This window comes from Pituophis catenifer, unplaced genomic scaffold, assembly GCF_029215685.1.
Source record: "Pituophis catenifer annectens isolate HBS135680 unplaced genomic scaffold, rPitCat1.0.hap2 SCAF_3, whole genome shotgun sequence".
Classification (NCBI taxonomy): Eukaryota; Metazoa; Chordata; class Lepidosauria; order Squamata; family Colubridae; genus Pituophis; species Pituophis catenifer.
Genome location: NW_027256883.1, coordinates 75,432,129 through 75,694,717, shown reverse-complemented (window position 1 = coordinate 75,694,717; position 262,589 = coordinate 75,432,129). Strand labels below are relative to the sequence as shown.

Here is a 262,589-nt window from a genome sequence, read left to right as displayed (position 1 = left end):
TATGTTGTCCCACCACCAACGTTAAATGGGATTCGCTCATCAGTTTGGTTGCATTCAGATATGAACTGAGTCATGCCACCATGTTCTAAGACTGGCCCTTTGGAAAGAATGATGTCCATTGGGTGATGCTTGGCTCAAACCCACACTAAAAGGTGTTAAACTAGACCCCTGTCAAATTTTAATTAAGATGTAGAAAATGTGCCTTCCACAATCTGCTGCTGTTCAGAAGTGTTTCAGTTTCTATAATCCACACAGAAGGGAAGTGACTGAAATGCCAGCCTTTATTTTAAAATAATCTAAAGCTTAACAGTTCTCCGAACTCGAATGAAACACTTCTAAAGCACGTGTTCTCTGCACCGTCAAGGATTTTGCTGTTTCATGGTGCCAATTTTATTATATAGCCTGATTTTGCTTAAAGAGTCTGTTCAGCAAATTATGTTTCTAAGGAGTGTCCGAAGGGAATCCTTATGTTGCCTGTTATAGACTTTGTAGTTTGTACCAGTCTTTGCAGAAGAATAGAACATTCTTATCATTCTGAATTCACTCCTTTAACTATTTTAGTATCTCCCTTGAAGATATTTAATTCTTCCTGAAGAATTATTCCTTCCTTCCTCTCAAAGAACCAAGCCAAAAATACTTGTGAATACATGCCATCTCTCTTATTTTCTTTTTCTTATTCTCTTTCTCTTATTCTTTCTCTCTTATTCCCTCTCTTTTATTCTCTCTCTCTCTCTCACACACACACACATACATACACATTGTGTGTGTGTGTGTGTGTGTGTGTTTGTGTGTGTATGTGTGTTAAATAGCTTAATGGATCTTCATTTAGTAAAAGAAAATAATATATGGCCAAAAGAGGGGCTCAATAGTATACTATTAAGTCAACATATAATTTATTCTGATGTATTCAGCATTTAATAAAATATGGTTTACTTTAATGTATGATCCCAACCATCCAGATTATTTTATAACTGTAATACAGTATTAGAAATCTATCTTATTTTATATTCTAAAAAAAGAACTTGTTCTTTTTAATGCTGTGGATAGTACAATACTAGCACCATATCTCTCTCTACAATCCCCATTGTCATTACTTCTCTCCTTAATGTCTCTTGTAGAAGAACATGCCATGCCATGACATTTAGATTTAGAAAAACGCAAGAGCAATGGCAACTTTGTCATCTGAATAAGATTCATGAAGCAAGTGCTTGACTGTACGTGGATGTCAGAGGAAGACATTTTGCTGATCTGCATCATCTTTCCTCTTTTTCTGGGAGGCCTTCCCTTCCAGTTCCTTCAGCAAAGGAAGGGAATAAAGTAATACTTCAATGTTCCAACCCTCAAAGAGGAAAAGGGCTTGCTTCCCTTCCTTTGTCTGTCTTGTGTATGTCAACATCTGTAGGATATTACATCGCCTTTGACACATTTAGTTCCAAAAGTTGTGCTTGTATTTATAGTCACCTAAGAGTAGTACACCAGATATGGAGGGCGGGGCGGGGTGGAGGAGATCCTGGCACATGGCAATCTAGTTTGTGTTCATAAAGCCATTTGGGTCACATTTGGCCCCAAAATAATGAAGACTGAGAATAGTGGTTATGATTTCAGTTTAATGTATGCTGATTAGTGTACATTTAAAGTGACAATAATATTCTATTCTATTCTATTCTATTCTATTCTATTCTATTCTATTCTATTCTATTCTATTCTATTCTATTCTATTATTCTATTCTATTCTATTATCTCTATTCCATTCCATTCCATTCCATTCCATTCCATTCCATTCCACTCCACTCCACTCCACTCTAATGATGATGTATTAAATTTATGCACTGCATGACTCTCATCAGCTTTGGGTGATTTACAAATGATGCATGCTTCTCTTAGCCCATGCCTACCTCTGCACCTCAGCTCGTCCCCCTTTTTAAATTTTAAAATTCTTTCTTGCCCAGTGTAAAGGGTGGGAGCAAGTGGCCCTGTTTTATGTGTCAACAGCACAAGTCCCTGAAAACTGAACAGAACAGGACCAAGATTAGTAGGTGGGGAGAGGGGTGGATTCTGAGAAAAGAAAGCAAGTTCAAAAATAGGCCAAATCAAAATTCCCCTAGACTGTGAGAGTTGGGCAGTGGCTAGGAATGCTTCCAACTCTCCTATTCTAAGCCTCATCCCTTCTGCTCACCTAACCCAGAGTGGGAGAATTATTAAGAGGTTGGAAAGAAGCGGGGAGGCCTTGCATTGTATGTGTGTTTCCTCCTTTGTTTCTTTCTTGCTTTGAGCACTGTTCCTTATCTCTGCCTTTGTCTCTATCTCAAGAGATTTACTTTTACTTTTATCTCCTTCATGGCTGTCCTTCTTTATGTTTTTCTTCTGTTTCTTTTTTGCTTTCTTCTGCCCTTCGGCTCCTCTTTATGGACTCTTGTGATACCAGAACAGGGAGCTTGCATTATCTCAGGAATTAACTCGTACGCCTGAATCACAGCATTTTTATCACAAGCAATAAACATTTGTGCAACTCAACAGCAGGATGTTCTGTCAGCAATCCCTATGTTTGCTTTTCTCTCTGGGGAGAAAATGAAATGGGTTTGAGCTGACCAAGACTTATGCTGTAATAAATTTGGCGATTCCAATATTTTTTTCTTTTTTTTCGCTAACTGGATTAGAAAAAGTGAACATGCTCCCAAGTCAAGCTTGACTCCTTGAGGCTGCATTCATGCAGGTTTTTGGCCGCATTATGGAAGTGATTTGCCATTGTCTTCTGAGATATTTTTTTCAATTTCTCATTTATCTAACTTCCCTGGAATTCCCAGATATTGCCTTCAATTTAATTGCTGAGCAGGGCCAATTCTGCTTGGTTTCTGTGATTAACCAGGTGTTTCCACCTGCTAAAGATTTTGTCATCAGATTTATAGATACTCCCTTCTCCACCCCCACACTCCAGTAGAAATTGCAAATGTTTAAACAAAGAAGTAGCAATAGTTCATAAAGAAAAGGGTCTGAAATGTAATAACAAACAAGTGGAAATGGAACAGACACAGAACGTATGATTGAAATTGAGTACATTGTTATCTTTATGTATATAAATCAATATTAGAATCATATGTATAAATGGTAAATTGAAGTAAGGGAGAAAAATAGATATGTATGAAATGTTTACTGATGCGAAAATGTTGAAAAGAAGGAAATTGTAAAAATTTCTTTCTTTTTTTAAAAAAAACTGTTTAATAAAAATTATTTTTTTAAAAAAAGGAAAAAGAAAAGGGTCTGGGAATCCCTTCAAGGTTTGCTTTTTATTTATTTGTTTGTTCATTTATTTGTTTAGCCACCTAACTCACCTTTGGTGAGTAAGGTGTGTAAAATATCTTACAAAGATAAAAGCTCAGTGCAAAAAAACCCAATGACCCTCCATTCACCTGGCAGCAACAATCAGAGTAACCACTTGATGGGCCCATACCACTGTGCGGAGCCCAGGCCTGTTGGTAGAACCACACCTTAAGGGCCTTGTGAAAGAGTGTCAAAGTGGGGTCTAATCCAGTAGTGAAATGTAAAATTTGTTACTACCGGTTCTGTGGGTGTGGCTCGGTGGGGGGGTAATGTGACTAGGTGAACGTGGCCAACTTTTTTTTTTTTTTTTACTTTTAAAACCATTTTTTCTACAACCTCTTCAGCTGAAGAGGTTGTAAAAAATTGCTTTTAAAAGCCTCTGACAATCAGGCAACTCAGCTGGGATCGCCAGAGGCTTTTAAAAGCATTTTTTCTACAACCTCTTCGGCTGAATCAGGTAGATATGACTGGGCAAAGATGGTGCCTCAAACAACCTGTACATCTCCACCCCGGGCCATCCCAACGATGCCCTTGAAGTGATGTCCCAGTGCCTGGAGGCCGTGCGGATCTGGATGGGGAGTAACAGGCTCCGACTCAACCCTTCCAAGACCGAGTGGCTGTGGCTTCCGGCGTCCCGATATAGCCAGCTGGTACCATCGCTGGCTATTGGGGGCGAGTTATTGGCCCCCACGGATAGGGCTCGCAACTTGGGCGTCCTCCTGGATGCACGGCTGCCTTTAGAAGAGCATATGACGGCCGTGGCCAGGGGGGCTTTTTATCAGTTCCGCCTGATTCGCCAGTTGCGTCCCTTTCTGGATCGGGATTCCTTACGCACAGTCACTCAGGCACTCGTCACTTCCCGCCTGGACTACTGTAATGCTCTCTACATGGGGCTCCCCTTGAGGAGTACCCGGAGGTTCCAACTGGTGCAGAATGCGGCCGCGCGGGGGATTATGGGAGCGAGGGGTCGCTCCCATGTGACACCTCTCCTGCGTGAGCTGCATTGGCTTCCGGTGGTCTTCCGGGTGCGCTTCAAGGTGTTGGTTACCACCTTTAAAGCGCTCCATGGCATAGGACCTGGGTACTTGCGGGACCGCCTTCTGCCGCCGATAGCCTCCCACCGTCCAGTATGCTCCCACAGAGAGGGACTCCTCAGGGTGCCGTCGGCCAGGCAATGTAGGCTGGCGACCCCCAGGGGGAGGGCCTTCTCTGTGGCAGCCCCCGCCCTCTGGAACGATTTGCCCCCGGAGATAAGAAGGATATCGGATCTTCGGGTCTTTCGCCGAGCCCTGAAAACTCTTCTTTTCCAGCAAGCAGGGCTGGCGTGAACCCCGCCCCCCTTTTTTAGTTTTTAGTTTTTAATGGTTATTAATTGTTTAGTTTTAATTTGTTAATGGGTTTTAATTCGCACTGTTTTAATTCGGGCCAAAGTATATAATTCTTTTAATTAATTTTAAATTTTGTATTGTTATGTATTTTAGTTTTGGCTGTGCACCGCCCTGAGTCCACTAGGAGAAGGGCGGTATATAAATTGAATAAATAAATAAATAAATAAAATAAACCTGGTTCCCAAGACATATAGGGCTTTGAAGGTGGCAACCAGCATCTTGAATTGGACCCAGAAGCAAATCAGCAGCCAATGCAGCTCCCGGAAGAGTGGTGACACATTTATGCAAATCTAGGCTTGAGCAAAACCATGCAGACACCGCATTTTGAACCAATGAAGGTTCTGGATACTTTTCAAGGACAGCCTCATGTAGAATGCTTTGTAAAATAGACAATAGATCTCTTCACAACAGTTTGTTTTTTCCTTTCAGACGCCCAAGTAGGGAAGTCTTTTAGGAATGATACATTAGAGTAGATAAGTCTAGTAGCCCCTTTGTTGACTAAAAGACATAAATGTCCATGAACTGCAGTCATTTTTGTCACTATGGTTTAACATGGCTCTCCTATATCTATAATTAGAGCAGATACCTTCAGTGGTATGACAGCTATGCTTCTTTTTCACTTCCTTTTCATTTATTCATAATAAATGATGTTGAGAAATCATGAAGTAAGAGTTGTCAGGAATATTTCCACAGGTTTATTAATATTTGGCTAGGGGCTGACGGAGGAGCAGGTATCTAGTATTACCACCACCTTCTTTTCTTCCTGTCCTAGAAACTTCATTGACGTCCCATAGAACAATTCCATTGCGGTCTGTAAAATAAAGAATTTGCTCTAGAATAACATGGAAGCCCAGATAAATACATAAACCAGGAAGCATGGCAAATTATTTAAAAGAGGGTTAGAAACAATTTTATAAAAAAATAATTTTCATTTCCAAGATTGCTTTTCCTTTAAGAGTTTTAAGGTTACACAAAGCTTCTCTGCTTGATTGTCTTGCAGTCCTGTGTTAGGCTGACCTTCTCAGAGAAAAATTCTATTGACTCACTGAGACTTAAATAAAAATTAGGGTGGCTCATAGATCAGATCAGCGGTGAAATCCTGGTTCGGGAATGGGAGCGTGCATGCGCGCTTGCTACACACACACGTGTCTCTTCTGCGTATATGCAGATCCTTCTGCGCATGTGCAGAGGGTCAAAAACAGGACATAATGATGTCCTGGCGGGTGGGCGGAGTCTCCTGCTGCCGGCGCTACCGGTTCGGGCGAGCCAGATAGATCCGGCTGGATTTCACTGCTGGATCAGATATAATCTATCAATATTTTCCTAGAATTGACTTGGCGGGGGAAACTCCCTTCTTAGTAATTTGCTCACCAAAAAATTCTTAATGTGGGCTGAGGCAATTTGAAATAAGCTTGAGAGAAAATGAGTTAACCACTTTCCCTTAGGATCTTTTTTTAGAATTTCAGATATCTTGAAATATTGACATATTCCTCTAACTCTTTTTTTAAAGCTTGCATCAATTAAAGATCTACTCTAGGCTTATCTGGAAACAGTTGCCTACACAGACAACTGGAATACATTTTTAAATTGCTGGAATTGTGTACACTGCAGGGATTTCCAACCTTGGCCACTTCAAGACTTGTGGACTTCAACTGTCAGAATTTCCCAGCCAGCATGGCTGTTTGAAGAATCAGCCAGTTTGAATTAAGTCCACAAGTCTTAACGTGGCCTAGGTTGGAGACCCCCTGTGTATAGTTTTCATTAACCACAGACAACCATTGCTATTAAACAGTTCTTAACAAAGCAAAACATGACTTTTTGTAATGATGCATTTCCCAGATGTTAACATTAATGTAATGTAATACAATAACAGATACCCACTAAAAAACTAAAATAAATCAGGAAAAATATATTATGCTTACGTAAGTTATTTTCTCATTACTAGACCATAAATACAAGATAGAGAAGTTTTGGTTTTTTTTTTTTGTTTTTTTTTTTTTTTGAGGGGGAGCATTGATAAATATCTTCATTTTTCCCCCCATCCCTGCTGGCAAAAGATGAACAGTATAACAATTAGAGCCCTCTCTGCCAACTCATTTATTAAGAGATCAGCGGGTGGGATCAAGCAGCTTTAACTCTTAGAGAATAAATGAAAATGAAGCTAGCAAAGTGGTCTCAAGAGAGGGTTTTCTTTTTGATTAAATAGTCTAATAATTTAGCATTGTTCTTAATAATGGATTAGAATGCTAAGCTATGCCTTTGTGTAGCTTGATTAGTTGTATATAATGATGGAGATTTCTGTGCCTGGAAGAATGTGGAAATAGTCCCATATACTTTGGAAAATTGGAATCCTAACTAACTAAAAAGAAAATGTTTTTCATTTAAATAAAGTGTGCATATACTTTATGTGTGAACAGGTTTAATATCTACAAAAGCTCTGTGCAACAAAATCCAGCAATTTGGAGTGCTCGTATTCACAATTCCAGATAGTAAAAATTTATAAGAATATCTAACATAGCTAAAAGAAATTAAGATGTGGTTGCCACAGGAGATATATTTTATTATTATTACATTGAGGGTCAAACCACACAATCAACTTCTCAATAAGACCAGCAACTTTAGCTCTTTTGAAACCAATGCAAAAAGAATACAAAATATATTTGTATTCGAAAGTTATTTTGGGGTTGTGTTAAGTGTAACACACACACACACTTCAGTGTAACATACACATATGCAATGATTATTTTCCTAAAATTGTGGGTCAGGTGTTGTTGAATAGTTATTATGAAAACATCTTCTGTTACAGAGTTTTAAATTTTGTTCTGCTCTGTACATGTATCTTTTTCTTTAATGGGATTATAGCATCACAAATATTATGCCTATTGTGGTTTTGGAAATCATATTTTGCAATATTTTGTTGTCCACTCAATTTCCCTCAGATTCTCTTTACATATATACCATATTCTTGCTTATTGTACTGCCAAGGAAGATTGAGTAAATCAGGTTTGAAGTATTTTAAGTATAAAAGAGATTCATTTTTACACAATTGTTTGTGATTGTATTATTACATACATATTACACTGTTGCATCAGTTAAATGGCTTATCTACTGAGCTTGATTCCTGATGTCTTCATCAGGATTTTCTTTGCTCAAATGTGAAGAGGCTTTCTTGTTGTCGTCTTCAACAATCCTAGAATTTTCTTGGTGTTCTCCTACCTAAGTACTAGTTGGGTGTGATCCTACTTCATTTCTTGTTTAATCAAAATCAGTGAAGTGGTCTTACAGCTAGACAAAGACAAATCCTTAAGAGAGATGTGTGGTCTAGAAACATGAAATATAAATAAATGAATAAAATTCTTGGAATATTACATAATTAGACTACTGTGAAGCATTTTGTCATTCTTGTTGTGCTGATGAATTCTAAATGTCCTCACTTTTTGTTGCAATGTTTCCTATTGAGGACCTGTATACTGCACGAGTCAAAAAGAGGGCTGTAAAAATATTTACAGACCCCTCACATCCTGGACATAAACTGTTTCAACTCCTACCCTCAAAACGACGCTATAGAGCACTGCACACTAGAACAACTAGACACAAGAACAGTTTTTTCCTAAACGCCATCACTCTGCTAAAAAATATTTCCCTCAATACAGTCAAACTATTTACAAAGTCTGTACTACTATTAATCTTCTCATCGTTCCCAACACCCATCTCCTTCCACTTATGACTGTATGACTGTAATTTTGTTGCTTGTATCCTTACGATTTATATTGATATTGTTTCCTGATTGCTTATTTTACCCTATGACTATCGTTAAGTGTTGTACCTTATGATTCTTGATGAACGTATCTTTTCTTTTATGTGTACTAGAGCATATGCACCAAGACAAATTCCTTGTGGGTCCAATCACACTTGGCCAATAAAAAAAGTATTCCTGACAGCGGTGCCACATAAGGTAAAGGTAAAGATTCCCCTCGCACATATGTGCTAGTCGTTTCTGACTCTAGGGGGGCTGTGCTCATCTCTGTTTCAAAGCCGAAGAGCCAGCGCTGACTGAAGACGTCACTGTGGTCATGTGGCCGGCATGACTAAACACCAAAGGCTCACGGAATGCTGTTACCTTCCCACCAAAGGTGGTCCCTATTTTTTCTACTTGCATTTTTAATGTGCTGCCTAACTGTTAGGTTGGCAGAAGCTGGGACAAGTAATGGGAGCTCATCCCTTTATGCAGCAGTAGGGATTCAAACTGCTGAACTGCCAATCTTTTGATTGACAAGCTCAGTGTCTTACCCACTGAGCCACCATGTCCCTTATATAATGCCACATATATAATACTTTTTTGCTCCAGATAATTTTCTTGCACAGAATCAACTGAGGTAATTTGGTTATGACTAATAGAGCAATCCAATGCTTATCAATAAGCCTGATTGATTACATCAATCTTAATTTATGATTTAATTTAAACTTAATTTCTTAGATAAGGGAGATTTCTCTGCTAATCTGTAGCTTAAAAGGTTTTAGTCTACCAAATGTTTTAAATGTTGGTGGCGCAGCAGACTAAAGCACTGTTAAATAATACCAGCTGCCTGCAATTACTGCAAGTTCAAATCTCATCAGGCTCAAGGTTGACTCAGCCTTCCATCCTTTCGAGGTAGGTAAAATGAGGACCCGGTTTGTGGGGGCAATAAGCTGACTTTGTATAAAAAAAGAACACCGCTTAGGGAGAGCCCGAAAGCCCTACTAAGCAGGTATATACAAAAGTATGAAGGCTATTGCTTAACGCATTGTAAGCCGCCCTGAGTCTCCGGAAAAGGGCGGCATATAAATTGAACCAAATAAATAAATAAATAAATAAATAAATAAATAAATAAATAAATAAATAAATAAATAAATAAATGGAACTGCTTAAAGTATTGTAGCGACAATTGACTGTATGCATGCCTCTTTACACTGAGAGTCATTGGGGAAAAAAAGCAGGTGGCCCAGAATTATCGAGTTCAAGGTCACTTCTGACAGATGTGGAGGTTAATGCGGTAATCTCAGAGGTGATTTTCTTCCTTATTCACAGAAAGTTTCTCAAGGCAAACTAAGTTGCGCACTACACGGTTTTGTGCCAGAGGATTCATGCCTGTGTATGCAAAGCACCAGTGTTCTATATTTAGCTGCAGGCTGATTATCAAGGCATTTGGTACACCTAGACAGAATTTTATATTTAGTGACATTTGAAATGCATTTGCAAAATTGCACCATGGGCTAGAATCCAAGCTAATGTATTTGAATGCTAAATTTGCTTACCACGTGTAGTTTTCAAGCTGAGTTACTGTAAGAATAAGATCGCTATATTGCTAAAAAAAATGAGAATCAAATATAACTAATAAAAGAGAGCGCAAAGCAATTGTTAAGCTCTGGGACATAAAATACAAGCATATCCATTTTCATAGCTTCGGATCTGCCTCTAATCCCTCAAAATAGAGTCTGTACTGAAATTTGTAATGGTTAGTTCCCATAGCATTTCTGAAGATGACCGTAAGACAGGGTAAAAAATTGGATCAGTGTACCATTAGAACTGGAGCATAGAGGAAGATGATGACAGAGAGCAGGGTTTCACTGATATAATTCCATAATACTATTTAGACTCAGTTTGCAGATGTCTGTTTCCTCTGTTTCTCAGTGGAAGAGAAGATATGGACTGGTATCTCCTTCTGTTCTCCTTCACATAATGAGGAAATTTGTTTTATTTACTAGCTCTTTTCCAGGCACAGATGGTTGCAGCTCCGGAAGGGAAGGTCTGATGCAAACTCCAGCCTGGGAGTCTGCTAGACGCCCCCAGCAGAAGAGTTTTGATGACGTTGGGGGTCGGTGGGCGGGGCCTCCCGCCGGTTTTACTACCGGTTCTAAAGAAACCGGTGCGAACCGAGGGCAACCCACTACTGGATGGGAAATAGGCTTTGTAGAAAAGGTGGACTATCACCTGAGGTCTCATGATCCAGGTGTTTCAGCTCAGTAGACTGGCTTAAGTCTGCATAATAAGGGAATTCTGTCAATGATCTAAGAAGACAAAGGAGAGGATATTTCAGTATGTTTAATATGCCTCTGTTTATAACAAATGTTTACTGGTGCATGCAGACATGCGTTTTCTTGAAATAACTTGCTTTGTGACCTCTCATGGTAGCATCAAACTTGATGTGTTCGGGCCAATTTTGTCAGTGGAACCCTGTGAATACCTAAGTTATTAGATAGATTAATCCTGTGCGTAGGAAGAACATGATGTGGAGGAGATGGGAGGGAATAATCTCACATAGCAAGGCCAAAAGGTCAAACAATACAAAAGGTAGCAATATGTACCATACAGAACACAAATCAACACAGTTACTATTCTAATAAGACTTCCTTCAGTTTCCTTATTGGAATGAGTAAGAATTCATATAGCACTTTTCAGAAAAATAGCCCTGTAGATCGTCCTGAAAAATTAACAATTGAGTTGTGGCAGAAAGAGTGGGATTTCTTAAATATACGAAGTGATCATTTTAGATTGCTATGGATTGTGTATTTTTCAGTCAATTATCTCATGGGGCCGGGGTGGGTTCTACTTACCTTTACTACCGGTTTGCAGCGGGGCCGCATGCAAACACAGAAGCTTCTGCGCATGTGCAGAAGCGTTTTGATGATGTCAGGGTCGGTGGGCGGAGCTTCCCACCGGTTTTATTACCAGTTCTATAGAACCGATGCGAACTGGGGGCAACCCACCACTGCATGGGGCCCAGAATAAGTGAGCAGGTTTTATGGTCTCAAGAATTCTTCATCAGTCAAGGTGATATATGGTGGTAGTGGGAGAAAATGGTGTATGCTTCTCTAGCCATGCATTTCTATTCCCTGGCAATGGCTAAGTAAACACACTGACTAGGGTCACACATCACCTAAAGCCTAGACTTATTTAGTTTATTGAATAAACTATAATCTGCTAAATTGTTAATCCTGGTTTAGAAAATGTAAAATCTGTATTTCCATAGCAGATTAAAAATACTCCAAATGGATGTGGGAAATATGTCAGAAGCCATAGTTTTCACTCACAGGAATTCCAAAAGCATCAATAATCAGCCACTACCTAGCACAGAATGTGGGAAGAATAAAACAGGAAAGGGCAGGGTGAATAGGTGCTAATTTTAAAGTTTTTGGGAAGCTTCAGCCATATTCTAGCTAGCCTAAAGAAAGCCTGACAGAAGCCATATTTTGATAAAGCACGATAATGAACAGTCGTTTAAAGTCAAGCTTTAATGATAGACCACAGTTAGCTGAGTTTATGAACAGTTTATTAAATGATAAATTATGGTTTACACCAGTGGTGAAATCCACATTTTTTTTACTACTGGTTCTGTGGGGGAGGCTTGGTGGGCGTGGCAGGGGAAGGATACTGCAAAATCTCCATTCCCACCCCACTCGGGGGCCAGCCAGAGGTGGTATTTGCCGGTTCTCTGAACTACTCAAAATTTCTGCTACCGGTTCTCCAGAACCTGTCAGAACCTGCTGGATTTCACCCCTGGTTTACACCCATAATGGGTAGAGTCAGATAGTAAGCCAAGCTATATCCAGCCATCAGCAAGTTCTGATTTAGTAACATCTATTAACTGTTCTTAGATGGAATGCTGGAATGGTATGCTGGCATTCAAATTAATCTTATAATGTGCTATGATTGTTAATTACATCCAAGACTATCTTCAGTGCTGCCTGGAGGAAGAAACAAACTATAACTGATTGCACCATTTTTTAAAAGTGGAATATAAGCCACTCTGAACATGTATTTTATAGAAGTGCATTAAACTGTTTGAATTCAAAATTAAAAATATTTTTTTTAGAGTGAATAGTTAGAATTTTACTCAAGACTCAAACAGTATATAAGAATTCTCTATGTAGAATGGAGATGAATACAGATTCTGATTAAATATGTGAAGAATTTCAGTATAAAAGGGTGAAATTATTTATATCATTCTGATTAATAGACCGAACCAAAGTGTCATTAAACACTGGAAAAACAAGAATTATGGTTGATAGTGAGCTTGTTGCAATATTTTCAGGATCAGACTCAATAAAGATAATAGAAGTTATAGGTTTAAATATAATTCTCTTTAATCATAATAGGCATTCTATATTCGCTGAATATTCAAGATAGAAGCAAGGAAAATGGGGAGGATGGCTCCTTTTATATACAAGGGGCGGAGCCAGGAATGGGAGTGGTAAATTATGAATACATTAAAGCTCAAGTAATAAGTTAACCCCTGATGTTCCATATATACATTATTTACACATTAGAGAATAAGGCATTTACATCTGACAAATCCCCCTCTAAATGCCGGTTCGTTATACAACACCAGTTACATTCAGATTCAGGACAATATAATACATATAATTTAGAAGTTAAATATTTGTGTTGTTTAGAAGGTAAGGGTTTTGTTAATATGTCAGCTAATTGTTCAGAAGTATCACAATGTATTGCTTTGATGAATCCATCTTGAGATAGTTGTCTCACGTGCTTAAATTTTATATCAATATGCCTGGACCTTTGTCCAATTGCATCGGATCTAGAAATTTCAATGGCCGCTTTATTATCTTCATGCATAATAAATGGTAAAGTAGGTTTCTTCCAAACATCTGTGATCAAATCATTGAACCATACAAGGTTATTTGCAGCTTTAGACAAGCAAACATATTCTGCTTCTGTGGTAGAGGTGGCTACCAGTTCTTGTTTACCAGTATACCAGTAAACTGGACAATCGTTCAATAGAAAAACATAACCAGAGGTACTCTTTCTGCATGATGTATCACCAGCCCAATCTGCATCAGCATAACAAGTAATTTTTGGTTCTTTGTCATTATTGGGTTCCAATATTAAACAAAAATCTAATGTACTTTTCAGATATCTTAAAATTCTTTTGACAGCTTCCCAATGATACAAGGTTGGTTTGCTAACATATCTTGACAATAAATTGAGAGGTAATGCAATATCTGGCCTAGTCCAATTAGATATATAAAGGAGTGAACCTATAACTGATCTGTAAAATGTGTTGTCTTTAAACTCAGGGGAAGATTCATCATTGTTTCTAAGAAAATCAGTTTGCATAGGTGTGTCACATGTTTTGGCATTATTTAAGTTACATTTGTTTAGGAGTTCAATGATTTTATCTTTCTGAGTAAGTTTGAATCCCCTTTTTGTTTTGTTAATTTGTACACCAAGGTATTTATTCACTCTACCTAGTGATTTCAATGAGAAGTGTTCGTTTAACTTATTTACAAAGATTTCCCTGCTCTCTTTATGCTTTCCAATATATAAAATATCATCCACATAAATTAATACAAATTCAATATGATCATTACTCTTTTTTACAAAGAAACAGTTATCAGCAGTGGTGGCGTTGAAATCCATGGTCTTTAGTACTTTTACCAAACAATCGTACCATCTTTTGCCAGATTGCTTCAATCCGTACAAACTCTTATTTAGTAACCAAATTTCGTTCTTATTAGTGTATTGACTGTGTGGTGCTCTTACATATATTTCCTTATCTAATTTTGCATGTAAGTATGCAGTCTGTATGTCATATTGAAACACGTCTAGATTGAGTGCAGATGCTACTACAAGAGCTGTTTTGACACTCTCTGTTCTCACTGTGGGTGAATATGTGTCAGTATAGTCTTCTGGATATTTTTGTGCATAACCTTGTGCAACTAGTCTGGCCTTGTATAAGGTATTACCTCCTTCTAAATTCTTAATTTTATAAATCCACCTGGTACCTATAATTGTTTTATCCTTAGGTGCGATCGCAGGTGTGAATACATTTAATCCTTGTAAACTTTTCATTTCTTTTTCCATAGCTAGTTCCCATTTTTCTCTTTCTTCACGGGGAAGTTTCAATACTTCCTCATATGTATTAGGTGTTATTTGTTCTCCATCCATATGCATAATATAATCTTTGTATTTATTTGGTATTTGGTTTCTATTATTTCTAATATTTCTTTCAGGTTTGCTATGGTTGTCATGCAAATATCTGGCTTCCTTTTTTGTTAATGTGTCTGTCTTTACTTTATGCTGACTATTTGTCCAAGTTTTGGTTTTGTTCTTACTTTTGTTAATATTTTGATTTTCTGTTGTTCCTTCCTCGCAAGATATATTATCTTTGCTTTTATTAGGAAAAATTTCATTAAGGTGCAACTTAGACCAATTGGCCTGCTCATGAAACACAGCTGTTCTGGATACTATAAATTTGTTATTATTATCGATGAATCTGTACCCTTTGGTTCCAGTTTCGTATCCCATGAATCTTAATCTCCTGGATACGTTTTCTCCCTTTCTCCTCAATTGTTTAGGTATGTGCACGTCTGCAGTAACTCCAAATATGTGCATGTGTGCTAATTTAGGTTTTCTATTGTACATCACCTCATATGGTGTCTTATTCACAATACTGGACCATGTTCTATTTTGAGTGTAATTTGAATAATGTAAGGCTTCTGACCAAAATTGTTTGCCTAAACCAGCATCCTCTAATGTGCATCTAATCATGGTTTGTAGTGTGGAGTTCTTTCTCTCTGCAATCCCATTTTGAAAGGCAGAAAATGGATTGGACGTGAAATGTAGCATCCCTCTATCCTTTAACCATTGGGAGAATTCTTTAGACATGAATTCACATCCCCTATCTGTCATAATTTGTTTTATTCTGATATTATGTTGTGTTTCTATGCGTTTGTAGAATTCCTTAAATTTCTGAAAGGTTTCATCCTTGTGCTTTAATGTGTAAACAAAACCATAGCGACTGTAATCATCCACTATTGTTAGGAAGTAACGTTTTCTATAGGTAATTGATGGAGTTAATGGACCAACTAAGTCCATATGTACCAAATCAAAAATATTGTTAGTTGATCTGTTAGATTTTTTTGGTCTAGGACTGGTTTTTAGTTTGGTGGATTTACATACTGAGCATTCTAAATAATTTTCACAATTTTTTATTTTTACACCTTCTGCGTGTTCAGTCATTTTTTGTACTACAGGAAAGCTTGCATGTCCTAACTTCCTATGTAAGATATGAGCACACTCATCATGAATTGGTTTACCTATTTTTGGTTTCTTCTCATTGTGTGTATTTTTGTTATCATGAGTTATTTTACATTCATCATTGTCACTGTTACTGACATTTTCATCATCTGCTTCAATACAATCTTCCATATTTGAATCAATGTTATGTAACCATCTTTCTTTGGTTATCAGATAGGGTAGACCCCCTTTTATCATCACAGTGCCTACATTTGTTTTGTTCTTTTCTATAGTTGCTTTCCCCTTTGAGAAAACTATATTGATGTCAGATTCTCTGCTTAGTTTTATAGCACTTAGTATGTTGTGAGGTATTTCTGGGATTAATAATACCCCCTCTATTTTCCCTAAACCAGGCAAGGTCACATTTCCTCTGCCTAATACTTGAACCTTTTCTTGATTAGCTACCTTTATCACAAACTTATCTTCTGTAAATGAAGATAATATACTTTTGTTATTAGTGGTGTGATTTGTTGCACCAGAATCAATAAGCCAATTATTGTTCTCATCTTGTTGTGTTTTGGTGCTGTCTTGTTTATTTAGCCCATTTAGTGACCCAGATTTTCTCTCTTTTGAATTTTCTCTACCCCCTCTACTTTCTCTGTAGTTTGGTGGACTTCTATATTTGTGTCTATCTGTGGAAGATTGTCTGTAATTGTATTTGCTCCTATATTCTGGCCTATGTCTCTCCCTTGGGACTTTGGGACAGTCTCTTCTACTGTGTTCCCTGGATCCACAATTGTGGCATCTAAAGGCCTCATTATATTTATCTTGAAAGACTACTTTCCTAAAAGATTTGTGTTCTGTTTGGTTACTGGAACGATTTTTTCTTGAATTGTCTTCTGCTATCAATTTGTTAGATAGACTTTCTATTGATAAATATCCCAAATTAATGGTATCTAAGTGTGACATAAAGCTATCCCATGATGGATCAAGTGAATTGATAATAACACTTTTCATAGTTTGATCTGAAATCACTTCCCCCCTCAATTGCAGCTCAGCTCTTATTTTGTTTAGATTTATCAAATGTTCACTTATAGAAACCCCTGGTTTCACTCTAGAAGAAAAGAAATCCTTAGACATTCTTGTGGTTGTGGCTACGCTATCGCTGTGAAATAGATTAAACATGCATTGAATTATTTCTGATACAGTTAGGTTTGGTTTGATGCTATGATACATTGCAGGAGACACGCTAGAAATTATTATGAAAAATGCTCTATGATGTAAACAGTCTATTTTTAAAGTCCAAGGTCTTCTTGGAGGACTAGTTATAAAGAATAGTAAATTTTCTTTCATAAAAATAACCTGAAGCTGTTGGTACCACTCTTGTAAATTAATGCCATCAACTCTAAGTTTTGGGAAGTCACTGGGTAAGTTCCCCACATTATTTTGTCCATTACTTACAACCTGAGGCAGTCCGTGGTCTCTCAAGTGCAGGAAATTACAGAACGGCATTGGGATGCTTGTAACGAGTCTGCGCGGTTCTCTGGCCAGTTCAAGTCTTTCGGGGCCGTCTACGTAGTTTTGCACATGCGCGTTGCTCATTTCTTCTTTGGCGCCGTTGTGGAAGGTTCTCTCCATTTCAGCTCTCTCGATCCGCTCCTCTTCAGATGAGTCGGTCTCTGGCTCGGTTTTTGGGGCTTTGGTGATGGCGGCGGTTCTTCTCTTTCTCTTGTGTGTGCTGGCACTCGATTCTGTCTGCGGTGTAGGATGGAATCGGCATGGCTCTCTGGGCTCGGGTGTCGTCGTTTTCGAAGTCAGGATGGGAGCGTGCAGGTCTTGAGTTGTCGGTTTGATTGCTTGCTTCTTCGTTGATGTCTTAGAAATTTTCAATCTTGGCCCAAAAGCAGCAAAAAGTGTTTTCATTGCTGACTCTACTTGAGACTTTGTTAAATCGTCTTCACTTTCTGATTTTGGTTCATCTGAAGAGTTTGAGACTTCTTTTTCACTTTCTTCGTCTGATAGCGTTTTTCGCGCCAGAAATTTTGAACTGAGCGTTTTGATTGGCTCTGCTTCACTCTCTTTTGAAGTTCGTTGAAACCAAGATGGCTGCCGTTCAAAATTTCGCGCGGGGTCACATCTTTTCTTTTTTACAACTATTTTCTCAGTAGTCATTTCACTCACAGTTTTTTGATCTTTGGGTTTTTCTTTAATGATGTTTTTCTCTCTCGCTGCTCCGCTGTTCCTCAGCATCTCCTGGAGGTCCGCGATGAGGCTTTCATCATTCTTTTGGCTTTTTAGTATTTTTAATATTTCTGACCTGAGTTCGTTATTTTCTATCTCGATTTCTTCCTGGTCGTTATTTTCACTCATCAGTTCTTCTTCTTCAGTGGTGTATTCTTCGGATTCTCTCGAAATCGCATTAGTGGATTCGTTGATCATCTCTTGATCAGTTTCTATTTCTTTGCTGTAGGCCCTGGTGTTGGGCCTATCTTTCTTGGACATTTTTAATTACTTATTGAGTCAATTAACCATCCTCTGCTACCAGCTTGTTGCAATATTTTCAGGATCAGACTCAATAAAGATAATAGAAGTTATAGGTTTAAATATAATTCTCTTTAATCATAATAGGCATTCTATATTCGCTGAATATTCAAGATAGAAGCAAGGAAAATGGGGAGGATGGCTCCTTTTATATACAAGGGGCGGAGCCAGGAATGGGAGTGGTAAATTATGAATACATTAAAGCTCAAGTAATAAGTTAACCCCTGATGTTCCATATATACATTATTTACACATTAGAGAATAAGGCATTTACATCTGACAGAGCTAATGATTCTCCGTATAAATGGTGGAAAGAAAAAGGTCGGAAAATAAACATAACAGTCTTAAGATATAGACACTTCTGCAATTATTAATCTTCTGAAGAATAATACTGCAAAAAGTGTAGAAAGTGGCAATGAGAAATGTAAAGCTGATACAGTAAATCAACTCTAGTTGGTTCATCTGACTGGATTAGATGTACGTATGGTGAAGAGACAATGCTTTATTTCAACTAAGGCCATTTGTAATGTCTGATCTGAAGTCCCCTGTTGGAATCTCCTTAATTAAATTGTGTCTTTTCCTGGTGTTGCATGACTATTGCGTGAGTCCAGATGAAGACACAACTCCTTTAAGAAAATGCTGATTTGTGTGCCATATGCATTCCTGCATTCTCTTCCAGATGTTGGTATGATTTTATACACTCTAATAGTTACTTGTCACCTTTGCTGTCCAAGGAATCCGCATCATAGCCTGAACAAATGGCTGAACATATATATAATGCTTTCCTCTTTAAAACATCCATACATTTAGAACTGAATTTCCACTTTTAGCTGTGATTCCAGGATTTTCCCTCTGTTCTTTGTACCTTCTCAAATGTAGAGAGTTTGCAATTACAACAACCATTTCTTTTAAAATATATTTTTATTAATAATTTTAATTACAGTTGTACAAAACTAATACAAACTAAATTTAGAGAAAGAGAATAGAAATAAAAGTTTGGTCCAACGATTAAGGCACCAGGCTAGAAACCAGAACACTATGAGTTCTAGTTCTGCCTTAGGCATGAAAGTTGGTTGGGTGATTTTGGGCCAGTCACACACTCTTAGTCCAACTTACCTCATAGAGTTGCTGTCATTGTGGGGAAATAGAAGGTGGAAGAAGTGTTATGTATTTTCACCATTTTGAGTTATTCATAAAAATAATAAATTAGAATTAAAAAAAATTAAAAACACCAAAAAAAAGGAAAAAGAAAGAATAAAGGAAATGAAAAGAAATATATAAAGACATGACTTCTACCCTTCATCACAAGTATAAACAAATGTAATAACTCTTCATCCCTATAACAATAAACAGATATCTCTTCAGCCCATATTCCATCATTTAGGTATAAGCAAATCTAAAAAACATCAACTGTTCAATCTGAAAGTCAGCAGAAAGTCTGTAAGGATCGCTAGAACTTTGCAAAAAAGTAAATCTTATTTTAACCTTGATCAAATAAATCAATGTTATATTCCTTCCTTTCACTTATAAGTCTTAACATTTAATTCAATCAAATATTGTTGTAGGATTTGTTTTCTCTTCAATTCTTCTTTATCCTATCACACAAATTTCTTCAAGGCTTTACCAAGTCTCTTTTGTAGATGATATAAAACATTTTTTTCCCAGATGATTATCTTGGTTTAACATTTATATTTCCCTTTTAATTTTTAAAACCTCAGCCAGTTTATTCTACGTATCAAGTATCTATGGAGATTCTCAATCATCCAGGTCACAGTTGTCCCAAATGTGCTTTTCCAAAAGGCAATTGGACTTTCTTGACACTTTCACTTCTCATCCAAGTGTGTATCTGAGACACAATCTTGGCTAAAAATGAGCTGTCCCTATTGTACTTTGCTCCCATAAACTGTGAGTGAAGAAAACATAACCAGAGACCGGGCAGCGACCCCCTCCCTCCTGCCATGGCAAATGAGTGGTTTTTGTTTTTTAGTTTCAAGTGGTATAGTTAGTAGGGTATAACAACTAACTTTGGCTATTGGAAACAAAGCTGCCTCTTTTGTAACTTGGAAACTTCTGGATTTAGATGATATGCTAGGGCTGTTTCAGATGTGATTTAGCACACTGTGAATTTAGCCATATACTGGCACTGATCTGATGGAACTGTCACCATACATGGAACTAAAAAACACATTAGGAGATACATTATCTGAGTAGGAATTGTTAGGACTTATTACAAACAGCAAATCCATGTTTAAATATCTTTCTGAGATAAACTTTATTTACTAAACCAATTGCTATTCCGTGTGTGAAGAGAAAGTTTCAGTTGAAAATGTGAAACCTTATTTTATGCTAAGAAATGTGAACCACATTACAAATATGTGTACTTAATTCCCAGCTTCATTGATTAAAACCAACTCGCAGATTAATGAACTGCAGTTTTAGATTAGTAACTGCTGATTAAAGCTTTCCACTCTAATAGTTAAAACAGAAAACTGGAAGGGGTGATAGTAAGATCTTTTGCTTCTTGTTCCTCCCTTTGGCAGAAAACCTGAGTTGCCTGTGATTTGCATGCTATTGCTCCTGCTTATACAACTGAGTGCATTGAGACTTGCAGCCAGCCTTTGCATTAAGTCAGCCAGTCATGTTTTGCTGACTGAAAACATATTTAGAATGCTTGTTGGAAGAAAAGTTATTTTCTGTCTCCATCCAATGATAATGTTTGTAGCTTCCTGCCAACATCGTTCACTTTAGGACAGAATGTAGCATTTCTGAACAAGCATTTGGCACAAGGTTTCATTGCAGCCTTTACAGAATGAGAGCCTGTAGGAGGAAAGACGCACAGCCACAGGCAAAAGCTGCAGTTATTAATCAATCACTAAGAAGAGCAGGCACTTTAGGCTTCCTCTGGAGAAAGAGAGGAACAATTCCCCTCTGCTTCAAGAGGCATGTTTGGCAAATTAATCCAGTGATCAAAACAGAGAACAAAGAATAAGAGGGGGCTATAGTATGGAACCAGATCTGCATTCAACATGAATGTTATGCATATGCTGACATTTGCTGGTACTTTCTTATGATTTTTTTTTCATGACCTGGCATCATGTATATTGTTCAATGGAATCAATGTCCATATTCCAGCATTGGCTGTTGTTTTCTTATCCTATGGCTGCAATTATTACTTGGTTCAGATATCTCTTTTGTAATTTTAATCATGGCAGATTCTATCTTGTAGGGTTGGTGCCCTCTGTGTTTCTTCAACTGAAAACAACGTCATCTATCCAGACCCCAGAAATATGCCTTCTCTGTAGGAACACCTGCTCTGGAACAAAGTTCTTTCTGAGATCTGGATGATTCCCACTCTGCTGTTGTTTAGGAGAGCTGGGAAGACCTGGCTGTTCACCCAGGCCTTGGTGAGGGTGAGTGAGACCCTTCATCCCATTATACTTGCCATCTTTTATCTTTATCTTTTATTGATTTCATGTAATTTGTTTCATTGTTGTGAGCGCCTAGACTAGAGTCATTGAGGATCAGTTTAAATCATAATACTGTAACCCAGTTTAAGCCTCTGGCTGACTGTGTGTCCAATAACAACAACAACAACACCAATAATAAGTTAGTAGAAACATCAGAAGCTTTATGCAAAGATGAATGGCACAATGGAAGACACAGTTGCTGGTCAATGATGACAGGTTAATATCAGGAGAGGAATCTTTCAAGGAGCCTCATTATTACTATTGTTTGTCATTGCATTGATTCCTCTGTCAACAATACAAGTCATGCCATGGTTATCAAACATCAAAAACATCTAGCTATCTTACTTCCTTAACACGCTCTGAAGCTGTTTGGAAAAACACCCTCTGAAATAGAATTGCTGCTCAATGCTATCCTTATATACAGCCAAGATATTCTAATAGAATTTGGACTGGACAAACATGCCACCCCCACCAACAAGGAAAAAGTAGTGAAAACAGAAGAAATAAAGATGCACCATGGAAGTAATATCAAGAGTCTGGATGGAAGAACACCACAAATTACAAGGGCACCTTCAAACGACAATACCAAGCACACTGAAGTCAAGGTTAGTAGTGAATATATCATGAGAATGAAGCAGCTCTTAAAGTTGGGGAAGAAAATAACATCAAGACAATTAACACCTGGGCAATTCCAGTCATTAGATACTCAGCTGGCCTAGTGCACTGGACTCGAGCAGAATTAAAAGAATTTTAAAAAATAATGAAAATGAATCATGCCTTTCATCCACTCAGTGACAATGACAGACTCTTCTTACCAAGGAGCATATGTAGGTGTAGAATGTTTACTTATTTATTTTTCTTATTTATTAAGGTTTTATGCTACCCATCTCATATACTGTGACTCTGGGTGGCTTAATGTTGCCTGGTGTATGCATATACAAAGACAGTTGAAGAAGAAAAAAGGGTATTGGAAGAATATCTGAAGGACAAGAAGATGCACTGAAACTAGCACATCATGTAGGCTTATTGAATACTGTAGAGACCAAACTTGCCTACAAGAAGACCAAATGAAGAATAGAGAAGACACATTACAAGGCAAAGCTAGTACACAAAGAAAAATTAGCAGGCAAAACAGATAACAAGAAGTCCTGGCAATGGCTAAGAGCCAGAAAGTTGAAGAAAAAGACAGAGGGGCTAATTCTGTTTGCACAATAGCAAGCCCTAAGAACAAATCCATACAAAAGAAGCTGAAGAAACCCTGGTTGGGTCTTTGCTGCAAGAAGATCACACAGATGGACCACAAACAATGCCATGATAAAGTAGTAACAATGGTGCATTGGAAGATCTTCAAGATCTTCATTTGCCTGCAAGCAAGAAATGAGAGCCCAAAATAGATATACAAAATAAAGAAGCTAAAGTGCTCTGGAACTTTAGAATTCAAACTTCAGCCACATAATACCCCAAACTTATCAACTGTTGATAAGAAAGAGAAAAAAAGTAGATAGTGTACATTACAGTTAATAGGTGCCTTGGGTTCTATTACAAAACAACTGGTGCACACTTAGCATTGTGCTAAGTGTGCACCAGTTAGCAATGCTAATGCTAACACCATAAACATTAGTTTTGCATCAGTCAATTGCAAAAGGTGTTCCTTTACCTGGAACAGCTCCCATCCTGTGACCATACTGTTAATATTATTTACATTTGCCTATTCAGATCCTTAGAAAGGATTTGATAAATGGACAAAAATGTCAAGGTCTTAATATGGGACCGGACCTGTAGGTTCCTTATGTATGGTGCAAAGGTAGCTATCAACTTTGGGCAGAGATGGTCACCATCTAAATATATGTAAGGTAAAATACGTATTTTGTACTGCATGTTGAAATTTTCAGGTATAAGCCCCATTTCCCAGTGGGGGGGAAAGAATTATGGAAAAATCTAATGAACTGCTATTGGATTGCCTTGACATTCTTGGGTGAGATGGGTCAGTGGTCTGAGTCAGAATGGCAACTTGCTATACTTCTCTGAGTCACTGTTCTGGCTTGGATAAACTTCCTGACTGAAGTAAATAAAGCCAGAGCAGTTTATCATAGAGATAAGTGGGCAAACTCCTGCCTGCCCATTTGTTTTGTATACATGAATGCTTTTAATCCGTCCCCCCCCCCCCGCCCCCTAGCATTCTAGTCTTAACCAGTTTGGGAAATTTTCATATTATGTCTCAAACAGAAATGAATCAAAACTGCAATAAAAACGTCCTCTGAATGAGCATTGAGTTCAATGCTGGTAAAGTGCAGTACCATAAGTATCTGGGCATTGAGAACAAATATGCTCTTATTGCAAATAATATGCGTATGTGCAAATAATATACGTGCAAATGAGGATTTTTTTTTTCTCACCGTCCACCCAAGCTAGAGATATTGGCAACTATTGCTTACGTGCAAACGTTTGTATCTGCGAAAACCTCAACAATTATAGAATTATATATAAAGGTCGAGGGCAAATAGGGATGAGGAAAGATAAAGGACAACTGAAGCCACCACACTCTACATGCGGGATACCACAAGCCCCCCCCCCCCCCCAAAAAAAAAAAAAAAAAAAAAGAGTGAGCAGCTAAAGGAGGAAGGAAACCTAGGGAAGCTGCCTTTTCTCTCCCGCCCAACGAAGAGGGCGCGACGGCTGAAGGGACATGTAGTCAGCACTGGGAGATCTCGGGAAGCAGAGCTGAGCTTCAGAACTACGTTTCCCGGCAGCCTTTTCATCGGTCGATTTTTCTCCCGCCGTTCATCTTGGGCGCAAATTATCACGTTTTGTTTATCCCTGGAGCCCCGCCCTTTCCTAACTCACGAGGGATGTCGTCACTCCTCATGAATATTAAGAAGGCGCTCGAACGGCGTTAGGGGGAGCGAGCGAGGCAAGCAGAAAATTACGCTCTTCGTATGAGGCCTGCTTTAATTAATATTCATAAGGAGCCTCAGGAGGAGAGGAGAGGAGAGGCCACGCCGGGTGGGTGGGAGGGAGGGAGGAAGGAGGCGGTGGCTGCTGCCTGCCGCCGCTGAGCCTGTCTCTTCTCCAGTCCCTAATGGCGCTCGCGACAACGGCAGCAGCTGCGCGGCGGCAAGGCTGAGCCGAATGGAACGCTAAGACACCGACGGAATGTTCACTGTTGCTACATAATCCGGCGCCCCCTCCCCCCTTCGGAACGCGGCTCGCCCGGCCGTTCTACAATGGAACCTGCGCAGCAACCACAGCTTGGGAGCCGAGAAACGCCGGCCCCGATGATCGGCAAGGGGGAGCGGCCGAGCAACTCGGGCCAAGCAGCCCCCGGCATCGAGAGCGGCAACGGCATAGGAGGACCCAGCCCGTTGGAAGGGGGCAAAGGAACAGCCGCCGTCGCAGGAGCCGCGAGAACGGGGCTAGTCGGCGGCCACCACCGGCGAAGGAGACGAGGGGCCGCGGCCACCGGCTGCGGCGCTTCGTTGGCGCTAGCGGCCAACGGGACTCAAGCGGCGGCGGCGGCGGCTATTCCCGGCAGCGGCGCCAACTCCCTCCTGTTGCGGAGAGGCAGACTGAAGAGGAATCTCTCGGCGGCTTCTTCCCCCGCCGCTCCGATCGCCGCAGCCGCCGCGCTGGGAACACGCAGCTTAGATCGGAAGACCCTGCTTTTGCTGCCCAAGCCTCCCCGGCAGCTTCAGCCCCTCCAAGCCCCAGAGCGAGACTGGGTGCGGCGGGACCTACAGCGAGGATGCGTCCATGTCTACTATTACTATCACCAGCAGCAGCAACAGCGGGGTAGCGGCGGCGGCGGCTGCTCTCTGCTCCCCGTGCTTTGCAACCTGGAGACCACCGCCGCCGAAGTGGCGCTTCGCTTGCTGCAGCTCGGACACCGGGGAGGCGGGAGTAGCGCTGTCCGGGTTTGGGGGAAGACGGCGGCCGCCGCGGCCGAGGCTCCGCTGCCCCCTAAAGAAGAGGCGGCGGCGGATGATTTGCTCCTACAACCATCGTCGGCTTCTCTCGGCGGGAAAGAAGAAGCGCTGCCCGAGCCCGCGGAGGCTCCGACTTCTCCGGCGGGAAGTTTAACCCCGATCCCAGTCGGGAGAAGGCCCCGAAGCCGTCGAGGTACCCCCAACGGCTTGGGAGCTGGAGAGGCGGCGGCTGTTCGGCCCAGGCGCCTGGCTCTCAGTGGAGGGGAGAGCGGCCGGGCGAGTGGGCAGTCCAGCCTTTCCCCCTCCGACTGCAGCCCCGGACGGGCCTTTCCGCCGCCCCGCACCGAACTCTACCTGTCCGGCCCGCCGCTCTCTTGCCCGTCCCTCTTGGGAGGGTCGGATACCGAGAGCTTCAGCCCCAGTGCCGAGAGCGCCTCCGACCGCTTGGATCCTTATAGCGGAGGCGGGGGCTCTTCGTCTTCTTCGGAAGAATCGGAAGCGGATCTTGCGCCGCCAAGCGCGGCCAAGGAAGAAGGAGCAGGATCGGGGCCTGGAAGGCACCAGCCACGCCGGCCAGGCGACCCGCTTTCGGTGCACAGCCCGGAATCCCGGCTAGGGAGAGCTTCGGGGGACTCCCCGGGCAAGGGGAAAGCTTTGCGGGGAAGTTCCTCTCCTGCTGGGGAAGCCGCCTCTCCGCAGCAGCCTCCGGCCTTGTATGTCCAGCTCCACGGAGAGACCGCCCGCCGGCTGGAATCGCACGAGAAACCCCTGCAGATTCAAAACGACTACCTCTCGCAGCTGGGCTTCCGGGACCTTTGGCGGGTGCAGGAGGAAGGCATGGACTCGGAGACCGGTTGCCTCATCCGTTTCTATGCAGGTGGGTGAGAAAATGAATGGGAGGCGTGTTTTTGTGCTCAGAGGAGCGTGTGAATCATCCCTTACCGTGCCGCTTCCTGGGTTTCACGAAGTGAGGGGATCGCGCCTTCTCTCTTGAGTAGAGAATGGGATGGGAGGATCTGCTCTCGTACTCTGGCGTCTCTTCAGTATGGAATAGTTAACCTATGAGTATTTTAATGGAGAAAATAGTACCACTGGTCGGTGAGGTGGGGAAAAACCGGGCTTCAGCGGGTGGGGACTCCGGGGGGGGGGGAAGATGTGATGGATCCCTGTGGCTTTATCTTTGTCCCTGTTACTTCGTGGAGCTTTGGAAGATTTCCAGAAATGGATCGGAAACGTTCTGAGTTCTGATCCCTTTCATCTACATTTTCCAGTCTGTTTATAATTAGGTTAGAAACACCAGCAGGGAAAGGCTCTGAAGAAAGAGTTGGGTGCAAAAGATCTGAGAGAAAACAGACCTCCTGATTGGCCTTTGGAACTTGCTTGTCTACTCTGTAATTTCTTCAGAGGCTGGGAAGGTTGTCTGAAGAGACTTGTGGGTCAGGCATTTGGAAGGGTTCTCTACTATCTGCAGATATTCTTTCTCTCACCCCCCCCTCCAAATTTGCAATAAGAGAAATGGGTCAGAAAAGTTACTAATTCACCTTTAGGAGAGAAAGATCAGCTACTACCGGTACCTGTTTATTGGGGCACCTGAGAGGAAATTAGGGGAATGCTGTTTCAAGGCATGTGCACTCCTTTCATTAGGCATAAGAAAAAATATATGCATATGTGAAATATTAAATATTTCTGTTTTCTAGATGGCACTAATTCTCATTTACAAAATGATGTGTGTTGGTTTGTAAAAGTGTTCTGGGGCAAAATAAAAATACAGTTATAGGGATCTTTAAAAAGTCTGAAGATTGTCAGAAACAGCTGAGACATGCTATTTAAACTGTGGTTTATTTATCTGAACAAGCTTTATTTGCAATCTAAGGTCAAATTCTCTGCCTGGTCCAGTTTAGATTGATTGAATCTGGGAATGAATTTGTGTTTCTCATCGGTGAAAATCATTGTATATTAAAAGATGGAAAAGGCAAAACATTTTTCTGATATTCAATTTACTTTAATTTCTTAAGTTCCATAATGTTGAATGCAGCCTGCCAGCCTGTTTTACTATGTCAAGTCTTGGTCATCATCTTAACTTTTAAAATATGTTTTTTTTTAGTTCTAGATGGAAAGCTAAATATATATGGATCTTATTTATGACATCAATGTTCATTGACATACTGATTTGGTATATGTTAGGCTGTGTAGCACTTTTTTGGATTTGAAAGCAAAAAGGTACCTTTAGGTATGTTTTATATCCTAGGCACACATTCTGTCTGCATTACTTCAAACCAAATGCAGGTAGTCCTTGACAACCAAAATTGAGCCTAACATTTCTGTTCCTAAGTGAGATGTTTGCTAAGCGAGCTTTGCCCCATTTTATGACTTTTCTTGCCATGCTTATTAAATGAATCATTGCAGTTCTTAAGTTAGTAACATGGTTGTTAAGTGAATCTGGTTTCCCCATTGACTTTGCTTGTCAGAAGGTTGCGAAAGATCACATGATCAACTCATAAACATAAGTTAGTTGCCAAGTATCTGAGATCTGATCATGTGACCACAGGGATGCTGCAAGAGTTGTAAGTGTGAAAAATCGTCATAAGTCACTTTTTTCAGTGCCATGGTAACTTTGATCGGTCACTAAACAAACCTGTAAGTTGAGGACTAGCTGTATGCCTTTTCTTGGGATCTTGCTTTTTTGTCTTGAAACCCAAAGGACTGCACATCTATAGTATTTACAAATGGATTCACTCAGTAAACTAATCGTGTATAGCTATACAGTGTATAGCTTGCATGAATTCAGGTGTTATGGTTTGCTAATATTTATAGTTAGCAAGTTGTCTGAACTTAAAGACAACTATGGTTATTAAAAACTATGGTTAAGCCAACCATAAGTTTGCGCATTGTAAGAGCTTAGCTTCTGGGGGTTGATTGAACAGAGGAAGTAATGAAAGACATTTTTACTTCCAGATTTCATCTTGGTTGTATGAACTAAATACTGTAACTTTGAAATCTGTAACTTTGATCTGTAACTTTGAAATCCAAGTAGCTTTTTCTTGAATATTGCTTCTTCCTTTTTAAAAAGCAGCTATCAGTAAAGGACAGGTATTCCTCAACTTATGACCACAATTGTGACTACATATTCTGTTATTAGATAGTTGTTAAATGAGTCACATCCAATTGTATGATCTGGTCCAGTGTGCAGATGTTAATTGAATCAGATGTTTGTTAAGCGAATCCAGCTTCCCCCATTGACTTTGCCTGTCAGGAATTAGCTGGGTCAAAAATGGGGGTCACATGACCCTGAGTGCTATAACTCAGCAGCGCCCGACCTTTTGGATACCAGGGATCGATTCCACGGAAAAAGGTTTTTCCGTGGACCAGAAGAGGCATAGTTTTGCATGCTGCCTGCATCCCGTGGATGGGGCTTTGCTTATTTGCGTGGCCCGATTGCTGGCATGCCACCGACTGATGCCGATCCACGGACTGGGGTTGGGGACCCCTGCTGTAACTATTGTAAATATATGTTGGGTACCAAGCTCCCGAATTTTGATCATGTGGATGCTGCAATAGTGGTAAGTATTAGGACCGATCATGATTGGTTTTTTTTTTTAATGTAACTTAAAACGGCACTAAACAAATGGTTATTAAGTTGAGGACTTCCCGTATTGGGGCATTCTTTCAAAAAAAGTAATATTTTGATAATGAGACAGCCTTTTCCAACTGCGTGTCCTTCAGAAGTTTAATTATGGTAATTGAACATGAGGGTTGAAGAAGATTGCTTGATTGTCAGACATTAACAGTTGGTGATGGTCTTCGAATTAATTTCCTCAAAATGGTCATTATGAAGTTCTGTTTCAGAGAACTGAAACATGTCCTCTTGGGTGACTTTGGTGGAATACATCTGTTTATAAATGTTGTATATAATATTGATATTGAGACCTGATATGCAGACTTGTCTCTGAGGTATTTGGAGTGTTCCAAATAATTTTTACATAACTTTATTTGTTATGATATAAAGTTAAGCTGCTCCTTGTGGTTGCAATCTTTTTCTCTGCCAGTTAGTTGCTATTACATGTTTGGATTATTTGTGAGGAATTGTTTCATTTAATGCTTTTTAAAAAAATAGTTTAGAGGATAATAAATGAAGAGTTAGTTGGTAGGAGTGGAAATATGCAAAAAATTATAAATAGAATATTTGAATACTTCATTTATTAAGATTCACAGTAGAAAATATAGAACTTTGGATGCAGGTGATTTTATCTGATGTGAATGTTATCTTTGAAAGCACTATAAAAACACTAATTTGACAAGTGCTACCAATATTTTTTCTATGTACAGTTTAAAGCTTTAGATATCCTGTCTCCTTTAAGTCTAGCTTCCCCTTGTATAGTTGTAATGTTTCAAACTGGCCCATTTAAAACTTGCTTAAAATATCTGCCTCTCGAGCTTGAGCATACATTTATTTTTACACTTTGCTTGCCTTTTTGTAGCTGCAAGCATTGATTTTAAAGCTGTGGCAAGAAGTAATTCACTTGATTAAGTGAGATTCCTGAGGGCATGTGGGGAGAAGAAACTAGAATAATCTAGGCCTTTGCAATAGGAGGAAAATGTGTGCTGAAGCCTTACAAGATCATTTCTGTTTCAACCTGACCTGCTTCCTTTAGTGGAGTTATCTGTGGAATGCTTGTTCCCACAACAGAATGATGAGAAAGCAAGTTATTTTGTTTGAGATCACTTTGTTTGTTCTCTCAGCAGCAATGATCCTAAGAGGAAATAGAAGATTCAGACCTGAGGAAAGTATGTGACAGGTGCTTGGAAGAAATAATTGACACAGGTTGTCCTGGAAATGCTTACCTTCCATTAAAAGTCTCATTGAAAAAAAGTGAGGAATATTTTGGAATAAACCTTAGGGCTTTGATGTGCAAATGCAGGTAGGTGATGATGGGCAGATTTAGAGAGCCATTTTAATAAATTTATGTCTTGTGTTTGGAATGTCCTCTGTTTCAGGTACAGTTTCCAAAATACGCTTTGATGTGTTTGGTAGTATGAATGCAGCATCTATTTGCAATGCTTTAAAGAAGCCGTGTCTTTTTCTATGATCTTGTGGCAGTTGCTGCAGCAGGTGCTTTGATGAGCTCTGAAGCACTTTTTGGAGATAAGATCTGAAAGGGGTGCATAGCTTGAATTTCTATATAACTTCTTGGTAAGCTAACAATCGATACAAGTAGTCTTTGTCTTACAACCACAGTCGGTACCAGAATCTTGATCATGGAGTGAAGCTGTTGTTAAGTAATGTGCCCATGGTCCATTTTGCTCAATGACTGAAGTCCTGCCTCTCCCAGTTGCGGTCTTAAGCAATTTTCAGGGATCCCCAGGTGGAGGGGGGGGTGAGGGTGAGGGGGAAGTCTGGTGTCCACTGGAGCACAGAAACCTGCCATGGCCAGAAAGCCTGGGCCCTCTCCCTGCCCCACCATATTCAGGAGGCCTAGTCCCTCTCCCCATCCCACCATGCCCAGGTCCACTTACCTTTGACTTTTTCTGTACCTGCTGTAAGAAAGGTAGCTCTCTGCTCTGGAAGATGATTGATTTAAAGGCTGAAGAGGCTCTTTCCTTCCCAGAAGATAGCAAAGACATTTTTTGTTAAGAATGATAATCTGCACTAGCAGAAAGGTATTCCCCCCTCTGCCTACAGAATAAAGCAAATGTAATTGTCCTCAGAGATGCGGGGGGGGGGGGGGGAAGGGACACAGGCCTCCCAGGCATGGTAGGGTGGGGGAATCCTGCCCTGGAGTCTGTGACAGCTTTGTGCACCCTGGTGGATTGGGTGAGCAACTGAGATGGAGAGAAGTAGGTGGGTTGGTGTTGCAGCACCCCCATGGACATAAGGATGGACACGCTGCCAGGTGACTGAATTTTGCTAACTTGACTGTGAGGATGTTGCAATGGCTGTAACTTCAGGCAGGCGCCGTAACTCCCTTGGTTCAACACCATCATAATTTCAAACAGTGGGTAAAAGAACAGTCGTAAATTGAGGACTACCTGTATCATCCTGCAAAATGGTGTGAACACGGTTTACTGCTCTCTTATTTTCTTAAGTTTCCCAAGGAGAGAAATAGGACTTGAGTTTATGTGTTTGCCAGAGTGGTAACTGTTGATCATCTTATTAAACACCGATATGAAAATTGTAATGAATTATCTTGGCACATTGTCAGCCTATTGTTTACCTCCCAATTATGAAAGTACTTGCTGATTTTGGGGTGTAAGCTGCAGAACCAGAACAAACTATTTTTGACGAATTGTGGTGGTGCAGTGATTAGAATGCAGTACTGCAGGCTACTTCTGCTGACAGTCAGCTGCTGCCAGTTTGTCAGTTTGATTCTCACTGGCTCAAGGTTGACTCTGCCTTCCCATCCTTCTGAGGTCAATAAAATCAGGATCCAGATTGTTGGGGGCAATATGCTGACTCTGTAAACCACTTAGAGAGAACTGTAAAAGCACTGTGAAGTGGTATATAAGTCTAAAGTGCTATTGCTAATTGACAATCTCCCTTCTCCCTCCCACTGCCATAGAAACCTTATCTACATTTTTTAAAAATTACCACTAAAACAAATGGTGACCAAAAAGGTCCTAAAAGTTAAAGTTAAGTTGATGCAGGGCCTCCAAGATGTTGCTAAATCAAAACGCATGAGCGATGGCTATCCAGAGGTTGCTGAATTGCAACTCTCTGTAGCTCCAGCCAGTAGAATTGTTTTCCTATTTCTAGTCAAGAATTTTCTCCATCCTTCCCTAACATGTTTTTGATGCTGGAGTGACCTTTGAGAAATGTTGGCCTGTTTCAACTTTAGTTTGGGAAGTGACAGTTAATACACCTTTTGATTGTACCCGTGCCCTGAGGTTTGCATATTTTGAACTTTTCTTATCCCATCTATGTGGATTAACTTCAAAGGATTTTCACTGAACTCATGTTGGCCTACTTCTTAGGGGTTTGCTTAGGATTTCAGCCATATATTAATATAATACCTCGAGACACATACCAAGAAGCAATTGAGTTCTGTTGTCTCTAACCAGTTTTGTCCAGTTTCACTTTGCTTGGGCTGTTAGTCCCATCTATTAAAAATTGAAAGGATCCCGCCCTGCTGATTCTTTTGCCTTTCATTATTGGACATTGTTACTTAAATTTTGTAATAACTCTCCTCTTGGCGATGGTGGTATTGATATACCTCGGAGCATTCTGTGCAATTAAACTATCCATCTGTTCAACTCGGAACACTAGACGTTTCATACAATCTGTTGGTGATATACAGCCACACGAAAGCCCTCAGAACAGTATAAAAAAGAACTCAAAGCTCTCATCCAAACACTTCCCACCAGCTTTGTGCTTGCTTTTGTTTACTGAATAGTGTTCTCTTACAAATTCAAAGGCTATCTAGAAAATCTTCCCTTATATTCCATTTTTCCTGTTGCGAGTAATAGGGATGAAGTTTAGCTCTGCAGAAGCAACTGAGACATAGCTACCTGAAAGTGCTTTGTTTTCAAAAAAACTTTTCATGTAACATTTTGGAGAAATGCACAGTACTGGGCATAGCATGGGGGACCTTTGGGGTCAGTGGAAGATGGACCTGATAGGAAAACATTAACTTCATATCTGAAGAGCTGTGAATTGTGTGAAATCATGGATGGCTTACCCTTTTTCTGCTATCAACCCATTGTGTAAAGGAATGCAGATGTACCGGTAGGTAATGCCTTGCTACCTCTGTCCAAGGAAGTTATCTTTGAGCATCTGAGGTTGGAGACCCAAGATGCTTTCTTGCTCCTTCAGCTCCTCTCCTAGTCTAGGAGTGAACAGTTGAATAGGAGTGGTCTTCTGAAAGGAACAGTAGCTCTATCCCCTGCTATAGTTTAAGATTATATTTCTGCTTTGAAGAAAGTATTTGGGGGAGCAGTTAGGGGACTGGGCCTTTTGTTCCTTGTGCAAGTAGATAGGGACCAACTGATGTAACCCTTTCTTTCATCTCCTAGCTACAGTGCTGGCTATCAGGAGGCCAGTTCATATATCCCTGGACCTTTTCTTAAAGGTCAACCCCTTCCAACATATCTCCACATCCAGTAACATTTCCCCACTGTCATCCTTCTGATGGAGTATAAAATATTGTCCCTGTGTCCACTAAGACTGCTACCCTGGCTTTAATTTGCGGATTTCTTGGCTACAGTCTTTTGCCAACAGCAATTGATGTGCAACTGCTGTTATTTTAAACCTTTTTTCGCCTTGGCTCCTGAAAATGGAGCCACCAGAAAGTGGCAGGGCATTAAGATTGAAAACATTTTAAATCACGTTTGAAGAGTTTGAGATAGTGAAGGTATTCTTTTCCTTTCAACTTTCCTTTCAACTCCAGTTTTGATGACAGAGAAGAACATATCTGTTCCTTTCAATCTAGGTTGCAGAGCTGGAAGCACTCTGTTTTGCTGGTCAGAAACAATGGTTTAATGTTCTGGAATGTTTCACTGAAATTTTTCAGTTTTTACTATATATTGTTTTTGCTATATATTGTATGAAATTTTACCATGCTCTAAACAGAGAAGCATGTGTATACAAGAGTAAGGGAACACTGTGATCCAGTTCAGACTATCACCAAACCTTAGTCTCACTTTTCTCCCATCTATCATATCCAGATATTAGGTACGACAACTTGAATCATCCCTAAAATCAACTTTCTAACTAGTTTATGGTTATGTAGATTATGCACAGCTGATCAGAATCCAGTGAAAAATAAAAGGGCTCTTGGTTTCGTATTCTTCAGTTTTAAAAAAGATACAAATCAAGCATGTATTTAACTCTCACAAACGGTAAGGTCCTAATTTTTGTGCTATGTCATAACTCTGAATTGTGTAAAATTATAAAGAGATGTAATATAGGCTTCCCAAGCATAGTATGCCTGTCTGCACTTTCTGCCCTTCATTTTCCCGCTGATTTCAGCTATGGATTTGTTTTGCTTCTATGTCCAGATTCATTATTCGGTATTGTGTGATGACCCCTCCAAGCTCTTGCGGTTGTAATCCTGCTAGAATAAAAGAATTGGCCACATAGTGTGTATCATTTTTACTTGGAAGGCTGGCAGACAGTGTGTATGAATGCCACTGCTAATCAGCACAGGACCTTTTGGAAGAGAATAATGTGTTTGTATCTTGGTTAGCCATTTCATTATATACTGCTGGCATGGCTCCATGTCAAGAGCTTACTGTTGAAATGAAAGGTTATCTATCCTTGTTGTGAACAATTAAAAAGAATAACCTGTTATTTGTGAGCAGAAGCTACAATCTTGGAGGTTCAAAGGTGGTGCTTCATATTTATACTGCTTATATTACTGGAGATAATATGTAATTGGCATGACTAGTAGTTGTGTAGCCATGGATAGTGTTATCTTATAGGCATAAGTGCCCCTTTAGGAGTGTAGAAGTTTTCAGACATCATTACAATATATTGTTCCATATTCCATTATTTTAATTACATACTACCGGTATATGAAGAAGTACTATTCTGATTCTTCCACCATTCAATGTTGTTGGTGACTCCAGGATCTAATATTATATGAGAAGAGAAAATAGGATTCCTTAGTACTCTGCATCTTCCTGAACAATCCTAAGGATGCTGAGAATTGAAGTTCATCAACTTCTGGAGTGCTATAATTGCATTCTCTTGTAGGAAGTGAGTGAGTTTCTGAGGACATAATCCAGTCCACTTTCAGTTGGATATCATATGGTCCAAATTAGCTTTTTCATGTATATAATTTGATCTGACTTTGCTTCGTTGCTTGTAGAAAAACTCCAGTGTGTGGAAGTCATGAGTGTTCTCAAATGTACATGGATAATTGCTGGTCAAAACTTTGAAATGTTTTGGAACATTTGTGTGGAATCTTTTGGTGGTGATGGTAGCAAGACTGGGATTAAATTTTCCTTAGGGAGGAACTGAAACCAATGTTGAGAATAGAGTTGATAAATTTTTATTTCTTTCCAAAGTTAAATTACAAAATCCAAAAAGAAAAATGAACAACACAAAGACAAAAACGAAAAATGGAAACTTTGGAAATAAATAAAAATTTATCAATGAGAGTAGAATGATCACACTTAAGGTTAGATTTTGAAATTCAGCCAAGTAGTACAAGCTGCTTACCTCTGCTTTAATTTATTTCCTGCTGTATCTATATAATTAGGCCAAATATAGTGGCACTCAAATACAATTGAATTACTTTGTAGGCAAAACTACATAGAGGTTCAAAGTAGTAGTACTTCAGAGAGTTGGTTTCGTCTAGTGGTTAAGGAACCAGGCTAGAAACCTGGGAGTCTGTGAGTTTTGTCCCATTTTAAGCGTGAAAGCCAGCTGGGTGACTTGGAGCCAATCCCTCACTCTCAGCTCAACCACCTCACAGGGTTGTTGTTCGGGAAAATAGGAAGAGGAAGAATATTAGGTCTGTTTGCCATGTTGAATTATTTATAAAAATAAAGATGGGATATAAATACATAAATAAAAGTGAATAAATACAGCTAGAATGCCACCTAGGCTAGGGAAATTTGATTATTCGTTGGAGGTCTTCTCCTTATGTACAAGGGATCACTCATTTTGTTCAGGATTTAGTTTCTCTAGGATGCCATAGTTGTGCTATAACCTGCTGTTAGGCAGCAACAGCCCCTACGTAGGAAGTGACTAATGACAGTACTGTGTTCATCTTGAAATTTCAGGCGGACATTGGGTAGGTGGAAATTCCAGTTACCACTTCCTTTTCACAAATGTTTGTGTGATAAGTATAAATGTTGGACTGTATTGTGCAAGCTAATCAGCTCTTCACTCTGTATATTTAAAAAATATTAGGAAATAAATTTATGACTGAAACCCCAAATGTGGCCAAAGGCTAATGCCATTAACCTATTTTAATCTATAGATGAATTGAATGTCTAAAGTGTTTCACATAGGTTATTTTAATACCCTTATAAAATGATAGATTAATGCTATTCCTTAATCATAGATAGAAGGGACGTTGGTCTTACCGTGATACGTTCCTTCTCGTAGTGTGAAATGGGAGGTGCCAGTCTGGGTATTCCTTGCTCTAGCTCTATGTCCTGAGCTGAAAACTTCTGAAGATCCGCCTCCCTGGTGACGTCTCTTCAGTTTTTGCCAGCGAAGCCAAAGCGAATGGTACGCAGTCTGAAAGATAGAAACAACATGCTCCACCAGGGGAGCCGGGCCAGGCAGCCAGACAGGGTGGGGCTGGCACCTCCCATTTCACACTACGAGAAGGAACGTATCACGGTAAGACCAACGTCCCTTCTCCATAGTGTAGAAATGGGAGGTGCCAGTCTGGGATATACCAAAGACTGGCCAGCCCTAAGGGTGGGAACTGTCCTGGGCCGACGACCCCGGATCTTCAAGAACCCGCTGCAGTACTCTTCTCCCAAAGGCTGCTTCCGCCGAAGCGAAGGAGTCAAGTCTATAGTGACGGATGAAGGGAGTGGGAGAAGTCCACGTGGCCGCTCTACAGATGTCCTCCACTGACGCCTGAGTAGACCAGGCCGCAGTTGTGGCAGCACTGCGGGTGGAGTGGGCCGTTATCCCCTGAGGCACCGGGAGAGCCTGAAGCTCATAGGCCGATGAGATGCACGTCCTAAGCCAGCGCCCCACCGTGGAAGAGGTCACCCTGTGGCCAAGAGTCGACGGCTGAAACGAGACAAAAAGAGCCTCCGTCTTTCGGAAAGAAGAGGTCCTAAAAATGTAAATACGGAGGGCCCTCCTCACATCCAAGGTGTGCCAGGTCTGCTCCAAGGCGTGCCTAGGCCGAGGACAGAAGTCTGGCAGGACCAACTCCTGTGCTCGGTGAAACAAGGAGTTGACCTTAGGAAGGAAGGCAGGGTCCAGCCGCAGAACCACCCTGTTGGGGTGAAAAATACACAGGTCTTTCCGCACCGATAAAGCCGCCAACTCCGAGATCCGTCGGGCAGACGTGACGGCCACAAGGAAAGCTACTTTACACGATAGGAGACGGAGACTAGCCTCCCTCAATGGTTCGAAAGGAGCCTTTGTTAACGCCTGAAGGACCTTAGCGAGGTCCCAAGTGGGAAAACGGTGAATAGGCGGTGGTTTTAAATTAGCCGCCCCACGCAGAAAAATCTTCACCCTTGGATGGTTAGCGAGGGAACCCCACTTCCCAAGTGCCAAGACAGTGCCTAGCGCAGCCACCTGTCGCCGTAGAGTGTTAGTGGAAAGTCCCATGTCCAACCCGTCCTGGAGGAACTCGAGCACCTCCACCACGGATGCTGAAGTTGGACTCAAATGTCTAGAGGCACACCACACCGCAAACCTGTTCCAAGTGGCCTCGTAGATGCGCGTGGTGGAGGGCCGCCTGGCCGCCTGCATTGTCCTGATGACCCTGGCCGGAAAGTTCTCCCTCCTCAAGAGCCCCCGCTCAACCTCCACACGGCTAACTGTAGTCTCTGTGGGTCCGGGTGCTGCACCGGACCTTGGCTGAGGGTGACTCTGTCCGGGGGAATCCGCCAGGGCCTGGCGACCGACAGGTCGACGAGGTCGGCGAACCAAGGCCGCCTGGGCCAGTGCGGGGCCACTAACACCATCTCTGCCCCCTCCAACAACAACTTCCGAATGACAGCTGGGATCAAGGGTAGGGGAGGAAAGGCATATAGGAGGCCCCTGGGCCACGGGGTCCGCAGAGCGTCCACCCCCGCCGCTCCCAGGGCTGGAAAGCGGGAGAAGAAAAGAGGAAGTTGTGAGTTCGCTGGAGAGGCGAAGAGGTCCACTACCGGGCGACTGAACCGGTCGACTATCTCCGCAAAGAGGTCGGGGTGGAGCCTCCATTCCGAGGGGTCCACAGTAGCTCGGCTCAGCCAGTCGGCCTCGACATTGTCCGTCCCGGCGATGTGGTCCGCTGACAGAGACAAAAGGTGAGTCTCTGCCCAAAGGCAAAGAGCCTCCGCCTCTCGCATGAGAGTCTGGGAACGAGTTCCCCCTTGCCTGTTGATATGGGCTTTCGTTGTTGTATTGTCCGTGAGAAGGAGCACATGCTGCCCCCTCACCTGCGGCAGAAAGGTCTGGAGAGACAGACGGGCAGCTCGGAGTTCCAGCCAATTGATCTGGTGAGACATCTCGAGGCGTGACCAGCGGCCCTGGGCCACCTGGGCTCCGCAATGACCCCCCCAGCCCAAAAGACTGGCATCTGACGTCACTACCACCCTGTGAGGCTCCCTGAAGTAACACCCCTTCTGGATGGCCTCTGACGTCCACCAGGTCAGGGAACGCAGAACCCGTAACGGAACTTGAACTCTGATCTTGGACGAGCTCGTCCCTGCCTTCTGAAAGGGAAGCAAGAACCACTGTAGTGGTCTTGCATGGAACCTGGCCCAGGGAACAATGTTCAGACAAGATATCATTTTCCCCAGCAGGTGGGACAGTTGGTCTACTCGAACTGTCTGGGACCCCTGAAGTGATAGAATTAGTGCCCTTATACTGTCCTGTCTGTCTGGGGACAGGAAAACCTGCCCCGCTAGCGTGTCTATCAGGGCTCCTAGGTGCACTAACCTTGTGGAAGGTATCAGATGACACTTTGCCAGATTCACCGAGAACCCGTGGTCCCTCAATACCTGTATAGTAGTGGCCAAATCCTGTTCCGCTCGCTGCTGGGAGGACGCTTGTAGGAGCAGATCGTCGAGGTAGCATTGAATTCTGATGGGAAGAGACCTGAGATACGCCGCCAAAACAGAAAGAACCTTGGTAAACGTCCGGGGGGCGGAAGCCAGCCCGAACGGCAGGGCAAGATATTGGTAGTGACGGCCTGAATAGCAAAACCTCAGGTATTGACGATGCTCCGGCCGAATTGGTATGTGGAGGTATGCTTCGGTCAAATCGATGGAGGCTAGAAAGTCTCCCTCCCTGATTCCCGCCAAGATGGAATGCAGGGAGTGCATTTTGAACCTCCGGTAAACGAGGAACTCGTTCAAACCTCTTAAATTTAGAATTGCCCTCCACCCCCCCCGAGGCCTTTGGGATGACAAATAGGATGGAATAGAACCCGCACCCCCTCTGCCCCAGTGGAACTGGCTGAATGGCCCGAATGTCCAGCAAATGCTGGATAGCCGATTCCATGAGTCCCCGTCTGAACGGGTCTCCAGAAACGGGGCAGGAGAGGAAACGCCTCGGAGGAGGTGAAAGGAATTCGAGGGAGAGCCCTGCTCTTACTGTCTCCCTCACCCAATTGTCTGTTGTTAGGTCCTCCCAGCGGTCTGCAAACAGGCTGAGCCTGCCTCCAAGAGGGTCCAAAGACGGACAGTCACTTAGATCTCCTGGCCCCTCTGCCCCCAGAGCCCCTGAAGGGCCTGTTGGACGCCTGTTGGCGACCCCGGGGGAAGGCTGATCTATCTGCCTGGTAAGTAGGTCTAGAGAAGTGAAAGGGCCGTTGCTGACGGGGAAAGCTTGGCCCGGCTCCCCCCTGACGGAAGGAGGGCCGCCTATAGTAAGGGGAGGAACGGAAATCCGATCGCCTGCTCTGGGACGGGAGGACCTTCCTCTTATCCCTCGTTTCTATGAGTAGAGGATCTAAGGCTCGGCCAAAGAGAAACCCCCCCTCAAAGGGAGCTGAAGCTAACTTCCACTTATTCTTCCCGTCCATTCGCCAATGACGCAGCCAAAGCATCCGTCTAGCGGTTACTGACGAGGCCATGGCTCTGGCGGAGAACCTGGCAGCGGCCAAGGTAGCATCCGCCGTGTATTCCGCTGCAGCTAAAATCTTAGAAAGGTCCTGGTGTGCCCGAACATCATCTGGTGCCAAATGGCCTTGTAGCTGGCGGAGCCATCTGACCGACGCTCTGGTGAGGAAGGATGCTGCCGAAGAGGCTCTTACAGCCCAGGCATCCGCCTGGTGCGCGCGGCGAAGCGCCGTCTCCTCTCGCCTATCTTCTGCCTTCAAGGCGTCCTCTGCATCAGGTGGTAAAACAGAAGAAGAGGTGAGAGCCGCAACCGGAGCATCCACCTTTGGAACCTCCAACAAGGCGAGCATGTCCGCATCTACCGTAAACAACTGGTTGTCCAGCCCTGAGGCCCGGGAGGGTAGAGCTGGGGCCGCCCACTGTCTACGGATCATGTCCAGAAACATTCCCGGAATGGGAATGGTATCCGCCTCCACCGCCTGCTCTGTGAAAAGATAATCATCCTGCTCTCCAGTACCCGAGGTACCAGAGAGTGCTGGGTCAGGGCCCAATCGAGCAGTGGCCCTGGCCTTAGTCAGAAGTGGCTTCAAAAGGGCGGGGTTAAATAAGCCCTTGAAGGCTGGTCTGGGTGGTTGCACCTGATCCCCATCCGAAATCTCTCCCTCTTCCAAACAGTCTTCTGCATAGTCAACTAGTTCAGAGGAAGAAGGGGAAACCTGCCCATGGAAATCCTCAGAAGGGGCAATAAAGCCCTGGGACTCCACCTCGGGTCTAAGGGCATACATTTGAGCAAACATCTGTGACTGAAGCTGCATCCCTTCTGCGATACCCTGCCTAATTGCCTGCTCCATCCAGGACTTCATGGAATTCTGGGCATCCAGTTCCCCCCCCCCTTCCTGACGAAGGCCAGCCGCCGTGGGGGTAAATGTTGCCTCAGGGCGATTAATGGCCCCAGAAGGCCCAGGACGCGGATGGGGCTCGTCCTGCATCTCTGGAGACCATGCCCTGGATGGCCCAGCCAAGGCAGGAGAATGGACAGTCTGAGGGACAGGATCTTCCACAGTCTGAACTGAAGTCTGAAGCGCAGGTACAGTATCTTGAGGGGTGTCAGCAGCCATATTAATGGCAGCAGCCCTTGCAAATTCTCTGTCCAAGGCACGTTGTCTAACTTGAGCTGTCTTTTCCTCAGCCTTGGAACGCCCGGGGCGAGCTCTAGCCTTGGCCTTAATTTTATTAGCTGCAGCAATGCTGGCAGTTCGAGGCCTAGAAGCCCTGCCCCTATCAGGTAGAGGAGACCAGGAGCCCTCAGCAGAGAAGGAAGATTGCCTGTCAGCATCCCCCATGATATTAAGTCAGTTGTCAATCACAGGAAAAACAAAATCCAAAGACTCTGTAATAGATAACAAAAGAGAGAGAAAATATATATATATATATATATATAGATAGATAGATAGATAGATAGATAATTATACAGGCTTTGAATGGAAAACAAAATGGCTCCCAGGTCTCAAAATGGCCGCTCTTCAACTGCCACAGTTTAAATAAAGGCCCTCTCTGAAAATTAGAATCAGTATCAGGTCAGGCCGGCCAGCAAACCCGCAGATATAAAATACCCTGTTTAGGGATCCACGCTCTTCTCTGCTTCACAAGGAAGAGGCAGCAGCGCTGTGCCCAAAAGGTTGCCAGGGGATCCAAGCCGCCTGGACTAAGTAGCGCCAAGAATGCGCGGGGACGAAGGCCGCCGCGACTTACAAGCCGCCATTACTAACAAAGGCGCAGCGTGGTCCTAGCGCCATGCATAGACCCTTCAGCCATCGCCACTTCCATTAAAACTGCCACCTTCAAGACGCCAGCTCCCAGTCTTAAAATCCGGCTTGCAAGGCTGCAGCAAGCTTCAGCAGGCCAAGAAAGCAAGAAAAACGCCGCTCCGCTTCACAGCTGATGAGCGGTGATCAAAAGGGCCGCCGCGGCAACCAAAATGGCGCGCGCGGCTCCCGCGGCTGTTTGGGAAGCCTGGGAGGCTTCCGAAGAGGACCTGGAGGGACCGGGGCGAAAGCCAGCCGGCTAGCCCCTCACAGCCGCCCACAAGATAGGGGAGGTTGGGGGAGAACAACAGCCACCCCCCCCACGCTCGATCCAGAACCGGAGAGCGCCCCTTTGACCAATACCTGGTAATCCAGCAAAGGAGAGGCTTTCTGAGAAGAAAACAGAAACAAAATCCAAAAGAAAGAAAAATAAAGAAAATCCAGGGAATTTATTATCACTAAATTGACTAGCTCAAAGCTCAGGAGCTAAAAATTGCAGCCAGAGCTGTGCTGAGCTGAAAAAAAAAACTGAAGAGACGTCACCAGGGAGGCGGATCTTCAGAAGTTTTCAGCTCAGGACATAGAGCTAGAGCAAGGAATACCCAGACTGGCACCTCCCATTTCTACACTATGGAGAAAGTCACAGAAAGAGGCCAATTTTATTTATTTATAACATTGATAGACCATCATAATCACACCTCTGGGGAGCTTACAAAAACAAACAATAGAAATATAAAAAGAATGCAAAACACCAAAAGCGTCTGGAGAAAGGATCTCAATTGAAACCCGCACAAAGGGTCTGTCACACACTCTTAACACAAGGCCTGAGGGAACAGCCAAGTCTTGAGGGTTCATTTAAATACATTCAAGATGGGAGCTATACAAATCTCAAAGGAAATGTTGCATGCAGAGGGCAGGGGCTAGTTCCAGACAAAGCTACTTTCCTGGGCCCCATCAATACTGGGATATGGCACATGATAATTCTGTCAAAAAGTATGGGACAGAAGAAACTGTTGGGGGTAGATGGTCCCTAAATAACTACCAGGTGCTATGGAAGGTGCTGGTAATCACCTATAGAACCCTCCATTGCATAAGGCCTGGTTATTTGATTTGTGCCCATTTAGTGTAATTGAGCCCATTCCAGGTTCCCTCAGACAATGTCATCTATTGGGAATTTCACAGTTCAGCTTCTATGTTGCATTAACCTGCCCTCTGGAACAACAAACATCTCCTGGAGATTGACATGGCTCCCAGGCTTTCAGTTGATCTTGAAATGTCCCTTTGCTCCCAGGTCTGGGCCAGGGTAGCCTTTATTAGTTTATTGTTAGTTTGGGGTATTCACTCTTCTGGATGTGCTTATTATTATTTTTTTCTATGTATGCCTTGGAAGCTGCCCTGAGTCTTTTGGGTGTCAGCCGACTTGCAAAGTGAATAAATAAATATTATACCAGTGGGAACAGGATTAGTAGGTCAGTCCAAATTTAGCCCTCATTTATGGGGTTCATTTAATATATTGGGGTTTGGTTGTAGGTTAATGAAATAGAAGCCCCACTATTTGTGGGGAATTGTTTTCTTCACAAGCTTGTTGTCCATCAAAACTAATCTTATGAAATAAGAGGAAGTGGCTATGTTTAGTAAACATTATTAACGCTCCAACGTAGGATGCATCTAAACCAAAGTAACTTATGACACATAGTTACTGCTAAGATAACCTATGGCTTTCTGACTAGCTTTTCATTATGCAATTTAAGATATACTATAATTATATTAACTAGCTCCATATTATTTAAGTTGATTTGCATTTTACATTGTGGAAGAAATGATGCTATCATGTATAATAGGCTGAATATCTGCTCTTCCTTCCCTTTTGTTTAAGATTGGCAGTCTTTAACTAGCACAGGATTAAAGATTGGTTGAGTTTTCCTCTTTGTAATAACTACTGTTTTGTTGCCATAGTATTTCTATGATGTATAGTAAGCTGTTAACATTGCAACACTATCTTTTCTTCTCTCTCTGTCTGTCTCTCCCCCTCCCTCCCTCCCTCTCATCTAAAATTGATGCGGGATGTAGTATGTTTGGATCAAGGGTTCTGTTTTTCGCTGAGGACTGCTGTGCCAATAAAAGTTACGCTAAAAGTACTGTAGCTCATCTATTTTAGCAGCATGTGACCATGGTATTTGTGCTTATGCAAATTGCAAAGAAATTATGTTAAATTGACCATCTTGCACTGTTCCCCAAACTGCCTATTTTCAATTTTATGTAATTAAAAGATTTGGGTTATTTTAAGAAGAAAGGACAAAAGTAGGGAAGGGAATTGTTTGCAAATAATGTATTCCAAAAATCTACTTCTTCCTCCTAATGTCTTAAACAAGATAAAATGCAATATGTGAGAAACAAAATTTGGATGTATATTTCATTGGGACACTTTTCTTTAGTAGTAATATTTCTGGGAGCTGCTCCCCATTGAAGCATACCTTTGTATTCTCATTTTAAGAGAATATAGGGACCATGATGACCTAGGCTGTGCCATAGATTTCAGTCCATATTTTGAGACAATGTGTTAAAATTCATCTTGTGGTTGCCTGGACCTACAAACTCAACTTCTGAAGCGGGGATGTTGCTGAGAGTCACATTCCAAGGATTTCTGATGATTGATGCTTAAGACCTGTGGTAAAATGAGGATACATCTTGTACTTAAAGTGGATTAACATTCATCTTCAAACTTAGTCCACTATAGAAATGAGAGATTAACATGATTTACTGTGGCTGCTGTGTGCTTCTGCATTTATTTATCATAACAGCAGAAAGTATTTCACACATGAAGGTTTACTTGGCTAGAGAAATGTTTACCGGGAGATCAGCTTTTCGGACAAAATTGAGACCGTTGCTATTATGATTAATGCATTGAAGCTTTGTTTATGAAACATCACATCAGAATACTACCCCTCTCCCAGTCTATGTGGCTCTGATCATGAATGAATTGTTTGTGTCAGAGGATATTTTGCAAATATTTACTGATCTCTTACTCTTTAATGACCAATTAGTCTACAGAGATAGAGGTAGGAATGATATCCTCTTGGATTTGTTCACATGCTAATTCTTGGCAGAATATTTTTATAAATTCCCCTGCAAATAGGACAGCAACTTTTTGTTCAAATTTGTTTTGATGAACGGTGACCTTGATAAGTGGTTTTTAAGTTTCCACATCCCACTGATTCCCTGGAGTACAATCCATATCCTGTTCTAGCCAGAAGGCTATAGAATATGTGCTTGGCTGCATGGAAGCCAACTGGATTAAAATTGTGGTTAATGCTATATTTCATATAGTGACCACTCAGAGGCCAACCTATGAAACCTGTATGCTTTTTTTCAGCAACAGTACATATGCCATGGAAAATGTTCATAATAGTCATGGCTTACAAGCTGAGAATCCATCTTAATAAAGAAACCATGGTTTAATTTGTGACAGTAAACCACAATTTGAAGTATGTATGCTAATTCATGGCTTACTATTTCTGAATTTGAGTGATGACTCTAAGATGATATAGAACAGTAGGTGGTTAAAACAATCTTGGCTTGATACTATGTGCAAGGGGAGCTAGAAGTGGTCTCATGAAACTAAGTGAGAAGATTTCAGACTCTGCCATGGTCTACTTTTTCTGGATGTCCTTTGTGCTTGTCTTCCTATTTACGGGTAAGTCAGAGTCTTGGCTCCCAATTGCTTGGTTAAAGGAGATTGATTCTTGGTGCTTTCTGTTCTTGGTTGTTTTCTTGTAGACATTTCATTATTAATTTAGGTAACATCATCAGGGTGAGAGAAGGAAGGTTTTACTGGCTGTCTATATATAATAGCTTATCTTGGCAGGTGTGACTTGATGATTTCTCGATTAGGATATGGTTTCCTCTCAGATTGCTTATCTGGAGCTGTTTCCTGCTTATCTGAGTATTGAGTCTAGGGTCTAGGATAATTATTAGTTTATAAATAGTTTATAAATGGGCTTTATCTGTTTGTTGATGGCTGATTTGTCTGATCATCAAGCTTCCAGGAATTCCCTAACATTTCAGATTTGGCTTGATCTAAAATACTGAGATATATTTTTTTTGTAGCAAGCAATGTCACTTGTACATGTGGAGGGCAGTGAACAAATGGGTGAAACTATCAGGCTTGGACCCCACCCTTCTCTTATATTTTTCTGAAAATGTCAGACTCCCCCAACCATAATATACGTACTGCCTGACTTTAAATCATTTTCAATCACTGATTTTCTAATTTCACATGACTAAACTAGGACCCAACAGAAATCTCATACACAGACTCAGCTGGATAAGTATTTTTTTATTGCAGACAAGAATAAAGCTGAACAAAACAGTTTATACCCAGTGGAAAAGCACAAGTGCCTCTTATACATTCAGTGGTTGAAACCGGTAGCCTTTCCTTCTCGCCCTTCCCACAAATTCATGGATTCTGCATGGGATGTGATGGCCTTGAAGAGAGCAATTGCCAAGCGTATATATGCCAACTCTGGCCAGAGAACTACTGGCTTTGAACTCATGTTTATAGTTACAGGATTCAGACATCATACATATAATGAGCTAGCAGTTTGACTGGATTCATATATCACAGTAAGTTAAAATCTATACAAACAAGAATAGCTATGTTTACACTATCTTCAGCCAAAGCCACATGAGGGCTTAGCATAGAATGGGCAAACCATGGTCTTTCTTTCATCTATCTTGGGCCTCCATTGCACCCCTGATAATGCTGCCATAGCAATCTTCTAGGCAAGAACGTAAGTTTTTACATACTAATGTCATTCTTTAAATCTTTAAAACCTTAAAAAAATGGTATTACTCTGACAATAGCATGACATTATTATCCATGTCCTCGGTGGCTCTCAGAGGCTAATGGTTCAGTTTTTAAATTATAGTGCTTCACTCCTCTGCAGAAATATTGCTTATCCTGGCTTAGCATAATGTATGAACATAACCTTTTTGGACAATATTACAAGAGCAATAATGCTTGCGTCTGAAAATTGGAATTGAAGTTCACTACATTGCAGAAAGGATCCTAGGAGTTTCTTTCTTTTTTTTATTTAAATGATGTTTCTTGTCTAGTTAATACAAATATGGATATTTGTAAGGATTGTTCTCTTAAAGATGAGATATAAAAATTGTAATAAAAAGGCATTAGTCATCTTACATATTTATTAGATTTATATGGCTGTCCCAATTCACCGAATAACTCTGAGCAGCTTACCATTTATAGAGAAATGAAAACAAGGGATTAAAAACAGAATAAAATACAATGCAGTAAAATAAACATCTAGAACATTAAGAAGCAATAAGATAACAGAATAACAAATAATAAGGCCAGAATTAAGCAAAGCCAGTCCAGACATATTTCAGTCAAGGTCTTTCATTCTACATGGACTCATCCCTTATTCTGACCACTTGCCGAGGATAGAATTAGGTTTTTAAGGCTTTCTGGATCATCAAACCTTCACTCCCCCTCCTTAATCCAAAAATGGACATAATTGTCAGAAAATACAGATTTATGCAAGGAGCCTCTTAACCCTGGTTGTTTGCCTGTTATTCCAGTGGGAGCTGAAGTTCCAAGAGGATCCACACATTGGGTTTATTTCTTGTTCGTGTGTGTATATTCTGTGTGTACAGACTTGTCTGGGGAAGCATAAACCCCTTCCAAGACCAAAAAGAAAAAAAGAAAGTGCCAAAGTCAGAGATCCGAAAACCCAAAGCCGCTTGGTCTTGCTAAGGTTGAGCCAAAGCTTGTTTTCCTTAACTTGATCCTAACAGCCTCCAAGCATTGGGGAAAAAAACCTGGATTTCACCACTTGTTGGCCTAATGGCCTAGAGCAGAGGTCTGCAACCTTAAACACTCAAAGAGCCACTTCGACCCATTTCCCACAGTAAAGAAAACACCGGGAGGCACAAAACGAGGGTGGGCGTGGACAATTTGATGTCACTCACTTCCACCAGTCACATGACCCCCTAGCCATGCCTACCCAGCCGGTCATTAGGACAGAGAACCAGTTGTTAAAAAACACTGGGAACCCAAAACCCTTTTGACATCTCTCCCTCCCTCCCTCCCCCTCTCTCTATGTCTCTCTCTCTCTCCCACTCTCTCTGAATCTCTCTGTCTCTGCCCAGGCCGCTTCTCCATTCCCCACCATTGCCCTTCTCAGGCCAGGCGAGGAGGGGAGGGCGAGGGGTGGAGCCAGCCTGTGGTGGGATCACCTGACAGGGAGCTACAACAGAGAGCACAAAGAGCCGCATGCAGCTCCGAAGCTGCAGGTTGATGACACAAGGCCTAGAGTGAAATGTAAAGCAAAAACAATAGCATTTAGACTTATGTATCTCTTCATAGTGTCCTCACCAATCTGGGTCCTCATCTTACTGACTTTAGTAGGATGGAAGTTTAAGGAGCTCCTAAACCATGGTATTATTGAAAGTGACTGAGATATCAAGGAAGTCTAGATTGGATGCACTGTCTCCATCCCAACCCTGCCAGAAGCCATCCATAATTACTAGTTCATCAAATTTTTATTAGTTTATCAGGATATAAAACACAAAGGAAAATTAAAATAATGGGAAAATAGGGGAGGAAAAAGGGAAGAGCATAGGATAAAAAGGAAAAAAGAAAGAAAAGCACTGACTTCCAACTCTTTTTAGCACAGTAGAATAAGATAAAAACATTCCAGCCTCAACTATTACATGGTAATATTTACTAGCCATTTCTATAACAACAAACCTATCTAATTAGCAAAGCCCAAAGTCAGAGTTTCATTTTTTGCCCCTCAGAGGTAATGTATAATTATGATCGATACAGTTTTAACAATGTATTCCATTCTTAAACATGGAAATGGAAATGGAAGATTAGATAAAAATTATCCACTCCAGTATTATTGGATCCAGGGAAAGTTTTTTGAGTTCATAGTGTGATCAGTAATATAGTATGGAAGATTCAGCCTTTGGTAGAAGTTTTTAGCCAAATATTTCTTCATTATAAATGATTACAATTCAAGTCTCACCACAGTATCTATTAGCTGAGCCTGAATTATTAGTTAGCATTACTAGGAACATTGTATTAATGTTTAAATACAGAGTTCTTTGGGGGGGGGGTGTTGAATGAGGGCAGTGAGAAAGAAAGATTGTAGCAGTTGCTTCCCCTATGAGAAAGAAAGAAGAAATTTAAATATGTGCAAAAATGTTCTTAATCCGCAGTTGTCATAGTAGCCATTACATTTGCAGTGATTCTGGGAAAGGAGGTTTCAGCATAACTGTTGAAGTCTGATAAAATAGCTATATTGGGAATCCCCAAAAGCAAATACTATTTGATTTCTATCAGTACTTTTGGAATCTAGTAAGCACCATGCTAGCTGAATTTTCAAATGATTCTGGGAGCCCACCATAAAATACAGGTATGTTGAACTGGTTGGAAAAATGGAGATGAACATTCTGTAAACTACAAGTTTTCTTCTTGATCGTCAAAGAATTTCGTTAAAACTCTTCTCAGCTTCATTCAGGCGATAAGAAAGTATTTCCTACTTCAGAAAAATAGGAACAAATTTGAAATTGAAATAAAAACCATTTAAAGGGGTGGGCCTGGACTTATGACCACTCATTTAGTAACCATTCAAAATTACAATGGCACTGGGGGAAAAATGACTTACAGCTGGTCCTCACTCTTACAACTAACACAGCATCCCCATGGACTGGTGAACAGAATTCAGGCGCTTGGCATCTGGTGTGTATTTATAATGGTTGTGGCATCCTGGGGCCATGTGATGGCCATTTGTGACCTTTCCAGCCAGCTTCTGACAAGCAAAATCAGGGGGAAAGCTGAATTCGCTTAATGACTGCATGGTTCACTTAACAACCATGGCAACAAAGATTTTAAAATCAGGCGTGACTCATTTAACAATTGCCTTGGTTGACCACAAAAATTCTCAGTTATGGACGTAAGTCAAGGACTACCTGTACATACATGGGATCACACAAACACATCCAAGGAGTATTCAATTTGGATTTAGAGTCATCCTTTTGTTAATGGAAGGACATCTTCTTTTCATTGAGGATACTGGACTTAAAGAGAGGTTCCTCTATGAGCCACTTAATGCTGCTTATCATGCAGTGTCTGGGGTCCTGCCTTGATCCATGAGAAGCGTCCTGTCTTATTTTATGTACAGCTCTGACTTTTTTTGTTTTAATTCTTCTCTGCCTTATTCTTTAATGGTAAGCTTGAAAATATTTGTTCTTTTTGAATCTGAATTGGTGTCTGCCAGATCTAGCATCTGCCTCTGAGCTTCTTAGAACTTTTTACATGTTGGAAACTATATTCATTAATATCTTTTAAGAAGATTCCCTGCTAATTCACATATTGGCTTAAGTTTCATGTTTTCAAATATATATATATATATATATATTCTTTTTCGTAGGCTTTTATGTGCATATTCTTTCTAGCCAGGTTTTACCTACGTAAACTTAGTTGTTCTACAGCCCTAGGTTCTGTGGAATCTCATTCACAAGTTTCTGGGCCTTTTTTCTGCTGACAGAGTTGCAGTTTGTCAGCAGAAAAAAGGCCCAGAAACTTGTGAATGAGATTTCACAGAACCTAGGGCTGTAGAACAACTAAGTTTACGTAGGTAAAACCTGGCTAGAAAGAATATGCATATATATATATATATATATATATATATATATAAGTTGGGGGGAAAAGGGGTTTGTAGTTCCTTGATGTGGGAGGAGCCCACATAAAAACTACCAGTTTTAACACTTTAGAACTGAGGTGGTAGTAACTAGTTCCAACAATTGTTGTATATCTAGGCTTTATGGAAATTTTTCCTTAAATGCTGACCTGCTTTGGACACAATTAGTATTGAGGTCTAACCTTGTAATCTAATTAATGTTTGCATTTCTTACAAATATCAAGGCTTGGAAATGAATTAAATTGGATATTGATTAAATATGTTTAAAGTGCATTTAGATCAGCCCCTCCCAGTATGGCACCTCCCTGTTGACCTCACTGACTGGGAATTATGATTATTGTAGGCTGTCATCTATGGACTGATGGACATCTGTGGGCATCAGTAGGTTGGGGAAGGCTGATATAAAGCATTTGTAAACAAATTCTATGCAGATGATACTGAATGACAAAAAATATTGTTAAAAGCAGGAGTGTTTGATAATTAAGCTGAATAGTTGGTTTCATAATTCTGATTATGGGTTTCCATAAGGTGTGTGTGATCACTATAGAGGCTCAATTTCTGGATTAGAAACCCTTTGATCTGATTCGTTTTAATGATTTCTGTGTTCTTAAGAAATATTTTCAAATGAGTCAGGTTGCACTGCTAAATCAGATGGTGCTAATTGATCTGCAGACAGGTGTTCATTTTACTTGTCCACCATGGTTATAGAAGCTTGCCTTATGTTGGTTAACTTTTAGCTAACGTTCTCTGTAAGAATATGAAATACATTAGCACATCAGCAACAGTATAATTTTACATTTTCTAAATTGTTAAAATATATTTATTAAAACCTTGAACCAATGTTGACATTGTGCCCTACGAACATAAATGTTGCCTTTGCCCTACTTTTCACTTCTTTGTTCTCTACAACTCTATGTTTCAGAGGCTTGTTATTGACCTTTGATCCTTTGTCCAGGTTACCAGTGTAAAAAAAAATTATAATAAATATAGAACAATTTAAGAAGGCTTAACTGCTGGTATACGAGGTTAGCACAGATCTTGCAAGCAAACTTTCAAAAGTTGAACCTGAGAATTGGCAAGTGCTGAATGTCAATTTAATTGCATTATGTTTCAAAAGAGAGACTTTGTATTTGAGGAAAAAAATGTTCCTGTCCTGTTAGCAACTTAAGTTACACACTGAATCATTTTCCTCCTCGCTGTTCAGACACTCCTTAACATGGGTATAGCTCACTCCCATTTGCATGGCTGGGTGTCAATCAAACCCTCTGGAGCTGGATACGCCCTGCTTCCTGTTCCTCCCTCAGTCTTTTCACTCAGCCATTTGCAAAGTGCATTAGGGTGTCTGTTCTCTCTTAGTAATTTCCTAAATTGTTATTTTATTTCGTTATTTTTCAATTTTTGGACATTCTCTGTTGTTTTTGAGGCTTGCGCTTTCACAGCGTTCTAGCAGAGGCTAATTGGAGCGGAACGGCGGTTCGGGGCTCCGGCCGCCGTTCGCGGCTTGGCTTTGCTCAATTTAACGTTTCCCGCCATTTTCTTGCCGCTAGAGCCGTCCTTTGCCTCTTTACTGTCTTCTGACCAGCGCAGCCTCGTTTTGGGATATTGCGGCTTGAGTCCCTGCCGGCTGGCATACTCATTAGCCGAACGGAGGCTTCCTTGGGCAATATTTTGGGCTCCAGCCGTAGGCGCTTTGTTTCGCCTGGCTTGCGACGCCCCAGCGCTTCTCTCACGGACCGCCATATTGTCTCTACCAGTAGTTTAGCCAGCTGGTGTAGTGACCTGGGCTTTGGTTTCCAGGGTCACTAGCCCACCATCGTGCCTCTCCCGCTTTGTGCAGCGACCTGGGCTTTGGTTCCCAGGGTCGTTTGCCTTCCTGCAGGTGTGGACGCGGTCCAGCGGTTACCTGCACGTGCATCTGCCTGACTCAGCGCGACTGCCATCATCAGGGAAGTAAACCCTTTTTTATGTTGATTATTTAAAAAAAAAAAAAAAAAAAAAGAGGGGAAAATTTGTTATCTGTATATATTGTTGCTGGCGGTTGATAGTTGATAAGTGATATCAGTGTATTTTTTGTGTAAATATTTAAAAAAAAAATTCAAAATTCAAAATTCAAATTTTTTTCAAAATTTCAAAATTTCAAAATTTAAAAAAAAATATTCAAAAAAATTCAAAAAAAAAAAAATCAGAAAAATTGTATTTGTTTTTACAAACAATATGGAGGCTGTTGATCTGTCTTCAGACCTTGACAGGAGCCCCTCTCCGTCTCCAGCTCCTTCTCCTAAGCACGCTAAGGGGAGGAAGACCAGGGGTGCCAAATCTGCCAAGTCGGGCAAGTCCTCTAAATCAGACAGGGATGCCCAACGCAGACACAATGCTCTGGAAAAACAGTTCTCAAAGGCACAACACCAGGCTCAGTTGCTTGATTGTCAAGAACCGGTTGATGAGGCTTTGGACCTCAATGCTGTTTGTGAACCAGGGGTGCTCCAGGATATTGCTGACCAGGATGCTGAACCTTCTGCAGTCTGCCCTTCCACTTCTAGGCATTTTCCCTTGACATCTGTTAACCAGCCCTGTGTCAGAGCTAGATCAAGGTCCTCGAGCATGGCCAGTCACAATTCTCAGGCCTCTAGACATGTTCCTGAGGCTACCTTCACACCCACTGCAGCAGGTCTCCGCCCTGAGGCGGGGCCTACCCTTGGCCAACCTGTGGATTTCCAGTCGTTGTTTACTCAGACTATGTCCCACATTTTTCAGGTTGGGTTGCAGCAGGCCTCTGGTATGTTACCCATTCCAGGTTGTGTACCTGCTCCCTCATGTCATATGCCGTCTGCCTTGGAGCAGCAACCTTCTACCTCCTATGTTCAGGTGCCTGAGCTTGTCAGGGAGGATGACTTTCTAGAAGACTTTGAGATGTCGGAGGATGAGGAGGCGGTCCAGGACAAGCCTGCCTTTCCGGGATTGTTCAAGCCCTCAATGTTTCGTTCCCTTTTACGCAAAGCGAAGGCTGCTACCAACATGGACACCAATTTAAATCAGGGTTCTGCTTCTGCTCCACCTGACCCTAATAGTAACTTGTTTAATCTACCTCAACCTGATCACGACTATGTACCGTGTCCTGACCTCTTCTGTCAGGTCATTCAGAAACCATGGGACCACCCCGCTTCGCTTTCTGGCCCGAATTCCTTCGATCGAAAGCTGTACGCCTCGGCTCCTGTGTTAGATGCTCTTCTGCAGTTACCTAAAATTGATGATCCCGTAGCTAGTCTGACATCTTCATCGATTCTGGTAGGGGAAGCTGGTGATGGCCTCAAGTTTGAGGACAAGCGGGCGGAGATGTCATTCCGTAAGACACACCAGGCAGTAGCATGGGCCATCCGTGCTGCTACTTCTTCCTCTTTTTTCAACCGGGCGTCCCTGGTGTGGCTGCGTCAATTGAGGGACAGACTTCCTCCTGAAGACGCGCGGTTGCAGCAGGATCTGGCGAAGTTAATAGCTGCTGCTGAATATTCGGCCGATGCGTCCTTGAACGCAGCTAAATATGCTTCAAGAGCCTTGGCTTCGACAGTTTCTTCTAGACGACTTCTGTGGCTTCGTAATTGGAGAGCGGACGCAAAATCCAAGTGGCGTTTGACTGCTGCTCCGTACAAGGGTACGGCTTTGGGTCATCTTTGGACTCCATTTTGGTCGAAAACCGAGATAAAAAGAAGGTATTACCCATGGCTTTCAGACGCCAGGATAGACGCTTCTTCCCCTATAGCCGGCAGCCCTTTCGTTATGACCAAGGTGCCGGAGGCGCCTCTTATCAAAGATCTTCTCAATTCTCTTACCAACCAGCTTCAGACCGGACGTCCTTTCGTGGCCGTGGCCACCGCCAATCCACCTTCCGGCGTCCCTTCCGCTCTTCTACTTCCAGATACTCCAGACGTGCCAAGTGACTCACCGTCCCTGGCACCGATTGGAGGCAGACTCCAGGTCTTTTCCCACCAGTGGCCTCTTACCACCTCGGATGCCTGGATTGTCCAAACTGTCACCAACGGTCTACGTTTGGAATTCATTACCATGCCACAGGACTTTTATGTGCAATGCCCCTGGCCGCCTCAGACGGACAAGAAGCTTCTTCTGTATCGCGAAATACAACATCTGCTGCAGATACAGGCAATAGAACTTGTTCCATCGACACAGCTCGGAACCGGCTTTTATTCAACGCTATTCCTGGTGCCGAAAAGCTCGGGCGATTGGAGGGGCATTCTGAATCTACGACGTCTCAACCAACACATCTTGTACCGTCGGTTCAAAATGCATTCGCTCAAATCATTGCTAGGCTGCATCCGACAGGGAGATCTAATGCAATCAGTGGATCTAAAGGAGGCGTACCTGCACGTTCCTATTCACCAATCGCACAGGAGATACCTCAGGTTTGCGTTTGGAAACCACCACTTCCAGTATCGGGCTATGCCGTTCGGCCTCTCGTCTGCCCCGAGGACTTTTACAAAACTGTTGGCAGCGGTGGCGGCGTCGCTCAGAGAGGTACCTGTCCGTCTAGCTTGCTACCTCGACGACATTTTGATTCTATCATCGTCAACCGAACTGGCAATTCGAGACCGGGAGTTGGTTCTTCAAACTCTTCAGGACCACGGATTCACCTTGAATCTCACCAAAAGTCATCTGATCCCCACAAATCATATTCTGCACCTAGGAGCAACGATAGATTCGAGTCGGTGTGTCGTCCTTCTGTCTCCAGACAGGCGTGTCAGCATCCAGCATCTTGTGTCTCAAATTTTACTGAACCGGACTGTTCCCTTACTGACACTTTCCCAGCTCCTGGGAAAACTAATATCCTGCATAGACATTGTCCCTTGGGCACGTTTCCATCTTCGTCGCCTTCAATGGTTCCTGCTTCCCTTCCAGAAGCAAGGTCGGGCGGAGTCCATCTTCAAAGTGACAGTTCCAGCTCCAGTTCGTCTCTCCCTGCGATGGTGGTTGTCTCCGGCTCTCAGCAGGGGCTCTCCCTTTCTGGAACCGAAACGGATGGTTTTAACCACGGATGCGAGTCTGCGGGGCTGGGGGGCCCATCTCAACTCCCAGTTGGCCCAGGGGGTCTGGTCATCGACGGAAAAACTGCACAATATAAATTGGCTGGAGCTCAGGGCGGTAAGGTTTGCTCTGATTCACTTCAAACACCTTGTGTATCGCCAAGACCTTTTGATACTAACAGACAATGTGGCCACCAAGGCCCATATCAACAAGCAAGGGGGGACCCGCTCTTGGACTCTGATGCAGGAAGCGGAGAGGCTTCTGTCTTGGGCGGAGCTCCACCTCTTGTCGATACGAGCCGAACACATTTCCGGGACTGTGAATCGGGAAGCAGATTGGCTCAGCAGAGACCAGTTAGATCACGCAGAATGGCGGTTGGATCCCAGCCTGTTCCAGGACCTGTCACGGAGGTTCGGCCTACCGGTAGTGGACATGTTTGCGACAGCGCTCAACACTCAATTACCAAGGTTCTATTCCCGTTACCCGTCACCAGCGGCGGAGGGTCTCGACGCTCTGCGGAGTCCTTGGCCTCGAGGACTCCTTTATGCATTTCCTCCCCTGCCCATCTTACCCAAGGTGATTCGGAAGGTGATTCAAGAGCGGGCGAATCTACTACTGGTAGCGCCGTTTTGGCCCCGTCGAGAGTGGTTCGCAGATCTCAAGAACCTGTCCGTCGAGCCACCGTGGAGGATTCCACCGGACAAGGTCGTTTTGACTCAAGGTGCGGTACGCCATCCGGAGCCAGAATGGCTCCGATTAGCCGTGTGGCATTTGAGCGCATAAAGTTATTCAAAGACCACTTATCGGAAGATGTCATTTCTATCATTCAAGCCGCCAGGCGGCCATCGACAGTTCGCATTTATGACGCTTCTTGGACTGCCTTTGCGAGATGGTGTAGTGCCCATCACGTTGACCCCACGTCCGCAGCTGTTCCGGACATTCTACGATTCCTGCATGCGGGGTTTTCTAAAGGTCTAGCTCCAGCGACTCTTCGTCGTCAGGTGGCGGCCCTGGCCACTGTTTTGTCTGGAGATAATCAAGTTCCCTTGTCTCAGGATTCACGAATCCGTTCCTTTCTACAAGGAGTCACCAACCTGCGACCCCCGTCAGTCCATCGCTACCCTACATGGGACCTTACCTTAGTGTTACAAGCCTTGACTGCACCACCGTTCGAACCTCTTGCTTCGATCAGCCTACGTTATTTGTCCTTGAAGATGGCCTTTTTGCTGGCAATCACTTCGGCTCGTCGTGTATCTGAAATTGCGGCTTTGTCTATGAGGAGTGATCTCTGTATTTTTTATCCGGACCGGGTGGTCTTGCGACTTGACCCGGCCTTTATCCCAAAAGTGAACACACGTTTTCATCGGGCACAAGAAATTATCTTACCTGATTTCTGTCCGGATCCTCGCCATCCTACTGAGAGACGCTGGCATACTTTGGATGTGCGAAGGGCGTTAAGGCGATATCTTAAGAGGACTGCCTCCTTCCGCAAGACTGAGGCGCTGTTGGTGTCTTTCCTCCCCTCCTCTTTGGGTCAGAAGGTATCCTCAGCAACAGTAGGCAGGTGGCTCAAAGCCTGTATCTCTAGGGCATATGAGTTGCGGGAGGTTCCCGTCCCGGGTGGTATCCTGCCCCATTCTACCCGTAGTGCCCCAACATCGGCGGCTTGGGCTACCCAGGCATCGGTAGATGATATTTGCCGGGCGGCAACCTGGTCCTCTCTTTCTTCTTTTGTCAGTCACTATCGTTTAGACAGATTTGCCTCTGCAGATGCTGCCTTTGGCAGAAGAGTTTTACAGTCTGTAATCTCTCCCCAAGGCCAGCCTTCAGCTTAATCCCCTCCCTCTCTTCTGGAACTTGGGTATGTCCCATGTTAAGGAGTGTCTGAACAGCGAGGAGGAAAATGGTCGTTGCTTACCTGAACGACCCTTTTATCCTCGCTGTGAAGACACTCCGTCCCTCCCTTTTTTTGTCGCCGAGTCTGGCCTTGGTGGAGGTCTCTTTTTGTTCTCCCTCTGTAGCTGTTCTGTTCCTGTCATGTAATCTGGGGATTTTTCTTCATGGCCGTCCTGCTGCCCTTGGGACAAGATGTCTTCGTGAAAAGACTGAGGGAGGAACAGGAAGCAGGGCGTATCCAGCTCCAGAGGGTTTGATTGACACCCAGCCATGCAAATGGGAGTGAGCTATACCCATGTTAAGGAGTGTCTTCACAGCGAGGATAAAAGGGTCGTTCAGGTAAGCAACGACCATTTTAGACATTGAGGCTGAAGTTTATGGTTGTACATCAAACACCAAAGTAGCAGAACTCTAAACTTAAGGTAGCTATAAAGTTGGTGGGGGTGGGTGGGAATATATTATTTAAGTCTCCTTGAACTTTGATACATACTCAGTACTTGTCAGGGGGAAAGACCAGGCCTACACATGAAGGTCCAATTAAACTGGTTCATTACTAAATCTTCTCAAATAATGATTCGCACCAGCTTTTGGAGCTAGATAAGAGTCCATGGAATTCAAGGGGGAGTTGGATTTAGTCGAATTGTGTCTGCTTAGGGATTCCAGGCTTATCCCTGTTTTAACTCCACCCCAGGTTCTGCCACTCCTTTTCCTACAATCATGTATAGCAACGTTCATGAAAAGTTAATAGGCTTCCATAAGAAATTGGGGGAGAGAGTTAATTGACTATCTTTAAGCGTTGTCTTTGATCAGGATTTTGGGGATTAAAAAAAAAAAACAAATCTAAAAATTTCCCTAACCGGAAAAAGTGTTGCAGTCCCTGATGTACAGTACATGTTGGAGTTGCTGCTGTATTCCTTAAGGAAGATCAGATTGTTGACTTTATGAATTAGTGTTGTTCTATTGTCTAATTACCCTATTCCATGAGCCTTCAGGAGAATCTCTTAAGGTGGTTACTCATCAAACCAAAGTGTTTGGAGCATGTAATCTTGCTTCTTTGAAGCATGTTTTAAAGCTTTTGTATGTGTGTATGTGTGTAATGTGGTTATTATTTGCATAAAGGTTTTTTTTTGGGGGGGGGAAATTGCTATGCTATATGTATCTGCATTCTAGTGGGCCTGCATTACCGCACAGACTGCGACAGGCCTCTCTGTTGTTTTGTGGAGAAATTATGGAAAAGAAGCCATATCATAGAAGCAGATCTTAACCAAAAAAACCCCATGGGGTTTTGCTGAGGGATGGGATGTGGCATGAACAAAGAGGCAGTTTGGATTGTCTTTCTCCCACCCCCTTGAAAACCTCATTAGCTGCTAATGTTTTGCTTCTGATTTAGTTTTGAGGGCTGAAGGGACTGACTGAGTTTAAAATGGGGTGTCAGAATGATCGTTATGTAATAGTTGTTTGATTTACAGGTTATATCAGTGCTTGTATCTTTTTTTCCCTTACTCTGGAAGCCAGAAGATTAAATTTGCCTTATTTAAGAGGTGTGTGTGTGTGTGTGTGTGTGTGTGTGTGTGTGTGTGTGTGCCTTTTGTTAAACTGATGGCACATACATTTGGCAGTCTTTCCCGGATATAGCGAATGTGCCAAGAATGGTTTGTATCAATCTTCAGAAGAAGGTATACACATAACGTGTTGGGACTACAACTCCCAGAATTTCTAACCAAACTGGCCACATTGACTAAGAGAAGGTTTGGGAATTGCAAGCTTAATATCTCCAAGTGGTTGAGAAAAACTGACCCAGATACATTTTCATAAGCTAGGCATCAGTTTAGCTAACGGTACCAAACTAGAATAGTAGAAGATTTGGCAGTAAAAATAATGGGAGTGTGTCCATCGTTTTGGGCAGAGAAAGGACATTTTTGCACAGCCTAAAACAGTAACAGCAAAAATCTGAATCTCTTCTGTAAACTTCCGCAAACCTACCTTAAAAAAAAAAAAAAGTAGGAATGTGATAACGATGTCAGTTCAAGGGAAAGGAAAAGTATTTGGATGTAAAGAAGTCACGGCATGGTTGTTCAGCACAGACACTTGGAAAAGGCGTCCCCCCCCCACCATTTGTATGCTGCCTAATTATATTATCAAATAAAAGACTGAATGCGTTAAATAGCCAAGCTTTTGTGAAGCCTTTGAATTGCTTTTAATTTAGCGGCAGCACAGAAGCTGAATTCGGGGCATTCATAGGCCTGTACTATCTCCTTGACTCATTGCCAGGTCTATTCATGTTGTTCTGAGTGCAGGAAGTTCTCATATTCATTCAAGAGTGGACAAGGAGGAGGATGGGTTGAGCTGGGATCAAGCGAAGGCTCTTTTTTTTTTTTTAATGTTTTCCTTTGAATGGTGTGTGGGAGTAGTTAGGAAGAAGTGGGTTTTGAAGGGGGAAGAAAAAGTGAATCCTTTGGGCCTGTTTACTAACCGGCTCTGTGATTTAGATAATGAGAATTTTCAGTGTTTTAAGGAGGAGGAGGAAGAGGCAAGTTTGCCTGGGAAAGCAGAAGTTCAGAAAGCATATCTGGTTATAGAAGCTAGATGAAATTGGGGAAATCCAACCTGGAAAAGAGAGAAATTATTATATTTTAGAAGCATGGTCTTTCAAAGGATAATTTTCTCTTCCAGGTTCTCATTTCCAGGGGGAAAAATATCATTAAAGCGCTCCTCTTCAGTTGCATTTTAATCTTATTTGTATTGAATATAATTTGGGTCAGTGTGAAAGTCAGTGTTGGGGCCGAAGCCTGAGGACCAGGGGTAAAATGCTCCCAGTTTGGACCGGATCACCTGATCCGGTAGTGATGGCAGCGGGTGGTTCGGAGAACTGGTAGCAAAAATCCCTGCCCCCCCCATGCCTAGCTGAGACTGTTTTTTAACTTTTAAAAGCATTTTTTCTACAACCTCTTCCACTGAAAAAATGCTTTTAAAAGTAAAAAAAAAAAAGCCTATGATGATCGCGCAGCTCAGCTGGGATCGCCAGAGGCTTTTAAAAGCATTTTTTCTACAGCCGAAAAGGTTGTAGAAAAAATGCTTTTAAAAGTTTTTTTTTTTAAAAGTTGGCCACGCCCACCCAGTCACATTACCCCTCAAGCCACGCCCACAGAACCGGTAGTAACAAATTTTACATTTCACCACTGCTGAGGACCCTGGCAATTTGTCAGAAGCAAAAGAGAGGAACTGGAGAAATTTAAAGATCACCCATATTTTAATAGAAATGCCTTTATGAGGCATTTTGATGGCGTTAACATCAAATAAAGAAGCCGCAAAAGACAGCCATTTCCTTTGGAGAATGGTAAGCTGTTTACATGGTTTGCCTCTTGCATTAATATACCATGCCAAGATGGCAATGAAACATGAAGCCAGCATGCCTTAAAATTACAGTCTGGCAACTGATTTAAGTTGATTGAGGTAGCAAATTAGACTTTCCTACCTTGATTTAATCATTTTACCATTTCACCTTCAACCAAGTTGCTTTGGGACATTATACTTTGACTTTCCTAACATGTTATTGTGTCTCAACATGAATTATGGCACATTATGAGTAGCATGTTCTGTGTGATGTGTTTGGCTAGCTTGTGTAAAAGCTCTGATAGCTTACTTTTTGACACACTGTATGGAGTCCTGGATATGACATTGCCTTTCTGAATATTTTGTACAAGATGATTTTCCAGAACGCTGCTCCTACACTCCAGCACTGGGAAAATCCTCATCTCTGACAGCAACTGAGAGGACTAATATTTAAATTAATCACCCACTCTGTGCTCCTACCACGCCCCCTTTTGCACTCAGATCCCCAGTCTTTCTCTCAGTTGCTGACAGACTGGGAGGAATTTTTCTGTGCTCTTAGATTGCGTGAGGTTTTTTATTTATTTTTGATTAGCCCCCTTGTTCCCTTCGGAGGTTTCTGTTCCTTTAAAGGTGTTTTTCTGTCTCTTTTTACTTTTGGCTGCTCAATTCCGCCCCAAACAGCTGTTGGTCGGCTTCGTGCCCGGGGAGCTGGGCCGTTCCGACCCTAGCGCGTGGAGCGCTCGCTGCCGCCGGCTTCTGTCCCTGCGGGGCGGAGCCGGCTGTAATTTTTGCCGCTGGAGAGTCGGGGGTAGGGCGGTTAGCCGTCGCTCCCCCAGTGCGGCTTCACATAGAGAGGGGCAGCGGCGGATCAAGAGCCGAAGGTGAGGAGCGTTTCCAGCTCGGCTCCGTTCCGGCGTCCGTCCCGTGAGTTGCTACGGGCGGCGCCGCGTGTTGAGGCTTCCCCACGGCCTGGAGCTTGCCGATTGAAGGGCAATCGGAGGAGCGCGGTGCGGCTCGTGGTGGCTCGCCGCCTCCCCGCTGAGCAGCTGGTGAGCGCAGCTCCGTTCCTCCGCGAGGCGCTCAAGAGTGTGGCGGCCGGGAGAGGCCAGGGCGGCAAGTGTTTTCCCTGAGAGGCGCGAGCGTTTGCTGCGCCATTACATCGGGGCCGCCATTTTGGCCGGTTGGGACGGCCGCCATTTTGTCGGGCCTGCAGCTAGGCCGCTGCCTTTATCCCGCCCATCTGGACGCAGGATCAGGCGAGGATTTACCCTAGTGGGGTGTTGCTGCCGGGACATTTTAAAAAAAGAGAGGGGGGGGCCTTCCAGAGACCTCACTGGCCCCATTTGAGATTCCCCCAATTCGGGTGTAGCCCTGGTAGGCCTTAACGCTTCCTGCCTAACCCAAGGCAGAGCGTTAGTCCATTATTCTGTGAGTTCTTTTGGACAGTGTTACTGACCTCAGCAGGGGTGGGCCTTATATAAAAAAAAAAAAAAAAAAAACATGGCCGATTCCTCGTTTTCTTCTGATTTGGAGCTGGAGGCCAGCCCGGTACGACCTTCTAAGTCCCGCAAGAAAAAGTCGGGCAAAAAGTCTCGCTCGAGCGGTCATGGGGCCCACTCATCCAAGAGCTCATCTGCAGCAGATAAAGACGCTCTTAGGCGTCACAACGCTTTGGAGAGGCAATGGGAGAAGGCCAAACAGGCAGCAGCTTTGTCTCCAAGCCGGGAGGCGGGGTCAAGTCGTCAGTCGCCCCCTATCACAGCAGGGCCTGAGACACGAATGGCACAACCCGCTTCATCATCTTTACGTAGGGGTGTTTCACAGTCAATGCCTGATGTATCGTTAGTGGGGATGGATGCTGCAGCGCCTCCTGGGCGACAACCATCAGCCACATTCACTCCCACGGCTGCAGGACTTCGGGCAGTGGAGCCCTCCCCTCCTCTGTCGCAGATGGACTTCCAGTCAATGCTCTCTACGGCCCTGGCTTCGATCATGGCAGCGAGTGCACAGACAGCGGCCCAGTCTTCTGCGGCAGGAACTTCTTCAGGCGTGCTGTCTTCCTCGTCTTCGCGTCGGATCAGGCATACTTCTCCTCGAGAGTCCGACACGTCGGAGAGCTCTGACCAGGACGAGGATTGTGCTGATGAGCCGGAATTTTCTGAGGACGAGGGATTACTGCCCGACTCACCGACTTTCACGGGCCTGTTTCGCCCGGCCTTGTTTAAATCTCTTCTACACAAGGCTAGATTGACCACGAACCTGGGCTCGGTGGGAGCCCAGCCTCCAGATGTACAGTCGGAAACAGGTCCGCATGATGCCTTGTTCAAGCAAGTTAAGCAGGAAAAAGACTTTATCCCGTGCCCTCAACTGTTCACTGAAGTGTTGCAGGCCCCTTGGGCACAACCTGGGTCGTCCACCGCACCCAGTAATTTGGATAAAAAGCTATTCTGTCCGGCTCCTGAATTGGAGAAGTTGTTGGAGTTACCCACAGTGGATGCTCCAGTGGCAAGCCTCACTACTCAATCGATGGTTTCGTCCGATCCACTTGAGGGTCTTAAGTCTGAGGACAGACGTACAGAGATGGCCTTCCGGAGGTCCCACCAGGCAGGGGCCTGGACTGTCAAAACTGCCACAGCCACTTCCTTCTTCAATCGCGCCTCGTTAATCTGGTTGCGTCAGCTTCGGGAGCGCCTGCCTCCGGAAGAAACTAGGTTGCGCCACGATGTCAACAAGATCATTGCAGCCACCGAATATTCAGCTGATGCGTCGCTGAATTCTGTCAAATTTGCATCGAGGGTGCTGGCAGCTACCATCACGTCTCGGCGCCTTTTCTGGCTACGTCCGTGGAAAGCCGATGTTAAGGCAAAATGGAAGCTGGCGGCAGCTCCGTATAAAGCGTCTAACTTGTTTGGTGAGGCCCTAGATCCGGTGTTGGTGGAGGATAAAGATAAGAGGAAAGTGTTGCCTTCTTCCTTTCGCAAGCAGGACAGACGTTACGTGCCGTACGCTCAGCGCCAGCCCTTTCGACCTTATTCGGGGTCGAGTGGATCCTCTTCTTACAGACAATCCTTTCAACCGGCTGAACGCTTCACGGACCGTCAACGTTTCCGAGACCGCAGCAGACCTCAGACCTCGTCGAAGCGGCCATTTCGTGGGGCCAGCTCCAGGCCTTTCCGTAGAGGCAAATGACTCACTGATCCCGGGTCCTGTGGGCGGTCGTCTTCAAGCATTTCATCGCCGGTGGGAGATGTCCACGCAGGACGTTTGGGTACGGCGCACGAACTCGGAGGGCCTCTCGATCGAGTTTACCGAATCCCCTCCTCGCCGTTTCATCAGGTGTCCAGTTCCGTTGGCAGCCGACCGTCGTCATCTCATGGCGGCAGAGATTTCACACTTGCTCGAGATCAGGGCGATAGAACCGGTTCCGCTAAATCAACAAGGGACCGGCTTCTACTCGATCCTGTTTTTGGTGCCGAAAAGTTCGGGAGGCGTCCGGGGGATTCTCAATCTCAAGCACTTGAATCTAGCGGTGCGCTATCGTCGTTTCAAGATGCACTCCCTTCGTTCGATTCTGGCCTCGGTCCGCGAGGGGGACCTTTTACAGTCGGTGGACTTACGAGAGGCCTACCTCCATGTTCCGGTTCTTCCCTCTCATCGACAATTTCTACGCTTCGAATATGCGGGCAAGCACTACCAGTACTGTGCAATGCCGTTCGGACTTTCTTCGGCTCCCAGAACGTTCACCAAACTGGTGGCAGTGGTGGCTGCAAAGCTCAGTGCGGTTCCGGTGAGAGTGTTGTGTTACCTGGACGATGTTCTCGTCCTCTCGTCATCCCAGGCGCGTGCAGCGCACGACAGAGAACACGTGCTTTCCACCTTCCGGGAGCACGGCTTCACTGTAAATTTGGAAAAGAGTCAACTCGTTCCTTCGACTTCGATCCTGCACCTGGGCACCGTGATAGACTCTGTGAAAGGGCAGGTGTTCCTGTCTTCAGAGAGGGTGAGCAGCATCCAGAGGTTGCTGGACCAGGTCCTGAGCCGGAGGTCGGTGTCTCTGCTAACTCTGTCACAGTTGCTGGGGAAGCTAGTTTCCTGTTTTCGAGTGGTACCGTGGGCTCGCAGGCACTCTCGCCAGTTACAGTGGCTTCTACTTCCTTACCAGCGGAAGGGCTGTTCCAACTCTACGAGGAGGGTGCTCGTGAACCCCCAAGTCCGACTGTCACTCCGTTGGTGGAAGACATCTGCGCTCCTGAAGGGCTGCAGCTTTCTGGAGCCAAACCGGATCACAGTGACCACCGATGCCAGTCTCCACGGCTGGGGGGCCCATCTGGGTGCTCAGGTGGCTCAGGGGCAGTGGACTCCAGAGGAACGGATACTCAGCATCAATCTGCTCGAGCTTCGTGCGATCCGTCTTGCCCTGCTCCACTTCGGACACCTGGTCCAGGGTCGCCACATCCTGGTCCTCACGGACAACACGTCTGCCAAGGCACACGTGAACCGAGAAGGGGGGACGAAGTCACGAGTGTTGATGCTCGAGTCGGAGAGACTGTTCAACTGGGCGGAGCGTCACCTGTTGTCGATTCGAGCGGACCACATTTCGGGCACGGCCAACACGCGGGCGGACTGGCTCAGCAGAGAGGTGATCGATCAAGCCGAGTGGCAGCTGCTTCCGAGGCTGTTCCAGGAGGCCTCTCTTCGTTTCGGGGAGCCGGTGGTGGATCTGTTCGCCAGTCCCGCCAACGCCCAACTGCCCCGGTTCTTCTCTCGCTACCCGTCTCCGTTGGCAGAGGACGTCGACGCACTGAGGTGTCGGTGGCCGGCCGGGCTTCTGTACGCCTTCCCGCCGATCACGTTGATCCAGCAGGTGATCAGGAAGATGATTGCGGAGAGGGCGGAAGTGTTACTTGTGGCGCCCCATTGGCCACGCAGACCATGGTTCGCGGACCTGGTGGAGTTTTCCGTATCCGACCCGTGGGTGATCCCCCCTCATCGAGTGGTTCTGTGCCAAGGGGCCATTCGTCACCCAGAGCCTCAGTGGCTCCAGTTGGCCGTTTGGCATTTGAACGTGTCATCTTAAAGAAAGGCCGACTTCCGGATCTGGTGATTGGTACGATGCAGGCGGCCCGCAGACCATCCACGACCAGGATCTATGAAGCCTCATGGAGAGCATTTTGTCGCTGGTGTGCGGGGGCCCATGTTGACCCGACGTCTGCAACGATCCAGGATGTCTTAGGCTTTCTCCAATCCGGATTGGACAAAGGGCTGGCGTCGGCCACCCTGAGGCGTCAGGTGGCAGCGTTGGCTACGGTCCTCTCCTTTCCTCCGTACACCTCATTGTCTCATCATCCTTGGGTGAAGGATTTCCTGCATGGTGCCACGAATCTGAGACCTCCCACTGTTCATCGTTAGCCTTCTTGGGATTTGCCTCTGGTTCTTCAAGCTCTTACTGTGGCTCCGTTTGAGCCCCTTGGTTCGATTCCCCTCAAGTTTCTATCGTTTAAAGTTGCATTTCTTGTGGCAATAACTTCGGCCAGACGGATTTCCGAGTTGGCTGCTTTGTCCGTCAGGGAGGACTTGTGCATTTTTCGCCCTAACACCGTGGTGCTTCGTCTGGATCCGGCGTTTACGCCTAAAGTGAATTCTTGGTTTCATCGTTCACAAGAGCTGGTTCTCCCAGACTTCTGTCCTTCACCCAGTCATCAGCAGGAGGTTCTTTGGCACACTCTGGACGTTCGTCGGGCCTTGAGGCGTTATATCCGCAGAACTGCTTCGTTTCGAAAGTCGGAGGCTCTTTTTGTGTCGTTTCATCCTGCCACAATGGGTCAGAAGGTGTCATCGTCCACGATTGGTCGTTGGATTAAGGCCTGCATTTCGTCTGCATATGAGAAGCAGTCTAGAACTGTTCCGGTGGGGATTCAGCCTCATTCGACTCGGAGTGCGGCGACCTCGGCAGCCTGGGCGACTCAGGCCTCTGTGCTGGACATATGTAGGGCGGCCACTTGGACTTCCTTGTCGCCTTTTATTAGACATTATCGTATTGACGCTTATGCGTCGGCTGAGGCGTCTTTTGGACGCAGGGTTCTGCAGGGTGTTGTTTCAAGGTCTTCTGTGGGTGGAGATCATTTGCCCGCCCCTGATGGTTAGCCTTGGGTATGTCCCAGTGCTGGAGTGTAGGAGCAGCGTTCTGGAAAATGGACATTGACTTACCTGAATGTCCCTTTTCAGAACGCTGCGGATACACTCCATTTCCCTCCCTAATTTGTTGTTGGTTTTGTTGTTGTTAATAAAGTTTTGTTGCATTTTGTTTGCTGGTCCTTCGTTCAAGACTGGGGATCTGAGTGCAAAAGGGGGCGTGGTAGGAGCACAGAGTGGGTGATTAATTTAAATATTAGTCCTCTCAGTTGCTGTCAGAGATGAGGATTTTCCCAGTGCTGGAGTGTATCCGCAGCGTTCTGAAAAGGGACATTCAGGTAAGTCAATGTCCATTCTGAGATGAAATTCTCAGCAGGGTTACTGAATTCCCTTTTGCTTTGAAGGTTTTGACAGGTCCTTAGTTACAACTTGGTAGAGAATGAGTTATACGTACTTGTCATGAAACATTCTGCTGGAATGATTCCCAAAGGAAGAGATGAGAGGTGTATTGCTTTGGGGAATGTAAGGCTTTGCCATTGTTGTCAAATCATGTTGATAGTGTAGATTGGGACAAGCAACTTTTCTGTGATGAGGACTGCACTTAACATTTGGTAGGGACAAAGGTCTGCAGAGTGGATAGGGACATGGATGTGCTGGTATGTGGGTATGACCTTGGCATATAAAGAGAAGACCCATAGCCAGGGCAATGTTGGATAACAGCCCACAAAATGAATATGAGCATGAGAAACATTTCAGAGGGACCCTCCCTAGTTTCTTGAGCTATAAAGGGGAGAAAGGTATGTTCAGACTTGCACATTTCTCTTAATGTAACCTTACAATAAAGTACATGTTTGGGTGTGTTACTTGTCTGGACTATCTCACAACCACTGACAATGTCATACATGTGGTCAAGTTCTGAGGGAGATTCATTGCTTTTTTTAAAGTGTGATTTGCCTGTTTAAGGCTTCTATGTCCGTCAGTTTTAAGCAGTCCCAGCTGAGGAATTCTTCAGGGCCACAACAAAGAGGGATAAAGGCAGGGGTAAAATGCTCCCGGTTTGGACCGAATCGCCCGATCTGGTAGCGATGGAGGCGGGTGGTTCGGAGAACCGGTAGCAAAAATCCCTGCCCCCCCCCATGCCCAGCTGAGACACACAATCATCAGAGGCTTTTTAAAAACTTTTAAAAGCATTTTTTCTACAACCTCTTCGGCCGAAAAAATGCTTTTAAAAGTAAAAAAAAAAAGCCTCTGATGATCGCTCAGCTCAGCTTGGATCATCAGAGGCATTTAAAAGAAAAAAATTGATTTGTGTATAACTATGTAAATAAATGAATATGTAAAATAGATATGTATAGATATGTATAGAGAAAAACAGGTGGAACAGGAAAATAATCCACTGATGCAACAAATTTATTTTCTTTTTGATGTCGGTTTGTTTCTCGTATTGTTTTACTGTATTTGTTTGTTTGTATTTTACTGTTGTTTTTCTTTTTTAAACAATAAAATTAAAAAAAATAAAAGAAAAAAATCCTATTTTTCTTTTAAATGCCTCTGACGATCCGAGCTGAGTTTTTTTAAAAAGCCTCTGCCGATCAGGCAACTCAGCTGGGATTGTCAGAGCCTTTTGAAAGCATTTTTTTACAACCTCTTCATCGAAGAGGTTGTAGAAAAAATGGGTTTAAAATTAAAAAAGAAAAAATTGGCCATGCCCACCCAGTCACATTAACTCCCTCACCAAGCCACACCCACAGAACCAGTAGTAACAAATTTTAGATTTCACCACTGGATAAAGTCTATATATTTTTGTCCAATAGTTTTATTAAGAATTATATTAAAAAGATAAAAACTAATACAAAAAAAATTGAAAAGAAAAAAAATATTAAAAAGTGTAGAAAAAATGCCCTTCCAAAAGAAAAACAAAAGGAAGTTGTAAGAAGAAACTTTCCCATTTATTATCAGCAAGTGTATTTAATACTAACAATTCATCGCTGTGTCTTAAAGCAGTGGTCTCCAACCTTTCCAGCTTTGCGGACTGGTGGGGAGGAGGGGATGGTTCCATGTGAGCGGCGGGCAAGTTCTTGCCACTCATACAAATGGAGGTGCTTCTGTGGCCCAATTCTGAATGGGCCACAGCCCGCGGGTGGGTGGGTTGACGACTCCTGTCTTAAATTATACCTTCATTCCATACCTCACCCCATTTTCTATTAACTCATATCTAAATCTTCAGATCTCTTTATTAATCAGCAAAGGTCCAATAAAGGTCAACTGAAATATCTAACAACATAAGTATACGATCCCCTTTTCCATTTAATCTAAATCCTCGTCAGTTTCTTTAAAAACCATATATATGTGTTTGTGTGCAGACATGATACTGTATATGTATATTTATAGTCTGTACCAAAAATCTGATCCTACAGGCTAGTTACAATATATTTTATTAATGTTTTTAGAGAAAATATTACTATAATTAGGAATATTCCAACATCATGTGTCAAATGAATAACGAAGTGTTAAGAAGAAAATGGCAACCAATTTGAACAATTAGTATAATTTAATTGCCTATCGGCCTGAATTTTGATATACCCTGTATTTATGAGTAGAGCATAAAGATTGCTCTCATTATATATAGAAAATGTGTTTGTATATTGTATTTAAATGCATTACTAAACCATAACAGTACAGCATACAGTTCTTCCCCTCTGCGCATGCCCGAAGATGGTGGTTTGTGACTGAGGCTCCTGAAGCCTGGGGCAATGTAGGGCCATTTGGGATTCTTCGAGGGCTGAATTTTCTATCTATGAGCCCCGGGCCAGCAAGAGAATACTGAGGACAGCCTGTTGTGATCTTTTCGGCTGTCCTGGGTCACTCATGTGGCCGTTTGGACCCGAAGAGCGCCGTGGGATTATGGTGACGCTGACGGGAGGTTCAGGTACGGCTGGGCGGTGCTTCCTGCCTTGGCGTCTCCCCAGCGGTCCCCTTGTGATGGCCGAAATGGGGGTGGGAGTGTGGTGGCGATGGCGATGGAGTGTTGGAGCGTCGCTGCCCCCCCCTTGGAAGAACTAGCAGCGGCGGGGACGGCGTTGGGGCGGTGTTTCTTTTGCCTCAATGTCCCCCAGCAAGGGCTGGAGCGTCGCTGCCCCCCCTTGGAAGAACTAGCAGCGGCAGGGACGGCATTGGGGCGGCATTTCTTTCACCTCGTCCCCCCAGCAAGGGCCGGAACGGCGGGGGGGTACGGAGATGATGGTGGAGCATCCCCCCCCCGAAGGGAAGGCTACCAGCAGCGATGGTCGTGACGTAGGGCTGCGGTGGCGACGAATAAAATGCTGTCTGCTGGGGCGATGCTGAGGGAGGACTGCCGGGCCCCGCCTGAATCTCTTCGAATCTAGATAGGTCTATTGTCAGCTGTGAGGGAGAGAGTGCAAACCATCGATTTGGAGCTCTCTGGTTGGAGGCTTTATTGAAGATCTGGGAGTTAAGGGGGGGAAGAAGATCTGGTGGAGACTGGGGGAGCTGGGAAGAGCTGGAAGATGGTGTGGACTGTCCCGCCCCCTCTTGGTTTGTCTCCACCCCCCCTTCCTTCCCTCTTTCTTTTTTCTGCTGCGGCCTGGTTTGTGGGCGCGGCCTGGATTACTATCTCCCCGACTAGATTTTTCTTGCACCCGGACTTAATAGCTCCTTGTATGCCCACAGCTGACCTCCGGTTTCCGGCAATTCCATTGGCCCTATTGACATTAACATCCACTTGCTGTGAGGAGAGATGTGAGCCTGGGCGGGGGCACTGAGGGAGTCATCTTGTTGCAGCTGCCACTGTATAAGACCTGCTGCCACTGGCCACCGTGAGAGGGTGACCGGGTCATTGCCCTCTGGGACAGCTGCCTGAGACTCCTCTCCACTGTTGTGGGAGGACAGTGGAGTCCGGTTTGACCCCTGGCCGAAATGGTGGACTCTCTCCCCTGGACTTTTTTTAAACCATCATTAAGAATCCTTGGCCTCTTTCCATCTTCCCCAGACAGACTTTTGGAACCTTAAGATGTATTCATCCGCTGATCTCTTCGCACTGCGAGACTCCCCCTTCTCGCAGGCCTGGCCCTCCATGTTATCAAGGGCCTATCTTGATGACGGGTCTTGGAACCCCGAGAGATGGCATGCAGCGAAGAGGGGGTTGAGGGGTTTTCTATGTAAATTTTTAATGAAATTTTTAAGGGGTTGGAATAATGATTTTTTAAGGGGAACCGGGAGGAAGACCAAGGGGTTTGGGGGGACGAACCCACTAGGGTCAGAGCCGAGCCCGGCACAGGGGGATGGTTTGGAGGGTCCAGGTCGAGGGATTGGGGAGGGGCTGGAGGACTATCCGGAGGAGGAATTTTCCATCAGCACGGTGAATGGGAGGGGCAGATATGGCGGGAGCAGGGGACCATATCATGTGTCGGGGGCTCGCACTTGCTATCTGAGAGCAATTGCTTGCCCCGGTCCCCAAGGCTCCGCTCGGACACTAGGTGGCTTAGATACTCAGGATCTGGGCCTTCGGCTGATGCTGTGCAACGCCAGGTCCGTGGTAAATAAGGCCCCCCTCATTCACGATCTTATTCAGGAGGGAGGAGCGGACCTGGCGGGTATTACGGAGACCTGGTTGGGCCCGGAGGGCAGCGTCCCTCTGGTCGAAATGTGCCCACCAGGCTTCAGAGCATTCCATCAGCCGAGGGCCCAGGGGAGGGGCGGGGGGGGTGGCGGTTATTATTAACGAGGATCTGGGTCCGAGGGAGACCACTATGCCTCAGATAGCCAGATGTGAGTCCCTCCTTGTGAGGTGGGGTCATGGGGTTCAGATGGGCTTGTTGCTTACGTACCTGGCTCCCTGCCACGTAGCAACAGCCCTACCTGAGCTACTCGACGTGATAGCCACGGTGGCAGTAGATACACCCAGGCTTTTAGTCATGGGTGATTTCAACTTGCCATCCGTTGGTGAAACGTCTGAGGTGGCTCAGGAGTTCATGGCTTCCATGATGGCCATGGACCTGACCCAGTTAGTTCATGGCCCTACTCACAGGGGAGGTCACACTCTGGACCTGATTTTTGTCTCTGGCCAGTGGTTGAGTGGTCTTGTTATTGGGGATATAGACATGGAACCCTTGTCATGGACAGACCACTCACTCCTTCGCCTAGATCTTCGAACCGCTTCCCCCCGCCGCAGGGAGGCGGATCCAATTAGATGGATCCGCCCCAGGCGCCTGATGGATCCTGAGAGGTTCCAGATGGAGCTTGGGCCATTTCCTGAGGTTCTAGCACATGACTCGGCCGAGGACCTGGTAGCCGCCTGGGATCGGGCGGCTGGTGGGGCCTTGAACCGAGTCGTGCCTTTGCGGCCTCTGACCGGGTGCCGATCCCGTGCGGCTCCTTGGTTCACCGAGGAGCTGAGGGAAATGAAGCACCGGAAAAGACGCCTGGAGAGCGGTTGGAGGGCCAGTCTCGCTGAATCTGATCGAACACTGGTAAGGTCGCATATTAAGACCTACCTAGTGGCGATAAAGACGGCAAAGTTTAATTACTTTTCTGCCTCTATTGCATCATCAGGGAATCGTCCGGCCGCCCTGTTTAGGGTGACCCGCTCCCTGCTCCATCCGGGAGTGCGGGAGGATCCCTTGGACGGCAGGGCGGAGGATTTTGGACAATACCTGTATGACAAAATCGCTCAGATCCAGGGGGATTTGGACTCTGACTGGGTAGATCAGGGCAGAGTGACGAGGAATAGTCTTGAGAATGTTATCTGGGAGGAGTTTGATGCTGTGACTCCCGATGATGTGGACAGAATTTTGGGGAGACTTAGTGCGGCCACATGTTTTCTGGACCCGTGTCCCTCCTGGTTGGTACTGGCTTCCCGGGAGGTTACACGAGGCTGGCTCCAGGGTGTTATCAACGCTTCGCTGAGTGAGGGCCACTTCCCCGCTGCCTTGAAGGAGGCGGTGGTGAGGCCTCTCCTCAAGAAGCCGTCCCTGGATTCGGCAATATTGGCCAACTACCGTCCTGTCTCCAACCTTTACTTCATGGCGAAGGTTGTGGAGAGTGTGGTCGCGCGACAGTTCCCACAATTCCTGGAGGAAACATCTTATCTAGATCCATTCCAGTCAGGTTTCAGGTCTGGGCACAGCACGGAAACGGCATTGGTCGCGTTGGTTGATGATCTCTGGAGGGCTCGGGACAGGGGTTGCTCCTCTGTTCTGGTCCTGTTAGATCTCTCAGTGGCTTTTGATACCATCAACCATGGTATCATGCTGCACCGGCTGGAAGAGTTGGGAGTGGGAGGCACCGTGTTGCGGTGGTTCTCCTCCTTTCTCTCTGAACGGTCGCAGTTTGTGTTGGCAGGGGGGCAGAGGTCGACCTCGAGGCCTCTCATCTGTGGAGTGCCGCAGGGATCGGTCCTCTCGCCCCTTCTGTTCAACATTTATGTAAAGCCGCTGGGCGAGATCATCCGTGGCTTCGGGGTGAGATACCACCAGTACGCTGATGACACCCAGCTGTACATCTCCACCCCAGGCCACCCCAATGATGCCCTTGAAGTGATGTCCCAGTGCCTGGAGGCTGTGTGGATCTGGATGGGGAGGAACAGGCTCAAGCTCAACCCTTCCAAGACTGAGTGGCTGTGGTTCCCGGCATCCCGATATAGTCAGTTGACTCCATCACTGACTATTGGGGGCGAATCTTTTGCCCTCACAGAAAGGGCTCGCAATCTGGGAGTCCTCCTGGATAGGCAGCTGTCCTTGGAGGAACATCTGACAGCTGTAACCAGGGGGACCTTTTGTCAGGTTCGCCTGATTCGCCAGTTGCGGCCCTTTCTTGATCGGGATTCCCTGTGCACAGTCACTCATGCCCTCGTCACCTCTCACCTTGATTACTGCAACGCTCTCTACATGGGGCTCCCCTTGAAGAGCACCTGGAGGCTCCAACTGGTCCAGAATGCAGCAGCGCGGGTAGTGACGGGAGCAGCATGGCACTCCCATGTAACACCGCTCCTGCGCGAGCTGCACTGGCTCCCAGTGGTCTTCCGGGTGTGCTTCAAGGTGCTGGTTATCACCTTTAAAGCGCTCCATGTTATCGGGCCTAGCTATCTTCGAGACCGCCTGCTGCTACCGACGACCTCCCATCGTCCCGTGCGCTCCCACAGAGAGGGCCTCCTCAGGGTACCATCAGCCAATCAATGTAGGCTGGTGACCCCCAGGGGGAGGTCCTTCTCTGTGGGGGCACCTACCCTCTGGAATCAGTTGCCCCCAGAGATAAGGAGAATCCAAGACCTTAGTGCCTTCCGTCGTGCCCTTAAAACCCACTTTTTCCAGCAAGCCGGGCTGGCTTAAGAAGAAATTTTAAATGTTTTAATTGGTTTGTATTTTTAATTTTGGGCCAAATTTATATATATTTTAATTGTTTTTTAATATTTGTATTTTATGTTTTTTAATTCTGGCTGTACACCGCCCTGAGTCCTCAGGGAGAAGGGCGGTATATAAATTTAAATATATAAAATATATATATAATATGAATAAGTCTTTCCATTACATCATTAAAGGAGCAGGAGTTAGTTTGTGAGCAAAGATCAAACTCATCACATTGTATTAAATCTAAAGTAGTGATTTTTCCACTATAGAAGTTTAATCTTTTGCTCTCTCTCATGCTCAATACATCCATGCATTTTCATTTGATGAAACCTTTTAAAAATAGTATAAAATTCAAAATCACATACTTGAAACTCTATTACTCCTGCCAAACCCATATTAACCAACATTTAAAAATAAAAATGGACAATAGTAGGACAAGCTCATAATGTCCTTATCATTTTATGCTTCAGTGATAATAATTTATTAATTTCATATGCTGTCTGAATCTGTGACACTGAGCGTTTGAGGTTATTTTGAGGTTGAAAACAAACTTTTAAAAGATACGGTATAATGTGTCAACTAAAAGGAAAGGAAACTTCTTGTTCAATAAATTACATTGTAGGATGATAAAAGTTTTACTTAATATTCTTTAAGTGGTTTAATCATAGATTTGTTAATATGCGATATTCCAACTCTTTATTATAAAGTTCTTAAAAATAGCTGATGTCCAGCTTGGAATTGTGGAATTATGACCAAAAAAAGGAATCAATAGCAATAGCAATTAGAATATTGCCTCCAACAATTTGGGCCCTCATTTTACCAACCTGGAAAAGATGGAAGGCTGAGATAACCTTGAGCTGGACAGAATCGAACTCCTGGCAGTGGGCAGTGTTTTGCCTGCAATATTGCATTCTAACCACTGCACCACCACGCAGAAGCCTTTGCTATAGTATCAGTCAGTCAAATAATATCTAATTGAGCCCATTGTGGTTTCTAAATTACTTAACATTCTATGAGGAAATAGAAGTTACAGTATGTATGTAGTTATAAAATTGAAAATTGGATAAATTAAGCCTCCATTATTCTATGATTACTGTAAATTACAAAGGAACATCTAGGCATTGCCTTTCCCTTTAAATGTTATCATTTATCAATCAGTTTAAAGCATGGGAATATCTCTTGGCGTTCAATTGGTAACCATCTGCAGAACCTTCAAAATCAGCCTTCAAAATAACAAATTACCGTATTTTCCGGCGTATAAGACGACTTTTTAACACATGAAAATCTTCTCAAAAGTCGGGGGTCGTCTTATACGCCGGGTGTCGTTCTCCTGTAACCAGGCTCCTGTAACCAAAAGACTCTGACGAGCCTTAAATGGCTCTGGCGATCGAAGCTCTGACGATCCCAGCTTTGCCTGCTAATCAGGCAACTCAGCTGGTATGCCAGAGCCATGTTAAAGGAAAAAACTTTTTTCTTTTTACGTGGCTCTGCAAGCTCTGACGATCCCAGCTGCGTTGCCTGCTAATCAGGCAACTCAGCTGGGATCGCCAGAGCCCAGAGCCCTGTAAAAGGAAAAGTTTTCCCCCTCCAGCTTGCTTACCTTAGCTGCTAATCGCAACGCTTGCCTTGCTTCGCTTGCCTGAATCCATTCCATCAGCAAGCCACTCCCTGCCTGCAATCATGCAGGCAGGAGTTGTGGACTTCAACTCCCAGAATTCCTCAGCCAGCAAAACAAAGCTGGCTGAGGAATTCTGGGAGTTGAAGTCTACAAGTCTTAAAGTTGCCAAGGTTGGAGATCCCTGTTCTATTGGGTAAGTTTTTTTCCCCTTTGGGAGCTTTAAAAAAAATAGTCAATTGGGGTTTTTTTAGTTCTTCTTTTTTAGACCTAGCCATTTAAAGTTTAGGAAGTTTTAAATTTAGCTTTCATATAAAAATAAAAATAAAATAAAATAAATTAATATTTGTGCAGCTTTCTGAGATTTAGTGTGTTTCTGTAGTGTTTCACTCTAACTACACAAACACACAAAATCTCACAAAGCTGTATGTGGAATTTTGTGTGTGTAAAGTGTGAAAGTTGGTTTTTTGGGCTTTTTGTGGCTGTGGGAGGTTCCTGCTTGTTGCAGGGGCCATTTTGGGTCTAGCACAGCTGCTTTTACAATGTGGGTGAGCCAGTTGTGTTGTGTGTGTGTAAAGTGTGAAAGTTGTTTTTTTGGGCTTTTTGTGGCTGTGTGAGGTTCCTGCTTGTTGCAGGGGCCATTTTGGGTCTAGCACAGCTGCTTTTACAATGTGGGTGAGCCAGTTGTGTTGTGTGTGTGTAAAGTGTGAAAGTTGTTTTTTTGGGCTTTTTGTGGCTGTGTGAGGTTCCTGCTTGTTGCAGGGGCCATTTTGGGTCTAGCACAGCTGCTTTTACATTGTGGGTGAGCCTGTTGTGTTGTGTGTGTGTAAAGTGTGAAAGTTGTTTTTTGGGGCTTTTTGTGGCTGTGTGAGGTTCCTGCTTGTTGCAGGGGCCATTTTGGGTCTAGCACAGCTGCTTTTACATTGTGGGTGAGCCTGTTGTGTTGTGTTGTGTTGTGTGTGTGTAAAGTGTGAAAGTAGGTTTTTTTGGGGGGCTTTTTGTGGCTGTGTGAGGTTCCTGCTTGTTTCAGGGGCCATTTTGGGTCTAGCACAGCTGTTTTTACATTGTGGGTGAGCCAGTTGATGTTTTTTAATTTTTATTTGGTGTGCGTTGGAAGAGGGGCAGTCTTATACGGCGAGTATAGCCCAAACCCTATATTTTAACAGGAAAAGTCGGGGGTCGTCTTATACGCCCAGTCGTCTTATACGCCGGAAAATACGGTATCTAAGCCTCATTCAAGGAAGTTGGGAGAAAAAAAATATTGCTGTAAACTGGAGCTAAAAAAATCAATATGTTTTTGTACCATTCAATTGGATAATGATCAGAACTGAGAGCTTTTTCTGTCTCTAAATAAATCTATAATTGATTTATTATAAATCTATAATTTTTCATAGTTCTATGAAAGTCTGTTTTCAGAGATTTCCTTTGTGACAAGATAAAGATGCAGAAGAGGACTTCATCCTGCAGTGAATAGACAATGGTTAGAACAATGAACTAGATTGGTCCTGTGTAATCTGCAGCATTGCTATATTGTACAGAAATGATTGATCCATTCCTCAATAACCTTTGACTTATTCTTATAAAGTCAAATACAGAAATAAAAAAAACATTGATTTATAAGATCAGGGCATTGTACATTTCACCCTGAGCATCCTTGTTAGTAGAAATATTTTTGTTTTGCTGTATGTGGAATTTAATAGGCCTTTACCCTCACTCACAATATCTCTGTTTAATGTGACTCAGATTCAGTGACTATTCTGTTTTGAATGCCTACGGGGAATTCAAGTATATATTCAAGACAACCTACATTGAAATTATATAAAGCTTTTATATCTCCTGACTACTATCGCTGCAGCCACTGCTGATTTTCTAAAGCAGAAGTCCCCAACTCCTGGGCTGCGGACCAGTCCTTGGCTTGTTAGGAACTGGGCCACAGAAGTGGCGGGCGAGTGAGTGAAGCATCATCTGCACATATGCGGGATCTAGGTTGCGCACAAAACCATCCCCCTCCCCTGGATTTGTGGAAAAATTGAATTCCATGAAATTGGTCCCTGGTGCCAGAAAGGTGTTAGGAAAGAAAGAAAGAAAGAAAAGTTTAGAAGAAAGGCAGTTCTCAAAGGATCCAATAAATATAGAGTTCTCTCTTTACAGAAAGTAGAGTATCTGAATTCTATGTTGTGTGGGCTTCCTCACAGACACACACACCCCACTTTATTCTTTAGTTTAAAAGATCATAAAATATAAACAGGGATTTTGTTTTGCTTGTTCGTTTTGTAACGGAGGAAGGGACAGCCCCTTCTTATACAGGACCCAAATCACTATGACTTTTCATTGTTGGAGAGTTCTTGTTTGTGTTCTGAGAGAGTATTATGATTATTTGACCTGACAGAAACAATTGGCTATAGTAATAACAGCTGCAGCATTGGTAAGAGGGCTCTTGGACAACTGAAGTGGGATGCATACAGCCCAGTTCTTATCCTTGATCTACCCCAGGCTAGCACAACATATAGCACACATGTGCACCAGGCAGCCTTATCCATAGAAATTTAATAAACAAACAAGCAAACCCATGGGCACTTTTTTAAAAAAAGACAATAAGTTTGTCTGCAAACTGCCACTCCATAAGATGCATTATTGACTGCCTCCCATACCTTCAGGTCTCACCACAAATTTCAGGATGGCGGCTGTTCTGCTAGCTGTTGAACACTTGATCAGTGTACCAGGTATTCCTTTGCAGCCTGTGATGGTTTTTAATTGATTAGTGTGGGCTTTTTCATTGGACAGGCTTGACCTACAACATTGTATTTTGAAAGCTTGAACTAAGAATTGATCTTTGACCGATTTGGCCTATATGTATGTATATGTATATTCACACACATATATGTATATGTATGCATACATGTATTGGTTGGAAATATGTTGAAGAGACCTTCATCCTACAGTGGAGAGACAATGGCTAAAATGATGATATACATATATAGATATAGATATGTGAAGTGTCTGACATTGCAAAGATAGCTGGGGGTTACAGGTAGTTCTCAACTTACGTTGAGCCCAAAATTTCTGTTGTTAAATGAAACATTTATTAAGTGAGTTTGCTCCATTTTACGACCTTTCTTGCCTCAGTTGTTAAGTAAATCACTGCAGTTGTTAAATTAGTAATGCAATTATTAAATGAATCTGGTTTTTCCATTGACTTTGGTTGTCAGAAGTTCACAAAAGGTGATCATGTGACTGGGACGCTGCAACCATCATAAATATGAGCCAGTTGCCAATTGTCGGAATTTTGATCACATGACCATGAGGATGCTGCAACGATTGGAAGTGTGAAAAACGGTCATCAGTCACTTTTTTAGTGCCGTTGTAACTTCAAACTGTCAATAAATGAACTGTTCTAAATTGAGGACTACCTGTATTGAGTAATAGGCTTCTTGACTTGGGGGCACATCAAAAACTACTATACCTTAGATCTTGGATTTTTTTCTACTTCTTTGTCAAGACAAATCTGTTTTACTTTAGCAATAGGGAGTGACATAGTTTGTAGGTGCAGCTGAATGGCCTAGAATCATACATCACACTATGTTATTTATTTCCTTTGGGAGAAGTATTGAGTGAACCCACTTGTTACAGTCACCAAATCATTATGATCTGTTTAATAAGCTAACACTTTTTGCTATTTGAACGCAGCCAGTGAGGCTGCCTTACCATTAAGTATGCAAATTTTACATTGGTTTCTGCCATTGGTTTGTGCATTGAATTTTGGACATGTGATGTGACTACCACTTCTTGAAATGAAGTCTTGGTTTCCTCACTTACATTTTTCTTACCTTTCACACCAACAAATACCCTGTTTTCCCCAAAATAAGACATCCCCTGATAATAAGCCCAATCGGGCTTTTGAGCGCATGGCAATAAGTCCAAGCGCTTATTTCAGGGTTCAAAAAAATATAAGACAGGGTCTTATTTTTGGGGAAACTCGATAGTGGCTTAAAAAATCTCTTATTTCTGTAATAAGCCAGCACTATTATTCTTATAATTGTTTTGCCTGAAGGCTGTGGTATGACTTTTATTATGTTTGAAGAGCAGAGACTGATCAGTGAGGAAAAAAGTTCTCAGGGTTATTAATAAAAATTAACAATATCAGCTGTTTCCCAACACACAAGTGGACAGGGGAGGGGAAATATAGATTCAAGGAGAGATTACAAATGTAAAAAACTCTGTTGCCAGGCAGCCCAGGAAATTAGATCTGGTGTTCTTTGCAAACAAGAATAAATTGGGTGTTTTCCTTCCCCCCCACTTTTTTTGGAACACAGGAAGCCAGAGTCTGGAAGTAATAGGAAAACCTTCACTTTCTATTTAATACCGAAAAGATATTCTGGACATCCTGAAGAATAACATTCCAAATATCTAGAAAAAAAATTATAGAATTAAAATAAAATCTGATTAACACATTTTAAAAAATCCTTTCAGTGGAATTAACATATATTTAATGAACTATTTCTGTTGCTCCCACTTCCTCCAAGATCTGAAAGTTATAACTATTGTGAAGGGCATAAAAATGATAGTTGACACATACATGTTCTTAACTGGTTGTTTCTGTAAGTCATCTGAAAGCAGAGTCAGTGACTATGTTATATGTGAACTGTTTTGTGCATCTGAGTTTAAGAATTCCTTCCTAACTATTCCTTCATATCCTCTTTAATTAGGTTTAAATACCATCATGAAATTGCAACAAGTATTAATGCCATTGGCATCTTATCCCAAGAGACTAAATATTCATTAATGAAACACTGCAATATCTCAAATTCTCTTTTTCTGATATTAGTCCTGCCATATACTATCAGGAGAATATTGAGCTAGATCACATGGCTGATTGGTAGTGGCTCCCCCAAGAGCATACACTTAGACCTTGCTTAGTAGCCACTAGTTGAGCAACTGCTCAAAGTTACACCATTGAACAAGGAGAGTTAAGACTCATCCTTGAAGCTTTCACCACTGCAGTGTCCCTGCAGTTACATGATACATGCACCAAGACAAATTCCTTGTGTGTCCAATCACACTTGGCCAATAAAGAATCGAATCCTATCCTATCCTATCCTATCCTATCCTATCCTATCCTATCCTATCCTATCCTATCCTATCCTATCCTATCCTGGGCACTTTGGTAACTGACACATAATTGTGACAGTTGCCATGTCCCACAATGATGTGATTGCCATTTAGAACCTTCAGTGCAGCTTCTGACAAGCAAAGTCAGTGGGAACATGGGCAGGAAGTAGCAAGTTCATGGACATCATGCTTTGATTTGCTTAACAACTGCAACTGGAACTGCTGTCATAAGTCAGTGTAGTTCTGGGGTTTTTTTTGCTTTACAACAACATCAGTTAGTGACGGTTGCCAGTCCCAATTACGATCACTAAATAAGGAGTGCTGTATTTTATCTATGGAAAACAGAAGTGGGGATCCTGTAGGTCTCTTGGAGAATATCCACTGTATGGTTATATTGGCCATAGATTTAGTAAGTATCAGTCAAACTCCATGGCCTATAATTGGATATAGTGAAAATATTGATGGGATCCTAACTAGAACTTCAGATGGAGGAAAAGCAAGACAGTGTTTCTAGTATTACTTGCCCATTTGATGGCAAGATGGTGAAATTACTTAAGTTTCTTTAGATGTGTTAAAACAAGACTTGTTTAGCCTGCTGATTGTCACATCAGAAGTTGCCTTGTAGAAGAAGCATCCATGGCTATCTTGAAACAAATTAATTGTTGTTTCCTTGTTTGTTCCACACACATTGCAGATTAATATGCAAACATCCTAGAGTAGAAAAATATTCTTGCCAAAATAAATAGTAGAGCTTGTTGCTGTCATTTTGAAATCTGCAGTTTAAACCAGGGCAGACTCCTTATTATTATGGGGAAGACTTCATTTAATGATTGAAGTTTATTTTGTGGACAGGAAGGTTTTGTAATAATATCCAATAAAAATGCATTCTTGTTTAACACTGAACAGAAGATTCAGTTTTTAGAAAGCATATGAAGCAATGTTTTGTCAGGTTATTTTCTGATATTTTTTGTAAAATAATGAAAATATGATTTTACTACTGAATCAGGCACTGAAACTGCTCCAGTTCCTTTAATTCTTGTGGGTGTTTGGAGAATAGTTTTACTATGAAAAACCATCACGAACTTTTAAATTATACCAATAATCTTTGTCTATTCATTAATTTTTATCATTTCTTTTTCACAAAGAAGCCAGTTAACAACTCTGATACCTTATCTCTCATCACCGTATTAGCAAAAAAACCAATATCAACAGCAACATTCATAATTACATATATGTTTACGTATACGTTTATTTTTCTATAAATTATTTAAATAAAAGTTTTGAAATCTGATTTATAAAATAAGAGAATATATGATTTTGTCCATCTTGGTTTTGAATGCTTTTTTGTCCTGATGTCGTACTACAATTCTATGGTATCTTTTTCCCCCCCCTTGGAAAGAAGTATGTCTTTGTGTGCCTTTTAGGGCCATTTGGGTCTTTTTGCAATCTATGGTATTTGTAATTGGTGTAATTAGTATTGGCAAAATGGCCTTATGAACCACAGGCTGAAGACGCACATGTTATATAATTGTGCAAATGTTAGGGCAAAATTATAACCATGTCATCACCATCAAGGAATGTAAAACTGCTGGCACTAACCCCAGTCCTCCCCCACCCTTCCAAGACTTTTACTAGGAAAAAAAATTGAATTTTAAAAAAAATTCTAGGAAGTTTAGATGGATAACACTTAAAGTGTCCATCTTTATGAAGGGGCAGTAAATGGAGTACAGGCACAATTTAAAATATGTACTCATACATATGCATGCACACACTTGCCATGTGTGCATTAGTTTTGAGGACTAAGGAAAAAAGTTTTCAGTTATGTAGACCACTATGGTATTTAGCTGAACAACATTATCGTTTCTTTTCTGACCTTCTGCGTTAGGAGCAAAGGCAGCCTAATTATCCTTATTAGGCTTGTCTGGAGGGCAATTCCCGTGGATTCTTTTGAGTGCAGATTGAGAGTTTAGTCATATATATGTTTTAAAATCACAGTAATCCTGAAATAGATAGCTTGGCTGTTATCTTCTTCAGATACAGCTTTCCTTCCCCACAATTAAAATATCAGGAACACAGTGTAGTTTTTGACATACCTTCTTCCTGCCTTAATTTCCCTCTTTTTATTTTTTGTTATAATTCACTGCAACCATAGTAAACCGATGCAATCTCGCTTTATCCAAACATTTTGGATAAGAACTCATCCCACATTCCTATTCTCCATGCTATCTGAAGCTGATGGAATTTGAAGTTCAAAACCTTGGCTGGGTACCAGATTATCTAATTCTGCAAGATAGTATGGCTTTGCTTTCGTGTTAAACATAACTACAATTACTGAGTTTTGCAAAATATATTGATTGAAACGTTCTCTGATTTTCTATTCTATTCTGGCCAGAATTCAAGGCAGCTAGCAAGATATAAAAATTTAAAAAGGATACAAACTGCTAAAACACAAATTTAGTTTTGCACTAAGCGTAATGCTCCCAAATCACTGAACAGTTTAATCCTGGTGAAAGTAATGCATCTTTACATGTTTTTCTAAATGTAGAGAGAAATGCTCTAAGGAGAAAAGATTGAGAAACCTGCATCTTTATGTTGCCTTCTGCTTTGTTTTTCCATATCTGTCCTGAGCTGCAGAATTTATTTGACAATTAATCCAGAACATACCAATGGAAAAAAAGGAAACTTATCAGCATTCCTTTTGCATCCCCTGGAGCTGTCTGGGACTAAAGGGTTGCCATGCCTTTATTGTATGCATTTTTTGGAGTATTAGTCAAACTGGATGCCTAGAAGAGCTAGGAATGGCCCATTATTTCTTTAACAATACCTGGCCAAATTTAGCTTGTTTCTCTATGGTACTGCAGGAAAATACTTTAACATTTCCCCTGCTGGTCACACCTCTTTATGCAGAGCAGATAAAAAGAATCAGTTGGCTACACATTATTGCATTTTCAATGTTATGGGGAAATCTGTTCTACTTATATTACATTCTGACTAGCTTAAATATTAAGCATGGCAGAAGAAGTTCATTTTATTTTATCTATTGAACTAAGAAGATGTGGTTTCTGACACTCCTGTTGCCATGTTCTGCAGAAGCACCATGTTAATTCATATAGGTAGTTCTCGACTTAAAACAGTTCATTTAGTGACCATTCAAAGTTAAAACGGCATTGACAAAAGTGATTTATGATCATTTTTCACACGACCGTTGCAGCATCCCATGGCCACTTGATTTACATTCAGATGCTTGACAACTGACTGACATTTATGACAGTTGCAGTGTCCCGGGATCATGTGTTCCCCTTTTGTGACCTCCTGACAAGCAAAGTCAATGAGGAAACCAGATTCACTTAACAACCATGTTACTAATATAACAACTGCAGTGATTCACTTAACAAATGCAGCAAGAAAAGTCGTAAAATGGGGCAAAACTCACTTAACAAATTTTGCACTTAATAACATAAAGATTGTGCTCAACTGTGGTCTTAAGTTGAAGACTGCCTCTATTTTTACATCTTGAGTTCACAATTGTTGATGTTTTAATTTTAAGTTTATGCTGCATTGGTGTTGTAAATATTTTATAATCTAGGGTCTTGTATTTATGCTATATACCCACCGAAGTGAAATGCTATCGGTTTGGGCTGGTCCGCCTGAACTGGTAGTACAAAATGTTACTGGTTCGCTGAACCGGTAGTAAAAAAATGTAAAAATAAAAAGTTCCAAAGATCAGCTGAGCAACGTGCGATTGTCAGAACTTTTTTTAAAAATACTTTTTTAGCATTTTTTTTACTACTGGTTCAGGCGAATAGGTAGTAAAAAATGCTTTAAAAATAATTTTAAAAAAGTTCCAACGATCGCATGTCGCTCAGCTGATCGGCGGAACTTTTTTTTTTTTTTTTTAACTTTTAAGGCATTTTTTTACTACCAGTTCAGGCGAATAAGTAGTAAAAAATGCTTTAAAAAAGTAAAAAAAAAAAAGGCTCCGACGATCACAGCTGTGCCGTGCGATCACCGGAGTCTCTTTTTTTTAAACTTTTTTTTTAATTGAAAAGTTTTACCAAAAAAAAAAAAAAAGAATTCCCCCCCCCCAAATATTCCCCCCCTTTCCCTCCCCTCCCCCCCGAGACTTCCCAGAGCAAAATACAGGGTACTTCAATTAACAATCATAAGCTAAATTAGCCTATCTATCCTCAGACTACTAAATCCCCCCCTGAAACCTTAACTCCACTATAGATAACATAATACTTCTAATACTTAATGTTCATTCATAAGCTATTTGATATTTTCTTGTCTGATACTTATTTTGAATATAATCAATCCATCTTCTCCATTCCAATACGTATCTTTCTTGTGTATACTCCTTCAAATACACTGAGATTTTCGCCATTTCTGCTAAGTTCATTACTTTCAGTATCCACTCTTCAATAGTAGGCAAAAAGTCCTTCTTCCAGTATTGCGCTACCAACAGCCTTGCTGCTGATATTAAGTTCAAAATCAATTTAGTCTCTAATACTGTACAATCCATCGTTATACCCAGTAAAAACAATTGAGGAGTAAATTTCAATTTCAGAATGTTCTGCATCACCCACCAAATTTTTATCCAAAATGCCTTGATTTTCTTGCAGGTCCACCATATATGATAATAGGTTGCATCATCACATTCACATCTCCAACATTTAGCTTGCAAATTCGGGTACATACATGATAATTTTTTAGGATCTAAGTGCCATCTATAAAACATTTTATAAAAGTTCTCTCTCAAATTTTGTGCTTGCATAAATTTAACATTTCTGACCCAAATCTTTTCCCACGTTTCCATCATCACTGGTTCCTGAAAGTTTTGTGCCCATTTTATCATACAATCCTTAACCAATTCCTTTTTTAAAAAAAACTTTTTAAAAGCATTTTTTAAGTACCTATTTGTCCGAGCTGGTAGTAAAAAAAATGCGTTTAAAAGGTAAAAAAAAAAAGGTTCCGATGATTGCGCGGCACAATTTTTTTTTTTTTTTTTAAATTTGATTTATATGCCGCCCTTCTCCGGAGACTCAGGGCGGCTTACAATGCATTAAGCAATAGCCTTCATACTTTTGTATATTTATACAAAGTCAGCTTATTGCCCCCACAAACTGGTTCTCATTTCACCTACCTTAGAAAGGATGGAAGGCTGAATTGTGATCGTCAGAGCCTTTTTTTTAACCTTTTAAAAGCATTTTTTTACTACCGGTACTGGCAAGTAGGTAGTTAAAAACACTTTTAAAAGGTTTTAAAAAAGGTTCCAAACACATGCCACAGCTGATCACCCTCCCACGCTGTTCTACTTACCTTCCCAAGCCTCCTTTTGATGTGCATTGCAGGTGCGCAGCTTGCATTTTGTGCACATGACACATGTGCAGGCGCAGGCGCAGCCAGCGAACTGGTAGTAAACCGGTTCAGATTTCACCACTGCATACCCATCATATTATATATCTGGTGATATGCTTCTTTCTCTTTCTTTCTAAAAGAAAGACTTTGGAAAGATGCTATTTTTATCTTTTCATCAGCTTTTTCTTCATACTTGGTAGTCTTCTTGTAGCCTTCCTTGTGTGGGTAATTTTATTAACCATCTCTTCATCAGCATTGGGGCCTACTTTCAAAAGAGGATGTCTCTAAGCAGGATTTATTTTCCTGTTTGGTATGTTTCCTCCATTCCTAGATCATATGTAGATGCTGCGGCAGGCTAAATAATTGGTGTCCGGATGTATTGGATAGAAAGAGAACCTTTTTAGTTGAGAATCCTGGGAAGGATTTTTATGACAGAGATTATTGATAATGTTTATTGCTTGTCTGAGCACCCATATCTAAAACTAATGGAATGTGTGAGTGACTTCCAGTAGTATCAATTTACAATTTACAATTTATGCCAGCAAACTTGATTAGAACCACAAGTTTTTCATCTCTGGTGTAAATGTGATCCTGCTGCTTGCTGCTTGCTTAAAATAATATTAAGCCAATATTAAACCAATGTGGATTTATGTGTGAATAAGTGTTGAAGAACTTAATTTTTTTTATTTTTAATCTAACTTGAAAGTGAAGAGGGGAAAGGCGGATAAAGGAGAAATGCTTTGGACTGCCTCTTATTTTAGCTTCATATGATAAACTTGAAACAGCAATTATAATATTAATATAGCCTTCCAAGTTGCATTATATTTTTCACATTCTTCAGTCAGTATAGCTCTTTGGAAGTTGGTAAATTTCTATAAAGCCTTCTTTAAAATTTGTTTTTAATGGTGTAATAGACAGTGATCTTACAATTTTAATAAGTATAACAGTGTCATCTTGCAGACAGTTTTTCAGTGTAAAGTAGCTTGAAAAGGGTATTATCCTCCCAGTCTTTTTAAACTTTGCATATACCTTGTGTTGTTATTTACCTGTTTGTGTATTGACTAGACCTAACCATTCTGGTTTGTAAGCAGGATGTGTAGCCTATAGTGGAGTGCAGATCTTCCTTTTGTAATTTATTCTTAAGGCTGTATCTCAGCATGAAATGTAAACTGGTTTCACAGAGATGCCAGGTTATTTCTTTGATTGGGTTGTGAATAAGTCCCACAAATATTGGAGCTTTATTTGTTTTCATATAAATAAGGAAAAAGTTGTGAATTTGATCTAACATGTACTCAGCCAATGTTCTTTGAAACAAACCCAGATGTACTTTCATAACATCACTTTTGTGCAAAAACAGAAAAGTATTTGTCCAAACTCTGCTAAATCCATTTTACCTGTATGGTGTTCAATAGTATACCTGCAAATTGTATAAATATTATAAGCTTTATATTTTCAGTAATTTGAAATGCATTTAATTGCACAAAGTTTATACTTAGTTTTGTATGATTAGCTTGGATAAGGGAATTTTTTTTTCAAAAGAAGTATTTTGTTTAGTATGATAGTTCTTGCATGCACCCGTGATCTTAGACACATACAAGGAAAAAATGTACTTCTAAGTTGGGAAAGATAAAAATCTTAAACTTAGCATGTCATCTATTGGATCATGTTAATAAGTAGAAATCCCACAATTTCTTTGAACATTGCTCACATATCTTCAATGTTTTCCATCCAGCTATCTGCTGACAGCCTGTACTTGCATTTTAAAATTACGTCTTAGCTGATACATGATTGTATTGAAATAATTTCTCATGTAGAGAAAGAGTCTTGTGCTTCAAGTTGTGACTTGTATACAGTCCTTTTTTTATGTAACTCTTTAATTCTCAAAACAAACTGATAGAATCTAGGCTGAACGATGTATGGAAATAAAGGTTTACTTGATTGTATGGAAGAATTATCCCCAACTGATTACTAACTAGTAAATTGCATTAGTTTGTTAATAGTTTGTAAATAGCTTATTTTTGCATAGGAACATGTCCGCAGCTGGCACAAAAAATGGAATGAAGGTTATTTGCCAGATAATAGGTTATTTGCTTGAATTTCGAGTTGACTGTGGTGGACAGGTTGTTAAATCTTAAAAAGAGTGTTTTGGATGTAACTAAGCATTTAAAAGCATTTCCTAAAAGCTTAAACATTTTGAAAAGTGGCAAGCATAGTTGAAGAGGGATAATTGCCACTTCACTGGTGTAGTAGTTATTGAATCGTTTTGGCATTTCTGAGGTTGTCGAGGATAAAAGGCAACAGTTCCTTTGCAGCCATTTAAAAAAATATAAAACTGTCTTCATTTTCCTACCTTTATCTCACGTGAAGTGCACGATCACCGAACCGGTTGTTAAGCCGGGAGGATCCCACCATTGGACAAGGTTTCAAGTTCTGAGAGGCTCTTTATTAAACTTCATGATAAACAAAGGAAAGGACTCAATGGGAGTTCAAGTCACTTATCTGTATTTAATCATAATAAAAAAAGAGAGATTAAAAAAAAGAAATTTAAACCAGGATCTCTCAGGTTCCTAAAATTACAGTCAACAATTCCCAGGTGCTGCTTGGATGAAAAAAAAGTGAAGCTATTCAGCCACTGGGAGACTATAGCCCAAACATCTAAATAGTTTAAACCTAGGCCATAAATTGGTACAACAATAAAATGCTAATGAGGGAGGAAGGATTGTATAGATGATGTTGGAATCTTGGAAGAATGTCAGAATAGAAATGTATCATGCAAAATATTTTTTTTTTATGACAACCGAGTTTTGTTGCAGTAGGTCTAAGAAATCCTAACAAAGCTGCTTTAGGATATTAAATGGTCTGATTCAGAGTAAGATTAAGTCTATTTATACGTTTAAAAAATAATATTAATATATTAATATCACAGCTATTTACTTTCAATATCCACGATTGCTTGGAAATTCAGGTAGGTAACTGAGAAAGAAGCTCCAAGAACTCAACAACGTATAGATAGAGACTGCTTTTTATTAAAGTTTATGTTGGCTCGCTATGGTGGTATGATGATAAATTGGTATGAGAAAATAAAAATCCAACAGTTTATTATAAAAATATATAGGTTCTAATCAGCAATTCAAACGTGGTACAAAATAAAAGATATATGTATGCTTACTCATATGATTCATGATATATTGCCCACCTTCAGCAGAAAGTTATATCTAACAGCTTCAACTTTTTTTCACATTAAGAAGTTACCCCATTCTTCAGACTGGAGGTAAGATTATTGATACCTGAAGGCAGTCCGTTCTTTATTTAATGTTTAAGCTACTTCTCAAAAAAGTAGCTTTAGAAAAATGCATCATCACCATTCTATCAGGCAGCATGATGATTATGACGATGAGGAGGAGGAGGAGGAGGATTATTTTGTAATACAATCTCTCCCACAGCTTTCTCTCATACTGGCCCAATATGCTAACACTATTCAAGCTAATAGAATAGCGCGGGCAGGCGGGCTCATCTGATTGTCGGGATGAACCAGTTCCCTCCCAGTTGATGGTCGGAGCTCCCAGTTCACCCAAACGAGTCCGAACCGGTAGAATCCCACCACTGCCTTGTTCGTTATTTTGTGATTTCAAATTGGCCTGAAAAAGTTGTTGGCTTAACATAGCTTTTGGAACTTTTGGGTGGTTTTCTATGAAACTGTTAATTCTGGGCTGAAATGAAATCATCTATGAAAAATTAATGGCTAGAGTTTCCTATGATGAAGGTTCCAGAACTCCAACCAAGTTTATTTCTACGAACTCATTTGCATTGATTTGCTTTGAAGGGAGGTGTGCTCTCCATTGTCCCTTTTGTGGGCTGAGTTTTCCTTGCCTTTTTCTCATGACATCCTAATTTTTATTAGCACTGCTTACTCTCCTCTTAGATAAATGCTTCATTGTAGTACTGATCGCAACAAACAGCAATTGTGCTGCATTCTTAGGATGAATGTCTACTGTGTTCTCTCAGTAGTATGGGTAAAAAGGGGACACTTAAGTCTGTAAAAGCAAGCCCTATTCTCTCTCTTTCTGAAGATTTTTTTTCATCTTTTTTGTTTGTTTGTCTGCATTTACCAGAATGCTACCTGCTAGCAGTATTTAATACATTGCATTTCTGTACATAAAATTTGTGACAACTTGAAATGAAATCTCTCTCTAATTTGGAGCATTGCTTCAATGGCACACAGTGAACATCTGCGTTGTAGAGGAAATTGTTTTGTTTTTCAGGAACCTCTTTCATCAACAATCACCCAAACATATTTATACCTGGACTTTTCGTAACAAATAGTACGTGAGATATTTCTTGTCCTAATCCAGTTTTGTTTCTTTAGGAAAGAGAAAATGAAATCTTAGGGCAAAAAAGAAAAAATTAAAAGGAAAAGTCTCTCACTTTTTATGAAGTTAAAAAGAGGTGTTCTCTGAGAATCTGTTGTTTCATAAAGTTAGTAATATAATTAATGAATTAATGCTCAAATTAACTAACTTAAAAGTTTAATTTTAATTTTCTTTTCAGATGATTCTTCACTAGCATGTTTTATTTCAGTTCAAATCTCTCTTTATAAATGAAATATAATCCAGGACTAAATCAGATCAACCTTCACTAGTAAGTTTTTCTCAGAAATCCCATCTTATTACTATTAGCTAAAGAATGCATAAAGCTAAAGGTAGCAAAAATGGTTGTATTCTTGTTTGCTTCAAGTATTCCACTTCAGATGTATAAAAACAATATGTTAGGGACAGAACTAGAGTTGTTTGACAGGGGTTTTTATTGCCCACGGTTTCAACAATATGCAACATAATTGGCTTTTCCACTTAAATTTAAGTGATTAGGAGAAGACATTATAGGGAATTCTTTGAGTTCAGTTTAGCACTGAAAACAAGATTGTAAGGCTTGTATGTTTACAGGCACTCTGTTATTTTCAGATTACATATAATTTATTTCTGGCTTTGGTGGGCTTGCATTTTTAATTAAACAGAGTAGTAGATTCTGGAAAGCTGAATTTTGCTCATCTGTCTCTGCTATAAGGCAGATAACCCAATCATTTCATTATTAAAGGTAATGATGAAATAATATGTATGTAATGTGAAAACACAGTATAATGAAAGTGTCAAATTCTTCATAACGGAAGGAACAACAGTCACGAATGAGCTAACTCTGTCTGTTAGCTGCTAGGACTGAGTCTACAAACAGTTAAGCCACACCTTCCTGTTGCTTCCCAGCTTTTAGACTCAAGTCTAGCTGGACAGACGTGTTCTTAACAAGCTGACCATTTCTGACTATTTTTTCTAGATAACAAATTTTACTTTTACTAAGAACTCGGTAGGGAGGGCTTCCAGTTGACTGGAGGAGCCTCCCTTATCATTCCAGCGTGAAGGGCAAGTTAGCCCGAACCCGCTGAAGGCTGCTTGGGTGGCGAGAGATCTGCCGATTGGCAGATCTCAGAACAGCATTCACAGGCTTGTCCCCGAACCACTGAACCGCAGGGGTTCCAAGAATTCGGCCTCTTTTGCCCCACAGAGGCAGCGCCCAAGAACCTAGTTCCTTAGTGCTTGCCTGGGGGCCGGAGGAAGGAACATTGGCAAAGAAGGCTGAAGGCAGTGCCCATGAGCCTGGCTCCATAGCGCTAGCCTAGGAGAACTAGCGAGGATGCCCGGTGGCCATTTTGAATGGAGTAATACTGCGCCAAACAGAGTCCGACGGAGGCTTGGAGCTTTGGAAACCTCGCAGGCAGCCGATTTCTCCTCGGGCCAGCGTTCACGAGCATTGCTCTGCGACGTCGGCCCAGTGGACCACAAGACAATTTGGAGCACCAATCCAGTCTCAAGGAATTGGAATGATGGGTCCGGACGGAACGTTCAGCTTCTCTGCTGCTGCTATTGCAGCTCCTGGGAAAGATGGTGTCCTGCTTCGGCATCACCCCTTGGCTCAAGTCCACAGCAGGGCTCTGCAGTGGTTCCTCCTCCCATATCAGAGGGCTCGCCGATGCACAGCCCCAACCAGAGTACAGATTCCAACAGAGGTTTTCATCTCCCTCAAATGGTGGACATCTGACACCATCTCCAGGGGCTGCATGTTCCGAGAGCCTCATTGTCTGACTCTGACAACCAATGCCAGCCACTTTGGCTGGGGAGCTCACCTTGGAGCCCGCATGGTTCAGGGACGTGGACTTAGGAGGATCTAAGCCACAACATAAATTGGTTGGAGCTCTGGGCAATACACCTCGCTCTCAAGAGCTTCGAGGAAGTAGTCTCAGGTCAGGACATTTTGGTCCTGACAGACAACATGGCCACCAAGGCCCACATAAACTGCCTTGGGGGAACCCATTCCCAGGTCCTCATGCAGGAGGCTGAACAGCTGGGCCGCTGGGCGGAGATTCATCTGCTGTCACTATGGGCAGCACATATATCGGGGGTGGCAAACATGCAGGGGGACTGGCTCAGGCAAGCCTCAGTTGACCACGGGAAGTGGCGCCTGCACCCGTCTCTGTTCCGGGAGTTGACGGACCGCTTCGGCCTCCTGACAGTGGACCTCTTTGCTACCCGGGACAACCTTCAACTCATGGGGTTCTTTGCCAGGTTTCCAACACGAGGAGCAGAGGTAGTGGACACCCTTCACAGTCCTTGGCCTTCGGGGCTACTTTATGCCTTTTCCCCCCTTCCATTGATTCCCAAGGTCATCTGGAAGCTTCTGGAGGAGGAGGTGGAACGTCTGCTTCTGGCTCCCCATTGGCCTCGACGGCCTTAATTCACGAACCTGATGACTCTTTCAGTGTCCCGGCCCTGGAGGATCCCTCAGGACAGGATCTCCCTCAGCCAGGGGATGTTGGTCCATCCGGACCCACAGTGGTTCCAGCTGACCGCCTGGCACTGGAGTGGAGCTTGCTGGGGGGGGGACAACTTCCTCCAGGGTCATCAAAATTATCCAGGCCTCCCAAGGGATTCCACCAACCGCATCTATAATGCCACATGGAGGCCCTTTTGTAACTGGTGCAAGAAACGCGGTCTGGTCCCCATGGACATTTCTGTAGCTTATATTTTAGACTTCTTACAAGACGGTTTAGGTGATGGGCTAGCCCCTAATACCCTTCAGAGACAGGTAGCAGCCCTGTCCTCCATCCTGACTTATGGAACACGGAATTCCCTTTCTCGGCATCCTGTGGTCCACCAGTTCCTTAGAGGGGCCTCTAATCTTCGATCTCCTGTGGTACACTGATTTCCCACATGGAACTTAAAGCCTTAAATGCCCTCACCTGGAGCCGTTTCGAGCCTCTACAGGAAGTCAGTCTATGCTTCCTGTCATACAAGGTGGCCTTCCTGGTGGCTATCACCTCCACTAGGAGGATATCTGAGCTGGTAGCTCTGTCGACCAGGGAAGACCTCTGCGTCTTCCACACTGACAGAGTGATTTTACACCTGGACCCAACGTTCATTCCCAAAATCAACATGTGGTTCCACAGGGCTCAGGAACTTGTATTGCCCAACTTTTTTCCTGAGCCAGACCACCTTTTGGAACATACTTGGCATACCTTGGATGTGCGAAGGGCTCTCTGAATCTATGTTAAAAGGATCTCTTTCCTCAGGAGGACGGAAGCCCTTTTCGTCTCCTTCCAGCTGGTAACACTCGGTTGTAGGGTTACATCATCAACCTTGGTGAGATGGATTAGGGCTTGTATTGCTAAGGCATATGAGGTCCAGGCCTTACCAGTCCTGAGAACCATCACCGCCCATTCTACCAGGAGCGCAGCAGCAACTTCGGCTGCATGGGCTACCCAGGTCTCACTAGAGAAAGTCTTCCAGGCCACTATCTGGTCATCCCCTTCGCCATTCATCCGCCACTATAAGCTGGACACTAATGCCTCGGCTGAGGCAGCTTTTGGCAGGTGGGTGCTTCAGAGAGTCCACTCAGAGCGGGGGATCCAGGGCCGGACTACTCCCTCCCAATAGGATAGCCAGCTTTGGTATGTCCCATTCGTGACTCCGTTATGGATAAGGGGCATTGGTCTTACCTGACATGCCCTTTCTCAGGACGGAGAGAACAGCAGTCAGCCCCACCAGACTTTTCGTCCGGTCCTGGGGCTTGGGAGGGATCTGCATTTCTCTTTGTTTTTCACACCTCAACACGTCAGTCTGTGTCGACGCCTTTGTCAAAAAGCTGGGAAGCAACAGGAAGAGGCATGGCTTAGACTGAGTCCTAACAGCTAACAGACAGAGTTAACCCATTCCTGACTGCTATTCCCACTGACCTGACAAAGGGCGTGTCAGGTAAGACCAATGTCCTTTCTATCGTCCTCTCTTTATGCTGTCTGTTAGTGTGTTCCACTTGAGTGGTTAATATAGCACAATCTTATTTTTTTTAAGGAGTGCCCCTGGATTTGTGTTTCTAATGTGCCCCAGATAGCTTACTGCTTTGAATGTATTTCCACTCTGATTTTGGAAAATGGCACAGGGGAAGGTAAAAACATTAGGAAAGCTAAAACCATCTAGTTGTAGAAGCTATTTTTGTCGCACATTCTTTTGTATAGTAGCTCTGCAGGGATTGTGAGCTGTTAATAGTGATGTGTCATAATAGCATATCCCTTTCATTTATTATTTGAAATTCAGTCTGCAGTAAATTTGGAGACTGGAAATACATTATAGACTAAAAGTCAGCCTTCCCTAATTTACTGCTAAAGATAATAAGAACTGAAACTGCATCATCTGGAAGGCATCAGGTTGAAAAAGGTTAGCTTAGATGCTGAAACACCACAATTCCCTCCCTGCTTTGTTCTGTCTCAGCATTGACAGCAACTTGAATAAAATAAATGTTAACTTTTACTTTCAGTTTGCTGATCAAACTACTTCCAGAAGTTTCATTTTTTGCTTTCCTATCAAACTGACTGACCAGTTTGCAAAACATCCTTATTATTGAATCCCAACTGTTTCATTTTTCTTCTTTTTACGACCCTATTTCATAATTAACTAGTGTTAAATATCCTACAGAATTTATATCACCTGGAGTTTTCTATAATTCTTTTCACTGAGAATTTGTAATACAGGTAGCCCTTGACTTAACGACCAAATTAAGCCCCTAATTTCTATTAATAAGCAAGACAATTAAATGACTTTTGACCCATTTTATGACTTTTTCTGCCCCGGTTGTTAAGTGAATCATTGCAGTTATTAAGTTAGTGACAGAGTTGTTAAGTGACTTTGGCTTCTCCATTGACTTTGCTTGTCAAGAAGGTTGCAAAAGGTGACATAGCAACCATCATAAATATGAACCAGTTGCTAAGCATCCCAATTTTGATCACATGGAATATTGCAATGGTTGTACATGTGAAAAATGGTCACAAATCACTATTTTCAGTACTGTTCTAACTTTGAACAGTCACTAAACGAACTGTTGTTAGTCAAGGACTACTTGTTTTGCTATCTATACACAAGGAATTCAATCAATCAACGATTAAAACTAAATTGGCGCTAGATAAGAGTTAATGGAGTTCGGGGGGGGGGGGGGGCTGGACTTGTGTCTCTTGTGGCACCGGACTGACTCCAAACTGATGACATGTTTTTCCCAACCTTCCAGCTCCGCCTGCTTTTCTCCTACATCCCTGCAGCATATTAGAGTGTGAAGCTGCAACCGCACCGAGAAGCCACAGCTGCTACACTCCAGCCCTGACACAGTTTAACAATCTAGTGCAAAGCTACAGCATTGAGCATGGCCCAGCCACTCTACCCCCCACTGCTTTTGCTGCCTGCACTCTGAGTCCCCTGCCACCCTGCACTTTATTACTCATCCTGCTGCTGCTGATCCGATGGGCGTGGTCTGGCAGCTTCTGGCCACATGACACTTTCATCCTCAGATCTTCATGGAAATTGCCACGTATAACCTTGGGAAGAAAGCCTTGCATGGCTAACAATTGCCTCATGAAGGGTGAGAGTGGGTATACTAGTCAGCAGCAGGAGCAAGATGATGGAGGAGGCTTCACTGTGGTAGGGCAACAGAGGCCTTGGTGTGCAGGGAGCCAAAAGGGAACATATGGGGTGGACTTATCCCTGCGGTCATAAGCAGGTGTGGGTTCTACTTACCTTTACTACCTGTTTGCAATGGGACCGTGCGCATGAGTGAAGTGCATGCGCGCGCCTTGCTTCTGCGTATGCGCAGAAGCTTCTGCACATTGACAGATCACCGATGACGACATCCAGGGGGATCTTGTGAACTGGTCCGAACCGGGGGCAATCCACCACTGGTCATAAGTATAGATGAGCTTCCAATTACTCAAATGTTGATCACATGTTTGTAGGGGCACTGCAGTGGTTGTAACTTTGGGGACTGGGCATAAATACAATTTATTCAGCACCACTGTATGTTCAAACGGAGCAAATGGTTGTAATTTGAGGACTGTCTATATTGACATAGGATTTGGAGAAAAGCTTTTCAAATTTTAGTGAAAGCTTCCTGTGAATGGAGTGTCTATAAATAGAAGAACGGGTGGATGAAAGTTGCATGGCACGGATCTAACACAGTCTTTATGGGAGAATGGAGGGATTCCCTCCTTGAATAGAAAGGCTTCTGTTTTTAGAACAAGAGCTTAGTTGTATCTAAAGAGATATAAAGAAACGTGTATAATAAAAACCTGTCTGAAGCACATGAAGGCAAAGGCATCAACCTACCTGCCAAGGCCAGTATGTATGTTTGTAACACATTTATATAGCTGCTCACCAGGGGTGGGTTCTACTTACCTTTACTACCAGTTCGCAACGGGATCGCATGTGCAGATTGCTGATGATGACATCCGGGGCAGTGGGTTAAAAACGGGCCTCCGCCGGTTTTATTATCAGTTCTTGCGAACCGGTCCGAACCTGGAGCAACCCACCACTACTGCTCACCTCACACAAAGTGACTGTTGGTGGCATACAATAGAATTTTATACCGTATTGTATAGATTAATTTAGTGTAGTAGTAATATAATGTAAGTTAAGAAAATTGACTGACTGAATGACTGACTTGGAAATTATCAGTTTTCCTGCCAAGATTTTGCAAAATTTCTGATTAGATATAGAAGCATGGCAGAATGCTTCTTGCCACTATAGGACAAAACATACTTCTGGTTTATGACTGCAGTGCCTAAGGCCTAGTACTGTAGTAATTTCCCAGTGAGTAAGTGAATGAGTACTGAGCTGGGTTAAGAACTATTTATGATAATTGGGGAAGGCAGCATAAGGTCAGGCAATATTGCCATAGATATGTAATCTCTGCCTGCCTGAACAAGAGATTAGATAAAAAAAAATAATTTCCCTTAGGCTGTTGTTAAAAAGAAAAAAAAAAAAGAACTTCTGAAGCCTCTGTGACTTTTTTTTTTAGGAAGCCTGTTTCCTGCATAGCTGAAAAGAAAGGAAAGCAATTTGAATGTGGCTGCAGAAAGGGACCAGAGACTTAAAACTACAAAAGCAGTCGTAAGCCTTTAAGGCATTGACTTGACTGCCTGTTGAGCCATAAAGGAGACAAGAGTTGATGGCAAAGGTCATCAGCTTTATAAGGGGCAAACGTGAAAGGAATTCTAGTTTTCCTCAAAAGCTAGTCTTACATGGATGGGTATGAAATTTCTATCTCTATGTACATGCAAATGAAAGATACACAGCATAGAATTTGAAGCACAATGCTTTGGTAACTGCCCCCACCTCGCTATTTTGAAGCTGGCAAAACATGCCAGACAGCATTTTAACACTTGTTTAAGAATCGGGAGCAGTGAATTAATGAGTTGGAAAAGAAAATAAGACATTGCCATATATTTTAAACTGCTTTCAGCTGGCAGTCCCTAGCTTTAGAGAAATGTAAGAGAAGCAATGACATTCCTTTGGGTACAGCCCAGATTCTGCAGAAGTCTGCGTGTCTACTCTATTAAGCAGAGATCTGGGGATCATTTTCCAATTCAGGCCCAGCCAGTGCAGGATCAATAAAATTTTATGTACAATCAATACTGTTGTTGTACATGAACTTAATGATATCATGGAATATTTAGCTATTTAAAATGTATGCGTGTTTCTTCTTGGAATTATTTAAAAATATAGCATTCTTTAAAAATAGTTGCTTTCTCTCCCTCTTAAAAGTAAGATTATATTTTCCCCTTTTAATGTAGAATTTGTATATTTAATTCCATTTATATGTGTTATTCATTTACCAGTGTCCTCAAGATAGGAATTGTTTTGATAAATAACAAGTTGCTTTGTCAGGTCAAAATTCATGGGTGACACATATTGTATCACATAAAAGAAAAAAAAAAATACCGAACAACCTGTTCTAGGGCTGAAGTATTTAATTGAACTGCTTGTTTCCAGCTGCTGAATTCAGAAGCCTTTATTTTATTATTATTTATTGAAAGGTTTGAGATATTTTGCAATTTTTGAAAAAAAAACCTAGTAACGTCAGTATTTCAGTCTTATCTATTCGATTTTAGACGTAGATTTGATTTGTTGTGAAATCCAGAACTATGCAATGCTTCAGAGTTTCTTGCATATAAAAATTTGTATACTTATTTCCTAATTAAAAATATTTGAAAAATAAAAATTATTTGAAAAAAGTATATTTCCTGAAAGCAGAATATTTTAAAAATAATTGTAATAATAAAGTGACTGGGCTTTCCCAAATAGTTATTTCCCCCCCCCCCCTTTTTGACTGCCAGAACTTTAGACAGTGCCTCCCATTATTTCCATGATTGACTGGAAATTTTGGTGTTCTGCAGATAATTCCAAAGAATTCTTCTACAGCAGTGTTCCCCAACCTAAAGCCATCTAAGTTGTTTAAATGTAAACATCAGATTATGGCTATCCAGGTTCAGGGTGACAGGAGATATAATCCTAGAACATGCACAAAACACCAGGTTGTGGATGGCTGTTTTAGATTGTTCTTTCAGTTTAGGTGGGCTGTTGGCCAACTATATTGGATGTTGTTCTTTCCTAAAGTCAACGGAGAAGACATGCTGGAATATGGCCTGCAGCAGAAAGGATTGGGCAGTTTTATGCACTGAGTGCTATATTCTTTATTCCTGATCTTCCTGCTGAGGGATTGCTTTTGTTCCCTTCAATGCCTATCTGGCCTTGGCTGATCTTGAAAAAATTAGGCAGGGTTAAAGTTGATTAGTGGTTATATGGGAAACAAAAGACCACAGACTAGAATGGAAGGAAAACATAACAAATGAAATGACGAATTATTTTTGGTTTGTATTTAGCAATTTCATTTTATTATTTAAAATAACCTGATGAATCTGTTACTTAAAAAATTTAGATCAACAAAGAAAAAGAATTTATGTGTGACATGAACTAGAAGTAAGTAGGTTTGATTAACCAAACCTTTAACATTTCTCTGAACACCAACTGGGAAAGGCTGTTATTTCAATTTTCCTCTGGCTTTCAATTATCCTATGAAGACAATATATTACATTCAACTATATTTGGATGTTTGAAAGAAATTATTCAAAAGAGGGGGATTATTTTTATTATGAGAGCATGAATTGCTTTCTGGTATAACAACTGTAATTAAAAGTTGGGTAACTTTTATTCAAGGAATCTTAAATCAGATTTTTGTTCCAGGTTTTTTTTTAAATTATTGGATTACATGAGCATGACATAATTGAAGTTAAAGCCGCCTTTAGATTCTTTTCCAGGGAAGAAGCACTAAAGGTAGTCCTTGACTTATGACCACAATTGAGCCCAAAACTTCTGTTGTTAAGTGAGACATTTAAGTGAGATTTGCCTCATTTTATGATATTTCTTGCCTCAGTGAAGTGAATCACTGCAGTTGATAAGTTAGTAAAATGGCTGTTAAATAAATCTGGCTTCCCCATTGACTTTGCTTGACAGAAGGTCCCAAATGTAATCACATAACCCTGGGACACAGCAACGATCATAAATATGAACCAGTTGCCAAGCATCTGAATTTTGATCATATGATCATAGGGATGCTGCAATGGTCGTAACTGAGAAAAACGGTCATAAGTCACTTGTTTCAATGCTGTTGTAACTTTGAATGATCACTAAATGAACTGTTGTAAGTCGAGGCCTAACTGTATGCATATGACTTAGTCTGTTCACTGAAATCAGTAAGCTGTACTGAAAAGTGCTCAAACTCCAGAACGGTATTGATTTGTGTATTTACAAAATTGATGAATTAAAAGCAGACTTTTTGCTGTAAAGACTTCATTTTAAAATGAATGCATTTGTCAGATGGAAGGTAAACAGTGTCTTTTCTCCATCAGAAAAGAAAAATGTTTGCTTTCTGAGGTTGATGAAGTCACAGGGTATTTTGTTATGTTTTGTTTTCATTTTTTTAATGAGCTTGGTTCTGAGAGCCAAAGTTGGCAAGTTGTCACAGGCTTGGAATCTGGTATAGCTTCCAGAAATCTTCCTTTGACTCACCTCTTCTGAATATAGGTAGCCAATGTATGTTCTGTCTTTGAATTATTTGAGCCCTGCAGTTACTCACTTTAAAACCAAACCAAACCAAACCAAACGAAACCATTAATAATTACTGCACCTCTCATAATTCCCAATCAGCTTCAGAAATCTGGGAATTATTGGAGTTTTATTCGTTCATATAAAGTGTGGCAAGTTAAGAAAGGCTTGCACTTTGACAGATCTGAATCAAACTGCTGGTGAGTTCTCTTCATGGATCCAATAAAAATTAATGCAACACTTTTCTTTAAAAAAAAGTTTGAGAATGGAGAGGAGGGGAAGTTAAGCAAACTGTAAAAATGTTATTCTTCATTCATTTGGGCACATGATCTTTCAACAAAGAAGTAGTTTTCATTTTGGCATTGAGCATTGAATGTGTAAAGGGCTATAAAATGTGTCTTGACAAAATGTGGGAAAATTTCGATAATTGGTAGCTTTCCTCTTTCTCTCTGATTAAAGAGTGTTAGCTGATATTTTTTATTAATCACTAAATTATTGTCTAAATGATAGTTGGGAACTTTGATCACATGCCAGTGGCATGCAGTGCATTCTACCAATAAACAATTAATTACAGTGCAGCATTCTGCCAATGGTGATGTAATCAGGACTATACAAAGAGCCTTTAATGTTAACTGTGGCGAGAAAAATTGGGAAGAGAAGCTTTGGCACAAGGCTTTGTGAGAGTCTGAAAAGGTAGAAAGTCCTTCCTCCCGGCTTTCCTTATATACTGCTTTTCTACTTGTAAAATACTCTTGGAAGTTAAATTATTTTCTGACATTGAGTATGTCTCCCTGTATTTAAGTGCATGTTGATCACTGAGCTGTTTATTCCTGCCCTTCCCACCAAGTCAAATTCATTCTGCTTTGATTTAATCATTTTCTAATTGAAGGTTTTCCATATACTTGCTTGGGCAGCAGCGTATAAAGCAGGGGTGTCAAACTCACATTGTTACAGCAGTGTCATGTGATGTATTAGGACTGTTTTCCCTTTTGCTAAACAGGGCATGGGCGTCAGTGGTGAGTTTCTACCAGTTCAACCCGGTTCGGGCAAGCCAGTAACAACGGTGAGCTGAGAGTGAACCCGTTCTCTCTGATGGTTAGGTTGGCCTTCCCGCCCGCCCCTGCGTTATACATACCATATTTTTCGGAGTATAAGACGCATCTTTATCCCCCCTAAAAGGGGGTGAAAATTTAGATGTATCTTATACATCGAATGTAGCCCCGCCCACCCACTGGCCCCCACCCTTTGGCCTCTGCCTCGCAGCAGTTACCTCCTTGCAAGAAAACAGCAAGAAAAAAACAGCTCCTTTCAGCTTCAGCACAGGCTAATTAGCACAAGTTGATTAGATCGGCCTCCCGACTCTCAGCTGATTTGCTCTCAGCTGTTTTGCGCAGGGCTCTGCTGCTTGCTGCAAAGAGGTAAATTGCTGGAGCAGATTTTTTTTCCTTGTGCTAATCAAGCTATGCTGAAAACAAAAATGAAAGTAAAGCAGGCTGTTTGCTGTTTGCTGCAACAAGGCAAAATTGCTCAGAGGCAGAGGGAGATTTCTTTTTCTTCTTTTCCTCACCAAAAAAGGTAGGTGCATCTTATACTCTGGTGCGTCTTATATTCCGAAAAATATGGTACCTTATACTTGGTCGTTTTTAGCCCAGCTGAAAGGCATGGCAATGTGGATTGCCACGTCTCAGCTTTTCCATAATACACTGCGCTTGCGCGGAGCATGCGTGAAACACGTGCATGAAGTGAACCGGTGGTAACACCAGTTGAAACCCACCACTGATGGGTGTGGCCAGCGCGTGATGCATTTGGCCTGTGGGCCGCGAGTTTGACAGCCCTGATATAGAGTATATTAATTTAAGAGCTTCCAGAAATATTCATGTGAAGCACCACATGAGTAAAGGAAGAATATCTAAAGAAGAATAAAGCTTCACCAATTGGCAATTGACTAATGAACTTTGCATCAGTTCATTCAAGTGCTATGAAGATCTCATATTTCACAATGCACACTGTTGCATTGCGTGTTGACTTAATTTCATGCAATTATTTTTGAACCTGGTGCTTGCACCAGGAAGTTCAGTAGGAATGTGCAATGCTTTGGATCTCAACTTGAAAAGATATTTCAAATGAACATGCCCGTACCAGTTCTACCTTAAGTAAAAAAATGTATTTTTCTCCAATTGTGTGGTAACCCAGGAATGGATGCAGCTACTTTAAAGAGGTGCGAACAACTGTGACTTAGCCTTCCTTTTCAGTTACACGTCTGAAGCCTTGTACTGTACTCTTAAGGGTTTCCAGTCTGCAGTGGTGAAGGATTTATATATTTATTTCTTCATTCAATTTCTATCGCTGCCTATCTCAAGCAAGAAACTGGATGGCGAACAATCATAAAACGAGAGTATGAAGTTGAATGAAGTTTAAATGCTGTATGGGGTATGCAAGTAACAGTTGACGAGGTGACAGAAGGCCACTATTTTTTCATTGGCATCGTAGGAAGGTAATGTGATTGGAAGAGGAAATAAAAGCTTATAACCAACTGTGCTCATTTTATAAGCCCAACTCACAGGATTGTTGTTGTGGAGGATATACTGTAGGAGGTGGGAATATTAGAGCTGTACATCAGCTTGAATTGACTGAAAGTAAAAGGAAGGGATAGAGCTCTTATAATAAATACCTTAGGTTGAAAGCACAGTCATAGATGGATGTTGTATTTTGTGCTGGAGGGTTATCTCAGATTATATATCTGGGTTTTTTATTGGTAGTATGTTCGGTTAGAAACTGAATTTGCTTACTTAGTTTACAAATTAAACATTCATAATACTGTTTTGTTTGCTTTGACTTACTATGTTTTAAACATATAATCAGTGTGGTTTATATACCATGGTTTATAACTCAGTATTGTGAATTCAGTCAGTTGAGGCTTATTCAAGTATGATTTAACATGATTCATGAATCCAGTCATTGATAGATTCTGATACTTACTTATTTATGGGCAGCTTTTCCAAGGCTGTATATTTTCAGAACAGTTCATACGGTTTAAAAACAAATACCAAAAGTAGTTAAATAGATTAAACACATATGTTCCTAATAAGAACATCATTAAACAACTAAGTTAAAAGCTAGCAGTTAAGATATCAGCAACCATGGATTAAAATCACAGTTTAAAAGCACAAGTCAGCCTCAGACTAATTGATTAAAAACAGCTATAAATAATCGGGTCTTCAGAGGCTGTTTGAAAGCAATCAATAGATTTTTCTACTCACAGCATCTCCACTACATGAAGTCTGTTTATTTTCTCTTTCTCATTGTCAGTTGGCTTCCAGACACTAGTTAAGGGTTCCAACAACATTTCTGTGAGTTGTGTGTGTGTGTGTGTGTGTGTGTGTGTGTTTTAAGAGGTTGATCTGTGTGTCCTTTACATCATTAGTAATTTATACACAGCAAGAAGTTGATAAAAAGGAAAGTAAGTTTGAGGAGCACAGGGTAAAAAACCTACAAAAACACTCTTGAAATAAATTCTGAAAAGCGGTCATGGACAACAGGGTCATTAAAGGTGGGATGGGGAAATAGCGAAACCAAATGTATTTTTCCTTTTATCTTTTGTAGACATAGGACAGACACGATAGCTCCTGCCTTTTCAGATTTTACAAGATTGTACAAATAATAGAAATTCATAAATCTCTGGTTCCAGATTGTATCCACCCATGTATTCTTAGAGAACATAAACTGTGAAGATCTGCAACTTCTCTTGTAAAATCAGCATCTGTTTCTGAGAAATGAAAATGTGCTACAAAGAATACTATGAGCTATGTCTTAACATAGCCTCTTAGGAACATGCTTAAAAGTATTATTAAAATAAGTGAGAAAATAGCCAAGCCAGTATATTTTCAAAAGCCTTTGACAAATTTCATCCATAAAAGCTCCGAAACAAACTCAGCTGCTGTGGAGAAGTGGGTAAGTATGATCAAGAATTGGCAACTGTTTTTTTAAAAAAACAGGACACAGAACAGGAATAAGTAGGGTGTGCCTGGGATTGATGTAAAGATAAGCATCTTTAATTTTTATATATAGAATGGAAATTGAAAGAAAACATTTTTGCTGAGGTTGACAAACTATTCAGGGTACTAAAAGCAAAAAGGATTTCTGAAGAGCTCTGAAAGGCCTGTTTTACTGAGGGCAGGGGCTTCAGACTGGTAATCCTTGTAAAATGAGTAATGGGATGTACATGAAACGAGTAATGAATGTACTTTAATAGGACCTGAGCTGGCATTAACTGATTAAAAATAAGGATTCGGAATCTTGGTGGATACATTAATGAAAATGCCAGCCAGTGCATTGCTGCTACTTTTAAAGGTAGCATATTCCATGCTTGGAAATATTAGCATAGCTTTCGAAAATACAACTGGCAATATAATAATAAGGACCACAAAATAGACAAAGTAATAGTAAATGAGAAGCTGAAGTGCTCTGGGACTTTTGAATTCAAACAGATGAACACCTGCCACATAACAATTGTCAGTAAGGAAGACAAAAATGTCTGATAGTAGATGTGGCAGTACCTGGAGACAGTAAAATAGAAGAGAAAGCACTGGAGAAAATACCAGTTAGATCCAAATAGAAGCAGAACAACTATGGCCAAGCAGAGATACAATCTCCAAATATCTGGAGCACCACTTGAACACCATTGGCATTGACAAAGTTACCAGTCAGTCAATTAAAAAAGGTAGCTTCACTTGGAACAGCTTACATCCTATGATCATACCTTACAGCATTAAACAACATCTGCATATCCAGGTCCTTGGGAAGGACTCAGTAGCATGATAAAAATGCCAGTCCAGCCTAAACATCTGGCTTATGTGAGACCAACCACAATAATACATACCTAAATCTGTAGTGAGATCATATTTGAAGTATTGTGTTGATTACTTCATTACAGAAAAATTATGTCAGAGTGTGCACAGCATAACTACTATTTTGAGACAACCCAGGAGCAAAATACAGTACACAGAGATTTTTCAAACATTGGTTTATCTACAAGATTTCTATATACAGACATACACGTGGTAGGCACATACCAGGCAATCAATCAATCTTCCAACTATAACAGGAAGCACACATGGAGAGAAATACATGGAGAACTCCAATGGAGATAGAACATGAAGAGAGAGAGAGAGAGAGGCCTTCACATGGCCTCCGCTATATAGACAGCTTCTTAAAGTGACAGTACCCTGCTGACTCATTCTCATTTCATCATCTTGGTTTACAGCCTTACAGCAGCTGGTCAGCTACTTAATCATCATTACCTTAACAAACTACTGTAGTGCTAGGAGCAGGTGTAATAATATAAAGAGCAACCAGAATGATCAGGGACTAGAGCAGCTCCCCAGTGAGAAAGGCCAGAGCAATTGGGGTTCTAGCTTGGTATGAATGATATACAGGAGCACCAATGTGACTTCTGTCTTGCCAATATCATTAGAAGTAATATCAGTAGGATCCTAAGCAGTAAGTACCCCAAATTTATATTGTTCAAATAGCATTTTTGTTTCCACAACTTCTGATATCTGTAGGAATTCATTCAATCCCTGACAAGATCTGTCTATTTGATGCCTCATCCCCAAAACTGATGACTTTTCAGTAGTAAGAAGACCCCCTGATAGTGGCTTTAAAAAAGGCTTATAATTTAGTTAAGGATTGTATGATAAAATGGGCACAAAATATTCAGGAACAATAATGATGGAAACTTGGGAAAAAATATGGGTTAGAAATGTGAAATTTACGCAAGCACAAAATTTAAGAGAAAATTTTTATAAAATGTTTTATAGATGGCATTTAGATCCTAAAAAGTTAGCTTGTATGTATCCGAATTTGCAATCTAAGTGTTGGAGATGTGATTGTGATGATGCCACTTATTATCATATATGGTGGACTTGTAAAAAAGTTAAAGCATTTTGGATTAAAATATGGTGGATTATCCAAAATATTCTTAAAAAGAAGATAAAGTTTACTCCACAGTTGTTTTTGTTGGGTATAATCACAGATTGTACGGTTATAGAGACTAAATTGATCTTAAATTTAATAACTGCAGCTAGACTTTTGGTGGCGCAATATTGGAAGAAGGAAGGTCTGCCTACTATTGAAGAATGGACATTAAAAGTAGCGAATTTAGCAGAAATGGCGAAAATTTCAGCTTATTTTAAAGATCATTCACAAGAAAGATATATATCGGAATGGAGAAGATGGATTGATTATATTCAAAACAAATATCAGACTAAAAAGTATCAAATAGCTTATGAATGAATAGAAAAATTAAGAGTATTCATATTTAGTTAAGTAAAAGGGGAGTTAAAGTGTGAAAGGGGGGATAGGAATCCATAGATAGCTTAGTTTAGTATATGATTGTTAATTGTTATACCCTGTATTTTGTTCCGGGAAGTCTTGGTGAGGGGGTAAGGAAGGGGGGGGGGGATGGGGAAATATTTGTAAAAAAAAATTTTTGTAAAACTCTTTAATAAAAAAAAAAGGCTTATAATTATGGAGGTAACCCTGCCCTCTTCTCACTTGTCAAAAGTATAATAAGTGAAGATGTCCTTTCTCTTAATAATTGAGCCCACCCTACCTTGTGAATCTGCTCAAACGTGGCAGCACATAACTGTACTTCTGTAATACATATGTGAGCGTCTTCTTCCTCCTCCTCCTCCCTGCCACTTCTTTAACGTATGGCATATATGTCACAGATAAACGTTTATCCATTTCTTGCAATATTGGAACATGGGGTCATCTCTTGAAACAATATTCACATGATCAACAGAGAGAAATGCTTATTTTTATTTATAATCAAATTCACAGGTTGCCTTAAGTCATAGTGACTATGAGTAATATGCAAGATAAAAACAGACAGTTTTTATTTTATTTATCAGTGGAGTAGAAACAAAAGAAGGTGATAAACTGGAGATTAATGTGCCAAAACATTAATAAAACACCCACAGCAGACACACACTTCCTAACAATTGGGGGGAAGGGGGGGAGCCACCTGTTTGAAGGACAACATGGTCATGGTGATTTGAACTTCTAGGAGAATATAATTCAAAAAGGCTACTGTGGGACATATCAGGCACGCTCCCAAGACCCCATTAGATGACACTGTTTAACTATGGGATCTGGAGCACACCCACTTTGTCAGATGTTACTATATGGGCTGCACTGGACATGGAAGATCAGAATATCAGTAACTACTAACTTTTATGACTGATGAGCCCCTCTTGAATTACAGGCAACATACATTAAACATAGGTTTCTGAAAAGTGACAGAAGAGAAAATCCATTATCCTTAAATCTAGGCTTGTGAGCTTCCTAGGCCAGTGTATAATACAGTTAGTCCTCATTTTAGCTATCACAGTTGGGACTGGCAACTGGTCATTAAGTCACTAAGGGAAACTGTGCTTATGATTTCCAGCTTTTCTTTGCTTTATAAAACTGTTAAATTAGTAACAACTATGTTACTAATTTAACAACCACAGTGATTCACTTAACTATAGCAAGAAAAGTCATAAAATGGGGCAAAACTCACTTAACAAATTTCTCCTTAGCAACATAAATTTGGGTCTCAATTGTGGTCGTAAGTTGAGGACTACCTGTAGTATAAAGCCATTATAAGATTGGTCTGTGTTCAACATTTAAACACATCTTATTACAGCTTAATTATTGTTGCTTTAATGTTACTAAAACTGTTGAGCAAAAGGGAGGTATTTTGAATAGTGCCTTGTGGTCTTTAGAGGAAGGGTGAAATGATGGTTTTAAATCTAGAATTGCTAACAAATGTTACCGTCCCCTTATTCTAAGAAAATGAAGATTTTAATTAGGGGAAGTTAAAGGAAAGAGGAAGAGAATTAAAAAAAAACAACTGTTATTCTTTCAGAGACTCCCCCCACCTACCCATTTTGATCTGCCAGTCAATTTTTTTTTTTTTTTGGCTTGGAAGAATAGATCTATGTATGGAATTTCCGTCTTTGCAAATGACCCTAAACAACCCTGAAAAACAGTAAAATATGTTTTTACCTCTTCCCTCCTTCCCTCCCCCTCTCCCACACACAGTATTCCAGAAGTAATTATCAACAACAACTGGTAGAAGGTACTTTTCTAGATATTATGGAATACAGATTCCATTAACTCCGAGCAGGAATTTCTGGGAGGTGCCACATTGTTAATTTTTGCTATAAATTGCGAAGGACTTGAACTGGCTTGCTGCTCTTGCTCCTGTCTCAGTTTGGCATCCTACCTTCTGTTCATTTTTAAATTTTGTAATTCCTTTTCAAGCTCCTTTTCAAAAACACTTTTTAAAATCTAGGAAATCCCTATCTCCCTGTACAAGTTTGCCAAGTTGAGGCAAATCCATAAAGAGAATGGAACTGAATGTTTATAAATTTTAAATATTTTAAATAAATGAGCCAGTTTGGTCTCATGGCTAAAGGTATCAGGCTAGAAATGAGAAGACTTTGAGTTCTAGTCCCAGGCATGAAAACCAGTTGGGTTGTCCAAGCTTTGGATCAGTCACTCTCAGTCAGCCCAACTCACCTCACACCGTTTTTGTGAGGAAAAAAGGAGGAGTCAGGAGTATTAACATAAATTCACTGCCTTGAGTTATTTATAAAAATAATAAATAAAAAACATAAAATCATGTATGATGAAAAAATATGCCTTGTTTCTCTCCATGTAGTCAAGAGTATATATATTCACTCTAAGAGAATGCTGATAACGGTTATTCATGTTGGTTCAGGTCACTATTGCAAATGACTATTAAAATGCTCTGACTAGCGTTGGCAATTACACTACGTCCAGTTTCACAATCTTGGGCCAGTGAGCACATTAGTAATTTTGGAACAATCCTCAAATTGCTCTCAAAAGTTATAGCATGGCAAGTGTGACCATTAAAAAAATAACACATTAGAACTTCAAAAAATAATTGGGTAAAAATTACCCAACCTTTTATTTTCTAACAATGTATCTATTCTAGCAGCATTATTTCGTTTTGTTCTATTTTTAAACTAAATATATATTTAAAAATAAAATTAAATAGGGCAGATTGTTGGGAAAGTGGGTGCCAAGGACATCTGGTGGGCACATTGTCATTCTATATTGCATAACAAGCTATGGAAACAAAGTTATTGAAAGCTTCTCAATATTATATGACCAGCAAGATCAACAGATCTTAATGTTCAAGAATGAGGTATTCAAAAAGAGAAGAAATGTTGCATTAATTTAGCTTATGAATCTTAAGTAGTATTATCATGTCCTTTTTATCAGTAAAATTATACTGACAGTTAAGTTACTTTGAATTAAACATTTTTAAAATTCCTGCTCCTTTAAACCCTTGCTTTGTTTTTTAAACTGGCAAATCTGTTCCCAATTTTGTCAAGCTCTTACTACCCATTAAATATAGTCACACATGAGGAAGAAATGAAGTGTGCGGGTGCTAGCTAATTGGTTTCTTATGAGATTCTTTCATTGTTGAAGCCACATGCCTGTAGTTGCCACTGTTAAAAATAGGATGCACAGTAGAAGTATTGTTATCTAAAGATGACCCCAAGCTCTGTAGGTTCTCCTGAAGATACCATTCACTTCCAGAGGAAGGCGCACATAACCAACTTTCTTAGGGGAACTTGGTAGGTTGTGACATATTTTCTTATTTACTTCTCCACCTCCAGTAATTGGTTTGTTCTACTTTCAGTTAGAAGTTAGGATTTCAGTATTATCTATAACATAAGAGTATTTTGAGAATTATCTTTAAAGGATAAGGAGAAACCTTGATCCTTGTTCTTGTGCATTAATGATTAAGTTCAGGAATGAAAGAATCCCGTAACACAGCTAAAAGTACTTCCTTACACAGATAGGGTCTTATTTTCGGGGAAACTTGCTTGGCTTCTTGGGATTCTATTAAAAATGTACTGTATAATGTTTCTATTTGGTGTGTATTATGACTTTAGCAAATTTTTGTGTGGCTTTTTCATGGTTGAGATATTCTTTGCTGTCATGTAGTCTTTGCATAAACTGAGTTAGTAAGATTGCTCTCTAATGACATTGGATTAAAGAAACTCGGCATCTTAACACTTTAAATATTCTTAATATTAAGTGAAAACCTGATTAGAAATAGAGAAGTTGTTTGCATTAAGAGGAAGTTAAACATTGGCTGTATTCACATTTCATGAAAACCCATTCTTTGTTTTAGCTATGAATTGTTGAATAAACTCTAGTGGTCTGTTTTACACATCCCACTATATTATATACTGTGATTTACAAAGTAGAACCACATATTGGGTTAAACCAAAAGCATGCAAATCTCATTAGCCCTTCAAATCACCTTTAAGAGCTAAATTGTTACTTTGCTTAATCAAAGCAAGATCCATGCCAACCAGGTTCTTTTTGAAAGACCAAAAGTAGAAAAATGTTCTAACCTTGTGTTTGCAGTACTGAGAACATTTACTTGGCTATTGCTTGTAACGGATTTTTGAAGGATTAATCTTATTCTGGTGATGTTAAATCCTTCGTAAATTCTTCGGCTTAACTCGTATGTCTCTGCTTTATTTTTTCCACCTTATACAATATGTGTAAAGAGATTTTTGGATTGAGATATCTTTAAAAAAAAAAAAAGGAATGAAAGCTCTAAGACAAACCAGCTTCTAGATGAGGTTTGGGAAAGGCAAAAGAATAATTTTTCCTCTATTTACTTCAGTTCTTACTGTATGTGTATCTAGATGTGCAGTTATTTGGCAGCACAGATTTCCCTGTAGGTGTTTCTGCCTTTAAAAAGGCCCACATCTGAATTGAAATTGTCTCTGTTCCAGTATTCATGAATCATTCCTCCAATGGTAATGATCAAATACAAATAGTTATTTTTTAATTTCCAGTTTTCTTTGATCTATATAGGATGAGTCACATTTTAAAATGTTACCTAAGTCACAGAAGTGATTTGGCATTAATATTCTATTGTTATTATTTTTATGAAGCTGATTAAACAGTGGCAACCAATAAAGTTTATTATAGATTATATTTATATAATAAAGGATTGTATAGTGTTCTTTGTGAAAGCGCATGCTGGCTGGTAATTCTGGGAGTTTATCTCAACCCATTTGGAGAACATCAAATTGGGAAAGGTTAACAAAATGCCAATCAAAAGTTTCCAAGGCACTTTCTGTAATAGTTGAAAACTAATTTTTAATGATGTGCTGGTGCTATATAACTTACATCCTCCATTAATATATAATCAGAACAAAGGCTGTTTGATGTGGATAGTAATGATTATAGTCTATTGCTTCTGAGAGCCATCAGGTTGGATAAGGCTTCTTAGAGAGTTGTGGATACCAACAAGGTACCTTCTATCATATGTGGTGGTCCTGTCCTGAAGCGAAGAGGTATTGGAGAAAAATACAAAATTGGCTACAAGAATCAACTAATGAAAAAATTGAATTGATACCTGAAACATTTCTCCTGGGAATACTAAAGACTAAATATGGGAAAAAAAGAAGATACTTAATTATACATATACTCACTGCAGTGAGAATAACATATGCCCAATATTGGAAAGGAAAAGATACATCACCAGAGGAACTTATTATTCAGAAAGTTTTAGAATGTGCCGAAATGAACAAATTAACGTTAGAATTAAATGAAAAAGAGGATTCAGAATACTATACGGTGTGGGATGATTGGTACAGGTGGATTGATAACGAATAAAAAATAGATGAAAGTTAATATACATTTTAAGATATATATATGTACCTGGAACTATGAAACATAAAGGAAGAATTGATCTAACCTGTGTGGAAAAGTAACACTGTCTGACTGGTATTGTATTGTATTGTATTGTATTGTATTGTATTGTATTGTATTGTATTGTATTGTATTGTATTGTATTGTAATAAATTTCAATAAACTAAAAAAAAAAGGCTGTTTAGAGAGAGCTAAAAATGAATTTGAGAGGAAGTCCATGTATTTTTTCCTTTGTCTCCTTGTCACTTTTGAGCAATGGGTTATGTCTATCTTGGAACCAATACAAGAACTTTCCACAAATGCTACTCCCTTTTTAGGCTACCTCTTAATAGTTCAAATATAGTTGCAATTTCTTTTTCATCTACATCAATGTTTGTTGAATACATTATTTTTATTACAGTAACTATTGTTATTAGTCATATGGATGTAATGGTTAAAGGACCAGGCTAGAAACCAGGAGACTCTGAGTTCTAGTCTCTCCTTAGGCATGAAAACCAGCTAGGTGACTTTGGATCAATCACTTTCTCTCAGCCCATCTCAACTCATAGGGTTGTTGTTGTGGTGGGGAAAATAAGAGGAAGAAACAATACTGTATTATATATGTTTGCTTTCTTAAGTTACTTATAAAGTAATAAAGGGGGAGGGATCAAATAAATAAATAAACATTTGGATTTTCCTGTTTGTTACCGTGTTTCCCCGAAAATAAGACCTCCCCTGAAAATAAGATCTTCCCAAAAAATAAGACCTCCGCCACACAATAAACCCTCCCCTGAAAATAAGCCCTCCCCAAAAATATTTAAACGCATGTGCAGCCAGTCCCTGCCATTTCCTGTGGTTAGGGTTAGGGAGACAGAGCTGGAAATTAGGTAAGACGGCAAGAGGCTCCCCATCTTGCTTCACGCGTCCCAAAACAATAAGACCTCCCCAAAAATAAGGCCAAGTGCTTATTTCAGAGTTCAAAAAAAATATAAGACAGGGTCTTATTTTCAGGGAAACACGGTATTGTTATTGCTTGGATAGGAATATTTTGTTGTGGACCCCCAGAGAGCTTTAGATAGCAGGCAGAATAGAAATGTTAGGAAACAAATAAACCATTTTGAGTTCAACTATTCCTAGCTGATGCTGCATCTTTTCTAACTATGAACAAGATAGATCCGTTTTACTAGTAAAACTTGGCGCTTGCCTCAATTTCTGTAAAACTGTAAAATTTCTGTAAAACTAGGGCTTGTTCCCAGATATGTAAGCCATGGAGGTTGCCAGCAAAGCTATGAATAATATCTAAAAAGAAAAGGGTAGAGATTGTTGCATGTGCGAAAATAATTGATTTTATAAAACAGATTTGTGTTTAAGGTTAAAAAGGGGGAGGGAAAAAGTTCACATACACAATCCAACTGGATAATAACAGTTGGGTAGATGCAGGGGTGATATTGTAATATAATTTTAATCATATTTAATTTGTATTTCAAATTATTGTATTCTATTCTGATTTCATTCTAGATCGTATTTCACTCTAATTTCATTTTAAATCGTGTTTTATTTCTATTCCAATTTCATTTTAAATTGTTTCTACCAAACTTTTGTAATAATTGTTTCTGGAGCGCTGCACTTTGATATGGCCCAAGGGCTAATCAATAAATAGAGATTGATTGATTGACAGTTATCAACATCTATGTTGAGCTAGGCAAACAAAAATACCTGCTACTGATTCATGGTGATTCTGTCACAGCTGTGACTGCATCTGTGAATTTCTACCTGAGATTCCCCTACCTGAATTACCTACTTAGGCTTAACCTTTTGTCTTTATTTAACCTTATTATTTGGGCCTTGATTCTCTAAGCACTGTAATTTTGGAAGACATCTTATGAGCAGCAGGTCCTTCCCCAAGTATTGTGCTAGCTACTCATCCATGAATGTGAATCATGGAGAACCTGATAAAATTGCTTATACAATTCTTTATCAGTAACTAATGCTCTTTGAGTGATCCTCTGAATTTACCCAAACCTTTCCTACTGCACTTGTTACTGGCTGATTACTTGGGATCTACTGGTCCTAGGATCAGTAGGATCTACCATTCCTAGGATCTAGAGATTCAGCAGAAGCTATGTTTACTCATTTATTCTGTGCAGCTCCCACAAGAAGCTCTGTTAATTCTAAAACAGATTTTAATTCTAAAGCAGAGCTGTGTAATCTGGGTTCATGAATTCTTTGAAGGTTTGAAGATTGATTTCAAATTGATTTCAAATGGTCTTAAGAACTTGGATGGAAAAAATTATGGTATTTTTCAGTGACCTCTAACTAAAAGCTTGTTTTGTTACTGATTTAACAAATTAATAAAGAAACACATATATTTCTATATTCTATCTTTATTATTTTTAAATGTTTTATTAACTGTATTTCACCATAATAATTTCCACTGTTTTATTTTATGTATTTAAATACATGTTTTGAAAAGCAGAGGCATAGATTTTACTGGACTCCCAAAAGTCTCTATATAGTTCAAAAAAGTTAAGATTGACTCTGGTGACCAGAATACTTACTAATCAGAATAGGTTGAATCTGATTTGGATGCCTCCATAAAAATGTTCTGTAGTTTCCACCTCTTTGGAATCACAAGGGTAGAGCTTTTCTGCCAATGATATTTCTTTATATTTACCTTCCAACACTGTAGAGGGAAAAGTATGGCATTGAGCAAGAGAAAATGCTTTCCAATAGCCGAGTGTTTCTAGTTGTGTAAGGTAGCTGACAGCAGTGACAAAATATCTGTTGTGTACTGGTGACAGGAATTCTGGGGCCTTCCCTAGATCTGCTTGCCTCTCTGTATCCTTTATCCTTTGCTTCAGGGTTTGTTTTGCCTGATCATATTCCACCTTAAGAACTGAGGAGAGAAAGTATTCTAGAATTAAAAGATTAGATTCAACAGCCTTGATCCATCTGGTTGAAAACTGTCCTGAAGAATTAACATTGCTAGGTCTTGAGGATAGAAGTTTTAACCAAAGGTTTATAGAAGTTAGACACAGTCTTGACTCAGCTTTTATCATACCCACCCTAGTGATGGATGTGCGTTTGAGTCACCACAAGGTATCTGGAGAGATGCACTAATGAATTTAGACTGCATCCTTCCGGGGGGTGGGGTGTGTGAAATAAAAAGCTAGAGGAGGGGCAGCTAGAGACACATAGAGGAACTGGGTTAGTAGTTTAGCCTGAAAGAGCTTACTGTGTTTTTCGGAGTGTAAGACGCTCTGGACTATAAGACGCACCTACCTATTTTGGGGAGGAAAACAAGGGGGGAAAAATCTGCCTCTGCCTCCCAGCAATTTGCCTCCTTGCAGCAAACAGCCCGCTGCATACTGCTGGCTCATATTTAAATGGCTGTCCGCTAGGACTCAAAAATCCGTCTCACAGTTACTACTTTCGAGTGATACCACATATAATGTACCTGTGCATTTTGTTTTTCTTGCCTAAATGTAGAACCTTACTTTTTTCACCATTGAACTTCATTTTGTTAGATAGCGCCCAATGTTCAAGTCTGTAAAGATTTTTCTGTATGTTAAGCCTATCTTCTGGAGTGTTGGCTATTCCTGCCAGCAGGGTGGATAAAAATCAATGATTTTTTTTAAAAAATCAAAAAAATCGGATTTTTTTTAATTTAAATCGGATTTTTTTTTATTTTTATCGAATTTATTTTAATAAAAAACTTTTGGGGTAAAAATCTATCATAAGATAGTTTTCTATTTAAGATACATAAATAATTTAGTTTATTCAGCATGAAATGGAGCTTAATTATGTAGCATGAGGCTGTATATTCTGCAACACTGGGACTATCGGTGAGTCAACAGTGGGTCAAAGGAGTAGCAGAGATGACAGTTGTTCTTTAAAATTATGATTTAAATCGATCCCTCGCGGCTCCTTGGTTCACCGAGGAGCTGAGGGAGATGAAACGCCGGAAAAGACGCCTTGAGAGCGGTTGGAGGGCCAGTCTCGCTGAATCTGACCGAACACTGGTAAGGTCGCATATTAAGACCTACCTAGTGGCGATAAAGACGGCAAAGTTTAATTACTTTTCCGCCTCTATTGCGTCATCAGGAAATCGTCCGGCTGCCCTGTTCAGGGTAACCCGCTCCCTGCTCCATCCGGGAGCGCGGGAGGATCCCTTGGAAGGCAGGGCGGAGGATTTCGGACAATACCTGTATGACAAAATCGCTCAGATCCAGGGGGATTTGGACTCTGACTGGGTAGATCAGGGCAGGGTGACGAGGAATAGTCTTGAGAATGTTACCTGGGAGGAGTTTGATGCTGTGACTCCCGATGATGTGGACAGGATTTTGGGGAGACTTAGTGCGGCCACATGTTTACTGGACCCGTGTCGCTCCTGGTTGGTACTGGCCTCCCGGAAGGTTACACAAGGCTGGCTCCAGGGTGTTATCAACGCTTCGTTGAGTGAGGGTCACTTCCCCGCCGCCTTGAAAGAGGCGGTGGTGAGGTCTCTCCTCAAGAAGCCGTCCCTGGATCCGGCAATATTGGCCAACTATCGTCCTGTCTCCAACCTTCGCTTCCTGGCGAAGGTTGTTGAGAGTGTGGTCGCGCGACAGTTTCCGCAATTCCTGGAGGAAACATCCTATCTAGATCCGTTCCAGTCGGGTTTCAGGCCTGGGCACAGCACGGAAACGGCATTGGTCGCGTTCGTTGATGATCTCTGGAGGGCTCGGGACTGGGGTTGCTCCTCTGTTCTGGTCCTGTTAGACCTCTCAGCGGCTTTTGATACCATCGACCATGGTATCATGCTGCACCGGTTGGAAGAGTTGGGGGTGGGGGGCACCGTATTATGGTGGTTCTCCTCCTTTCTCTCCGACCGGTCGCAGTTCGTGTTGGCAGGGGGGCAGAGGTCGACCTCAAGGCCTCTTATATGTGGAGTGCCTCAGGGGTCGGTCCTCTCGCCCCTCCTGTTCAACATTTATGTGAAGCCGCTGGGCGAGATCATCCGTGGCTTTGGGGTGAGATACCATCAGTAGGCTGATGACACCCAGCTGTACATCTCCACCCCAGGCCACCCCAATGATGCCCTTGAAGTGATGTCCCAGTGCCTGGAGGCTGTGCGGATCTGGATGGGGAGGAACAAGCTCAGGCTCAACCCTTCCAAGACTGAGTGGCTGTGGCTCCCGGCATCCCGATATAGTCAGTTGACTCCATCACTGACTATTGGGGGCGAGTTGTTGGCCCCCACTGAGAGGGCTCGCAATCTGGGAGTCCTCCTGGATACGCAGCTGTCCTTGGAGGAACATCTGACGGCTGTAACCAGGGGGACCTTTTGTCAGGTTCGCCTGATTCGCCAGTTGCGGCCCTTTTTTGATCGGGATTCCCTGTGCACAGTCACTCATGCCCTCGTCACCTCTCGCCTTGACTACTGCAACGCTCTCTACATGGGGCTCCCCTTGAAGAGCACCCGGAGGCTCCAACTGGTCCAGAACGCAGCAGCGCGGGTAGTGACAGGAGCAGCATGGCGCTCCCATGTAACACCGCTCCTGCGCGAGCTGCACTGGCTCCCAGTGGTCTTCCGGGTGCGCTTCAAGGTGTTGGTTATCACCTTTAAAGCGCTCCATGGCATAGGGCCTAGCTATCTTCGAGACCGCCTGCTGCCACCGACGACCTCCCATCGACCCGTGCGCTCCCACAGAGAGGGCCTCCTCAGGGTGCCATCAGCCAAACAGTGTAGGCTGGTGACCCCCAGGGGGAGGGCCTTCTCTGTGGGGGCACCTACCCTCTGGAATCAACTGCCTCCAGAGATAAGGAGAATCTAAGACCTCAGTGCCTCCTGCCGTGCCCTTAAAACCTTCCTTTTCCAGCAAGCCGGGCTGGCCTAATTTTTTAAGTGTTTTTAAGTGTTTTGTTTATTGTTTTTAATTAACAGGGCCAAATTTATATATGTATATTTTAACTGTATTTTATTATTTATATTTGATGTTTTTACTTGGCTGTTCACCGCCCTGAGTCCTCAGGGAGAAGGGCGGTATACAAATTCAAAATAAAATAAATAAAATAAATAAAATAAATCAAGTCTTTTTACTAGTGATTTAAATCATGATTTAAATTGTGATTTAAATCAACTCGATTTAAATCAAATCAACCCTGCCTGCCAGCTTGGTGTTGTCTGCAAATTTGATGAGTTCCCCATCTATCCCCTCATCCAAATCATTGATGAAGATGTTGAAGAGCACTGGGCCTAAAACAGAGCCTTGGGGTACCCCACTGCATATTTCCCTCCATGTAAATGCAGTTCCATTGAGGACTACACGTTGAGTGCGGTTGGTCAGCCAGTTACAAATCCATCTGGTGGTGATGCTGTGTAACCCACATTTTTCTATTTTATCTAGTAGTAGGTTATGGGCTACTTTATCAAATGCCTTACTGAAGTCCAAGTAAATTGTATCGACAGCATTCCTCTGGTCCACTAATTTTGTCAAAGAATGCAATAAGATTAGTCTGGCATGATTTGTTTTTGACAAACCCATTTTGGCTTTTGGTTATTACTTTGTTTGCTTCTAATGCTCGCTGATTTGTTGCTTGATTATCTTTTCCAGAATCTTCCCTCGTATTGAGGTCAGATTGATAGGTCTGTAGTTTCCTGGATCTATTTTTTTCCCTTTTTTGAAGATGGGAACTACATTAGCTCTTTTCCAGTCCTCTGGCAATTCCCCAGTGCTCCAGGATCTTTGAAAGATATAGTTCAGTGGTTCTGAGATCTCGTCTGCCAGTTCCTTCAGAACCTTGGGGTATAATCCATTTGGTCCTGGTGATTTGAACTTGTCAAGAGTAGACAGGTGCTCACTTAGCATTTTCTTCCCTATTTTAATTTGGGTTCCTAATCTGTTTTTTTTGTGGTGCTGTTTTTGATAGGTTGGACTGTTTTTTCCCGTTGTGTAAAGACTGATGCAAAAAACGAGTTAAGTATTTCTGCTGTCTTCCTGTTACTTGTCACCTTCTTGCCACTTTCTCCCAGCAATGGACCAATTGTTTCCTTGACTTTTTTCTTGTTTTTAACATGTTGGAAGAAGCTTTTTTTGTTATTTTTTACTTTTGTCGCAAGCCTTTGTTCATTGTGAGCCTTCGCTTTCCTCACTTCATCTTTGTAGGCTCGGACTGTTTGCTGATATTCTGCCTTAGTTATGTGCCCCTCTTGAAGAATGGCATAAAATAAGAACAATAAAAGCAAGCACTATCATCACTAGTGGCTTATATCCTTGAAATGAGCACATTTTGTGAATGCAATATTGTTATGATTTTTGATGTCCCACTCCTACCAGATTTAAATATTAAATGAAAAAGTATTCTTACCTGATTTTACACCAAAGTTCTGAGAAAGGGTTTAAGGCCAGTGATTTGACTTGACAAAATAAAAAAAACCTATATTATTTCCTAACTGAAAAGTTGGATAAGGTCTTTTTTTCAGAGATGTCCTGAATGTATGATTTTAAGTTGTTTCAGTCACTTTTTTGAATATTTTTAATATTTTTACCAGTGCATTGTGTTTGCTCCTGTAAATGGTTTTCCTTATGACTGGTTGCAGGCTAAATCACTGCTCACTCCAGGAGTTCAATCCTGGCCAGCTCAAGGTTGACTCAGTATTCCATCCTTCCGAGGTCAGCTGCTTAGAGAGATCTGTAAAGCACTATGAAGTGGTATATAAGTCTTAAGTGCTATTGCTATATCACCTTGGCCAACTCTTATGTAATTTATAAACTTATATAGAAATATAAAACAACTCTTATATTGTAGTTGGATGTCTTGACTCGATGCAACTTGATTGCTGCATTTGCTTGGTTATGTTGGTTGCAAAACAACATCTGCATTGGAATATATATATATATATATATATATATATATATATATATATATATATATATATTCATTCATTTTAATTTCGTTCATTATAGAACTGGTCCAGCACAATACCTGTCAAGAAGATATGCAGTCAGGATTAAATAAGTCTCCAGCAAAAACAATAAATTATGAGGTGCCTCAAGGGAAGAATAGTTTATATGGCTTTACTGTTATTTTAGGCTGATGTAAAAGCATATTCAAAGCAAACACGTTAGGAAGAAACCATAATTTTCAGCCTTTGCAATTCCAGGATCCATCCTATATCTCTAATTGGGAATAGTAATATTGCAGTTGGAAACCATCTTTAATTCAAATGGTGGCCAGATTAATAACAGGTCCTTATTTGCCAGTTGAAGAACAATTGCTTTCAATTTAAGGAATATTTTGAATAGGGCAGTATGTCATATACAGGTAGTCCTTGAGCTACGACTATAATTGGGACCAGAATTTCCATTGCTATGCAAGGCAGTTGTTAAGTAATTCACACACAAATTTACGACCATTTTGACCTGGTTGTTAAACGAATCATTGCATTTTTTAAGAGAATCATGCAGTGGTTATATATTGAAAATGGCACTTCAAACTGTGTTCTCCACACACATCCTAAAACTTGATTGAAAAGAACCCAATTAAATGGTCAAAACATTATACTTTTCATTTATTTTTTTGAGGAAAATGAACTAAGGCTACCCACTTTCAAGCACCACTGTACATATATTAAAAAGAAGCATTTTTCAGGGAATCCTCACACAAGATATCACCCGAAGCTATGAATAGCTTATGAAGGGATGCTTGAAAAATTCAGTTGTGCAGTTTCCTTCCCCCCCCCCTTATATGAACAAATGGCTGTGTTTGCTTCAAAAGGTGGCTATTTTTGTTCTAGAACAGTTGGACAAGGAGCCTGCAGGCAAGGCATTATAAAAAAAAACCCAGCTAAAAGCTGTAATATATGATTTGGAACATCAGTTGTAACCATATAGAATACTGATCAAGCTGAAAGTGAAGGGATAGAGGAGAGGAGAGCAAGGGGAAAAACCATGAACATATTAAAAAGGGCAGAATCGTTAAGATAGATATGGAAAGTTTGACTCTACAATGAAAATGGATTTTTCTCTCCTCCCCATTTCTTATGTCTTTTAATGCTTTATAATATCAAGAGCCTTGATAGTACAAGGGTTTAGTGCACCCTGTTATTAACACAGCTGCCTGCAATTTCTGCTGGTTCGAATCTCTCCAAGGCTCAAGGTTGACTCAGCCTTCCATCCTTTCTAAGGTAGGTGAAATGAGGACCCAGTTTGTGGGGGCAATAAGCTGACTTTGTATAAAATATACAAAAGAATGAAGGCTATTACTTAAAGCATTGTAAGCCGCCCTGAGTCTCCGGAGAAGGGCGGCATATAAATCAAATTAAAAAAAAAAAATAATGTTCACTTATTGCTATAATTATTAATAACCTGATTTCTCGGCTGTATATGACCTTCTTAACATGAAACATAAAATCTGAATATGGAATAGTGTTGTATTTGGAAAGTTAAACTTAAACTCAGCCCCACTGAGTGGCTCCTTATCTTTCCTATGTGTTTTAAATGGCTTAGGGCCAGGGTATTTGCGAGACCGCCTGCTGCTACCGATAACCTCCCACCGGCCAATACGCTCTCATAGAGAGGGCCTCCTCGGGGTGCCGTCGGTCAGGCAATGTCGGCTGGCGGCCCCCAGGGGGCGAGCCTTCTCTGTGGGGGCACCCGCCCTGTGGAATGAGCTGCCTCCTGGAATACGATTGATCCCGGACCTCCGGACCTTCCGTAAAGCCCTGAAGACGTTTTTATTTCATCAAGCCGGCCTAGCCTAAATGGTTTTTAATTGGGATTTTAAATTTTATGGATTTGGGGTTTTAAATTTGGGTAGCCAATGATTTAATTCTTTTAATTATCTTAACTCTTGCATTTGTATGTTTTTTAATTTTGGCTGTTCACCGCCCTGAGTCCCTTCTGGGAGAAGGGCGGTATACAAATTAAATAAATAAATAAATAAATAAATAAATATACCTGGTTTTACCAAGAAAACAATATAGTGTATATTCAGAGGGATGCTGAAGCTATAAATTCATATTTAGGTTTCTGTCTTAGAGTTAGCTCTTCTGTTTCCTATGAAGTTTAGGAATCTTGCTACTCTGTTTTTATCAAGATATTATACTGTCTCCAAACTTCAGTCATTTCTAATAAATTTGCCTGAAAGTATCTAGAAGGTCAGTTTTGATTTTCTAACACATTTCCCCCCCAGGAACTTATTACTACTAAGGTAGTCATCCACTCGGAAAATTCTGAAATATGATCTTGGATTACACTCTGTTTACATGGAATACCATTGTTTTTTTTGGGGGGGGGGGAGGCTTCATGATAACCCCTTTCAACTTTTTAATCTTTTTTCCTCTTTCTGTATTTTTTTTTAATTTATCTTTTAACTTTGTAAAAATTTCTGTATGTATGAGAAAATTTAAATGTTTGCAGTTGCTACCCATCAATCTCACTTCCATTGCTGTGCAATGGACTATCCATCAAGAATGAATGATCTTTTTCTACTCTCATTTTGAATGCCATGTCCTTTGTTTCCTTCATTTTTGTCACTGGCAGATTCTCTCAGTTGGGGTTTCCCAAAGTTATTGAAGTAAATTTTCCATAATGTCCAGATGAGTTAAACCAACATCTAGGGAATTGCCAGGTTTGACCTATTCCTTGAGGAGACTGATAGATTAGATGGCTTCTCATTGTCAATAGACACATCTAGGAGTGTATGTATCTGCCCAACTGGCAAATTGATAAATTGGTTCCGAGATCTAATTCCTAAGGTTTAGTGCAGTGGGTGCCTCGAAACACTGAAATTAAAGACACATTTTTCATTGCTGCCATCTCAGGCAGTTGCAGAGTTTGTGTGAAAGACTGGACTTTCCCCTGATTTAAGTTCCATCAGATGCTCAGGGGATAACAATCGTAGTTTGTTTTAGTCTGGTAAAAACTTTGCCACTGTTCTTTATGCTGATAGAATTACCCTTACTGTAGTTGCAAAATTTGTTTTCTGGGATCTTTCTCCCATTTTTGGTCATTGTACCCACTGCCCTTTTTGTCTGCCTGCTCCACCCAAATTAACTCATCTAAAGAGAGAAAAAAACCCTTTACGTAGGACTAAAAACCCTTTATGCAGGACTAACATTCCTGCCTTCAAGCAGAATACTTGTGTTCTGCTTCTCAAAGGAAATTCTTCCTGCTAGGGTAGATCCCATTGAATTCTTTATTCATGCTTTGCAACAGTTTATTTAACCAAGGTTTGCTAACATAAAGCAACTGGGATTAGCAATCATGATTTACCCTCCATGATACTTGAGTGGACACACCAAAACCAGTGGTGGGTTCCTCCAGGTTCCGCCGAGCAGGTAGCGGTGATGATATGACATCACCGAACCGGTTCTTCCCCCCCCCCCCCGCGTTATTCTTACCTTTTATTTGGCCCCACCCCCCAATCTATTGCTGCCTCCTGAGTCCCAGCTGATTGGCTAGAAGGAAAAAAACTGTTTAAACTCTTGCCGTGGGGTTTCAAAGGGCCGCCCTACAGCTGATAAGTGTTAAAAGGCAGTGTGGTGGTAGATTAGTGCCTCCAAAAACAAATGAATAGATCGGTGCCTGCAAAAATAAATGGGTAGATCAATGCCTCCAAAAACAAATGAGTAGACCAGTACAGCTCTGCAAGTAGTTAAAAGCCTGGTAGACCAGTACCTCCTAAAGAATTGTCACATGACCATCAAGCCACGCCCACAAAATAAGCCATGCCCACAGAACAGGTAGTAAAAAATTTTAGAACCCACCCCTGACCAAAACATTCAAAAATCAAAGGCAAATTAATCACACTGTTGTTTAATGGAGTCAACCGAAAGAGTCCTATGAATCTAGTGATTGCCAGCAATTGTTACATGTAGTTGGATAACCTCTTTTAAACATGTGCAGTTAAAACGTTATACAGTCAGTGTAATTAACTTTTATGGAACAACTTGGAATGAATCTTACAGAAGCATTAGATGGCGTGGTAAATTTCAATGCAAAATTGCCAAAGTACAAACAAGGCATAATTTAGTTATCTCCCTTTTAAAAAGAAAAAAAAACATGATAACAAAATTTCACGGTAACACTTTACAGTGTTTTTATACTTTTCTGCTTATTTTATAGTTAATAGCCTGGGTTACGCATGGATAATTCGCAAGGGGATTTCTTTTTACAAATGTTTAGATGTTTGAGCATATTCTTAACCTCACCCTTCCCTTCCTGCATGGGTGGAGATGAAGAAATATGAAACATAAATAGATTGTATGACAAGTAAAATAACATGTGTAGTCTTTCTTTCCCAGGTTTTCTAGCCTTGAGGGGAAAATACACTAAAGAGGGTTTTTTGTTTTTTTCATTTAGATGAGTTGAAATTTTTTTTTTTTTTTTTTTGGAGGGAGTTTCCTTTGAGAGAAACTTCAGAGTGTTCAGATTGCAGGCCTTAAAGAGGATATACTGCATAAAAATGTATGGTCAAGGAGATAAAGGAAAAGTCTGCTGTGAATTTGGACGGAAAACGTGTGTTTGAGCAGTTACACGGAAGTTACTACTTGATTGCTGTTCTGCCATAGGTTATGGAAAGGTATTTTTGTTAAGACTCTGCCAGCTTCAGAATTTCGGTGTCACATGAAGGGGCAAAGCAGTGCTATCCCTTCTGAGCTTTCCATGGCAATGCAGCAAACAGTTTAAGAATTATGGCTGTACAGTGTCCAGATTCAAAGAGGAAAAGATGATTTAGAGAGTGTTGGGGCCATATCTTTTCTTAGCCTCTCTGGGGTTGGTTTCCACAGCTGCAGTCTCAGCTGAGGGAAAGATGCATTTGGTTTAAGGATATCCAGATTGTTGCACAGCCTGATTAAGAAAGCCCTATGAGTCCTGAACTGGGTTTTCGCAAAGGATAATACCTAGATGGACACCACCCTCGTTGTTAAGATATTGATCACAAATTTATATTTGGTCTAAATGTGAGCAGCCTTTTAGGAATTCACCAAGTTGTCATAAATGCCAAAACAATTCACACAGAATTGAACTGGTCAGGTTTAACATATTACAAAAGGGAATATTTACGTACTTACCTGAACGTGATTCAGTACCCCATATTTCAGATTGGCAGCAGAAATAAACTCATGGGTTTTTTGGTGTTTTTTTTTTTTTTTAAAAAGCATTAACTTTTTGTAGGCCTGTTACAAGGCAATTGCCCATGTTGCTTAGGTCTTCATCTCTTTAAAGCAGACACATCCTTTTCTAGATTAGATTCTACAGCTGCAAAATAGTCCCAGGGAAATAGGTGTTTGGTGCCCTTTTCTAAATACCTCAGAACCGTATCGTGTCTTTAAATTTGAAGTGATGTGCAGCCCTATCTCCCATATATATTATGATAAAATGAATGTGTGTTGGTTGAACTTTATAGCTCCCTCAATATCCAAAGTGGTAAAAGGGGAGAGGGAGAGGGAGGGGGGAGGGAGGGAGAGAGAGAGAGAGAGAGAGGGAATGAGAATAAGAATTGGTTGAATGCTTATGTGAAGGATGCTTATGGGCTGCTTTATGGGTACAGATTGTCCTCAACTTGCAACCATTCATTTAGCGACCGTTCAAAGTTACAATGGCATTTAAAAAAGTAACTTATGAGCGGTTCTTTCACTTTACAGCAGACCATTGCTGCATCTTCACAGTCATGTGATCAAAATTTGGATGTTTGGCCACCAGCATGTATTTATGATATTTGCAGCCTCCTGGGATCCTCAAATCCAGAGAGGATTGTCATTTGCAACCTTCCTAGGGAGCTTCTGACAAGAAAAACCAAGGCAGAAGCCAGACTGTCTTAACCACATGATTTACTTAACAACTGCAATGATTCACTTAACCATGGCAGAAAGGTTGCATAACATGGGCATGACTCCCTTAACCACTGCCCTACTTAACAACACAGAAATTTTGGACTCTATGGTCGTAAGTCGAGGACTACCTGTATTCTACCAATCTTTATGAGGCAACAGACGAATACGCAGTTCATTTTGAACTTACGTATGTTCACTGCTTAATAGAATCCAACGATGGTGAAGAAGAGGTAACAAATTTTCATAAGATTCGGACTTGGCATGAAATAAAAGAGCTGTGATAACTGGAATCAACAGAAAGGATTTTTTTAATCTTTCATAAGGGAAACTCACCGTTTTATCTGGGTCTGTAATTGTCCTAGCAAGCAGCACTGCTGAAATAGGTTGGAATTTCTTTGTTAGCATTGGCCAAGAGTGCTGTTTAATTATGGCTTTTGTTCTCTGAATATTGATTAAGCAGATATAGGCTTTTAGATAGTTCTGTGTCTGCTCTGGAAGTCCCCATTTTCAAGCCTGTTGAAAGCTGAAAACTTCGGTAATAGGTTCTTGGAATTTATTCAGATAACTCATCTTAAGGGTATATTAATAACACAACCATTTAAATACCCTGGGCGTCTTGAAACGGGGATGTGTAATAATATGAGTGTTTTGCTCTTTAAGCACTAATAAATGTGTAAAGCTTGTTCTAAATTTAACATAGGTACAGATTATGCAAATTAGACAGTTATTGAACTGGCTGCTTGCCTGAATATCTGCTTTAATCTACCGGTTCAGCTTTTTGTAAAACTTATTCTAAATTGTTAGGAAACATTGAGTAAAAAGATAGTTTCTTAGAACTGTGAGAGAGATCACAGTACAGATGAAGACCCCAAGCTGCAGACTTTCCACAATATGTGAAAGGAGGCATGGGTTGAAATTCTGATTTCTCTTTGAAGCAAGAAATGAGTTTATTTGTGTTGAAAGGATATTCAGATCCCTAGATTCCTGAGTATATTAGACAGGACGGTTGCTGTGAAACAAGTTAGGATGTTTTGTGTGTGTGTGTGTGTGTGTGTGTGTGTGTGTGTGTGTGTGTGTGTGTGTGAAGAGATGTTTTCAGGAGCTTTAAGTTTGACATCTGTGCCAAAGGCAGAATATAAATACAGTAATTAGCTTTGTTTGGTCCCATCCTCATTTTGTCTTTGGGATGCTGTTACCTTATGAGTTTAAAATATGTAAGTGATATATTGATAATGATGGCATGTGCTTTCAAATAAATTATTTTAGATGTTCATAGGACCTGGTGTATGGGATTTATTTCACCCTAAATAAACTGCTGATCTACTCAGCTACGGAAATCATTATCTGTAGTTGGTGACCGCTGATCTATAGAAGGTGCGTAATGGCATCCCAACAAATGGCTTTGTTAAGATAGGATGATGTAAAATGGGATGACCGCCACTCATCCAGCCTTGTTTTCTTGACCTTGTTGTAAGATCCCTGGAGGAAAAGGAAGGGAGTTTGAAGTGGCATTCAACAATTAGAATCCCAAAAAATGTTCACTCCTGACTTCTTCCTGTATTTTCATTATTGTCTGAAGGAAACCCCTCCAAATGGTTCATTCAAATTTGGGATAATGTGTTGTGATTTAGATGCAGTGATACAAAAATACATTTGGGTGGGAAACCAAATTCCCAAAACAAAACAAAACCATGAAAGGATAAATGTTCTAAATTGAGATAATTTAATAATCATAGTCTTTTAATACAAGTGTTTCTTAAGCATATACTGAACATTGATAACTGGCTTCTCTAATGATTAGCAATTAAATAAAACTTTGAAACTGTATTGGGAAGGCATTCTGAGAGTTACAACTGAATATATTTGGAGTCTACTAGGGTTGAGAAGTTTGTTTTAAGCTGTCCACTCAAGCAACATAATCCAGTTGTATACTATTTGTCTTTTGTGCTATAGAATTTTCATTATTTAGAAATGAGGGCAGTTACAAAAGACTGTGATTTCTGTTGGTGATTGGTGTACATGTAAAGACCAATTATTATATTAACTATTAACTGCCCAGTAATCTTCAGAAACAGTTTGCTATTCTTGCTGGACAAAACTATATTTCTTCTATAGTCTTACTTTAAAACTGAATATTGTAATCCTCTATCAAAATGTAATCTGAAATACTTCCATGTTTTACTTTCTATTAGGCAATCTGTATTCTTTGACTATCAAATCCATTTGTATAGATTTTCTCTTCCATATTGGGGAGGGATTCTAATTATGTTCAAATAGTTCATTTTCTATGTTGATTTCTGTAGGCAAATTTCTCCTATTCCTAGAGTGCTTCAAAACAATTTTTCATTGCATCACTAAATGGAGATAGCTCTTGCTGTCTTTCCCAAATCTATGCGTGTTCCCCTTTCTCATTTGCTTATTTGATCCATTCCTCTTTTTTTTTTGGTTAATTGTTGCATAAGTATACACAAAATATTTTTGAGTCTTCACGGAATTGTTTTTCTGGCTTTCATCTTGCACTTAAGGATTTTCCCCATCGAACTATTTTAGGTGGGGTTTTTTTTGTTGCAAACCCTCGTTTATGAAACATATACTGAAATCTTCTGAATGATGTACGAGAAGTCCTCAACTTGCAACTAGTATTTATTTAGTGACCATTCAAAGCTATAGCAGCCCTGAGAAAGTAGTTTATGAACAGGTCTTGCATTTTGACCATGGTAGCATCCCCATGGCCATACAATCATGATTCAAGTGCTTGGCAACCAGCTCACATTTATGATGGTTGTAGCATCCCACCCTCACGTCACAATTTGCAACCTTCCTCGCCATCTTCTAATAAAAAAAGTTACTGGGGTGGGGTAAGCCAGATTTGTTTAATAATTGTGTAGCTCATTTAACAACCATAGCAAAATGGCCATAAAATAAAGTGCCATGTGATGACCCACTTGATGACCATATCAGTTAGTGACAGAGGTTCCCAATTGTGGTCATAATTCGAAGACTTAAGTTAGAGCTTTAGATCCACAAGCAAGGTAAAACTTAAATTGGAAATAAAGAGAATAGTGGTGATGATTGAGAAGTTCCTAAACTTAGACTTTGTTCCAACAGAAAACATTTCAAAATTACAATGCTTCAACTCAGAAATAGGATTTCCTTTCCATAATTTTTCTTTCACATGGAAAAATTGAGTGTTGTTACATAGTGTATGATTTTAATCTGAGGTGATACCGTGTTTCCCCGAAAATAAGAATCTGACTTATATTTTTTTGAACCCTGAAATAAGCGCTTGGTCTTATTACCATGCGCTCAAAAGCCCAATTGGGCTTATTTTTTTTTAATTTTTTTTTAAAAATTTGATTTATATGCCGCCCTTCTCCGGAGACTCAGGGCTGCTTACAATGCGTTAAGCAATAGCCTTCATTCTTTTGTATATTTTTATACAAAGTCAGCTTATTGCCCCCACAACTGGGTCCTCAATTTACCTACCTTAGAAAGGATGGAAGGCTGAGTCAACCTTGAGCCTTGGCGAGATTCGAACCTGCAGTAGTTGCAGGCAGCAACTATTATTATTATTATTATTTATTGGTTAATCTTTAGTGAGATTCACAGCCTTTGAGGCTGGTTAATAGCTCAGCAGCTCGAGTCCTAACCAAGGACCTAGGAACTGTTAAGGTATCGTCGGAGGATGTAAGCTGTTCCGAGTAAGGTGATTTTTTGTAGAGTCAAAATGTTCAAGTCCGGCAAATTTAGAATTTCTAAATAGCGGGGTAGTCCTTTGGGTATTGCTCCAAGGGCTCCAATTACAATCGGGACAACACACGATTTCTTTTTCCACAGTCGCTCAACTTCAATTTGTAAGTCCCGGTACTTTGTGATTTTTTCTTGCTGCTTATCTTCAATTCGTGCATCACCAGGTATTGCAATGTCAATGAACCATACTTTTTTCTTTTCAACTATTGTTATGTCAGGTGTGTTGTGGACCAAGTGCCTGTCAGTCTGAATCCTAAAGTCCCACAAGATCTTGAGTTTCTCATTCTCTAAAACTTTCTCAACCTGATGTTCCCAGTGGTTTTTGCTGTACTCAAATCCAAACTTCTGTCACAATTTCCAGTGAATGATTTTAGCAACACGGTCATGGCGTTGTAGGTAGTCATTATGATTATTATTTATTGGTTAATCTTTAGTGAGATTCACAGCCTTTGAGGCTGGTTAATAGCTCAGCAGCTCGAGTCCTAACCAAGGACCTAGGAACTGTTAAGGTATCGTCGGAGGATGTAAGCTGTTCCGAGTAAGGTGGTTTTTTGTAGAGTCAAAATGTTCAAGTCCGGCAAATTTAGAATTTCTAAATAGCGGGGTAGCCCTTTGGGTATTGCTCCGAGGGCTCCAATTACAATCGGGACAACACACGATTTCTTTTTCCACAGTCGCTCAACTTCAATTTGTAAGTCCTGCTACTTTGTGATTTTTTCTTGCTGCTTATCTTCAATTCGTGCATCACCAGGTATTGCAATGTCAATGAACCATACTTTTTTCTTTTCAACTATTGTTATGTCAGGTGTGTTGTGGACCAAGTGCCTGTCAGTCTGAATCCTGAAGTCCCACAAGATCTTTTTATTATTATTATTTTATTTATCTTATTATCTTATTATTATTATAATATATTATTATCTTATCTTTATATTATTATTATTATTATTATTATTATTATTATTATTATTATTATTATTATTATTATTATCAGGGGATGTCTTATTTTGGGGAAAACAGGGTAGCAGTGCTGTGCCACAGTTGTCCCCTCCCTTGAAATGAGTCCTTGCTCTCAATAAACCACCATTTAGAACTTTCCAGAGGTACAAGAGCAGTTGCTGTTAGATATTATCCCAGATTAGAAATGGTGAAAAATATTTGTAGCTTGGGTAATAGACGGTGGTGGTGGTTTGTTCTCTGAGCTTGTTGTTCAGTTTCCGAACATCAGCTAACATCAACAGCAGAACTTTGGTTGAAGTGTCTTGTTTCAGTTCTCATTTGCTTTTATAGGTCTTATGTGGGTCTGCTTTTATAGATCTCCACATAAGACCTATAAAAACAGAAGAGAACTGAAACGAGATCCTTCAACCAAAGTTTCACTGATGATGTTACGTGGCCTGCTGATGAAACATTTGGAAACTAACCACCAACATTCTCCCAGATTTTGTCCAGCTTCCCTTCATATTTGTAGGCTCAGGAAGAGCCAAGAGCAATTCTTTATGGTTCATGTTAATGTTAATCAATCCATTCTTTTTTTTTTTCTTTTAAGGAAAAGAATAAAAGAAGTATTCTGCTCTAGGGTCAATATTGTTTGTCTTGTGTTACATGGGTTTGGGGGAAGGTTTAAGAAAAAAAAGGACCATAAGTCCCCCTTTTTAGTGCCTTTGTAACTTTGAACAGTCACTAAACGAATGGTTGTAAGAAGAGGACTACCTATAGCTACGATACTATTAGTATTTCTGCCTCTTAGAAACCATGCAGCATTCTCGTGAGCTGAGAACTAGATTTGATTTTGGAGTTTTCTTGGTGGAGAAAAATTTTGCTCATTTCAGATTTGGAACCAGTGGTGGGTTTCCAATTTTTTTTTACTACTGGCTCTGTGGGTGTGACTTGGTGGGCATGGCTTGGTGGGCATGGCATGGGAAGGTTACTGCAAATCCCCATTTCCTCCCGATCAGCTGGGACTCGGGAGGCAGAGAATAGATGGGGGCGGGGCCAGTCAGAATTTTTACTACCGGTTCTCGGAACTACTCAAAATTTCCGCTACCGATTCTCCAGAACTGGTCAGAACCTGCTGATTCATGATGGTATATATTTGCATAGTTCCATGTTTTAGCTCTACTTTGTGTTAATCTTTGATGTTGTTTTAATGAAACAGTATTTTCTATCGGATTCTCTTGTGGGTGGGTGGGTGGGGGGGGGGAACAAACTTTCTTTCCTCTCAAATAAATTTACATTTGCTCACTAAACATTAGTTTAGATTTTTGGCGAGGGGAATTCATGCTCTGGTCCAAAATGTGTTCTTTTAGAATTTGAGTCAGTTTGTGGCTTCCTTAAGAATGTTAGAAACTCTATAAGTAAGGATTTGGTTTACATGACATATCAAAAATAAATGTGCATTCTCAGCATTTGGTGGTGTGTTTTTTTTTTCCAGGGGAAAAGGCTGAGATGTCGCAGAAAGGAATATATCCAACAATTTAGCATGAGTTGCTATAAGCTAAACATTCTTTCCAGATGGGCAAAGTTAAGGCCCGCTCTTTTATAAAAAGAAAGGCAGACATTTTCTCCTTTTCCCCTATTGTGGAATATAGAGAATTGTTATTTGAAGTTCTGCTGCTCCTGTACAAAAATTAGGGGTCCTTGATGCTCTCTGAGCTTGCTTGTTTTCGTGCAGACGTTTCATTACCCAAACTAGGTAACATCATCAGTGCGTGTACAAAAAACATAGAACATCATTTTGGGGAGGTTTTAAAAAGAGAACTAGAACAAAAGACGTTGAATGGAAGTGCATTGGAGCCACTTGCATCTGCAGTACATGAGAATGTGCTTGAAAATTTGTAGACAAGGCATGATATGAATTAGCGGTATTCCACAATTCACAGATCCTTCTTGGCAAAGTTCCATACAAGTATACAGATTGAAACCATTGTCTTATTTAATTAGCTATGAAGTGTACACACTGCCTCAATCCAACTGGACTCCAGACAGATTAGAATGTGCATAGTATAAACATCATTTTAATACACCAGTATAAGATATAAACAATAGAACTATAATAAAACTAAAATGTACTTTGATGCAGTGGTGAAATCCAATTTTTTTTTACTACCAAGTCTGTGGGCATGGCCTGGTGGGCGTAGCGGAAGAAGGATACTGCAAAATCTCCATTCCCACCCTGCTCTGGGGCCAGCCAGAGGTGACATTTGCCGGTTCTCCGAACTACTCAAAATTTCTGCTACCAGTTCTCCAGAACCTGTCAGAACCTGCTGGATTTCACCCCTGCTTTGATGGCTCTAGAATCAATCCTAAAATGCCCTCCAGAAAAGTCAGTTTTTTCTGGCTTTCTGAAGGTACACAAAAGTGGGGTACAATACTTGTCACTATAAGAATAAGCCATAGGGCAAGAGCCCCTAAGTATGATACTTATATTTTTGTTCCTTTCCATTGCACTTTCTGGTAGATGGGGACTATCAGAAAGCTTTTTCTGACTGCCTGGGTTGTAGGAACATATTTGATCAGGGGAATGAATTCTCTTATATACTCATGCCCCATATAGGAAAGAGGGAATGCCTTCAAGGACTAGAGGAAAAGCCACCCTCAAGGCAAGGGTCAGATAAACAGGGCTTCAGCCCAGTCTTAAAAAAAAAAACAAATTAAAAAATAAATCTCAGACAGGCTCCTCTCTAGGTCACCTGAAGATAAACTGAGGGATGGGGGAAGTACATTCAAACTTGCAAGATTCTGTGACTAAAGCTGGTACAATAATAGTAGTTTTTACCTATGTGGCATTAGTTTCTTAATCTGATCTACTTTGTATGACTGACACCCCTAACCGTTAGAAAAAATTAAGATAGTGACCATCTATTGGTATTGGGGCAGGGGTGTAAGACAGCAGTATGAAGACTGACCAATAAATATATGATATGTTGCTTTTTGGACCAGCTGAAGTTTCCAGGTGTTCTTCAAGGACATTCCCTTGTAAAGTGAATTTCAGTAATCCAAACAAGAGATAAGAAGAGCAGGAATGCATCTTGTTTCAGATAATACTGCCATTGGAACACCAGCCAAAACTAAACAAGGTCCTTGTATGCCCTAACTTTCACTTGCTCCTTCAGAATCAAGCATGTGACTTTTAGAAAGTTTCCATTGTTTATTTCCCTTTTTACAGATAGGAAAGTGGGCAGTTGACCCTTTTGAAAAAAACGAGGACTTGGCCTTCATTCACTCTACTTCACGTAAAAAGTTGCAATTTATGTTGGTGTAGCGGTGTGTGTACGTACAGTACGCCTCATTTTTCTCAGTTCCAAGAGTCAGCTAAAATATCTCTAGGTATCCAATCCTAAGCAATTAGTCTCTTCAAGCTGTTTTATATCTATGGACTGAGGCAATTGGTGATCCAGCAAACCAAATCCAGTATGGGTATATTGTAGCTAGGCAGATAATTGACAACTCTTTTGTTATCCAGTTTCAGGTAAGTAATCCAAGAAGGAATCACATGCCATTTTCATCAAGTATTTGACTGTTTGTCAAACCAATCGATATATTGGCAACTGGTTTTTAAGTTTGTTTTTCCATTCCATTAAAGAGTCATTTGATTATTTGGGACACAGCCTGTATTGAATCTCATATGGTAGCTTAAACCATTCATTACAGTTTGATCTTCATGCTGTTTAAGTGTAATGTTAATGCTTGGCATTCCTGTTTTTATCAGTCATAAAACTCAAGTGAAAGCATGACAGTTTGACCAGTTGTCATCCACAGTGATTTGCTTGCTTGAGTATCAAACATTACTATTGTGCTTCAAGCACTTAAGTAATGGAGGGGCACCAGGCACTACAAATAAATCTGTTTAGAGATACAGAAGAGCAGTTTGATAAGATGACAGTCTTTTGGAATAAAATTCAATATTTTTGCATATTTGGCTGAGTACTATTGTAGGATAGTGATAAAAATGTCTTGCATTTCATTGTATCCAGTAAATCAACTTTACAGTTCTGCATAAATATGATGAGGGAGATGGTGCCCCTGAATCTGTAAACTGCCTTTTGTGTGTCTCTTTGAATTTATAAATATTTTAATGTTGACATTCTTTTGTAACAGTTGCTTTGCTGCTGTATTGATGAGGGATGCAGTTTGAGACAATGAACTTTCCATGCTGTCACAATGCACTTGAAAGGAATGATTTTCAGGTTGAAAACCATATAAAAATGATCCACCAAAGCTCTTAGACTTCAAGGAAAAGAAATAACCTTTAACTTGTTATTTAGACCAGTCTTTTTTCAAATGCTCTGTGAGTGTGTACCATTAAATAAATCTGGGGAATCATCCAGCTGAACTAGCAACTTCTGTGTTTTTGTCTTTAATAGCAAGAGAGGCTGTGTTTTTAAAAGAATAAGTAGTCATAGTTAGATATGCTTCCCATTCTCTGTGCTTTAAAATGTTACCCAAAATTAAATATTTATTTTAATACTTTGATTATTTGCCATTTGAGGTGGGTGTTGAATCTGGGAGCCTATGAGAGGTGTCCCATCATTAAGCTATAGCTGATAGAGCCATTGCCCCCTTCTCGTCTTGCTTTCTCACATGCACCACAACTGGACAACTGATTGTCAGGATGAGGAGGCATCGCTGTGATTTTCCCTGGCATATGTTTGGTGGGGAGGCAGTGGCAGACAACCTTGGTGAATCTATATCACGGGTGTCAAACTCAATTGCATCACATGACGTATCATGATGTTTTTTGCCTTTATGGAGCCGGGGTGGGCATGGCCTGCGCGTGACGCATCCAGCCCGTGGGCCGCCAGTTTGACAGGCCTGACCTACATGAACCATTCTTGGAGAAGCACTGATTCAGGACCTCAACTCTTAATATCAAATGTTGAAAGTTTATGCAAATCAATAATACTAGCAGAACTCTTGTTATCCTACTTAATTCTACAGTTTCTGCTTCAGTTTAGAATCATACAGTCATAAGGCTGGAAGGGAAATTGAAGGTCTTTTAGTCCAATCCTTGCCCAAGGCAGGAGTCCTTATACCGTCCAAGACAAATGGTTGTCCAATCTTTTTTTTTTTAAACCTCCAACAATGGAACACCCACAATTCTGGAAGCCAAGCTGTTCCATTGATTAATTGTTCTTACTGTCAAAAATTTTCTCTTTATTCCAGATTCTCCCTCTGATGAGCTTCCACCCATTGCTTCTTGTCCTGCCCACAGATGCAGTGGAGAATAAATCAATGCCCTCCCTGCAGGGTGGATTTGATTTAAATCAAGTCAATTTAAATCATGATTTAAGTCACTAGTAAAAAGGCTTGATTTAAACCAACTCAATTTAAATCATAATTTTTAAAGAGCAACTCTCATCTCTATCCCACAGCAGCTCCTCCTCTGACCTGCTGTTGACTCACCGACAGTCCCAAGATTGCAGAATATACAGCCTCATGCTACATAACTCCATTTCATGCTGAATAAACTAAATTATGAATGTATCTTAAACAGAAAATTATCTCTAGATAGATTTTTACTCCAAAAGCATTTTATTAAAATAAATTTGATAAAAATAAAAAAACCGATTAAAAAAATCCAATTTAAATAAAAAAAAATCACTCACACACACACACACACACACACACACACACACATAAACGTAGGTAGAACCTGGCTAAAGAGACATACACATAAAACCTACGAAAAAGAAAGAAACACACACACACACACACACACACACACACACACACACAGAGACATATATATATATATATATATATATATATATATATATATATATATATATATATATATATATATATATATATATATATATATATTCTGAGGTTTTCACAGGTGTTTGTATGTAGGTCTTTGGTTATTCGGGTTTTCTCCCACGTAAAATTGGAAGTGTCTTGGCAACGTTTCGACGAAGTCTCATTTGTCATCTTCAGGCTGGTGTTTTCGGCTTCGTGCTTCTAGGAGCAATGTGTGTGATCGCAGCTGTTTCTTCCTTCTAACTGCCAGTGGGGGTGTGAACTGATTGGGTGGGAGCTTGGCTGTGTTCTGATTGGGTGGAGGTGTGTTCTGATTGGTTGGGGAGGTTGGCTGTGCTCTGGCTGGGTGTGTGTTCTGTTTAGGTGGGGGCTTGGTTGTACTCGGGTTAGTCTGAGTAGCGGGATTTGAGCTGGTGAGCTGTGTTGCTGTTGTTTGGCTTCGTGTTCGTGGCCGTGCCACCTATTCATGGTGGGTGTCAGTCTGCTTCATGTATGGATTGGAGGGGTTTAAAGTGGCTAATGATGCAGCTGTGGTCTGGCTTCTGGTATGGATTGGAGGGGTTTATATATATGATATATATATATATATATGATATATCATATCATATATCATATCATCAATTTTTATCTACCCCGCCCCTCTAGTGACAGCCCTTCAAGTATTGGAAGATTTCTTCTTTCATTAGGCTAAACATACCTAGTTCCCTCAGCCATTCATCGCATAATTTAATCTCAAAAAAACCCTTATCATTTTTGTTGCTCTTCTCTGCACTAGGGCCTCAGCATCTTTTTTGAATGACAAATGTGATCTCACCACTGCACTATGAAGCAGTACTATCGCTTCCTGTGATCTTGATGCCGTCCTTCTGTTGATGCAGCCTAGAACCACATTGGCTTTTTTGGCAGCTACAGCATAGGGCTGACTTTATAGAATACTGGTTTTATTTGTTTGGGGCAGAGATGGTATTCACTTACTTTCCCTACCGGTTCGCAAATGTGAGTGCACGCGTGTTCCACGCATGCTCTTTGCTCGCACGCGTGGCTTGCACACATGGCATGCGGCTTCAAAATGTGCCTAAATAGGACGGCATAGCGCCGGGGGGCATGGGTAGGCCCCCATCCGCGATTTCTGCTACTGGTTCAGCTGAACCAGTCCGAACTGGCTGAATACCATCTCTGGTTTGGGGGGGAAAAGAGTAAGAAATTTAGTTTCACCATTGAAATTGATGCCACTTCTGGTTTTTTTGGCAGGCACTCCCTGATATACATAAAAGGAAGTAACTTGCCATTTCTTTTAAAATAGACATGGGAAATCTTCTAGCCCTCTAAATGTTGCCAAACCAGAATTCTCAACATCTCTCATCATCCTTCTGCAACATCTGGATGGCCACAAGTTCTCCACCCTTTTTAAAATAAAACATGATTAGGAGAGCTGTGTCCTTTGGCCACCACAATCTGTACTTTTCCTATATAGCTTTGAAAATCAGAAGGCTTTATCCTTAGTTTTATTAATCCTCACAGTTCCTGTCTTGGTAGACCGCCTCAATCATCTTTTTTGAAGGTATGAGGAATGAGGACATTGTATTTTGTGCCTGAAAGTAGCTATACAAACATAATTCTATGTTTGCCTGAAGTTTCTAGATGGAAAGGCTGGACATGGGGCAGGGTTAGAAAGGAGGAGTCCTTGGTACTCTCTGAGCTTTCTTATTTTCTTGCAGACGTTTCATTACTCAAATTAGGTAACATCATCAGTGCTAATACTAATACAAATATTCTCCTTTAAGGTTTAGAAAGAAATGGTTATGTCTATAATAGCCAATCCAAGGTACAGTACTTGCTGTCCTGACCAGCGATAATTTTACATCTTTATATGTTTTTTGAAGCATGCTGCATAAAAATCGTGTGTGCTTGGAAACATGAAGAAACAGTAGATGATGAGAAACCTGTTAATGTGAAAGCTCTAGGGAAAGGAGTTGTCTTGTAATAGTCTTACAATGCTATTGTGATTAGAGTAGGTGTGAGAACTTAACTAAATTGCTTGATCTGGCCAGAGACTGTCCTGTTTTTAGCAACATCATCTTGTAAACACAATAGAAAAGTAATATCAATTATTTACAGTTGTTTTAAGAACAGTTATACTTTATAATTTTAGTAAGTTCATGAAACAAATGTATAGTATTCAAACAGTAATTGATTGACAGATTCTATAAAGGCACAGAAGTGGCTATGCATATTAGACAAATTAAAACATTGAGGTATCAAATAACTCTTGGGTACAAAGCAATAAATGTACTCAAGCTAGTTTATACATATCCTTTGCCTAAAGCAATGTTTAAATCAACAATTATACAGTAGTGTTTAAGTTGAATACAAGGTGGTTCTGTTAGATGAGAATAGGTTATAATTTGACAGTATATTTATTTCACTTCTGTCTTCTCGGACTCCTTTAAATCTTAAGTTCTCTGGTAAAGTCTCCTCAGTTCTACTTCATAATTAAAGCTTTTAGTTCTTCGAAGATTTGGCTTTCAAAATGAATTATATTTTAAATCTCTCACCTTTTTATCTTTTCACAACAATTTTATTTTAGGATTCTAGGGGAATAAAGTTCTTACAGTTCCTTGTTTAACTACTTGACTGTCCTGTGACTAAGCATATTGATTACTTTTAACACACCAGAGCAAGCAGATTTTCCTTTTTCTTTTTTTAGTATGAGTTGGGTACATACAATATGTGTTGTGGGCATAGGACAAAGTATGGCAATCACCCTATTTACAGGTTACCTATTTATAGGTATAAAAATCTGGAAGAAATAGTCTTACATCTTAGAGGCAAGAGGGATAAGGATATCTTATCTATTGTGCTGTAACAACTTAAAAACTTGATGAAATTATCCTGCAAATCCAAAAATGAGATAAACAAAAGAACCTTAATGTCAAACTTGTAGTTTTTATATATTGGCAATATATAAATTTATATATTATATACTGCAGGATGATTCCTAAAAATTAATCACTACAGTTGTTCATCACAGTGGTAGTTGACATGGTTGACCTGAATTGCCATTTTTGGATTGTGTTTTGTGCTTTGTATACACGTACAATGACAATAAAGTTGTTGTTGTTGTTGTTGTTGTTGTTGTTGTTGTTGTTGTTATTATTATTATTATTATTATTATTATTATTATTATTATTATTATTATTAAAGTAGCAGCAGTTTGGGAATGGGCATTACACTGAATGTTACCAAAACAAATTGTGTCTCTGCAAACTAATTGTATGCTGGAGAAAAAAAAATGAAGTAGCCGTAGTGATAGAGAGAATGTACTTAAAAAAAAAAAGAGTAGACTTACAGGTAAAATACTACCATGAAAAGTGGTTGGAAGAGAAACTTGGGATCACAAAAGAAAGAGACCAGCCTTTCTGTGTATTGGAATCTGATCCCTCCCCATGTTTTTATACCCAGATTTGTTGATGTTTTGTCACTGCACCTTGATGTATCTGATCTCTTCCCCAACATCCTATAGGTGATATGTACAGATTTTGATGTTCATAGTTTTTAAAAATGCTTTTGTACATCAAATGTATGTTTCTTTTATTAGATATATTTAATAACCTATCTATTCCCTGTCATCAAGGAATTCCAGCTGGCGTTGGGGGGGGCAGGAGAAAAGCCTTTTCTGCCGTGGCTCCCGCCCTCTGAAATATCGACCCCCACCCTTTTGGCCTTCCAGAAGGGCCTCAAAATCTGGCTTTGCTGATTGGCCTGAGGTCCCAATAGGCACATCCCATACTGGAGATGATTAGTGGATTTTAAAAAAAAAGGCACCCCCTCCAAATTGTTGTATACTGGTTCCTATCTTAACTAATTGTGTTGATTTTAATATTAAATTATATTAATATTTTACATTGTTGTCTTTGTCATGTTGTAAACGGCCAAGAGTTGCTGGATAGCAAGATGGACTGCATATAAATTTAATAAATAAAATAAAGTTATATCAGCCAACTACCAAGATCCTGGGTATGGTTTGGGGTATATTTCACAATCCCAAATAGATTTTGCATTGAAAAGCAAATGATTTTGCTTCACGACGGCATAATTTAGTAACATTAAACAGAAGCCGAAAAATCAAATAGAATATTTTTTTGTATTGATTGTTTTAAATAAATTTTTAAAATTAAATCCTTGAAACACTTATCAGTTTATAATCGTACTATGACAGCACCAGTTTTGCTTTTGTAACTTAGTATCTTTTGGCCTTTCCAGCTTAAGTTAGCATATTACCATTGGATTAGTCTACTAAAGTAAAGAGGTACTGCTGGTAATCCTACTTTTACTATGTTGTATTTCATTCAATTTTATTAAGTTTGATAGAATATGAAGATTCTGTTTGCAAAATTTTAAAAGAGTTTTGACTGAGTTGGGGTAAGAGAGCAATATCTTCCTTGTTTATTGGGCACATCTTGACCGTGTGCCCAGAATTAACTGAAATGCCATTTCTGTGATGCAGACATCCAGCTAGTACAGGCAATATGTTCCTGAAATACTGGACTCTGTACTTTTGTGGATCAGCCATAGGCACAGCATGGCAAGAGTCAAATGGAGGCCAGAACAAACAAGTGAAAATTGCTCATCCGACAAAATCTTGGCAGAGCTTGCTTCATCTCATTACTCAACGCTATCCTAATGTATCTTCCGTGGTTCCTGTAGCAGGAATGCTGTATAGCATTCTCACATTTTTCACCTTTGGCCTTCTTAGTAAGGAAATGGTGTAAAGAAATGGTGGATACTACAACTTATGTGGGACAATCTTGCTGCTCTAATATACCAGTGAGAGTTGTCCCATCATAATCAAATGATTTTGGTGCGTTAGGATATAATGTGTTAAAGGGTTTGGAGATGAGGCAGACTGTGTTTATTAAAGAGCCTCCTTTTGAGCATTGAATCAGTAGACTGGTACTTAGTAAGTTCTTTCTTCAGAAGCCTTTCTACTAATAGTTTAATCTTGAGGGTCTTTTTGTTGCTATTGAAAAATTAGATATTTACCCCGATGTGATTGTAATATCTAATTAAACCTTTTCTGTTTTTTAGAATCTCTGTCAAGTGATCAACTCAATCTTGTGTTGGGATAACAGAATTTGGGATCTAGTAAAAGGCACCACAGTGTGGGACTTTTGACTTTTGTCCTGCGTCTTTGATATATTTTTCATGTTTCTGATGGCAATTTAAGCTACTCTCCCTGGAAATCAAATCTGCAAATTTGTCCATAGACTTTTATATCCACATAATTATTTATATATCAAGATTATTACTAAAAATTTAAAAAGCAATTGGCAGGACAGTAATTTTCCATGTATTTCGAGTTACGCTGGTCTTTGTATCTGTCTTTGGGGATATGGTCTTCATTTTGTTGTGCTATCTAGAGCATGTTGAAGAATAATTGGAAAAGCACTCTGACTGATAAAGTTACTTGCTCTTTTCATTCCAGGAAAGCCCAACAGCACTGGCAACTCTGAACGGATTCAGCTCTCAGGAATGTACAATGTTAGAAAAGGGAAAATGCATTTGCCGGTCAACAGATGGACAAGACGCCAAGTTATCCTTTGTGGGACGTGCCTAATAGTATCATCGGTGAAAGAAAGCCAGACTGGAAAAATGCACGTGCTCCCCTTAATTGGGGGAAAGGCAAGTTGACAATTTCAATGTGTGTGTGTGTGTCTACGTTTATTAAAATTAAAATAAATAATGCATCATCAAAATCACATATTTTAAAACTAACGTAATAAGGAATTAAACAAACCAAAAAAAATGCAAGAGCAGTATTAAGAAATAAAACACATCACGTTTGGGAGTAATTATGAGCACATTTGTAATCTTAAGAATGCTTACTCATCTGTATTTGAAATTTTTGCTCAAAAAACAATTGTATAGAAAAATACAACATGTCAAAAAACCTCATTATTAGTATAGCTATGTGTGTGTATTCTAGCTTCTAGTAGACAAAATAATTAAACCTAGAATCTGTAATAGCAAATTTAAAATCAAGAAGCAGCCTCAGGCAAGGGAACTGTATAAATCTCCATCTTTGTATAATAGGATATATCCCAATGAGATTTTCAGTTTCTCTAAACTATCCTTTATTTGGTGAAATGATAATGCAATTATTGTTTTTAGATGGTATACTCATTTTGTATTTATTTGTAAAAAGATTTGTTTTGCACATCATTTTTTCCCCCACACTGTTTGCTCTTGAGGACAGTGACTGATTTTCCATTACACTTGGAGAATAAGTTGGGAACATAGATAGCATACCATTCCCCAATCAAAAAATTCTGACCTGGGCTTTTAATCAGTAGTTATTCATGGAGACATAGGCATAATCTCATACACCCACAGTGTATTTCTAGTGGGGCCAACTAATCCATACATTTCTTGTTGCGAGACCCAAATCATTTCAATTTGATGCTTAGACATATATAACCTCATTTAAATCACACTCTATTGACCTAATTGGTCTGTCTAGGCTATGAGATTCTGACATAAACTGTAGAACATAAAATGTGTTCTGAGGGCATGGAATAGTGTTGGCTTTTAAATATATCCAGTTTTATGAGCACATATAAGCCGAAATCTCCTATCAACCATATGGAGTTCAGTGATCAATAATGTTGTCCTCTCATTGAAGCCACAAAGTGACCAGAGTTCCTGGTACTTTAAATTGTGCTCACTATACAGTAACTAAGAATTACAAGCATGGGAAGAGAAGTTGTGTTATAAATCATTGCTGATTTCATTAATGCTGCCCAGTGAGTCCTTGTGATGATTACACAGCCACGTTAGTCAGTGCATTTGCTATAGAAAGGATTTGCTTGCATGAGACACAATCACAGGTTGATCAATAATTCAGTCCCTTTGCTGGCAGAATATTATCCGGATTGCATTCAGCAACCTGGTCATTGTGTTATTCCCTGTGCAGAAATGAGCATTTTCTAAAAGACTCACGTTTACATCTTTTAAATTGTCCTTGTATCCTACTAGGCAATCAAAAAATTGTATGTATTCAGCATACAATTAACATGGTGTTTTCCAAACATGTTGAATGATTAATCCTTCCATATTCTATTCCATCATGGATATTAGAGAGTATCAAGATATGGAAGGTTGATCTAGCATGTCAAAAGAATGGATACTTTTCTCCAAAAATTGTATTATAAATTATAGTGAGCAGAACTGCTTCTTTGCAAAACTTACTCCAGTTGTTGCTACCAAATCGGATAGATATACTACTTAAGGATTTAGAAGAAAATGTTTCCCAGTATTCTTTGATGAGCAAGTCCTAATACAGTGTTAGCGAACCTTTTTCTCGTAGCGTGCCGGAAGTGTGTATGTGCACGTGCATGCCAGCACCCATAATGCAATGCGAACCCTTCCACATGTGCATGCGCACATGCCACCCCATGCATGCGCCCCACATTGCGCATGCGTACCTGCACATGCACTTCGCCCCCTGCCCCCACCCCATTTTGGGCCTGGAAAGTTGTTATTCTGAGGGCAGTCCGGGGCTTCCCTGTCTTGCCACCTGAACAGACTTCTGGCATAGCCCCAGGCCTCCGGGGAAAGGGAGGGAGGGAGGGAGGGAAGCCCCAGCCTGCTGCTCTTGCCGCCGCCACCCCCCTTGCCCCCAGCAAGAGCGGTTCTTGTGCTGACGCTTCTCCGGCAGCTCCAGGAGCAACTGCCGGGGCAGGGAGGGCGGGGGCAGGCTGTGGTGGCAGGCCGTTCTCACCGGGTAAGAGACAGGCTGCTCCTGGAGCAGCCAGAAGAAAGAGAAGCCGCCAGTGAGGAGGCTCCCTGGCCAGAGAGGGTTGCACAAACCTTTGCTGGCGTGAACGTGCAACCCTCTCCGGCCAGGGAGCATGACCGCTTCCTGGCTCGTGCACCTCTTACCGCTTTCCACGACCACTTCCCTGCCGGTGGATCTCCATGAGTGAGGAGCTGCGCTCTCCTCCGGTCCTCCTGGGGCAGCTCGCCTCCCTGCTGGCGGCTTCTCCTTCTCCTGGCTGCTCCAGGAACAGCCTATCTCTTACCCAGTTCCCAGCAGGCCACAGACTGGTACTGGTCTGTGCCCTGGGATTGGGGATCCCCTGGTGTATGCAATGAACAGGAAAAATAAAAGTGTCATTTTTGTGACAATTTGTTAGTTAAAAAGGTCTGGCAGTAAAATGGATTGTTGAGAATTTTTCTAAAACTGTTTAACAATGAAATCCTATGTATCATGTATTTGAAATTATGACCCATTATAACTACTTGAAGCTTAATCTTAGATATATGATCTGAAGACTTATTACAACTTTTGATTTGTTTTAGCCCAATGAAATGAGCTAAATTTTAAAATTTCATATGCTTTTTATTAAATGTATACATTTCTTTTGTTATGTTGACATCCTATTTATCCTTGTTGCTTTTTTCCTCCTTAACTGTATTTTTAATTAATTAATATTTTAGAAGTTTAACCTCTGTCTTAGAAGTTATATTTTTCTATAAAATATATGTATTTCCATCCATCCCTATGCAGGTAGAAGAAGTTAAAAAGCACCAACACTGTTTAGCATTTAGCTCATCTGGACCTCAAAGTCAGAGTTACTACATCTGCTTTGATACTTTCACTGAGTACTTGCGGTGGCTTCGGCAAGCTTCAAAGGTAACATTTTTGTAGTTATGCAGATCGCTGGTATTTATTTATTTATTTATTTATTTATTTTTTAATTTGATTTATATGCCGCCCTTCTCCGAAGACTCAGGGCGGCTTACAATGTGCTCAGCAATAGCCTTCATCCTTTTGTATATTTATACAAAGTCAGCTTATTGCCCCCACAAACTGGGTCCTCATTTCACCTACCTTAGAAAGGATGGAAGGCTGAGTCAACCTTGAGCCTTGGCGAGATTCTAACCCTGCAGTAATTGCAGGCAGCTGGTCTTAATAAGCTTAATAACAGGGTGCCTTAAACCCCTGTACTACCAAGGCTCTTGCTTATATTTGCTTATATCCTGCCTTTATTATTATTTTTAATAAACAACTCAAAGCAAAAAACATATCTAGCACTCCTTTCTCCTGTTTTTCCCACAATAACAGTCCTGTGAGTTGAGTTGAGCTGAGAGAGAGGGACTGGCCCAAGGTTATCCAGCTGGCTTTCATGCCTAAAATGGGGCTAGAACTCATGATTTGTTTTTGAAGAGACCAGGATGATTGATAGAGTTGGTATTAAATGAATGCTACAATTATAAAGTCAATGGCATGGTCATTCAGTGAGTGTTATGGTTATTAAGTGGATCCATTGTTTGCTGTGGGCCAATTTTGCCAGAAACTGGAAGTAAGCACCTGTTTCTGGCAAAAGCATCATAAACCATGGTCATGTAACACCAGGTGCTGCACTCACCGGTTGCTGAGTGTCCAAAATGCAACCACATGGGGTGGGTGGGTTTGCATGTGGGGTACGCGCACGTGCGCAACGTAGGAAGTTTGAAACTGGGTTGTAAGTCCTTGTGGGAAGAGTCTGCCATAACTTCAAACAGTCGTTAAGCAACCAGTCATAAGTTAAGGACTACCTGTGTTCAGTTGTAAATGAAAGCTCTTCAGCAATCCATCATATTCTCCATCTCTTTCATTTCCTTTCCTCTCTTCATTGCCGAGAATATATTATAACTGTGAATCGTGGACAGACTTGAATAATGCATGGTGCAGTAAGTTATGCTGTTAGGCAGGAAGCTAGGAAAGGGGAGATGCTGATTCAAATCCACCTCAGCTATGGAAGCTCACTGCCAGTAGCTCTTCTCTCATATCACCCTGCCTCACGAGTTAATTTTTGTGGGGGAAATTGAAGAAAGAAGTGCTGTGTGATTTGGTTTAAGCTCCTAAGGCGAATCACACGATAGAGATATGTGACTACATTAATTCTGGCTGTCCTTTCGCTGAGGTAGCAGTCGTCTTAAGTAATTGTAATATCTTGCACTGAAAAGCAAGGCAAATAAATGACATTCACAAGTATAGGGAGAAGGATTGGAAGTTGCTAGCTTTTTAAGTTCCTGATTGCACGAGATTACTTGGTACCATCCTGTGCTTTCTCTTTGTTCAGCTGGGTTGGAAAATTGCCAGTGTAAGCCCATTTCGTTATGTAATCATAGCAACATCTTCTTTGCTTTGAATGCTGAGATATATAAACCTGCTAGTGTAAGCCAATGTAGAAATAGGCAAACATTAAAGCCTTGTTTAAAAAAGAAAAAAAACAGCAACACATTTCTTGCTATTATGGAAATGCAAATGTTTGTAAGGAATGCAGCAGATGTTTAAATTGTAACTAAAAAGGCATGTTTATTTAAGAAAAAGGTGATATGGTACAGGGGTGGGTTCTACTTACCTTTACTACCGGTTTACAGCGGGCCCGCACACGCGCGATTGCTTTGCTCGCACGTGTGCATGCATGCTCTTCTGCACATGCGCAGAAGCATTTTGATGACATTGGGGTCAATGGGCGGGGCCTCCCATCGGTTTTACTACCGGTTCTATAGAACCAATACGAACCAGGGGCAACCCACCACTGATATGGTATATCACTTCAGCCCATAATAAAATTCTTGTTTTTGATTTGAATCCCTTTGAGAAAAGATTGGTCTGCTGTTAAGCATTGATTGTTCTAAAAATTTCTGAACTAGCTTTTGAAGTGTTTTGAATTGAATCTTTTCTAAGAACTTCAGAGTTCTTGAAAATTACCCATGAGTTCATGGTGAAATGAGACTGAGCTCCCATTGTCAGCACATAACCAGGATATTATCTAAAGCTGTGTCCATCTCTTAGAAGGCTGATCTGTTAAACAGCTCTGAAAGGCCTGATAATCCAGGTAACTGCTGATGAAGGGCCCTTATAATATCTCCTATATTACTCATCCTGTTTAGTAGAGGGCCTTTGTATACTTTAATGCTACACTAAGAACTAGGAATTCTCACCAGGAATTTCTCTTCTTTCTCTGTCCAGTATGATCTAGCATTAGATATATGCCTAAAAGTTATCACTTATTGTATCTTTAAATTGAGATATTTTAGTGGTGTATACATGTCACTAACAAAGTATGGAAGACAACGGGAAAGCTCCCTGATAGTCCATAACTTTGCCCCTTGATTTCTCTTCTTAAATGGAGATTTGTGAAATAATCTAATGTTATTTGAAAAAAGTCAGAGATGACAAAATCTCAGATATTTCTTTTTAGCCATATTCTCTCAAAGGAATTTTTTTTAAAAAAAACTTTATTGAGAATTTTTACTTGAATAAAAGAAAAATAAATATATAAAAGAAGGAAAGGAAAGGAAAGGAAAAAATTGTAGGGAACAAAACCATTAAAAGGGGAAAAAAATAAGGAAGAGACTTCATTTCAGTGGTTAGAATCAAAGTTGTTATCCCTCCTCTCTCTTAAATATAATCCTTTCGTCCTCTCATTCAACACATTTTCAGTTGTCCAGCCTAAAAATAAACATTTTAACTCTTTCCATTTTCAGCCAAAAGGGTCCAGCAGCATTCCACAAAGTTCCTTTTTTATTTGATCTTCCATTATGGGAATGAGCGTTGGTACCTACCTGATACGCTCCTTCTCTGGCGGGTGGGCACGGCAGTCAGGATGGGAGGCGACACGGGTGAGAGCTGTTTAGGACCGAGTCTGCAGAGGAAACGAAGCCCCGCCTCCCTGCTCCAGGAGTCAGTTTTGAGACGAGGAATCCAATGCAGACTGGCGTGTCTAGAGGAAACAAATGAAGAAAGAGATAAGTGCATCCCACCCCCCCTCGAGAAATTCACCAGGAAGGGGACGGCCCCAAAGGGAGGGGCTGACTGCCGTGCCCACCCGCCAGAGAAGGAGCGTATCAGGTAGGTACCAACGCTCATTCTCCTGTCAGGGTGGTCACGGCAGTCAGGATGGGACATACCCAAGCTCTGTGTCCTGTCGGGAGGGAGAAGGCCGGCCCCGGACTCAGGAAGCCTGATGGACCTGCTGGAGGACCCTCCTGCCAAACGCTGCGTCCGCCGAGGCATAAGTGTCCAGGCGATAGTGTCTGATGAAGGCAGTAGGAGAGGCCCACGTGGCCGCCCGACAGATCTCCTCCACTGGGGCTCTAGTAGACCAGGCCGCCGTAGTCGAGGCGCTTCTCGTGGAGTGGGCAGTGATGCCCCGAGGTACCGGCAGGGATAGAGAAACGTAGGCCGCTGAGATGCAGGCTCTAAGCCAACGACCCAACGTTACTGAGGAGATCTTGGCTCCCAATGTTGAGGGAAGGAAGGACACAAAGAAGGAATCCGTCCGTCGGATGGAAGAAGTACGAGCCAGGTAAATCTTGACGGCACGTCGCACGTCCAACGTGTGCCATTCTTGTTCCAAACGATGTCGTGGTCGAGGACAGAAGTTCGGTAAAATTAACTCTTGGGATCTGTGGAATAAGGAGTTCACCTTCGGGACGAACGAAGGGTCCAGCCTGAGGACAACCCTGTCCGGGAAGAAGGTGCAGAGCTCCTTGCGAACCGAAAGTGAGTTCAGCTCTGAGATCCTTCGAGCGGACGTGACAGCCACTAAAAGGGCAACCTTCAGAGAGAGAAAACGTAGGGAAACCTCCCGCAAGGGCTCGAAGGGAGGCTTCGTAAGAGCTGAAAGGACTCTCGGTAGATCCCACGTCGGGAAGCGGCGAACCGGAGGAGGACGGACGTTAGCGGCGCCCCTCAGGAACTGGCGAACCAGGGGGTGGCGAGAAACAGAATCCCTCGAACCGCAGGAGAGGACAGATGAGAGCGCAGCTACCTGCCGACGCAGGGTATTAGGCGAGAGGCCTGACACGAATCCCTCGTGCAGAAATTCCAAGACTTGCTCCAGGGAAGCGGACGTTGGTAACTGGCTACGCTGCCGACACCAGGTCGAGAAAGACCGCCAGGTAGCCTCATAAATTTTGTTTGTAGAGTCCCTTCTGGAAGCCTGAATAAGGCTGATGACACCTTGTGAGAGGGGAATGTTCTTCAAAATGAGCCGCTCAGCCTCCACGCGGTTAAGTGGAGCCATTGTGGGTCCGGGTGAGTCAGAGACCCTTGCAGAAGTACAATTCGATCTTCCGGTATCCGCCAGGGTGGTTGAATCGAGAGGGCCCGCAGGTCCGCGAACCAAGGGCGGCGGTTCCAAAAGGGAGCCAGTAGGATGAGTTCCGCCCGTTCCTGAAGAAGCTTTCTGATGACTAGAGGAATGAGCGGAACCGGGGGAAATGCGTATAAGAGAAGATTCGGGGGCCAACTGCTGCGAAGAGCGTCCACTGCCTCCGACCCCGGGGTCGGAAATCTTGAGAAGAACCGAGGCGTTTGATGATTGGACCCCGAGGCAAAAAGGTCTATGGCCGGGAGGCCGAATCTCTGCACTAGCTCCTGGAAGAGGTCCGGATGTAGACTCCACTCCGCTGGATCGATCGTGGACCGGCTGAGGGCGTCCGCCGTTCTGTTGTCGATCCCCGATATGTGCGCTGATTTGATGGAGGCCAGATTGGCCTCCGCCCAGGTGCCTAGCTTGTGCGTCTCCCGCATGAGGGGGCGAGACCGCGTTCCGCCCCACCGGTTGATATGGGCTTTGGCCGAGACATTGTCCGTTAGGACGAGGACGTCCCGGCCCTGAAGAAGGGGCTGAAACCTTTGCAGGGCGAGGAAAATGGCACGAAGCTCCAAGATATTGATGTTGAGCTTCGACTCCTGCGCGGACCAAAGCCCTTGCGCCAGATGGGTCTCTAGATGAGCGCCCCAACCTGAGAGGCTGGCATCCGTTGTTAAGATTAGACGATGGGGTTCGCGGAAGGGACTGCCCTTGGAGATCTTGTCGGAAGTCCACCAAGTCAGAGACTGTAATACTCGTGAGGGGAGGATTACCCTTAAGGTCGATGAGCCCTGGCGGAGCGCTGAAATGGCAGTAGGTACCACTGGAGGTCCCTGCTGTGCAGCCTGGACCAAGGGACGATTCCAAACGAAGACACCATTTTGCCGAGCAGACAAGATAAGGTGAGGAGAGAAGTTGAACGTTGGCCCTGTACCCGGGTAGCTAGTGATCTTAAACTTAAGACGCGGTCTGGGGAGAGAAAAACCTCCGAGGAAACAGTATCTATTATAGCCCCCAAATGCTGAAGTCTAGTGGAAGGGGTTAAGTGGCTTTTCCGCCAATTAATAGAAAAGCCGTGCTCCTGCAAAATTTTAAGGGCCAAACTGAGATCCTGGTGGGCTTGAGCCGAAGACCGGGACAAAATTAAAATATCGTCCAGATAAAACAAAACTCGTATGGGGATATTACTGACGTAGGCCATAAGGGCTGCCATAATCTTGGTGAAGACCCTGGGTGCTGAGGAAAGGCCAAAGGGGAGGGCACGGTATTGATAATGTTTCCCATTATAATAAAAACGCAGATATCTACGGTGTTCCGGAAGGATAGGGACATGAAGGTAGGCCTCGGTCAAGTCAATAGAAGACATGAAGTCTCCCACCTGAAGGGACAGCAAAATAGTTTGAAGGGATTGCATCTTGAACCGGCGATAAGTTAGGTGCCGGTTCAAGGATTTAAGGTCGAGGATGGGGCGCCAATCCCCCGAGGACTTCTGGACGAGAAATAAACGGGAATAGAAACCCTTCCCAAACTCTGAGGCCGGAACCGGTTGAATGGATCTAGATGTTAAAAGGTGCCTGATGGAAGCCTCCACCCTAGCCCTCTTAGACCTATCAAGGGAAACTGGGCAACGCAAAAACAACTGAGGGGGAGAGGATTTGAACTCAAGGGGAAGGCCGAATTTAACCACGTTCTTAACCCAATTATCTGAAATAGTAGACTCCCATTTGGAGGCAAAAAGGGCTAAACGCCCTCCAATCGCAGAAGACTGGGGAAAGTTAGCGAGCTCTGCGAAAGGGCCTGCCACGTCCCCCACGCTGATTTCTCCTGGAGGGGAATCGGGAACCCTGTCTGACCTGATTATCCTGGAAAGGAGGTCCCCTGTTCTGGAAGGAACGGTTATAGCGATGGTGGAAGGCTGTTGAATCTGAGGAACGAAAGGCAGAAGGACGAAAGGAACTTGTCTGACGGTAGTCTGATCTACGAGATAGGGACGGTAAAACTTTGCGATGGTCGCGGGTTTCCACCAGAAGTGGGTCCAGGGGTGCTCCAAACAGATTGACCCCGGCATAAGGAGAAGAAGCCAGGCGCCACTTGTGGCGGATGTCGGCCTGCCAGTTCTTGAGCCAGAGCAGCCTTCGAGATGTAACTGTGGAACCAATGGCCTTGGCCGAAAAACGAGCAGCATTCAAGGTGGCGTCGGCCGAAAATTCCACCGCTGCCAGGATCTTGTTTATATCTTGGTGGGAACGGACATCCGAGACCGGAATGCGCTTTTGCAATTGTTTAAGCCAGAGGATCGAGGCTCTATTAAAAAAGGAGGCCGCCGAGGAGGCTTGGGTAGACCATGCTGAAGATTGATGAGCTCTAATCAGAGATCTCTCTGCTTTACGATCCTCCGGCCGAAGAGATTCCTCCGAAGGACCCGACAAGGGGTTCGGAGATGCTAGAGCAACAATAGGGGCATCCACATTAGGCACTTGCAGAAGATCAGAAAATTCAGCTGCTAGATGATAAAACCGACGATCTAAGGAATTAGGCGACGGACCCGAGCTTGGAAACTTCCATTGTCTCTGCAAGACATCCGAGAACAGTTTGGGCGCGGGAATGGTCTCAGCCATAACCGAAGGAACCTCGAACAAGGCCGATGCTGGATCAGATGCGGAAGTCTGATTTGTCGGATTAGCCCCTGGAATGCCCAAGCGAGTGGTAATCTGGGCCTTAAACAAAAGAGACCTGAACATCTGTGGTCGAAAGAGACCAACGAAGGGAGGTTGGTCAGGTTGTAACCCTTCATCGTCTGATAGATCCTGGTCTACCAAAATCTCTCCTTCCTCTTCTGCAGAAATGGAACCCTGACTGACCCCGGAAGGTGAGACAGGTCTATCCTGATGGGGATGGATGGACTCCATGGGTTCAGAACGAAGAGAAAGAGGCTGGTCGTCCAGATACTCAGAGACCCGCGAAGAGGCCCTTTCTTGCAGCCCCTGGGCGATGCCTTGCTTGATGGAATGCGCTATTAACTTGGCCAGCTCCGGGGAAATAGTTTGTGCCTGGTTGGCAACAGATGTGGCCAAAGGAGCCGTCTGTCCCTGCGGAAGAGGGCCTGCCACCGGAGGGGCCTGTCTTATCTCAGGGACCCCCGGGGACACACTTTGGTCCCCTTGAAAGACAGCTGCCGCGTCGGAATACGAGACCAAATCCTCCTGAGTGGAACGGTCAGGAGAGAGAGAAGGAGCTGGAGGGGTAGGTGATTGACCCACTGGGTGACTCCCCTCCAAGGCTACTGCTGTGGTTTGGGCTCTGCCTCGAGCCGAGGAGGAAGAGGAAGAAGCCTTATTGAAGGCCCTCTCCATGGCCTTATGACGACGCTCTTCGTCCTTCGAGGGCTTGGAGGACGACGAGGAGTGAATCCCTGATGGTCTAGGGGTGACCTGCTTCTTGGCTCTCTTAGAATATTGGGTCCCAGAGCAACCTTCCTCAGGGTCGGGATCCCGGGCTCGTTTCTCTCTACTCTTTTTTGAGCGGGAAACGGCGCTAGAAATGGCGTCCGCCATCTTGGAACTCTCCCGAACGGGCGGCAAAATTTAAACTGAGGGGAGGCAAGTAAACTCACTGCGCTGTTCAGACTAGAGCCCACCGCTGCCAATTCGGGTCTCCGAAGCGAAAGAAAACGCCGGTAGAGCCTCCAAATGGAGGGAGCGGCTGTCTCTCAGCGGCGGCAAGAGGGAGAGCTGAGAAGGGGCGCGGAATGTCCTTCGCGCCTTCCGGCTGCAGGGCAGAGCCCGAGTCGCAGCCCAAGTGAGCAATCGCCGCAAGCGGTGAAGAGCGGGAGAACGAGCTCGTCTTCGCTAAGGGGCTTGTCAGCCGACAGCCCCACCGACTAGCGGTCTTCAGCGGAGTCCTAAAACGTTCACGCTGGAAATAGCCTGTAGAGAACCGGGTCTGAAGAGGAAAGGATGACAGACACGCCTGTCCTACTCCACCGAGTCGAAAAAACTGACTCCTGGAGCAGGGAGGCGGGGCTTCGTTTCCTCTGCAGACTCGGTCCTAAACAGCTCTCACCCGTGTCGCCTCCCATCCTGACTGCCGTGACCACCCTGACAGGAGAACTTCAATATATCTCCATTTTATAGACATGTAATATTGTTGCTGGCTGATAGAATACTATTTTGTTCTGTTAATTTTTTTCTGTCATATGCAAATATACTTTCCGGAGTGATTCAAAAATTCCCTCCTTCCTTGTATAACTTTAACTCCCTTTAATAATATATTTTTCTTTATTTCAAATTTGTAATCTATAAGAGGGGAGTAAATAAAGAAAAGAGAGAATTTCCCCTTCATGTACCTAGCACTTTGAGTCTTTTTCAGCACTCTATACTTCTATAATCACATTATCTTCTCTAAAATGTTATTTTAGTTTTTTTCCCCTCCTTATCTTTGTTTAACACAGTCAGCCAATCAGTATTCTTAACAAATTTAAACCCTTAACATTGGGAGTAAATCACTTTCTTCATGCTGTATTCACACGCAATGCTAAAGCAGAATATTTTCACATGACTTGTTGAATAAGCCACATTATATCCATAATGGTAAATGAAAAAAAGTGGGTTCGTGCATTTGCCTTTGCTTTATGTTGCTTGTGCTACCTTGCAAATTAGCAAAGTTAACATGACACTGAACTTTCATTTCTGCAAATGCATTGAACGTATGGATGATTCTTCTTTAACAGGAAAAAAAAGAATTCACCTTCATGGTTGAAAATATTAAGATATAATTTGAGGACAGTCCACCGAATGATAAAATGGTTCACAGTTGGGCATGGGTATGATGTAAAAATAATTATGCTGGATGAATAATTCATCTACCGGTAGTTCTACTAGATGAATTCTAATAAAACAGAACAGGAAAGGAAAATAAATCAGTTCCCTTGAAATAATTCTAATTGGAATTATGGTCTTCTAAATTTAAGAGAATTTAAACTGTTACAATTTGGTAAAAAAAAATCCTGCTGTTTACTAGACTAATGTAAACATTACCAGTAATCAAGCTTTACGTTGAGAGAAAAACAAACCTATTTAATCTAATTGAACTTTGATTCTTTCTAAGTAGACATTTTAATTAGTTTGATTCTGCTAGCAAATCAACTGCTTATCAAGACATAAATTGATAGTGCTAAATATCAATATCTTTGGGTCACTTAAATTTAGTCACTTATTTTCATTACATAAGCAAGAACAGGTGGGGGAAACTAATTTTTTTTGTTCCCAAGGGAATAAATCCCTGGCTATTGAGGCAAAAGTGTTTTAGGATTTTTTAAAAGAAAATTTCATTACAATGCTTGCTTGTGAAAAACTTGTTGGTTACTGATATTGAGAATTTTGACATTGCAGGATAAAACACATATCCCTGTCAATTTATAATGCTGTGTTTCGTTAGCTTTCATATATGTGTCTTAAAGTGACAATTTTGCAATTAATATGTGCATTTTTTCCCAATTCTGCTAGCATCAGAAATCTGTAGGGCATAATATTCTAAAATGTTAAATGTTGAATTTGGCCTAGGGGAAAGTTTCATTTATCTATAAATCCCAGAAGCCCAGGCTGGGAGTCATTGTACCAGATCATATATCATTTCATTTTTTCATTTCATTTCATTTTATTAAATTTGTATACTGCCCTACTCCCGAAGGACTCAGGGCGGTGAACAGCCATAAAATAAAACATATAGATACAAAATTTAAAATAGAGATAAAACTAATTAAATAAATTTGGCTGAACCAATTCTAAAACCCCAATAAATTAAAACCAAATTTAAAATTTCCATTTAAAAAGAGGAAAAATTTAGGTCAGGCCAGCTTGATGAAATAAGAACGTCTTAAGCGCGCGACGGAAGGTACGCAGATCCGGAATCCTCCGTATCTCCGGGGGGAGCTCGTTCCAGATCGTAGGTGCCCCCACAGAGAAGGCTCTCCCCCTGGGGGCCGCCAGTCGACATTGTTTGGCCGACGGCACCCGGAGGAGCCCCTCTCTATGGGAGCGTACTGGTTGGTGGGAGGCTATTGGTGGCAGCAGGCGGTCCCGTAAATAGCCAGGTCCTAAGCCATGGAGCGCTCTAAAGGTGATGACCAAAACCTTGAAGCGCACTCGGAAGACCACCGGGAGCCAGTGCAGCTCGCGCAGGAGAGGCGTTACATGGGAGCGCCACGTCGCTCCCATCACCACCCGCGTGGCCGCACTCTGCGCCAGTTGGAGCCTCCAAGTGCTCCTCAAGGGGAGCCCCATGTAGAGAGCGTTACAATAGTCCAAACGGGAGGTGACGAAGGCATGAGTGACCGTGCGTAACGAGTCCCGATCCAGAAAGGGATGCAACTGGCGGATCAGGCGGACCTGATGAAAAATCCTCCCGGTCACGGCTGTCAAGTGCTCTTCTAAAGAGAGCCGTGAATCCAGGAGGACACCCAAGTTGCGAGCCCTTTCTGTGGGGGCCAGTGCTTCGCCCCCAATAGTCAGCAATGGCACCAGCTGTCTATATCGGGACGTCGGAAACCACAGCCACTCGGTCTTGGATGGGTTGAGCCTGAGTCTGTTCCTCCCCATCCAGATCTGTACGGCCTCCAGGCACCGGGACATCACTTCAAGGGCATCGTTGGGGTGGTCTGGGGTGGAGATGTACAGCTGGGTGTCGTCAGCGTACTGATGGTACTCCACCCCGAAACCACGGATGATCTCGCCCAGCGGCTTCACATAAATGTTGAACAAAAGGGGCGAGAGGACCGATCCTTGTGGCACCCCACATATAAGGGGCCTCGGGGTCAACCTCTGCCCCCCTGTCAACACAGACTGCGACCGGTCGGAGAGAAAGGAGGAGAACCACCGTAATATGGTGCCTCCCACCCCCAACTCTTCCAACCGGTGCAGCATGATACCATGGTTGATGGTATCAAAAGCCGCTGAGAGATCTAATAGGACCAGGATAGAGGAGCAACCCCTGTCCCGAGCCCTCCAGAGATCATCCACCAACGCGACCAGTGCCGTTTCCGTGCTGTACCCAGGCCTGAAACCCGACTGGAACGGATCTAGATACATCGTTTCATCCAGGTACTGGGGAAGCTGTCGTGCAACCACACTCTCAACAACCTTCACCACAAAGCGAAGGTTGGAGACTGGACGATAGTTAGCCAATATTGCCGGGTCCAGGGAAGGCTTCTTGAGGAGAGGTCTCACCACCGCCTCTTTCAAGGCGGCGGGAAAGACACCCTCGCCCAATGAAGCATTTATAATCCCCTGGAGCCAGCCTCGCGTCACCTCCCGGGAAGCCAGCACTAACCAGGAGGGGCACAGGTCCAACAAACATGTGGTCGCATTCAGTCTACCCAGAATCCTGTCCACGTCCTCAGGGGTCACAGAATCAAACTCATCCCAGATAACATTGTCAGGACCTGCCTCCGTCATCCCCGCTGGATCTACCCAGTTGGAGTCCAGATTTTCCCGAATCTGAGTGATTTTGTAATACAGATACTGAACAAAATCCTTGGCTCTTCCCTCCAAGGGGTCCTCCCTCGCTTCCTGGTGGAGCAGGGAGCGGGTCACCCTAAACAGGGCGGCCGGGCGGTTATCTGATGACGCAATAAGAGCAGCAAGATAAGTGCATTTTGCTGCTTTTATTGCCACTAGGTAATTCTTAATATGAGATCTTACCAGTGTCCGGTCAGATTCAGTACGACTGGCCCTCCAACTACTCTCCAGGCGTCTTTTCCGGCGCTTCATCTCCCTCAGCTCCTCAGTAAACCAAGGAGCCAGGTGAGATCGGCGTCGGGTCAGAGGCCGCAAAGGCACGACTCGGTCCAGAGCTCCAGCGGCCGCCCTATCCCAGGCGGCCACTAGGTCTCCAGTCGAGGCGTGAGCCAGAACCTCAGGAATTGGCCCAAGCTCCATCTGGAACCTACCCGGTTCCATCATATCATGCTAAATCAGACTTCTACAACATGTTACCTTTTTGATGTGTTAAACTTCATGTTTTCCAGTCTCACAGTACTAACAGGGAATAATGGGAGTTGTAGGCAACTTACCACAAAAGATTGGAAAAAGCATCCCAAAGCTCCAGTTGGTTCAAAATGCAGCGGCCATCCCAGTTTTGTATTTCCTCTCCTGCAGGAGCTTCATTGGTTGCCAATTGATTCTGGGTGCCACCTTTAAAGGCTTCATGGCTTGGGGCCGGGTTATCTGAGGGGCCATCTCTTGCCGGTCATATCCACCCAACACACCAGAGAGAAGAGGCAAGGAATACAGCAAGTCCCACCCCCTAAAGAGGTACATCTGGTGGGACCCAGAAAAAGGGCCTTCTCCGTGGTGACTTTCTCCCTTTGGAACATTATCTCTTCAGAAATTAGACCAGCCCCCACTTTGACACTCTTTCATAAGGCCCTGAAGATTTGGTTTTGCCAGCAGGCCTGGGGAACCCAGAGTGGGATGGAACCCATCAAATGGCTTGTTTGACTGTGTGTTGTCACCAGGGATGAGTGAGGGGTTATTGGTTTTTTTATTCTTTTTTGTATTTATTTATTTATTTATTAGATTTATATTGCCGCTTATTCACCCATGGCGACTCAAGGCAGCTTACAGAATATAAAAAACCACATTTAAAAAACTAAAACTCATAAAAAATCAAATAAATTAATGTAATAAAATCATCCCTGACCCGCCCCTCCCGCCCCAGCGACAGCCGATCACATGAACCATTTAATGGGCTCCATCCCGCTCTGGGTTCCCCAGGTCCGCTGGCAGAACCAGGTCTTCAGTGCCTTCCGGAAGAGAATTAGGGTGGGGGCAGTTCTAATCTCTGGGGGAATGATGTTCCAGAGAGAGGGAGCCACCACAGAAAAGGCCGTTCTTCTGGGTCCCACCAGGTATATCTCCCTCGGGGATGGGACCTGCAGCATTCCCTGTCTCCCCACTCTAATAGGTTGGGTAGATGTGACCAGCAGGAGATGGTCCCTGAGATAATCTGGTCCCAAGCCATGAAGGGCTTTAAAGATGACAACCAGCACCTTGAATTGCACCCGGAAGCAAATCGGCAGCCAATGCAGCTCCCACAGGAGAGGTAACATATCTGCACAAAACTCTGTGGGCCACTGCATTTTGCAGCAACTGGAGCTTCAGGATGCTCTTCAAGGGCAGCCCCATGTAGAGCGTGTTGCAATAGTCAAGATGGGAAGTGACTTGCCTGATTGTCAGAGGCTTCTAAAAGCATTTTTTTCTGCAACCTCTTAAGGTTGTAGAAAAAATGCTTTTAAAAGTTAAAAAAAAAAAGTTGCCCACGCCCAGTCATATTAACCCCCACAAGCCACACCCACAAAATAAGCCACACCCACAAAATAAGCCACGCCCACAGAACTGGTAGTAAAAAAATTTAGAACCCACCCCTCAGTTAAGTATATTGTGTTCTTGTTGCTTGTAAGCCACCTAGAGTCACTGTGAGGGAGTAGGCGGCCATATAAATTTCCTAAATAAATAAATAGACTATTGGAAAGAATGGAGTTGTATGAAATCTAATCCTTTGTTCTTGGGGAGCGTTATGAGAAAGAATATGAAAACATTCACTGTGGCTTTGGTTAGCTAATTCTTATTCACGCCTCAAAGCCCGACAGACTATACTTAATATTGATTATTTTTTAAATCAAGCCATGTATAACCTCATGTGATGGATTGTGAAGCTTACTTGCTGAAGCTGCCATAGTTAATGTGATTAGTTAGTGTTCAATAGAGTATAGAATTTGGACATCATAGTAAATAGGTTAATTAAATTTAGAAAGGAAATGTCTCAGACTAATTAGAAGAAGGGAGTAATTATGTAATACTTTCCTTATTCTTTTCTGAAAATATTAGTATACATGGAATAAAGCTCATACCATTGTACCCGAGCTCCACAAAGGCATATTAAGATACAGTACTCGGCAACTTGATTGTCCTCTGTTACAATACAAGACAGCATAAATTATGCAGAATTCTAAGTATTGCCACTTGAACAATTATTCACTTACTTGAAAAGGCTGAGATTAGATGGCTGTTCCCCATACATGTACCGCATATTTACATGCATAGCCTGTTGCAGGCTGCCCATTGAGAATACAAGGGGAAGAAGTACAGAATAGCAGGCATTGTAGAATACTTTTATGTCAAGCTTTCAATACTGGGACTCTTCTTTGAGAGCTATTATTTTTTAAAAAAACTCCTTTTCATATGCTACCATATGCCTCAAGAGTTTCTTTTTTGTGCATGGTTTTAAGGGCAAAGTTGTATACCCAATTAGAGGATTGTCTGGCCCTTATGATCCGTCCTATGCCCTGGATTACCTGCAGACAAAATATCTTTTTTAAAATAAATGTTCCATAATGGACCAGCTCAGAATTATCATGTGAGATTTCTGACCAGAGCTAGACCCAATTTCTCTGCTAATATTTGTGTTTTGTTTTTTTATCCCTACTGTTATCCATACTTGCTCTCTAGAAATGTCCAAATGAGGATGTGGTTAAAGCTTTGTTTTTTGGGGGATACTATAGTGCAGTGGTGGTGAACCTTTTACTCACCGAGTGCCAAACAGCTAATGAAGCAGCTCGTGCGCTGCGTATGCAACTGCACCATCTGTGCATGTGCACGGCTTTTGCGTGCACCCCCTGTGCGCAGCGCATGCAACCACACCATATGTGCATGGCTTTTACACAGCTCTCCATGCGCTGCGCACACAGTTGCAGTCTGCACATGTGCACAGGTTTCGCATGGTTCCCCCTGTGTGCTGTGCATGTAATCGTTGTCTACACATGCGTGCACTGCACACAAGTTCTCTTGCGTGCATACGCAAACACACATGTATGCGCAGGAGAGCTCCGAAGACCATCTGTGTCCCCTGAATTGTGCGCATGCACACCAGAGGCCCGAACACCAGCTTGGGCACACGCGCATGCGCAGCTGCAGGTGAGTTGGTTGACAGCTCGCGTGCCCAGAAAGATGGCTCTGTGTGCCACCTCGGGGACGCGTGCTATAGGTTCGCCATCATGGCTATAGTGGTTTTAAAAAGTGTAAATATTGGAAAACTGCACTCAAGAGTTCATACTAGCAAATGAGCGAGTCTGAATTAATCTCATCTTTCAGCTGTATTTTAGATGTTGCATTGTATTATTTCTTTTCCTAATTTCTTTTTATTGAAAAATAATGCTGATAATATAATTTGCCTTGCTTTCCATGCAGTTGCTTATTTGTTCTCTGAAGAAAAAAGTGTGAAATGATGAGAGAGGTGTGTTCTGCCATCAGCTTTGCAGGTCTTGGTTACTACTATACTGCAGCTGTTACTTTTCCCTTCCAATTCTGGCACAGATGTTGTAGACTTTAAAATTGGGAAGCCCTCCATGAAATAATTAACATTTAGAATACTATCTGGCTACCTGTCTCTGATCTATCTATACCAGATCGATCTATCTATATTGGATTTATGTATATATCAGTTCTACGAATGGAGAGCAGATTAAACAAATGAGTGTGTGTGTTTTAAAAGATTCATAAGGCAACTGTGGCTAGGAGAGCCTTTGCAGTGCTCCAACCCCAAATTAGAGAAGGGTGGCACACACTGAACTTTAGACAAAATTATCAAGATCTCCCTGAGCAGACAGAGGAATTCAGAGTCTCAGCCTCCTGGTGAGAGACTGAAGCTGCCAAGCCTGACTACTAAGAGCCATAGATAAGATACAACCTTTTATCAAAAGACAGTCCAGGTGCCTTCCACACTCATGGTCAAGAAACAAGCAACAAGAAGTCCATTGCCTTTTTAGGATAGGTGAAAGAGACCTAAAATTTAACAACAAGGGGCTGTTATATATAGCAGGTTGAATTTCTTGTTCCGGAAGCACAGCTTGTCTGCTGTGTTACTAGCACTTCTAGTGTCAGCAGTTAAGCACATTTCTCTTAGGTCTTCTTGGGGAGCTGGAAGTGGTCTTGAACAAACTCTGCTACCATTTCTTGGTTGAAGCTGTGATACCTAGTGTCTTTTCAAGGGCTCCACCTTGACCACAAAGTTTCCTCAGTCAAGGGATACCAAGTTCTACAATAAACTTGAAAGATTCTGAATAAGTCTCTCTTTCGGTGAATTATGGTTCAGTCCCCTAGTAGCTACCTTTGCTGGCCTTGATGCTGCTGGTACTACTACTGTTACTACTACATAAAATAATGTACCCCTTCCCCCAAGACATTTGCAGGGATCCTATATAGTCCTCCGTGTCCTGCTTTATAAAACACTGATAGATTAATTCTTATCTCAACTGAATCGTCCTTCTACAGGAAGGTAGTAGATTAAAAAAAAGGTCCACAGCAAGGATATGGCTCTCCAGAGATAGGACCCCACCCCCCACCTCAAAATGGTAGCTCCGATTTGTCTTCATCATCTCAGAATGGTACAAATGAAAAGGCGCATTGGTTAGAATATTCATCTGGTTTAAAAGACTGCTTTTGTTTTCTGGCATTTTTAAAAAAACTTTGTTGTTTTCGAATTGCACTTCTTTGCTGTTTTAATTGGGGCAGTAATCATGCAATACACACAAAGCGTTCAAAGAGATTTTTGTGTGTGTGTGATACAGGATTTCTTTATGCATTAGAGGCAATGCCATTATAAAATTTGAAGTACCGGTTTTGCTTTCATGCTTCACTTGAACCTAAGTTACACGTTGTTTTCCTGTCAGCGATCTTTTTTTGCCACCTTAAACATCACTTGAAAGGTGTCACAGTATAGGTCGCAATTAAGCTGAGCTGAGATCCTGGATGTCTATCAGATTTATGTCTCTCTAAACTGAGAATCCTATCGCCAAGTTCAAATTTAGTTTAGCTGTCTGAGGATAGACTATGTATGTGTCTGCTCATGTGGGATTTTACTTTTGATTCTTAAACTGGTGACATTTAAACTAAGAAACAGTGGATTAGTGATGGAGTGAATTCCTACAAACCCTAGGAACAGAGCCCCTGGAGAGAAATGATGGGATTTGCAATTCAACAATATTTGGAAGGCTTCAAATTCCATACCTAGTTAAGGGCAAACTAAAATATTCTGCTCTGAAAAGTGGTTCATAACACAGCTGCTTCAGACATCAAAGGAAAACTGATTTTTAAAGAATTAGGGCAGCTTTCTATAAATGTACGAGATAATGGGGAAAGAAACTGAGCCATCCTGAATCCCACAGACACCCATGTTTTTATTTATTTTATTTTATTTTTTATTGTTCTCTAAAATACAGGAAGGCATACAAGGCTATTGAGACCATGAAGCTGAGACCATGAAGAAGTTGTAGAAACGTCAACTTCTATCGCTGGCCTCTAATTTCTAACGTTATCTAGATTATGCCTTTCGATTAGAGACTTGAAGGCCATTATTGCTGGTGTTTTGTGACCCTGCTTCAAAATAAGCAAACCAAAAACAGTTTTAACTGGCTGTGAGTTATTAAGTATTAAGTAAAGGAATGAGTTCTTGTTTGCTCTCTCTGGGTGTTGGCTTGAGAAGCAATTAGTGTTTCAGCTCCTCTTTTTTCCCCCCTGTCCCGTTTAGATGCTGTGATTAATTGCATTCTCATTTGAGGTTTCAGAAAGCCACGGCGATAAAAATGTCAAGTTAACGGTGTGGCTTTGTTTGTTATGGAACTGAATAACTGGAAATTTGTAATCTTTTGAGGGACACTGATGGATAGAATGGTGATTCCTTTTCACTCACATACTCACTTGGTTAGGGTTAATCACATACCGTATTTTCAGAGTGTAAGACCCACCTTAGTTTTTGGGGAGGAAAATAAGAAAAAAGCTGATTGGCAGGTGGATCGGCCTCCCGGAATACCCCCAATCAGCTGTTCCCAGAGGTGAATTTTAGCAACAAGTTCCTTGGTTATGAGATCTGTGTCTTGCTTTTTTTTTTTTTTTTTTTTGCTTTTTTTTGAAAGCAAAACTTCTGAAACTCAGTTTTAGAAAAAACTTTCTTTTCTGCCTCTGAAAGCCTCCGAAACAGAGCTTCAGAAAAAGCCTCTGAAGCTCTGTTTGGGGGCTTCTTTTCCAAAGCTCTGTTTGGAGGCTTTTTTTCTGAAGCTTCGTTGTTTGAGAAGCTGGGCGGGCTACATTCAGATTATAAAACGCACCCAGATTTTCACCCTCTTTTTGGAAGGGAAAAAGGTGCATCTTATACTCTGAAAAATACGGTAAGTAAACATTGAACTTACTCAAAATAGGATTTTGAAAAAAATAATAATTGTGTATAATATACAGGTAGTCCTCAACTTACAACAGTTCATTTAGTGACTGTTTAAAGTTACAATGGCGCTGAAAAAAGTGACTTATGACCATTTTTCACATTTACGACCTTTGTAGCAGCCTCACGATCATGTGATCAAAATTCAGATGCTTGGCAATTGGTTCATACTTATGACTGTTTCTGTGCCCCAAGATCATGTGATCCCCTTTTGCAACCTTCTGACCAGCAAAGTCAATGGGGAAGCCAAATTCACTTAATAATCGTGTTACTAACTTATGAATTACAGGGATTCACTTAACAAATGGGACAAGAAAGGTTGTAAAATAGGGCAAAACTCACTTAACAACATAAATTTTGGGCTCACTTGTGGTTGTAAGTCGAGGACTACCTGTATACCAGAATGCAGTGCTCCATTAGACTTATATTTGTCCAAGGTTTCTAGATTCATCAGCTTCAGTTAGAAAACAATTTCCTCCAATGTTGTGAATTTCCATTCCTTTGTAAGCCAATACAGGTAGTCCTCGACTTTCATTTCTGCTGCTAAGTGACACATTTGTTAAGTGAGTTTTGCCCCCATTGTACAACCTTTCTTGCCAGAGCTGTTAAGTGAATCACTGCAGTTGTTAAGCTTATAACATGGTTGTTAAGGGAAAGTGGCTTCCCCATTGATAGCAGAATGTCACAAAAGGGGATCATATGACCCCAAGACATTGCAACCGTCATAAATATGAGTCAGTTGCCAAGGGTCTGAAATTTTGATCACATGACCATGAGGATGCTGCAACGGTCATAAGTGTGAAAAATGATCATAAGTCACTGTTTTCAGTGCCATTGTAACTTTGAACGGGTCATTAAATGAACTGTTGTAAATTGAGGACTACCTGTATTGCAGATGTGGTTTGTACAACACTGGCAGGCCTAAGATAGAGCTTTCAAGTGCTTCTCATGTTTTATAGTAAGGAAGAAGTGGCCTTCAGCTACTCTAAAACTGTTAGTACCAGGGGTGGGTTCTAAATTTTTTTACTATCGGTTCTGTGGGTGTGACTTATTTTGTGGGCGTGGTTTGATGGTCATGTGATAATTCTTTAGGATTTAGCAGAGGTACTGGTCTACCCATTTGTTCTTGGAGGCACCGGTCTACTCATTTGTTTTTGGAGGCACCAGTCTACCCATTTGTTCTTGGAGGCACCGGTCTACCCATTTGTTCTTGGAGGCACCGGTCTACTCATTTGTTCTTGGAGGCACCGGTCTACTACCACACTGCCTTTTAACACTGATCAGCTGTAGGACGGTCCTTTGAAGCCCCGCGACAAGAGTTTAAACAGTTTTTTTCCTACTAGCCGATCAGCTGGGACTCGGGAGGCAGCAAATAGATTGGGGGCGGCCCCAAATAAAAGGTAAAAATAATGCGGTGGCTGGCAGCTCCCGAACAAAGAGAACTGGTTTGGTGATGTCATATCGTCACCGTTACCGGCTCGGCGGAACCGGGAGGAACCCACCACTGGTTAGTACTGATCATCAAGCAACAAGCAAAATGTAACCTACAGTCGTTGGAAGTTTATCAGCAGCAATACTTACCAAATAAAAAGATTTCAAATATCTGGGTATTACCTTCCAATATTTTTGTCAGAGAAGAAACAGATGAAAGATGTTTCTGCTTGGACCCATAAAACTGCCAATGCAATTTTATGATCCATCAGCAGTGGCAACAATAATTGCCTCCTGGTGTCCCTAAATTTATTTCAAGTCAAGATAACGAGCCTACAGTTTCAAGATTTACAGCCCTATTATAAAGTTCTGAGAACCTTCACAGTAACAGCCCAAGTTCATTAAGAGCTTCCTTTAGGTTCTGCAATGTGTCATCAAATTCTTCTAGACTTCAAATCATGGCTAGAGTCTGTCAAACCTCCCTTAACATTTTCTCACTTTAAAGTCTGGTTAAAACTGACCCTTAATGGAGCAATTTTTGGCATCCTTAATTTCCTGGAAGGTAAGAATGCCTGCAGATCTTAGACATTGAGGCCTCTGAACCAAATTCACAGGGCCTCAGTGAGCTGTAATTGGGAGCAGGAACTTTGTCACTATGCAGTGCGATTGTAAAGTAAAAGTCACATGACTGTGTCAACTTACAACAGCAATTCAGTTAAGTGCGATGCGATATCATGTGACTGCTGATGGCTTCCCTATTGACTTGACTTCTCAGAAGCCAGCAATAAAGGTCACAAATAATGATCACATGACTGTGGTTCACTGTGACCATTGTAATTGTGCAGTGGTTGCTAAACATCCGAATCATAATCATGTGATTGCAAGCACGCTGTGACGGCCGCAGTTTTGAGGACCAATTATAAATCTCCTCAATCAGCACCATTGTGACTTCAAGCAGTTGCTGAATGAGTGTTGCTAAGTAAGGACAACCTGTATTTCCATTGGGTTTTGAGAGGGGCTTTGTGGTTTAGCTTTGATTTGCTAATCTAATTTGCTAATCTAGCTCTATCACCCGGGTCAATGCTAAGGATTAAGCTTTTAAAACTGCATTCTTTAAACAAATCTTGCACTGAAGTTATATTTTTCAATTTAGTAACATTAATTACAATGCATTGATTATTGCTATTAAGAATGGAATGGGATAGGATAGGATAGGATAGGATAGGATAGGATAGGATAGGATAGGATAGGATAGGATAGGATAGGATAGGATAGGATTGAATTGAATTCTTTACTGGCCAAGTGTGATTGGCCACACAAGGAATTTGTCTTGGTGCATAAACTCTCGGTGTACATAAAAGAAAAGATACATTCGTCAAGAATCATAAGGTACAACACTTAATGATAGTTATAGGGCAGTGATGGCTAACCTTTTTGCCATTGTGTGCCAAAAGCAGGGGGAGTATGGGGGGGCACCCGCATGCATGCCCACACCCATAATTTTACACACCCCACCCCCTGCGCATGCGTGCAAGACCCCCCCCCCCCCGTGCTCCCTCCGCTTTTGGCATATGATGGCACAGTGGGCCCATTTTTTGCTCTCCCCAGCTCCAGAGCCTTTCTAGGAGCCTGGGGAGGGCAAAAATGGCCTTCCTCACCCACATGGAGGCCCTCCGGAGGCCGAAAACAGCCTGTTTCCCTACTTCTGGTAGGCCCAGAAGGACTGAAAATCAGGTGGCAGGAGCTGAGCTTGCGTGCCCACCAATATGGCACCGAGTGCCACCTGTGGCACACGTGCCATAGGTTTGCCATCACGGTCATAGGGAAACAGTCAGTATAAATCTTAAAGATACCAGCAACAAGGTTACAGTCATACAGTCATAAATGGGAGGAGATGGGTGATAGGAACGATGAGAAGATTAATTTAGTAATGCATGCGCATTACTAAATAGTAATAATTTAGTAGTAGTGGTAATACTAGTAAAATTTGAGCTAGAAAATACATTGTACAGTACAGAACTTGTGCGGTAAGCAACAAATGAAGCTAAATACACACAGAGTTAAATCCAATTCAAAAGGTATTGTGAGTCATCACATCTTGTCCTGAGGTTAGACATTCTTCCTTAATTTTATAGTATTAAAGATCGTTCTTAGATTGTTGCTAAAGACATATATCCTTGATTGTTGCCTTTGGAGAAAAAAAAAGGACTGCAGCCTGATGTTTATATCTAATATAAACTACATTATCAGGTTCAAGAAAGATTTTATTTAATTTTAAGCATATTTCTCCTGAGTGTGTGCATGTGCTCACATACAACTATATACATATAGCCCATTGTTTGACGGAATGATAAATACTGAGGGTAAAGGATAATAATAAGGGGATTGATGTACGGACGTACGGACAGACAGATGGATGGACAGACAAAAAATTATGAATATTGTATCATCACCTTTGGTCCTCAAAGCCATACTGGGTTACCTTTCCAGTTTTTTCTCCTTTGTTGGTTCTAGTGTGAACACAACTTAGCCAATATTATAATGCTGCAGCTAGAACATACTTGCCGTTGATTAATTATATGCCACTAAATCATTTTTAACTCCTAGCAACCATTTTGAGCAGTTTTGAGCATTTACAAAATTCCCCCCAGCCATTTGGATAGCTTTCAATGATTATTGTGTGTGTCCTCTGTAATAAATTGTTATTTATATTCAGCTTTTAGTTAAGTGATAGAGGATTGAACCAAGTAACAAAGTTGGAGACTATAATAAATCAGATTAATTACGTTCCCTTGGTGCACCCATGAAAGCGTCTGTTACACTTATTACTAGTATTTGCTGTAGAGAAACATCCAATCCCCAGGCAATGGTGCTGAATCTTCTCTTTTTTTAAGTTTACCTTTTATTACCCTCTCATTAACTGAGTTGGAAATAAACTAATGAAACTCCTAGTATGATAGTTAATCATCTTCTTCATGTGCTTCAGGAAATCATACCTAAGCTGTCTTTTGTAGGGTTTGTTTGTTTTGTTCTTTCACTGCTCTCTAACCCACTTTGTCTTTGGAGTCACTTTGGATAGCAAGATGGGCAGCATATAAATAATAATAATAATAATAATAATAATAATAATAATAATAATAATAATAATAATAATAATAATAATGTAAATCAGTCACTCAATCAAATCAAATCAAATCAAATCTTACCCCATCCCTTTAGATTGTATTAGTAGTTAGAGAAGAGAACTCAGAGAAATAGTACAGGTAGTTCTCAACTTAAAACCATTTATTTAGTGACCATTCGAAGTTACAACACATTGAAAAAAAGTGATTTACAATAGTTTTTCACACTTACGTTGCAGCATCCCCATGATCATGCGATCAAAATTCAGATGCTTGTCAACTGGCATGTATTTATGATGGTTGCGATACTCCGGGGTCATGTGATCATCGTTTGTGACTTTCTGACAAGCAACCTGAATACTGAAGCCAGATTCATTTAACAACCATGTTTTCTAACTGAACACCTGCATTGGTTCACTTAACAACTCTGTCAAGAAAAGGTCATAAAGTGTGGCAAAACTCACTTAACAAATGTCTTGCTTAGCAATGGAAATTTTGGGCTCAATTGCGGTTGTAAGTCGAGGACTACCTGTATTGGAAACAATGCCAGGCCTATACTTTTCTCATTACTTAGAGAAATCCAATGGTAGTTGAAGAACTCTTTAAACTCAATGGATGGGATTCTGCTTGTGAGCCTCTAGCTACAGAGGATGCATCTATATTTTCTCTGCTTATTTTTCTTTGATCAAAGAAAAAAAAAAAACTACGCAGAACAGAGATAGCATATGGAACTTTAACAAAGGACAATTTGTATTTCTTTGCAGTTTCATCCATAAAGCTGCTCTCTTTTGGATGAGAAAAAAACTTGTGGTTTCACTTGCTTATATACAATGATCTAAATACATAATGCTTTACAAAAACCCCAAGCTCTTTACTCATGGGTTTTTCTAATAAAAAATACACACAAACAAGAGAGAGGGAAGAAGGACGCAGAGATAAACCAAGCCGGTATATAGTAGTGGCCAAAATTGTGGAAACCTTTTGGGAAAAGTGTATTTTTGAGGTTTGATGGCTAATAAGACAACTTTTTTTTGGAGTTTCAAGATAATCATATTCCACTGCTGGAATGGCCTGGGAATAGCCCAGACCTTAACCCAATTGAAAATCTATGGAGCTGACTAAAGAAACTTGTTAGTCGGAAGCGACCCAGCAATAAAACCCAGTTAATAGAAGCAATCATTCAATCTTGGTTTCACATTATAATAGCTGCAGAACTAAAAGACTTGGTTCACTCCATGGGAAGACATTGTAAGGCCGTAATTCATGCTAAAGGTTACCCAACTAAGTATTAACTGACATGGTGATGATTTTTGCATATCTTGTTTTTTCTATGGTGATAATTTTTGTATATCTCGTTTTTTCCCTGTGTTTCACTTTTCTTCTTTATACTGTAAATGCTATTCTAATAGCAAATCCTTCATAAAAGTTATTGCATTATATTCTTGATTAAATTATCTTTCCATTGATATATAATTTTATGGTACTACTCCCCCCGCAAAAAAAGTAGTGTTATTAGCTAGTTTTAGAAAATACACTTTTCCCAAAAGGTTTCCACAATTTTGGCCACTACTGTATATGACTGTTTCATTCATGTGTGTTTTGTTTAGCTATAGTATAGGAACTAGGGTAATACCCTAAAGCAGGGGTGTCAAACTTAATTTCATTGAGGACCACATCAGGGTTGTGTTTGACCTCAAAGGGGTCAGGGTGGGCGTGGCCAGGGTGGGCATGACCAGCTCAACATCAGTCCTGTTGGGGGCACCTGTGGTGGCCCGAGTGCTCTGCCAGCGAAAACAGACTCCCAGGCTCAGTTTTCGGCTGCCATGGCCTCCTGCAACCCTCTGCCAGTGAAAAAGGAGTTTGGGAGGGCCGCTTTCACTGGCAGAGGGTTGCAGGAGACCGTGGCAGCTGAAAACTGAGCCTGGGAGCCTGTTTTTGCTGGCAGAAGCACCACAGGCAGGTTCTTTGCTGTTTCCAGGACAGCCCGCGGGCCAGATCTAAATACCCCATGGGTCAGATCCGTCCCCCGGGCCTTGAGTTTGACACCCCTGCTCTAAAGTGTTCCTGAACAAAATGAGTTTGAAAGAGGAACTTAAAGGAAATAAAGGAGGCTTGTTGCATTCAGAAGTACATTTCCAAGCATAAACAACAAGAGAAAATAGGTGAAGTTCTAGGGAGTAGGATACTTTTGAGTGGATGAAGTATATTGAGCAGAATAGAGACAACTACAGAAAAATAAATGTTTCTACAGAGACATCCGCAGGCTACAAAGAATTGCCCTCTTTTACATGTGTGATGTTACAACACATATGCAAAAGGGATGGAGCTTACAGTGCAACAATATGACACTATTTCCATCATTTTAATCTCCTTTGGCTTCCCACATGCAGACACCTCTAGCTGATAAACATGTGGAGGCCATTCAGAAGGACACAGGTATAGAGAAACTTAAAAGTAACTGTGAAATAAATATGAGACTTTATTGAAAGATTAATATTTAAGGAGACACTCTCCTCCCTCATTGTTTTCTGAAAATAGCCTTGGACATACTTAGTTTTATAGCTGAACTAATTTGATAAGCAGGAAAGTATCCTTACTTAGCCAATAAGCACTTTTAACTTTTTTTAAAAAAAAAAATGTTTGTTTTTAGATTGCATCCCAGCGAATAAGCTCAGTGGATCTCTCATGCTGCAGCCTGGAGGATATGCCTGCCAATCTTTTTTATAGCCAGGACCTCACTCATCTCAATTTGAAGCAAAATTTCCTCAGGCTGAACCCTAGCTCATCAATGGTCAGAGGACTTGACGACCTACAAAGGTAAAACAGCTTGTTAATCTATTTCGTTTTCCCTTGGGGAGGGGGGGGGAAATTGCAGTTGCTTTAAATTCTCTTAAACCATGCCTTAAAAGTTTTTAGCTGTATTAAGTCCCTGTGTTTCACCTGAACCCTCAAGTGTGTGTGCCCAGAGTGATTTCCAAGAGCCCAACCCATTTTACATAACTTGATGGTATCGTGGGAACTGACTGTTGCAACAATATTTTACAGTGGGTGAATTTGTGGGTAGGACACATTGTTAAAAATGGGTAGAGGCTAAAGAGAAAACCACAATGATCCATTGACCATGTTTAACCGAATTATACTTGCAAAACAAAATGACAAATGGCCCACAGATTTTGCCACTCTGCTTGTCTGCATATGCTTTTATTTATATGGTGTTGATTACTTGCAAAAGATAGAGAATCAATTCTTTTTCCATGTGAAATATTTACTTTTTTTTGGGGGGGGGGTGTCTCTGTTAAAGACTTTTAGCTATTCAAATGGTTGCTTGCAAGGCTGAATGCTAGTTGGAATCTTACATACTAAAGTAGTATGCCTCTACTTTACACAGTACATAGTGCCTATTCCTTCTTTACTGTATTCAAATAGCTGCCTCTAAAACTATTTGCATTTTTTGTGATGTAATTTGAACAGACTTTACTATCGAAGAGAACGTTAGGTAAAGGTAAAGGTTCCCCTCGCACATATGTGCTGGTCGTTCCTGACTCTAGGGGGCGGTGCTCATCTCCGTTTCAAAGCCGAAGAGCCAGCGCTGTCCGAAGATGTCTCCGTGGTCATGTGGCCAGCATGACTAAATGCCAAAGGCGCACGGAATGCTGTTATCTTCCCACCAAAGGTGGTTCCTATTTTTCTACTTGCATTTTTTACATGCTTTCGAACTGCTAGGTTGGCAGAAGCTGGGACAAGTAACAGGAGCTCACCCCGTTATGCGGCACTAGGGATTCGAACCGCTGAACTGCCGACCTTTCAATTGACAAGCTCAGCGTCTTAGCCACTGAGCCACCATGTCCCTTTTGAAGAGAACGTTAGTTGGATTTAATTATCTTTCTGTTCACTTCAAGTGGATTTGCCAGAAAAGTACACTTCAGACTAGAAGGAAGGATTAAAGCTTCTTCCTGTCCCAGGGAGGAAAAAACTTCCTTTTAGTTCCATGTACTGATTTTGGTTGACTGCACTTCAACTTTGTTACTGAATAATTCATTATAGCCACAGGACTCTCTAGTGGCCAGAACACACATAAAATGTAGGAATAAGATATATTAGTTAACAAACATAATAAAGCAGTTAGTGGTTTGTGCCTTGACATTTAAATTGTCTCTGAGTTTGTTTCCAACTTGAGTAGGGTGAGATTGTTACAACCAGGTTTCAGTGACCAGGATGGTTCTTTATAAATATGCCAGCTACCATTCTTAATTGGACACAACAGGAAACGGAATACAGGTGGCCCTTAACTTACAAGCGGTTGGTTAATGACCCTTTAAAGTTATGGCAGACTCAAAAAAGTTACAACCTGTTCTCAGAATTATGTCTGACACATCACCTGTGCGGTCACTTGATTGCATTTTGACTTGGCAACCAGCTCCATTTACACCTGATTGCCGCTTCCCATGGTCACATGATTGCATTTTGCAACCTTTGCCATTTTCCAGCAAAAAACAAACCAGCGAATAAGCTGGATTCAGAGGATGACCATGTGATTCGCTTAACCGTTGTACAAAAACCCTTCACCCCACATGGTAAAATTGAGTCAGGTCACGTGATGACTCAATTTATGATTGTAACGTTTTATGACTGAAATTCCAGTCTCAATTGTGGCCGTAAGCCGAGGTCCACCTGTATACCATGGAAGTACTATATTCTTAGGGAAGGTCAATGTAGTAATTCAAATACCATACAGTGTAATCTAAAACTGTAAATATAGACACAAAGCCATCTGGTTGCTTCTTATAGCTAAATGTACAGAAAGACATTCTGTAATCCATCTACTAATATATCCTTGACTATCTTGTCCTGTAGGAAACAAATAGACAGCCTTTCTTCTCTTTAGAATTCTTTTGAGGTATATCCTGGGAGCCCTGCACGTGTCTAAGTTATGCCAAACATCTGTTAATGGAGGCCGACATTAATTCAGGAACACTAAGCATGGTATATGGAGGACAACTCCGCAGAACATCTGCAGTGGTATCAATTCTGCATCTGTGATATTGAGTTTAAATTCTGGTCTTTCTGGAGATCTGAGTCAAGACATTGTTTTATATCTCAGTCAGCTCTCTTTAGTCCTAATAGAAAGTAAGGATAAAAAAGAGATTCCTGATCCCTCTGTAAATAAGAATGAAAGCAAATGTAAATCATGTGCTTCTTTACTAAGTGAACACTTTAGTAAAATTTATGTGAAAGTCATAAAATTTTGCATTGTTGCATTTTTTTGGTGGCTTTGATACATATACATAATTACAAAATTGCCAAATTACCTTCGTGTAGCTTGTTTTAATTTTTATGTTGATGTTTGGCCTGCGACATTACAGCAAGCAAATATAAATAAACACTCCAGTATTGCTATAAAGGAATCTTGCTTGGAAAACCTTTTATCCCAAAAATATCTCTTTTATTAATAATGTCATCTTGCACAGGACAACTGTATCCTGGTCTAGATGCAGGATAAAGAATCCTTGCCGTCAAAGGATTTAAATGGGAAATATAATTCATTATAAGATCATATGCTTTACTGCATTGCCCATTTTGTGATGGCAATATATATATTGCTCCTATTTGGAAGGGGTGATCAATTCTATCTCACCTGCCTTACTGCATTGCCCATTTTGTGGTGGCTTAATAACGCTTTTATTGGCCAATTCTGCCAGCAGGTCAGCTGAGGAAAATAACATCCTTTCTGTTAGCTTCTTGTACAGAATCTCCATCAGAGTTTCTAAGTTCTTCTCAATTGCTATTGCTGTAAAGGTGCTTAACACCGGCATTGTTAACGACATATATGCTGTCTGAACATGGAATAGTTTGTTTAGCCTATTATATAGCCTAGATAATTATTATTTGGTTGTTCCTCCTCTCTTTTATTTTTTTTCCCCAAGCGTACTACATATTGGGCAATTGGTCTCTAAATAAAACAATTCAATTAGCTTCCTAAGTAGCTTATTTTCTAAGAAGGACTTTGTTGTGTAGTTGGCTCTTGATTTACTTTTCAGTGATCAGCCATAGGCCCTGTTATGCCACCATCATGTTTTCAACCACTCTGCAAATTACAAACGATTTTCAGATATGCCTGTCCTGATTTCCTGTGCCACTACTTCATGAAACCACTTCAGCACTTCGTTCTATTTTGGTTGGGTCTGTGGGTGCCTCTTCTCCTTCTATTGGATATTGAGATTAAGGTTGCTACCAACTTGGATGTAGTAATCATTTCAAATATATTTAGGTGGAAGATTGCATTTTATCTCCCAGAATGATTGATGGCCTGAGCTTCGCTGGGCTCCTTCCAGTACTTCTTTATTATATGTGTGCAAAAGTCTAGAAAACTACTTGGAGCTTCACCTTTGAGCCTGGAGTGGAGATACTTTCTCAGAACTTTCAATTCCTTACTGGAAGAAGTTGAATATAAGTTTAAGGAGTTAAGAGAATATTCTATTCTCTCTTTTTGGAATAAACAATAGAAGGGTGATTGGAATGTTGATTTTGGAAAGTTACAAACAGATTAAAGGTCCAGCTGGATTTGAAATAAAATTTTGAAACTCATTATGAGAATGCTTCCTGTGAAAAATGTTATTGTTTTGAATATTTGATAAGAATATATAAAATGGGATTTTGAAATTTGGACATTCGAAGGAATTATGTATTATTATTATTTATTTAGTGTATGTGAGAACACAACATAAGAGAACTAAACATATACACACAATCCACATAATTATATACAAAGCTTTTATGTGGGTATGGCAGTGGCTCCATAACTTCAATTCAGCTATCCAGGAAATCACCTTTGGCATTGCTTCATGCAGATCTTCTAGGAACCAAAGAATACAAATTGTGCACAGTCTTGCAAAATATGTTTAGTAGTTTGCATATTAGCACCACAGTTGCAACAAGGAGAATCTTTCCTTCTCCTACAAGGCTGTCACGGCAGTCAGGCTTGGGTAGGAGACAGGTAGCTGGCCAATAGGACCGAGTCTACTGGAAGCTCATAAGCTCCGCCTCCTGCTGATCAGCTCCAGTTTTTCGACTCAGTCTGCCAGGACAGCCGACCACAGTTGCAACAAGGAGAATCTTTCCATCTCCACTGATACAGGACTGAGGCACTTCTTTCAATATCACACCTAATTATGTTCAATTTCATCCAGACAGAATGAGGCAAGTCGAAATCAGGTGGTTTGATAGAGGAATCACTAATGGTCAGGCCACAAGAAGGTACCTTGGACCATTCCTCTGTCCAGGCATTCTCAGAATTAAATTAGGTATATGCTAAGTGAATAGCTGTTTTCCCTGCAGGCCTACATGATTTCAATCTTGTGATGGACTATGCATTGTCCTGGTGAATAAGGAGGGCCTTGTTGTCAGCATCCTTGGCTACAGTCGAACGAGAGCTTGTTGTCTTTTAACATGGGGCAGTATGAAATTATTAAGTATTGGTAACCAGTGCCCAGGAGTGGGATGCAGTGTGACAGAGATGATACATATTGTCTGGCAGAATTGGAGGATCTTTTGGGTGTGGGCACTGTTAATCCACACACTGGCACAATAGTCAGTTGTAGAATAAACCAAAGCCAAGACTTGTTCGTAGGGTGTTAGTATCAGCACCTCTAGATGTTTTAGCCAGTCGGTTCAGTGAAGTGTTGCAACTTTTCAATTTTACAGCTGTTTTTTCCAAGTGTTGTTAGAAGGTTAGTGATCTGTCCAGTGTTACCTCCAGGTACTTCAGAGAGTTATTACATTGTAAAATACAGTTTTCTAACTTCACTGAAGGCTGGTAATTTGTGTAACTATTGCTGACTTGGAATACGGCTACTTCAGTTTTTGTTAGGCTCGGTTGGAGGCACCATTTTTGTATAAGGAATTAAATATTACAATTGAAGGAGAAGAGCATTTAGATTTGACTTACTAATACAGAATGGAGCAAAATAATTTAACATCGGACATATTGAAGGATATTTGCGAACAATGAACCCAGAAGTTAATTTTAAAAAATATGTCATGTATGCCATTATAGACACTGTATTTGGAAGATGATACGGAAGAGGAACAAGCTTTTCTGAATAGGTCTGAAACTGATTTGGAAATGACAGATTATGGGAATGATGTGGAAGGAGATGCTAGATAGACTGGATATACAAATGAAATGTCTTAACCAACCAAAAGAGTGATCTGGAATAATTTTCTCATATGGAATTTACAAGAGACCTATTAAAATTTTTGAAAATTTTTTGAAAAAAAGACTGTCAGGACTGAATTTTACAGATTTATTTATATATAAGAGATGAGCTATGAGAAGAAGAGATATTTGTTATATTTTAAGAGAAGGTGATAAATATTGTCTATATAGATAGTTCTCGACTTTTGACCACAACTGAGCCCAAACTTTTTGTTGCTAAGTGACACATTTGTTAAATGTGAATTTTGTCTCATTTTACGATCTTTCTTACCACAGTTGTTAAGGGAATCACTGCAGCTGTTAAATTAGTAATATGGTTGTTAAGTGAATTTGGCTTTCCCATTGATTTTACTTGCCAGAAAATCGTAAAAGGTGATCACATGACTCCTGTACACTGCAATAGTCATAAATGTGAGTCAGTTGCCAAACATTTGGATTTTGATCACATGATCATGGGGATGTTGCAAGGGTCATAAATATAAAAACTGGTAATTAGTCACCTTTTTCAGTGCCATTGTAATTTTGAATGGTCACTAAATGAACTGTTGTTAGTCGAGAACTACCTATACTTGTTATGAAGGGGAAAGTTATTTTTGTATCTTTTTTTTTCTTTTTTGCACTTTCTATTTTTTTCTTTCTGTTTCTTTCTATTTATTTGTATTGATTCTTTTCTTATTAATTGTAATATTCAAAAATTATTATTTAACAAAGTGGTTAATTGTTCCTTGGACAGAGTCTGGATTAAATGCATTTCCATCTCTTGCATTCTGTGACTATATCGAGCGTTAAAAGATATCGACCACAAAGCTATCCTTTGTGCGTGTGAATGCATGCATGTTCCCCATGCTCATAGTGGTAATGTGTATGCTTTGTAGAAGGAACAGTGACTGCAGCTTTCTAATGAAAAAGCTTCATGCCCAAAATGTTTTAACTGCTACAGCTTTCCTGATTTACGGTGGCCAGTTTGGACTAAAGAAACTGAAAATTGTGCTGCATTAAAACACTTCTTTTGAATTGCTACAACACAGTAGAAAGGTGTGCTGTCAAAGAGGTAGGGAGCTTTTGTACTGTGTGCACATAAAAGGACAACTTATTCTTCTCTGTTTAGGAAACACACTAGTGCACAATAAAGGAGAGCGCAGTTGATTGGCGGCTTGGCTTTAGACCTAAACTCAGTAGAGCAGCTTGGCTGGATATAGCCACAAATTGTTATTCTGTAAATGTCCTGCTTTTAGAGGTTGCGTATGTCTGATCAAGGGAATCTTTTTGCAGCTGAATAATAAAATAATCCTTGTGCTGTTTCATTTTACTTACATAAATACAATGCCTCCTGTATCCAACCACTCTCCTTTCTTATTGTAAGACTGTTCTTGTCATGAGTACAAAGGTTCTGTTGTCTAGAGAGAAAACACTTGCACTTTGGATGGACTCCTGCTTTCATCTCTCATCTGTGGTGATTTGTCTGCTTCAAAAAGAAAGCAATTAGGTTTTTGTTGTTGCAGTATATTATATTCCTTGAGCTTTATCTTTTAGTAACCCTAAACCTGCTGCGATAAGGAAAATAACATGTTAAAGTGAAATATTGCAATCAACTTATCCTGAGGAGTTTAAACTGTCTTTCTTGAAATTTCAGTGTAAAAGAATGTGGCTTTCTGATAGGCTGTGGACTCACACACACAAAAATACACACACAAAACACTTGGGGCAAAACTTGTAATTTATATGGATCTTAATCTGCATGGGATGGACTGAATATTTTGGTCAAATTATTGGATATCAAGGGCCTTATAATCCAAAATTTTCTTCTCCCACATTGTCTAAGTAGATTTAAAGGGGAAACTTGTAAGCATGGTGCAATAACACTCTCTCACTTGTATTCCCAATAAATATTATACATTAGAGATTCTAATAAGATATGACAGGTTTCCTAGTGACCTCCATTTGCTTTTTTGCAATCCATTTTATTGCTATTAAGATTGGATGTTATTATTTTATACTAGGAATATTTCAGAACTTTTATAAAAAAAAATATGATTTTTAGAATGTTAGATTTTTTTTCCTGGATAAACATAGCATGTAGCTTGAAAATACTAGCAATGTGTGAGGGTAGAGAAATCTCCCTAATTCCATTCCTTTGAAATCAGATTTGTCTATCCTAGATCTTCTGCGTCTCAATGTCATTTAATGACCTTTAAGTTCTGTATTACGTGAGGGGTGGAAAACAAATCTCGATGTTTACCTTTTCAACATTCTAGTTCCTATTTTGATGACACCGGTCACTGTTTTCAGTCAATTCAGTAAATCTCGCATCTTTCACTAGTGCAGGCCACCATGTAGGATTATCTTTAGTTGCTGCTTCTCTGGTTGTTTTCATGACAGCTGCTTAAGAATAGTCATTTAAGATGTTAAAAAAACACCACATTTTACCCGTGACTCAAATATCTCTTTATCAATGTACTGCAGCCTTCCCCAATCTAGTATCATGTTGAAACAAAATATATTGCCCCAAATGGTTGGGAATTCTAGTTTTTCTAGTCCCAACAATTGTGGATGGCATTAGAATAGGATAAACTAGTCTTTGCAAAGTTTATTCAAAGTATTTATGTTATTCCACTATCCAAATCCATTCATTCTCCAATTTAACAACTTCCTAAACAATATAAGCAAGGATGACACACAAATTCATGAAACATTCCATATTTTTAAAGGGGCCGCCATGGCTCAATGGTTAAAGACACTGAGCTTTTCAACCAGAAAGTTGACAACTCAAGTTTGAGACCTGAGCACCATGCAACAGAATGAGCTCCCGTTTCTGTCCCAGCTCCTGCCCATCTAGCAGTTTGAAAGCATGCAAATGTGAATAGATTAATAGGTACCACTTCAGTGGAAGGTAACAACTTTCCATGCATCTTTCGCATACAATCATGCTGGCCACATGACCATATAAAATGTCTTTGAACAATGCTGATTCCCTTGGCCAAGAGATGAGCAATGCACCCTAGAGTCAGACACAGCTGGAAAGGGAATAATTCTCAGGTTATTTTGATGCTATATATTCTGATCGATATTCAGAGCAATGCCTACCTCTTTCTTTACACTTTGCACCCAGGAAGGCTATATCTTCCCAATTTAGAGAGCCTAGGAAATGCTTGAGTATGTAGAATTTTATAAAGCTATAAATTTTTATTAAATTTCTTATAAAATGTGTAAGTTAATGGGATATTGCTGAGGTTGAGATATATAATATAACATATTATAATGGGGAACCTGAAAAGCTATTTTTTTTTTCAGCATATTCTGCATTCTAGTTTTTCTGAGACTGAGTACCTACACTTTTTAGTATGTGCCTTGGCTATTTACCCCTAGGTCTTTTCATACGCATTTCCCTTTTCCCCCCTCAGCATTTTAGAAAGCTCTGTATGTATTTATGCTAGACTCTTTAGATAACTCTCATATTTTCTTCTACTAGGAATTGCTCACAACTGCCCAATCAATGTCTTGCTTCCCAGGATTTACCATACTTCCTGAACATTTTCTTCCTTCAGATTTAACTTTTGTCTTAGTTCATCAAATTCTGTTATTCTGAAATCAATTTAGAAAGATGGTAAATTCAGGAAGATGCTCAAGCATATTGTTGATTTTTAGAATGTTAGATTTTTTTTCCTGGATAAACATAGCATGTAGCTTGAAAATACTAGCAATGTGTGAGGGTAGAGAAATCTCCCTAATTCCATTCCTTTGAAATCAGATAATGTTTAAGTGAAGTACATTGAAATTTTGATTTAATGGTTTGGATATATATTTGACAGAGAGCCAGTTTGGAGTAGTGGCTAAGGCATCAAGTTAGAAACTAGGAGGCTATGAGTTCTAGTCCTACCATAGGCACAAAGCCAGCTTGGTGACTTTTGGCCAGCCAGTCACTTTCTCTCAGTCCTAGAAAGGAAACTGGCAAACCATTTCTGAAAAACTAGCCAAGAAAACTGCAAGGACTTGTCCAGGCAGACTCTGAGAACCAGACATATTGAATTAAAGAAAAAATAATTGATGGATTCAAGATAGATTCAATAATGTACCATTAATATTCTTACGATAAGGAGAAGAAGTGAAGAATGATAAAAGAAAAATGGACCTTAGGTTGAAAAATACTGGGGAAATTTCAAAATTAAATGTGAGGTTGAGATTTACTGATTGTGCAGAAAATCATTTGAAATACATTTGAATAAAATGCTTACTTCTTGAGATTTCTTTGTCCAGCAGAACCATTACACTGTGGCTTGAACAAAGTCAGATCTCCTTACTGAAGCCAGTCATTCAAAAGAAAGATTAAGCCTGCTGACATGATTTACTTCTTCAAGTACATTATGTTTTATTAGCCCAATATAACGAGGCTGAGTTTAACCTGATTTCTGGGTTGAATGGTGGAGTCTGTGGTGCTGTAGTGCCCACAGCTTGCTAGCATGGCCTCAACAAACAAACAAAAACTGCCACACAATTCAAATTTTAATTTTGAAACCTAAAGCGACCTAGAACATTTACCCACTTTCTTTACAGTCACATCCACAGTACATTAACAGATAAATTACAAAGTCAGAGAAAAAAGTTTCACGATAAATTGGCATTCTGCTGCATCTGAATTAAGTGGCCTATCCAGCATTTCCGTTGCCTGTCTCAGTTAATGGGCAGTACATAGGATTATCTGAAGAAGAAAGAGGCAACCAGAAATGCATTGCTTTGTTTATGTTGCAACTAACAACAACACAAATATGGGGTGGAGCAGGGTGGAAAGTTTCATGACCGTTTCCCCAGGTTGGGCTGCTGCACGATGATGTTATTTTGAGTTGATGTGGGTCTGTGTGGTGGAATTATGATCCATGTTTTTGTATACTTCAGGTGTTTTTTGTTGTTGTTACAATTAAGCTTTTTTTTTTTTTACTTTATTTTAATTTGTTCTTTCTTGTTTGATTATTAGCTGGGTCCCTATGAAAACTGTTTTGAAGTTGTGATTTCCTGAGATTCCTAAATGTTTTCTGGGAGATAGAAAGATTGTATTTCTCTGACCTGGCTGGCCTCTTGAGAGGTATCTTTCTGCTCCATTGTTTTTTTTTTTTCCTGTAGGATTTTCCTAAACATTAGCACTGAACTATATTCCTTTCATATTTGCCCTAGTTTTTTGTGACCGAAAAGGGGTCAAGCTGGGAAGGAAGGATGCTAAGTTTGAGAGAGTCCCCTCAGGTGGCTGATTTTTCAAAGTGCTTTTTTGATACTGCAGTTGTTAGCTGCATATGTGTATTAATTCCCTTATCATGTGGGATTTAATGAAGGGAAAATAAAACCTTTTGATGAACTTTGAACCTCTCTCCATCTGAACCTGGTACAGTTGGGTCCTTTAACCATTTCATTGAGCCATTAATCTCAGTGACACACCTCACAATCTGTGTTGTTAGTTAATCTGAGTAATGTGGGGTACAGAAACAGGCCTGATAACTTGGTTATCCTCTAGCTTTCTTGAGTAATCTCTTCATAGCCTCTTCCCTGTTCCACTTTTACCTGAAATTGAGTCCTTCTTAGGATGCTATCACAGGTTCGAGGTGTGCAAATTTTTGAGAAGGATTAAAAGGATTATTTCTACTTGGGTAGGTTTGAAGGAGAGGTTTTAAAAATGTTATGAAATTAACTTGTAAAAAAAGGAGTCACCCTGTGTAGAAAACTTCTCACTAAGAAACTGTTTTTTAATGAGTGCTACTAATTGAAAACTTAATGATGAGTTTCTCATTTTAATGAAGCTTGCAGTATGTTTCTGATGAGCCAGGCAGTATGTTTTTTGCCCAGAGAATGTTTAACTCATTTAATACTCGTAACGTAGGCAATTGTTGGGGTGAGGGAATCTAGGGAATGTGTAAGTTCATAGTTATGCTCCCAATCATGGATCCTATCTTGAGGTGCTCAGACAACCATAGAATAGCAACAGTTCCTTGAGTTTTTGTTTAAAAATCAAATAGAATTTTTGTCCCATGGTTGCAGAAGAAAACTTGGGGGAAGGGAGAATTGTACAGTATTTTTGTAAATGAATTAATAATAGTGGTTAGAGTGGGCAGTTACACCTTAATGTACAGCTGTTGCAGCATCCCCATGGTCATGTGATCAAAATACAGGCACTTGGCAACTAGAAGGTATCTACGACTGTTAAGAGTCTTAGGTCATGTGATCACCATTTGTGACTTTCCCCAGGAAGCTTCCAACAAGCAAAGTCAATGGGGAAAACAAGATTCACTTAACAACTGTGTGATTCACTTGACTGCAGTAATTTACTTAATGACATCAGCAAAACTGGTCAGCTAAATGACCACATAATTGCATCGCTTAGCGATGGAAGTTCTGGCCCAGATTGTGATTGTAAATTGAGAACTATCTAATGCCAAATCCAATCTAAACATCTGACAGATTGTAACAATGAAAATAATAATAATAATAGCAAAAGGCAGCTTTACTTGGAACAGCTTACAACCTGTGATGATACCTTTAAAACCATAATAACATCTGCCTATCCCAAGTCTAGGTAAAGGACTCGATAGGTGGGTAAAAATGCCAAATTCTCCATTGAGAGTGGAGACAGCAGCCAGCGTGGGTAGTGCCCATCCAATCAGCTTGAAGGACTGAGCCTGCCAATGATTTTTAGTCCCGCCTTGTTGCCGGGCATGCCCAGCTTTTGGCTCAGTCCTTCAGCGCTGACTGGTGTGTGGGACTTTTCTCTGGCCAAATATTCTCTTTTTCTCTCTTTAATATTGGTGTTTTTTCGAAAAAATTGACTTGGACTGTTTGACTTTGCCTTCGTGATTCGACTGGGACACTGACTGATTCATTCTGGCTGACTTGGACCGTCTAGACTTCGTATTTGTGAGTTTGAGTAAAGAACCAGGCCTAAGCTAACAGCGATCTCTCCTGCCTCTGCTAAGGGCGTGGGGTTCTTTGCCCTCGATCTCCCCAAGGGAGGGCTTTTTGGACATTTGATCTTCGGGGGACTTTCTCTGCTATAGCGTTCCTCTTGCCCTTCGCTTATTTTGCCTCCGTTAATTATCGGCCGTTTCGGGAGGCATTCCTGAGCGGCGCCCGCCATTTTGAATTTCTAAAAATTTTTGCCGCCGTTGGGGGAGAGCACTAGATTGGCGTCCTGCATTCCTCCTCACTCTATTACTGCCGAAACGCTTCCTTTTGCAGCCGCTCTGCTCGGACTGCCTTATTTACTTGCTGAGCGTGGCGGGCTAAATAATTCTTCTGAGGAGCCTCGCGCCCCCACCTCTGCTTACTAGCCGGCAGTTGCGGCCTATTGGAATTTAACTCGTGGTCGCTCTATTCCGAATTTATTGCTGGCGGCAAGATTGCAGCTGAGGAGCTTCGCGCCCCCCCCCCACCTTCGGTGCTGCAGGGCTTTGATCCGGAGGTTTGTTTACTTCAGCCCAGTGGAGCTTTACGCCCCCTTACTCTGTGCAGTAGTCAGCGTCAGCTGCTGGCCATTAAAATTTAGTGGAGCTTCACGCCCCCACCAGAGTGTTTCATTTACAACGGTCACAAGTCTGTGACTTCTTTGTTTACTTATTTGATTGGTCTTGCCTCCCTTTCAACATTTCAAAGGCCTTCCTCCCCCCCCCCACTACCACCATAATTCCAGTTCGTGGAGTTTTCGCTCCCAACTTAGTTGGTCTGGCCTTAATTGGTATCAATAAGTGTTATTTTTACGAAAATTCCTTCTGTGGAGTTCCTCTCGCTCCCTCTGCCAATTCAGAACCTGATTACTGACACATCAAATATAAACGGTGTGTGGGGGTGTTACTTCAATTTTATTGTTGCCATGCCTAAGGCTCTTTCTAAATCCAAGCACGGCCGGAAGGCCAGTGCACGTGAGGTTGGCCAATCAGACTCCATGTCTGCTACCCAGCAATCTCCCATGGAAGATTCTAGGCCTCGGTCCAGATCCTCTCAACCCTCTCGTTCTCATCACAAGTCTTCCTCTCGTGACTTGTCATCCTCTTCTTCCAAAGCGGAACAACGTAGAGACAAAGTTTTGACCAGATTATGTGACAAGGCATGTGCCCAGTTGCCTTCCCCCATTCCTCAACCTGCCCCTTCTATTCCACCTCCAATCTCCGTACCACATTCGCCTTCTCCTGATCAACTATCTCTGCAAGATTGTCCAGTGACTATCTCTGAGGAAAATTTGTGGGGTGCTGACTCAGTGGCTCAACAACCGGTCCCTGATCCACCAACGACACAGACGGCTTCTTCATCTGACCCTGTGCCTGCCCGCGCCTTGGATTCAGTCGTCCCTCCAGATCAACTGCAACAAATGATTGAGGCGGCGGTTCAAAGGTCCTTGGCCGCCCGTTCGGGTCTTTCCAGTCGACAAGGGTCGGTAAGAGAGGCTTCCCCCTTTTCTGCGGGCCGCAGTGACGAAGGGTGTTCTCATTCAGTTCGCTCCACCTCTCCTACTTCTTCTCACTACAGTCATCCTTCTGCCTTTATCGACAAAGGAGATCCTGATTCTGACCTGTCGGAGGATGAGAATCTTCCCCCGGATCAGCCAGCCTTCACGGGTCTTTTTCCTCAAGCCTTGTTCAAATCATTGCTTTTCAAGGCGGTTAACACAGCCCGTCTTTCCTCTCCAAACGCTGATCCGGTACCACCTTCATCTTCCTCTGGATGCTTGGACCCGATGTTCGCGGAACCAGCTAGACCTATAACATCCGTTCCTACTCCTCCTCTCTTTCTGGACGTAGTGAAACGACAGTGGGAATCCCCGGCATCTGCTCCCCTACCTTCGTCTAATGACAAGAGAAACTTTCAGGTCTCCTCGGATCTCGAGGCTCTTCTTCAAATCCCTTCGGTGGATGCCCCAGTAGCCGCTCTTCTTCCTAACTCCAATGTTCCGGGTGAGCCGGACGAAGGTCTTCGACCTGATGAACGCAGATCTGATCAGGTTCTTCAAAAGGCCTTTCTAAGTTCCTCCTGGGCGATTAAAGCAACCACTACGGCTTCCTTCTTTAATCGGACAACGTTGCTTTGGTTGCGTCAGTTACAAGAGAAGCTAACCCCCGGGGATACTCGTATCAAGCAAGACCTGAATAAAATTGTGGCTGCTCTTCAATTTTCAGCTGACTCTACTCTGAATGCTGCCAAGTTCTCCGCAAAATCTTTAGCTTCGACAGTCACGGCTCGTCGTTTGTTGTACCTCCGTCACTGGCAGGCAGATGCCAGACACAAGTGGCGATTGGCTTCGGTTCCCTTTAAAGGCACGAAGCTTTTCGGGGACGCCTTAGATCCTTTCCTCACAGAAACTAGGGACAAAAAGAAGGTGTTAGCTGCTGCCTTCCGGAGAGGACCGCCCCGCTTCTCTCCTTACCCTCCTCGCTCTTACTCCAGAGGTGCGGATGGGGGGTCCTCCTCTTCTTCTCCTTTTCCCTCATTTAGGAGAGATGGGTCTTTCAGCAGGTTGCGGGGTTCTTCCGACAAGTCATTTAGAGGGCGCCCCTTTAACTTTAAGCGGCCCTTTCGAGGGGGAGGAGGTCGTTTCACCCGTCGCCGTCGCTGACTGCCTTCTGGATCCTCCCATTGGCGGTAGATTGGGTCTTTTTGCCGCTATCTGGGAAGAATCCACTTCGGACAAGTGGGTCCAGGCCACCTTAAGATCCGGGTTGGCCATTGAATTTATTGCCCCCCCCCCCTCGCACTTTTGTTTGCTGTCCGATTTCTCGTAATCCTGTCAGGAGGTCCCTTATGGATTCATCGGTTCAGCATCTTCTGGCTATCAGGGCTATTCAACCTGTACCTCCCGGTCAGGAGGGTTCGGGATTCTATTCAAGAGTGTTTCTAGTCCCAAAATCTTCAGGCGGGTGGCGTCCTATTCTGGACCTCAAACGTTTGAACAGATATGTTGTGTACCGAAAGTTTAAAATGCAGTCATTAAAGTCGATTCTCGACGGTGTTCGGAGGGGCGACCTCCTCTCTTCCATTGATCTAACTGAGGCCTACCTTCATATCCCTATCCTCCCATCCCATAGACAGTTTTTGAGGTTTTGTTATGATGGAGCACACTACCAATATAGGGCTCTCCCGTTTGGTCTTTCTTCTGCCCCTCGCACCTTTACGAAGGTACTGGCTGCCTTGGCGGCTCGACTCCGTCTACGTTCAGTTCGCCTCATGTGTTATTTAGATGATATTCTGCTATTGTCTCCTTCTGTGCAGCAGGCTGCCTCTGATATTCGTCTGACAGTTGAGGCGCTAGCGGCTCACGGTTTCTCCGTTAATTTGGAGAAGAGTCATCTCTCCCCCTCCACTAGATTAGTGCACCTGGGTGCCCTGATTGACTCTCTTCAGGGCAAAGTTTTTCTTTCTCCCGATAGGCAAGCTAGTCTGAGGCAGTTAATTTCCCAGGTTGAGCGGAGTCGGGTGGTTTCCCCCTATGTCTTGTCTCAACTCTTAGGTAAGATGATATCGGCGATAGCTATCGTTCCCTGGGCCCAGCTTCATGCCAGGGAACTACAATGGTTTCTCTTACCTTTACAGAAGGCCGGCAGAGGCACTTCACTGAAGCCGATTCCACTCCCTCCTGCGGTACGAAGATCCCTCCGCTGGTGGCGCTCCCCTGCTCTCTCGGCGGGTTGCTTTTTCCTCGAACCCTCGAGGGTGGTTGTAACGACAGATGCCAGTCTTCAGGGCTGGGGGGCCCATTGCCAAGGTCAACTGGCTCAAGGGACTTGGACAGCCTCGGAAGCTCGACATCCCATCAATTGGCTGGAACTGAAGGCGGTGTTTCTAGCTCTAAGGGCATTCCGCCATCTAGTCTCAGGTGCCCACGTCCTTGTCCTCACGGACAACGTCGCCGCAAAGGCACATTTGAACAAACTGGGGGGCACCAGATCGAAGTCTCTGCTCACCCTGGCAGTCGCGTTGGGGGTCTGGTCAGAGCGCCATCTGTGTTCACTTCGGGCGGAACACATCTCCGGGGTACAGAATGTTCAAGCGGACTGGTTGAGTCGACGGCAGATAGACAATGCGGAATGGCGTCTACTTCCGCTCCTCTTCCAAGAGTTGTCTCTTCGCTTCGGTCATCCAGTAATCGACCTATTCGCAACTCACGAGAACACTCAACTTCCGCTGTTTTTCTCCCGGTACCCACATCCTCGAGCGGCCGGCGTCGACGCCCTTCGAACTCCATGGCCGTCGGGCCTTCTGTACGCATTTCCTCCGACGGTTCTCCTTCCCAGGGTCATCCGCAAGATTCTATCCGAGCGAGCGGAAGTGATCCTTGTAGCTCCTCATTGGCCTCGGAGACCCTGGTTTGCGGACCTCGTGTCACTATCGGTGACCCCATCGTGGCGCATTCCTCTCTCGGACGACATTCTCCTACAAGGCATCCTGAAGCACCCAGACCCGGCCTGGCTCAATCTAACCGTTTGGAGGTTGAGCGGTGCACTTTGAGAGAGGTACAAATCCCGGCGGATGTAGTACATACCTTACTTTCCTCCCGACGTCCTTCTACGGAACACATTTACTCTGCCACCTGGCGGAATTTCTGTACCTGGTGTAATCAGGCCGATGTCAGTCCTCTTCACCCGTCTATCATTCATATCCTGATGTTTTTGCAAACAGGCCTCTCCCGGGGTCTCTCCCCTAACACTCTCCGCCGGCACATTGCAGCTTTATCTTCGGTCCTTACCTGCGGATCCTTGTCGTCTCTGGCTCAACATCCCTTGATCCGCCGTTTTCTTCGGGGGGCAAAGAATTTGTGTCCTCCTGTTCTGCATCGCTATCCCACCTGGGATCTTCCTCTCGTCTTGCAGTCTCTTACGAGTTCTCCATACGAGCCTCTTCAGTCTACCAGCCTCAGACTCCTCACCTGCAAGGTTGCCTTCCTAGTGGCCATTACTTCAGCTCGCCGCATATCGGAGCTTGCTGCCTTGTCCACTCGTCCTGACCTTTGCGTGTTCCACACGGACCGTGTGGTACTCCGTTTGGACCCTACATTCGTCCCGAAGGTCAACTCTGTGTTCCACCGTACCCAAGAGCTTATCCTGCCTAATTTCTGCCCTCGGCCTTCTCACCCACGGGAACGTCGTTGGCACTCCCTTGACGTCCGACGGGCACTACGGATTTACCTGAAGAGGACGGCTCCTTTCCGACGCACGGAGTCTCTCTTTGTCTCCTTCTTACCTACTTCTCAGGGCAGTAAAGTTTCGTCCTCCACCATCGGTCGTTGGATTCGACAAACTATCGCCACGGCTTATGATGTCAGATCCCTTCCACGTCCTTCAGGATTAACAGCTCACTCCACCCGCAGCGCAGCTACGACGGCAGCTTGGGCGACACAGGCTTCCTTGCTGGAAATTTGTAGGGCGGCCACGTGGACGTCTCCTAGTCCTTTCATCCGACACTACAAACTCGACCAGTTTGCATCGGCCGAAGCTTCATTTGGACGCCGGGTTCTACAAAGGGTTGTTGCCGGAGAGGACATTACAACCCAGCGTGATCCCCCCCTAACATCGGGACAGTGAACTTGGGTATGTCCCACGCTGGCTGCTGTCTCCACTCTCAATGGAGAAGGATCGTTGGTCTTACCTGATACGTTCCTTCTCGTTGAGTGGAGACAGCAGCCAGACCCTCCCTTTTCTTCACGCTGGGATCGACATAGGAATTTTTTTCTGTCTTTCTGTCTTTGTTTCCTTTGTCCCACACACCGAGCCTGTCTTCCAGTCTTCACCAAAAGCTGGGCATGCCCGGCAACAAGGCGGGACTAAAAATCATTGGCAGGCTCAGTCCTTCAAGCTGATTGGATGGGCACTACCCACGCTGGCTGCTGTCTCCACTCAACGAGAAGGAACGTATCAGGTAAGACCAACGATCCTTCAGTCTAAACATCTGCTCATCCAATCATAATAAGTTTCCAATTTGACCAATTTTGTAACTGTGATACTACTGCTATTATGTTTATTTTATTTTATTTTATTTATTAAATATGCTGTCCATTTTGCCTACAGGTGACTCTAGACAGCTCATATATATATAACATTAAAACAATAAATAGTAACACTAAATTTAAAATTCACAAAGATGGGGGAAAAGGGAGCAAGATGTACATGAGGAGGAGATTTTGTTTTAGTCAATGTCCAGAATGACATGACCCCATTGGGTCTAGGCCAGTTGGCAGCACAAAGTCTTCAGACTCTTTTGGAAGGTCAAAAGAGGAGGGGGTTACAGATCTCATCTCAAGGAACATGATGTTTTGGGGCCTGGGAGCCATAGCAGAAAAGGCTTTTCTCCTGTCCCGTTCCCACCCCCTGCCAGAATTACTTGACCAACAAAGTCCTCAGCATGTCCCTTCTGCCCATGCATGCATTGGGTGGGCCAATCCCATTGGGGTGAGATGGTTCCTTAGATAACTTGGACCCATACCATGAAGGGCTTTAAAGGTAAGAACCAACATTTTGAATTGGACTTGGAAGCAAAGTGGCAACCAGTGCAGCTCACAGAACAGCGGTGTAGCATGGGCCGCGCTAGGGGGCCCAAGAACTGTCTGTGCAACTACATACTGTGTCAGTTGTACAGCTTTATAGCTTCTGAATACTCTTCAAAGATATGCCCATGTAGAGTTTGTTGCAATAGACCCATGTGTGAGATGACCAGAGTTTGAGTGATTTTTAATCTTTATTTACCTCCAAGAGTATCTATGCAAGGCAAGCTTCTACATAACTGGCTCTAAAAATTCTGTATTTGCTATCTTAAAATAGGCTATAGGTTTTATTGGGATAGTTCTGGGACTTTTAGTGCACCCTTGAGCATTATGCATTTTGATCACTGCTGCCTTACTTGGTACAAAATTAATATCTGCACATACCTTTTTTCATTTAAGCCCACAGCTTTTATAAGTGATGAGAGATCAATAAAGAGTCAACAATGGAAATCACCCTAGCCTCTTTAGCTAGTACTGGGAGAAATAATAGCTGGCTGATGTTTCAATTGTATTAAGGTATTCTAAGTTATATGTTTCTTCTATGATACTATTTTTATTAATCTGTTATGCCTGTTCTGGTTTTTCCTCTCTATTCTAGATTCAGTAAGCTGAGGAGCTTAAACCTTTCCAACAATCATTTAGGAGATTTCCCTTTGGCGGTGTGCAGCATTCCAACCTTAACTGAGCTCAATGTGTCCTGCAACACACTCAGAAGTATACCAGCAGCTGTTGGAGATATGAACAAGTAGGTCTAGAACAAAGATGGTAAAAGCGGTTTGAATCTCAGGCATGGCAGTTTCCCTCAGTAGGTTGTCAAACTGTGTTTGGTTGTGGAGAAAATGATATGGCCTGTGCCTACAAAATGGTTAGTGGGTTCCTCCCATAAAGAGAACCACTCTAGAGAGAATGTGAAGACTGATTGGGAGCTTAGTTGAAGAGCAGGAATACCTGGAATGGATCCTATTGAATGAGGATGATCATCTTTTCTTCCAGCTCTGCAATTCCATCTCATAATAAGGCTGGAGTGGAAATCCTTGCTCTAGACCAGGGGTGTCAAACTGGCGGCCCGTGGGCCAGATGTGTCACGCGCAGGCCATGCCCACCCCAGTTCCGCAAAGGCAAAAAAAAAAATGTTGTGATACATCACATGAAATCACGACATAACATGATGCGATCGAATTTGACACCCGATCTAGACATTCATCTTGAGCCTGATATTTAAAAGCAATCTGAATCATGACGTAAATGATTGATTAATGACCTAAAGTTTTCACAAGTGATTTTTTAAAATTTTCTTCCTCCTTTTTATCAAAAGTTTACAGACCTTCTTGTTGGATGGGAACTTCCTCCAGAGCCTTCCAGCTGAGTTGGAAAGGATGCATCAGCTTAGTTATTTAGGCCTCTCTTTCAATGAATTCAGTGACATTCCTGAAGTCCTGGAGAAACTGACTGCCATGGACAAACTCTGCATGTCTGGAAATTGTATGGAGATACTAAGTTTGCCAATACTAAAGAAAATGCCACACATAAAACATATAGATCTAAGGTATGTATCATCTGAGAAAAAAGATATGTATCAATGTTAAATGACTATTTTAACAGATGGTGTCAAGCCAAGATTAATTTATCTTTCGTAAAAAAAAAATATATTTTCAAGATACTAGTTGTGATTAGCATATACTTTGAAACATATGATTAAACTTTCCAGCCAGAGTATTCCTTGCCAATTAATTACCTTGTTTGTTTCCTTGCTTTTTTATTCATATGGTCGAGTTTTCAGTTGATTTTTGACATAATTCATCACTTTATGGCAAGATTATTGCTTGTTGTTATTAAATGGTCTGTACTTTCAATTGAGAAATGTATTAAGCAGAAATATTTACCAGTACTTTTCGAATTCAGTCTTGCTGACTTATTTAGTTAGATATTAATTTTTCCTTTCCTTTGATGACAGATTTGTCATGATGAATTGGTTCTGTAGGAACTCTGATTATTAGCCAAAGCTTTAGCTTGCCTTACCTTTTCTTTGACTTCCAAATAGGCTTAGAAATTAATTCTGACCTCTAACTAGGGACAATTGGAACGATTGTTGAAAACTTTGGAAAAGATGAGAAAAGAGAAGGCTAATGTAGCCCATTGTTAAAATATTATTTCATATTATTGTTAAAATGTAATTATTATGCAGCTCCTTATTAGCTTTTAAACGTGTTTAGTGGAAATTGGTAGAGTCGGAAACTCAGAACTTTACAAGCTTTTCAGGACATGCATATGATAATAGACCAGGCAGTTCTCCCTTATCTATATTTGTGTAAGACCTCTTTCCTGTTCTATTATTCTAATTTAATTTTGAGGGATTGGATACACACGCAGTGGCAGTTTTGAACTTGAAATAATTATATACATTGGAGCTATATTAATTTGCCCAAAATTTATCAGTAAGATTGGACTGCATCATTTTATTTCTGCATTTTTTTTGCTGAAGTGCTTCAATTTGTTTTTCTGTTTGCAGGAATAACCTGCTTCTTAAAGCACCATTAACTCCTTTTTACTAGTGGATATTGATTTCACAAAGAAGACATATGCTGCATTTTAGGAAAAAAAATAATGTAGTATTTTTTTAATATGATACAATTATTTTCTTAGTTTTTTATAACTTTTCTTTTTATCCCAAAGCAGTGTTTTAATTAGGCAATTTAGTCATCCATCTCTCCTGGTTAGCCCTGAGAATTAAAATTCAGAGACATTTTAGGTAGCCAGTGTGATGGCTTTCTGCAGATAACTTTTATTTATGTAAAAAGTCACAAGTTTTCTTTTCTTGTTTATTTGGGGTTCAGTATGAACTGGTTTGGTGCAAAATCTGTCCTACTCTTTCAGCAATGAGCTTTGGATCATGATATTGTCACTATATACATACAGTCACGTGAATAAAAAAGTACACCCTCTTTGAGTTCTCTGGTTTTACATATCAGGAAATAGTAAAAATCATCTGGTGTTTAACCATTCTTAAAAGTAAATACAACTTCAGATTGTATAAGAAGAGGGAGTCAAGCTATTCTCCAAAGCACCTGAGGGTAGGACAAGAAGCAATGGGTGGAAACTAATCAAGGAGAGAAGCAACTTAAAACTAAGGAGAAATTTCCTGACAGTTAGAACAATTAATCAGTGGAACAACTTGCCTCCAAAAATTATGAATGCTCCAACACTGGAAGTTTTTAGGAAGATATTTGGATAACAATTTGTCTGAAGTGGTGTAGAGTTTCCTGCCTAAGCAGGGGGTTGGACTAGAAGACCTCTAAGGTCCCTTCCAACTCTGTTATTCTAAATAGATAAAAATGAAGTTGAACAATAACACATGACTTATTACATACACCATGTCATCATTTATTTTACACACACACACACACACACACACACACACACACACACACACACAAAAGCCATGCTAAGGACCAGATGATTTTTACCATGTTCTAATACATAAAATTATAGAATTCAAAGAGCGTGTACTTTCTTTTTCACATAACTGTATATTCACATAATGCTTTGCCAATGGTAGAAAACTTGAAGAGCCTCACGTTATTCATTCTCTTTACTCTCTTTGTCATTGTTTACTCCAAGGGAATTTATAATAATGTTTTAAATTCTATATATGTTGGCATTTTCTGAAGAAATTCCTAAATCTGATGTCGGTCAGCATTTCTTTGTTGTGAATATGGATAATCCCTATTGAATCATCAAAACTTTGTTAATGTGTCTTCATCTGCCACTAATGTTTAACAGATATTAATTCCATACATTTTTGTATTGAGACGAGTTAGGAAGCCATCACTTTACTATAGTCTTTAAAATTGTTATGACCCAAAAATGATAAACACTAAAAATGCAAATGATAATTTGCCTTGGAACATTAAAGTGAGCAATGGTTAATTGGGGAGGGCATCTGACTTGGATGGTATTAAAAATAATTGGGTATTGAATACAAAATAAGAAGGCATTCTCATAAATCAGTGCAAACTTTTCAGAGAAATGCAAGTATAACTAGAAAAATTGAACTTGGTCTTTTTGGCCAAGGATACTTGGAACTGATAAATTAAAAGCCAAATTTTGTTTTCCAGCCTTCTAAAAAAAGGAGGCTAAATAACTGATCCCAGCTCTTTTTCCCCCCTTCCCATTTCTATCCCAGGTTAAATGTGATTAGAAGATTGATGGGAGATGAGAGTGACTTCCTACATCATGTGACCCAGCTCGATCTTCGGGATAATAAGCTAGGAGAGTTAGATGCAACCATCTTCAATAACATTGAAATACTACACTGTGAAAGAAACCAGCTGGTAACCCTCAAAATCAGTGGATACTTACTTAAAGCTCTTTATGCCACTTCAAATGGTATGTTTACTTTGAAGGTAGTTCAAATAGGAATTGATGTTCCTAGCCTTTTCTTCTTCAACTGGATTTATATGCAATATTAAATTGTGGATGAATCCAGTCCTTAACCATCTGGCTTTACATAAAACATTTAGCAGCAGAATTTTCGAAGCTTGTAGAGTGGTGCTTACATGCTCTTTTAGAGTGTTGTAAAGTGGAAATGCAAGTTTTAAATCTCCTACATTGTCTCACAAATCCGTATATTCTTTGTGAGATAAAATAAAGTGACCGGTCTAGAGAGCTATAAATTTTATACAGGTAGTCCTTAACTTATGTCCACAATTGGAACTGGAATTTTGGTCACTAAGTGATGTGGTTATTAATTATATTATCATGTGACCAGACGCAATTTTACTACCATTTTCCCCATGTCATTAAGCAAATCACTGCTGACGTTAAGTGAATCACATAGTTAAGTGAATTCCACTGTCATTAAGCAAATCCAGGTTCCCCAATTGACTTTGCTTGTCGGAAACCAGCTGGGAAGGTCGCAAAATGATCACATGACCACAGATGCTACAAATGTTGTATAGTTTAAGCTGGTTGCCTATAATGTTGTATAGCTTAAGCTGGTTGCCAAGCTCCTAAATTGAGATCATGTGATTGCAGGGATGCTACAGTGATTGTAACTTCAAGGACATGTTGTGAGTTTTCCAGTTGTAACTTCAAGACATGTTAAAGAAATGATCATAAATCAAGGACTATCTATTCCATTGAATAATAATATTCTAATCTACAGTTTATGTTGGGTTATGGTTATGGTTAGGGGTTGAGAAGATACATTATCAATTCTTTCTCATTAAAGTCCTTAATATTTTCCCTATGTTCCATTTATATTGATATCATATGTTCATGTTGCTAGACACTTTGCGGGATGTTTTCTCAGGTGTCCATTTCCACTTTCTTGTTCTCTTTTTCCACTTTTTGAAAGCAATCTATTTCTTTCACCAGCCAGTTCAGCTTCTTTGAAAACGATTATGTAATGGTACTTGGAAAGGCTCTGGACAAACGGTGAGACTGCATAGCTCCAGCTGCATAATAAGTGGGACAAGGGGTCCAGAAGAGACCCTCCCTAGTTTCCTAAGCTGTAAAGGAGGAGAATTGCACTTTTACTGGCAAAAGCCTGTTAATGTAGCCTGACCATAAAATAGATTTAGCACATCTGTTTTCCTTTCTGGACTGCCTAATAAGGCTGACAGGTTCAGAGGATTCCTGCATTGAATACATAGAGGGAGAAGTACTTCCATTGCTAGTAGCTAGTAAAGCAGCATCTAACTCTACAATGCTTTTTTCCTATGGAGTTTAGCAACATGTATAGAGAGCTTTCTCATGCTAACAATATACTCTGATAAGGGGCCCATATCACTCAGCAGAAGCCAAGGGAGAACTTCTAGATTTCTATACTTTGAGTTGATCTGAAACAGGCTCAGATCTGAAACAGCCTCAATCTTCCTTTTATCTTCCTGTTATCAAAAGATTGATTCTCTGTCCGCTTTTTCCCACGTATCCTTGTCTTTTCACATTCATTTTGGGAACGCCACAGTTTGCCACTGTTTCATTGTTGACAGTTTAGTGCTGATATTTAAAATGATAAGGACCAAATCAGCAACCGATGTGGCTTATGAGTACAGTGGCCATATTTCCTTGGGAAAAATAAGAATAAGCCTGAAAAAGGGACAAATTTGGATGACGTTCATAAAGATAAAAATTTATAACTTTGCTTTACAAAGGAAAATTCAAAGCAAAATCAAGAAAAACTTTACAAAACCCACATTCTAATCAAAATATCTAAAATCAGTGTATGTAAACTTATTTTAAAAAGACAGTTCAGTTTCTATATTTTTTACATGAAGAAAGATTCTGCATTAAGTGCTATCATTTATACAGTAAATGCTAATGACTAAAATAAAGGACAAAAGTGAATTTTTGAAAAATAAATGTAAAGGACAGCTGTATGAAATTCTTTATAATAAGAGGTTTATGGTCACTGTACTGATGAGTGACAGTGCTGAGAAGCTGATTCAGAACAAAGATACACACATGTCTTTTGAATAATATTTCAGACCCTTTTGGGGTTGTTTTTTTTTGCTGAAAGCAATCAGCAGGATACAGCTAGAAAAGTTATTAAATTAACTTTGAATTTAAAATTGGCCAAATGTGTTATATTCTGAAAACAAAACTCCCCTCCCTCCGGGACCAGTTTGAGTACATTGTGCATACTTTTGCTTTGCATAATATTACTAGTAGGGGGGGGAAAGATTTCCATCAAATCTTGAAGCTCTCCTTAGCTGGAAATCCTGATTGATTACTTGAAATACACATTTATGCTGTGCAACAGTTCATTTCTCTTATTTTTTACTTCCCTAACCATTGATCTAGAGCAAGGGTGTCAAATTTGATTTCATTGAGGGCCACATCAGGGTTGTGTTTGACCTCAGGGGCCAGGGAGGGTGTGACCAGGGTGGGCATGGCCAGCTCAATGTCATTCGTGTCAGGGGCGCCTGTGGTGGCTCAAGCGCTGTGCCAGAGAAAAAGGGCTCCTGAGCTCCCTTTTTGCCTGCGATGGCCTCCTGCAACCCTCTGCCAGCGAAAAGGGAGTTCGGGAGGCCATGTGAGGCCCTCCGAAGCTCTGTTTTTGCTGGCAGAGGCACCGCGTGCCAATCCTTTGCTGTTTCCAGGGCGGCCCCGCGGGCCAGATCTAAGCATCCCGGGGGCCATATCCGGCCCCTGGGCCTTGAGTTTGACACCCCTGATCGAAAAGTAAATCCTAGCTTCATGATCTCTGTGTTGTGATTGATTCACAACCTATCCTTCCCTGACTGATTCTTTTTTAAACCTCTGATTTTAGTTCATCTGCCTGCATCTCCAATATGCATAACATACCGTTGAGTGGTGGGGCAGATTGCAAAATGAGTAGTAGCAAAAATCAGGCTTTTTGAAATAATTATTTGTATAGTAGCTCGATGAATGGATGAGTTGCAACTGTGGAAGATAATATAGATTAGTGTACAAAAATGGTTACAGCTACTAGGCATGGTAAAGGTTTGACATGGGGTCCAGAGGACATTTCAATAGATTGCATGTCTAGAAGTGAACATAGTACAGGTAGTCCTCAATTTACAGTAGTTCATTTAGTGACCGTTCAAGATTACAACGGCACTGAAAAAAGTTGATTTATGACTGTTTTTCCACATTTACGATCATTACAGCATCCCCATGGTCACATGATCAAAATTCAGATGCTTGGCAAACTGGTTCATATTTATGACGGTTGCAGCGTCCCAGGGTCATGTGATCCCCCTTTGCGACCTTCTGATAAAGAAAGCCAAGTTTGTTTAACAACCATATTGCTAACCTAACAAATGAAATGATTCCCTTAACAACCGTGGCATGAAAAGTCGTAAAACAAGACAAACTCACTTAACAGATGTTTTACTTGGCAAACTAATTTTTGGGCTCAATTGTGGTCATAACTCAAGGACTACCTGTAAATGTACTGTGAATTCTTTTTTAGGGGATGTCCTTGGTGAAATAATCAAGTGAGAGATTTTTTATTTATCCAGAGGACTCATTCTCACCAAAGAGATTAATTTGTGCCTGGGTAGTATTGCAAATGCAGACTCTGCAAATGAAGGGTTATATGATTGAATGCACCTCCATTTCACTAACAACAACAACAACAAAAACACTTGTCAAGAGAGCTAGGTGTTGGGAGAAGGATTTAGATCAAAATCAAGGGCTGCATAACATCAGAATGCAATTTTCATTCTGCCTATTTGCAGTGCCCAACTCCACTCAACATATTTCTGTCTAGTGACTATTAGGAGAAGGTTTGCTTGTTCTTGCCTAACATTTGACCGTTTAGAGAAGCTTTTTAAAATTTAGCCAGAGGTTTTTTGGTGTTGGTGTCCTTACCGAGATTAAATCTACTGAAGCTGATTTTCGACATGAAGAGATTTTCTTTTCAACTTAGTTATACTAGACAAGCTATACCAGTAATGGCTAATCTTTTCCGGACTGAGTGCCCAAAGCCTGCACACACGTGCCCCTGAACCCCCAAAATGCAATGCACGTGTGGTCCCCCCCACACAGCTCCCCACACACACTCCTGCCCCCACGTATGTGTGGCAGAGACCCAAAGACCAGCTGGTCGGGGGGAGGCACGTGTGCATGCGCTGAACTGAGGCGATGGCTCACATGCCATCAGAGAGGGCGCTGCATTCCACTTCACTGAGCTATACCAACTATAGCATTGTGAAGTGATAAAACCGCAATACATTTTTTTTTACTGATCAGAGATATATCATAGAGCTCTTGGGGAGAAAGATATTTCATGTACTCCCAAAACACACACTATGAATTACAATTGTTAAAGCAAAACTATAGTTTACAAAATAAAGGATGAATACTTTTTCTTTACAACAGAGCCATATTTTATGTAAGGTAAAGGCAAATAAGAAAATCCCATCTATTTCAGTAAAATCAGATTATGGGGGCAATAAGATGACTTTGTATAAATATACAAAAGTATGAAGGCTATTGTTTAATGCATTGTAAGCCGTCCTGAGTCTCCGGAGAAGAGCGGCATATAAATCAATTTTTTTTAAAAAATGTCTTCAAATGTTAAAATGCTCTTTATTTTTTACTAGATTCATATTTGCTGTTTTTAACTGTTCAGTTGTTTCAGCTGTGATCTAGTGTAGTTTGCAGGTAGTTCTCAACCTACAACTACAATTGAGCCCCAAATTTTTGTTGCAAAGTGAGACATTTGTTAAGTGAATTTTACCCCATTTTACGACCTTTCTTGCCACAGTTAAGTGAATCACTACAGTGGTTAAATTAGTAACATGGTTGTTAAGTGAATCTGGCTTTCTGATTGACTTTGCTTGTCAGGAGGTCACAAAAGGGGATCACGTGACCCTGGGACACTGCAACTGTCATAAATATGAGTCAGTTGCCAAGTGTCTGAATTTTGATCACATGACCATGGGGATTTTGCAATCATAAGTGTGAAAAACGGTCCTAAATTACTTTTTTCAGTGCTGTTGTAACTTTGAAAGGTCGCTAAATGAACTGTTGTAAATTGAGGACTACTTGTATTTTGTCCTCTATGCTATGATTTGTATTATTGTTTCAATAAACCTGGGCAACATGGGGTGGTCTACTTTTAGTAGCTTGAAATTAAATTGATCTTTGCAATGCAATATTTGTCTTTCTCTTCCAGAACTCGTTCACCTTGATGTGTATCCAGTTCCAAATTATCTAATTTATTTGGATGTTTCTAGGTAAGCATATCCTTGAAAGATACTGGTTCTAAATGTGGCATTAGTGAAAACATGAGAAGAAACTGGAGCACTTGAAGACTAATAAAGTGATCTCTTTGACTGAAGAGATTGCGTGAATTTTCCTGGTGACCCTGGAATATTGAGAGTAACTTATTTGGTCTGTCATATTTCTTTACTTAGAAGCAGAGATTGTCACAAATGTTTCTGTATAAACTGGAGGAGTGATTTTTAATACAACCTCAACACATTGAATCCCCTTTTCTGCATTACACTTACTTCTGATTTGTTGAGCTGCTAAGCAAATGCCACAACTTTGAACCCAATATTCATATTACCTCATAAGTAATTAGATTTTCTTCTTACTGTTCAGAGTAGAAAGTATTTTAATAATATGGCCCTGAGAATTAAAGGTTAAGAAGGAGAGCAGATATGATAGCAGATAATCTCCACTTAGTCTAGCAAGCTTTCTTTCAGAACAGGTTTTGGGTATCTTGGTGGGGTGGAGTTGAAGGACCCATTGCCAGATATGAAGGTTTTAGCCTCCTGTTAAATCTTTTCAGGCCATAGGCATCAAAACAAACAAACAAAGTAAATGCTTGAAGCAACGGGATTTTGCAAGTTGTGCAATTTCATATGAAACTGCCAATATTTCTAAATTGTGTTGTATCTAATTCTGTGGTTTTACTGCTTTAGTATAGAGAGCTTATTCAGTGAAAGAAGAATCTCACTTCCCCATCTCCTATGTCTGATGATGTTGACTAATGTAGTCCTTGCTTAGTGTCCATTTGTTCAACGACTGTTTGAAATTACGAAGGCATTGAGCTAAGGGATTTATGACCAGTCCTCAATAGTTCCTGTCTTCTGCAGTCATGTAAACAAAATTTGGGCCTACTTGGGAGCACCTGCCACCTTTTGGCCCTCTGCCTACCTACTGCTGCCAGCTGCCTCCACTGCCTAGCTCTGCTTGCCACCATGTCTGCTACATGGCAAACCACGACTGCACTGAATGAGGCCTTTACATTACCGTCTTTCACACTGATGCCAATGGGGCCTTTCCAACGCCCCAGCCAGGGCCTTCTTTCATGAAATAAGATCCCCAGTTAGAAAAGTCCTCCTTTTCTGCCAGCTCAGTGGCCTTCTTTCATGTGCCTGTCTTCCAAACCTTATGAGAAGACCATACCACATTTAGACAAGGAGTGGTGCAGCCTCAGGAAGCAGGCATGGCATGGCCAGTAGCTGCCTCACGAAAGACGAGGCCAGGTGCACCTCAGCAATGGCAGGAAGAAGACAAAGAAGGTCATCTTGGAGCAACAAGGTTGGCAAGGGCAGCAGGAACAGGCAGTAAGGCTGTCAGAGGCAGTGGAGTAGGTGGTTAAAAGGACAGTGAGGGGTGGAAAGTTAGGCAGGTTAAGGTAATTAAAAAGGAGGCAGTCCTATACCTTACCAAGGCTCAATGTTGGGAGGGACCAAAGCTGGAAGTGGCTTAGATGGGGGTGGATCCTCATCTAAGGCAATTTGTTTAATAATAGCAACCAGGGCTGCCAGAATTGATGTTGGTAAACAACGTGGTCATGTGACATCAAGTTTTACAAGCACATCGCTTAGCAATGGAAATTCCAGTACCAATTCCCATTGTAACCCAAGTACTATCTGTAATAGAGATGTCAACATGTTATATATATGCAGCTGCTGCCATGACTTATGAGAAAATAATCCTAGGACATTTCTAAGCCCACATTATGTTCCTGCGGCTTGCTACTACTTCCTAAACGTCAGTGAATTGTATCCCCTTTTCTGCATTACACATTGAATCCCCTTTTCTGCATTCCACTTACTTCTGATTTGTTGAGCTGCTAAGCAAATGCCACAACTTTGAACCCAATATTCATATTACCTCATAAGTAATTAGATTTTCTTCTTACTGTTCAGAGTAGAAAGTATTTTAATAATATGGCCCTGAGAGTTAAAGGTTAAGAAGGAGAGCAGATATGATAGCAGATAATCTCACTTAGTCTAGCAAGCTTTCTTTCAGAACAGGTTTTGGGTATCTTGGTGGGGTGAAGTTGAAGGACCCATTGCCAGATATGAAGGTTTTAGCCTCCTGCTAAATCTTTTCACTTCCTAAACGTCAGTGAATTGTATGCCTCAATCTGTTTCCAGAGAGACTGAAGCAAGAGAGACTGAGTGGGAATGATAGATTTTTTTAAAAAAATAGCTGCTGAATGAGAAAATGTGCATGCGTACATACTGCACACAATGTTTTATCCATTAGGGTGGCTTTGAAATGTTCTATTTTATATATCTCTTCGCTAAAGATGGCTCCTTCATATAAATTGGCACCAGGAATTATTTTTGTGGTTTAACAAAAATAGCATAATGTTATGTGGTGAGGTTGGTTAATTCAAGATTTTAAGGGTTATTCCGTATGCTTCATGGCAATCTGTGTTTGCCATTCTATAAGCATGCCACATGTAGTTGCAGTCAATCCCAGCTGCTTAAGTGCTGTAGCTGACAGGGCATCTAATATTTTTGTACATTTTAAACCACATGTGATGTAATATGTAAACATTCCTTAATAATATTATCATTTTTTTTTTCATTTGTCTTCCTTTTGTGCAGAAATCACTTGGAAAGCCTTCCAGAATGGGTTTGTGATAGCCGAAAGTTAGAAGTACTGGATCTGGGCCACAATCACATACATGAACTTCCCGCTAGGTGAGTCCTACCTTTAAAACAACCAGAAACAAGATGCAAAGTAGAGAATTGTTTGCATTGAATCAGTTTCTAGCTTGCTTAGTGACAGAACTGTGTTCCATGTGATTTTGTCTTTTTCTTCTGTTTAATGTTTTCTTCGTGGAGTGTCATCGAGCCAGAACAGTTTTCTTTATGCAGATGTAAACAATTTCTCAGATTTCCAGGCAGAAGTTCTAAAGAAAGTCATGCATCTTTTCCCAACCTTACAGTGTCATCTTTTAGATATGATGCTTGTGTAGCCTGGCAAAATATACTTTTGATTTCAGGATATTATCGAAAGTTCAATGTAATTTCCTAAGAAAACATGGGGGATCACTTATCCTCTTAGAAAAATATCCAGGGGATATTTGCATTTGAAAATAATCCTCAGAAGATTTTTACAACGTTCTCATGGCCGCCTCATCATCCTCCGGACACATTGCCACATGTTGGGTGCTTAGCAGTTGGCCCACATTTATACTGCTTACAACATCCGGCAGTAACATGACCACAATTTATGCCAAAAAACCTGTGTTTATTCCCAGTTTTTAGCAAAATCGCCCCTTAATGACCATGGCATTCACTTAAAGATTGCAGATTTACTTAACAGTTGATGCAAAAGAGGTTGTAAAATTGAGTCAGTCACGTGAGTGACCTGCTTTACAATCATCACGGTAAGGTTTCATCATTGTCATAAGTCAAGGATGATCTGTATGGAAAAGTACAGGTAGTCCTCGACTTACAACCACAATGGAGCCCAAAATTTCTGTTGTTAAGTGAAACATACATTAGGTGAGTTTTGTCCCATTTTTACGACCTTGCTTGCCACAGTTGTTAAGTGAATTACTGCATTTGGTAAGTTAGCAATCTGGTTGTTAAATGAATCTGGCTTCCCCATTAACTTTGCTTGTCAGGAGGTTGCAAAAGGTAGTTACATGATCTTGTCCACAGCAACAGTCATAAGAATGAATCAGTTGCCAAGCATCTGAATTCTGATTATGGGGATGTTTCAAAGGTCGTAACTGTGAAAAACAGTCATAAGTTAGTTTTTTCAGTGCTGTTATAACTTTGAACGGTTACTAAATGAACTGTTGTAAGTTGAGGACTACCTGTACATTGATTCCTCCCCTTTATTTTTAATTAATAGATTCATTCTCACAGTGACTGTTTGGCTACTTCTAGACCCTGTCTCATAATCAGAATGTTGTTGAAGTTTTTCTCAGCTTCTCTGAAATAGGCTTGCTTTAATTAGAGCTGTAAATTTTACTGCTATTTGTATATTTTAAGGTTATTTTGCAATATCAGCTTGCGAAAATTACTTGCTGGGCACAATCAGTTGGCAAGACTACCAGAGAGGATTGAACGAACTCATGTGGAAGTGCTGGATGTGCAACACAACCAACTTGTGGAGCTGCCTTCTAATCTGCTGCTAAAAGCTGACAGGTAATCCAAAAATCCACCAAGAGAATAGAATAGTATAAACGTAATTTCCAAGTTGTATAACTTCTACTGTTAATTCAAATGTGTTTTTTATTTCAATTTAAAAAACTGAAGTAAATAACATCAGGCAATGCACTCTTAATCCTCCAAATGTTTATTTATGGAGAGTGAAATAGAAAAAATTACCATCCCTTATAGGTATTTTTAATAATATCTCTTAAATTTCAACATCTACATTAAAATACAAAGTAACATGACAGGAAAAGGAATGACAAAGCACATTAAAAATCCCAAAGAAAATACATCTACCAAATATAACAAAAGTGACCTCCAACTTTCTTTTATACAGAGATATTAACAATACAATCACCTATCTTTAAGTTTAAAGAAGTAATAATAAATAAATAATAAATAAACTTTATTGTCATTGTATGTGTATACACATACAACGAAATTCACTTAACACCCAAAGACCAGGTCCAACACACATAATCCCCAGTACACTCCCACCTACCCCAATTCCCCACCCCTAAACCACTAAACATCCACACAACAGACCAGGTAATACTGTCCAACAGCTCACTGATGGTGGCCCTTTAGTTCATTGTTGAGTGCAATTATAGCTCTGGGATAAAAACTATTCAGAAAACGTGTGGTCCGAGTTTTAATTGTTCTGCCAGAAAGCAACATTCCAAAAAGATTGTAAGCAGGATGGGAAGAGTCTCTGAGAATGTTATGCAACTTCCTCAAAAAGCGAGATTCGAAGATGTTGTCCAGGGCTGGTAGCTGGAGTCCGATAATATTCTGGGCAGTTTTAATGATTCTCTGCAGAGGGTTTTTGTCCGCTACAGAGCTGCTCCCATACCATGCAAGAATGCCGTATGTCAGGACACCCTCAATGCCAATCTATACAATATATTAAAATACTAATAGTTAACTTAATAAAAGCTAGTATTCTTTTCTTAATTTTATCTAAAAATATCAAGTTATCAAATATATTTAGAGGAGTACAACATTTCTGGAGTCAGATGCAGTCTAGTTTTCAAACCCCAAAGTAAAAACTGATGCCTTAAAGATGTTGCTCTGTCATGTGACTGTACAAGTCACTGTTTGAGTTTTGTGACCAAGTGGCAGTAAGCACAGAGCACCTTATCTCTGCAAGCGACAGTGGATAGTTGCTTTTATCAAAAACAAGAAAGTTACTCAATTAAGGAAGCCTCTTTGCATTGGCTCATTCAGTTACAACAGGGGAAGGTTAGCTCTTTATTATTCTGAATTTTTCCTTTTGCAGAGTCAAGCTAAATCAATTTCTTCTTCAGTGTGTACATTTATTTTATAGGAATTTTTAGGCATTACCACCTAAAGTAATTTCATTTCTTGAAAATGATCAGAAGCACACCAGGCCTCTGTGCTTATCTATTCAGAGTAACAGAGTTGGGACTTTGGAGGTTTCCTAGTCCAATCCCTATAGAAGGAAACCCTATAGAATTCCAGACAAATGGCTGTCAAATCTCTTCTTAAAATCCTCCAGAGTTGGAGCACCCACAACTTCTGAAGGCAAGCCATTCCACTGATTAATTGTTCTCCCTGTCAGAAAATTTCTTCTTAATTCTAGGTTGGATCTCTCTGTGATAAATTTCCATCCATTACTTCTTGTCTTGCCCTCAGGTACTTTTGGATACTCTATATTCAGAAATTTCAGGAATTATAAAATGGTCAATTAATCCATAGACTGATTCGTTTTTTAATTTTAGACTCCAGCTCTAAAATTATGGAATCGAAGAAACTGAAAACTTTTAATTTGATGCTCAATTTTTATCAGCTTCTGAGCTACCTGTTGAAAGAATAAATATTGCATCCTGTTAGTTCAACTTAAAATTGATCTTTCTGCAGTTAAAGATTTTAAGTGGAAGAACACCAGCCTTTTATTCTAAAGCACATTCTTTCAAATTTTTCACATTTTTAAGGAGGACTGAAGTTAACTGAAATATATTTTTCATGGATCTTAAGGATTTATGCTTGAGATATTATGATTGTGAGTTATAGGTAGAGGTGTTCTGAAGACTAGGATTACTCATAGTAGGGTTGACTTCATTTTTTGTTATTTCTTGAACAGCATCATTAGTGTCTATGTGGGAATATGCCATCTATCCCTTGGGCCATTTATTTGTAGAGCAGATGGCTAAAATCTAGATGATAAATTAAATTCTTTTATTTCACAGCCTATTTGTTCTGTGGTTGGAAGAGAGGATGTAGGAGAAGAGAAGACTAATATTTATGGCTTCTAAATGACTTTGCAGCCTGTCACAGTACAGACAGCACTCAAGGTGGTTTAAAATACAATATTGTCCTTTGACCATGCAAATTTTCTAAAATTTCCATACTTTCCAGGATCTATTCCATTGTAATCTGTGGTATTGATTGTTAAGATTTCTTGGGTTTTTTTGTTTTGTTTTTTTGCATTCAGGATCTAAGTGCAAATATACAAATATATTTTAAAACTCTACACATTTAAAATAAAGGCATATTATAATCTCTATTGCCATCATCCTGAAATTATCATGCTCAGTAAATCATCTTTGGAGTTGTTAATATTAGCAATTTTCATTCCGTTCTCACTGAATGGACAAATACACGGTCAGCATGTTTTCATTCAGTGAAATGAAATGTTTTGTACACATTTAGCAAAAATCTCCATGTTAGGGTGATGGAAATATCTCACCAGGGATCTATAGGTAATCAGCCTGCTTATTTAAACAGATGGTGTCCTGAAAATAGAGGATTTCTCAACTAGTAGACAATTAGAAATGTATCTCATTTTCTTCACAATTTACTACTGCAACAGTTTTCTTTTAAGAAATAAAGACCAGATTACTTCCATTCCTCTACTTAAGTCCGTGATCAGATATTGAAAATACTCATTTGGTGGCTAGACTATTCAATTATTGTCTAAATATTGTTCTGGTATTTTCAGTTTTGGACGAGTACATCAGCGTTTTCCCATGTGATGTTTAAAGTCTTTATTAAGTCTTGTACGAATGTTCATTACCATATATTTTGAGGACGCTTGGTCATTTGTCATTGAAGGAATTCATCTCATTGCCATCTTGGGAATTTGATGCTATATAGTATGGGAGGATTTAATGCTAAACAATAAATATTGTTAGTGGAGGCATTTGATCTTGTGTACTATGCAGTTTATTCATTGATGCTAGTTAATAAAACCATTTGCAAATATGGAATGATATTCCCTCCAAGATCTGTTTTCGTCCATCCTTTTAACTTTGCACAATAGTTAAAACCCAGGCTATTCTCCCAGGCCTTGAAGCTCTTTGGGGTTTGGGTGGGGGGGTGATTCTCTCTTCCTGCCAGCTCTATTCCTTTTCTTTGACATATGTTGTTTTAATTTTTTTAATTGTAAGTCATTGAAAGTCACTGTTGACTCAAATGACCTCAAAATTGAATTAATAAAACATGAAATAAAGAACAAATTAATAATATAAGCATTTTATTTCTCATTTTTAAAAATATTTATTGCCATTTTAGATCTAAAGACAGAGGTAGGTTCTTGTTTTAATCTTATTTGAGGTTTATTGTACTATAGGAGGTGTTCAAAGAACAGCAGCCTGGTTTTTTGTCCAGTTGTGAATGGAAATTAGCATTTTCATAGCTAGATAGAAGGATTAAATCAAGGAACATCCCTCTATCACTTTTTCCTCATACCTTTCAGCCTCCTTCCAAAATGCTTTTGGTAAACAATGAATAGTCACAGTTATTAAACAGTATTTTTCAAAAAAGACTTCCTTGAGATGTGTAGGGTGCCTTGAGTGCCTCAGAATATTATTATCTTTCATGGAAAAGCTTTTACACATAGACACACAAACACAAGAAAATATAGCTATTCAGTCATGTGTCCAGCTAGGGTGAAAGTCGAGGTGGGATTGAATTTAATAGAACATTTGCTCACTATTTGGAGCATGCATCTGGGTAATCTATCTAAAGCAACTCATCTTAATAATGTCTTCTTTTTCTCCAGTGGCAAATAAAAAAAAATCTGTAAATATTTTTCAATTATAGCCAAACTATTTCTAGGGTTAGTTGTTCCAAGACTACTTTCCTAAATTATTTGTCTCCAAGAATGTGTATTCTTTTTTTTTTTTTCATATCACATTCCTTTAAAAAATTCATTATATTATGAATTATTATGTAAGGCAATCACCATGTCTGTAATATTCACAATTATTGGCCTCTTGGTAGATTAAAAATTCTGAATATATACTGTAACTAAGAACATATGTTGCTATCAAAAGATATCAACAAGCTTACATCATGCTAACAATTCTGTTGATTCAGCCCAAAAGATGACAGCTATGGAATAGGTAAAGTCATATAAGTTAAAAGTTCCAACTCCTGAGTTTTATCTCCAGCAATGATTGAAACCAGGCCTTATCTAAGGTATTCCTTATACACAAAACAATTTTTGTTGTTGCATCCCTCTTGTTTTTAGATAATAGGAAATTAATTACATATTATTTTAAAGGGGCCTTCCATTGTTTTTGAGGAGGAATGTTCATGCTAATTATTGTATAGCTCCTGCAAATAACTAATACCAATTTAATAATCTGTCTCCAAACAATTATTGAAAAGGTTTTTAAAAGAACTGTTTTAGAACTGAATTGATCCAATTCTAAACAGCCCAATTTACCTAATCTTCCCCCAAACACTTTGATGCTAAATAGGTATTATTCCATAAATATGAGTTTAAGTGATTAAGAAGAAACTCGGTTCTGAAGTTTATCTAGTCAGTAGATTTAATCTAGTCAGAAGCTAAAGCTAGAATTAATCTCCAGAAATAAACTTGAAAAAATAGAAAGTTAAATCCATTTTCCTCAACATATTTTTGCAATCTGCACAGTGAAAATGAAATTTGCAAAATGAAAATCTCCTCAGGATGACTTTGACAAAGTCCCTCCCCCCCAAATATCCTGTTTAAAGTAATGTGATAAAATAAACACGAGTAATTTTCTCAAAATGTAAACTGACTTTGGAGCTATAATACTCTGTAATATTCTGCCAATTTACCCCCAAATACTCAAATACTTTATAATTTACCCTCAAATAGTCACATTAATTCTAGACCATCTGTTACTCTAGATCAGGGGTGTCAAACTCAAAGCATCATGTTGTCGTCACATAAAGTATCACTACTTTCCCCCCCCCTTGCTATACTGGGGGTGGGGGTGGCCAGTGCATGACACATCTTGCCCCTTGGCCGCGAGTTTGACACCCCTGCTCTAGATCTTTTGTTTACATCATAATGAAGTAAACTCAAATTTACCATCAGAAAAAAAGCTTGGTGGTTATACTGGTCTCCTGCTTGTGTTGTTGGAAGTTTTTATGGATTTTCTAGCTGCTATATGGGGTGTCTGTCTGTCTGTCTGTCTATCTTTATTGTATAGGCCAGTGATGGCTAACCTTTTTGCCATCACGTGCCAGGAGAGGGGGGGGCGGGGGAGGGTCGTGCGCGTGTGTGCCCACACTGATAATTCTATGTGCCCTGCGCATGCGCGCACAACCCCCCCCCCTGCGCTGGTAGGCACGTTTTTCTTTCTTACCTGGTGCCAGATCCTCTCTATTTATCTGGGAAGGGCGAAAACAGCCTTTCTCAGTCCCTCGGAGGCCCTCCAAAGGCCTGAAACGGCCCATTTCCCAACTTCCGGTGGGACAGGAAGCCTCCAGAGCCTCTGGGGACAGCAAAAAAATGTCACTTCCTGTCCCACCGGGAGTTGGGAAATGGGCCGTTTCAGGCCTTTGGAGGGCCTCCGAAGGAGTGGGAAAGGCTGTTTTCACCCTCCGCAGATACATAGAGAAGATCTGGAGCCAGGTAAGAAAGAAAAACGGGCCTTCCTCACGCCCCCCCACCAGGCCCTCCGGAGGCAGGAAATAGCCTGTTTCCCTACTTCTGGTGGGCCCAGAAGGCCGAAAATCAGCTGGCCGGCGTGTGCATGCACGCCAGAGCTGAGCTGGCGTGCCCACTGATATGGCTATGTATGCCACCTGTGGCATGCGTGCCATAGGTTCGCCATCACGGGTATAGGCTTTTTACTTATTTTCATTTTCATATTTGGTGCTGCCCAAAATAATATTCCTGATATGGATGATCACATAAATTGGCTAAGATATAATTATATAAAATATAATTTAATGCTCTGGTTCTCTCCTTTACGATGTTATTACAATTACAAGGTTCCCAAACTATTTTTTTAAACAAACTAGATTATTCCTAATCTGATCTATCTCCAAAATATATAATACTTTCACTGTTTAGTAAAATACCTTTTTGACCCCTTGCTGTCATTTTATTGAAGTTCTGAAAAGTTTAAATTACGCCTGCAAGTTGTTCTTTAATAGAAGTTTTAATCTATGGTTTACTAGCGCTTTACAGGCCCGTGGATAGATTTTAAAGGGTCTCTAAATTTGAATGAGAAAAACTATAACTTTAATTTTACTTTTACTTTTAATTAATTAAATATTAATTTTAATTAATATATTACTATATTAATTTTTTGTTATTTTTTCAACACTTTAATAACTGTATTAGGGGACAAACGGCATCTGTAGGTTTCAACAGATTCTTAAAGGGGGTCCAAGGTTCCAAAGAGTACAAGAACTTCCTTTGCATATTCCAAGTTAAACATAAGTTTAATTGAGAAGAGGACAATAGCCTGTTTGAGGTTGTAGTTAAGTGCGCTAGACTAGAAGCCAGGAGATCGTGAGCTCTAGTCCTATATTAGGCATGAAGCTGACTGGGTGGCCTTAGACCAATCACTCTCTTAGCCCTGGGAAGCCTTAGGAAGAAGATAGTGGGCAACTACTTCCAAAATCTTGCCAATAAAACTACAGGGATTAATCCAAGGAGTTACCAGGAGTCAAAACTGAGTTCCCCCCCTCCCAACAAAAAAATAATAATAAGGCACGCAATGATCCTTTGCAATTTAAGAGTTAAATAAAGGATATAGACAGATAAAAAGATATAATTTGGAAAGCCAAATCGTCAAAACCTTCCTCAGAAACTTTCAGGAAACCATATCAAAAACTTAACACTCAAAGATATTATAGCTGTTGGCTCTTGCCTCTTTTTAATTACAGTAAGAGTGTTGATTAAAAATCTCCTATCATTAAAAGCTTGATAACCTGAATAAATCCAGTCTGAGCTTGTACATTTTGAACATATGATGTTGCACTAGAGTTTGACTAGAATTGTCCGTTCTGATTTTAAAATGCAATTGATATTGTTCTCATTAAACATTTCCTACTGAACTTTCCAAAGTGCAAGAGATTTAAGCTGGCTCTATAATATAACTTCTGCTTTTCTAGCATTATAATATTATTATATTCTCCATTCTTTCAAGATAATAATGGGAATCAGTAGTGGAGCTTCTTCAGCAACTACGCCAGGACAACTACGCATTTAATTGGACTTTGGTTGGTTTAAGACAGACTAATTTTAAACTATATGAAGCTATCTTATCTAAAATTATCAAGAGTTAGTGTCAACTAAAATTCAACGTGTAGACTCTAGATCAGGAGTGTCAAACTTGCGGCCCGCAGGCCGGATGCGTCACGCACTGGCCACGCTCACCCCCAGTTTAGCAAAGGGCAAAAAAGTCACGAGTTTGACACCTCTGCTCTAGATGATATAGCAACGTGTGATTAAAAAAAGCTGGCAATCCATTTCAATCCAAACACTTAATCAACGGGAAAATTTAAGTAGTCTGTTCTTATTCATCCATATCATGCTATATTATAAATTAAGATAGTATATCTACACTGCCATTTGTCAATTGCATTGATTGACTGGGAATACGCCTCTGACACCATAGTTGATAGAAAACAGGTGCAGAGCAGCAAATGCTTAATTTCTTTTTCTTCCTTTGCTTTCTTCCTGATTAATATTACCTATTGTTTCCCAAGCCACTTTTATTCCAATAGTATGTTTAGGTGGGTCACGCTTGCATCTGAAACCTGAGATTTGGATGGCCCCAACCTTGTAGGCCTTCTGTAAGACCTGGATGTTTCCCATACAGCAGGGTGACTCCATTGTTATGATTTGAAATGGAATTGATCTTGGGTTGGGTTCAGTTCCATTATGTTTTATTTTGTGTTCTTTTTATCTTGTTAGCCTGGTTCTTGGTTTTTAATTCTATGTTTAGCTGACCAAGGTCATAATATATGATTTGGCATCCATTAAATTTATTACAAAAAACAATTTTCCCAGTGCAGCTGGGAAAGGAGAATGGGCAGGAGAAAAGGGATTAAGGTATCTCCTCACTGCCATTCCATTTTAAATTGGATCCCAATCCCCTCCTCAGTTCTCTCCAAATAATAAGTGGTTTACAAAAGCAATGCCATTTCTTTTGTCTACCAAGGTGTCTGCTGCTGAAGATATTTCTCTGAATAGAGCCAAATGCTTCCTGATTTAAAATAAATGAAATTGCTACTTTCAAAAACACATCACTCTCACTATAACCATATTTTTCTGTGTAAGCTTTTAAAGACTAAACATAAATATCTTGAGACAACCTTCCATGTGTGTGAGGAAACTAATATAAAAATAATATGAATTCACTTCTAGTCTATTTTAAAACTTTTTGAAGAATGTGTTCTTCTTAAACTTCTGATTGCACTACGGCAGCTGAGAATTTTGGAAATTAAACAAAGCAAAGCACTACTGAGGATCTTAGAAACTGAGCAGAACTGGCTGTTTACACTTTTTTTCCCTTAGTAACATTATTTCTGTCTAATGAAACCATATATTACCTATTTCCTTAGTTTCTTATGACTATAATAACTTTGTTGTTTATGATTTTTGTTGATTGCTTTTATTTAATATCCTATTATGATTTATATTGATTGCTTATTTAGTGTCCTATGGCTATCACTAAGTGTTGTGTCATGATTTATGATTTATGATTATTGTATTTTGTATTTTATGATTATGATCATGCTTTATCATATGTTGCCTATGTTCACTGAGAGTTTATGCACCAGAGACAAATTTCTTGTGTGTCCAGTCACACTTGGCCAATAACGTTCTGTTCTGTTCCGTTCCGTTCCGTTCCGTTCCGTTCCGTTCCGTTCCATTCCATTCCATTCCATTCCATTCCATTCCAGTACCTGTTTTTGTTTATCAGTCCTCTCAAACAGATGAATAATTCACATCAGTGTGTATCAATCAGTCACTTAAAAGAAAATGAAAATGCTTAACCAGAGAACCCTATTAAAATAGTGGTAAACCAAGCAGAATAGAACTGTTTTGTCTGCCCTGTTACATCTCCAGGATCAATTGGATCTGTAGAGGAGGCCCTTATCTCATATTTCCGTCAATTTAAATTCTCTTTTGATAGTAAGGCTATCTCTGATGAAGGTAGGAAAAAGAAGTTGATCAATTTTAAACAAATTTTCAGCAATAGTGCTACTAAATCATTAAAAAGGTCATTGAAAATGTATAGCTAAAGTTATCTCTAATAATTTTTTGCAGCTTAAGGTACTTGAATGCTTCTGCCAACAAACTGGAAATGTTACCTCCAGCCACTCTTTCAGAGGAGACCCATAGTATTTTACAAGAACTGTATTTGACCAACAATCACCTCACAGATAAAAGTGTCCCCTTGTTAACCGGTCATCCTCACCTGAAGATACTACATATGGCTTATAATCGCTTGCAAAGCTTTCCCGCAAGGTAAAAAAGCATGGTAGTAGCTGACTCTTTTCTTAATCAAATACATTTGAGTTATTTATATGATTATTTAAAGGTTGTTAGATATTTCACTAAATGGTAGCTTCTTTTTGAGTAAATATAGTACTGACCCTGTGCAATTGGACTTGCTACCAAATGAGTAGCATACCAGAGTTTCATTATGCTTCTTCTTTCATCCATCTTTGGATGACATACTAAACAAATCATGGATGAGGATAGCCATCATTTATAAACCATGTGCAATTATATGAAGAAGCATAACTTAAAAGAGTTCTGATGGATTATAACTTACCTTGCTTGAATTGAAAATGTCTTGCGGTATATTTCAAGAAGATCAGACTGAATTCAAATATTTGTGTATTCATTGGCAGAAATAGCGTTAGTTTGGATATATAGACTGAACTCAGTTTAAGTTTGTAGTGTAAAATTAGTATGCACTTGAAAAAGATTTGTCATGGGAAATAATCTATATTTATATATTTGTAAAACATGTCTTTGAAAGTTGAACACAGTTTCAGGGTTTATTTGGAGGAAATTTGTCTCTGATCTTTCACTCAGGAAGCCCTAATTGTCAATTAGAGAAGGAAATGTAATCTTCCAGATTTAAGTTTAAATCACAAGGCATGTCTTTTGTTTAGGGTCAACGAATGCCAAGTTTTGTCTGTTGGAAACTGTTTCATGGGCTATTTTGGAATCAGCTATATCTGCATGTCTTAAAAATTGAATGGCTTTGGAATCCAATTATTTTAGAAGACTAATGATAAGAAAAGTAACCAGAGGTTATAATTGTAAAAAAGTTAATATCACAGGGATAGGAAAACCCTCATTCTCCATCTGTTATACAGTGAAGAATTTCTCTACTTAGATTTTTTAAAATGTAAGATGTGTTTTCAGGAGTCTCACATGGAAGACTAGTTAGATATATTATCTGCTTATATAGTTGTATATGTTTGTTCTTCCATGTTTTTCCACTTCCACTTCTTAAAATATTAATATCTGAAACATCCCAAAATGTGATATGAAAATACACATTAAATTTATTGAATTGTCTAATTATAAATATCCATACAAATGACCATTTTTTATTTTTTCAGTTTTGCCCAAAATAACATTTTAAAATATCATAAAGGCAATAGAGCAGACATTTTCTGCAATGGACATATCAATTGTCACATACTATTTTGTACAAGCCAAGCATGGAAAGGCTTCAGGATACAGGTTGTCCTCGACATATGACCATAATTGAGCCTAAAATTTAGGTTTCTAAGTGAAACATTTGTTAAGTGAGCTTTCCCCTATTTTATGACCTTTCTTGCCACAGTTCTTAAGAGGATCACTGCAGTTGTTAAGTTAGTAAGATGGTCGTTAAGTGAATCTGGCTTCCCCATTGATTTTGTTTATCAGAAGGTCGCAATGGTGACCCTAGGAAACAGCAACCGTCATATATATGAGTCAGTGCCAAGTGTCTGAATTTTGATCATGTGACCACGGGGATGCTACAATGGTTGTAAGTGTGAAAAACAGACCTAAGTCACTTTTTTCAGTGCCGTTGTAACTTTGAATGGTCAGTAAATGGATGGTTGTAAGTCAAGAACCACCTGTACTTTGGCCTTTAAAGTCATTATTCTAAGGGAATACTTTGGTTTTTATGCTCAAAATCTTTCTGTTTCCTTTGTGTGTAGTAAAATGGCCAAACTTGAAGAGTTGGAAGAAATCGACGTTAGTGGCAATAAGCTGAAATCTATTCCAACGACGATCATGAATTGTCGCCGCATGCATACTGTGATTGCACACTCCAACTGCATCGAAGTCTTTCCAGAAGTCATGCAACTTGGCGAGATCAAGGTAGGGGTTTCATAAGAATTTACTCCTAAAGCTTCTTCTAGTTGCTTGGAGGTAATCATCCATTGTGAAAATAGAGCTTTTTTTTTTTTTTTTTTCATATCTCCAATTAGGATAGGATTTTTCATGGATTTCTCATGTGTATTTAAATAGCAATAGCACTGAGACTTATATACCGCTTCACGGTACTTTACAGTCCTCTCTAAGCTGTTTAAAGAGTCAGCATATTGCCCCCAACAATCTGGGCCCTCATTTTACCGACCTCGAAAGGATAGAAGGCTGAATCAACCTTGAGCTTGGTGGTGATGAAGTTACATTCTGTCCATGTTCTATATAGAAAATCGTGTATTCTCCATTCAAAGAGAAAGATGGTTCCTGGAAGAGTTCGGAGCACTAATAGATATTTGAAATATTGGTATTGTGACTGGAGCAGTGTGACAGAGAGAGAGAGAGAGAGAAGGAGAGGGAGAGAACAACTTAAATACTAAAAGTTTTTGTAAAGTGAGACATCTTACATCAATGCTTAAGGTAGCAGTACAATTATTCCATCTTCCTTAAGATGTCAAGACAACCTTTTGCTCTGAGTTGGCCATGTGAGATTGCATTACTTGTTTGATGCATTTCTAAAACTTCGCTAGGTTGATAGTAGTATTCATGCTGTTATATTTCCAACTTTTGTTTCAAGTGCTCTGCTTTTCCAATTTTTTCTGGAAAACAATTGCCCTGTTACCCTGAACACAAATTAAAATTCAATGAAATTCTCTGTTGTGTAAAATAAGTAGTTTTAAAACAAGTAATTTTAAAACTTTTAATAATTACCATGATTTAGCCCTGTCTTCTTTCCTTTCTACCTATCACTGTACTCCCAATATTAGACCCAACTGGATATTTTAATGTCTTCAGCAGTATTCCAGTTCATTGGCATTCATTATCTGTTATTTTGTGACAACTTAAAATTTTGGTTTTCAGTGCAGCCTGCATTTTGAAATTGATTTTAAATGCACCTTTAAATTCACAACATAGCTCTGTATTAAAAGCTGGTGGTGAATAATAACAGCTCTGTCAGAATTATGACAGTCCCTTTCCGCAATTGGCTTCTAATCTATGTATTTATAAAATTACTTTTAATTAAAACTCACTTAACACTGATGTGCTCTATTAGCTTAAGGATAATAATTACCCTCTTAACACAGACAGTAGACAAATCACTATTCATTCTGCAACAAACATGGAGGTTATTTAATGAAGCATAAAGTTTAGAAAAGTTACAGAATTAAATTAGGCTCACTCAGAGTCATTAAATAGTGTGCAACCTTCCAGGATTTTCAGAAATCAGACATAGAAGAAAGGGGAAAAATACAGCTGTTAACCAGTCATGTACATTAGTTAGAATATCAGCTGCTCTCTGCTTTATTTTTAACATTTCATGATGGCATGTTAGATTAAAGGAGGATTACTTCAAGGAATGTTTATATTAAATAATCATATCTTGTGTGTTGTTGAGGCCATTGTAGAATTTGCTCAATAGAGGGTGATGGAGGAGGAGGTTGGCTTAATTCTATTAAACGGCAGGAAAAGGCTCTCAGCTCTGCCACTTCAGACTGCAGCTGCATATTTATTGGGTTACTCCCTCTGCTAAATGACAATACTTACCCACCGGAAATGAGATATTAAGGAATAAAGCTTATTCTACATTCTTGATTTATGCAATAATTTTCTCAATAGTGAAGTTTCCGAGTGGTGGGTGGAGCCTTCCATTATCTGTGCACCAACCTCTGGTCTGAAATGGTACAGTCCAGATCTTGGTTTATTATTGTGCATGTTACTTGTGACAGTTGGAACTCTGATTTCTTACTATAGTCTTATGTAACAATTAGCCATCTGTGTTCCGAAGACCCATGGCCTGTTTACGTTAACTCTCCCCTCGTTCTTCAGTGTGTGGACCTGAGCTGTAATGAGCTGACCGAAGTCACGTTGCCTGAAACTTTGCCTCCGAAGCTGCAGGAACTAGACCTGACTGGAAACCCCAGACTAGTTCTGGATCACAAAACCTTGGAGCTGCTGAAGTAAGGAGCCGTCCATGTTATTACACAATAGGCAAAAGGGTACACGATGCACTTGGGGAAAAGCACTTGTTATGTAAACATTAACTGCCCATAATTTTTTTTTGTAATGACTATGTTCAGGAGGACTGTTTTTCTTTTGAAACTCAGTAAATAACTGGTTTGGTAAATAAGAGCCCAGAGCCCAGTTCTTATACTTTAATGGTCCCTGCTTGTCCAAGATCACCTTGAACCCAAACAATGGTTTCTTTTTGCTCTTGACCTTCACCCTTCCATTTTGAAGATAGGGAGCACTTCCCCCCACCTTCCACTCAGAGAATTAAGAAGCAGGAGCAAAAACTAGTATTTTTTAATTTATTTTTTACTTTCCCCCCTTCCAGTAATTTTTGATTCTGTTCATGTCTGTCTTTTTCCCAGTTAAGTTGAGAGAGTGACCAGCTCTCAAGGTCATCCAGTGAGTTTCCTGGTTGGAGATTTGAACTCTGATCATGTCCCTTTACTCCTGTTTTGCTGTGCTGAATGCTCAAGCCCTCAACTGTGTTTCTTGGCTTATGATAAAATGGGCGTTGGACTTACCTGATACGCCTCTTCTCTGTCTGGCGCCCATGGCAGTCATGCCTGGGTAATGACACGGCTGTCATCCAATGACCGAGTCTCCTGGAACTTTCAGCACCGCCCCTTCCTGCTGTATTCCAGTTTTGAGGCGAGGCTGTCCAGAAGACTGGAGTGTCTGTAGAGATAAAGCAGATAGTAAAAGCACCTTCCCACCCCCAGGACCCAGGGACGGCCGGAACGGGTGGGGCTGACTGCCATGGGCGCCAGACAGAGAAGAGGCGTATCAGGTAAGTCCAACGCCCATTCTCCTGCAGGGCGCCCATGGCAGTCATGCCTGGGACATACCAAAGCATGGTGTCTCCTAGGGAGGGAGAGGCCGGACCTGCTGTAGAACTCTCCTGCCAAAGGCAGCGTCCGCCGACGCGTAGACATCCAGACGGTAATGCCGGATGAAGGGAGAGACAGACGACCACGTAGCGGCCCGACAAATCTCGTCCAAAGGAGCCTGCGTGGACCAGGCGGCGGTGGTGGAGGCGCTTCTTGTGGAATGTGCTGTAATATTCGCAGGGACCTGTAGGGACTGAGCCTCGTAGGCTAATGCAATCGTAGCTCTGATCCACCGTCCAATGGCAACAGAGGAGACCCGAGATCCCATAGTCGAAGGTTGAAAGGACAGGAAAAGAGCTTCTGACCTCCGAAAGGTAGCAGTACGAGCCACATAAATCTTGAGAGCCCTGCGGACGTCCAGCTTATGCCATATGAATTCCTGACGACAGCGAGGCGAAGGGCAGAAGTTCGGAAGTGTGAGCTCCTGTGACCTGTGGAAGATGGTGTTGATCTTCGGCACGAAAGCCGGGTCGAGGCGAAGCACCACCCTGTCCGTATGAAATATGCAGAGGTCGGACCGCACCGACAGGGCAGCGAGCTCAGAAATCCGCCTGGCGGAAGTAACAGCAACTAGGAAGGAAACTTTGAACGATAAAAACTTGAGTCCAACATCTCTCAAGGGTTCAAACGGGGGACCCGTCAGAGCAGAAAGAACTTTGTTCAGGTCCCACGAAGGGAAGCGGTGAACCGTTGGAGGGCGGAGATTGGTAGCACCCTTCAAAAAAGATCGAATTAGAGGATCTGTGGAGATAGGAGAGGAGGATGAGCATGAAAGGATCGACGATAAAGCAGCCACCTGGCGTCGAAGGGTGTTAGGTGCGAGGCCCGCATCGAAACCATGGTGAAGGAATTCCAGTAGGTGAGGAATAGATGCTTCCGTAGGGGAAATCCCTTTTTTTCGACACCAAGAGGAGAACACCCGCCAGGTGGAGCCATAGATCCGCAGTGTGGATGGTCGGCGTGCGGCCTGAATGATGGGGATTGCCCCCGGAGGAACGTGAGCCCTCACTAAAAGGAGCCGCTCAGTCTCCATACGGTCAGTTGAAAGGACTGAGGATTCGGGTGGAGGATGGGCCCCTGGTGGAGAGAGATCCGATCGTCTGGGATTCTCCAGTGTGGAGCGACGGACAGGTCCAAGAGGTCGGCAAACCACGGTTGGCGTGGCCAGTGTGGTGCCAACAGGAGAACTTCCGCTTGCTCCGCTACTATCTTCCGGACGACCTTGGGAACCAGAGGCAGAGGAGGGAAGGCGTAGAGCAGCTGATTCCATGGCCAAGGACTCCGGAGTGCGTCCACCGCCTCCGCTCCCGGACAGGGGAACCGAGAGAAAAAGCGGGGAAGCTGTTGATTGCCGGGAGCTGCAAACAGGTCCACCGACGGGGAACCGTACCGGGTGCACAGGTCTTTGAACAGGAGAGGGTGCAGGCTCCATTCGGCCGGATTGATGAGAGAACGGCTTAAGGAGTCCGCTTGGATGTTTGTAGCTCCCGAAATGTGCTCGGCCCGTAGCGAAGACAGGTGAGACTCCGCCCAGAGACACAGCTGGAGGGACTCCTGCATCAGGTGACGTGAGCGAGTTCCCCCCTGGCGGTTGACATGAGCCTTGGCCGAGACATTGTCCGTGAGGACGAGGACATCCCGACCAAGGACATGAGGCTCGAACTTGAGGAGAGCGAGACGGATAGCCTTCAGTTCCAGGGTGTTGATATTCATGCGTCGTTCGTGCCGGGACCAGAGGCCCTGGGCTATGTGTGACTCCAGATGAGCCCCCCAGCCCGAAAGGCTGGCATCTGTGGTGACTACAGTCCTGAGCTGGTCTCCGAACGAAGAGCCCCGGGATATGGCTGACGATGTCCACCAATCGAGAGAGTCTAGGACCGATGGAGGAAGAGCAATTCTGGAGGCCGAGGTGCTGGTGAACCGCCGCTGGTAAGGAAGTAACAGCCACTGCAGCTCCCTGCTGTGGAGACGAGACCATGGCACGATGTCGTAAGTAGAGACCATTTTACCCAGAAGGGTCGAGAGACCCAGAAGAGAGGCGGAGCCCCGCCTCCGGAACCTCAAAGCCATGTCAGAAAGGCTTGTCTGGCGGTCCTGAGACAGGGAAACTTGGAGAGTGGCTGAATTAATGACGGCCCCCAGATGTTGCAGGGACGTAGAAGGAGCCAGATGGCTTTTGGACCAATTAATGGAAAAACCATGCCTTTGTAGAATGGACACCACCGAAGCTATGTCCTCATGGGCCGAAGGTAGAGATTTAGAGAGGATGAGGATATCATCCAAATAAAAAAGAGTACGAATAGGGATCGAACTAATGTGGGCCATAAGGGCTGCCATCACCTTAGTAAATACCCTGGGAGCAGAGGAAAGGCCAAAGGGTAAGGCAGCATACTGGAAATGCTGACCATTATATGAAAACCTAAGAAATTTGCGGTGGGCCGGAAGTATGGGGATATGGAGGTAAGCCTCCGTCAAATCAATGGAAGACATGAAGTCCCCGGTTCTAATGCAGAGCAGAATAGTTCGGAGTGACTGCATTTTAAAACGGCGGTATTTAACGTGCCGATTTAGAGACTTCAAGTCAAGGATAGCCCTCCAACCTCCCGAAGATTTGGGGACTAGAAAAAGGCGGGAATAAAAGCCCTGGCCACGTTCTTGAGGTGGAACAGGTTGAATGGCTTTAATGGCCCGGAGGTGTTGGATAGCTTGAGAAACTCTAGCCCTTTTAACGGGGTCCAGAGAAACAGGGCAACGGATAAAATGGGTAGGAGGGGAGGAACGAAATTCAATCCTAAGGCCAAATCGAATAGTGTCCCTAACCCAAACATCAGAGACGGATAAATCCCACTGGTCTGAAAAAAGAGATAATCGGCCGCCCAGTGAAGGATCCGCACGATCATTAGCGTGCCCGCCTAAAGGGGCGACCCCTCCCTCCCCGAAAGGGGGACTTAGAAGCGAAACGGGGCCCTTGTCTGACCTGGTTTCCGAATTGCTGGGGAGGCCTGGAAGTAAAGGAGCGGTGAGGCCGGTGCTGAAAGTAGGTGGGGTCGGAACCTCGAAAGGAAGAAGGACGAAAGGAGCCTTGAGATCGGTGATCAGACCTACGAGTCATGGAGGGAAGGATTTTGCGGTGGTCTTTTGTCTCAATTAATAGAGGATCCAGAGGAGCTCCAAATAATTTGTCAGCTGCGTAGGGAGAGGATGCCAGGCGCCATTTATTTCGGGCATCCGCCTGCCAATTTCGGAGCCACAGAAGGCGTCTTGATGTAATAGAAGTGCCAATGGCCTTGGCTGAAAATCGGGAGGCATTAAGTGTCGCATCAGCGGAGAACTCGGTCGCCGCGATGATTTTATTAATGTCCTGGTGTGATCGATGGTCCGAGGCAGGGATGCGATCTTGCAGCTGACGTAACCACAATATAGATGCACGGTTAAAGAAAGATGCGGCTGAGGATGCTTGGATAGACCAAGCAGATGCTTGGTGACCTTTGATGAGGGTCCTCTCAGCCTTCTTTTCATCAGGCCGTAAATATTCCTCCGAAGGACCTGTGGGAGGCGAGGACGTAGCCAATGAGACGATGGCAGGGTCTACCGTAGGAACCTGTAAAAGGGAGGAGAATTCCGATGCCATGTTGTAGAATTTTTTATCTAAGTTGTTCGGAATAGGTCCGGAGCTAGGAGAGGACCACTGGCGTCTCAAGACCTCAGAAAATAATTTTGGAGCTGGAACAGTGTCGGACTGCACCTTAGGTTCCTGGAAGAGGATCGATGTAGGATCAGCCGGCACAGAAGAGGAAGAAGAGGAAGATCCCTCAATCCCTAGACGAGTTGTTGTTTTAGCCTTATAAAGTAAAGATCGAAACATATGGGGTTTAAACAGCCCCACAAAGGCTGGTTGATCAGGTTCCAGCCCTTCATCCTCAGACAAGTCCTGGTCAGGTAACTCCCCTTCCTCAGACAGAGAATCCTGACTAACGGAATCTTGGTCAGAAGCATCGGCAGTGGATTCCTCGAGAGAAGATCGAAGGCGGGAGTGAGAGGACACTCTGTCAGCCTTCCTATTGAAGGAGGAATGCCCCCTGGAATGATGTTGTTGAAGGCCCTGGGCAATTCCCTGCCGAATGGCCTCTGAAATAAGTTCAGCCAGGGGAGCCTGCATGTCCTGAGGCAAGTTAGTTGCTTGCAAGAAGGCTTGAGGAACAGTATTAGATAGACAGGAACCCTGCGGTTCTTGCTCAGGAAGTGGTGAGCACTCGTTTTGTGCCTGATTATCCACCGTCTCAGATGGGAAGACGGATGCCACCTCCACTGTATTAATGCCATCGCCCTGAATAGACCTGTCAGGCGACAAGTCACGAGAAGAGCCAGAATGGGTAGGAGGTTCAATGGGAGGAGGGGCAGGTTGACCTTGAATTGCTTTGGAATGCGCCCTCTCGAAGGCCTTCTCCATGGCCTTGTGGCGCCTGTCTTCGTCCCTGGTAGGGGCTGAGGACCTAGAGGGGGCAGAACGGTGAGAGGAGGTAGCCCTGATTTTGCCCCTGTGGCCAGTAGAAGGGCCCTCTTCAGGATCGTCATTATGGCGACGCTTCCCTTTAGATTTGGACCGAGAGGGAACGTCCGCCATCTTGAATGACTGCGGCTCTTAAAATGGCGCCGAGACTCTCCAATAAACAATTTTTATGGCGCCGGCTTCTCGCTAGCCTGGAGGCTTGAAGGCGAGGCTCTCAAGTGGCGCGGGGATTTCCCTCGCGCCAACCAGCTGGAGAGGGGAGATTCCGCCCGACTAAAAAAAAACCCTCCGATACCTGAGGAGAGGCTTGCCCTTCTGCTCGGAGTCCTCACTCTCACACACACACCGAGCGGAAGGAGCAGGAGCGCGGAGATCAGCGTCGCGCTTGAAGCGAAAGGACTGCTCGCTCGAGTATGCAAATGCCGCCCGGATTTGAAAGGCGGCACTAAAAGGGCGCGAAACTCCTGTAGCGCTCGTCAGCTGAGAAGCGCTTTGGGGAGGGGGGGGAGGCGCCTCCAATCGCCGTCGTTAAGGGCTCCTTAGTGCGATAATTGCGGCGGAGCCAGCGATTGAGCTCGTGCGCTTGTAATAGAGCCCCTCAGCTGTTCAGCGCTTTCAGGGAGGGGGCGCTCCCAACCGCCGCTGTAAAAACCTCCTGACGATCCTTGCGGCGGAGCAAGCAAAGCGAGCTCGTGCGCAGGCAATTTTGAGGGAAGCTGCAGTCTCAGTCAAACCCAAAACTGCATCAGAAGTTAATGTTTTAAATTAGTAAGGAACTAAGAGAAATCTACAGACACGACTGTCAGGAACAGACCGAGTCGAAAAACTGGAATACAGCAGGAAGGGGCGGTGCTGAAAGTTCCAGGAGACTCGGTCATTGGATGACAGCCGTGTCATTACCCAGGCATGACTGCCATGGGCGCCCTGCAGGAGAAGTGGCTGCTGCCCATCCCTGCATCCTGAAGAACTAAAGGAAACAAAATGTCTTTGTCCCTTCCAAAGTGATTATATATTTACATATTTATGAGCCTGACATATCTCCTATGATCCCAATAGCTCTATTGCTGCATACATTTTTCACAGTGGTGAAGTCTAAAATTTGTTACTATTGGTTACTATTGGTTACTACTGTGGGCATGGCTTGGGGGGGGTGTAATGTGACGGTGGGCGTGGCCAATTTTTTTTTAAAAAAAAACTTTTAAAACCATTTTTTCTACAACCTCTTGTTCGGCGAAGAGATTGTAAAAAAAATGCTTTCAAAAGGCTCTGACGATCCCAGCTGAGTTGCCTGATTGGCAGAGGCTTTTTTTCTTTTAAATGCCTCTGACGATCAGGCAATTCAGCTTGGATTGTCAGAGACATTTAAAAGAAAAAAAGGGTTTTTTTCTTTTAAATGCCTCTGAGAATCCAAGTTGTGTTGCCTGAGCAGAGAGGCTTTTTTTCTTTTAAAAGCCTTTGATCATCCCAGCTGAGCCGCGCGATCATCAGAGGCTTTTTTTTTTTACTTTTAAAAGCATTTTTTCAATGAAAGAGGTTGTAGAAAAAATGCTTTTAAAAGTTAAAAAAAAAAGCCTCTGATGATTGTGCGGCTCAGCTGGGCATGGGGGGGGGGGCAGGGATTTTTGCTACCGGTTCTCCGAACCACCCTACCGGATCTGGTGATCCGGTCCAAACCGGGAGCATTTCACCCCTGATTTTTCAGCTAAATCTACTAGCCCTATCAAGAAAATGTCAAGTTTCTTGTGTGAGTTGCAAGGTCTTATGTACACAGCACATATTCTTTCTTTTTCTTTTTTTTTCTTTTGCACAGCATACTAAAATGGGATAAGCCTCTTTATGAAATATTGAAAGATATGCTATTTTGAGCAAAAGGACTTTGTCTCTCATAACTTTCAAATATGACGTGATCTGAATTTGCTGACTCATGACTTGTCACGGTCAAAGTTCTCTTTTGGTGAACTTTATTTCCACTATATCTGTACAAGGAAATAATTGTGCGGTTTTTGACTGCATTCTTGAATTGCACAACGGCTTCCTTGTGGCGCTGTCATATTGCTGTGAAGATTTCTGCTCCTTGTCTTTCTCTGACTGCTCCAAAAATCAGTCTTCTGTGGCCATTGTAAACCCCTGGTTACAAGGGATGAGATTGTCAGCAAATGTATATCTGTCATTTTTCAAAGAGTTTTGTCAGAGATCACTTTCTCAGTTCTCTGTAAATCTCTACATTACTTTCAGTCATTTTATGAACTTGTATAAACATATCCTGCATGAATTACAATTAACACAATATAGTTGCCTAGAACAGAATCTTCCTGTTCAGTTTAGTAAGTACCTTCAGACACTTCTGGAAACTCCACTCCTTTTGACAAACTTGTCAAAGCCCAACCCTTGGCATACTGTGCTGCCTGCCAACAATTAATTATCCCCTGCTTCCAGTTCAGGGCCCAGATAACACGCCGTTTTTGCATAGGATTGTGTCATTCAGGTCATGCATAAAGAATCTTATCTTAACATGCAGCGACTTTTCCTAAGTTCTGCATGACCGAGTTAAATAGACTCTAGCAAATAGGCTCAAACCCCTTCTCATTCCTAGTGTTGGAACCACCAGGAGAGAGAAGGTAAAGCCATCCTGAGTGGTATTTTTTACCATTATTAGGTTAGTTCTTTCCCCGTCACATCAGTATGATAAGAAAAAAACAATCCAAAGATATGCAATATCCCAAAGTTACTAGATTGCCCACTACCAAAAAATGGAGAGGAGAGAAAGAGGGAGAGAGGAGGGGAAAGTAGAAAATTTGTAAGGTCTCTTGTCAAAAGAGTTGCCTGTTTTTAAAGAAACATTTTTTTCCCTTAGCTAACAGAAGCGGACAGGACTGATAGAAACTATAATCTAGAGCGGGAATTATCAAACTTTTTAATTTGAAGTAAAGGTAGTCCTTGACCTTCGACCACAACTCAGTCTAAAATTTCTGTTGCTAAGTAGTAGGCAGTACTAAGTGAATTTTGCCCCATTTTATGACCTTCCTTGCCACAGTTGTTAACTGGATCATTGCGGTTGTTAAGTGAATCTGGCTTCCTCATTGACTTCGCTTGTCAGAAGGTTGCAAAAAGTGATCACTTAGAACACTGCAACCATCATAAATATGAGTCAGTTGCCAAGCATCTGAATTTTGATCACGCAACCATGGGGATGGTGCAACGGTTGTAAGTGTGAAAAACAATCTAGTCCCATTGTAACTTTGAACAGTCACTAAATGAACTGTGTTGTAAGGTGAGGACTTACCTCTATGTTTTTGAGCAGTCTTCCAAAATGACTTCTAGATAGACTTAATTAACAGGGAGCACATTAATAATATTAGGGATGTGCAAAACATTTTCATTTTGAAAAGTTTTTAAGTGCAGCATTTTAAGAAAGACTTGGCTTCAGCGCTTAACTTTTGATTTCAGTGGAACATGGGATGATTTGGCATTTTGGTTTGAGCTCAAAGCCAACAGGTTCCAAGCTTGAAATCTTCTCTTTTGAGCTTGAAAGTATTCAACGTGCTTAAAACGGGATGTTTGCCACTTGAGACAAGGCATTTTATGACATTTGTTGCTCAGAATGGTTTGAAACAAATGATTTTGCTCACTCTAGAAGACACCAAGTTCCTGTAGTGCTCTCTGCTGCTTTTTTTTAAAAAAATCCTTCCCTGTCATCCCGTTTAATGTGCTACAATATACTTCTGATTACCCCAGCTTTTGGGAGGTGGGGCAGGAATGCAAACTTCTCAACCAATTGCTGAGCAGCAGAAGCTCATCATCCCCCCCTCCCCCCCAAGTACTATAAAGCTTCATATTTACCACCTAACGTGGCTAACAGATTGCAGGTCAGCAGTAGGACTGGTGGAGGGGACAAAGGGCAGAATTTTCAGAGCCTTGAAAGAAGCGTTTAGGGGATCTATAGGAGCAAAGCAAGCGCCTGAAACACCTTACATCTCCCTCAGATTGCATTATAATCTTTTATAGTTGTCCAAATTGAAAAAACTTAGGCCAGAAAAGTTTAGCATGCTGCTGCTGCTGATGCCACACCCTCTCTACCTACAGGTAGGACATAAGAACAAAGTATGGCCTCCTGTCCAAAAATGGTTAGCTATGCTTGAGCTAAAATGATATGATACATGGGAAAGAAAAGAGTGATGAAAAAGGGCAAGGTACATAAGAAAACCCTTATTCTTTTCTCTTCCCTTCTTCTCACTATTCCACGCCGGTGGAATTGACTTCTTAGGCAAGCTGATGGTGGCCCTGCTTACTTTCTTTCAGTGGCCAGGAGCCACGCTGGAGGGGTGGCGGCAGAGGTGGGTTTCAGCAGGTTCTGACCAGTTCTAGAGAACCGGTAGCAGAAATTTTGAGTAGTTCAGAGAACCGGTAGTAAAAATTCTGACTGCCCCCGCCCCCATCTATTCTCTGCCTCCCAAGTCCCAGCTAATAGGGAGGAAATGGGGATTTTGCAGTAATCTTTCCTTGGAGTGGGGTGGGAATGGAGATTTTACAGTATCCTTCCCCTGCCACGCCCACCAAGCAATGCCGCACCTACCAAGCCACACTCACAGAACCAGTAGTAAAAAAATTTGCATTATTGAACTTAGAAAGAGGCTCTCACTTTCTTTAAAGTGATAGAATTTCAGCTTAATCAGGCTAAATTATGCTAAACTGTCTTTAGATATACACACAAACCGTAATGCCTTCCCTTGCCCTTCCTCGGATGTTTGCAATGAATGCTTTTTTAACTCCTTGCTCATGTTGCCTAGCTGAGTTATTTGCCTCCTTCGGAAAGATCATCATGAATAGCAATAGCACTTAGACTTATATACCGCTTCACAGTGCCTTACAACCCTCTCTAAGCGGTTTTACAAAGTCAGCATATTGCCCCCAACAATCTGGGTCCTCATTTTACTGACCTCAGAAGGATGGAAGGCTGAGTCAACCTTGAAGCCAGTGAGACTCAAACTGCCGAACTGCTGGCAGCCAGCAGTTAGCAGAAACAGCCTGCAGTACTGCATTCCAACCACTGTGCCACCACGGCTCCTGAACTAAGAATTATTTGCTTGTTTTGAACTATATCTCAGGATCAGCAGCAGTAGCATCCAAAACTGCAAGAGTCATATATTTATATAAAGCAGGTTAAATTATATGCTTTGTTTTACTCTCCTTTTTTTTTTAAATAAAAATAGTTTATAAAAATAAACATTGATTCATTCAGCCTATTGCACTCTATATTTGTCTTAAGCGCTAGCATTTAAACAGTTCCAGGGGCTTTTTTTGTCGGGTGGCAGCTAAAATTCAGACAAGTATGTGGGTGAAGTTTGCCATCAGAGTTCTGGATTGCAAGATAAAAGGTTGCTCATGGGCAAAGAGAAAGTGTGTAAGTGCGGCCAACTTAAGCAGGGTACATGGGTGTGGATTTATGACTATACACATACAAACAAACACTTACAGAAACATAGACACACAAAAATGACTTTGGATGAATACAAGTTAAATACTTTTACTGAAAAATAAACCCAAAAAACGGTGAAATGCAGGAATTAAAAAAGGCAATTATGCCAGAACGCGTGGGAGGGAAAACCATTTTCATCTGTGCATAGCTGTTTATTTTTTGTAATACCCTATTCAGGCAACTAATTAACTTACCTTATTATTAACATTTCTAATTTCTTTTTTTAAATATCATATTTGACAACACTTTTTTAGCAAAGCAGAGTAAAGAATATAGTACTCTAACTATTAAATGGTCTTTTTTCTTGCGTATTCAGGGACTCTCATCACTACTATCGTAAATACATTCTCGCCTAGTGACTTAAAATAAAACCTACAAACATGACACAAGATTAGCAGAAGATAACGGGGACTATTTCCTTTTCTTTTGAAGCATGGATGCTTGAGCGTTTTTGTTTCTCTTTGTAGTAATATTCGTTGCTTCAAGATTGACCAGCCTTCTGCCGGAGATGCCTCTGGAGCCCCAGCAGTGTGGAGCCATGGTTACACTGAAGCATCCGGAGTTAAGAACAAGTAAGCTGTTCAAAATCACTTGCAAGGCTTTTAGCCTGACTTTCCCCTTATCAGTATATTCACCTGTGTGGGAGGGGGCACTTCTGTTGGATCTAGTTTAACCGTGGCATTGGATGGGCTACTGAGCAACCAGATCTGGAGGGATGATAAATATAACATTCAGAAATCTTTGCAGGCAGCAGTGTAAAAATGTAAGGGTGCAATAAAATAAACAAGCATACCTGTTAAAATTTTAAAAAAAATATCTTAATTAGAAAGAGATTTAATCTTACATGCTCACAAATTGTGTGTGCATGTGTGTATGAATGGGAAAGTCGGGGTGGGGGGGGAGTCATTTGATAGTGGTCCCAAAGGCCATGTTGCCACCTCCTCTCTTCTCTTTGTGTAAAACACTCTCTATGCTTTTAGAGCAGGCCATAAAAATTTTTCAGAATGAAATGGTGTACTAGACAAGGTCAGGTCTAAAAGTGGATTGATCTGATAGGTATTCAATTAAGCTTCATATTGACACGGCTTTCCCTGTATTTATTCATTTTGGCCCTCTTGTCCTGCAAAAAAAAAAAAAAGTTCTTTAGCCATATTTTAACGATGCCGGAGAGTCAGCTTGTGCATTCCTGTTAGAGGGAGGACCAATTAAGCTGCTTTGAAGTTCCTTACAACTTGGCACAGCTACTATTCCTCACATTCTTTGCTAGGGAGCTATTTTTAACCCAGGTGGCAAAACTGAGGAATTCCAGGCCTACTGACACCAGTATCTTTACTTCAAGGGTGCCCCCTTTCTTTTCTAAAAGATTCATGGATTATTTAGTCTCACCGATTACGTTTCCTACACAAGTTAGTATTTCTGACAGCTTTAACAAACATGACTTCCTCAGCATTGCACTATACCAGAGGTCAGCAACCTGCGGCTCCGGAGCCGCATGTGGCTCTTTCACCCCTCTGCTGCGGCTCCCTGTCACTCAAAATATGCATCCAACCACCAATGTGCGACACCCGCCAGCACATGATTTATTGAGCTTTTCAACCCCCAGTAGGCTAACCATGGATAAATCCATGAAAAGAAAAGTTTCAGAAGAAAACAGAATGTTTAATTCAACTACATACGCTAGTTTTGTGGCCACTCAAGAAATAGTCAGGCACGGGAAGGGTTTTGTGGCTCCTGGTGTTTTCTTTTCTGTGGGAAATGGGTCCAAATGGCTATTTGAGTGTTTAAGGTTACAGACCCCTGCACTATACTCAGGTAAGTCACATGAGGTTACTTTTTTCCTCCCCTACAAATCCAAATTTAAATATGGTGAGCCTTTGAGGATATGTTGGTCTCAGCCTTCCTGGACAAACCAAGTTTGAAAAGTGCAGTGAATGACTGAGATGAGAACAGACTGAGGGGAGCCTACTATCCCTCTCTCTACAGTAAAGGAACTGGAGGAAGATCATTCTCTGAGTGCAGAGTGGCGAATTCTTGCGTGTGCCTATGTTAACATGAATAAGGAGAGTGTGTCGGGTACGGATATGATGCTTTTGAATAGCCGCTGTGAAATTGAACTCACTGATTTACAAACGTGAATCTGTTCACTTGAAGCTATTCCTCATTTTCAGAATGCAGTGGAACCCTTGAGTTGCAATTCACTAGTTATGGTTTGAAAAAAGCCTTAAGTGCAAATTATATATCATTTCTATTTATAATGCTCCATTTGGGGACTGGTTCCCAAGGTTACATTTGTATTGCTTTGCTATAGTATGGAAATGTAGAGTCCTTGGTGCATTCCAATCTTAATTCTTTTGTTAGCAGAGTAAGTAACAATTTTTGGTGTTAATCCCCACTTCTCTGGGTGCTGATTACTGGTAAGGAGTTGTTCTGATCTTTTTAGCTTTTTTATTGTGTCTTTTAAATAGTATATACATGTTGTTTATCTCTATGGGCTTGTTGATGGCTGATTTGTCTGAGTTCCAAACTTCCAGCTTGGTCTATGATTAAGGTGACCAGATTTTAACATTGGTAAAGAGGGACATTGTGGGCATGGCTTATTTTGTGGGCGTGGCTAGCTGGTCATGTGACTGGGTGGGCGTGGCTAGCTGGCCATGTGACCGGGTGGCCATGGCTATGTGTATAGGATAAGGTGAACAGATTTTAACATTGGTAAGAAGGACACCATTGTGGGCGTGGCTTATTGTGTGGGCGTGGCTTTGAGGCCATGTGACTGGGTGGGCGTGGCTAGCTGGTCATGTGACCGGGTGGCCATGGCTATGTGTATAGGGACTACTCAGAGGGCTGAAAAGTCATTTCTGACAGGTCCTCACACTTTTGACTGGTCCTCACACTTATGACCATCCTCACATTTATGCCCGTGCAGCATTCTTAACAACCATGTCACTCATTTCACAACTGCTTCTCTTCACCATGGTGACAAGATAGGGCAAAAACGTAAAATTTGAGGACAGTCGTAAGTTCGAGGACTGGTCAAAAGTGCGAGGACCAGTCAAAAATAACTTTTTCAGCCCTCCAAGTAGTCCATATGCACAAAAGGACTAACCAGAGGGCTGAAAAAAGTCATTTCTGACAGGTCCTCGCACTTTTGACTGGTCCTCACACTTATGACCATCCTCATATTTATGCCCGTGCAGCATTCTTAACAACCATGTCACTCATTTCACAACTGCTTCTCTTCACCATGATGACAAGATAGGGCAAAAATGTAAAATGTGAGGACAGTCGTAAGTTCGAGGACTGGTCAAAAGTGCGAGGACCAGTCAAAAATAACTTTTTCAGCCCTCTGAGTAGTCCATATGCACAAAAGGACTAACCAGAGGGCTGAAAAAAGTCATTTCTGACAGGTCCTCGCACTTTTGACTGGTCCTCACACTTATGACCATCCTCACATTTATGCCCGTGCAGCATTCTTAACAACCATGTCACTCATTTCACAACTGCTTCTCTTCACCATGATGACAAGATAGGGCAAAAATGTAAAATGTGAGGACAGTCGTAAGTTCGAGGACTGGTCAAAAGTGTGAGGACCAGTCAAAAATAACTTTTTCAGCCCTCTGAGTAGTCCATATGCATTAAAGGATACAGCAATAGAGAGGGATGAAGGAAGGGAAATTAGAGTAGGAGTGAGGGTAAGAGAGGGAGGAAGAGAGGAGGAGAAGGAGAAAGGAAGAGGAAGTAGGGAGGAGAAAAAGAGGGTGGGGGGAAGAGAAAGTAAGAAGGAAAGAAAAGAGAGAGGTGGTAGGTTTGAGGAGAAAGACTGCTGTACAATAAAAAAGATGAAAGGGAAGAAAGCCAACCCCAAGCAAATATAAAGATATTAAGATAATGAATTGTTAAACTTTAAAGAATAAAAGAGAACAAATATGAATAAATAGCAATAATTAGAAACACACATACAAACATACAATGTATTTTCTTTGAACAGAATAGTTGGCTGGTTCACAAATTTAAACAGCGTTTAGTCATTTCAATTAAATTTACAATTTCTATATTTCCTTTTTGCCATATTTATTCCTCATCTATTTTTTTTAAAAACCAATATTACCCTTCATCCTCATCTCTAATCTTAATCAAATTCAATTTTTCCCTTCTATTCTATATTATACCCCTTCCCATTGTCATCTATTTTTATATCCATCCTCACATTGGTTAATTATGTAATTATGTAATACAGTTCTTTAATACAAATTCAACATTTTAATATAAATCAATTAGTTATATAACTATCTTTTTTGTATATTAATCAATATGAACATGAATATTCCAATTATTTCCATGCAATCCAATTTCTTACAAATCAATTAATTATATTTACCAATAATAATAAACCAAATAATTTCCCCCATATATTCCTCCAAACCACAACTTAATTGCTGGGTCGCCCGCCCCTCCTCCCATCCGCGCGGCATCAGCCTACCCTAGCCCAGGGCTGGGCAATTGTGGCTCTTTTACAACGTTTGGACTTCAACTCCCGCCGAGCCCATTCTGGGGAATTGTGGAGAATTCTGGGAGTTGAAGTCCACAAGTCTTAAAGCTGCCAAGGTGGGAGACATCAAGCATGAGGCTGGCCAAGTATCCTCCTTGAGAGACAACAGTTGAACATCAGGAGAGCTGTAAGAGGGCAGGGCTACATTTGGAAATTTTCGCATTTTTGCAGGTGGTGCATTACGATCTGGTGTCTGCAATGGAGAGCAAAATCCGGCTTCTTCTCTCCGCTGTAAGGGCGGCATCAGGATTCCACCTTGGTATATTTGCAGCACAAGGCAGCCCTCCTCTCTTGCAGCTTGGGACTTGGAGCGGTAAACAGTGTCTGGTTCGGGGAGCAGCCGGATTTTGCTCTCCATTGCTCTCTCAGCCCCCTGCAAGCTCTCGTCTCTCGAGGAGCGCTCCCTGAAATGGCGCGGGAAACTTTGGTTGGGCTTCTCGAGAGATGAGAGCTTGCAGGGGGCCGAGAGAGTAATGGAGAGCAAAATCCGGCTGCTCCCTGAACCAGACGCTGTTTACCGCTCCGAGTCGGCAGGAAACGAGGGCTGCCTTGCGCCGCAAATATACCAAGGTTTTTTTTTTTTAACACTGATCAGCTGTAGGTCGGCCCTTTGAAGCCCTGCAGCAAGAGTTCAAACAGTTTTTTTTTCCCTCTAGCCATCAGCGGGGACTCGGGAGGCAGAATGAAAAATCGGGACTTTTTTAAAACGCCGCGGGACGCGGGACAAATTGCTCAAAAGCGGGACTGTCCCGCCAAAAGCGGGACGTCTGGTCACCTTATCTATGATACTCACAGTTTCCCAGTAGAAACTATGGTTAAGTCTGTCCATCTGTTGTAAAATTTATGTAACGTATATTCTATAAGGATCTTTATGTCCCAAAATAGGCTTATACATGAGAAAACACACTTTATGAAGCTGCTGCCGAGATGGTAGATTTTGTTGAGAATGATATTGGGCATTGGGTGGAAGAAAGTGTCCAGTTTAATTGAGTCTTGGAAGCATGTATCTCTCTCAATCCAAAAACCCGCCGATATGGGAGTAAGAAGGCTAGACCTCATGATCAGATATAGAGTTGATAAAAACTATTAAACTTTTGAGAAAGGATCTCTTTTTCACCCCCTTTGAGGCTATGATTGATTATTCATGATTGTCTTTACAAAATATTTAGAAAAACCTTACAAAATATTTTATAGGTCGTTCTTGATTTATGACCATTTAACAATGATTCAAAATTATAACAGCCTCAAAAAAAGTATCTTACAACTTGTACTCGCATTTACAACCATTATACCACTCTTGCGGTCAAGGGATCATAATTCAGGCACTTGGCAAGTAGCTCACATTTGTGATAGTTGCAGTGTCCTGCGGTCATGCAATTGTAATATATGACTTTTTTGGTGTTCATATGATTCACTTAAGGGCCGCTGTGAAATTGAGTCCAACTTAACTTTTATAACCACAACATATTACAGAAATTCCAGTCTCAATTATGATTTTAAGTCAAGGACTACCTCAGTAGTGGGTTTCAATTTTGGCCGCTACCGGTTTGCTCGTGGGTGTGCGTGCATGATGCTTCTGCGCATGTGCAGAGATGTCCAGGTGGGTGGGTGGAGCCTCCCATCGCCGCCTCTACCAGTTCTGGTGGGACCGGAAGTTGGCCTCCAGAGGGGTGATGGGGAAGGCCATTTTCGCCCTCCCCAGACTCCTAGAGAGGCTCTGGAGCCTGGGGACAGCAAAAAACAAGCCTTCCGGTCCCACTGGAAGTTGGCAAATGGGCAGTTTCTGGCCTCTGGAGGGCCTCCGGGGGGGTGGGGAAGGCCGTTTTTGCCCTCCCCAGACTCCTAGAAAGGCTCTGGAGCCTGGTGAGAGAGAAAAACAGGCCTACCAGGCCATTGTTTGCCAGGAGCAGGGGGAGGGGGTGTCACATGTGCGGGGGTGGGGTGCATAAAATTATGGGTGTGGGCATGCGCGCGTGCAAACCCCCCCCCTTGCTCTTGGCATGCAATGGCAAAAAGGTTAGCCATCACTGATCTATAGTATAGGTAGTCCTTGACTTACAACAGTTTGTTTTGTCACCGTTCGAAGTTACATCGGCACTGAAAAAGTGACTTATGGCCATTTTTCATACTTACGACCGTTGCAGAATCCCATGGTCATGTGATTTGCATTTGGATGCTTGACAGCTGACTCACATTTATGACAGTTGCAGTCATGTGATCCTCTTTTGCGACCTTCTGACCAGCAAAGTCAGTGGGGAAACAGATTCAACCGTATTACTAACTTAGCAATTGCAGTGATTCACTTAGCAAATATGGCAAGGAAAAAATCCTAAAATGGGGCAACACTCAATTAACAAATTTGTCACTTAACAACATAAATTTTGGACTCAATTGCAGTCGTAAGTCGAGGACTACCTGTAAAGTCAGTTTCAGCCAAGAGGATTAGCTGAGAAGTTAGTATTCACCGCTTCAGAGTTTTTGCTAAGGGATTTTGTTGCTCAACATGTATAAACTGTCATTCCTAATGAAGCTGATTAACCATGGGCACACTAGTATTTTATTCTCATGGTGCCAGTCAGAGGCCAATGCTACAAACACAGGATATAGCTGCACTAGTATATTCCCACTCACTTTTTCTGGGTATTGGTACTGAAACATGCCATCTCCATTACTGGAGAATACCTTGACTCTTCATGGCAATGAAAATTAAATGTTGACAGTGTTTAAATTATACATATTCTCTCTTCATTTTATCCTTGTAAATACCTGGGTCTCAGTAGAGGCTGTGTGACATTTGTTGCCTTGGTAGCAATTTACTCTTGCTTAATGAAATTAACATGTTGCATTAAATAAGAATGTGGTTTGCTTGATTCTTGGATTAACTATTTTAGCCTTTGAGGTCTGTAGGCAAGGTTTGTGGATTGGCTTATGTGAACCTGGCCAGTTGTCCTTTATTCCATACATAATGATTAAGTGAACCAGTGAAATGTGTGGATCAAGCCTATTTGCAGAGTCCTGCAGTCCAGCCACATCAAGTTCCCCGCTGATTGAAATATTTTCATTTTTCGGATCAAAACTGTGAGCTGTTTTCCTGGGCTCTCCTTATTTGTCAGGTCCCTTTTCTGTAAGAATCTCTTTTGATTGTTTCACCATTATCCTAATGGCTCTGCTTATCCTCCAAAGAACTATTTTGAGACGTTTTTCTCTGGTACAGAAGGAAAGCTAATGGCATGAAGCAAGCAAACAAACAAATCCAAATTAACAAGGATGAGATTGAAAATAAAAGGACACACATACATTACACACCCAGTGATGTTGAGAGTGAATGACTATAACAGAGTGGATTTGATTTAAATCAAGTCGATTTAAATCATGATTTAAATCACTAGTAAAAAGGCTTGATTTAAACCAACTCAATTTAAATTATAATTTTTAAAGAGCAACTGTCATCTCTGTCCCGCAGCAGCTCCTCCTCTGACCCACTGTTGACTCACCGACAGTCCCATTCACTTCAATGGGACGGCTGGTGATGTGGCAGTGGCACAACAAGGAGAGGGACGTAGTGGGCAGAGGTGAGTAGATGGCCGCTAACAGGCTCTGCCGTGATGGATATGAAATGACAGGTGCTCTTTAAATGTAAGGACTCATTCTTGCTGGTCGTTAGAATCTTTAATATTATTTGCAAACAAAATAAAGGTTTCCTATTTAGCTTGCAGAGCTTAGATTCATTGAATGAGTGTACCAAAAACGTAAATATTGCAGAATATACAGCTTCAAGCTTCATAACTAACCTCCATTTCATGCTGAATAAACTAAATTATTAATGTATCTTAAATAGAAAACTATATTTAGATAGATTTTTACTCCAAAAGCATTTTATTAAAATAAATTTGATAAAAATAAAAAATAAATCCAATTTAAATTTTTTAAAAATCTGATTTTTAAAAAAAAAAAAATCATCAATTTTTATCCACCCTGGACTGTAAAAAATATGGCTATTAAAAAGTTAAATGTTCTGTGTTCATTTTTTTCTAAAAACAGAATTCTGGGTCTTTTGTTCCTTATCAAACTGAGCATAATGATATCTTACATTGCAAAATTCTCGGTTTCGTAATCATTAGGAGTGGCAGTGAGTAAAAAAATACATTTGATCCTTAACCTCTGGCATGAATATGCAAGGATGAGAAATTTGCCATTGTTTTTTCTTTTAAAACAACAACTCCAAGATTCTGAACTGAATTCTGCATTTCACAAACATGATTTGCATGAACATCACAGCATGAACTTTGAGCTAGTCAATATTTCACTACCCCACCAGGATGTGAGGATAAAAGGAGCAGAGTTCTTCCTCTGTGCTACCTTAAATGCCTCAAGAAAAGTCAAGAGACAAATATAATAATCAGGAATACAATTTAAAGACGTCGTGATGGTTGCTGTATTTTTGCTAAGCCAAAAAAAAAAAAAAAAAAGAGTTTCCTAGATTGGTGTTTGAGACAAGCTTTTGTGGCGGCATCGCTTCAATTTTGGAAATGTCCTAGTTTCTTTATGTGTCATTTTATATATTTAGTGTTCTGTCGCTTGAACTTTTGACATTGGACATAATATCCTTTTTAATTTTAATAATGCTCTCAATAGTTTCTTGGTACATTTTCATCCTGTGTTTTTGTGTGTTTAATTTGTAATATGTTTTTGTGGAAATTTTTAAATTATATTTCTCCTTAGTCACCTTTCAGGTAGATAGAAGGTACAAATTATATGTTGGATTTTTTTTTAAAAAAAGTAGCAGGATAGCAGTGGGAACCAGCAGGTTCAAATATTAAGTTGACTGATTTGGGGTTTCTATTTTATTTATTTATATATCATAAATATATAAATTTTAAAAGACCAACAGTGATATTGGGATCCCAAAGTTAGAAATATCCAAGGAAGTTTAATATAGTTTCTGTTCTTTTTTCTATTTAAATCTCTTCCCTATTTCCTTCCTAGTTTTTTGGGGGAAGACAGTGACACTGTAATTTTTCTTAAACTTTGCTGAACTATTTCTAGTATGATAATGAAAACTCAAGCCAGTTATGTGTAGAATCATCTTTAAAACAATTGAAGTTATACTTCACACTAAGTCTGATATGTCCAACCTTCATAACTTTAAGACTTGTGGACTTGAACTTCCAGAAATCCCCAGCTGGCTAGGGAATTCTGGGAGTTGAAGCCCACAGGTTTTAAAGTTGACAGGGTTGGACATCCCTGTACTGTGATTTTAAATTGGCAAGAAAGTCACAGTGAACAGTAACAGCTTTTGTTCACAGGTCTAGAGCAGGGGTGTCAAACTAGTGGCCTATGGCCCGTATGTGTCACACGCAGGCCACACCCACTACAGCTCCGCAAAGGGGAAAAACATCGCAAAACATTACGTGATGGCAACGTGACACTGCGAGTTTGACACCCGTGGTCTAGAGGATGAATGCCATTTAAGCTATAATATTTTTGTCTCTTCTATATATTGCTTTATATCAGGTAATTTGCTGAATGGAAAAATAATTGGGTTAACAATCAAGTATAACTGAGCAATCAAGTATAACTGAATTCCATTGAGACACATCTAGGAAAAATGTGTCTTGTCCTTTATGATTGTAGTGTTTTTGTAATTAAATGAGATGGTGGTTTTCTTATTGTATATTACGTATTCTTGATATTAACACCCAATGCTTTTTTCTGTGTCATGCCCAAAGGAAATTATTAGTTGTTCTGCAACAGAAGTACTGCATGGCAAAAAGGCCAGTAGATTGAGTACACGTATAATTAGCTTGGTGAGAGAATAGGATATACTCTATTTTGCTTCTACTGTAGAATTGTTTAGATGGATTCAGATTTTTCAACAAAGCACTACATTCTCCATCCTCTTTGGATTAAGACCTTTCTTTTCAAAATGAACTGTAAGAAATGTGAAAGCTGCTTATGTTAATACCTAGAAAATGTGGGAGTGAAACTTGATGGCATGTGGATGGAGAGAGCTTTGTAGAAAATTGCCCAGTCAGTTGCCCTCATGCTAAACTGGCTTGGATTGCTCCACACTTTTATTTATTTGTTTGTTTGTTTCTTTTGACAGACTCTGTGTGGCAGCTCTTTCCGCCAATAACTTCTGTGAGAACAGGGAGGCCCTCTATGGAGTCTTTGATGGGGACCGCAACGTGGAAATACCCTACCTTCTACAATGTACCATGAGTGATATCTTGGCAGAAGAGCTGCAGAAAACCAAGAATGAAGAGGAATACATGATCAACACTTTCATTGTAATGCAGAGGTCAGTTGTATTTGCAAAGTTGATATTTGTAAAGATAAGCAAGGATCTGTTTTCCAATCCTGAACATATCCCATTTCTTCTTCTTCACTCTTTTTGGAGTCCCTTTTCACTTGTTCCCCTGGAAAGTCCAATTTGGATTGGCACAGCATTGTGTGCGTTGGGTGCATCCAAAGATTCTGCTGGCATCTGAGTTTTGACATGAGACAAGAACTGACATTCTTACTTACCATGCCAGCTATGAATGTTGAAAATGGCTTACTAGTGACTCAGATCATTGACATACAGCCTAGAATTATCTATTCTGCCTGACTGCAGCTTTCAAGAGAAAATCTTTACCGGCGAATGTGTTATTCTTTTAGCAGAGGACGCAGATTGAATCCTAGGGTTTTCAGGTCTTCTGTCATTAACCAGAAAGAAAGGCTTTTCAAGAACATGACTTATGTGACCGGGTTAACCACTTACCCCTTGCTCTCTCTGACACGCTGTTGAAATGATCGCAGTTCCCTGATTTTAGATCTTTTATCCCTGCAGACCCTGCAATAGCTCAGCGGTTAAACATGTTGAGCTTGTCAGCTGAGACAAGTTGACAGCCCAGGTTTGAGACCCAAGAGCTGCGTGACAGGATGAGTTCCCGTTATTTGCTCCAGCTCCTGCCCACCAAACAGTTTGAAAGCTCACAAATGCCAGTAGATAAATAGGTACCACTTCAGTGGGAAAGTAACAGCATTCCGTGCGCCTTGTATAGTCATGCTATACACATGACCATGGAGTCGTCCTCAGACAACGCATATCTAAGAAACAGAGATGAGCACCACCTCTTGGAGTTTGACATGACTTGACAGTGGAAAACCTTTACCTTTACCTTTACCTGCAGTTGTTGATATTTGAAGAAGAATATTATAGCATCAGCTTAGTTCTTACATTACCGTTAAGTAAACTCTTTAACAGAAAGAGCTTGAAAACTGGCCGCTTAGATGATACATTCAGCATTTCCCATGTATCATAAGTGATAGCTAAGGGATTTGCTTGCCACTGCTGAACATTTCTGCTTACACTTCAGCAAAATTTGGGGGAATTCTCCAGATCAATGAATTAACACTGTTGTTCCCCTTGAAATCATGTTTTTATATTTAACGTTTGACTATAATTGGAGAACATTAATAATACAGTAAGCTGCATTTAATTTACGAGAGTTTAATTCCAAATGTGAATTGGACAGAAGCTAGTTACCATTTTGCTAGAAACAATAATGACTTCATTGCTAGGTTTCTGCCATTTCTATCTTCTGTTTCGTTTGCACGAAAATGACCTGGCTCTGGTGCTTTGCATATACACATTCAAATGCTATTTGTCACAGCTCTCTTCTTCCATTAAATTACCTAAATCCTCAGATATAACTCTTTTAAAATATTACGAAGATCATACATTTCTTCTTGTATACCCCCCCTTTAAAAAAAGGAGAGAACAGTCTGTATATAGATATACTGATGGGATTAATTTTATTTATAGATACATAGCTCTGTAGCAGTTCATTTCCACTATTACTCCAGACTGAATAATCAAAAGCAAATTGTTTAAATTATAACCAGATATGGCTTTTGGAAGAAGATAGATGGATTTTTATGCATTATTTATATAGGCTTCACAGTTCGGAGATGAACTGGAAACAGCCAATTTTGGAGAACTGTACAGTTGGGAGGATGTAATTAATATGTGAGTTTGGACTTAATTGGGATTTCATGACAGTTTTCTGCACTCATGTTTATCTGATCCAGTGGGTTTGCAAAGGGAATGGAAAACTAGAATGCCTTTCTTATTTTTCTTTTCTAATAGTTTGCCTATTTAGAAAAGTTCTGGACGAGGGGCATGCAAAACATAAGAAATTTGAACTGTTTCAAATTTGGAACACTCTAGTTCAAGTGTGCTGTTTCAAGCTTGAAACTCTTCCAGAATAATTGAAGTTGCTGTTTTGCACTCAAAAAATAATTTTAAATGTCAAAGCTATCCCAGTTCAGTACATTTTGGGCATCCCTATTATTGAACTATTGGAATGTCAGATCTTCCATTTTTCTGAGGGGAATTTGCGTTAGGAATGTTGGAAGAGATACCTTCTATTGAATTGGCCTGTTTGCATACATAGTACAGTGTTGTCTCTGTGATCCTCCTAGTTGGAGGGCACCAGAATGGCTTTGGTTCTCTGGAGTTTTGATGAAGGGTTCCTGTTTCTTTCTAATGTAGTCCAGAGGTAAAATTCAGTAGTTTCTGACAGATTCTGGAGAACCGGTAGCGGAAATTTTGAGTAGTTCAGAGAATTGGCAAATACCACCTATGGCTGGTCCCAGAGTGGGATGGGAATGGAGATTTTGCAGTATCCTTCCCCTGCCACACCCACCAAGCCACATGACACTCACCAAGCCCCTCCCACAGAACCGGTAGTAAAAAAATTGAATTTCACCACCGATGTAGTTATTTAACTGGGAAGGTTAGGAAATCAATCAAAGAGCCACACAAACTGTACCAATTAACTGTAAAAGTAATCTTCAGGTAGAGCTTCAACAGCTACTGACTTCATAAACATATTGGCAAGAATATATCCCCTTTCTGGATATTAAAAAAAAATTCCAATTGAGCCTACAGCCCTAGTATGTCCTGGTTGTCTCCCATCTGGTTACTAATAAGGTCCAGCACTGCTTAGCTTTTGAAAATCAGCCAAGGTCAACTACTGCTACCATCTGGCTGAGCACTAAACTGTAAAAATTCCATCAGCAGCTCTAATAGAATGCATCAAATTTCAATTGTAGGTGTCTTAATTGCTTTCTGTCTATGAATCCCTCATTTTTTCTGCTGAATCTTGAAAATAAGTGTATGTGTGTGTGTTGACCTTAATTCTATATGCACGATCATTGCTTCTCCCTGTTTAATCTCTTAATGTTGTTTTTTTTTTGAAATACCAGGAAGCTTGGAACTGCTGGGCAGAAACTCGGAGGTTCCGCTGTCCTTTGCCACATCAAACATGACCCATTAGATCCAGGTGGATGCTTCACATTAACCTCAGCAAATGTGGGAAAGTGCCAATCCGTTCTCTGCAGGAACGGGAAGCCTCTGCCTTTGTCTAGGTCTTATATGATGAGCTGTGAGGAAGAGCTAAGGAGGATCAAGCAGCACAAGGCCATTATTACAGAAGTAAGACACTGGGTTGTCAGCTCCAGAGAGGGTGACGGAGGGAGGGATCAGGTTAATAAAATGCAGGTGCTTCTTTGCAAATCTGTTTCAGAACCCTGCCAATAAGGCAGAATTTCCTTCTGACATCTTGCCCACATTCTTATGATTAATGATTGTAACTACGATCTATGATCTATGACCTATCACTTTGTTGTTTTTACGTACACTGAGCATTCTATTCTATTCTATTCTATTCTATTCTATTCTATTCTATTCTATTCTATTCTATTCTATTCTATTCTATTCTATTCTATTCTAATTTTCTACCCATCCCTATCCCAAATTTTTATAAATGCATGTATGCAAGTACATATATACTGTGTTTCTCCAAAAAGATGACCCACCTTGAAAAGAAGCCCTATCACATTTTTGAGCACATGTGATCGAATTAAGCCCCACCTACAAAATTAGCCCTAATTAAGACCCTGCCCACCCTGGGGTGCAGGAGGTGGGGCGAGGCACACAGGTAAAAAATAAGCTAGGGTAGGGATGGGTGTGTGTGTGGAGCTGCCCTACTTACCAGGCCTCGCACACCCCAACACCTGCCTACTTACCTGCCTCGCCTTCTTCTGCGGCTGCTTCTTCTGTGGCTGCTTGCCACTACTCGCACGTATTGCCCCAGCCTCCATTTTGCCTTCAGATGCCTGCCGAAAGGCATCTGAAGATGAAACAGAGGCCGGGGCGATGCGTGTGAGTGGCGGCAAGGGCCGCAGAAGAAGTGGGGCAGCAGCGGGCTCCTGCTGGGCGGGGCTGTTGGTGCCACCGCCGCGAGGTGAATCAATAATTAGAACTCTTGAAAAAGAAGGCCTAGCCGTTTTTTCGGGGGTCAAAAGAAAATAAGACCCGGCCTTCTTTTTGGAGAAACATGGTATATATAATTTAGATTTATAAGGACAGTTCAATTCAAAAATGACTCTGCACAGCATATACTGAAAAACCAATCTAATGTCTTTTAAAAAACGGACAAAATTGAACAGAGAAGAAACCTCACATATGAAAGAAAACATATATCACAATCCGTCATGAAATATGCATCTAATAGCTTTACCATCAAACTAACCCAAAGGTTAGAGAAAAGTCAAGATCGTTGGGAGGCCATCCTAAAAGAAATATACAGCAAAGTTTCCTAAAATGCTGTTATGGACAGCCACTATAATGCCCATAATTTTAATTAATATCAGAGGTATCCTTCCCAAACCAAAGGTACTTTCTTCATTTTGCACATTTCTACCATTTATAACATTTTTAAAATTAAAGCATGTAAAGGTATGGAATACAAGACATTTCCTTCAGTTTTACTTTCCTCTTTCCCCATTCCTACTTCCTTTTTCATGTTTGATCCAGTCTTTAAATGAATACAGGATGTTAAAAATTCCCTGATTTTGTTTAAAGTCAAACCTAGCCAGAACTTGAGAATATGAATACTACTTATTTTAATTTTTAAAAAGAATGTTTTTCCTTTCTGATATTAATCTTTTTTTTCCCCTGAGGGGAAGTAACATATCTGAAAGACATGTAATTGGGGCATGTGAAAACAGTTTTTCTGCAGAGCAATTTCCTGAAAACAAACAAGAGTCCAGGCATAATTCATTTCCTCTTCCAAACTATATGATTACAGTAAATCTGCATTTTCTAAGCCTAGAAATATGAGTTTGGTATGGTAGGGCTATAGAAAAGAAACCCACAACTTGTTAATTTTTCCTTCTTTTAATGCTATGCAGTGCAGAAGCCACATATATAGGGATGGTATGTTAAGAGTTATTTGATGCTGAGTATCAGTTGCCATGTAGTCCTTGACTTACAACAGTTCCGTTAGTGAACATTTGTAGCTACAACGGATTGAAAAAAATCAACTTGTGAACATTGTTCACGCTTAGCACTATTGTAGCATCCCCATGCTCACGTGATCAAAATTTACACCCTTGGCAACTGGTTCATTTTATGACATTCGTAGTGTCCTGAGGTTATGTGATCACTTTTTCAAAGCAGAGTCAATGGGAAGCCAGATTCATTTAACAACCGTGTTACTTAACAACTTCAGTGATTCACTTAACAACTGTGACAAGAGAGGTCATGAAATGTGGCAAAACTCACTCAACAACTATCTTGGTTAGTCACAGAAATTTTGGGTTCAATTGTGGTCATTAAGTCGACCACTACCTGTAGTGTCCTTAATTTCTGCTTCGGTAAGCAGTCCGCTGCTTTATTTCATGCAGCTGATATTGCCACTTTTTCTCACCAGCTACAGTTCTGTGAAAAATTACTTTTTCACTTTTAAGTCATCTGGATTTTTGCATCTCTTTGCCACTGAATGTTATCAGAGCTTCACAATCACATAGGGCAGTAATGGCTAACCTTTTTGCCATCGCATGCCGGGGGGGGGGTAGCAGGGGTGTTCACACACACATGTGCCCATACCCATAATTCTATGCTCCCCGCACATGTGTGCATGAACCTCCCACCCCCCCCCCCACTCCTGGCACACGATGGCCCGGTAGGCCCGTTTTTCTCTCTCACCTGGTTCCAAAGCCTTTCTAGGAGTCTGGGGAGGGCGAAAATGGCATTCCCCACACCCCCGGAGGCCTTCCAGAGGCCAGAAACAGCCCGTTTGCCAACTTCCAGTGAAGAAGGCCGTTTTTGTCCTCCCCAGACTACTAGAGAGGCTCTGGAGGCTGGGGACAGCAAAAAAACGGGCCTTCCAGTCCCACCAGAAGTTGGAAAATGGCTGTTTCTGGCCACTGGAAGGCCTCGGGGGGGGGGAGGCCGTTTTTACCATCCCCAGACTCCTAGAAAGGCTCTGGAGCCAGGTAATAGAGAAAAACAGGCCTTCCCCACCCCCCACCCCGAGGCCCTCCAGAGGCAGGAAACAACGTGTTTCCCTACTTCTGGTGGGCCCAGAAGGCCCGAAAATCAGCTGGCCGGCATGCACATGCGCGCTAGAGCTGAGCTCACGTGCCCACTGATATGGCTAGGTGTGCCACCTGTGGCACGTATGCCATACGTTTGCCATCATGGACATAGTGCTTCCTACTAACATAGAAAGGGACTTCTTCAGAAGAGAAGAAGAAATCACTCGATAATATTTATATCGTTAATGATGTCATCCAACATGTGGGGTGCCAGAATCTAAAATCCATCCAATTAAAGGGATAACTAGGGCCAGTTATGTGAGTACATCAGTGAACAATAAGAGTTGAAGTATATATGGTATAAACTTTGATTTCCTTCATCACAATGAAGTTCTTATTATGTAGATGCCAGAGACATGTCATGTCCCTAAAGAGGCATTTCTGAAGGCTTCATTTTACAACATCATCTGTAAAACTCCAGAACCAGTCAGTGTCATATTCATGAAATGGAGATGATTTAGGACAATAGCAAATCTTATCAAGAGTGGCTCTCCTGGAAAAAAAAAAAATCCTTCCAAGATCTCAACATAAAGTTGTCCAGGAAGTCACAGAAAACTTCTAAACAACATTCAGGAATCTGCTTGCTTCTCTAGACTGTTTTTAGAAAAGTAGCAGGCAAAGTGGAATTTGTGTGAAAGTAGCAAGGCAAATACCAGAATGTTGATGCTCATTTCTAGATTGCCACAAACCACTAAAGACCTCTGTTGAAATATTTTACAGAAATATGCAGAAATCAGTGGTTGAATGATTGGTGTTATGTTTCATAGAAACTAAGCATTACATTCTGATTGATTGAACGATCTACCTTCTGAGTCTCGACACTCTCTAGGTTCTACATATCAGTAGGATTCAGAAGAAGCGATGATATTCAATGACAAAGAGATGCAAACATTTAAAAAAATGCAGAAGTGACAAATAATTATTAAACTGGTCAGTGGGCCAATTGTGGATTCCTGTTTTCCCACAAGCCTACTGGCAGCAGGTAACAAGTAGAAGTTTATGATACATTTAAAAAAATAAATAAAATTGAAGCTCAGAAAAGGTCTTGTCCAAACTCAGAACATTTCCAGAGGAATTGATCAACATTGGAACACTTTTGGTAAAGTTGGAACAATCCACGTAGAGCAGAGGTGTCCAACCTTGAGCAACTTTTAAGATTTGTGGACTTCAACTCCACAAGATGGCTGGCTGGGGAATTCTGGGAGTTAAAGTTCACAAGTCTTAAAATTACCAAAGTTGGACAGGCTTTTGAGGTCAGAATGTTTTGAATTTGAAAGGTTTTGCATACTTCCAATGTGAAAGATCTACAGAGAGAAAAAGCCCTATAGTTTTAATCTGCCCAATATCGGTCATGGTGCAGATCTGTTACTTTTCTATTGCTATTAGTAATAGAAATTCAACTTCATGTCTCAAAAGTGGCAGGAAGGGAGATATGATAAAGTTCCCTTCTCCCTTTAACCACTTCCAACAAAAATCACTTCCTGCTGTTAGACTAACATTGACCATCCATTCTGAAGTCACAGAGCACCCCTCTGCCTCTTTTAAAATTATTAGACATCCTAGATATTGCAAATATTACATTTCTCTTAGATGAGTTGCCAGAGGACCAGAATGATGGTCCACACTACTCAGAGGTACTAACAGCTTGGATTGATTCTAAATCCAACTCTTTACTCAAACCTTATCCCTCCTCTCCCCCAAGTAAGAGCTGCTATTTAGCTCTTAAAACAACATTAAGCAATTAACATGTTTTCCCCTTCCTCTAGGATGGCAAAGTGAATGGTGTAACAGACTCAACAAGAATTTTGGGATATACCTTTCTTCACCCAAGTGTTGTTCCACGCCCCCACGTACAGTCCATTACTTTGACTCCTCAGGATGAATTCTTCATTCTGGGCAGCAAAGGCCTATGGGACAGTCTTTCCATTGAAGAAGCTGTGGAGGCTGTCAGGAACGTGCCCGATGCCCTTGGAGCTGCCAAGAAACTTTGCACGTTGGCTCAGAGCTATGGCTGCAATGATAGCCTCAGTGCCGTGGTGGTTCAGCTCAACGTAACTGAGGACAGCTTCTGCTGCTGTGAGTTAAATGGGGTCCCTCCTCCCAGCCCAGGTAGCTTCCCCCAGTCTGTCAACGTAGTAATCAAAGATAAGCCTTCTGATGCTTTGGGGATGCCTTCATCGAGCAGCGGCATGGCCTCTGAGATCAGCAGCGAGATCTCCACTTCCGAAATGAGCAGCGAGGTTGGATCCACGGCCTCCGACGAGCCACCTCAGGTAACCATGAACGAAAACAGCCCCGCTTACCCTAATGAACAGCGCTGCATGCTCCACCCAGTTTGCCTCTCCAACTCCTTCCAAAGGCAGCTGTCCAGCGCTACGTTTTCCAGCGCCTTTTCAGACAATGGCCTTGACAGCGATGACGAGGAACCAATTGAAGGGGTCTTTTCTAATGGCAGCAGAGTTGAAGTGGAAGTGGACATCCACTGTGGCCGGGCAAAGGAGAAGCAGATGGTGTTGCAGGCCCCGGTGGAAGTCACTGACGAAGGCATCGTCATCAGTGCGAATGAAGAAGACACGTGCCTACTTCGGAAGGCCGACGCTTCTGCCACTGGCACGATTGGGCGCCGCCGAGGCAACGGCTCAGTGGCTCCTCCGGAGAGGAGCCACAATCTAATTGAAGTAGCAGCCGATGCACCACTCAGGAAGATGGGGGGCTATTTTGCCGCTCCAGCTCAGCCAGATCCAGACGATCAGTTCATCATCCCACCAGAGCTTGAAGAGGAGGTGAAGGAGATAATGAAGCAACATCACGAGCAGCAACAACAACAACAGCAGCAGCAGCAACAACAACAACAACAGCAACAGCAGCAGCAACAACAGCAGCAGCAGCAACAGCGTCAATATCAGCTGGACCAACTGCCCGATTATTACGACACGCCACTATGACGGAGCTTTGGGAAACAAGCTAACAAGACATTAAGAGCTGGAAGCTCCTTAGGTTTGTATTACACTAATGAGGTGAGGAAGGAAGAAAGCTTTTGTTCCACTTTCTCTTCCAGATCCTTCCCTTTAACTGAGAAGTGCAGCTGCTTCTTGTTTGTTAGCTGTAATGATCACCAACTCTCTCTCTTTTTTCCCCTTTTTCTAGTGATGCTTCACTGGTTAGAAATTAATCTAGTTTAACTCTTCCCCTTCCTTAACATATCAGATGTGTACAAAACAAGTGGAGAAAAATTAAAATACAAAAGGTTTAATATATTACAAAGAAACTGATGATGACGTTGATGTAATATTTTTTAAAATTGTTCTTTTTTTTTTTCTTTCCTCTGTCTGTTTGGAAAACAGGGCAGTATTGCCAGTGCTAAATGATTAAGTAATATTGTAATACTGTTATTTCTTTGAGAGAAAAAAAAAGGCTTTTTTGGTCTTGAAAATGGATAGACATTTGTAGAATTATGGAGACTAACTCCTAGGAGTTGCTTTTACTCTTTCAGGTGACTTTAAGTCACTGAGACTCACTAATTTTCTCTGAGAGAACAGCTGATTGGGAAATTCCTGTAAATAACTCAGTGTTGTATAGTGATGCTTCACATGTTTTTGTAGACCTGGCAGGAGGGCACAACCTAATAAACTGACATTTGCCCCCCCCCCACACACACACACACCTGTTTCCATTTACACCCGGGAGCTTTCGCATGTATGTCAAAGCTAACATTCATGCCACCAAATTGGGAGGGCAGGAAAATGCTATCAACGTATAGCCCTCTCAGTGGGTGAAGGTGATGAAATGTGTGGAAGCCCTGATGACCTACTGTGTCTGTACCACCATGTCCGGTTGCCATTTGATTTGGCTGGGCCCAAGTCAGCAGGGGGGGGGGGACTGTGTTCTCATGTGAAGTTGCCTACAAATGACGACATTTTTGGATTCCGATCCACACAAAATTAGCAGGAGCAGCTGTAACAAGCTGGGTAGACTTCAGTGGGCTACAGATCCTTGTGTTAATTTTTTTTCAGTCTTCACCATTAACTTTTTTGGCACATTTTTGTGTGTTCCTCCCTGCTGTCACAACCAGCATGATTGTATAGAGTTCATTTACTGTAGATCATTTACATACCAAGAGTTATATTAAAGAAGAATGCACAAATGAACATGTCATAATTTTTGTTATAATAAATATAAAAATTTACAAATATTTGCTGCCTTCTGATATGTCTATATAAACACACATGTGCATGTGTATAATCTGCAGGCTTGACAGTGAAAAGTTCAGATTCTCACATTTTTATCACAACAGTTGTTGATGAACTAAACTAACATTACCCTGTCCTCAGTATTAAAGAATTACCACATTGGAAAGAGGAAAGATACTCTTATTTCAAGAGTGAAGAAGATAGTATTTTGCTATCAAGAAGAAATTGTGGAAATTGCCATGTTGCCAACAAACTGGAAATACAAGAATAAATGGTGAAAGCTTTGAGTTTAAAGCTGCAAAGAGCCATGAAGCTCATTAAATGATCTTGGGCCAGTTGGTAGCATTCAACACATAAGTTCTGAGAATAAATGGGTCAGGAGCCTTGAGCTTCTTGCAATAAAAACTGAATATAAACAAAGTTAAATTGTGGAAAGGACATTTAGTTGCATGGGAAGGATTGAATGAAAGTGGATCCCCCCCCCCAGATTTGTGCTTAACAGCCAGTTTTACTTCATTCCCAACTTTGTCATTTGAGATACACATGAGATAATGGAACAAGCCTAGAAATTAGAAGTGCCAAGAAGGGATCAAGGTATGTTGTAAAAGACAGAAAGAGATACCAGTTTTCCATGGTGTGGAAGAAGACACTAGTTCATGGGTGTCAAACTCGCGGCATCACATCACATGACATATTGCAACTCCCCCCCTTCGCTAAATGGGGGTGGGGGTGGCCAACATGTGACGCATCCGGCCCAGAGGCCGCGAGTTTGAAACCCCTGCTTTAGTTAGTCAAACTGAGTGGGTCAGTCGGAGTAATGCACGGAGCACAAAAAGAACCCAATTATCTGTTAGAAAAAACAATTTTAATTTTTTTTGGAAATACTACTCTTTTGCATCCCATAGGGTTCTGAGTAAAATATGGGAGGTTCCCTGAAAGGTAGTCCAAAGACATTGGTTGGCCTTCTAATTTATTTCCATTTCAGTATACATCTTTTATACTGACCCATGTTTGTCGTCCTGAGGGTAGATAATGGCCAAGCTCCGTTACATCATTTCATTCTAGCATTCTCTTGGATTGGATAGAATACAGAGGGAGAAAGACAACTGAGGAAAGAAGAGAGGAGACAAGGGGAAAAGTGAAAAGGAAGACAAAAGAAAAAAATGTGAAAGACTGGGGAAAAAGAGAGAAACTGAGCAGGGGACAGAGGGAATCCATGTAGGACTTTAAAAGGACTATGCTTTAACAATCCCAATGAGAATCAATTTTAAATGATTTAAAGCTGAGATTTTTTATCTAGGGAATTTTAATTTCAATCCAAACATGTTACATATTGCATGGAAACTATTCCCCCACAGGAGATGAATGAAGATAAGTTTATGTTCGTTTTTCTTTTTTGCCATGACAATGTGCTAAACAGAATCGGCTTAATCTTGGAATGAGTCACTGCGGATCTGCTTCTCTTTGTGCGACAAGAGAACAGGGATGTCAAATGCTTCGCCAAACGCCGTAGCTTGTGGTCTTGTAATAGTAGGTAGGGTTTTATTTTAGATTGACAATATCGCTACGCAAACTGACAAGATGACCTGCCCTGGAGCTTCATATGAACGCTGAAGAAAATTGGAGAGGACTGAGCCTGGAGCTACTCCGCCACGCAACGTTCCCATTCCCTAACAAGATTTCCTACTGACTATCCAGGGAGATTGGGACTTTTTTATAAAAGAGCCGCAACCCTTGGAGGCAGCTAAAAAGAATTTTGATGGATGGTTTAAAATGTTTTTGAGAAAGAAAGCAAGACAATGATGGGACCATTCCTCCCATGTAGGAGCTGCCACAACTCATCCACAAGGAATGGGCCAATCTGATCTCCATTCTATGCTAAGGAATGAACCCAGAGTGGATGGGAATCCATGTCTATCAAGACTCTCCCTAATACAGGAAGTCTTTGACTTGCGGCCATTTGTTTGACAACTGTTCAAAATTACCATAGGGCTGGTTAAAGGGACTTACTGTTGTGGTCGGCCGGCGGCTTGTGGAGCTGGCAGCAGAGTCAGACAGTGAGGAGGTTGGAGAGGAACATGGGCCAGTCCTGGAGTCTGGTGGAAGCTCGGACGAAGGCTCTGCATCGGAGGCAAAGAGGGGGCCAGGGCCATCTGGTAGTTATGTGCTGCCTCCAGAGCCTCCGGAATCTGACATCAGAGAGACAGAAGAACAGTGTGAGCCTGTTCCCAGTGCACGCATGCGCAAAGCTGCCAGAAGGCAAGAACAATTAAGGAAAAAAGGGTGACTCAGGAGTAAGGCTTGGAGTTGATTGGCCCCTCCCATAAGACCGTGAGCCTTTGCAGGAAGCAATTAGTTCATATAGTCAATTCAAGCTCTGAGAAGTCCGTTTGACTCTGTATTCATTTGGCCTTGCAAAATTAATTGGCAATTAGGTCTCTGGCAGCTTTTCAAGGAAGATAAAGGTGGGTGCTTATCAACATTACCCTGAAAGACACTGTCAACTTGAGCAGACATCTGTCGGAACCTTCATAGACTTGTTTGTGAATCCTTATGGGTTGTGAATGGCCATAATTCACAGCTGTCTCAATAGAAGAGGTTTTTTGGGACTAAAATTGTGATTTATGATTTCTCAGGAAGCCTAGGTCAGAACACTTACAACCTATCCTTGCACTTACAACTGCCGCGGCATTCCTGTGGTCACCTGATCAAAAGTCCGGCGCTTGGCAACTGGCATGTATTTAGAATAATTGCATAATTTCTGGGGTCACCTGATTGCCATTTGGAACCTTCCCAGGGATCTTCTTAAAAAAAAGCATTCAATGGGAAAAGACATATTCGCTAAACAGCCACTTTTATTTAATGATTTCAGTGATTTGCTTAATGACCATGACCAAAAAGGTTGTAAACTCGGGCACAACTCATTTAACAACCATGGCTTAGAGATTCTGGACCCAATCGTGGTTAAGTGCTACTGTACCGCCTGCTTTAATAGAAACACAAAGCCAAAAGTTGAGGTTGTAACTTCTTTTTGTATTCTATTGCATTGAAAAAAGTCAGCAGTCACTGCTTTTTTTCTTTCTGTATTTTTGCACTGTTTCTCTTTTCTATTGTCCTTTTCTGAATTTTTGTTTCTATCCATATTTTATATTATAATAAACTTAATTAAATTTTGCAAAAAAAAAAAACCCACCACCACCTCCAGGCCACTAATGTTGGAACTTACAATTTCCTACTCTGAAACTTCAAAGTTGAAATATTTTGCACAATAATAAACCCTGCCGTGCCAAACATGAAGTACGATTGTTCAATTGAATTACAACGTCCTGCAGCCCCAGCTGGAAATTGAGTGGATGATCACATGCAATGAGATCTTCAAAATAGTAATTTAGCAACAGATGAAGGGTCTTGGGTGCTGACTACTGACCAAGCTTGTGTCTGAAATTCAAGCAAATGGTTTCTATAGCTATCACCTTTTTTTAAAAACAGACTGAGTTACTCTTGACTTCTGGCAATCGCCTAAGCAAGTCCCTATAGCAGTGATGGCTAACCTTTTCCAGACCAAGTGCCCAAAACGCTCGTGTGAGTGCATGAATCCCCAAAATGCAATGTGTGTGTGGCCCCACCATGCATGCGCCCCATCCCCGTGCATGCAAGTATGGTCCCCGCATGTGCCCCACCCCCCGCGCATGTGCCCCATCTCCCAAACATGCACACATGCCCCCATATGCCCCATCCTCCTTGCATGTGTGCATGCACCCCCCATGCATGTGTGTGTGGCCCCCACATGCACCCCCGCATGTGTGGCAGAGACCCGAAGACCTGCTGGCCAGCAGGAGGTACGTGTGCATGCGTGGCTGAACTGAAATGGGCCGACGGCTCATGTGCCCACAGAGAGGGCCCTGTGTGCCACCTCTGGCATGCGTACCATAGGTTCACCATCACGGCCCTATAGTTTTCTTCACAAGATTTTCAGAACCAAATTGCTGTTGCCTTCTTCCTAGGGCTGCAATGGAATGACTGGCCCAAAGTTCCTCACATAACTTTGTGCCTGAGGTAGACCTAGAATTCCCACTCTCAGGCTTGGTGCCTTAATCCCTACAACACTGCAATCATCAATAATAAAATAATAAAACACAGTAGTTACAACAGATAAATGGTTTTTAATTTATTTATTAAATTTATATGCTCTTGATATTACTTTTGGAGTGAATCTGGGCAGTTTACAGAATGATAAAATATTCAATATAAAAATTGATGTTTGGCAGCAAACTGCAATGTTGTAGCGGGTTTCTGAGATACTTGAGGACATAATGTTCCTTGGGTAAATAACACCCTCGCCATAAAAACCGAATAATAATGAGACCGTTGTTTCCTCATTTTCCTGCTTCTAAAAGACGTCCTGCTGCATTACAAATTTACCTCAGACAGGCGCCATAATTTAATGCATGTATGAGGAGTAGAAATGATGCGCCCACAGGAGGCTTACTTAATTTATATCTTTATGTTTCTTTATAAATGGCTCAAGGTGGCGAACACATCTAATATGCCTTCCTCTTATTACAGCAACAACCCTGTGAGGTGAGTTGGGCTGAGAGAGAGTGACTGGTCCAAGGTCACCCAGGTGGCTTTCATAGCTAAGGCGGGACTAGAACTCACAATCTCCCAGTTTCTAGCCTGGAATATTAGTATGAAAGTATTTCCTTAGATACTGAATCAAAACCCTCTTTAAGTTCTATAAAGGCAGCAAACAAAGCTGCTTCAGGCAACAGAGTAATGTATGAGGCATGGCCCAGAATGTCTCCACTTTCCTGACTTTCTTGGAAATTAGGAAGTTGTGGCTATAACGCAGTCTTTGTGTATAAAGGCTGATCTATCCATTTAAAAAGCAATAAGGCCAGGACCAATGACCTCCAGTCAGAATGGTTTTGAATTAATTTAGGATGAATTAATTTGGGGCAGCCCCCTTCCCTTTTCCCAGTGGCTTTCTGACTTTCGGTCACCCGACACTGTTGAAGTGAGGCGTTTACACGCAACCCTGAAGATACAGAGAAAATGTCTTTCCCAGTTTAAATTGTCCAGACATTCAAATATTTCCCAGAATGGAACTAAAAGAAAAGACCAAGCACTGTAAATTTCAACTTATTATTGGCTCTATTTTCAACCTGACAATCCTAAGAATAATACAACCCCTCTCCCCATGGCTCTATCAAGCATCTCCTAAGTGTCCGTGGGCCATGGGAGCCTTGCCAAAGCAATCAGCAGATCAGATGCCGGAGCATTCTACCAGCCCCAAATCTGTCTCAATTACTAGTGAGAACTGCGTTTAACCTAATAACAAGCCTAGATCATAGCTGGGGATTTGTCTCAGGCACTTTAAGAGCACAAAGGCAGGCAAGATGTACTATATCAATGTACTTAAATGATAGAGAACTAATGCCCAGATTTCCTATTCAGTCAGGCACTTAGAAAGAAGAAATTTCTGAATATGGTGTTAATGGTGTTGATGGGTCAACACCATTAAGTTTCAATCTGGAGCCAGTAACTGATTTCTGGATCATTTACAAATAGTATAATCAATACATAATTAAAACAACTGATCTTCCACATATTCACTCTTTGCAATAACTATCTTACTATCTTTACGGTTAGATATCTTCAAGGCAAATTTAAGTTCTTGGGTAATTTCAGGGACACGTCCGGGTGAGATCTTAAGACAATGATACAGAAGAGCTCTTATTGAAAAAACATATATCCAGGTAAAAAAACCCTGAAAATCATTTCTGCAATTCCTTCCCTTTTTCCAAAAAGATAGTTACGGAACTAACTACAGAACTAAGTTCCTAGCTAGGAAGAAGAACTTTTAAAATACACCTTTGATATTATATTATACAACTATTGTCTGTGCAAAAAATATATATCTTTTTTTTAAAGTCTGGCTTCATTGAGCTACCTGGTGTAGATTACACAAGTGTGCCAAAAGTCCTTTCGGGGTGTATGTTTTCTTTGCTCCTGTAGGGTTTCGGATGGTTGTCTTCCCTGTAGGTTCTCTCAAGATTATAACGACTGTTGTCCCGCTGCTTTTGAAACTGCCGGACCTCCCGAATGGTGAGAATGCAGACCACCAAGCTTCCAAAATACAGGCAAGCAGCCACCAGGCCGAAAAGGGCCACGGATGCATCCCCGCCTTGCACGCTGCAATTCATTGAGGTGTAACCTCGCCTTGCGTATAGTCTTTCTCTCTTCAGGCACACATCCGTGGCGTTGACTTGAATGACGAAGTGGAGATAGAGGCCAACAGCTACTATATAACCAAGGCAGGCGAGGATGTCAAAGAGACACTCGGCGGCAAGCCGTCCAAGGGAAAGGCGATGGATAGGCTTTGCTCCACTAATGAGAAACAGAAGCGTTAGGCACATCATTGTCAGACTGAAGGCTACCCCTCCATAAACACAAGGGGCTCTCATCTGGCTGTACTGCATGTCCAGCTCAGTCACCTCTTGGAGTTCAGTCCCCTGAAATGGACTATAGAATGAGTTAATGTTGAAAGAGCCTAGGCCTCCCAGAGAAGTGAAACCAGAGATCCCCGCCTGGGTTGCTCCTATGCAGATCAGCACCAAAATGTTGACTGTGACTTCGATAAACTGCAAGACACCTGCGGGAGGAAAAGAAATGGGGAATCAACACCGCCATAAATCCGTTGGATGTGGTTATCTTTCATTCTGTAAAAATGCATCTAGAAACTAATGCAATAATATTGTATAATTGGGCAGTTTATTATTGCTACAGCTCTATCTCTCTTTCTGCAGAACTTTGAGGTGGGTTCTTATACCCACAAGTATCTCCTATAACAGAAAGTTAGTACATGTATGATGAGAATAATGATGTTTAATGTTAATATGGTATTATCGCTAGAAGATATTAAGAAGAAAATGAAGAGCTTTACAATGTTTAATCGTTTACTATAACATTAAATTTAGAGAAATAATGTTAAAGCGAATGCGAACGATGTAGCAAATGGTGAAAGAAGTTGCACAGAGATGCTTGTACCCAGATGACACACTGCTTAAGGAAAGATGGAATGTTTATCTTTGTAACTGAAAAATAAAAAACTTTTTATAAAAAAAAGTTAATGGATTGAATAACTGATACTGGCACTTACTGCTAAAGATCAAAGATGGAAGGATTTTATATTTGGGTGCCGTCTCCTTATTTTTAGTAAAACTGCTACATATACTGCAAAAGTTGAGATGTCATGTCCTGTATACTAGGCTCATCTAAATAGACTTATTTCTGTAGTGTCCACTCACAGATACAATCTGCACTTTATTCTGTGAATAGAACAATACAGAACCATATAATAGGATCTTTTGGCCCCAACTGGACTGAGCCCACATGATTTAACTTTTTTCAAATTAACTATAATGGAACATGTCCCAAAGGTGCTTTTTTCAAGAAGCAACTGGACTTCCTGTTTTTTCTTTGAAGTTGTTTCGCTTCTCATCTAAGATGCTTCCTCAGCTCTGCCTTGATAATGGAACATCTTTATAATGTGTTATACATGTTGCTACAATTCAAAAGAAGAATTCTTCACAACTTCATTTATCATGTGATAGCTTCACTCTCTCAGAACAACATGCCATCTGACAGTTTCACCCTCATGTGATTCAACATCACATGTTTACTTTCCCAAAGTTCCAAAAATTTAAAGCTTTATATGTAACATACAAAAGGATGAAGAAACACCAGCATGTAAGACAGAAAAAGTACTGCAAAGGGTGAAATAAATCACAACTGAACAATGAACTAATGAAAAAGCAACACAAACTTGGTGAGATTGCCAGCTCAGTAAAAGAAAAAGTCCTTTTTAATTTGGTGAATCTCTATAGGACAGTGACGGCTAACCTTTTCCAGACCGAGTGCCCAAAGCGTGCATGTGCGCGCATGAACCCCCAAAATGCAATGCACGTGTGGCCCCCATGCATGCACTCCATCCCCGTGCATGCGTATGGCCTCTGCATGCGCCCCGCGCATGTGCATGTGCATGCGCCCCAATCCCCGCGCATGCACACGCACTCCCATATGCCCCATCTCCCTCGCATGTGTGCACGCTCCCCCGCACACCCCCACGCATGCATGCATGGCAGAGACCCGAAGACTGGCTGGCCAGCAGGAGCTGAACTGGGCAGAGCTGAACTGGGGCGACAGCTTGCGTGCCCACAGAGAGGGCGTTGCATGCCACCTCTGGCACGTGTGCCATAGGTTCGCCATCACGGCTATAGGACAATGGGTACAAAACCCCTGTATCAGACATTCTAGGGGTAATTAGTGTGCAGATGGGAGCCGGAGAAGGTATATTTCAGGAATAGCTGTGATTCAATTCAGGTAGTCCTTGACTTACAACCATAACTGAACCCCAAATTTTTGTTGCTAAGTGAAACATTTGTTAAGTGAATTTTCTCCATTCTATGACCTTTTGTGCCAGAGTTGAATCATAGAATTATAGAGCTGGAAGGGACCTCAAGATTTCTTCTAGTCCAACCTTTTGTTCAGGGCAGGAATCTTATACCATGTAGAGGAAATGCATAATGCATTAATATGCATTATAGTTGTTAAGTCAATCACTGCAGTTGTCAAGTTAGTGACACAGTTGTTAAGTGAATCTGGCTTCCCCATTGACTTTGCTTCTAACAAAGTCACAGAAGGGGGGGTGTCACATGACCCCTGGGACACTGCAACCATTATGAGTCAGTTGCCAAGCATCCGAATTTTGATCACGTGACTATGGGGATACTGCAATGGTCGCAAGTATGAAAAATGGTCATAAGTCAACTTTTTTCAGTGCCACTGTAACTTTGAATGGTCAAAGTTCCACACACGTTGCTTCCTGGGATGACTTATACAAGACTTAGAACTGACGTAAACTGTACTTTCTCCTCCTCTCCACTCCCCTCTTTGTTTGCAAAGAGAAGCAAACACTTAGAGAGAAGGAAGAGAAAGATTTTTCTCCACCCTCACCTGCAGAGTATGAATAGTTTGGAACTTCTTCATATTCAGATGTGCAGGAAATCTTTCATTTCTTAGTAATTGGAAATTTATATGACACATTATCTGTTGGGAGTTTAATTACATACATTATGATCAAAGAGCACACATTTCAATATCACATGCGATAGCACTTTGTTTTTCCCATATTGTGGCCATATCACATTCAGCTCCTACAATGACATAGTGTACAATACAACTTAACCAGTACACAATTCTGTTACTTACCAGATGAATTAACAGATTTAAATTCTATGGAATGTTTGCCATCTTTTTCAGTTAGCTAGATGCAGCAAGGATAACTACAATAATGTAAATATTATAAATCCACTAATGCAGGGGTGTAGAAATTTTATTCCTGGGATTCCAAAGCATCTGCAAAAATCAGTGCTAAATTTGAATTGTTGATGTGATAGAAAGGGAATTTATTAAATATACAGAGACTGGTTGTATTAATGTAATTTAAATTCAATCTCTTTCTGGTTGATTTGTTTTTTAATCTTGGCTCCTCTCGCTTTTTAAAATGCCAGCCCTCACTCACAAGAGTGAGGGCCGAAGCCCAAAACAGATTCTGGAATAAAACAAAAGCAACAAGATTAAAGAAGACATGAGCAAAAGCTCTTAACTAGGGTAATAATCTCAAAACTGAAAAAAAAAAATGATTAAATTTTAGTTTGCGCAATTTGAATAAATTAAATGAATCTAAGCCGGCAGAGTGAAAATTGAGAAAAATAAACCCGAATAATTATACTAATTATAATTACACAATTATAATTATACAAATGTATTACCCAGTCGTGCTCAAGACTAAGTATAAATTGAAGGGTGTAATAGCCGCAGTGATTACATTCTGGAAACTTTATGCAAACTTCGTTTAATGTAAGTATATCTGAGGCCTTTCCTATTAAAACTACATAGAGTCATGCTTAAGAATTAAGGACCAGGGCAGATTGAGCTAAATGAAATGTCCTGCCAACTATTCTTCACATTATCATATCTCAATCAAAACTTAAGAGAGCTTGATTTCCGAATCATTTCTTTACTTTCTCTGTTAAGAAAAGCTTGCTATACTAGTCTTGGATTTGATTAACTGCTGCTAAGCAAAGTAAGCATTAATTTGCTTCTTTTTTAAAATAATATTTTAGAGCGGCTACTTTTTAAAAGTTTTTCAACTTCAACAGCTGGATGGATTTTTTGTTTAAAGTTAATTTTATTTTTTTAAAAAATGGTATGTTCCATGCCAAGACACTGTATTTTTTAAAAAAATTATAATTGTGTTATTTCTCCCCTCCCTCAATCTTCAGTACAGGTAATGCTCAATTTATGACCATAATTAAGTCAAAAATTTCTGTTGCTAAGTGTAATATTTGTTAAGTGAATTTCCCCCATTTTACGACTTTTCTTTCTTGCTACAGTTGTTAAGTGAATTGCTGTAGCTGTTAATTTAGTCAAACTGCACTTTTGGCAGCTATCGGACACACATAATAGCAAGAAAATATGATAATAGTGTGCTATAGACGAAAGTTTTCTTTCTACTATCCAGCTCAGGAGTTCACTTAACTTTTTTGTCCTCCGCTGCTTGCCATCCTTTTGCTTACTTTCTCCTTGAATAAGTGTTCTTTCAAAAGGCCTGATTCCTTAACTGGGTAGCACAACAATAATCCTCAACTAGTGGTGGGTTGCCCCCGGTTCGCACCGGTTCTATAGAATCGGTAGTAAAACCGGTGGGAGGCTTTGCCCACTGACCCCGACGTCATCAGAATGCTTCTGCGTGTGTGGCCCTGATGCGAACCGGTAGTAAAGGTAAGTAGAACCCACCCCTGTCCTCAACCCTTGTATGAATTTATTTATTAAATTTTTTTTGCCACCCATCTCGTTATCCAAACCAACTTTGGGCAACTGAGTCATAGAGAACTTGCCAGTCTCTCTTTCTGTCTAGATGTAGAGACACACAATTACAACTACAACTCAATGGTAGAACTGCAGTCCTACTTTTTTTAGCTTACTGGAAGCCAAGAAATCACCAACTCTTCCTAAATGACTTATTTTAATGGGAATTACATTAAACTAGATGAATTAAACTAGATTAAACTAGATCCACTCCCTCTGTAAATTGTACTCTTTCATACAATCCCTCTGAGAAAGTTAAAATGTTGAAAACTACAAGATCTGATGCCAGCTTCCTGATGTAGCCTATCAAATACTTCAGCTGTGCTAAAAATTCCACTCAAATAAGTTCAAATAAGGACTTGACACGACAATAGCGGCAATATTTATCCCCAGAGTGATTTTTATTAGTGCCAAAATGCATCCCCAGTTCAAAGAGGTTTCATCAGTGATTCATGTGTGTTGAACTGCTTGTTGACGTGAGGCAAGTTGAGAATTTAAAAAGAAACCTCTCTAAGGCAGCGTTTCTCAAACTTTCTGCAACCGTGGACTATTAAATTTTCAGAAAATGTGAGCGCCCATTAAACAAACACCTGCTCCATTTTAAGAAATGGGGATTCATCAATTTTAATACAATTATTATACAGGTAATCCTCGACATACAGCCACAATTGAGTCCAAAATTTCTATTGCGAAGTGAGACAGTTGTTAAATGAGTTTGGCCCCATTTTACAACCTTTCTTTCTTGCCACAGTTGTTAAGTGAATCATGGCAGTTGCTAAGTTTGTAACATGGTTGTTAAGTGAATCTGGCTTCCCATTAACTTTGCTTGTCAGAAGGTCACCAAAGGTGATGACATGACCCTGGGACATTGCAAACGTCATAACTATGAGTCAGTTGACGAACATTCAAATTTTGATCATGCGACCATGAAGATGCTGCAACGGTTGTGTGAAAAACAATCATATGTCACCTTTCTCGGTGCTGTTGTAAATTTGAATCGTCATTACATGACTGATTGTAAGTCAAGAACTACCTGTAGTTGCCATCCCGGCTATTTTTAAAGACCT

General features: G+C 41.3%; 2 protein-coding genes across 2 annotated transcripts in view; one reads left to right on the top strand and one right to left on the bottom strand.

The window, feature by feature from the left end:
* Positions 1 to 24,837: 24,837 nt before the first annotated feature.
* PHLPP1 (PH domain and leucine rich repeat protein phosphatase 1) lies at positions 24,838 to 250,589 on the top strand. Its single transcript, XM_070940757.1, has 17 exons — positions 24,838 to 26,531; positions 142,738 to 142,934; positions 145,822 to 145,947; positions 171,878 to 172,044; positions 191,542 to 191,688; positions 192,259 to 192,489; positions 195,127 to 195,329; positions 200,593 to 200,653; positions 203,273 to 203,368; positions 204,674 to 204,829; positions 214,368 to 214,568; positions 216,269 to 216,431; positions 218,364 to 218,494; positions 229,887 to 229,991; positions 240,072 to 240,266; positions 243,221 to 243,449; positions 248,164 to 250,589. Exons 1-17 carry the CDS (start codon positions 24,956 to 24,958, stop codon positions 249,340 to 249,342), a joined length of 5,163 nt encoding a protein of 1,720 aa, XP_070796858.1. The 5' UTR covers positions 24,838 to 24,955; the 3' UTR covers positions 249,343 to 250,589.
* A 5,961-nt stretch (positions 250,590 to 256,550) lies between these two features.
* LOC139316018 (MARVEL domain-containing protein 3-like) overlaps positions 256,551 to 262,589 on the bottom strand; it is a 20,724-nt gene continuing 14,685 nt past the window's right edge. Inside the window, exon 3 of the mRNA XM_070942562.1 lies at positions 256,551 to 257,242. Within this exon, the coding sequence (XP_070798663.1) occupies positions 256,551 to 257,242 (692 nt within the window). The remainder of the gene's footprint in view (positions 257,243 to 262,589) is intronic.

Excerpts from the sequence above, each read along its gene's own strand:
- PHLPP1 (XM_070940757.1), top strand. The coding sequence starts at position 24,956 with ATGGAACCTGCGCAGCAACCACAGCTTGGGAGCCGAGAAACGCCGGCC. Across the intron at positions 191,689-192,258 it reads GCTGTTGGAGATATGAACAA|TTTACAGACCTTCTTGTTGG; the intron begins GTAGGTCTAGAA and ends TTTTATCAAAAG. Across the intron at positions 204,830-214,367 it reads CTGCTGCTAAAAGCTGACAG|CTTAAGGTACTTGAATGCTT; the intron begins GTAATCCAAAAA and ends AATTTTTTGCAG.